The sequence below is a fragment of the Trachurus trachurus genome (genome assembly GCF_905171665.1).
Source record: "Trachurus trachurus genome assembly, chromosome: 5".
Taxonomy (NCBI): Eukaryota; Metazoa; Chordata; class Actinopteri; order Carangiformes; family Carangidae; genus Trachurus; species Trachurus trachurus.
The window spans coordinates 18,776,789-19,065,146 of record NC_139896.1 but is presented as its reverse complement, the minus strand read 5'-3'; the positions used below and the strand labels follow the sequence as shown (position 1 = coordinate 19,065,146).

Below are 288,358 nucleotides of genomic sequence, written 5' to 3'. Positions count from 1 at the left end.
AACATTTTCAAAAAACAAAGTCTCTCTCTCTCTCTCTCTCTAAAAGAGACAAAGTCCAAATCAGTGGGAGGCTGTGGTGGGTGGATGAACATGAGAGCCATGTTCGATTCCCATGTGAAAGTGAGTAAGTGAGAGAGAGCGAGAGAGAGAAAGAGAGAGAGAGCGCAGATGGATTTCCATCCATTTCCTTGTTTCTGCTGATTCAGGAGGAGGCTTCTAAATGTCAGAACTCCTCTCGACTCCAAAAATGTGAGCGTGAGCACACACAGGGAGAGAGAGCGAGAGAGGGAGAGTGAATGGAGCGCAGAGAGCATGCAGGCAATTTACATTAATGAGAGTTTAGCTGATTGGAAGAAGAACAGAGGGAGAGAGAGAGAGATGCTGACAGTGAGTGGAAGAGAGAGAGAGAGAAGTCAGATACGTCAGTCAGTGGACCCGAAGATCTGTTCTAGATCAAAGAGATAAAAGATATAGATCTGCTCTAGACCACATACAAAAAAGGTATAGAGCTGATCTAGATCGTATAGAACATATAGATCTGATCCATTTGTTTTGGAGCCAGTAATGTCAAAGATGTCTGCGTGTCACACCGTGAAGTAGCCTACCGTACATGTGTGTATGTTTTTGGTCCATGTGAGGGAGTCTCTCTGGACAAGCAAGTGTGTGTGTGTGTGTGTGTGCGTGTGCGTCATTGTGTGTGCGTGTGTGTGTGTGTGTCATTGTTAACCTCCATCTGTTCTAAGCTGATGTTCATCTGGCTTCACTCTCTGAGTGTCACTGGTTCATGCTTCATTTCCTCCGAGCTGAGAGGTTGTGGTTATTGCTCTGTGCTGTGCAGTCCTTACTGCAGTGTGTGTGTGTCTTCTTTGTGTTGTTTTTATGCCTCCGAAACATCAGTCATTTTAAATCACAAAGTCAGGAGCTTAAATGTGAAGGTTGTTAGTCTTCATCTGAATAAATCTGTACCCGTTTCCTCACTGGGCCGGTTGGTGGACAGAGATTTGAGGCTCAGACTCTGAGCTAAGGATCTTTATTATGAATCAAACTGTCATTTGAGTGATTTGCATGCTGCTTCAAATGTGAGCTCATTATAAGCTGCTTTGTTGGAAACACTGCCACTCTGGTTTCTGTATTGGTCCTCAGTGAAACCATGTTAGTAGGGCTCTGTTTCTCTGTCATTATTGTGCGCTTTCTTCTTGATATTCAGTTTGACACTGACGACGTGTTGATTCGTCTTTCCCCCCCAAACGAGGCCCGAAAATTAGTTTCTGTTGTTCTTTCATTTTTCAGGCTATAGAGCCAATTTTCCAGCTGTCAGAGTCCACAGCTTAATGAGTGGAGAGAAATAGACAGTGGATCAGTGTTGAGACGGCTGCTGTGATAAATGACATGTGGAATTACCTCAACATCATAAAGAGAAATATATTCCTAACAGCAGTTAGATGTTAATATGAGCTGTTTGTTTGTCTGGACACAGGAATGATCTGAAGTCCTGGCTCTTTGACCATTTATGGATGAGAAAAAACAGGACAAGAGACAGGTTTAAATACTAAAATTTAGTGGTGTAAGATGTAAAACCAGCCAAACCTTTACCACAGAGAGGAGTGTGTTGTTTATTAGCAGTAATTTCGACAGGAAGTAATCAATTCCGAAAATACTGCATCAGCAAAGGAAGGACAAATGGACACTATGGTTGTTCAAATCAATAACTGATATAGAAAAGAAAAACAAGATGAGAGAATCCAGATGCTGAGTGGTGAAGGCAGCTACGTACCAGCATGTCAGACCTTCGCTATCTCTACACTGTCAATTATCAACAAGGACAAAAAGCCGAATAAGTAAATGACTTAAGCAGAGAGTAATAGGGAGGTTCAGGTGAAATCCCTCGCACCTCCATTGGGAGGTGTCTAGAATCACCTCCTCATGGCTGTCTGCCTCCTCCACACACATTACTGTCAGGTTAAATCCCTGTTCATCCAAAGCCACATAAAATATTCACTACTTGTGTGAAATGTAGTTATCATGCTTTCACTTTGACCACTAAAATCATAAGCTCATATCGAGTCTGTGAATATTTGTGATGAATTTGAATGGACTGAGCACTGGATTTGTAAATAAACTAACTGACAAACCTCATTGTGAGTCCTGTTTCTGTAAACTATTGTTTGAATTTGTGAACTGGAACAATGCTCACAACTTATTTTCCTGACAAACACGTACAGTGAATTACTCAGAGGAGACCTCCTGCTGTGTTCTTCATAAGGCATGGTTTAGTGTAATTAAGCTCCACAACAAAGGAAATAAGTACATAGTTTTGGACCCACCGTGCATAAAAGACAAAAATCTGTTCAAAGCCCTTAAATCCTAAGAGCAGAAAACAATCCCTTCAGACTGTTCCCATAACAACACAATACAACTAATTATGGATCAGTCCAAATATCTGAACTCTGCTCTGTGTGTGTGCGTGCATGACAGAGAAAGAGACAGAGAGAGGAAGAGAGAGAGAGACAGAGTGTCAAGGTCACCTCCTCCTACAGAGACTGCGTCTGTCCACTCACAGAGTTTTACTGATTCTCTGCTGAGGACGGCTTGGAGGGAAAACTTTTGCAGACATGAGGGATGAAACTGTTCCCTGTTTCACACTACAGCACACTTGAAATACCAGATGTTTAGTATCACAGCTAAAATGTTTAGTATCACTGCTGTGGCTGTGGTTAACCTGACTCTTGTTCGGTTCATTACAGCCATAAACCAGCAATAGTCTTTCAGACGTTTGCACCACCACAACAACCTGGTGAAATGACTTCAGGTTTTTTTTTTAACATTTTCAGTGCATCTGAACAAAACAGCAATAAGTAGCATAAATAGCATTATATTTTAATGTTCCAGACATTGTAAATGTTAGAAAACAAGTGTTTTACAGGTCTAAAGTGCCCTTGAACAACTCAGTGCACCACCACACACACAGTCAGAAGTGTGTGTAGAGGCTGCACTGTTGTTAGTGAAGAGACTGACAGTAGGAGCCTGCTCCAACACAAACATGGGACGATGGATGAACCGCAGTGTTTGTTAGCATCATTAACGCTGCAGCACAAACAAAAAGACAAATATGCAGATGCAATCAATAGAAAAATCAATTATGTATGACTCAGAGTTCACAGGTTGAACAGCTGAGCAGATCTGCCTCTTGGCGCTCTCAGCTCAGATACACTAAATAACACAAGATGTTAAAGCACAAACACTAATGAGTCTCTACATACGAGTCAAAGAGCAGCAGCTGCTGTTCATTATCAGAGAGAGGTTGAATAATTAACACAAGCAAGTTTGAATGTGAGAGCAGGGAGGAAACAATTACTGGTTTCACACTATCATGCTAGAAACACCACACAGTTAGTATTAGTGTTTAAATGTTAATTATCATTATAGCCATGGCTGAATATCATGGTTAATTACTGTGGTTGATTTGACTTGCATTACGTTCAACCAGCAACAGAATTTATATTCTCTAATCTACACAATGCAGTTTGCTTATGCAACAGACAAACCAAAGGCCGCCAAGGTCCCAGATGTGCGTTAGGCATTATGCCATTTACATTTGTTATTGCAATCTCTCAGCCATTTCAACAACATGATCATAATACTATGATAATAAATCCCTGTACTTTTTCATGTCTATGTAAGACATTATTAATTTCAGAGAGCTGCTGAGGTTCAGGCCAGAACAATATCAAGCGTGCAGGTAAAATTTACTCCAATGGAGAAGTCAACGGTCACCTGCACTCAGAAGCCAATCAACACTCTTCTTTACAACCTATTTGATGTTGCTGCTGTTTTCTACAAACAACCATGGTGTTTCTCCTTGTGACAGAGACCCAATACGTGTTTAGCCATACTGATTAAAAAACAGTGTTCAGAACTTGGGATGGGTATACTACTTGGCCCACTAGAGCTCAGAAAGTTAAAATATTATTATTTATCTGTGTTCAGGCTGATTCTGGCTATACTGGGCTCTACTGCTGACACCTGTTTCACTTTGACAGGACCACTCACATCAACCTTTATTTAACATTCTGTCATTTTATTTGTTTTCTAATGTTCCGTTGATCTCATCCAACTTTTCATCATTTTACCTAACGCAGCAACACATTTCTCAAGTCAATCACTGTCTTCAAAAACCAGTTACTGTAGGCTACAGCCGCACACTTGATAGCCTATATCCAAATCACAGGATTTGCAGTTTTGACATGAAGGTTAAATGTGCCACAACATTATTGTTCATTGGCACCATGAGTATAGCCTTCTTGATGCCAGCAAAGTCACTCATTGCTATACAACCTGAACCATTGATTGTGTAGCAACAGTATACACATGTACTGTACCTGGCTTTCAGGAGTTGATGTCTACACTATGAACCAGCATTGCAGGAAACACACAAATATACAACAACCTTTATCACTTCTCCACTTGATCTCCCTCGTGTTCCTCTTAGATCTTCAGTCAATGAACCAACTCTCAAGGCTCAGCTATGTCCAAAGAAGGCCAAAAAAAACCAGTCAGAGAGTAACTGAAGCCACAACAACACAGTGTGTCATGAAAATACTCCCAGCATGCACTGAGACTCAGAAGCAGCAACAAGAAGTCTGCAGATATTACAGAGCAGGACAAGGCAGTTACAAATCGGACCTGTCAGCTGCTTCTCTGTGTAGGTGTGTGTGTGTGTGGGGGGGGGGGGGGGGGGGTTTACAACCGAGATTACCATTCAGGGAAAAAAAAAACACAGCCCTGACGGATAGCCTACACGAGCTCCGTCATGAGGATCAGCTGTTCATCACCGTCACTACCACCACCATCAGCAGCATCTTCCTCGCAGTTCTGGCATTTAAGTTCCAGAGAATTTAAATCCCGTTGGTTTTTCGTAGAAGAAGAAAAAGAAAAGATAAACAATACATCCAGAGATAGATAGGAGAGAAGAGAAGAGAAGAGAAAAGAAGAAGAAGAAGAAAATTAAAAATAAATTGGAGAAACTGGAGATTAAATGAATAGGATAGAAGAAGGTCTGAAGATTTCCACTGACACGGGCAACAGCAGCAGCAACGAGTAAAAGCTCCGGTTAAGGCTCAGACAAAAAAAAAAAAAAAGCTGCTGCTGAAATTCACAGCAAAGAAGAATCAAAAGGCGGAGAAACCAAAGGCGCAAAAAAAAGAAAGAAAGAAAGAGATGTGACCTACCAACAGCGGGGTAACACACTCACAGTCGCCGAGGAGGGCTTCAGTGTGCGCTCGGTTGCCGGACTGGAGCTCCGACTGGTGCGCTGGACAGTGGGGCGGTGCTGATCAGCCGCTGAGCGCGACAGGAGCGAACCACTGAGCGATGAGGTGGGGAGGACTGGTGGAGCTGGCGCTGCAGGCTGAGCGCGGAAATAGACACCCACGACGACCACCGGTCTACATAGAGACAAAGACATAGATCTACTCCACAATGCTAATGTCATAGAGCAGCCTGGTTCCTATAGCTGGTATGAGACTGGTTTTCATCAGGTCTCAGCTGCTGCATCACGTGACACACAAGCATGTTTCACTCCGAACAGATACCTGCTGTTGTGTCTGTTCTTTAATGCAGAAATTAACCAGCATTAACAGTCGTTAAACCTCAGCAAACAGTACAAAATAATAATAATAATAATAATAATAATAATAATAATAATAATAATAATAATAATAATAATAATAATAATAATAATAATAATAATAGTGGGCTAAATAATAATAGCCAGCAGTAAAAAAAAAAAAAAAAAAAAAAGAAAAAGAAATGGCAGTTAACTATACAGCAGTAATCCACATTAACTAGCAGTTAACCCCAACAGAAGGCTAAACAACAGTGTAGTATCCACTAGGCAACACTAAGCAGCAGTAAACCACAGTAAACAACAGTAGCCTAAACAACCATAATCAGCAGTAAATAAGAGTAAACAGCAGGAGCCAGCAGTGGGCGAAAAAGTGGTAGGCCTACTCACCTGTATCTCCGCGTCCCTCCATTCAAACAGGAATTTTCCAATCAGCAGTTAAATATCCATACGTCATGGTCACATGATTCTGACTGAGCTTCTCGGCCCCTCCACTGCAAGCACTCACATGGAGTCACACCTGTGGAGGGTCTTATCATTGGGGGCGGGTCTAAATACATCAAACTCCTGTTTCTCTGATGGAAAGAGGAGTTTGATTGATATTAAATGTACAGCATTGGCACAGTTTATAGGTGGACACTGACATGGTTCTCTTGAGAATAAAAAAAGTTCTCTGCAGGCTTCTATAGCCACATGTCTGTACTGTTTTTTTTAATTTACCATCTTAATCGTATTATAATCTGAATCTGAATCCAGTCATAACATCATATTAAGATCCCAGATGTAGGCTATTAGTTTTGAGTTTGTTACCTCTTATTTTTTGTCTGAACCTTCAGCCGGTTCATGACGGGGTGAATAAATTCAGTTTGAACAGAGCCCAGTGATCAATCTATTGAATCAATTAGTAGACATTTGTGTTTTGCAGGACAATTAAAAAATATATATAAATAAAAATCTAGACCATATTCTCCTTCAAAACTTCCATTGGGCTCCTGAAATTCACTGTTGCCCCTTGTTCATCTAATGCAGAGACACACACTTAAAAAACTGTTGATACTTGAGGCAGCAACAGGATCAATATTTCAACATCTCAAACAAACCCAGCCAGAATGTCCATGTGGGGCCCACAAGGGTTAAATACGTACAGGCTATGTGGGTACTGAGTGGGCATGGGCTTGAACTGGACACATTTTGCAGGTCCCATGTGGTTTCAGGTGTATAAGCCCCACATGTGAAGCCCATGATGGCTGGTTGTATGAGCCCCATAAGGGATGTAAGTGGGCTAAGTGGGCATGGGCATACACATATACAAATTTCAAGGGCCCCAAATGTCTTCAGAAACATGGGCCCCACATGGAGAGCCTGTTGGGCCCTATTTACAGTAAAATCCAGTCTGATCCCTTTCCGTGCCCATATGGGCAAACAAATGGGGCCTACATGAGTGCTCTGTAACTCAGCAAGTTGGGCGACCTGAAACCCAGTCAGAACCCAGTTGAAACCCATATGGGCAAACACAGGTTCCATGATGGAAACTGCAAACAAACCCATTTGAAACCCATAATGTAGCCCATCTGGGTCCCACTCAGTCAGATCCCTATTAAAGTCACATGCCTAAATGGGTCTTATATAAATTGCCCGTTTGGGCCCCATTTAAGGCCCAGTCTGTCTGATCCCTCTTCGTGCCCATGTGGGCAAAGCTATTGGACCTACATTGGTCCTGTGAAACCCACCAAGTTGGGCCCCACCTGAAACCCATATGGGCAAACACAGGTGAGGCCACCACAGAAACTGCAGACAAACCCACTTGGGACCCTTATCTGCATCCCAAATTTAGCCCACATGGACATGCTGGCTGGGGAGGCATCAGCCGAGTTGGAGAAATATGTATCACTACAACATGTACAAGAGGCCTGTAAACACTCGCTGAAGAGCAGCCAGGAGTAACAGAATAATTTCCCCATCGCATCATATAGTATGACAGGAAAGGGACACAATGGAAAGCTCAACAAACCTTCCACCACTGAAACTATAGTGCACATTTTTTGGACAACCTTATAACCCCAGAGCGGAAATTCAGTTTGTTAAATTGGATTGATAAAATAAAAGCGAAACCTGTTTTGAGTATTTGCAATTTTTACTTTATTTTAGGCCATCTCTTTGCCCAGCCCTGGTTTGCAAACTAACACTCATGCTCCAGTCATAAAATGCATACACTCAACTATATGGCTATGTCGTGTGTGTGTTTTTTCAGTAGTTTTTCAGGAGACAATTTGAACTAGTATCTCTGTGTATGATGTTTCTCTATCTTCTGTACTACACTCTGTCCATATTATCTCACCCTTCAGGTGAAACTACACATCAGATTTTCAGTCAAAACACATGCACTGAGGGTGGATATATAATTATTATCTCTCCTTAGTTAGCCCCAATTAGCACATTTGACACAAACTGAAGATCAGGCAGGAAATCTTCCGTCTTACTTTCCTCCCCTAAAAGCTTCCTAACAACTCTCTGTTCCTGAAAATACGACTGCGCTGGCAACTCCGGTGCTTAATGAGCCTAGGAAGTGTTGTGTAAGCGCGAATGCACGGATGGTTTTTGACTTTGTGGCTTAAATCCACAGTAATACTCAGTCTGGTCCCTTTGGGAGGGGGAACAGGTGTGGGAGGAGCATGATATTCTCAGCTGAGGGAAAACCGTAACATGAGGTAATACACCGGTGGGAAACACAAATAGGTCAGAGCAGTGGGAGCAGGAACAACTCAGTTATGCTGATTATACTGTATGATTCACAGTGGGAAGTGAAATAATACAGTTGTTGTGTGGCTCTGTCTCAGTGGTTTCATATAATTTGGTCAGATGCTGTTCATGCATTTCATAATATTGAGACTGTGGTCACTATATCCCAGCATATTCATTCATATTTTACTCATTTTAGCATATTGATATGTCCTTACTATTTATTATACACACAGAAATGACATGAGTTGTTTGAATCAATATCTAAACATATTATCCTATGTTGTGACAAGTGTGTGTTTTGGGACCTGAATTCATGTCCAGTCATCCTCAGTGATGGATCTGCACCTGTCTTTCTTCTACCTCTGGCTGATCACCACCAACAGTGACACCTTGGAGTATTATCACTGCACATGAGAGATATTGTATATTATCCGAACTTTTGCACAGCCTGCCCAGCACAGTCTTTTTGTCATTTCTTTGTTGTTTCTTTTTTATTGTTGTCTTTATATATGTGTACATGTTTATCCTTGTGTATTAGTATACCTTAGTATTTTGCCTTTAACTGTTATTTTTTGTACACTGCACTAAAAACCATGCCAAAGACCTTGCCTTGACCTCTAAATTCCTTTACTGTCGCACTGATCATGTTTTTTAATCTGAAAGCCATCTGTTTCCTTTGAGAAGTTGTGACCAATCATCTGACGTTCACACAATCTCAGAGTTAATCTGTCTGACAAACTTCATGATGTATGACACTAAGTGTTAGAATAGTGGTGATGCTTCATGGCATTAGAAAACATGTAAACACACCCACACGCTCTCTCTATCTCACACACACACACACACACAGTCTGTGTGTCACTGTATAACCTTGTGTCTGTACTTTAAACCTGTCTCTGGGTCCTTGTTTCTTCTCTCTGCTTAAAAAAAAAACTGTGGATGATGTAGAAAACCTCAGAGCAGCTACTACATTCTCTCACAAAGGGAATTAAAATCATTTCATCACATGAACCTTAGAGCAGAATAAATGAACTATGGCGATAAAGTAAGAGAGAAGGCACAGCAATAAGGACGGGCTCCATCACCAGCTTCACATTAACCTGGATTGTGTTTCTGAGTTCACATAGAGTTCAGTCCACACAGATTAAAATAAACTAATTCACATTCGTTTCTACTGCTATTTCAGTCTTTTGCTGCAGAACCTCTGTCTACCATCCATATAACGACTAATCTTCCATTGTCTTTTGACATATTCAATAAAACGACAAGCTAACACTGGAAACAAAAAGGTAGGTACGTGGCTACATTTGGAAACAATGCAACATTTGTTCATCCTAAAACACTTTACACAATCTAATTTAGAAATAGAGAGTGAAAGTGTTTTAAATAATCGTTACTGCAGATAGTTACCTGCCAAGGGACTATAACTTGGCTCAAGACATCTTTTTCTTGTCCTACAAAACACCCCAAACCTATCAACTTTGTGCTGATGCTAGTAGTTCTGGAAATCTCAACCTCCAACCACAATCATTTTTTATTGAAAAAATGTGATCAGTGTGATGCCCTGATAATTGCAGCACATGTGCCAGTCCCTTTTCTTTCTATCCACATTCCTTGACACTCACATGACACTGAAGAGAAGCGTCAGCTAAAACAAAGTCCAGAACCTTCAGCATCTCATCCACAGTCGGTGCCTTATGGCTGAGGAGCTTCATGACTTAGTAATCCCTGCCAAGGCTATTGATGAAAAGTCTCCTGAGTCTTTCAACTCTGCCTCCCATAAAGGATGTATTGGTAAGCAGTGGACAGTTCTCTTTCCATCTTCAGATCTTTAGTCCAGGTTGGCAACTCTCCCCAGGACATACGAGAACTTCCTTGAGGCCAAATGTAAGTCCTCTCATGATCTACACAGTATTACACTTACTATACACAGAACTACATATGAGTTGCCTTATGCTTATGCAGTTCATTACGGCCAATATGAAAAATTCTGATGTATTCTACTGGAGCTGAGATAATGTTCATGGACCTTGGAAGTCTCTAAAATTAAATTCAAAAGGTGAGGGCTCGTCTCACACACATACTTACAGTACATACATACATAAACACAGAGAGAGAGACACACAGTAGCTGTTTTAAAATCTTCAAATGTCAGTGCTCAGTATTTATGACACAGACCTTGAAAAAGACTTGGCCAGAACAAATGGGAGAGACCTTGCTTGTGTATAAAAATGTATGAGTAAGTCAGACCAACACACAGATATACACACGTACACACACCATGCTGCACTGGGAGTTTCTCTCTGAGCTCTTCTCAGCCTTCTAATGAACACATGTCCTCCAATGGACTCAGTTATTTGGTCTGAGCTCTGTTTGTTGAGTGAGTTGAATGTTTCATCTGGACTTTCACCAGGGATTTGACCCATGACCTCCAAACAGCAGAGCTCAGTTCTAACATCCACATGGTCTTTTTCTGAGGTGTGTTTCAGTGTTGTGGTGTCATGATCCTCCTGTCCTCAGAACACCCAGCCACTCCTCACATGCTCAAACCAAAATGATACACGCACACACAGTCATTATAGATGTTTTTATTCATTTTCATTTTCATAAAGACTAAATGCTTGAAGCATCCTATAATTTCATTCTCTCACTGAATTCCTGAACATATGCGTTTGCATACAGCTCCAAAACCACTAATCCAGACCTCTTTTATTCAGAGTGAATAATCGTTTCTTTGTGTAAATACCCATCAAAATTAATCCTGTCATGGATAGGAAATGTTACAGTATAGGATAAAGCAGAAATTTATTTTAACCCTCATTTTCCCAGGGAAATGTGCTGAATTATTTCACTGCTTTTTGTAAATGTATTTGTGCTGTGTAGTTCTTTTGTTTATTGTTTCACCATAGTCCCGCTGAGATGAGAGGCCTCATTTTTAAAGATGGTTTGGCCCGCATCATCAAGACAAAGCTGTGCAGACAAATCGAAATAATCACAGCAGCAGTGAACATGGGCAGCCGACAGCAGCATTTCATGAATATAGAAATAGGCTACATGAGAATAGAAATATAGAAATACATACAAAATGATTAAGTTTATAAATATATACATTTAGATGCATACAAATATATCTATAAATGTATCATGTACAAATGCAGATCAGATAAGATAAGACTTTTTTTTTTAATGTTTATATTTATTATATACATGTGTCATTTTGTCCCTCATAGAAGGAGGTGCTGACAGCAGCTGATTTGTATAAATCACCAAAGGAAGTTTTCTTTGCATCAGTGAGGGAAACATATAAGAGGGTGAATGGATGATCAGAAAGATTTATAAAAGGTGAAGGAAACATGAGGAAATACTGTAAGAAAGATTGTCTCAGAGATGTACTTTTCTAACAGGTGGTTTAGTGGATGATTTCCCCCTGAGCCTGCCTGAGGCAAAGCACTTCTGAGCACAACTGTGGAGCAGCTGTAGAGGTTTTGACTACGTTGAAGAGCAGCTCAACAACAAACAGGTGAAGCTGTGATTGTGAAGATTGTATGAACCACTGTTTTATTGTCAAAGGAACTAACCTTTATTGTCTTGTCTGTGTAGTGTTGACTCTGCTGAGAACACAGGCGAGGTCACCATTACTACTGAGAGCAAGAGCAAATATGCGCCTACCAGTGGAGAGGGTTGATTGTCATCATATTAGGGCAAACCACAATTGGACAGTTTTTATGAGACTCAAAACCCATACACACATGGAGATAACAATCTGTGTTATTTATGTTGTATGTGCTAATCACACATATTGATGCTATACAATATGCTAATGTCAGCATCAGGATTAACAAAATCATTGCACCATTTGAAAAATAAACTTTCTGTACTTATTTCAAAACATATCTCTACAACAATAACAACTAACTGACTGACTGAGAAACCATGTTTGCTAAAGTTAAAGTTAGAAACTAGCTAATATAAATTAGATAAACTGTAACTAAAGTTTAAAACTATCCAACAGCACTTTAACATTAACCAATAAACCTGTTTGATGCTTTTACATTCTTCATCTCACCGCAAGTAATACACATAAAGACTTAAACTTGCAACTACAGGATTATGCCTGAAGTAAGACTCCTACACAACTGATCTGTGGTTTTCAACCTGGAAGTGTCGTAGAGTTGTTCGTTTTATTTTTTCCTGTAACATGGTGTAAACATGGAGCCTTGTATAGTCACCCAACATGTAGTTAATGAGCTCTGGTGAACATCCAAATCCAGTCAACCCAGGAGGACAAACTCTGTGATGTTCAGCCAATCTGATGAGCTTTAATTAGGTTAATCACACCATAACAAACAAAGCCTGATGGTACAATATGAATCCAAATTATCCTCACACTCTTGACTGAATATCAATTGGAGTTTAAAGTAATGGAGTTAAGAGGTAAGAGGTCTGACCCTCCCTGGTCGTTTGCAATTCACTGAATGCTGCACTGAATAAACCATGGGTCATTTAAACTGAGACAGCCAGCTGGTGAAGACATATCTTCTATTCTTGTGGAGTCCTGGTAATTAATTTAATCACCTCTTAAATCACCTCTTTGTCGTCTTCTATGTTCCACAAGGTCCATTCTTACTTGGAAGAGCCATTCTTTGGTTTAATTTAACACCACCCAACAGTAGAGTTCTTTTCCTTTCTTTCTTTCTTTTTCAAAATCTCAAATTTGCCTCTTCTGGCAGAATATGTAGAACTTCATCAAATTTGGCACAAACATTTACTTAGACTCGAATATGAACTAGTTAGAATTTGGTGGCTGAAGGTTCAAAGTTTGAAGTGTGTGACCTGTGACCTTGACCTTTGAGGCCAAGCTCACAATGACCTCACTAAAACATTTTTTGAGATTGTGTATGCAATATCTCAAGAGCTATTCAGAGAAAAGCCATCTGCACTGATTCAAAGACAGTCTGATTTGCCTCCTCATCTGCCTTGGATTGTCTTGAACACACTGCATCTTAACCAACACATAATGTTAGAGAAGATACGTGGTATCAGGTTGTATAATATGTTTCACCCAGCAGGAATCAGTTGTTCCTTTGTTGTTTTTGTGTAAGGAAAATGAAACTTTGCTGAAGACTCCCAAACATCTGTGGTCCCAGGAGGAGAGCTCGGAGAGATACCGCTAACCAGAAACCTGCTTGTCAGAGCATCTTTGATGCAAATGCTCTGTTTCTTGTTGAAATTATGTCTGAATTCCCTAATTGACTGATTGTTGTCAGAAATTCTGGGTCAGATCTGTCAGATAAATCACTTCAGGCATTTCCCTGCTGCACATTACCTTCCAGAGACTGTAAAGAGTTTACATTTACCTCCACCATCATCTCCTCTAGCTTCTCCACCAGGTGTTTTGCTCCTTATTACCTCAAGGTCGGGGGGGGTACACCTACCCAAGACATGACTGTAAGTAACCATGGCAACAAAGGTATAGGTAGACCTCTTGGTAGAACCCACATGTTTATTATTTTATTATTGTAACCATGACAACCAACATCTGGTACAGGGAAGGGATGCTATTTCATGAAATACAGCTATTGGTTGTATCAGAGGGTGACGGTTGTTCATTGTTGTTGCTGTTGTCCATCTGATCAACTAATAGTGACCAGCTTCACTGATGTTGTTGTAGAAAGTCTCACAGGAGACTTTTTGAACAGTTAAACATCCTGTCAATAAACAACAAAACAAATGATCATGACTATCCCATATTACAGTAGCTGTATATTAGGCTACTACTTCAATGTATCCCTGATTAGTACCAATTTATAACCCATGTCACATATAACTGTTGAACAACATCGGTAGCCTATGCTTTTTCAGCACCAGACTGTTGCTAAACTAATCTAAGCTATGTCACAGATGGGCTCATCTGTCTTGAGCACTCATATCTGACTGCCTCAACCCCATTCCTGTGGTCACCACCAGCAGGTATAAGGCACAGAACAATCTCTTGATCCAAATCAGTCCAGCTGTAAGATCAGCCACACCGCTGTTTCTTTCACAACAGGTCTGTGACAACAGATTTAAACACAGAACATTGCAAACATCTATTTGGATTTTGCTGGAGGTGACTATCACTATCTGTTCATACATTTTGCTCATTCTTTGGAGCAGGATTTATGGGTGTTTTTGTCTGCTCCTTGAAAAATAAGCCCTTGATAAGCCTCTACTGCAACTGGACTTGTCTGTCTCTCTGTTTTCACCCAATGGAGCCTATAGCAATGTTAAATGACTCCACACATCACTCAAGAAAAAGGATGAGAATGAGAATTGATTAGTATGCAGAGAGAATGCATATATTAGTCAGTGACTCACACATGACGGTTTTAGGAAGTGATGATTTTCTGATTAAAGGTGAAAAACAGCACATCTCTAGCTCAAACTGTTGCAGAGACTTCAAAGGAAGCCTGTACACTCCCACAGGACCTGCTACTGACCTCCTCATCTAGTTTTATCATAACCTGTGCTCAAGGCCTTCTGTCTTTAGTTCAGGAAATCCCATGTCTGCTTAAGGTCCTGCAGGGCTAGTGGTTTTACAACCTCACCAGAATCTGAACCTGTTAAGAACTTCAACAGAATCCCTCCCTCCACTTAAAATCTTGTAGGACCACTCCACCAAGCCACATTCCCACCACCTGTCTAAACTGTGCCCTCTAACCACACACACACACGCACACACAGCTTTTCCCAGGCAGTGATTAGTAGCTGAGCCTCCTGGAGTTCGTTAACATCTACTTTTCTCCTCGTTAGGCTGAGATCAAAGACTGGGGTAATTAACCAGGTTCAGACCACTGCAGGCTATTGTACAGCCCTCGTCCCCACTGTACTGCAGAACATCTCAGGCAAGTGCACACACACACACACACACACACACACACACACACACACACACACACACACACACACACACACACACACACACACACACACACTGCAGCAAATTTAGCATGTGCAGATTCTGTATCGTCCTTATTTCGAGGAGATGTTCTGGGGTCACATCCTTCTAAAAATTTAGTTCACAAAGGTCTTGTACATCAGAGACTCAAATTTGTCTCTTAGGAATCAGCATAGACCACTTCAGCAAAACATTATCCTCCGTTCTTCAATAAAACCAACATTTCCTGCAATGACATTTTGTTAACGTACTTCTCCAAATCATGCTCAGAATCACTGTAACTACTGACTTCCTGGTGTGAAACAAGCCACATCTTATTTATATCTTCATGGTAACCCTAAAAATTCAACACAAAACAAAGAAATATATTTAATCATAATCACATCAAGGAAGAGCAGATAATGGATCATTTAGTTTATTTGATTTTGTTATCAAAACTATTTTTGGTAACACTTTATAATAAGTACACACTTTTAAAGCAGAAGTAAGTGATATATTTGTGTTAATATAAGTCTTAAATAGTTATATCTTCCGACAGCAATCACTTACATAGAGTGTTTGGTCTGAAACACGGGTCTGTCAGTCACTCTGCTCTGCTCTGAGCCGAAGAGAAAACATTTATCGTATCCTACAGTTTTTATCCAATGAGGAGAGAGAACGGCATGCAGGGCTGTGTGTGCAGCCAAGGGACGCCGTGAATGTGGTGACGTAGGGATGAGGACTGTTATAGTGCGTTCAAGGAAACTCGTAACTCGTGTTTTTCCGACCTGTGAAGTCATACCAGTTCAATCTGGTACGAGTTCACGGGTCGGAAGTTACAAGTGGCCGTTATAGTGCACTTTCACAGGTAAAACAGGTCGGAAAAACACGAGTGGGTTGCCTGGAACGCTACAAAGTCGTAAGTTGTGACTTGAAGCTGTAATTTACGGTTTCAAAAGCCTGCCTGGAACGCAGCATTAGCCAAAACGACCGGATCGCTTTCTTCTGCTTTAAGCATTAGCTAAACTGAATTCATCATTTATAACACATGAATACTCATTAGTATGTAGTTTATAAAAACAGTTACAAATGTTTTACTCATCACTGATAATCACTAACTGTATTTATAAACTACATACTAATGAGTATTAATGCGTTATAAATGAAGAATTCAGTATTTGTTAATGCTTAACTAATGCTTAATAGTGTGTGGTGTTACCCCAAATTGTGTCCAAGTCTAAATTCATGGACCCATTGAATGACTATTTCCTGTCCAATGTTCTCCTAGTCTCTCATTTACCTCCTTTATGCTTTATACCTACACACACACACACACACACAACCCAAATGCCTCTGGCTCATTACATATACGCTGTCATGCAGATGTTAATTTCTTGTCACACACTAATTCATTTCAGCATGACCGAACAGCATAGCAGCACGCAATATCTGTGTGTGTGTGTGTAAGAGAGCGAGAGAGAGCAGTGGGGTTAATCGAAAGAGAAGGTGTCAATAAAAAAAATTTAAAAAACTGATTTGAATGGGCTGGAGTCAAAACAACAAGAAGAGATGACTACAGGATATCTGGGTTAATTGAACCCATTAACTGGTATGACACCTGTGTTATGATACTGGTCATCAACTGCCTCAGTTAACTCTGGATTTATTCAGCTATATAGAATCTTTATTTAATCAGGTTATTTCACCGTGATCAAGAAGATAGACCTAAGTACAGATAGAACTATAGGCATATGAGAGAAAAAAAACAACAACAAAAAACACGCCCTTTTTTAGGATTTGTGCCTAGCCTGAACTCCCAGCTCTTCTGCTGAAATTGCAACCCCTCAGCACAGGACTCACCACAGGATCAGTGGCGTTGATCCAACTTGGCTGTCAGAGACGAAATGCTTCTACTGGCTCTACAGGACAGAACTTGGTAAATAAATAAACACGGGGCTACGAGAGGAAGCCACACTATAGGGCCTTCATAGAGTCACCTGCCAGTTCTACTGAAAGAACAAACTTGAAAAATGTTTTTATCGCAAAATGGCCTGATGGTTCCAGATAAGTTTTACAGCAGGTAAAAATTATATATTTTTCTATCAATAATATGATGTCTTCTTTGATTCTGTGGATGCATTTCATTTCAGGCAACACTGTCCCTGCATTATTTGAGCCAACGATTGTCCTGGAGCTTGAGGCTGTGGTAAGGGGATTCAATAGGCTCACTGAGCATGGAATAGCATTGAATACTTTAGTGAAGTTTTTTGTGGTTGACAGGTTAGTTGGATAACTGATATTTTTATTTATTTATTTATTTTAAATAACCTTGCACTGCACAGTAAAACAATGGATATCTTAATATGGAGAACAATTTCGGGAAGGGGGTGCTATAAGGATACAACATGAAAAATATCATGACACTGCAGCAGGTGTGGGAAGTTTGATTCTGCAGCAGCTTAATGCAATGCTTAATTGCTTCTCAGCTTTATTACGTGAAATAAGATGATCTGATTGGTTCATATTCAAACCATTCCTTACCATTTCAAAGTGAGGCTGACTTAAATAACATCAATGCTCAGTAAAAAATAATCCAATAAACAGGCCCATGACATCAGTGTGTAAACTCTATAAAAGGAGCATGATGATGATATTTTAACCTCAGTCACAATGGAAAGACTCTTATTGAGTGGTTAAATACCCAGGCATTTCCTCCTCCTGTTCTGTGGAGATTACACACACTGAACTGTGATGCAAATACCACATGCATATTTAATGGGACATTCTGAACACTTCCCTGAATGCACACCCAGCATTCCCAGCACGACACCAACCTGCCATACACCCTGCGGTGGTGTGTGCATGTTGAAAACACGGGAGTGTGTGAGCAGCTAATTCTCTGCTGTAAGTGATTGACCTGAAACTATATGGAGCTCAGTGAGATTGCAGCTGTGCACACATCAGCATGTTGGAGCTTAATGTAGCTGCTGGTGTTCATAATCATGGACTCACTCATGGTAACATCAAGCAAACTGAGGCCGCGGGGGTCTCAGTAGTCATCAAAGAGGGTCCAGTGTACCTACAGGGTCCTTCAGAGACTGTGGTTATGGTTACTAAAATGGTTCTCAGGGTGTTGGAGCACCCGTGTGTTCCCTGGACATCTTGGGGATTCAGGTCTCCTTTATGCGTGTGTTAAACATTAATTTACTACCTGAACTTCTTCTCCACTCAAGTCTTTTTTTTGGTTTTGTTTTGTGTTGCCAGAAATCAAGTTTAAATCTTTGAGTTTTGGTGGTGGCAGGTGGTGAAAGTGAATTAATGCAATGACATTCCAGGCACTAAGCAAACCTAGAACTTTGTGCCATTGGCTTCTTGAGGAGTTTACATTTAAAGGAGAATTCTGGTCATTTTCTAAGTAACACTCTACAGCTCTATGTCCCGAGTGCGACCATAGGAAGAAATCCGAGAAAAATATGTGCAGACTGGACCTATAGCCCTCCTCCTGTTAGCTGCGCTACACTGCAGTTAAAAAGCGAAGTAATGGGGGCAATTCTTCTTCTTCTTCTTCTAACCGTGACTTTGGCCTCTATATAATGCTCAAAATATCACAAAAAAAAGCATCAATGTGAATGTAACTGCTTTTTTCACATCCAAAATCATTTTATTCCCTCCTAAATCCTTGTCTCCTTTAAAAGTGGTGGCTTTTAAGCTGGTGGCTGCTCAGAGTGTCCAGAGGTTTCAAATTGGGGAGGTCCATTGAGGACTGGAAGGTCAGAAATACAAGGTGTTCAGAGGCTGGAAGGTCAAAACCTGTTAGAACTACAGAACGGACCCTTTAAACAGAGAGCTGGTCCAGAAAGAAGTCTTAGTAAGGGGCTAGCTAGGGATCTAACAGTGCATAAAAGGTCCCGTTAGTTGTTGTCTATCACAGGAATGACGGAAACAACAATCACACACTCATTAATTTCAGTGTCCCCAGTCAACCTAAGGTGCAGGTCTTTGGACACCAGGAAGCTGGAGAACCTATAGAATCCACACAGGCACAGGGAGAACGTGTACAAACCAAGAATCAGCATCACCATGCTAAATGATTATGAATATTATGCTAATCATTAAAAAGATCTGTACTGGTCAAATGCTTTCCATGTATTTTCTTTATTTTTTATTACAGTAAGAATTATACAGCATTTGACAATATATCCCAATATTAGACATGCATATCTTTGACGTGAAGTATTCCAGGAGTGGTCTGCTAGTCCTGTGGTTCTGGGCTATATTTATAACCTATGTCTATATTTCACTCAGGTTTTTGCAGCTTTTCTTGCTCATAGAAACACACTGATGAAAAATGTGCTGCTGTTGGAGCTGATATACATTATGAATGGAGCTCACCGCTTCCTACTCCTCCTGGGAGGAAGAACGAGATGGAAGAGAGGAGAGGAGAGGAGAGGAGAGGAGAGGAGAGGAGAGGAGAGGAGAGGAGTTATGGATGTGGTCATAAGGATAATAAACTACAGTATTAGACCTGTTCATATTCAGCTTCTTTCTCTGATTGGTTCAACCATTCTTGTAAAGAAGGAGAGCACACAGACTGAGGAGGAAGGTTTAGTTGTTCAGATTGGACAGGAGATGGTGATGGTACATTGATATCAATGTAGTGTGGCTGAGGGAGGAAAGTCTAAGGGTGGACTGGGTGATGTTAATGGGGTCACAGGCTGAGGCTTGAGGGCCAACACGTTCTCACCCCCAGTGCGTCAACAGCCTGACGAACGGTCACTGTCCCTCCTCGTCACATGTCTGACTCATTAGGTGCCCGTTTTTCGTCAGGTTTTGACGCGCTCGGCTTTCAGTTGATTCCAATGCAATCCCCTTCGCGGCGATATGTGACGCTCAGAGCAAGTGATCCAGTCGACCCGGCTGCGGCACTGACAGACGCTGTGAGCAGAGGAAAACTTTTTTTTATTTTTATTTTTTACTTTTCCTTAAAGCTTTATTGAACCTAATGCTGCTGTGTCTGACATAGTTTACAGCAAGGACGTCCTTTCGGTTATCTATTTATTTATTTATTTAGTGATCATGGTGTTTGGTGCAGAATAATCAATCAATAAATAAATAAATTAGGTCGGAAGCTACGTCAGACCGGGGGGGGGGGGGGTTGTGGATTCTACAGGTGAAGACCACTTTCGCGTTCAAAAAGCTGCTCTGTTTAATCAATATTCTGAAGAAAGATCTGATCATTAGCCATAACGCTGTAACCATCCAAGGAAGACTGTGTAACAATATTATGTGCTTCTGCTGAGTCCAAAAGCCCTGTGTAATATCAACTTTATTTTGAGAAAACACGTTTTGTTTCCAATGTCATATCAAGGAGAAGCACTACATTACCCATAATCCTCATATTTATCAGCGACGTGTCTGATTGGTTGAGCTTGCTGTTACCAGCAAATGAAAAAATAAAACAAATTGAGCTTATATTATTTTCTTAGTAACTAAAAGGTCTTAACATCTTTTTTGTTTTCAACATTGAATAAAAAAACGGTGCTATATTGTTAAAATTCAACAATAAAGTGCATAAAAGTTGGCTTGACTTCTTTCTTTTTTTCTTTTTTTTCATAATTTTCACCAGCATCTTTCTGGTCCACATCACATCACATTTAATGTAATTTTTAATTCAATGAGTGAAATTTTATTTTTTATCTGAAAAACATTATTATGAATTCAAGGGTCAGAGGTCACTGATTAGTGTTAAATTCAACCTTTTTGACCCTGTTTCCTTGAATAAATCACTAAGACTTTGATGCGGGAAGCTGAGATTTTGATAGGTTGTTCAGAGCACTAGGGACAAAGTTTCTGTAGAATTTCAGACCTGTCGGACGTCCAGAAGGGTCACAGCTGACCGTCCAGGCTCGTTTCTCGGCCTTCAAAGCCTAGATTTAGAAGCCTTTTGTCTAATAACGTCCACATTCTTGGGGTTATAAGGCTGAAAGTTTAATGCATTTGTCCGGGGCCTAAGGCCATCCACCATGTGCAATTTCAAACCCGTGCGACCTTCACAAGTGTCAAAGCTCACTAATTTGTGACCTTTTTGACCCCGTTTCCTTGAATAAAACACCAAGACTTTGATGAGGGAAGCTGAGATTTTAAAATGTGGTCCAGAATGTCTAGTAGATTGTGTGTGCAAAGATTCAGAGCTCTGTGGCATTCAGAAGGGTCACAAATAGCCAAAAAGCAATGCTCCTTTCTCTGACCTTATATTAAAGGAGAAATGTTTAAACAGCAATTCTTTAATAGCTTCCAGATGCTTTGGCCTATCAGGCTGAATTTTTATCTAAAGGAGCTGGTGTACGATCAGGAAGTAGGGGAGCTGTGCATAAAGCCAATTGGTAAGTGTCAAAGGTCACAGGGGTCAAACATCAAAGTGAATCCAGCCATTCCTGCTTTTTCTCAACAAAACATACACGCTTTAAGTTATCATCATGAAATATATGTTGTATATGTATCAGAGAGTCCTCTATCAGAATATTTTGGTCCCGTTGCTCTAGGGGCCCCGGGGGGCCCTGTGGGGCCACTTTGCTTTCCCATGCTCCCACAGAGTTGGGTCTCGGGGTGATGGATAAGGGCCTCACCATGAGCCCACAGGCCAAGTTTCAAGTGATTTGGTCGGTTTCTATGGAAACAGCGGCCTCAAGGATACAGAGGAATGCGGCTGTTTGAAGCCCCGCCTCTCGAAAAGTAATGGCTCAATCAGGACCGAAGACACATCAACGCGTTCGTCTTGGGCCCCCGAACCATGTATTAAAAAAATCAGAACTGTACGACTTTTGGAAATATGTTTTGTCTATTTCGGCTTTTCTGACTCAGAGTCTGTCAGACTTAAAGCGTGAGAGACCCTCTTAGTCAGAAAAGCCGAAATAGACAAAACATATTTCCAAAAGTCGTACAGAGAGCAGCTTTTTGAACGCGGAAGTGGTCTTCACCTGTAGAATCCACAACCCCCCCCCCCCCCCCGGTCTGACGTAGCTTCCGACCTAATTTATTTATTTATTGATTGATTATTCTGCACCAAACACCATGATCACTAAATAAATAAATAAATAGATAACCGAAAGGACGTCCTTGCTGTAAACTACGTCAGACACAGCAGCATCAGGTTCAATAAAGCTTTAAGGAAAAGTAAAAAATAAAAATAAAAAAAAGTTTTCCTCTGCTCACAGCGTCTGTCAGTGCCGCAGCCGGGTCGGCTGGATCACTTGCTCTGAGCGTCACATATCGCCGCGAAGGGGACTGCATTGGAATCAACTGAAAGCCGAGCGCGTCAAAACCTGACGAAAAACGGGCACCTAATGAGTCAGACATGTGACGAGGAGGGACAGTGACCGTTCGTCAGGCTGTTGACGCACTGGGGGTGAGAACGTGTTGTGAGGGCAGGAGACTGCAGTGCTGGTGGGAATGGCGAGTTGAGTGATCCTCCCGAAGCCATACAGGAAAGATGGATGAAAGACAATAACAGAGAGAAAAAATAAAATGAAAGATTAAACATCTCCACAGCAGTCATTCAACCAGCCTATATGATTTAAGCTCACTTGCTGGTGAAGGCTCTGAGGACAATGGCACCCAAACAATAGGTGTGATTTACAAATGTGGAAGAGAAAACAGAGGTTTTGGTCTTCACTGTGTTGTTTGGACCACAAGGTCTTCTGTTTCCTCGAAGTGGACAGGAGAAGTTTTCATAGTGTGGATGGACAGAGACTGAAGCTGCGTTCAAGACAACTCGGAAGTCGGAAAAAAACGAGCTCCGAATTGAACGGCGTCGAACTCGGAAATTACAGTTCGGAAACTTGAGTATCATTTCAGAGCTCCAACTTTCTGACTTGACGTCACGACAACATCAAAACATGGCAGCCCTTGTCTTAAACGGTTAGAATTTAGAAATTTTAAGTTTTTAGTTGAGGTTTTAATGCATATTTCCTGTGTGTTATTGCAGTAGCCTATATGAAATACGTTTATATTAAGCTGTGATTGTTGTATTGTGTGAAATTGTGGTCCTCATATGTGACAGAAATTCAGCTATGCCACAATATGCCAAACCTCCTTCGGGTATCCATGTTTTTTCTCTTCCAAGTTCCTGCAGCGTGAACGCAATGATGTCGGAAGTCGGAAATTTCCGAGTTGGGAATTCCGACCTCCGAGTTGTTATGAACGCAGCATGAGACCTTTGGAAATGCTACTGTATGTGAATCACAAGTATTCCTGACCTTGTTGTCTTTGCTGCAGCATGTTGTTTAGTTATGTTCTGTATGTTTACACGGCAGCTCTTTGTTGTTCCTGGTTCATGGGATGTACTGTAACTAACCAACCTATCTGCTTTTTTCTAATCTGCTTGTTAACACCAGCTCACACATGCACGTGATTGATCAGGTATGTGTCTCTTTTCAGGTGTGATACTCTGGGCTGGGGTTGCTTTTGTAACTTCAAGTTAAAAAGTGTTAGGCAAGGTCAAGTAATAGGTCCCATAACATGAGTTATAGCTACCACACACACACACACACACACACACACACACACACACACACACACACACACACACACAGAGCTTTGAAGTGATTTCCCTGCTGAGCTGATTCCTTATTATTCAATTACTGCAGGAAATAAATTTGAGCGTCTGTGCAGGAGAAAACCTGCTGAAACTTGTGTGTGTGTGTGTGTCTGTTGTTGTTGTTGTTGTTGTTACAAAGGCACCCATCTTCCCTCTGCTCCCCCTGTGTCGTTTAGCAGGTTGACTGATTGCAGTGAGTCTCATTTGACATCCCATGATTCATTTCAGCAGGCAGAGAAGGAAAAGACAGAGTGTGTATGAGCGAAATCACCATATAACAGTGTGTGTATGTGTGTGTCAGTATGTGTGTATGTGGGTTTGTGTTTGGGGCCTTTGGGGACAGAGGGATGTAGGAAAGGGGTGATTATTTTTTTCTCTTTAACAGCACATTACATGATGGATAACTACATGCACTGAAACACAAGATGGATAGACACACACACACACACACACACACACACACACACACACACACACACACACACACACACACACACACACACACACACAGAGAGAGAGAGAGAGAACAGCCTCTGTGGTTGTGGCGACCTGAGGACTTCAGTACACAACATAACTTACAATGCCCTTACTTGCTCACTCCTTTCACCCATTGACATCTATTCATTTTAGTGTAACATTTTGCTTTTGCAATTTTTTGCAACATGTGCACAGCACATCTGCCAATCATCCATGCACGGCTACGCTGCTGACTTGTACACCTTACTGTTTATCTGTCTTAGATGTTACTTAATAAATCGGTAACACTTTATAATAAGTTCACACTATTTATTTAATTTATTTATAGCATTAAATACTGAATTCATCATTTATAACACATGAATACTCATTAGTATGTAGTTCATAAACTTATTTTTTAAATTAAAAATGTTTTACTCATCATTGATAAATGCTAACTGTATTTTATACTAACGAGTATTCATGCGTTATGAATTAAAAAGTATTTATTAATGCTTATGCTTTACTTATTATAGTGTTACCAATACATCTGTGTTTAACCTCTGGATGAACTGCCCTCATCTCACATGCATTGAGCTCAGCCTGTGAGACAACAAAGTGGTGAAAGGCAAGCGTCAAGTTTACATGTGAAACTTCCTGTAAGAAGTTACTCAGGAAGCAGCTTAAGCCGCCCACTTCACCATTGATTATTCTCAGTCTCTGCAAAGCAAGGGAGAGAAGAAAGATCTACACCTCTCTCTGCTTTTGTCATCTTCCACATAAGCGGAACCAACTTAATCAGAATCAGTGACCCTGAACACCTTGCAATGTACATCACATTCAATTTCTCACATTAAAAAAAAAAAAATCTAACAGAATATGATGATGTTTGTGTCACTATTGGAAAGAGCTGTCAAGAGCACTGACATTAACACTAACACCTGAATGTATGGGTGTTTCCTGAAGAATGCATTACTTCCATTTCAGACCCCAGGAGTAAAGTGTTTAGGAAAGTGAGGTGAAACAATTTATTATCTATTATCTATTATCTCTTTTTTTCTTATATCGAAGTCTAAAGGAGAAACAGGTAACATTTTTTGTCTTTGTTCATCTTAAAGGTTGTGTTTTTTTAAAAGATGACAACTCAGTTGCATATTTATGACCAGACTGAGGATATGTGATTCATTGAACCATTTAACTCGATCAATTGGTTACCTCGATACATGTCTCATTATCAATGGATGTGGCTTGGATTAATGGTTCACACAGCTCTGTTCAGGTCAAGATCTCACTGTTTTTCTATTTTCTTCTATTGACGTGACTAGAAATGTAAAGTGAGTGGTTGTCAAGCCTAGACAGTCTAGATCATACAATGTGTGAGATGATGAGTATATATTTTCTTGTGTCCGTGTGTCCTCAACATCAGGACAAAGACAGCAAACTTTTCGGGTTTGTGCATGACATCTGCACATACACATACACATACACATACACATACACGTACACAAGCCATTTCAGTAGCTGACCACAGCTCCAGTCAGCCTTGAACAGGAAGAATCATCAGAGTACAATACAAGTCTGTTTATTGTCAATCCACTCACCTCCAGCAGTGTGAGTGTGTGTGTTTGTTGCATCATCTGTTTGTCTGACTGTGTCTTTTTGGAAATGGTAGCAAAAAGGTAATCGTGTTGTTGAATCTTTGTCTTGTTTTGAATTTTAGAAACGGCATAATTCCAAAAGAAACCATCCATCACCCATCATCCATCCATCATCTGTCTATACATGGGTTTCCAGGTGTTACAATGTAGATGGAGATTGTTTCTGATACGGAACCGACTCATTGTCTGACTGACTGAGTGTCTTATTTTCTGACTGGTCTGGTTTACTCCACCATTGCTGTGGAGCATCTTGATTGCCCAACACACACGCATACACGCACCAGCCGAAGCTCCATTTCAGCAGTAAAGGAACCATCTGTTGGTTGGAATTAAATCCTGTTCAATTAGCATCTAATTTGCATATAATTAGCATGTCATTTATGGAGCATTATGCAGAGTAATGTGATTGCTAAACGAGTTCCCCCACTGAGTAAAAACCTCTGTTTGATAATCGCTGCTGGCTCATCCATCCTCCTTTTGTTGAGTGTGTGTGTGCATTTGAGGCAACTGTTATCATATCACACCAGCAGTAGGCTGCTACTAGGCTGTAGTTTGTACTAGGTTGCATGGGTTGTTTGTGGCTATGAATTTGCAAGGCCGCTGAGTTCTCCTTTTTTGGAGTCAACCCCTTTTAAATGGTTTAGTTCAACACATTAACTCTTGACCAGCTGTTTAAACCATTACGGTATTCAACATAAGATAACATAACAAATACAGTAAAAAAAATCGGATTTTCCATGTATAATATGGTGGATGGAAAAACAAAACAAAACATAAAAACAGGAGAACACTGATGATGTGAATGTAAGATCTCATCATTTCTGTGTTAAAATATCCCTTATGCTAGCACCTTCTATTATTTTCTCTCTCAAGCTGTTTATACTCTTTACTTGAGCTTCACCTCAGCTTCATCCCCCACTGCGCTCTATTTCTGCTCAATCAGATGTTCCTGCAGGCCCAGCCTCTCCAAGAAGCAGACGACTCCTCTGTCTCTGTACCTCCTCCCTCTGGACTCATGCGAACAGGCATCCGTCCCTGTGCTGGATGCCCCTCTCCCCTATTCCAGATGCTCCATGCATTCAGCTCTAATGCAATTAAAGTTAGAGGAAGGCTGGTTTTGACATGTGATACATAATAAATAAACTAGCTGTGCTAATGTCATCTGCTCATGTTCCTCTCACCCAGCACTTACAGATAAGGTTAAAAAAAACTAGGTGGCCTATAATGGACTATGAGTATGTGTGTACGCGAGAGAGAGATATATATGGTGAGTGTAAATTATACAATGATAGTTGAGGGAGGGGGGTCATGGTCCGACATGGTTTATGAAAATAAAAGACAACAAAGGCACAAAGAAAAAGTTACTCAGGTGGCACAGAAGCAACAAAAAGCACAGTCTGCAGAGTGATTTTTCAGTTTTCTCCAGTAACTACTGCACATTTTCAGGTTAGGAGGTTACCCACTGGCAGAAGCTTGTCAATCTGTCTTCAACTCAGCTTCTGCTGCTCTGAGATCCATAATGAATGCAGATTTAACTTGACTGTTAAACAGACAAATTGCAGCTTCATGATGGATGAGCTGTATGACACACACACACACACACCCTAATCCAAAGGAGTTCACATCAAACACAAACCCAACTGCCAATGAGCAGCTTTGATCACATGCTTCCTATTTTCCCAGATGGCGCCAGCTGCTACCTAAATATGTGTGTGTGTGTGTTTGGGCGACATTCTATGAGCCTGGAAAACAATCTCCAACTTATTTTAAATCATCCACAATAAATACATTTAATTAAAACATCAATATTGATGAACATTGATTTGCTGATTAGTTGTTTGTATATTGAACCTAGAACAGGTTTACATTAAACAACAATAAACATCATCATCTATATTGTTACTTTTTAGAGATAAAACAAATATTGATAATATAAGGAGAAGATGAGCAGACAAAACAATGAAAGGAAATAGTTTTTATTGAATAATAACAGATACTCCAAAATGTGTCCTGGAAATGATGTTTCTATAAAACTGAATGTTCTTTCAGCAGTGGAAGGGGCGGGAGGAAAGGGGGAATAAGCAGGAGGAGAAAAGCAAGGGGGGTGATGGAGCGATGAAAGACACAGAGTGAAGTGGCAGACTCAGACTGAGGTGATGTGTTGAGCAGTGAAAGTGAAAACGACTCAGAATTAATCAATGTTAAAGTTCAGCTCTGCCCCTGAGCAAGGCACTGACAGCTTCAAATTTATCTCCACTTTCTGCAGGTGCATGTCCCCAACACACACACACACACACACACACACACACACACACACACACACACACACACACACACACACACACACAGAAACTGGTTCAGCTGAAGGTTTTTGGTGTCAGACTGACGTGAACTGTCTGACTCAGGTCTAAACCAAAAAAAAAAAAAAAAGCCCACGGAAAATTCTCTATAACCTTAATTTTATGCCTTATGCCTTTACACATATAGGAACTGCTTTGCATATAAACGCACATGATTTGGAATAACAGTAGAAAAATAATTTTGAAATATATCCTACACAGCAGCAACATTTTAAAGATGTTGGATAATGCTGATTTGGATTCAGTCAGAAGAAGGATTTACACAAAACCCGCCATGCTAAAAGTTCTCCTATCTCTCGTGTCTCCATTTGGGCCATTCCAGCGTCCATATAGCTGTTTCTGCTGTTGTCTCCCAACGTAGTTTTACTGGTGTAATGTCCCAAGACCTTAATGCTGTGTTTTGCAGGACGGAAAGGTACAAAAGGTTTCCACGCACTGAATGAACACTTTTTATTTCAGTTGCTGGTTTCCCAAGAGTAATAGGATTCATGTGCATCTTGTTTCAACCTCATACACTGAGCATGTTAACGTAATTTGACACGGACATGTTAGAAGAGGAAGGGTCAACTTAAACAACAGTCTTTGTCTCTCCTGAAGCGTTGTTTCTGACTATATTGCATGTGTGTGTGTGCGATTGTGTGCAACATCAGTCACTAGCCTGTCATTAACACTTGTGCTAATTGGTAGCAGACAGTGTAATGGAGTGGCCCTTCCAGACCCTTCACCACACACATACACACACACACACACACGCGCGCGCACACACACCTGTCAGAAGCCCATGAGGCTGAGAGAAAAGGAGGCAGTAGCCTACAACACAACTAATTCTCTGTGCAGCTGTGATAGCTTACCCAGATGTTGTTAACACAGCATATGAAATCAAAGACTTGTCAAAGTAAGTAAAATTCCTGTCATCCCCACTTTGAATAATTTTGTCATTGTGATAATTAAAATATTGTTTTTGAATAAGGCCTCTCTGTGTCACATGCACACAGAGAATGAAGGGTATCAATTCTGCAATTAATTGAAAAGTACCCCGTGAGGTACACAAATGGTCTGTCGGGTCATAACTTTGGACCAAGTACATGTTGGCCCTTCATGATGTCACCATCCAGTGTGAGGGTGTAATATGTAAACAGATGTATCATCACACAGTCGACAGGATGAGGCCTTGAAGACATGTGTGGCTCAGATCCCATCCCACCAAGGCAATAGAGACATGTTTACACTCTTTACATTTTACACAAAAAGAAAGTGTGTGTGTGTGTGTGTGTGTGTGTGTGTGTGTGTGTGTGTGTGTGTGTGTGTGTGTGTGTGTGTGTGTGTGTGTGTGTGTGTGTGTGTGTGTGTGTGTGGTGGATCTGTGTGATCTCTCTGAGCCTCAGCTTCTCATTTAGACGTTAGAGGTTGAAGTAGTTTGTCTGATTAGTCAAGTGTTAAACAACCACAGCAACCATACATATCCATTTTAATTAACCATCATAATTAGCTTTGTGATCAGCGCCATAGTCGGCTGGAGCAAACACACACACACACACACACACACACACACACGCCTGTCAGTGGCTGAAGAGCCTCAAGAGGCTTAATCAGAATTTACAGAGCATATGAAATCATAATGACCTCCAGCGTCATGGTGACAGAGTTGACAGTCTGTTGAGTCTAAACTGAGTCAACAAGCTGATTAACCATCAACCCTCTGATCTGACCACTATGCTGCAATGGCTCCCCTGATGTGTCAGACCTCAGTTGTCATGGATACAATAGTATGGCTTGGTAAGGTGCATGGCCTACTGCACTGTAACTTAAAAAAACTTCAAATACACAAACGTGCAACAAATTCATACACCACAGTGCAAGTGTTTCCAGGTGATCAGTTGCACTGACTCAGTGAGCCTGTGGTGACACAACTCAGGTGTGTTCACCAATTTTCACTTCCTGTCTTTGTGCTGTGTTCCCCTCAAATGCTTGTCTGCCCCTCCTTGATATGTTTTACCTGTGTTCAATCACATTTGCCCCCCGTGTTTTTGGTTTCTGAGCTTCCTGTATCTTCTTCACTCTGTCTGCTGTTCTGCTGTTGGAATTCACTTTGTTCTCCAATTTTGCTCCAGTTTCCCTTTTGTATAGTTTCCACTCTGCTCTGGTGCTATGTTCCTTTTGTTTTGGGGATTTTTCTGCTTTATGTTCGTACCTGTGGGGGTCTGTAGCTACAAAAATCTTCTCTTACTTGCAAAGCTTTGTTGGTATTGAATTCTGCTTTCACTTCAGGCTCAAGCTGTTCCATTTACACAAAAGAAGCAGCCTAAAACAATGGATTAATGAAAGAGACATTGTGTCACAGATATAAGAAAAAACAAGAGTCATCCTCAACAGTGGAGCGAACCCGGGGAATTGTCCTGTATATGTGAATAATGTATGTCAAGGAAAACCCAACCAGTTACAGCCTACAAATTGACCAGTTTATCAGTGAGCAGCAGACTTAAAGCACAATTGACCCTTCGCCAACTCCTCCCACAAACGGCTATTGTCCAATCCTACGTTAGCAACCGTAACTATAGGCCTGGCAAGCTTTCCGCAGTGAGTCATTACGTTTGCTTTTGTGGACACATTTTGAGACTAGGACGAAAAACATTTGTTTGTAGAGAAGGATGTTGTTGTTGCTGCTGCTACTACGGCGGTGGCGGCGGCGGCAGCAGCAATATAGAGATGTTCAGATACGAGCGGACTTTTTTTTCGACTTGAGCAAGTGTAAATATGGGGATAACCATATGTTCACCTCCGAAATGACAGCTGTACTTTTAGGGCTTTTACCTGGGCTTTCAGGCGAGGGATCCTCCAGGCAGGGACTGCTTTCACTGACTGATACAGCGGTGGGAGAAAACAAAACAGCAGCGAAAGCTGTATGTGGTTCACAATCGCCCAAAAACTTGCAGTTTGACAACGTTTCATGACCAGTGAGATGACGTAAGTCTTCGTGGGTTGATAGACGGTAAAATTACCGGTCCTTACTGCTGCTCTGTACATTGTCCAGTCGTGTCGTTGAACAGATGTTTTATCCTCCTGCGCGAGTCACACGTCACTGAAAACTATGAATGATCTTTGTGACTTCTTCTCTCTATTATCTCAGAACAGTTTATCCAGAAATTTGCTGATATTTCCTTTGAAATCGATACCAAATACTGCCAGGAGCATGGCTGGGAGTGAAAGCTTGCCCGCCGTAGCAACAGTAACCAAGGGGGCGGGGCTTACGCGAAGGGTCAATTCCAGACAAATTAAAATTCAGTTGATGGCTAACTAAGGTCGTCTGAAGCTGTCCCGTTTGTTTTATCAACAAAGAAATATCAACTCAGAGGCATGACGTTTTCGTAACAGTAACAGTAAGTCTGGCTGTTGTTTAATCTACCTGTAATCATACAGAGCGTGTCAACTTGAATTTGCCTGGAACTGTCCTTTAACAGTAGCCTATATTACACAAGATCCAATGTAGGCAACAGTTTAGCAGAATGATAGACTGCTCATAATCCATCCATTCATCTAGATTTGGGACTCAGTGGTAGATATTTGTGTTAAAAACCAAGCCTATTTTCTAGGCCTTTTCTCGAAAATTGCATATCCGTAATAAAATGAGTATATCTCTGCAACCACAAGGTCTATTTGAATACTTTTGGTGCCATAGTAAAGGGAAGAAAAATTGGAAATTGCTGAGATGTGTAAATTTCAGTATATGTGTTGAAGAGTAAATGAAGATGACACACACCAAAAAAAAAAGTCCTTCAGAATGATGCTGCTAAAGCTCAAAGCCTCTATCAAATGATTGTACAGTGTATGAACATTATCTCTGCAGTGGTTGATTCTGCTAAAGTGAAGCAGTAGCCTACAATTATTGAGATTTTACTACAAAATATTCAGGCGAACATTCCAAAATGTCCATTTTTGGCACAGCTTGGAACCACCTGCCACTATAAACCATTTTAATCTTTAGCCTACTTTCACACAATTTGCATAAACTAAGTGAAAAAGAATCAATCGGGACTAAATAACAACAACTACTTTCTAGGCCTGGGGCTGACTCTGGAGCAGCCTTGAGCTGCCCTGACCTGCTTATTTGGGTGCAGTTACGCCTCTGGCTCTATCTCTTCAGCGGATTGGTTGATTCGAGTGATTGACAGCTCATTCGAACCGTTAGAGCCAATAGAATGAGGCTATACCCATGTTGATGTGATTGACAGTACTGGCAGCCAATCAGAATCAGAATTATTTTCATGAGCCAATCAGAATAAGCAGAATCCTGAAATGTGTGACGTGCAGGCTGTTGAGTGCGCGCTAGGTTCTGCGCTCCTAAAGCCCGTCCGGACCAATTTAGATGTAACACCGGTCAAAGTTCAAACTGGAAATATTGTGGATTTACCCATAAAACGAAAGTTACAGTTGTAACTACGGTTCTATGAGTCCCTCCTGACCGCCAGAGGCGGTGCTTTAAGCACTGGATAACTCCGCCCGCGCTAGCGCATGTCGAGTACGAATAACAACAATGTCACCTGTGACCCCTGCATGACCCCCGGGAGGCTATATCTTCCGGTGTCAGCAGGCAATCGGCTCCCAAAATCTCCCAAAAAAGATATAGCCTCCCGGTGGTCATGCAGGGGTCACAGGTGACATTTTTGTTATTCGTACTCGACATGCGCTAGCGCGGGCGGAGTTATCCAGTGCTTAAAGCACCGCCTCTGGCGGTCAGGAGGGACGAAATAGAACAAACTTTTCACGGCAAAACAGCAAAGGTAAGAGGAAATTTACAACCATGTTTTGGTCAAGCAGTGTCTGTGTTTGCTCGACTTTGCTCGTTTTTGGCTTCTCTCTCTGCTGCGCTTCTGTGTAGCCACGGGTGCTATCATTCCAATCTTTGTAGCCGGCTCTTTCATATGAGCGGTATGATGTGTTTTGCATAATGTACAGTGGGCTAGTAGACCTATACGAGCCAGAAATGTGGCGTCTGGGTCCACACATAGAGGTGCTTCATGAAGTTTGATGTTTAGTTGTTTATTTGAGTAGTGTTTGGGCTGTGTTTGGGTCATATAAACATGTTTTTTACACGTTGTGGGCCAGCTTCTGCTGTTTAATTTGATGTAAAATATGACTATATCCTTTAATAATTAGTGCAGTGTTGGTTCTGTATGTCTGCCCACCCCGCCAGTCCCCCAATTGGGGGACATGTGGGGTTTAGTTCATGAGTTTTGGTGTTTTTAGTAGGTTTTTAGTTTTGTATTATTGAGACAGTGATGGGCAGCTGAGTCTGAAATAAATTTCCATGTGGCAACAATTCTGATTCTGAAATGCACTAGATTATGCGATTTCTATGACAAAAATATTTTAATATAACAATAAGTGCATGTTAGACTGAGACAAGACTTCATCCTCTATCCAATCTATCTATGGAAACACAGAAGGAACAAACAACAAACCAACAAGAAGGATTTATCACCTCACACACGCATGCGTGCGCGCGCGCACACACACACACACACACACACACACACACACACACACACACACACACGCACTCAGATATTGATGAAAGTTGGAGTGGTGGCACTACATCTTACACATACAAGAACTCTATTACACTGTCTGCCTGCAATTACAGTCAACATGATGGAGTGTGTGCACACACACACACACACACACTGATTAGTCAGCCTTGGAATTGCTGAGAACAACTCTCCATGGTTTCTTCTCAATCAACAAGTATTGATCTGCTGGTGTGTGTTTCTGTCCATCTGTCAGTCAGTGTGTATGTGACATTTCTATAGTCACGTGTGTATTATATGCTATGCATTTGAAAGACTGTGTGTGTAGTACAGTACATGTATTTGTGTGTCTTGTGGTCATTGTAGCAGTTGGAGGAGTGGCTAAAGTTTGTCTATGGAGGACTGCAGTGTATAGAATGAGTTAATGCTCCATCAATACACAACTATAATCAATATGTGACAGGGGTTATGCACAGTAATGAAGCCCACACTAAAAAACCTCAGCCACTCTGCAACCTATAGACTTATTTCACAGTAACATTCAGCAGTGGGCTCGGTCTCCAGGTGTCAAACAGTCTGCACAGAGGAGGTCAAACATCAAAGGGAAAAAGACAATTTTGAATGACTTCAAATTTTGTTAAAGATAAAAAATCACTGACTGTGTCATTCACAATTTAAAACAAGACCAGTGAAAATTACATCATTTCTTACCCCATTGATGTTCTTTATGCTAACCTGGGCGAACAACTGCCTGACTCCACCTCTGTATTTAAAGGACAATTCCAGGCAAATTCAACTCGGGGCTGTATTTTCCTATCATTTTAGTCTAAAAGAAGGAATCTGATGAGTTTCAGTTTGATTGCAGTTTGCTCCTGTTTTACGGTAGTTGTGTCTGTCCCCACATCGCAGAATTGTCCTTTAACATACAGACATTCAGTCAGAGCTTCATTGATCCAGCTTTAAAATTGTGTGTGTTTGTGTGTGTGTGTGCTGATTGTCATCAGTACCAATGGTAATTGCGAGCAGAGAGCATAATGAAGTAGTTTGCTTGTGTGTGAGTGTGTGCACCCTCCATCATTTTGCTGTCGTGAGCATTGATACTAATTGCTACCACACAGAATACTGAAGTGCTTCCTGTGTATTGGCACCGTGTGTAAGTGTTTGTGTGGGTGGGCGCGCACACCATCAGTCACTGTCTCGTTGTTAGCCCTGGTGCTAATTGGTGAAGAGTGTAATGGAGTGGTCCCTTCAGACCATGAATTCATTATAAGGCCAGAGTGCCAAAAAAATGGTTCCCATTCATTTCTATAGGAATTGCTGGCCTGGCACATAAAAAAAAAAGTTTAGAGTTTCTTCCACATGGGCAAAGTCGGCTTGTGCCCAGGGCCCCAGAGCCAAATTTCAAATTATAAGATTAAATCAGTAATGTGTGATGACACAATGACGTACGTACGCTGGGGGTCAAACGTACAGTGCGTTTTCAAAATGGAGAAGCGGGCGGTCAGTGGATCAGCTAAACGAAAACAAAGGAAAGAAAAAGAAGCCAAAGATGCCGCTTTGGTACAGCAAATTCCATCCATCTCAACATTTTTCACCAGAAAAGTGAGGCAAGACGATGATACTCAGTGCCACTGAGGCTTTCTATCATAAACTGAGAGGGAGAACGGTCATTTTCTCAAATGGCCAGGATAAAAAAATGAACCCAATGAAAAAATGACCCAGAGACGCTTTAAAGCCCGACTATGTAGCCTAGTTTTTGATAATGTTTCTACACTCGTTGAAGTGGTAGAAAAAGGGTTAGGATGAATGGTGCCACCATTGCAGCCTGAGCGGGGTCGCATCGGCTGAAACTGCACTCTGTAACTTCCCTTTGCGGGTAGGAACACCGTAGTCCTGGTACTGCAGCTCTGAAGCCCAGTCTCCCTGCTCCTCTCACCCACACACCAGCGCTGATGTTGGCCTCAAAGCAGTCTGAGGGCACATGGCTGCTTGACAGATACCGTGATGTGTTGTGCTGTATCTCAGCTGGGTCGGCTTTAGGTCAACACACTGCAGTAGAGGCTGCTGCCATGTTGCCATCTGTTTGGGTGGATGGCTAATAGGTTGCTTGAGAAGCGTTAATGCACCCAAAAGCTGTTTGCCAACAGCAATTAAACAACATCAGAAGAATAAGAGGAAGTTGTTGTAACACAGGAAAGGGAAAGACTCCATAGTGGTTTTAAAATACGAAAATAGATGTTTTGTTAATTCAGTGATAAAACCTTGCTAGTAAGGTACAACTGTCCAACCTTAGCACAGGTGAGAGGCCCAGATGTCCAGCTCATTTCCAGGTGTCAGAGCAGAAAATAAATGTTTACTGGTTCCTAAAGGGAAAACAAGTTAATTCTGGGAAACATCAGCTGTGATCAATCAGAAGACCCAAAGTGTGAGAAGAAAGGGCTTGTTTCCCTAGGAGACATCACAATAAATGGTAAGTAAATGTGTTTAGCTCCTCAGGTCTCCTCAGGTCTGACTGCACTCTCTCTCTCTCTCTCTCTCTCTCTCTCTCTCTCTCTCTCTCTCTCTCTCTCTCTCTCTCTCTCTCTCTCTCTCTCTCCCACACACAAACACACTTTGTGGTTAAAAAATAGATACAAATCCAAATTACAGTATTGTAAGAAAGAAGAAGAAATATGAAAAAGTATGTATTTTGATAATCCTTCATGTAAAGTGACAAGCTTTGTCACCCCATTTCAGTTGCATTCTGGTGTCCCAATGGAGTTTCTTACTTAAGAGTGTCAGAGAGTGAAAATTGCCATGAATTCATATACCATAAGCCTTACTGCCTTATATCCTCCTTGGCTACATGCATTCCTGAAAATAAAATCTTTCAATATTTTACTGCCTGTACTGTAGGATGGAGTACAAAGAGACTAGAATCACTTGCAATGTATAACAGTGATTTGTTTTGATAGTTAATTGTTAATGGTTTGTGAGTCCATGGGAATGTACTGTATCTCATAACTCCGTAGCTTTAATAGATGAAAAGATCACAAGTCTGTTTTTATATTTTAAGATAAGATAAGACATGATTAGATAAACTTTATTTGTCCTTAACAGGAAACTTGTCTTGAACTTGTCTTGTCTTTTCTTTGGATTGACTGACATAATGAAAGATTGTAAATCCATAGTCTGGTTGTTAAAAATAAAATGCACCAGAATAATAAATTAAAGATACTTTCCAGGCATTGTGTTTGCGATGTGAAGACAGGCATGTGCAGTTGCATACCATTGATGTGAGTAGGCTACTCCCTGATCATCACCTCATACACAGCTTGTGTGGGCTTCTCTGTATTATAGGAATGAAACAGAGCATCATCAAACATCACAACTTATTCTGCTGCACATTTAAAGCAGAAGTAAGCGGAATATTTGTGTTAATATAAGTCTTAAATAGTTATATCTTCCGACGGCAATCACTTACATAGAGTGTTTGGTCCGAAACACAGGTCTGTCAGTCACTCTGCTCTGCTGTAAGCCGAGGAGAAAACGTCTTGTATACTTCCTTGTATCCTACAAGCTTTATCCAATGAGGAGAGAGAACGGCATGAAGGGCTGTGTGTGCAGCCAAGGGGTGTGCGTGAATGTGGTGACGTAGGGACGAGGACCAATAGATCTATGACGAGGGCGGGGGCTGCTAACTCCATCGGCTGACAAGAAGTCAGCCAAAACGACCGGATCGCTTACTTCTGCTTTAACTCTAGATTTAGCAAAAAAAAAGTCTGCCTGGTAAATCCCACAACAGCACCGGATATATAGGCACTGGAGTAAGAACAGCACTATGGTAGACCTTTATCCACCTCCCATAACGTTGTGGGGCTCACTTCGGGTGTGTGATGATTTTAACAAAGGGAACTTCCTATGGCACAGTCTCTTTAAACGTGTCTCAGTGGCTTAGACAAGAAACTGTATTTCTAGTTGGTGATTAACTCTCCATACTGTACATTCAGTGTGTCTAAACCTGTGCAAAATTTAGGTAATTTAAGGCTTTTATAAGATGATGAGGGTCTGGAGTCCAATCCTTGGTCACAAACTACCATTCTGTTATGACTAGAATAACTGCCACAATAGTGTTTCAGCAGTGCACCATGAGGTCACAGTTAAGTTGACCTTTGACCTGTTAGATATGAAATGTCATAATTTATAATAATAATAGCTCAAGTTTTCTTAGCACCTTTCAAAAAACCCAGGGTCACTTTACAAGAGATTGTATCTTTTTCTTTTTAATCCAGAATACTTAAATTATTGATTTATATATTTAAAAAAAAACCTAGACCCCCTCTTTGTCCTCTGCCGCTCCTCATGGGCCAAAATCACAAACAACAACGTAAACATCATTTTATCGTGATCTATAGGTTGAATAGGCTACCTTATTAGTTATTATGTTCTTTCAAGGATAATTAAAAGTTAGATCAGTCTCAAGGGGTTGACAAATGTAGTTTTGGATTGTTATGTTTGTATAAGGCTGGCACAGTGTAGCAGTGGTTAGCATGGCCACCTCTATTTGGTTTTACAGATGTTACTGGTTCAAATTTGCGGACTTCACGCGTGGTTCACGCGAGACGGCACAAGAGTCAGGCATTTTTTTTCTTTGGCGAGACAAGAGGTTTTAATGAAAAGCCTCAATGTGCCAAAACAACCACCAGGTGGCATCTGTGAGAACGGAGGACGAAAGGCGGATGACTCAGTGATCTGTGCAGTAATCCACAGCTTAAACTCTAGGCTATTAAACTAGAACTAACTACTGTATACCCTGCCTAAATCACAGAAACTATTGTAATATGATAAAGCCTGTCTTGCTTTATGACTTGATGATTATGTATCACAAATTATGAAGGATCATCTGCGCAAGGCAAAGATGATAGCATCAACAAACCACGGCGTAACACACGCGGCTGTATGGGACAGGCTTTTATTTAATTCAGAACAAACCGCTTAGCAAAAATGGAAAATATAGTCTATAATAATTAATTGATCTGTTGTTTGGCCACTGTTTGAAAATAACCCGAATTATGAGCAAATAATCTGATCCAGAGCAGCAGTCATAATCAGACTTCTTCTAAATAAACCTAAACATTCAATAACTGGGTCAGGTCGGACCATGGGATTCTTTTTTCTCTTCTTCTTCACAGGAGAAAATGAGGTGCGCTGCGCTCACGGACGCGTTGATGTTTTGTGATTTATCTGCTGCCTTGACTCTGCCCTTTATACACGTGCGTTCAGATTAACAATAAGACAAGCCATGGTTGAGTTTATTGAGTTAATAATCAGCATCTTAGTACCTCTGATCCAGAGCGATAGTGTTATGAAAATCGCTACAGTTGAACTGGTCTGGTTTTTAGCTGCTCAATCTCATTGTTTTAAAGAAAAGGGATTGATTTTTATAACGAAATGAAACGAAAACAATATTATATTGATACATTGTTGTAAAAAAAATCCAAAAGAAACGAAAATGAACTAAAGAAAATAACTTTCACACACACATTAAAACAGTGCGATTGGTTGAAAGCTGATAATTAGCCATGTGCTTGCTGATTGGCCGAAACCAAGAACAAAGCCGCGTGAATGGCCAATCGCCATGTGTTAACGGCCGACATGTAAATCAGCTGTTTCGATGGGCGTTATATGAATAGAGATGTTAATGTGTCTCATAAGGTACTTTGCACATAGGCTACTTTCTGTAACTGGAAGAAAAACAGCCAGCTGGAAGAATGTGTTGCCTAAATCTTTTACTGTGTGGGAGATCTCCACCAACGTAGCCGGGTAGAAAGCAAGTGGGACCGTTCTGCCCAGTCTCTGAGCAGCGCACGTTTCACAGATAAGCTTCATAACGGGAGTAGCCTAATGTCAGTAGTTTCTGTTTAAAACATGCTGTTTCAACCGCCCCTCCTCTGTGTCTCAAACGACCCGCATAGGTGGGACGTTTGAGACAAATAACAACATACGTTTAAAGTTATAAAACACACACACACACACACACACACACACACACACACACACACACACACACACACACACAGGAATGAGTTTTGAAGCGGGCCGACATATAGGCTAGTGAGTGTAGATTCATTGATAAAACTGTAAGGCACACACAATGCCATAGCCTACAGTACACTATTTTCAACATATGTAATGTTGTGTGTCGTTTTTTTAATGATTATTATTATAACTCTCAGTTAATGTTGGCTTAATTTCCACTAATTTATCCATAAACGGACGATGGACGATGTATTTCACCGGCGAGGAGCTGTCATTACGCGCACGCAACTATTACGCACAGCGGAGGTGATTCGTAGTGGGAGGAGTAGGGGCCGGGGTGGGGGAGGGGGTCTTTCCCATATACATTTGCAGAAGTGACAGAACAACTTATAAAAGAAGCCGCACCAAATGCACAATAATTCAGAGTCCAGCACTCGTGAAAATAGGAATGGGGGCCCGCTTCAAAACTCATTCCTGTGTGTGTGTGTGTGTGTGTGTGTGTGTGTGTGTGTGTGTGTGCGTGTGTGTGTGTGTGTGTGTGTGTGTGTGTGCACGTGAGAGAGAGCGACAGAGAGAGAAAGAGAGTGAGAGACAGTGCGCCGTGTTTGCCTGACACCAATATAATAGGAAAACAAAGGACTTGCATGTAAAAATCCGATGTTCAGCAGCAGGGAACAATATAGCCAACAGCATTTTGCCAATATTTTAGACCCCCCCCGCCCCCCGGCCTCCCCGTAGTTCGCACTCTGCATACACACACACAGACCCACTCTTCCTCACACTCGCGCCAGCTCAGTTTCTCATCGAGTGCTGGATTCTGATTTATTTTGCATTTGATGCGGCCTCTTTTAAGTTGCATGTTCTGTCACTGCTGCAAATTTCTATTAAGCTGTGCGTAATAGTCGCGCGTAATCCTCGCCGGTGAAACACTTCGTCCATTTATGGATAAATTAGTGGAAATTAGTTAGTAGCCAACATTAACTGAGAGTTATAATAATAATCATTAAAAAAACGACACACAACATTACATATGTTGAAAATAGTGTACTGTAGGCTATGGCATTGTGTGTGCCTTACAGTTTTATCAATGAATCTACACTCATTCCTGTGTGTGTGTGTGTGTGTGTGTGTGTGTGTGTGTGTGTGTGTGTGTTGGAAGCGAACTTCAGCGTCGTTGCTGGCGAATCAGCTGTTGTCCTGATACACACTGTGACATATTTTTTCATGATGATTCTGAGAGCTTATAGATGACGGCGTAACGTGTGAGGCCGTTCAGTCTAACTCTGAAGGCTGATGAAGACCTGATGAAGTTTGGTGCGAGTATGACAGAGGTTTTCCTCAGACCATATACCTTTTCATCTGAGGTCTGACAGTGAAGTCTGATCCTGAGGATGTCCTAAAATGTACACCGTACCTATGTTTTATCGCCCAGCCCCAAAGTGACACAGACCCGTTCATTCACAAGAAATCATCCAGCTGCACTCTCAAACAAGGTGCGGAGTGAGAAATCTGCGGCACTACTGCACAGTCTGTAGTTGGCTCATTTTAAAAACACATTTTGGAGATGACGAGACAGATGACCGAAAAAAGAGAGTGAGACGTGGGCTATAGTCTACTGTAGCTGCCGTCACATTTTGTCATTGAAAAACTAGGCTACTATATTATTTACTGTCTGCAGCTAGTTCTCCTTTCATCCTCTTGTATTCTGTATCATGAACAGCGCCACTCCTAATCGCGGCTACATTGTGTGACGTGTCAGCATTGGCCCCAAAACGTCTGAGCAGTATTTAGTACGTGCTGCCACCTAGAGGAAAACAGTTGTGGTGAAAAGTCACGCGATCACGCGATCCTGCAGTGCAGGAAAAACCCCGCAATTTTGAACCAGTAACATCTGTAGATCCCAGGCTCAGGGCACAGTAGATTCACTGGCAACTCCAAATTGCCCTTACGTGTGAATTGGATAAGTTGGCTCTATGATAGACTGGTGACTTGTCCAGACCCCTGTGACCCTGCACAGATAAGTGATATGGATAATGGATTGGTGTTAGGACCTTTGTATGATTTGAACTAATACTTTCTCTCCATTTCCTTTCACTCTCCATGTATGTCTCTGTACCAGTTAGCCTACAATATCTGGTTGTAACCATGGTGACCAGCCTCTCACCCTACTTTCAAAGGTAGCTGCACCGGGAGAGCAGTTTCAGACATTGGTGTGTGTGTGTGTGTGTGTGTGTGTGTGCGTGCGGGGTCAAGCACTTGTGTTGGATGTGAAAGTCAGTGGCAGCTTGTCTGCTCTCCTCTCTTCACCTTGTCACCACTGCTCCTCTGTCACCTCCTCTCTCTTTATCTGTCTGTCAAATCCTTTTCTCGTTCTACATCTTTTTTGTGGTTGTTCAGAGTGGTGGTTTATCGCTCCTTCACATCACATCTCACACACACACCTACACACACACACACACACACACCCTTGTTTCTCATATCTGGTTCTACATGAGCTTCTCTTGTTTCCTCTCAGTGTTTTAATGAACCATATTCTCTCCTCAGAAACAGATCAATGATGAATTGTCTGGATGTGTGTTGTTTGCTCTGGAAGCGGCTGCTGCTCCTTTCTTCATCCTGAATGTGATTTATTCAGTAACAGGCTCAACATAAAAGACCGACAGAGGAAAATTAGTCACTGCATGTAGGCTATGTATCTACCCACATGTAAGTTCTTACTTACAGTAACACAAACACACACATATAACAGTGATCATAATGATGATGAGAAAAGAAAATGCATTGATCACCAAAATTACATTGCATTGAAGGATTTGAACCTAGACTGGAACAGAGTTTTTGACTACAAAGAGTGCTGCTCTACTACAGTAGGTGAGCTACATGTTAGTCCTCATCCCATCAAAATTATGTGTTCAGTCTTTCAAAATTGGCCGGCCGTAAACCAGCTGACCCCGACTGACTCTTTTTTTTTGTATGGTCACATCAGCACGGCTGCATTGTCACACGACCACCTCGGTCACATCTTCACACATGTCACCATGTATTTGAGTGTTCTGAGTATAAAAACAATATACTAACATTTTACAACACATAGTTAAAAAGCCTAAGTCATTATGATGAATGGAGAAGAAGTGTCCATTCATCATAGTATTTTACATTGAGCACATCAGTGTTCAACTGGTTCTTATAAATGTCTATTCATATGATGGTTTGTGTGTGTCATTTTAAACTAAAATAGCATTTTGAGAATAAATAACATTGTTTTGAATGTAAAGTTTCATTTTGCAGGAGAAGTTAGGGGTTTTGCCCATTGTGTTTTTGGATTTGTGTGTAGAGTTCTCAGAGTATGAATGTGTGAATTTCTCTTATTTTCACGTTATTTTGTCTCTTACTATTTTATATTGTTGTGAGTTTATAGCGCCCTCTAGCGGCAGTAATCCACCTTGTATTTTTTCTTCGGTGATTATTCTTACTTGCTGTGCCTTGGTTTGACTGGTGAAGCTGAGCTGGTGAGTTGATATGTATACAAAGTGATTGTAACTTGTGTTAAATATCATAAATATGTCCGTGCCATTAACGTAGTGATGTTGTTTATACTTTGTGTTTTCCAGTTGATTACCCGCTGACGGCATGATCACTGTAAGTGCTAAAAGAAAAGCATGTGTGGAGTTGCTGATGAAAAGAAATAAACCTGTGAAAAAGACAGAGATTGAGTGTCGGAGGTAAGTGTGACACTTTTTCGCCGGTCAAACACACTCCGTGCGGTGGGATTTATTAGTTTAACAGTTAGTAAAACCGTACAATGAGGCATGCTTTCACACACACACACACACACACACACACACACACACACACACACACACACACACACACACACACACACACACACACACACACACACACACACACACACACACACACACACACACACACACACACACACACACACACACACACACACAACACACACACACACACACACACACTGTGATTACCCTCCCCCCTCTGTTCCCCTCACCTTGTTGAACTTGCAGACTTATCAATATCCTCATATCACATTTATCAATACTCCCCACAGCTTGATAACATTATCAGATTTACTGATCAATAGCTGCCAGTGTTTTTGTCAAATTATATCTCTGTGTGATCAATGGTGTGTGTAGCTATTCAGTTAGAAAGAGGGGCGATCAATTGCTGGCAGCTAATGCAGCCGATGCTGAGGCCTCATCCTGACAAATGACAACACAGCCAGATCGATTGGTTGATGGTGCTGTGACCCTGATCACATCTTCACCAGTTTAGTCTTATTCACATGTTGGCCATTGGACATTTGAATATCAATGAAATTTAATTTGCTCTGACCATTCGCGACGTGGACAGTCTGTAGCTACAGTACACACACACACACACACACACACATACTCATGCAGAATTAACAACAATGAGGAAAATATGTGATAAATATGATATATCAAAAATAAAAAAAATAATTTAAAAGAGAAAGACATAGTTACATACTGTTAATACTCAAGCATACAATAATAAAGAATAAATACATATAATTAAATTGATAGATATGAGGGAGTAAAATGGTATAAATTAAAAAGTCAGTGAATATCTATTAAACAATAATAAGCAATTCAAAGCTAGAGAGGGTAATTAAAAAAAACAATAAATAGTGCCAATAATCTGAAAATGAATTAATTAAAAAAATAATTTCAAAGTCAGACTTTGCCTTTAAAAATGTCCAGATTCCTTGCTGTCCTCAGATCCTCAGCCGGGCTACACTTATAGACACTTAACGTGAATATTGCATTGATGTGTAATGGCAGGTCACTCTCTGTGCAAGCGAACTCAGGTGTTGTAGTAGACAGGTGTTTCAAGTGTTCTCTCCGCAGTGGTCATTCACTGTTCTCAGCAACATGAAGTTATGTATTATTAAACACTCACCATCTCCAGGTGACTCACTGCTTACATGTTATGAGAATTTCCTTAAGGAGGAAATGAAGAGTCAGGAGATAAACAGCAAACCTAGATCACAGCTGTCACACAGTCTGTGTCTATAATGTTTGTCACTTGTCACTCGAAAATATGATCTGAGCAGAGACCTGTCACTCAGTTCATGATGGGATGGACATCTGTATAGATAATGGTGATGATGGTACTGAATCTGATGGGTGAAAGGAATGGAGTGAGTTGTGACATTGTGTTGTGTGGTGTCCTTTTGTGTTGTGCTGTAGTGTCCTGTTGACAACTGTGCTTGATTTTACCTGTTTATCAATCAATCAATTGATCAATCAACCAATCAAACTTTATTTGTATAGCCCTTCTCATACAATTAAAAATGCAACACAAAGTGCTTTACATAATAATAATAAAAAAAAACATCTGGAGGGCTGTTCCACAGGTGAGGGCCATAATGAGGACAGGACGCCATATGGTTTTGTTCTGACTTTTGGTACGATTAAAAGGCCACTACCAGAGGACCTGAGGGTGTGAGACAGTTCATAGCATAAAAGCAGATCTGACGGACACCGTCCAATAAAAGAATGTTAAAAATCAATTCTGAAGGAGACAGGAAGCCAATGCATAAACTTTAACATTGGGGTAATGTGTGCTCCTGGGTCTTCGTCAGCACCCGTGCAGCTGAGTTTTGAAGTAGTTGGAATTGTGATATAGTTTTCTTAGGGAAACCAGACAGCAGAGCATTACTGTTTCATATGTTTAATGTCAGTTATCTCCTTTCACTCCAGCTTGTGTTGCTGCCTTCAAGAGGCTGTGGAGATTTAGAGAGCTGGTTGAGGTCCAGACCTGAATAGATCAAGCCATTACAGCTTTGTTCGGAGAATAAAGAATGTCTTGACCAGACATAATTGCTTTTTTAATTGATTTATTTCCTCTGGCTTCTTAGCTTGAAAAGAAAGTATTACATCTGTACTAGTTTATTTATATAATACTGATCAATACAGTGAAATCAGTGTGTGGGTTGAGGTTGTGGTTCAGGCAGTAATGTGAAGGAAAGACAGTGACAACAGGCCATGCATCTGTGATCTGTCACCTTCAGCAGTCTGGTCTCACGCATATTATACTGTTCATTATCTTCCCAAATCAAAGACCACAAAGTAAAAACCACAAAAACTAACAACTTCCCCCAAACAATAGTGGCCCCTCTGCAAGACACCTCCACTCACAACCCTGTGACCCCTCCCACCAGCCTGGAAAAACATTTTTAATCATTCAGTGATGTGGTGGGGGTGGAGGAGACGTGGTGCATTCTCCACGAACCGTCAAGGTCACGAATACACAATGACCAGTTCATTAATGCTGAGCTGAGCAGCTCATTAATACATTTATTGATCTCACTTGTGCTTAATTATCAGGCAAGGTCACTGCTGTGTGTGTGTGTGTGTGTGTGTGTGTGTGTGTGTGTGTGTGTGTGTGTGTGTGTGTGTGTGTGTGTGTGTGTGTGTGTGTGTGTGTGTGTGTGTGTGTGTGTGTGTGTGTGTGTGTGCGTGTGTCTGTGTCTTTTGTCTGAAACTTTCTATACTTTCTGTTTGATTGATATCTCTCAGTTGTGAGACTGTGATATATGTGTATTTATTGACAGAATCAGCTGTCAACTGTAATACCAATTAAATGAAAATTGTTGGACCAACTTTTAAAAAGTGCTGAAATTGGTAACACACAAATATATATATATATATATATATATATATATATATATATATATATTTCAGATCAGTCAATCAATCAATCAATCAAAGTTTCACACAGTTAATGTAGTTTGATGTACACAATCAGCTTCTAAATAATCTGATTGCTTATCAGTAGTTTGAATTAATGTATTAAATATTGCTACTCAAGTACTTTTCCTAGTTAGTATCTACTGTAACTACTGTATAGTCGTCTGAAAAAAGAAAACGTGAACCTCAGTCTTTTTGTTGTTGTTGTTTTCTCTTTCTTCAGGGGCACACAAAAGATAGATAAACCCTACAGTACAATCAGAGAGAGAAAACATCACAGTGCTGTTGTGTTATCTGATGGTCTCCACTAGAGGAAGCTGTTGAGTCATTTTACAGTGTCATCCCTACTCTAACCAAATGAACCACAGCCAGTCCGACACAGCCAGTTAGTTTGAGCTGTTGTTATTTACAGTGACATGCTTCAGCTCAGTTTGTAGCAGCATACCAGAGGAACAACACAGAAGAAGGACGGTGGTCTGTAGGACATGGATTGCGTGTGTGACATGATTTTCTAAATGTTTTAGACTCCAGATACATATAATTATCATAAATATACATAAATATGATGTGATTTGACTCAGAGTCAGTAAAAATAGTTCAATGTTATGTTAAATATGTTTTTCATAATGCACATTAACATTCTCAGGCTTTTACTTTTTCATTTTCAACACTGCAGATCTCCTCAATTCCAAATATCAAAACACTGCTAAGAGACAGATCAGGTGTAAGACGCAGGACATCTGAGACAACACCAAACATCGGTCTCCACCACTGCTATTAGACCATTATACACTAAACTACATTATTATTAATTTTAATATTATTATCTGTCTATTTGTCTATTTATATATCTACCTAGAGGCTACCTGTTTCCCAGGAACCCTGTGGGTCACACCCAACCCCCCACATCTTTGTGATGTCACAGGACCTAGTCACACTTTCCAAGAGTTCAGTCTCAGTTTTCACACCTGGGTCTGAAATTAACGAGAGTCCCCTCCTCTTAAAGACGGCTGTTCTCGTAATCTAACCTCCCTGATAGCGCAGTGGGAACCAGGGAGAGGAAAAATAATACCCCTTCTCAAAATGCTAGCCATAATCTTAACCCGCTGCAACTGAAAACACACCAATGACAACAATAGTGTCACACCAGCAATTGTCTGGTGCTTTTCATAGCGGGCGGCCAATTCCAGCACTGGGAATTTGTTACATAATACAAACAACTATGAGGAAACTGAGGACAAAAAAGTGTGTGTGTGTTTTGAAAGGGGTTGTAGACTAGAAACCCAGAACCCACCATACTTGTGGTGTGCATTTTTGTATTTTTTGGCGGGGACCAAAAATGCTGAAGTTTGCCTGTTTGGATGTTATAACTGGTTTGACTAGGGATAGCAAGTTTGGGACAGTATTTTGGAGTTAGGAATTTTAGTTGTGATGAGCAGAACTTATGGTACACATTATGTCGATGTTAAATCCCTTCAAAGATAGAGATTTTTTTTTTTTAAATATGTAGATAAAGGTAAAAAAAAAACTGCTCATCCAGTGTTCACTGGTTTATTTTACTCATATTTAGTTATATTTTCAAACTAAGATTAATCTTCTCCTATTGTAATTCAGCATTTATAGTTTTGTTTTAATCAATTTTCATTAAGGGTAATTATTTAATTTCCTATATAGCCAACATTTCTGTGTCACTGCTATTGTCCAAGGGTTCAGATTCTAGATATGTGTAGGAAACTTTCAGGCTTTCTGAAGAAGTACCGGTATCTGATCTTCTGTGTAAGATCCCATGACAATATGTTTTAGAAACAACTACCTCCCCACAGTGAAGCTGCTGTGTTACTGTTTTAACAGCACCTGGACAAGTGGCAGCTCCATCTACGCTACGGCATCTGTGCTCTGAAAAAAGTGGGTTTACTAGAGTGTTGTTGTTGTTGTTGTTTTAAGTATTTGTTGGGCTTCTTGCCTTTAATTGACAGGACAGTTGAGATAAACAGGAAATGGAAAGAAAGAGAAAGAGGCGGAATGACATGCAGCAAGGGTCCGCAGGGGGAGTCGGACCAGAACTGCTCTGTACTGTATATGGGGCGCCTGGTCAACCCAGGGAGCTATAGCACGACACCTAGAGTGTTGGGTTAACCGAGCTGATCAGAACTGGAGCTGCTGAAACCACATCTACTAAATCACTGTTGGGAATGTCAATTTAACCCTTTCCCATTCAAAAATACAGTCATTAGGTCCTAGGTCCTTGGTCCTTGGCATTTTAACCACTGGAATAGAGACTTTAGTAAAACTTGTACCTGATGAGTCAGTGTTGAGTGGTGCATTACTGTAGACTTCTCCTGCTATTGTTCACATTCAGTAAACTGACACTACAATCACTTTTAAACAATACGTTCAGTTTATTTGGAAGAGTCGGGTGATTTCCTTACATAATGGTGTATTGTTCAGGTGTTCCATACAGAGGAATTTTTTTTTTGTCTACCACTGGTTTACTGTGACCTTATCTAGAAGATCAGCATCGGGACGTCACCAGTCACTGACAGCCAACATTGGTGTCACTATGCATCTGTCATCAGATAGATTGAACTTGTGTCAGCGATGCTATTCGTTCCAGGATTACTACATAGGTAGACTCTAAATTAAGATGAGCATGTTCTTTGTTATGTCATCCACACGTTTCTAAATGTTTGGAGCAGAAAGTGTGCTGCTCCACCTTCAGCATCTTGGCAGTGTCTGACTACACCAAACTCCAGACTTGTACAAAAATGGATTAGGCATGGGGGTGAAAGAAACACAAGAGATGCATATGTGGAGCTGTAACTTCAGTGCTTGTGGCAATGAGGTTACTCAAAACAGACATGCCCTAAATTATGCACAAGTCTTTAAAAATTATCTCTCAATTTAAAAATTGAAATCAGTGACTTGTAAAAAAAAAAAAAAAAAAAAAAAATCCTACACTTGTCGTAAAGGAGAAAAAGACCAAAACTGGTTTTGTACCAGGCTGTAAAGTTGGATATTTTAACACGGGAGTATAGTAGGGATTGATTCTGATAGAGTCATCCTCTAGTGGTCAGTAGAGGAAGGCAATGTTTAGCAGTTGAGTGTGTGAGTATTCTTCATTAAGTTACACTGTGTTTTAAGTCGATCAATTAATGTACTTGACAAATAAATAAAAACAACCCGCAACTTGCACAGTAACATTTCAGTTTCAGACCAACAACATTAAATTTACCATCTTCCATTAACCTCAAAATGTGCAGTTTGTGTGGTGGCCCAGCTAGCTCAACACCCTGCAACTCAAGAAAACACATGCAAATACACAAACTACTCCAAAGCCAGATAATATCTTTATCAATGTAACACTGCACAAGCTGCAAATTCACACAACAGCAGAAGTGTTTCCAGGGGGGAAAAAAATTGTCAGTAATCATTGAACAACAAAAACATTCCAGCAGGTTAATCTCTTTCTTTTCAATTTCTGGAGAGAGCGAGATACAGATACAGATTGAGATAAATAGATGGAGAGAGAGAGAGATTGCCCTTTGTGCTATATTGCACAAAGGGCAATGGGTTGGCAAATGGTTTGGATCCCAGGACACTGTCATTAGAAATAGACCTTTATGGTGGCCCCTTCTTACACACTGGAAATCCTTCTGTTGTGTTGAATGACTAGATTTACAGCTTTGGAGGTTTTTTTTATGTGTCTCTTAATTTGCAGTGCATTGAACTCTCAGGGCCACCGTCATCCATCCTTCTCCAGAGCTTTCCGATATTTCCAGTCTGGGTGATTGCTGCCATGATAACACCTGACATTGGAGGAGCTGTGTCTTTGATAATGCCTCTCCTTGTCATAGATGCGGTCTATCTCCCAGCCCCTGCCAGGAAGTGTTTATTACTTGTTTTTTATCACCTTTACTAGCAACAGTAAATGTTGCTGCTGACTTTATGAGTTTCTGATACATGTGATCTGCAAACTGTTGGAATGACCTTGACTAGGCTGGATTATCAATCAGACAAAGGCGGCCTCTGACGTTGAGTGGCACCATGTTTACTATATACTGTGTGACTATTGTTTTTTCAGTCTTGGGCAATTTGTTGGGGAACATGGCAACATAGTAATACACTACAATGGGAACATGAATTCCCTTGTAGTATGTAATTGTAGTTGTATTGATTGATTCCGTTGTAGTAAAAACAAAATTGGAAAGGCATTGAACATGATAATGTGGTTCATGTAGGGGTCATTTCAGTTATTGGGGTCAATGAGTTTGTTAACTTGGCCTTAGCTATCCCTGATGTTACTACACTTTCACATTTAAGCTATAAATCTATTGTAAAACCACGCAAACCTTGTTGTTGTTAAATCTCATATCCTTTAACTCTACCTTGCAGGGTTTATGGTCATTTTACAATGGCCGTTGCTGTTAATGCATCAAGAAACATAAACTGACTAACACTCGGAATTCAAGCACCAAATGGTTTATGGTATTTTCTTTTCTTTCTTTTTTTTTAAAGCAGAAGTAAGCGGAATGTTTGTGTTAATATAAGTCTTAAATAGTTATATCTTCCGACAGCAATCACTTATATAGAGTGTTTGGTCGGAAACACGGGTCTGTCAGTCACTCTGCTCTGCTGTAAGCCGAGGAGAAAACTTTCCTTGTATCCTACAACCTTTATCCAATGAGGAGAGAGAACGGCATAAAGGGGCGGTCCTCTCTGTGTGTAGGGATGCGCGTGAATGTGGTGACATAGGGACAACGGCGGAGACTGCTAACTCCATCCACTGACAGGAAGTTAGCCAGAACGATCGGATCGCTTACTTCTGCTTTAAGTATATTTTTTGGGCTTTTTTGAATTTAATGGATGATATAGTTGAGACAGACAGGAAATGGGAAATGACATGCAGCAAAGGGCCACCTGAGTTGGGATTCGATACGGGGCCAGCTGCAGCGAGGACTAGGATATCCTCTGTACTGTATGGGCACCTGCTCTACCAAAACGACACCATTTTATGGTATTTTCATTCATTATTTGCCCTGAGAGATTGAATACTTGGTTTGGACTTGTATAAAGACCTGAATATTACACCCCTCACTCTCAGAGATGAGACTGGCATCATGTGATCAACATCTCTAGTGTCTCATACCGGGGAGTGAGAGTTGAACAAGGGTGCAGGCATCTCTTTAAAAACACTTCTGGACTCTGATACTTGACATAGAAGAATCAATGCCTCGATTAAACTTTTTTCTTGTTTTTCACTAGATCTCCAATGATTTAGTGTTTAATTAATAATGGATGACTGACACTTATAAGTGTCACCTTTAATGTTGACCTCCATTATTCCCTCCACTTTCCTCCTCAAGCCCTATTCATGTAAATGTTTGTCCTTCTGCTGAGTGCCAGAACAGACACAAAAACCACCATGACTCAACATCAATAAGACATCTGCACTGGATTGATATCCAAGCAAATAACACACGGTTAGACAAAAAAAAAAAAAACTATTGACAGAATATCATGCAGTTTGCTCTGAACAGGGGTGACTGTCCAGTGAAATACTGACTTGCACTGACCACTGAGTGTATAGGGCCCTGTATTTTAAGTGGACATATGTGGGTGATGTGGGGAAATAAATTACTAAGAATTTAATTATTTTTATGTTGGTTTTAATACTTGTTTATGAAATGTACACTTTGAGTCAAAATGTCTATTGATTGTATTTATGTCCTTTTATGTCAGAGTGTCACTGATTGTTTTATGTAAGAGCAACGTCCCAAAAACAAAAATGCTGTCGTGACAGACAATAAAGTTTTCTCAATCTGAATGTAGATTGTGCTCAATTCATTGTTTTGTTTGTTTTTGTTCTAAAAACCAATGCATTTTGGCCCATGCATAACTGAGTTACTGATTTATTTACAATGTTTGATTTTTAAACATGGAGGGGGAAGGGATAACAAAAGCCACGTGGATTTTTTTGACTGGCCAATGATGTAGTGATGGAATAGACTGTGGCATGAACAACAATAAAATTAGAGATGGATTTTTTCTGGCAGTGCATGTGCTCCTTTAACAATATTAATGTCATTTAGATTGAATGTTGTGCTGCTGGCATGCCTCAGCAGAGAGGCTCTATCCATGGTACCTAAAAGGGGGTGATCACATTCCCCACACTCCTTGTCCAGGAGAGGAAAAAGGACCTGGACTATCAGGGAAAAATATTCTGCCCTGGGCCATTTAACCTGGGACTCAAGTTCTGGATAAAAGACCTTGGTGGAAAATATTTTCCACGTATCCCTGGTCATGACAAACATATGTTCAAGAGTAGAACTGCTTGAAAAGTGAAGTTGAGTTGCATGTTGGGAAAATTGAGCCTGGCTCACCTTTTTTGACCCAGTGTTCATAAGAGCCTTGGTATCTGCCAAAAGCAATATGATGATAATAAAAGTGATTATGAGTCTTTTCCTGATTTCCTGACATTTGGCAAGGTTACCAGTCAATCACTACATCCACATTCACAGCTACTGTATAGAGACTTCAGCGTCAACTTAATGTTGATGTCAGTGGAATGTGGGAGGAAGCTGGAGAGCCGTGAGAGACAAAGAAAAGCCTCATTAAGTTTCTTTGTGTGAGGCAGTTGTGCTGCCCTATAGTAAACTAGATTATCAAAATGATACAACTACTGATCCTGTTTTCGACTCATTGTGGAACTACCGAGTTTCAATTGACAGTGTTATATTGTGTGTTTTTATTGTGATATCACGTCATGATTATATCTCTGTCAGGAGGTTAATGGCCACAGCTGTAATGATCAGTGAGTGTCAGACTCACTGAATTAGTTTTTTTGAGTCGTATGTGGGAACCTCTGTACTGTGCCTGTATACAAAACGAAAGTGCATGAGGTGAGTTTAATTGGTAACTGTGAAGGGCGTAATGCCTCTCTCACTGTTTACCCAGTGACAAAGCTCTGAGATCACAGCAGTAAAAACTCCCCCCCTCCTTCTCCTCTGTTTTTTCTGGCACAGATAATGAGGTTTCCAGTAAGCTACGTGCTAGACACACATTCTGGCCAGGGGCCAATTCTACCTGCCAAACAGGTATGTTGACCTAGTAGGAGGAGAGCAGAGTCATTCTCACCACATTAAGGAGTGTACAGGTGTGTGTGTGTGTGTGTGTGTGTGTGCGTGCGTTTGTGTGTGTGTGCGTTAGGAGTGCACTGCTTAGCTTGTTCATTAACAGGTCTCATGGTGGCGGCAAGTGTGGATTAAATCAGATTTGTTGCAGATCACAGATCTCTCAGTCAACAGTGCATGGATGATCAAGAACTTATTGGATCATCAACTTGTTGCAATGAAGACATAAAAAGTTCCAGTCTATACATAAAGAATTGCTAGCAAACAAAGAGATGTACACATACGACATGTCAGGTTTGGCTGCCATCTTGCATCATCATGACGCATAGATGAAAATCAAACAACACTTTACTTTTTCCTCTTATCTCGTGACAGAAAGATCTAAATATGGAAACAATTGCATGAGTAAGATTAGTCCTGACTGCAAGTGGGTGCTCTGACTTCATGAGGACCATCTCTTCTTAATTCAGACAACAAACAAACAGCAGACACAGGTGGACAGACCTGCATTTACACAAATACTACTTACTGGATTTATTCATCTTCCCTGCAACTACAACTACAGTAAAATGAATGAGATGCCCCGAAACAAACAGGAGGCTTGGCCTAAAATTAAATGGATTTGTGTGGTCATACTCATGTTCCACATCTCGTCACCCTAACGCTCATCTGTTTGCACCACAAACAAACCACATCAAATTGATTTTATTTATATAGCAGTGAATCATAACAACAGCTCATCTCAGAGCAAGAACGATATTATAGTACAAGAAACACTAAAGAGCAATACTTAAATACAGCTTTAAATGTCAACACAGTGGTGTATTGTCCCACATTTAAGCTGGTCACTCTGAACCAACCTCCTACTGACTGTAGAAACTAGAGAATAAACCACTTCACGATTAGCCTGCCTTTACAAAGGATTTATAATTCTTTATAAATAGATTATTAACCAGTTTGAAGATCATAAATTAACAGTTATAAAGAAGTTATGACACAGTTTCCATGTATTGATACAAGCTGTCAAGTTCAAGTTACTATAAATTTATTTGATCTGAAACTTTTTAACTATTAAGATTATATGCTGGTGGAGATTAATTGCTGATAACCTGACAAATATCTGACGAAGGCTGCACAAATACTGATGATGGAGAAAACAGGCAAATTGAAATGTAACCAACGAGACATGAGACATGTGGGCTCATCATTTTGCTAGCAACTGGTCATTGTTTTCCATTTTATGGAAATTTTATTTCATTGGAAGACCTTTAAGATGACTTACGAAGTTTAACAAACCAATTAGTTATATTATTAAGTAAAATCCTCCATATGGGTGTTCCTTTTCTATTTTTAGGCAGTGATTAAAGTTAGATATTTTCTACTGATGAACTGGGTTGATAACTGCATAAACGAACATAACAATTACACCTTTCTAAGTCGATCGACACAATCGCCTAAATCAACCTTGCTTTCATATTTTCCCGCACACATTGTTGACATGTCTGAGTGGCACTCATAGGTTGGCACAGGTATATGAAGAATGCCTCACGGAAACAGAAGGGCATCAAACTGTCTATCTATCTGCCTTGGGGAGAAGAGAGAGGCCAGATTGTCTGCTGGAATGTTGCATTTCTTCCTGGAGTCAACATGATACAGGGTTTGGATGAAATGGAGAAGATGCGTGTGACCGGTTGCCATTTCATTGCATGAGCTTGTGCTTAGGTGTTGACTGAGATAAGGTGTATATGTGTGCTGTTGAGCATGTGCATTAGTGATTACTGCTTGAATTCTATTTATAAATGTCGCCAAGGAAGTTGGTCTGTAACAAAAATCGACACTCATCTGTCAAAGTCAATGGTGCAATATTTCACAGTTATTTTAAATGCACACGCGCGCACACACACACACACACACATACACACAGAAATGTTTGTGTCATCTTGACTTGACTTCATTGATGAAAATCCCCCTTTACTTTTCCCCCCTGTCAATCTGAACGTATACATAACTGATTGAGGCAGTTGCTCCAAAATATTTTAACTTATTATTTGCGTTGTCAACAACAGATCAACAGCAATCAAGTTCTCATTTGTCAATCGCTGCCAAGATCAAAATTTAGTGGCAAACATTTCAGCTAAAGCAGTGGAAGAGTGTTATTGTGGGGTTGACTGAGGCAGTACACAAATATTCACAACAATACAAGTGCCAATGCATTTCATCAAGTATGTTTGTTATGAAATGTTCACCATCACCATCACTTTCACAAGGGCATTTCACATTTCTGCTGGGCATAATTATGCAAGCCAACACCCTTATTCTCTAAATGTAAAAAATGTTTTTCTTATGTGCACCACTTCTTCAGAACCATCAGATGTATGTAGAAAATGTAGAGATGACAGTGAATGATGCCAGTCATTGGCACAGAAGGAAGTTTTTATACCACAGTCGCCATCTAGATGTTATCGTCTGTCATCTCCAACAGGCCAGACCTGTTGTTCGGTGAGCTGAAACCAGAAACCACCATCTGCTGGTGTCAGTTGGAAGAATCCTAACCACAAAGTTGTGTCGCTAGAAATCTAACAATGGTGGATTGATACTGTGAATACAGTCAGAGGTATCACAAAACTAAAAAACCATTTAGAAATGATTCTGTCAGAATGCCATTGCATGCACCCACACACTCAGGCATGCACACGAACACACACACACACACACACACACACACACACACACACACACACACACACACACACACACACACACACACACACACACACACACACCTACACACACACACACACACACACACACACACACACACACACACACACACACACACACACACACACACACACACTGCACAGTCTATCAGCACTTACTGTCTGCTTTTGCTCATGCATGTTGGCTCCCGGGACATAGTATGGCTCATTTGAAAGTGTTAATGCAAGAGTCGGTTGCATAATGCCATCAGGTGTACAGGTGCATGAAAAAATTGCAACATTTATAAGGTGTCTTGTTTGACATTGTATAACTCTAGCTTTTGTGAAACCACTCCAGTAACAGGTCTTACGGGTTTCTTTTATCAGTAAACAAACACGAGTGAGTCCTCAGTATGGATCAGTGGGAGACCCTGTTTTAGGCTTGTAAATGGGTCGTTCGGGAGGTATTAAATCCAGCTTAATGTAATCTGACCAGGTTTACAATAAAGTTAATTATGACAATTAACTGTTGTCCATGGTGTCACACCAGAACCTATGAAGGAGAAGCTGGACCTGTACATCATGATGTTTTACAGCAGAGGAATGATACACCCCTTTGGCCACCATGGATACCAGCTTACCAGAGGCAGATGGGAAAGCTCACCTAGAACCAGCTGACAGAGGGTCCAGCAGATTGATAAAAACTACCTGCCGGGGAAATTCAAACTGTGGTGCTACCAACACACACTGAAGTCACATCAGGATGCAGTCTCTCCAAAAGCTACATCCAAAAATGGTTTGGCTGCCATGCTCTTTCACGGACGTAGGCCAGACCATATCCCATCATCAAGCCACAATACAAAGAGGTAGTGGGGTCAGTCCAATAAACCACAGGAATGATTATGTTTGAGGGGGGTGAAATGTGCAGGAGCAGAGTGAAACATCAGTGAACGGCAGTGGCAGTGATAGCCGACAGCCCTAAAGGGCAGACTGGTGGCAGAACCACCATTGAAGGTTACACCACCACAACGTAACAAATGAAGAAGAAATAGTGATGAAAACGTGGCCCAGTGTTAAAACCAAGCTGCTGCCAAACTCCTGCTAAAACATCATTATCTGACAACACCACCAAATGCATCAGATAAAGACAGAGAGACATCAGATTGTGATTTCAGCTGTAGTTACAGTAACATGATCTATCTTTTGATTTCTCTCAGACAAGCACAATCTCTGTCTGGTATCCACAACAGTTTTCAATTACTGCATTTCCCCATAAAGTGAGTGGTGCATCGTGTCACTTGCAGAGGGTAACAGACTTCTATCAGTGGGCAGTTTGTATGTGTAACTCCCTCTATTTAATATGTACATTTGGTCAGAGCTGTATTTTAGGACAAAACCTTAATTTTTGTTGCTCTTGCCTGTCATGTTTAAATTACTATAAACATGTTAATACAGACTCAATACTTGTAATTGTAAGCGCTTCAGATTCAAAGCCCTCGAGCATTTCAGGTGACAGAACAGTGTCATTTCTCAGCAGAGTTTTTATTGCTGTGCTGCGGCAGGAGAATTGCCACATAGAAGTCCATAGAAACTGGACTGAGAATGGCCAGAGTCATGTTTCTGCTCTTCAAAGAGGAACCTTTGTTCCAACATAAACACCACAACAAAAGCTTAGGGAGCAGACAAACCCGCAGAGGGAGAGTGAGCAGCTGATTGATGAGAGACATGGGGAAGAGGTTTGATTTGAAAGATTTGTCATACCTAAGACAATGACATGTGTTTATGGTTAGTAGTTTATGGTGGCTTATGGCTTTCCAGTTCAATAAGGCAACAGACATTTCTGTATTTTCACATATTCCACCCTTTATGATGGAGAGACATGAGGAAGAGATTTGATTTGAAAAAAAAATCAAACAGAAAGTTAATAAGTGTCAAGTTTTATTTATTTTACAAAACAATATCTGCAACTATTAAGGTGTATGTTAGTTACAGTCCAAACTGGATGAACAACATTAAAACATCACACAAACATCATACAGCCGATTCGTGACTGATTCAAAAAGATGATGATCATACTGTATATAAGAATTACTTTTCACTCAAACATTGTGTAAACACATTTTATACACTTTATAAGTGATACCAATAGACATGTAGTGCACGTTGTTACTGTATTAATGTGAAGTAACATCACCTACATTTTTTCTGTTCCATATTTGTCCTTCACATTTAGTTTATCAGCAAAGATGAAAACTTTCACCCTTTTTCAAATAACAAAAGAGTAACATAAAATTTAGAAAAAAAAGACTAAAATATATCCAGTGCTACAATACAATCATTTATGCCCACGTACCAAAACAAATTACATAGTGACAGATGTGGATTAGATCTGCCTCTTTAAAGGAAGTTGAAAACAAACAACAGAAACCTGTACATATGTAAAAAGTTTGCTTTTCAGCCTTTTAGGTGCTACCACAATCTCATAAGCATCCAGAACGATGTCTATTACAGTTACTGTGAACAAAGTAATGTTTGGCATTCAAAAACACAAAACAGGTACAACATTAATATTGGTTCATAAAACCTACAATAGCCAAAAACAATGGCTTACATTTTCTGCAACACCTTCCTTTGAAAAGGAAGTTAGTGTCTTAAAACATCAAGGGCAGCGTGGTTTTCTTTCCCAACGGGCCACATTGCTCATGTGTAATTCCTCAACTCCTACTCTGACTTTACATGCCCATGCCCATCTCCTCAACCTTCCAGCCGCTGGAGTTCTTTCCAAACTTGTACACGAGCCTCCGCCCATCAACTCGCTCAAGGATCTCCCTCTTGTAGTAATACCTGAAGGTGGAGGAAGTTTGGTTAGTTCCAAGTTGAAGACACAAAGATGGTTATTAAAAGAACCATATTAAAAAAGTGGTTCATAATCTCTTTTTGTTTTGTTTGCTTTAATGTTCCTTTTTTGTCCCCAGACCAGGGTTAAGGTGGTTGAAAATAATTCTACCTGAAGCAAACACTGAAACAGATATAAGATTTTGTTTTCTGAATGGACTGCTGGTAACTATACCTCACACTACTGTACCAAATAACCACAACTATCCCTTTTCAGTATGCTTCAACCTGTCTTTGTAATGTCTTCTGTGACTCTAGAGGAAATTCGTCATCCAATATAACTTGAAGTGCAAGACCAGATTGGCCGTCTCAGGTCATACTATATAGAGCTATATCGTCTGAGTTGGTTGTCTATGTTGGAACATCATCCTGCAGAACCTGGTTTCCTGGTTTGTGCACCTGTCACTAACTCTCCTAAACCACGTATGTATGAATGCCACATGAGATGAAATTCTTAGCTGCTATAGGTAAACTCACCTCATTGCACGACTGAGTTTCTCATATGTCATGCTGCTGTTCTTCTTCTTCTGACCCCACATCTGTGCCACAGCCTCGGACTTGAGGAACTTGAACACACCCTCGCGGCGGTCCTCCCACTTCATCAGGCCCTGGTTCCTCTCAGGGTGGATTAGGATATCCCTGATAAACTCCCAAAGGTGAGTGCCACGAGGTGCTGCAGACAAAAGTGAGCCACAGTGAGCTACATGTGTGTTTGTGTGCACCAATGTTTAAGCATAAGCATGCATGTCTATCAGATATGCATCTTCCGCCTGATAAAGATGCAAAATAGATGCAAAGTAGAATCAGTAGAACAGATCAACAGTGTTGGAGTACAGATGCCTTTTGAACTGAGTTTTACATGTTCTCTAGATGTAGATGTGGCCTTACCATGTTTGTTTTTCTTTGGGTTGTCATAAATGTCACTGCCATTTTCTCTGCAGACCTTAGGAGGTCGCCCCCGTGGCCGCTTCAGCCTAGACTCTCCTTTTTCGGTTTTGATTTGGGCCTCTGTCGACACAATAGTTAATTATTAGATGTTTACTTAAACTCAATGACACTGCTAGGGCTCTAGAATAACTCAGACCCTTATAAACTTAATAACTCTTCTACTCACTTGAAATCAGAGGGTAGGAAAACTCCGGGTCTGATTCGCCACTGCCAGACTCTGGTGAGCTGAGGCTTGAGAAGCCAAACATGCCACCTGAAAGAAAAATGAGAGATATGTGTTAGATATGCAACTTGGGAAAGTGTGTGGTAGAACAAATATGAGGAAACATTGAGAAGTATGTTGAATACTCACTGTTTGAGGAGGAGCTGTACTCGCTGTCGGACTGATTATCAGATAGGTACCCAGTCTCTCCCAGAGGTGTCATGGGCTCCATGCTCAGACTGATCAGGTCACTGTTTTCATATTCCCTCTTGGTGACGGCTCCTTCAGCTGGAGGTAGAAAGTAGCAGTATTACTCCCATGTTTTTCACACTGTATCCGGTTTATGATTGTATGTAGCATCTTTATACTGTATGTACCTTGGCCAAATCTAATGGTGCTGAGCAAAGGGTAGTTTAGGGTGCCCAGGAACTTGTCCAGGAGTTGGCAGGTCTCATTCAGCTCTGGGCCTGACAAGCTCTGTAGCTCTGGGAAGAAAAAAACAATCACACAAAATTTAATCCACAGACCTCTAAGAGAAGCAAAGCTGCATGAAAGTACAGTGCCAGTCAAATATCCGTCTTGTTGGTTTGTTTGTTTTACCATATTTGGTTCTTTGTTCCTCCAGACTCTGGAAGAGGTGTGGGCCGAGCTGTGGGCCAAAGATTCCTATCATCTGGTCCCGGTTCATCTGGCAGAGAGTGTGTCCATCCATGGCACAGTCGACCAGACTCAGGGTACTCGCATCAAACTTTGCGTTCTCCACGTGGTCACTGATCCACTCCAGAACGTCGTCTAATGTCCAGTCATGGGGGCTGGTATGCCTGTACCACTGAGCTGCAGAGAGAGAGGTACAGGAATCACATGGCTGCTGTGGAAGTAGCTACCACCACTATGCAGAGCTTTAAATTGTGGTTGGACACAGATTTGGAAATCATGTAAAAAACGTTTGCGTCTCCCACTCACGCACGCACACACAACATGTCAACTCTTGTTGGTGAAATTTCAACATATCTACATGTTTGTGTAATGGTGACTGATACCAGTCTGGGTTTGTGCCTCTCAGGTCAGGACAAAACAAAGCCTGGACTGTTTTAACTACGAGGTGGCAGCATTCTTGTTTGACGGTTATGAGGAGTTAAACATTAGCCACCCGGTTAATGGTTAAACCGACACCATCTAAATTAGGCCAAAGCAAAGTTCAGTGAGGTAATGGTCTGATTGGCTTAAGTTGAAAATGAAGGATGATGTTTACTGGGAGATTAGTCTGGGCTGAAACTGCCCACGAAACTCAGACTGGACTGTAATGGTTAACTAGCCTTCACAGTCCAGGAATTAAATCATTTGAACCTCCCCTGGTGGTGCAGAGCATACATTCAACTACAGAAGAGGTTAGGGTCACATGTGAAAATCTTGTTTTTACATAATTCTTACATCAATCTGGGAGCATTAAAGTCAGACTTATATTATTTTTTTTAAAAAGTGGTCCTAATCCTCTAGAAATGAGTCCTGGTGCTCTTACTGTTGATGTTGGGGCTGTACACTGGACTGCTGGTCTGTACGGTGTTGATGCTGGGCTGCTGCTGCAGGACATCAGGCATGCCGGTCTGATACATGGTGAGGTTGGCATGAGTCAATATGCTGCTGAGGCACGGTGAGGCCATTGTGACACTAACAAACAGAAAAAATATATACTTGTTCACACACCCAAACAAACAAACAAGTAAACAAGCAAACATACAAACAAAATAAACAACCAGCTTAAACAACCAGCTTCATTCAATTTAAAGGGAGAGTATATCTAATAAACAAAAATGTCAACCAGCACCCCATCCACTCTGACATTCAGTTAAATTCAGTGGTTACTTAATGAGCTTTACCTGAGCACAAGCCACAGTCAGATGCAGAGGAGTGATGCTAAGACAGTCCAAGGTTATAAGTTGGCGTGGTGCAAAAATCCCAGTGTTCAGTGATCTCCTTCTCCCCACCTGCACAACCTTATATTCATTGGAAGGAGTGCGTGAGGGGGAGGGAGGGGCGGACTCAGGTGAGTTCAGGGGAATTCCATGGCCACACCTCCAACCCGCTTCCTCCTACTTAGCTTTCCCGAGAACTTGATCAACAAAACAAACCTGCCCTGCTCTTTCTCTCTAAAGCGGTTTCTCTTTATCTTCCAAACCATCAACCAGGGCTGGATTGTATTTATATCAACACGCTCAGGTTTTATAGGTGTTCATTCTTACTTAGTGAAATAATTATAAATGCTGTGATATGTTGGATGATCTAATTTAGTAATAGTTAGGGTCCTGTTTCATTCAGTAAATGCCCCCCCCCCCCCGGCAAAATGAAAGGTAATTGTTTCCTGTCTCTCATCATCCCAAACATTGTTTCAGATTCTATCAGCTATCACAACAGTAAAAATGTCCTTGCTAACCCTTTTCATACAATCCAAAGTCATTATCGTTATATGGTGTTACTTGTTATAGTAAGGGGTGAACAGTAACAGTAGAACTATGCCAAATCAGGTACAAAAAAAAGGCAAAAAATGTGACTGAACATTTTTCACTTGCATTAGAATCTTGAGCTGTGATAATACTAATACCTGTAGGTAATGATAATACTGACTGATAATAACAATAATAAGGGGGCTGTAGTGGCAGATCCAGACCTGCAAACACAGGAGGCAAGAGTTTGTCTCGGCCAAACTTGATTATTTTATGACATGCCCTATTTATTTTAACAGGGAAGCCGCTGAGGTCACTTTTCTTAAAAACAGACTTCCACAAAGTGCGTCACTATGGTCAACAGTCACGTGTGTGGAAGATCATTCATCAGCCGAGCCCAACACACTCTGATAAAACAACTTTATCAAGACTCTTTTTGTTCCACTGCACTCGAATTGTTTCTGCTCTATTTATTACTTTGTTTATTACTTTGATACAATATAACGTGACGCACACACACACACACACACACACACACACACACACACACACACACACACACACACACACATCATCTTCATCGTCTTCATCAGACTATCAGTGACATGAAGAGGAACCATCTATCATCACTATTTTTAAACCCTCTAAAGGGACAAAAGGGTCCAACTAAGAGGGAGTCTGAAAGCAAAATAACAAACAAACTATTAGGGAGAAATAAAAAGTTTTAATGCTAATTTAATTTAAAAAACGTTAATAAATTATTACATAATGTACAGGTTTTTTCTGTAATTACAAATTTTCACTAATATTGCATCCTAGGATCCAAACTATGGTAGTTTGAAAACCCTGGTCCGACAGCCAAGTCCTGTTTGCTTCTCATCAGACTCTCTCTCTTTCTCTCTCTCTATTTTTATGTATAAAAATATAAATTCCCCACAAATTCCCCACACCCCCTCTGGCCGCAGTCTTCTGTTTGCATACATGTTGAGAAAGGTGTCTGTGTTTACCAAATGAGGTCACTCTATCTGTAGCCCTGCAGTGGTGACCCTGGGAATCCGACTATCAAGGTCTCTAATTAACGTTATCTCTGATTTCATCCTGCATGTCGAGTTTGGTGGGACAACTGAACACGAACCCATAGCAGCTTAGCATCGACCCGTGCAGCGCGGTGGCAAGATAACAGCCACACACTTTCTTCGGCTCATTTCAGGTCACACACAACGCTGCCAAAAGTTCACATGAAGCCAGCCCTCTGCATGGTTTACTTTAGAGGTGTGTTTTTTAATATTCAACCTGGGAGCTGACACACTGCATATCAAGGAAGTTATTTTGTGTAAAGTAAACTCTTGACCCTGCTGTCAGCGGGTGATTGTTGTTGTAGATTTTTTTTCTCTCCTTCCACAGAAAGTAGAAAATGGGCATTGGCTGAATAAATATGCATTGTTAACAAATTATGTGTTGTGTGCAAAAGTGCAAGTTCTGTTGAAATGATTGCATAATAAACTGCCTCGTTTGACACAAAATAAGTGAGGCATTGTGGAAAGAATTTGAACGATTCTCTCCTGTGTTCACACTCTTTCCCCCATGGGCTACGATAAGCCTGAAGGGGGAAGATAAACTGAGAAACACAGAAACAAAGCTCAGGGCAAAGGTGAGTGAGTGGAATCCTGACTAATTGTGATTTAACTGTGAGGCAGACATCACACTACAGGGATCTGCTCTGGTGTCGTATGTCGTGAAACTCACCTGCTTAATGATCAACTGCCAACACATCTGATATACCTGGTAATTATGCATATTGCAACAATATTCATAAAGGCGCTGCTCTGATAGAATTGAAATCCAATGAATAATACGGTCATGGTTTGTCATTTTTTGTTTTATTTTGTGGTCAGTGTCTGGTTTGTGTTTCCCCCACCGCTGCCTTGTTTCTCCTTGTGTATTTAACCTTTGTCCACTGTTGGATCGTCAGTGTTTTTGGCCTGTGTGTGCTCAGTCTTCTCGTACCTTCTCGTGTTCCTGCCCTCAGTATTTACCAGTAGGTTTGCTTGTTTCTACTGCAATAAATCCCACCATACCTGCAGTAGGTGAAGTCTCAGTCTGCATTTTGGGTCTGTCTACTTCACCCTGACTTCCACTAATATTTTTAATAATAATATTAATAATAATAGTAATAGTAATAATTGTTGATCTCTATCCATCTCCATAGTCAGACATTCAGTCAATTTATTATACGTATATATATATATATATATATATATATATATATAAAATTTTAAAATTTTAAATGTATTTTTGGGGCATTTTTGCCTTTATTTGATAGTATAGAGGGGGAATGAGATGCAGTAAAAGCCCGCCCGATGCGGGAGTCGAACCGGGGCCAACTGCAGCACGGACATAGCTACTGGATATGGGGGGCCTGTTCAACCCACTGCTCCACACGGCGCCCCAAATTCAATGAATATTGAGAGTTTCAGGACTCTTATTGTGAAGCCTCTGTCACTCTTACCTCTCTGCCTCTGGAGCAACATGATTAAATATCTGCAATTGGGCACCTCACCTTTATTCTTTTATTTACTTTACTACCCAACAGCTGTTGTTTGTCAGTTCAGGTCAGGGAAAAAAAGTACTTACAGAATATTAAACATCAGCTCATGTTTGTGTTACAGTTAAAGCAGAAGTAAGTGATATATTTGTGTTGATATAAGTCTTAAATAGTTATATCTTCCGACAGCAATCACTTACATAGAGTGTTTGGTCTGAAACACGGGTCTCTCAGTCCCTCTGCTCTGCTCTGAGCCGAGGAGAAAACATTTATCGTATCCTACAGTTTTTATCCAATGAGGAGAGAGAACGGCATGCAGGGCTGTGTGTGCAGCCAAGGAACGCCGTGAATGTGGTGACGTAGGGACGAGGACTGTTATGGTGCGTTCAAGGAAACTCGTATTTTTCCGACCGTGAACTCGTACCAGTTCGATCTGGTACGAGTCCACCGGTCGGAAGTTACGAGTGGCCGTTATAGTGACTTTCACAGGTAAAACAGGTCGGAAAAACACGAGTGGGTTGCCTGGAACGCTACAAAGTCGTAAGTTGTGACTTGAAACTGTAATTTACGATTTCAAAAGCCTGCCTGGAACGCAGCATTAGCGAAAACGACCGGACCACTTACTTCTGCTTTAAGTAATTGTTGCAAAATGTAACTACTGAGTTTATATATCAATATGGGTGTTATAGGTTCTGCAGGCTTTGCTGTCTCTGCTGGTAAGTCAACAAATGTACCTCTGTCTGTGAGTGGGGTCCAATTCCCAAGTTGTTCTTACAATCTTTACTTTAATTCCTTTATTTTGTATTGAAATAATTTTGGTTGAAAGTAATAACACTGCATGTGCTGCTTTGTTTGTTTTCTTTATGGTTTGTCTCTTGTGCTCTGTTTATGTCCTGTTTTATTTTGAAATTCCCTGTGTCTTCCTGTGCACACTTGTGATTACCTCGTGTGTCACCTGTGTGTGTTATTGCCCCACCTGTGTCTCATTTCTCCCTCGTGTATTTTACCTCAGTGTTTTCACTGCGTCCTTCGTTGGTTCATCTACAGTATGTTCATGCTCAATGTTGCCGTTGTGTTCCTGCTACATATGCGCTCCCTTATGTTAGAATGGTACCAGTTTATAGTGGACTGCATTGTGGTCAGAAGTACCCAAAAATGTTATAGAGCAGACTATTACTGTTATAGTGCTGACTAGGACCAGGAATACACATCACAGCAGTTTTAAAGACCCTCTTGTTTTTCCTATCAGCATCTGTATTGATTTAAATTATTTTGTGTATTGTATACCCCTCATGGTCTTGCAACAGCAGGTGCGTCTCACACCATGAACCAGTGCAGCTCCTCAGCTGCTGTGGGACACGTCTGTTAGTTGTTCTGAAGTTCAGGACTAAAATTATAATAATAAGCTTTAGCTTTTCTGCTCTGAACAATATAATGGTTTGACCTGAAAGCAGCTGGAAGTGCTGAAACCTCTAAATATACATTGAAAATTTTAATGAAACCAAATTTAATTTAGTTATTGTAATTATACATTTTTTCATGTTCTTTTTTGTTTGTTTGTTTTCTAATGTAATTGATTAAAAAAAAACAATTTAATCTCACTCTCAGATTTCTTGATTTGTCCATTATTTTAGCTGATCAGTTGTCTTATAGTCAAGCTTTTTGAACTGCACTAAAGGGCTAAAAATGTTGGCGATTAACAAGTGACTAAACTCATTTACGTTCAACATGTATTGTGCACATGCCATGTTAAAATAGCACTTTGGGCTACGTTTCAGCCAGTAACAACAAAACACCACGTTTTCTCCAGAATTTCGCAACGTCACTCACACCCTGTTTCAACAGTGAGTGAGAGGAAAAGAGCTTTAGTGTGGAATGCAGCCCCGCAGGTTTTCGCTCTGTGACGAGGCACCAGCTTTCATGGCCAGCGGACCAACTGGAAAATGATTTCATCACGTGTAATTCATGCTGTCTTTTTTTCTCCACCCTTCATTACTCTTCTACACCTGGGCTGTTGCTAAAGGTCGGGGCTTTCCACAATACGCATTAGTCTCTTTAAAGAGACGTGAGGAGTGAGGCTCTATAGGTGCAGCGGAGGTGCTTGAATGAACATGTGTATGCCAAAAGATGTTTCACAAGTGTAATCAGATCACTCACTGTGGCTCCAAACTGTGGTGGTCTGCTTCCTGTCTGTATACGTATCAGTTAAAAGAGTCCAGAGTTCTGAGATCCACCTGTTGCATAATGAATTGATTGGACACAGCAAGCCCCTAGGACCCACATTTGAAATTGTTAATTGCAACTATTTCTGACTGAATGAGGACAAAAACAACAAACCTGCAGACAATACACCGTGACACTGAAACATTTTTCGCAGGAGAAGTATTGACACATAAGACACACCTCATTCCTTTCATTTGGAAAAAAAATCATCAACTTTCCAAGTAAGTATTTGAGATGTTTGTTTTTCTTATTGAAATGAATTCACACTAATAAGAAGAAAAAAAAACATCTGAATGCTGAAAGCATTCACACTGTAGCTTCTTCAGGACATTATGGCTATTATTCAAATTTTTAATACTCTTTATACTTTTTCAAATATTAAACTTTTTCTGTGAACATGAGAAACAAATACGCTGCAAAACAGGAGTCATACTTGTTGTAGGTCACATCATATCGTATAAAATATGAACTATTTGTGTGAACTTTGTCATCATTCCTGTGACGTCTTGATACGAGCTAAAAGAGTTTCCTGTGGTCACTGCCCTTGACTTTGGACTTTTAGCTATACTCAACCCTAAACACTTTGTCCCAATGTGAATGTTTTACCAATTTTAAAGACATTTCCTTGAGGTGTTATTTATATATAGCTATATATGATGTCACCACGCCATTGACCTTTGACCGCCCAAAACTCAATCAGTTCCTTGAGTCTCTTGCGCTCAGCAGTGTCACCTGCAGCAGAGGGAGGATGATAGTGATGTGTCTGTGTTTGTCATTTAGCTTCACAGCAAAACTGTACATACACACTTTAAAGGGATAGTTCACCCAAAATTCAAATTTCACTCATTATCTACTCACCCTCATGTCGACTAAGGGCTGGGAGAATTTTCAGTGCAAATCACGCAAGATTTGCACTGACACAGGAAGAGCAGTGAACTGAGATACTGGGAGCTTCCGCTACAAACAAGCTTAAAATATAGACTTTTAATTTTTAATTTAATTTTTTCGGAACAATTTCTCATGTCGGGGCTTCAATACAAAAGGGACATTACAGGCGAGCAGTGTGGAGGTATTTGGTTGTTTTTTGGTGTGTCTTTTTGGGCGAAGAAAAGTGAGCACCATTTACAGTCATTTTATGGACAAATACTGCTGCACGCCCCCCAAACAAAGAATCTTATCTCTTTAAAATGAAATCCACAACTCGCCCTGGATTAAGCATTAGACTATCTGAAAAGATGACCACATTATGGCTGGTTATAGCAGCGTCTCCTGGACAGCGGTGAGCAGCTCTGGGGCTCCACAGGGGCCTGTTCTGGTTTGATACTGTTCATTTATTATAGGTCAGGATTGAGAGGCAGAATTTCTTTAATTCTATACCTTCATTGTCACGCTGCTCTGACAGTATTTGGGACAGCTTTTGGAAAAAAAACAGCAGCTGTCCACTACGCCATACTGGCTGCCAGAAAAGCAGTATCTGAACTGCAGCCTCCATGCAACATGCACTGTTCTTTATTTGCTCTCACCACTAACATGCTTCACAATGGCAGAGCTAGATGAAGCACAGCCATTCTCTTAAGCACCTGGAGGTTTGGAAAACTCATGTAGATCTGGATGTAGCTTTGCCTAATTTAAAATTTAACTTCAACTAAAAAAATAAAAATAAAAATAAATCTCAGAAAAGTAGCCCAGCATGAAGCCCAGATGCCTGACTGAACACTGGCACTGACTTTGAGTGTGTTAGGGCTGGGACCTGTGTTCAGACTCCAGCCTCTACCTGAACAAAATTGGTCAAACAATTGGCTTTATGCACAGCTCCACTACTTCCGGATCTTAAGCCATCTCCTTTATTTCCTGTCTTACATTATTGGACAAACTGATTAATCCAGGTGTATGTGACCATTGTTGTGAGGTCAGACATACCTGGATTAATCAGTAGGAAGTAGTGGGGCTGTGCATAAAGCCTATTGTGCCGGGCTACGTGTGGTAGTCTCAACATTGCATGTCCAGCCAATGAACCTGGACAAGACGAGCCCTCTGAGCGCCAGTTCAACAGTTGTGCTACTGTGGTAAAACAGCACAGTTCATTGTGAAGCTCAGCAGCGATAAGGATCTTCTTTACACTATTTGCATGCTGTTCTCTTTCATATTTACTAACATACACATCCACACATTCACATGCATTCAAAAACACTCCAGGTAAACAGATAAGGTGATAGCATCACTTATTTTGTATGTTGGATCACATCGACTTTTTGTCTCACACTCCTCTCAGTTTGTCAGTGCTCCCTTCACTGCCCTTTAGCTGACCTCGAACATGACATTAAAACTGATGACTGCATTGTACTGTAGTTTGGATATGGCTCCTTAGAGTTCAATACATTCAAATACACAAATGTGCTGCAAATTAATATTCTTTGAATCCACCTTCTTCAACGAGACAACAAACACACACGCTGCAAAAATCACCTCTGAATCACCACTGAAGAATTAATGTTTATTCATTTACACACTTTTCTATCTGTAGAGAGAATGTTGAGTGTATGCTGTACAGTTTGAGCCAATTTGAGGCAATTGTAAACAAATCAGACTAGTGGATAAATCAATAACAAAGATAAAAGCAACAACCATGTGAAAAATACATCAGAATCTGAACCATGCATCATGAATTTTGTTTTAAATCACCCAACCATGAACTGTGATGGAGGCTAAGAAAGTAGGACAGGAAAGTTTTATCAGCAGATCAGTTAATAGCTGTAGTTAGACAGGTTTGTCTGACCAGAGAGACTGATGAGTGTTGTCACAAGTTATTTAATACCAACAAATGCACGTGTAAAGCAAACACATAAGTCACCCAGTTACTTTACACAGACCCTATACAGATACAATCCCTATTGTCATTAAACTTTCCTTTCCTGTAAACGGCATCCTTATAAAATACCAAACTCATTCATGTTTGTGGAAACCTTTTGTGACTCCTGGCACCACCAGTAAAAGTCAAGTTTCAAACCGGCATAACATGTAAAACAAAACACAAATAACTCTTAATATAACTGCAGTATCCCATATGTGTGCAGAGGACAGCTGATGGATGTAAGAAGTGAACTCTCTTCTGTTATTTTCACTTGTATATTTCCATGTCTGATATTAGAACTGTTTGTAGTTGTATCAGTAGTTAATGAAAAAGTTTAGTATTTGTTGTGGGCTGATGAACCGGCTGGGATGCACTTATAAGAAATAACAAAATAAGCGTACCGTTCCGTACCGACCCATACCGTACCGCATAGTGGAAACAGGGCTTTATTTTAACTTCAAAAGTCACAGATGGACATAGAACAACATGGAGGATCATCACTTTTTACTGTACTCTGGGAACACTTTCACCTTGTTGAGTAAATATGCAGATTTCTACAAATTTGCCACACATTTGTGTGTTTGCAAGGGGTTTTGTATTTCTTCTAAATGACACCCGTAACACATACACACACTGAGACTTTGCAAGATTTTTTTGAGTCAGAGCCCAGATTAGACGAGTCTGATCTGCATTAGTGGGGAAACTTGAAGCTTAATTTGGGTTGGTTGGACCCACGGAGACTCTCGAACCACTAACTTTTCCTCACACATGTAAAACAATTATTCATCATCACAAATTGAGTCTATCCTTTATTTTTCTGTGGAGAGAATGAAGGGTGTTCGCTGTACAGTTAAAGCCAAATTGAGGCAAATTTGTTAGTTGTGATACTAAAATATATACACAAATCTTGGAGCTAGTTGACCTGGGTAAAAGTGATTACAAAGATAATAACAACAACCATGTGAAAATCTGAACCCTGCATCGTGAAGCTTATTTTTATCACCCAACCATGAGCCATGAGAAGGAGGCTGAGCCCAGTCACCTGAGTGACACTTGTGGGAACCTTGTAAGATAAAGTGGGACAGGAAAATGTGTAGTACTGCTGGACAGGTTTGTCTTACCGGAGGTCCTGATGAGAGTCATTCATGTGTAGTTATTTAATACATTACAACTGTGTCAAGCAAACACATCATTGACCCAGATCATGATACACATCATCATTGTCATTTAGCTATTAAAAGCACCTTTCCAGTAAGCGACATAAGAAATACCAAACTCATTTAGTAAGTTTCTGAAAATATGTGAGTGGTTCCTGGCACCAGTCAAGACCAGCTGGACCAGAAGAGTTGGCTAAACTGGAAAACAAACTGAAACCCACTGAGGCTCAACACACCACACATAACTCATTGTATTTATGCCAACATCTTGCACAGATCAAAGAGCTGAATACAGTCGGTTTCACACCTGCCGCCTTTTTCTCGTATTCACAAAGCATCTAATCTCACCACTTGTCTAATAAATGTTCAACGTTTCAGTAACCCTTTACTTGATGGGTGCACAGGACATTCATTAGACCTTTCATAAGGTGTTTGTAATGCATTTATGGTGGCTTCATAAAGCATGATTCAGAATTCATACATGGGGTTACATTGCTATGGAATAATGAGATTTTTTCTCAAAATAAATGTCCCCTAATTGCACTTGGAAATACATGAACAAAATACCTGGCATTCTATTGCAATGGTTCAAAAAACTGTCACAAAACATAGTGTGCAATTAGGGGACTTTTATTTTGAAAATATTTCCCACTTGTTATTCCATAACAATATAACCCAATGTACAGTATGAATGCCCAGCCTTATGAAGCTGTCGATAATGCAATACAAACATTTTATGAAAAGTCTTATGAATGTGCTATGCACCCACCCATCAAGTAAAGTGTTACTGTTAATGAGACTATATGACTGAGGACCTGATGAGAGTTGCATGTTGACCCAGATATACAATCCCTATTGTCATTACAGTTTCGTTTTCTGCAATGGAATGGCTGTGGAAATATTTGAGTGATTCCTGGCACTGGTTATGACCAATTGGACAAGTAGTGTTAGACTCATACCTACTGTAGGCTAAAACTAATTAGGCTAAAACTCACAAAGACTCAACACACCACACACAATTGATTGTATTTTGCCAACATCATGCACATGTCTACAGTCCGTTTCACATCTGCCACCTTTTGCCCGTATTCACAAAGCATCTTATCTCAACGCTTGTCTAATAAAAGTCCACAGTAAAACTTTCTCAATAAAAGGACGAGTGGGCTTGCAGTAAATACAGTGCGACACCCATTATTCAACAACGTGGCAAAGTATCAGCCAGGACAAATTCTCCTGGCTGCCTGACTTCTACATTGAAAGCTTGAAAAAACTGAGAACAGTGCATGAGTCTCTAGTTGTAGTTCTGCATTTGATTAATGAACACTAGTTGTGGATTGTGGTCAGTATTTGGTAGGCTTAACTGCTGAACAGAGATAAACTTTGAAGTGCAGGGTGTTGCTTCATCATCAGCGAATTGTCAGACACACCAAGATCAGGAGGTAAAACCCCTTTTTTCACTAGCACGGCCCAAAATGTAGTTGTATTCGCTTGTTTTTGCTTCCTCAGTAATTTCAATATGATCAGCAATTTAACAAGATCAGCTGTGCTTGTGCCACAATCTCATCAATATTTAACACCATCTTAACGGCAAGAAATGAATGCGAAGCACAACACAGGGACAGAGAGAAAAAAAAAGATCTCATACTTCCATATCAATCAAGATAATCACTAACCAATAACCACATACAGTACAGGTACACTGCCAAAAACGCCAGCTGCATCACATAGTGGTGTCTAACAAACAGTGCAGAGACAACATGCAAACAACAAGCTACACACCAATTAACCAAATACAGAAGAGTTACTGACACAGTTTGTTGCATTGAAACAACATACAGTACCATAAGGTGTAGACCCTACCCTGCCCACACTCTGTGCTCCAACAAGACTATGAAACAGTCAAGGCAGGAAATGCATGGATGAGCCCCCAATATGTTACACTCTCTCAAAACAAGCACAGGCTCAGCTGGAGGTTGCAACAAAAAAGCATGCCCGAAATTTTAAAGGGAGGGGAGTATCTTTTTCTGGAGCATCTCTGAATTGCTTGAAATCCTTTTCACACCCCGATTGCAACAAATTAATTAAATGCTTTTTCACAAAAATGACAAATGCGTTTGACATCTATCAAACTGCCATCTGCCCCACCCTCCCCCCTCAGTGCGTATGCCTTTTACATAAATTGTGCACATGCTCAGGGTCTCCAACTATTGGCCAGAGCCAGAGGTTATGCTTGCTAAATTCAATGCTTTGGAGGCGTGGCTTGAATTGTGTGTATTCAAAGTGTAGACTGCTTGACCCCCACAAAACTAAAAACCTCCTCTTGAAAACTGAAAACCACCAGAAACCTTCAATTCAAACTATCAAACTAAAGCCAGAGAAGTCTAGAAGTCTCCTCTCATTGAACCATGTGGCACCTACTCCTCCTTCCAATCCTTCTAAGGACTTCCCGAATTGCTCCACCTCCACCTGCAAAAGAGGCAAAAAAGGCAGGTGGTGGTGGTGGTGCACAGTGTGACGCATTTAACACTTCTCATGTGATTAAATCATGATAGCAAGAACCATGTGAAAACTTTGAACCCTGCATCATGAAGCTTATTTGAATCACCCAACCATGAGCCGTGAAACTGAACTTATTTGGGAGCCTTGCAGTAGAAAGTCGGTCAGGAAAATGTTATCAGTACATGTGGGTGTAGCTGGTTTGTCTGACCAGAGGACGTGATGAGAGTCACTCAGATGTAGTTATTTAATACTAACAAATGCATGTGTAAAGCATAAAACATAATTGATCCAGATGCTGTATACTATCTACTGTATATTGTCATTAAACTATTCAAAGCATCTTTCCATTGAGTGGCATAATTATAAAACACCAAACCCGCTTTGTTAGTTCCTGAAAATATTTGAGTGATTACTGGCACTAGTTAAGACCAGCTGGACTTGTAGAGTTAATTAATGGGCGAAAACTGCAAAACAAATTAAAACTCACAAAGACTCAACACACCACACACAACTCATCATTGTATAATGCCAACATCATGCACAGGTCAAAGAGCTGAATACAGCAATACAGTTTCATACCTCCCGCCTTTTGCCCTTATTTACAAAGCCTCTTATCTCACCACTTGTTTAATAAAGAAAAAACATTTCAAACTAGTGGATGGACTAAAGTGGGCTTGCAGTAAACGCAGTGATTGCAGTCTCCAAAATGCATCTATAAGATAGAGTTTCAGTTTAAGAAAATTAAAGAAATTTAAGAAATTAAATTCTCACTTGAAGAGCTACTCACCTGTGAGACTACCTCACTAAAGAATAATTTACAAAATGGTATTTGAGTACCTTAATGGAGGTAAAGTGGTTATGGATCATTCTAAGCAAGGATGAATCTGTTGGGATGCACTGGTCATTCAGTGATTTTTAACTCCAAAAGTCACAGTCGGAGATCACTTTTTACTGTCCACTTTACTTCCACTTTATTGAGTAAATTTGTAGCACATGTGTGTTTTTTCAGTTGCCACTGTATGATGGTGAGAAGGTGACATTCATTAATAGACTACGGGAAGTTGCTGCAGTGTCATGTGCACTGTCCAACACATACATGTACACTCATGCACCTACCTGCTGTTCTTGTTAATGAAAATCATGACATAACATGATCACGTGTAACAGTCCTGTATACATATATACCTTGAGTGAACTGTAGGGCAGAGGCTGCGTCAGACACAGGTGTAATAAAGATAAGTGAAGATCAGCCTATACTGGAAGTGACGAGACTATGACTGAACTTTACAGTGAGTGCAATAAAATATACATTTTATAATGTAAATTTCCCCAGTGTGGAAATAGTAAACAGGGCCAGATTAATACTTTTCTGGCAACAAGACTCAAGAGCCCACCCCAAAGCAATGATCACGAAGTCGCTGTCATCATCAAGAGCATATATTTCTATACTAACAAATCAGGCCTCTGCATGGACCAGGACAGAGGGAAGTTTACAGTACAATGGCCTCATTATTGACAAATGCACAAATGTTTCACATAGTTTTGTGCAATAGATTCAATATGTGAAATGAAGAATAGTGCAAGTCTATTGAGCATGCAAACATCATCATAGGGGACACTTAACTTCAAACCAGTGTGTGTGTGTGTGTGTGTGTGTGTGTGTGTGTGTGTGTGTGTGTGTGTAATTGTGCTACAACTGATATTCTTGGATATCACCACCATTGCCATAAGCAGGCAAGTATTGTGTATGGAAGCAAAGTAAACCATGGGCTATAGGATTTATTGATCAAAGTAAGTGTAACAACAGACATGAAGGGGAAATTCTCTCACATCATCTGTTTTATCTAGGGTGCATCTCTATGAGACTTTTGTGGACTTATTTTCAATATCCTAGAACACCAGGCTAAAAGTTTTACCCTGTGACTATTTTAAATCACTTCATTAAGATTTGATTTTCTTTTTTTCTTTTTTCTTTTTTTTTTTTACCATTAAAGCTTGAATTATTTCCACAAATAAGAGATCATAAAGCCTTCTTATTGAAACGGCTGCACAATTCATGGGATTCTGGTGGAGTCTGGACTGGTCAGGTGGGGGGTTCATTCAAGGCTTAACGAGAGACTGACAGTCAGTGAAGTCACCATTGTATTTGGATAAACACAGAAACTGCCAGACAGGACGACTACGTGCGTTTGGGAAGGACAGGGATATCTGGTTTGGCTGGTTTGAACAAAGAGAGTCAAAATTATCTTGGCTATATGAGGAGAGGATTGTGAGGCTGTTGCAGAAGACAATGGTCCCTCATCACTGATGCTGCGGATGGCTCACTTATACAAACACTTGTAAAAGAGGACCAATGACAGTGACATGCCTAATGCTGTAAGAACCAAACGGACACTGAGCCCCCTCCTGAGTATGATATACTCTGCAACAGGGCCATTGGAAATCAACAGGAACAGTTTAATTTCATTTTAACATAATCATAATGGCATGTTTTCACTTGGTTGGGATCCAAGATACTTAATTGCACTCCTATGAAGTCCTCACTCATTATCTGACAAACCAGTACAACCTCAACTTAAAGGGCAGAAAGAGATGAGGGAATTGAATGGACAGCGCCACCTTGTGCTGGTCAACAGTTACAGCAGAGATGAGGCACAAGTGTTAAACAGGGCAGGAACTGGTTCAAACCAGAGGTCAGCCCTGCAGACCTTCCCCCTTAGCTGTTCTGTTTGTCTGCAAAGGGTCTGGCGCTATTTGCTTTGTTGCTTTTGTTTGTAATTATATAGCAGCGGTAATAACGTGTCCATTCCCAGGTTGTGGAGCATATGTGTATGGTAAAGATCAGCGGTTTCCATACTTGAGCAAATCATATTATAAAGCCACTGAAACCTACCATAGCTGAATCAGTGGGAGCTCTTTGCTTGTTTCCCAGCAACAACGGTCCCATCTGGCATCTGGGGGTGTGACACCCAACATGTGTTTCTTGTGTCTGCTCTTGGTTTTCTTACCATTATTGAAGAAGGGGAGTAATGTTGTGTGGCAATTTCAGAATATTCCACCTTGACTTTAACCTAGAAGGTCGGCAGAGATGATGTTTCAAATCATCTCTAGGTGGTACCAGCTCGACTCGACTTGACTCGACTCAATTCAGCTTTTGTACCATGGAGCTAATTCTGGAGGTTATTTCCATTACAGAATAGCACCACCTTTAGACTAGAGAGTATAGACTGATACATAGTTTATATGTATAATTACATATACACTCATCTGTTCATTTGAAAAGTGGTGATAAGGCAGCGCTGCTGTTCTGTCCAGTACAAACATGAAGCTTCACTTTACATTCAGACAAACTAATGTGGCGGCCACAATTGTTAGATTTCACCTAATATTTATCTTCAAAAAGGAAATATCAATCAGCAGTTAATCTCCAAGGAGCTGCAGATAAATTCATCGGCTCGCTTTCTCCCCAGGATGACGATGGATTAACAGTTACTACAAAGATAACAGGTGTATGAGGCTGGAGCAGACACCAGTGACACATGAGGAGGTATACCGCAGAGCTTTCCAGTTTTATCTGCCAACTTAATGACAGTAGGTCTTTTTTTTTTTTTGAATTACCAGACAGTTGTCCAGTCATGGCAGCAGCCCCAGTGGATTTATTGGTCACAATCAATCAAAACCAGAAAAATCCTAATTTTATTAATTATATAAGCAATGTACCAACAAATGCCACTTAAAAATACTGAATCTGTTTATTAATAAAAGGAGGGAAGGCAAATACAGATACATGATGTGGACCTGAACAGACAATGTACTCGCCTCACCCTGTATCATGTCTGCACAGTTACTCAACACTTGCTCACCAGAAGCTCTTGGAGCCCAATACACGGTCACGGTTACATATGTAAAACACAGTTAGAGCTCATTAGGATGTGCTTTGAGTCATGTTTACATGCATATAGACATTAAACATGAAGATATCTGTTGAACTAAAAAAATATTGTATCTGTGGTTTATGAAGCAACTTGAATCAGATCAGTGTACCGGTTGACTTCTGGTTTAGGTTGACCTCTGGTTCTTGCATGGGCTGAGGGCTCAGATTGTGTGTTGTGTTTGGGAACATTCACTCCAGACTAGATGATGTGATGCTTTCCCCTTGTTGTGAGGCAATCTAGGAATTGTTGTTAATCTGGCAGTGTAAACATGCATCAGTGTGCACACACACATAACCAAGCCCAAATTAAGTGATAGATCCAACAATGTCCAGTCCAGTGTAGATTCCTGTTTCATCTAAATGTATAATGTATACATGAGCATCATCATCTGTAATTTAACCTCCTCAGATTAGAAATACTCCAGCACCCCATATTAATCACTGTGCAAAAAAAAGTGCAAAAACAAACACTAAGTATATCAAACAATTCATGTCTGAGAGTGTAGAACAGGTGTGGAGATCCCTGCCAGATGTGGGTAGAGAAAGAGCGTTTACAGCATTCATAAACACACACAAGAAAAGGAAACACACTGACTCACACGCACGCAGCAGCTTCTGTTACAGATTCATAGGAACTAAGATTTTATCACTTTCAGTCAACAACATCGACACTAATCATGTGCTCTGAAGTGATGATGACTGAGGGTCACGTACTCCACACTGGATCCTGTGTCAACAGAGAAAGAGAGAGGTCAGAGAAACTCTTTACAGTAATAAAATTGATTTATTCATCTTTATCAGTGCAAACACATGATAAGATTATGAAATTTAAAAAGAATTGGAAATAAAAAGCTTAAAAAACATTTGTTTTCCGTTAGAGTTTGAAGGAGAGCAGGGGGAAAGTTGAACTTGCCCAGGGACTTTACTGATTGAAACATGATTTAAGACAGCTCTCTTCCAATTGTCTCTGTTAACTCTGGTGTACTTGCAACAGTAAGAATTGGAGGCATTTTGTTTTTAGGGTAATCTACCTGTCACATTCTCATAGAGATGGCATCTCTGTAGCTTGACAAAAAAAATCTCATCAGATTTTAGTGTCAAATGTCAAAGGTGAGAGTTAGTTAATATTTGTGCCTAATATGGCTCCAGCTCTGACTGTTGTTGCCAGTGCTCAGACATAGAAAGAACCATTTAAGCGTCCCTATCGATCAGAGTTTGGCACTTCGATCAGTCAGAGCTGAGGTCCAGTATACATGTGGCACACTCACTGTGATCACTGTAGAATGTCACTCAGCTTCTCGTGATAGTATTCATAGTTGTCTTTGCAGTCTTCCCACAGGTTAAAGGCTTGCTCATCATTCTCCACAAATGTGTCCCAGGTGTAGGAGAAGTCCAGAGGCTTCATGATCCTCAGTTTACAGCCAGCACTGTGTAAGGCCTTCAACCCTGCCTGGATCTCTGGTTCCTCCCACTCAAACAGCCGTGCAGAAAAAATGGTCAGCTTGACGTTTTTTCTGGCCTTCAGCACCTCAGCTACCTTCTCTGCACAAGCAGAGCAGGGACTAGAAGACACGTACCTGAGAGGAAAGAGACACAGTGAAGACAAAACCATTATAAAAAAAACAAATGCATTTCACTGACTGTCACATAGGGGAGAGTGGGGTAAAGTGAGACATTTTTTACATTTGCTCCCCTCTAAGCGAGCTAAAATGATTTATCAGTAAAATGTACACATTTCCCATTAATTCAGGATGTTTCCTAGCAATGGAAAGTATCAGAATGTATTTAGAACGAAGGGCAGTGAAAATATGACTGTTTTAAAAAAAAAGTGGTCTTGTGTCTCATTTTACCCATGGGTACAGAGAAACAAACCACAGAAATCAAAGGGGTAAACTGATCCACTTACTTTTTCCACTACCATAACAACACATGTTGTAACAGTTAGAATCCTGACAGCTAGCTTGACAACCACACATTCCAGAACTAATGTCAGACTAGTAACAGAATCATGGGGATTGGTCAATTAAGCACTTTTTTTTCTCAACACAAAGTGACTCAAGAACAAAATCAAATACAGCACAAAATGTTTTAATTAACATTCAAATGACAGATAGAACCAGTTAGATAGTCTGGGGCAGGGGTTCTCAACTAGTCTCACTCTGGGACCCACATTTTCCCATGGTCATTAAGTCGTGACCCACTTTTATAGAATTCAAACCTCTTTTTTTAAGCCTTTAAAAACTCATTTAGCTCTTTATTGAGCAAAGTGCATTTCAGAGCACATGAATGAAACTGAGGAGGACCATGACAACTGCATGTACGGAAATGAATGAAAAAATATCAAACTGCACAAAATGGAGACCAACAAAATGATATATTTGACTTCTAATGCATCTCTGCATTCAGAGCATATTCACAAAAGTGAATAAATATCAAATTGCACAAAATAAAGACCCACAAAACAAAACAAGATTCACTGCATTCAGGCCACATTAATAAGAAACTGATATCTTTGCATTCAGAGCAAATAATAAGAAACTGAGGAGGACCATTACAACTGCATGTGTTCACGTGACGCGTGCCTTTCAATATAAGTTATTTTTCAAAATAAAAGACATGTCCAACATCAGATGTGCATTAAATATTATTTACTTTTTTGACCAGCTGTTCGCGACCCATCCAGAACGGGTCCGCAGCCCACTTTTGGGTCCCGACCCACCAGTTGAGAACCACTGGTCTGGGGGTCAGATTGTAGGCCCTGACAATCGTGACCATTTTGATCAAAAGTCCTCTTGTGTGTGGGGGGAGCCAACAAAGTGAAATGTGACTACAATTTAGTTAATAACCAATAAAGAAGTGAGCTGACTGAAGAGCACATAGCATAACAAAGTAGTGTGGCTACAGATCATGTTTGATCATGCGAGATTTCTGGCTTGGGGGACGAAATTCTAGTGTATATCTTTGTGTGTGGTGTGCTCACAGTGTCTCACTCACGATTTATTATAATAATACATCCATAGTCTCACTTTACCCCGCAGCATTTGTCTCACTTTACCCCAACACCCCCATTTTAGAAAAAACGACCTGTCTTAGAAATTCAGGCTAATTTTCAGCCAGCATCATCATGTATCATATAAGTTTTTCTGCCTGAATCAATTTGCTTTGGCACAACAGTTGATTAAGTTGACACCAAGAAAATTTACTTTTACATGCAAAAATTACATTTTTGTGAAAAAAACATGCTTTCCACAGCATCATGAGGTCCTCTTCTTCATGGCCATGGGGAAATGGAAGGGGCTTGAAAACATAATGGTCAGATGACTAAAAATGTGTTCCGTTTTCTAGATACAGGGGGTGTCTCACATTACCCGGTGTCTCACATTGCCCCACTCTCCCCTAGTGTTGACATTTTTGCTAAAGGTCCACTCCAACCAATATACATGTCAGTTAAGAGAAGAGTCAATTAGTTTTCAGAGAGACAGGAGGTGGGGGCAGTTCTGTCTATTCAAACTCATCATCCCTTTTATCCTGGACTTTGTTTTTTCCTCGACAATTCAAATTTCAGAAGTTCATGAGTTGATCCAGCTCACCAGATGAACTTCCCTCCAGTCACCAGCAGAGGGGGCAGCAGCAATGTTGACTAAGACAACTGGTTTATCAGAAGAATGAAATGAAACTATCATCAGCCACAGCTTTGTTTGGACTTGAAGTTTGGACAATGTGGTTAGGATTACACCTTGATTACACACTTGACAGTGAGAGGAAGGTACTGTACCAGGTGACTGTGTATTTGAGTGCAGGGTCGTAGTCTGGCAGGCACTGTGTGAAGAAGGCCTCCTCAGCGTGACAGCCGGTGTGCTCATCCTCCAGGTAGCCCCTCAGCAGCCCGTCATCTGTCTTCCCTTTATCCACAAGATAACACAGGAAGGTCTTGTTGCGGCCAGAGGAATATTCCACATTTTTGAACTGGAACTTAAAGACAAAGGGATCGATCCGGTCCCTGCAGACAACAGAAGACATGAAATGAAGCACTATAGGGCCCTTAGTGATGTTGTTGTCCAGACGACTAACATTCGTGAAAACTATAATGCTGCAAGCAGAGATGGACAGTAACAAGGTATATTTCGACCATAACTTTACTTGAGCATTATTTAGTTTAGAAACATGTGGCTCCACTCCAATCTGTGTTTGAAACATACAAAAGTTTAAAATGTTTAGTGTGTCACCATAACCAAACAGACCCTGTTAATTTATTTATTAATTAAGTTCTACAGTCAGTCACTAAATGTTTCAGTCATCAGATTTTGTACAGTAGATGTGGAACAAGAGGTGTACTTGTGACTACACACCTTTCACTTGTTTTGGAGTCATCTGTACTTTGACTCAAGTAATGAAGTTGTGGACTTTGTCATTATGATGTTATCTAGCCCAAGTCAACAGCTGTCTTCAACAGCCTACATTCATAACCCTTTCTCAGGATAACACAATGACAACGATAAAACCATTTTTTCAGGAGTTTCTTTGATTATATCTGTAGGCTACTGTGTGGTTTTGCTAGCAGCCCCCACTAAAAACCCTGTCCCTCTACCACAGAATATCTGAAGTGTTTAAGTCAATGGAAAACCAAACATCTGTACATGATGGATGTTCACCAGATGTTTCCACAGGTATCTGCTCTTTTGAAAAACACTGAATGACACCTCTGAGTGTTACCTTCTCCCCACCAGATTGATTTAAGCCAGCCTTCTGTCATGAACACTAAAATGAATGTCTTCATCACAAACACAGGGGATTGTATGAGAGAACTTTTACGTATACTGCCCCAGTGCCCAGAGCAGAACCAATAATGTCAGAGCTCATCCAACACTCAGAATACTTATCCAAAAGATTCAGGGTCTGTTTGATACTGGGATTCAACTATGTTATTTCTCTTTCTACAGCTGTTTCCAGTTTTATATGTATTTCAGAGAGTATGGAAATAACAGCAATGTCCCTTAAAAAGTCTAAGGTAGACATGAAGCAGTATAGAAATGAAGTATCACGATTAAAGTGACCAAAATGATAATGGTTATCAGTGTTTTGTTCAAATGCACCCAAAGTCTTCAAATGTCATAATAAAATACATCCTGTAATCTGACCAGTAGCTGTATTAGGTTTTTTAGCCAACCGCTAAATAAGAGAATAGTAAATTTGGGATATACCATACAATGACCGTCAATAATATATGCTAACCTGTTGGCGATACAACACTACTGATGTGGCCCTATATATACGTAACATGATGCGACATAACTGCAGCAGCTGTTGGCATGAGTCAGGCTAACATTAAGAAAGTTGAGGTGAGTGTCAAATTGAATCTTGGACTGTCGGGGTTGGGGCAGTATGGTCGCAGCAGGCAGGCAGACCAGTGCTAATTTTACACTGTTCTCCATTGCTGAGACTGGAATTCCACTATGTTATTATTAGACTGGTTTTGGTGAGACACAGTACAGTACTGAATGGCACAACCTATCCCAACTGGTCAGGTCACCAGAGCCAGGTGTAACATTTGCTGCCTCACAACACCTTACATCTTAACATGCAAAGCACAATTATTGACTTTTATAGACTGTTTAAATCAAAAACACTTGCATGTTTCTGTGCATGTTGGGCCTAAGATGAGCTTTGGTCAAGTGCATGACCGGTGTGTTGCTACAGTGACGTAGCTGTGAGTGATTGTACAATTGGCAAAAAAACAAAAAAAGTACTACTGTACACCAGTTACAGTAAGTTCCACCTGTATTTACCACAATTCATGGTGTACTGTAATTCAAGGTAGGGTTGGTATCATGTCATTTTTACAACACTTCAGTACTTTGAAAATGTGAGTGAACAACTTTCACATGTATTTGAGCTGTATTTGACCTAAAAATCTGTACTGCGTCTCAAGTTATGAGACACAGTGGACACTGTACTCTTTGGTAACAATATACATAGGCATACTCTGTTACACATAATAGAATGGCGTGCATGCAGTGGTTGTAATAAATCAGTAGGATGATTACAACACATCTCTTTGTGATATGTTGTGTGTTGTATAACAACATGTGTCATTGTGCCTCTTGCAGGTCTGCAGAGAAAAACTGGTTCACAGATTAAAGATGGCTTATAATTATGATGTATTCACACCTCTTATTATACAACATCTTCCCAATATGATTTGTGTTGTTCTTTCCTTCAGCCTTATTCTCTGTGTGTTAATGGGCACAGAACGGCCGTTTGTGTGAGTCAAGACTGAAAACAACAAGCCTGCAGTACACCTGACCTTCGGAGACTGGGAGGTGGCTCTATGATTGGTTTATTGGATGTTACACCCAAAACACTTCCATGACTAATTAGGAGAATTAAGAACAACCATGCATCTGGTGCAGTGATTGTTTTTGCCTGTGGTAAAATAGCCAATATGACATGAACACACCCTATGCTTCAGATTAATAAAAAAGAGTCCTCATTGTCTTGACTTCAGTGTCATAACAAATGAGACTTACATCACATCACTAATGGTTCATAATAAGGCTTTGGATATAATAATCTCTACAAAAGGCTATGACTAAGGTCATGACACAGCTGACTTCTGTTGTAAGCAAACATCACCTAAACAGGATGAACTTGTACATTTGTTGGGTGGAGGTCACTGTGAGGGATTATAATTTTCATTCCATTTGATTTGTTAAAAAACCAAACCATGTTATAAGCAGGGTTCAAGTCAGAGCTGACCGTTGCGTCTCAGACCACATAAAATACTCCTCATGCCAACTTGTACACCTTAAGACACCTGTTGATATATTTTAGAGGCTGTATTCGTTATATAGGTCAGTTACTAAATGAAACTGCTGAGACATGTCTGTCCACTCAGGCAAAGATGTTTCATGGGAGAGGAAACCCCAACCTGCAACGTTTTGAGTTTCATTGGCAAGGATTATAATGTTCACAAAGAGTCTGTCGTTACAGCCTGGAGACTTGTTCATGTTCCAGATTCATTAACAACCTGTTAGCTTCTGGCTATACTAATCAGATGGACCTTTTAGTAGACCAGAGACCGCCACCTTACCGTGGTGGAGGGGTTTGAGCACCCGAATGATCCTGGGAGCTATGTTGTCCGGGGCTTAATGCCCCTGGTAGGGTCTCCCAAGGCAAACAGGTCCTAGGTGACGGGTCAGACTAAGAGCGGTTCCAAAACCCCTCATGAGTGGAACAATATCGAGGACGTTCACGTCGCCCGGATCGGCGTCACCGGGGCCCCACCCTGGAGCCAGCCTGGGGTTGGGGCTCGAAGGTGAGCGCCTGGTGGCCGGGTCTCCGCCCACGGGACCCGGCCGGGCCCAGCCCGAAGGAGCGACGTGGGCCCGCCTTCCAGTAGGCCCACCACCCGCAGGAAGGACCATGAGGGGCCGGTGCCGTGTGTTTTGGGTGGCAGCCGTGGGCGGGGGCCCCGGCGACCCAATCCCCGGACAACGACTCTGGCTTTAGGGACATGGAATGTCACCTCGCTGGGGGGGAAAGAGCCTGAGCTCGTGCGGGAGGCTGAGAGGTATCGACTAGAGATAGTCGGGCTCACCTCCACGCACAGCCTGGGCTCTGGAACCCAACTCCTTGAGAGAGGCTGGACTCTCTTCCACTCTGGAGTTGCCCATGGTGAGAGGCGGCGAGCTGGTGTGGGCTTGCTCATAGCCCCCCAGCTCAGCCGCCATGTGTTGGAGTTCTCCCCACTGAACGAGAGGGTCGTTTCCCTGCGCCTTCGGGTCGGGGATAGGTCTCTCACTGTTGTCTCGGCCTACGGGCCGAACGGCAGTGCAGAGTACCCGGCCTTCCTGGAGGCCCTGGGAGGGGTGCTGGAAAGCGCTCCAACTGGGGACTCCATCGTTCTGCTGGGGGACTTCAATGCCCACGTGGGCAGCGACAGTGTTACCTGGAGAGGTGTGATTGGGAGGAACGGCCTCCCCGATCTGAACCCGAGCGGTGTTTTGTTATTGGACTTCTGTGCTAGCCACAGTTTGTCCATAACGAACACCATGTTCAGGCATAAGGGTGTCCATCAGTGCACGTGGCACCAGGACACCCTAGGCCGGAGGTCAATGATCGACTTTGTAGTCGTGTCATCTGATCTCCGGCCGTATGTCTTGGACACTCGGGTGAAGAGAGGGGCTGAGCTGTCAACTGATCACCACCTGGTGGTGAGTTGGATCCGCTGGCAGGGGAGGAAGCTGGTCAGACTTGGCAGACCCAAGCGTATCGTGAGGGTCTGCTGGGAACGTCTGGCAGAATCCCCTGTCAGGGAGGTCTTCAACTCCCACCTCCGGGAGAGCTTTGACCGGATTCCGAGGGAAGCCGGAGACATTGAGTCTGAATGGACCATGTTCTCCACTTCCATTGTTGACGCGGCCATCCGGAGCTGTGGCCGTAAGGTCTCAGGTGCTTGTCGCGGCGGTAATCCCCGAACCCGGTGGTGGACACCAGAAGTAAGGGATGCCGTCAAGCTGAAGAAGGAGTCCTACCGAGCCTGGCTAGCTCGGGGGACTCCCGAGGCAGCTGACGGGTACCGGCAGGCCAAGCGGTCGGCAGCCCGGGCGGTCACGGAAGCAAAAACTCGGGTCTGGGAAAAGTTCGGGGAGGCCATGGAGGAGGACTACCGGTCAGCCTCGAGGAAATTCTGGCAAACCATCCGACGCCTCAGGAGGGGGAAGCAGTGCTCCGCCAACACTGTTTACAGTGGAGGAGGGGAGCTGTTGACCTCGACTGGGGATATCGTCGGACGGTGGAAGGAATACTTCGAGGATCTCCTCAATCCCACTGACATGCCTTCCGTCGAGGAAGCAGAGGCTGAGGATTCAGAGGTTGATTCATTCATCACCCAAGCTGAAGTCACTGAGGTAGTCCGGAAGCTCCTCAGTGGCAAGGCACCGGGGGTGGATGAGATCCGCCCTGAGTACCTCAAGTCTCTGGATGTTGCGGGCTGTCGTGGCTGACACGCCTCTGCAGCATCGCGTGGCAGTCGGGGACAGTGCCTCTGGACTGGCAGACCGGGGTGGTGGTCCCTCTCTTCAAAAAGGGGGACCGGAGGGTGTGTCCCAACTACCGGGGATCACACTCCTCAGCCTCCCGGGGAAAGTCTATTCCAGGGTGCTGGAGAGGAGAATTCGGCCGATAGTCGAACCTCGGATTCAGGAGGAACAATGCGGTTTTCGTCCTGGCCGTGGAACGCTGGACCAGCTCTACACCCTCCGCAGGGTGCTCGAGGGTGCATGGGAGTTTGCCCAACCAGTCCACATGTGTTTTGTGGACTTGGAGAAGGCTTTCGACCGTGTCCCACGTGGCATCCTGTGGGAGGTGCTCCGAGAGTATGGGGTCGGAGGCCCTCTGCTGAGAGCTGTACGGTCCCTGTATGACCGGAGCAGGAGCTTGGTTCGCATTGCCGGCAGTAAGTCAGACCTGTTCCCGGTGCGTGTTGGACTCCGGCAGGGCTGCCCTTTGTCACCGGTTCTGTTCATTATTTATATGGACAGAATTTCTAGGCGCAGCCAAGTGCCGGAGGGGGTACGGTTCGGGAGCCACTTGATTTCATCTCTGCTTTTTGCAGATGATGTGGTCTTGTTGGCTCCCTCGAGCCAGGACCTTCAGCATGCACTGGGGCGGTTTGCAGCCGAGTGTGAAGCAGCTGGGATGAGAATCAGCACCTCTAAGTCCGAGGCCATGGTTCTCGACCGGAAAAAGGTGGCTTGCACCCTCCAGGTCGGGGGAGAGTTCCTGCCTCAGGTGGAGGAGTTTAAGTATCTTGGGGTCCTGTTCACGAGTGAGGGGAGAACGGAGCGCGAGATCGACAGGCGGATCGGTTCAGCGGCCGCAGTAATGCGGTCATTGTATCGGTCCGTCGTGGTGAAGAAGGAGCTGAGCCGAAAGGCAAAGCTCTCGATTTACCGGTCGATCTACGTTCCCACCCTCACCTATGGTCATGAACTCTGGGTCATGACCGAAAGAACGGGATCCCGGATACAAGCGGCCGAAATGAGTTTCCTCCGCAGGGTGGCGGGGCGCTCCCTTAGAGATAGGGTGAGGAGCTCTGTCACCCGGGAGGAGCTCGGAGTAGAGCCGCTGCTCCTCCACATCGAGAGGAGCCAGCTGAGGTGGCTCGGGCACCTGTATAGGATGCCCCCTGGACGCCTCCCTCGTGAGGTGTTCCGGGCATGTCCCACCGGGAGGAGGCCCCGAGGAAGACCCAGGACACGCTGGAGTGACTACGTCACTCGGCTGGCCTGGGAACGCCTTGGGGTCCCCCCGGAAGAGCTGGAGGAAGTGTCCGGGGAGAGGGAAGTCTGGGGATCCCTGCTCCGACTGCTGCCCCCGCGACCCGACTCCGGATCAAGCGGATGAAAATGGATGGATGGATGGATGGAGACACAATGAAAAATTCAACAACTTTTTTCATAACGTCTCAAAAGCTTGGGTTGGTTTTGTGTTTTATTTTCCCCCTTAATTTTATTATTATTCTATTTCCTATCAGGTGAGTCTATCACAGGTTGATTCCACTCAAGGAGAAACATCTCAGAGATGATCTATAAAAATTAAGTAACCTTAGTTCAACTTCAGTCATAGTGAAATATCTGAATGGCTTACTAATGTGATGTGATTTCAGTTTTTAATTTTTATACATTAAAACCTTATTTTCAGTTTGTCACTGCGAGTGTAGACTGGTGAGAGAGAAAACATGTCTTATTTTAGCGGACTGCAACATAACGAAGATAAACATGTCACCATGGGCCATTTGCTGAGATGACTGATCTCACATGATGCCAGATGTCAACAATAAAACACAACTGTGGGTTGTTATAAGCTGTTTACACAAGCAACACATGACTTTTCATGGTCTTTTACAGTCTCTGCTTACAACACATCTTCACAGTTGTTTTCTAACACCGGCCATAGGGGGATGGGACCCACTTGTTATTTAGCTACAACTGGGAAGTCCCAGGAGGTTAAATTTTTACTGCCCCTCATGTTTATTTGCATGAAGTGTGATTTTTTTTTCTTGTCAAAACAATTTTTTTTTTCTAAATTTCAATTTGTACATGTGCCGTTGCATATGGTCGTTGTTTTGTTTTTTAAGTGAGACTGACTAGGCATTACCATTTTGATCAAATGTTCATTCAATTGACACACCAAGAGCAAGCCTGAAATAGTGACTGGAAAGTGACCCATTACAATATGTGAACTAGCAGTCACAATGTCTGACATCTGACAACATCGCCATTAGTTAAATACTGAGCAGATTTCAAATGACTTCAACTGGAAATTTTGTAAAATAAAATAACACAACTGAGAGAGACAGAGAGAGTGAGCGACAAAGAGAGAGAGCAGAACTGGAGACTCTGCTCTCTATCCAAGGGAGAGTTCATTTTAAAAGAACAACAGCCAATGGGGATCAGTCAGTCTGGCCTCACTGTTGTCCTCCAGCCACTTATTCATTGATTCAATCACAAAATTAGTCTGAGCTGCAAAGCCTTTTAATTGGTTCACACAATGGTCAGTGTGTCTGTCAATGTTGCATCTGTTCTTCTTGTGCCTATCAATATCTCATTATTTCATCAGCATTAGATCATGTTGTAGTAATTTGCATATTGGTTGAAAAATGGTGAAGAAATCATCCAACAGAACTACTGCAGAATTAGGCTGCCAGGCATGATGACACATCTTCTCTCAGCATGCTTTTATTTTAAGTACATTTAACCAGTGCTGAGTGATGGTCAGCAGTTGTTTTGATCTCATCCACAGATCACAGATTGTAGGTGAGGTATAGGTTATTATATCATAAGTTTACACATTGTGTGCAGATAATGACAATCACATGTAGTAGTGTCTGAGACTCACATCATCACTTTACAGCTGTGATCAGAAAGCCTCACTCGGACACTGAAGGCATCACCAAACTGTGATACTAAAGCATATAAAATGATAATGATGTCAATGTGCTTGATGACCTACCCTGTGATGATCTCAAATGGAGGTAGTTCCATCGGCTCCACCTGAAACTCTCCATTCTGACCATTGGCTACTGCTCCACCAGTTGCTTCTGCCTCTCCATTGTTTTCTGTGCTCTCTCCTTCCTTCTTCACTTCCTTCTTCACTTCCTTTACATCCTTGGTCACTTCAGTTGCTTCTTTGTCTTTTTTCTCCTTTCTTCTCATTTGCACGTGACTCTTTTCTGCCATGGCGAAAGTGAGTGATCTGAAGAAATTACTATTAAAAAACAATTTAAAAAAAGACGTAAGATGTAGATTAAGACTGGAGGTAAGACCCGAAACAAAAAAAGACTCAACAGAAGAAAGATGAAGGGAGAGCAAGTGAGGGGGAGGAGTGGAATGGTAGAGAGGAAAGGGGAACACAGAGGAAAAAAGTAGTGCAAGGAACCCCAGCCCAACCCACAGAGAGAGAGAGAGAGAGAGAGAGAGAGAGAGAGAGAGAGAGAGAGAGAGAGAGAGAGGGAGAGAGGCTAGACAGTTCTGTACAAAAACCAGGATTTTGTGAAGTATAGTTCAATATCTCATGAGTTGTCTGATCTGGACACTCATTCCACTGTGCTGAGTGAAAATGTAACTCATCAATATGATAAAAGCAAACCTATTTAGCTCTGAGGTTTAGTGCACACACCACATCCATTGGAGTTTTAATTTCAGGTCCAAGTCAAAAGAAAAGTAATTTCACAGGGTGAAGTTACAGTATTAAAACTTGTAAAACATGCACACTCAGCATAAAACACCATCTATCAGCAGCTTCAATCTAAAAATATCAGTTTTGGCACAAGCCTTTAAAGGCTCACACAGCTCAGGCTACAGCAGACACACACAGGCAGCTGCAGCTACATCGAACGGGTCTATTTAAAGACCTGGGGGTGGGGGAGGCCCCTCTCACAGAGTGTGTGCGTGTGTGTGTCTGTTGTGTGCACACTTACTTTGCACTTTCTCTGTTCTCTTTTACCTGATCTCCCTCAGATAATGTGAATGGAAGTGGGTAGAAAACATGTCTAACGTGTTAACTCCTCGTTTCCTCATCAGCTGTATTCTTCTAATTCTTCTGATCCATCATTATCTTCCTGCCTGCCACCTCCCCTGCCTCCCTGTCATGGTGATGATTCAGAGGATGTAGGGACATCACATAAGTTATTTTATTACTGTTATGCTGTAATGTTGTCCATCCTTATGGTGTGAAGTAACTATGTGAAGAATTGCTGATCATCCAGGTCTTGCTGAAGTTTAACCAACTGGTTAGTCTCGCCTGGCTTCATTGATAAGTACAACAGGCAATTCAACTGCGCAACAGTTCTTGCACAAAGGAAGTACAAGGTATTGATATAGGCTATAAACATGACCCAGAAATTACCCAGTATGCCAGGAATCCTCGTCAGCTTCTACTTCATCATCCTCTGTGTCTGTGGAAACTGTATCCTCATAAAGAAATGTTTACCACACTGACCTTTGGAATCAGTCTTCTGATCAATCATTAACAGGTCATAAATTAACTTGGCATATAAATGACTGACCAGGAAGCATCAGCTCAGAGCAGCAGAGGGAAATTTTGGAAAAAATGTCATCGTCTGTATCAACTACGGTGGGAGGTGTGGTGGTGGTCACCCATGTCCACCCAGTGCCTCAGAATGGTGGAAATAATGGACAACAACATTATGTCGGGATAAACAAGTTCAGCAGGAACAGCCCACTGGTGCTTGGGGTAAGAGTAAGCTCTTCAGCATTTGTAGCAAGAGCAGCAGACTGTGTTATGGTGTTCTAGATCTGAGGTGTTCTAGACCTGAGGTGTTCTAGATCTGAGTTATTGAGGTCTCATGGCCCTAGCTGGCTCAAGTGGCCACAGCAAAAGGGAAAGACTTCTCAGTAAGGATAAAAAAGACTAACACATTAAACCAATTTAGAAGGCTAAATTAAACATTGTTAGTGTGAAAATTACTAGAATCAGTGGCGTGAGGTGCCATAAACCAAAACTTGGCACTCAAATTAAGGCATTATGAAACCAAAAAGTCTAAACAGAGAGAGTGTGACAAACAATCAAATCTCAAACAATGCAGCCTCCAGGAGATCCTAGGGATAATCACAGGTGTTTCCCCTAAGATGTTTTCAACCTGATGTGATCTATGTAGAAGGTTTTACCAAACTTGAGCTGAACTTCAGGGCTGAAAAAATTCTTGAAAAATCTATCCATTTGAGAATACATGCCTCATGCACTGGATATTTCATGTAATCCATCTGTTTGTTTAATCATCAACACTGTGTTACCTCTGACGGTGTTTGTCCCTTCAGACAATCCAGATCATAGCCGGCCTGCTGTTTCTGTTGCTTGGGATTGTGATGGCGATTGATGCAGATTCATTGGGGGTATACAGTGGCATTTTCGTCTGGGGTGCTTTGACGGTGAGTCAACTGTAGTATAAGAAAAACGGGGGAATTCCCATGATGTAAATGGCTGGCTGCATGGATATTGTATTGTATTCTCATTGTATTCTATTGTATTCTCAGTTAACCATTCACACAAACAGCTATAATATCCTGGAAACTACTTATCTGAAACTACTGCCTGACAGAGTTCCAGATAAAGCAGAGTTATCACTCACAGTGAAGCCACGGGGGAGGCAGCTCTTAGGCAGGAGGGAGGAGTAGTAACGGTAACTAACACACAAGTGGGCAATGAGTGAGCTCTGACCTTTAAAGCTGCAGAGTAAAGAACAGAGCGCCCCCTGGCTTCCTACTGTTCACATACAACGGTCTATTCATCTCTCCCACACACACACACACTCAAAATAATATCAAAATAATAATTGTGTCCTTCTATGTTGCAGTATGTCGCAGCTGGAAGTCTGACAGTGGCTGCTGGGAAACGTCTGACCCGCTGTCTGGTTAGTGTCTTTGAATACTTATTGGTTACTAGGTTCATGATGGTGTTGTGACGAAATAGCGGTGTCACAATTCAGGGGTCTCATTGTTCAGAGGCTGCAATTTAAAAAATAATTCACCATTTATGACACAATATAATTTAAATATACAGGTAAAAAAAAGTGATGAAATTTTATATCCAAATGGTAAAATATCAACTTTAACTGTGACACCATAATGTTCTAAAAAAAAATGCTATTATTCAGTAATGCTCAAAATACCCCTCATTAAAAACAAGGGAGAATGTTTTCCTGCATTACTTTGAATTGGATCACATTGTGATTTTGTGATATCCAATTCTTAGTACAGTAAGACATAAAATTGATGTGGATGACAGTTGACAGCATGTTCTGCATGCAGATGGACATACAGTAGGTGTCCAGGTGTCCTCATGTGTTGTTTCCCGTCTCTCTGCTAGGTGAACGCCGCTTTGAGTGTCTCTGTCGTTGCAGCTGTATTTTCATTGACTGGCACCATCCTCTATTCCATGGATGCTGCAGGAGTATTAATCAACTGCTACAATTATTATCCTCCTTATGGACCTTCTTGGATCTGCTCAATTTACCGGGTATTCACTTTATTATTTTTACCCAGAGCTACAGCATGCAGACAGATAATGACTCAGAAGGAAGAATCAGCTGCTGTGGATTGTTTGTCCACTTGTAGCTCATAGGATCTGTAAGATCAGCGAAAAACCGGTTTCTGTGTGAAAATAGTCTGTGCTGAGAAAACACCTGTGTCTGCACTCACTACAACTTCCTTGTTTGTTTTTGCAAGGTACGGGTGCAAGGATTTTCGGGGATCTTGGCTATTTTGAGTTTGTTGGAATTCATTACTTCAATCACCGTTACAGTATATGCCAGCAAAGCTACTTGCGATTGCTGCGAGGTGAGTCGGCCACAGTATGATATCAAATTCAATATTCTCCACTATAATCATTGTTGTGTTGTGAGCTGTAGTACAAGTAAGCATAATTATCTTATTGTTATTATCATTTCTTATTTATTTGACTACAGTAAATCAGCCTAAACATGTCTTTACATCTAAACTCTCTCATTGGACCATCTCCCTAATTAGTGTTTGATATCTGGCTACTGAGAACTAATTACACAGGGAATGTCCAGATGCTTGTCAAACAGTTTTTTTTGTTTGTTTGTTTGTTGCTTGTTTTCTGTAAATTAATCTGTGTGTTTGACTTGCAGGCACCTACACTGGTTGTTGAAAACGCAGGAGCTTCAGTGATTATGCCCTCTCCCCAAGCACCAGGTGTCCAAGTGGCTCAGCACCCTGCACAGGTCGGTCAAATCTTTGAAGTTGTGAATACCTATATATCAGTGTGCTTTACATAAAGACAAAACATTTTAAAAGAATAGCATAACATCCCCTCTTGTCCTGTGTTGTTATATATGTTTGTTTTTCACCCCTGTCTTACACACTTTTCCACTTGTATTGTTTCCTGCTTCATGTTGTTTTATCACCTGTATTGCATTATGGATATGAATAAAAAAAAAAAAAAAAAAGAATAGCATAAAAAGATATTTAACATAGAGTTAAAAGAAAGAACAAAGACGAATAAAAAGTAGAGAGAGAAAAGAAAATAGATAAAGTTCAAAATTCTTAAAACGTGCTCAGCTATAAGCACTTGAAAAGAGAAATAATTTTAACCTGCAGCTTTAGAAGTTTATTCCAACCCATTTTGTTTTGCAGGTGCAGATGAATTACCCTAAAAGCCCAGAACAACCAGGGGTCGAGCCACCGTCCTATACCACTGTCATGACTTGAGAAGTCAGACAACATCCATCTTCACGAACCTCTATACACACATGCCTGTTTTAACATGCTCTCTTGGGTGGAACTTACTATAAAATGAAAATCTAAATGTGTCTTTTCTCAGCTTTTGTCAAACTTGACATCAGATTTCTTTTTTATGTAGGCATTCAGAGATGATTACACTGTGATGATGAAAAATGTTTTTATGCAGGGAAGAGAGCAACACAGTGGATATGATTAAGCTTTGGCAGTCACAACAAACATCATATGATAACATCATTCAGAATTATTTTCCCCTCATCAGTCTAGACTGGATATCCCAAAAATAATTTTAGACAGATCATCCCTGAGATGCTGAAATTATAGGGGCAAGTGAAAAAGAAGATAGCCTACTCAAGTAGTAAAGTCATTTTATTAAAGGGAGGGATCAGGAACAGGTTTTTTAATCCACATCATCACACCCCCTCCCGGGACCTCCGCTCATCCAAAGGAAACATCCTCTCACCGCCTGCACGGACCAAGCACCGAACCTGGGGGACAGAGCCTTTTCCATCGCTGCCCGCTCCCTGTGGAACTCACTCCCCAAACCCATCCACATCTACACACCTCTCCCAACATTAAAGACCATGCCCAAAACTCAACTTTTTAAATTAGATTTTAATACATAATTTTTGTGTGTTTTACTGTATAATGATTTTTGTGTGTTTTATACTGTTTTATTGCTGTTTTTAATCTGAATTCCACTCTGACTTTGCTCTATTTTTTTGTTTTTAAAGTGTAATGTGTTTTTGAGCATCTGTAAAAGCGCTTACAAATAAATTGTATAATTATCATTATTATTATCCAATTTATTAAAACTAAAGTCCTTAACCTCCACCAGAAACTACAAATTGGGAAAAGAGTGAGCTGGGGGTCTGATGTGTTCAAGATAGCACCAATTAACTGTCGTCTGATTGGTCTCTTGAAAGGCGCATACAAAAATATTTATATTAATTAGAATAGAATAGAATAGAATAGAATAGAATACTACTACTTACATGTGACAAGTGCATTAAAACATATCAAATCTTACCAAGTCATACTGTACATTGATTTTATTCAACTTGTAGTTGCAAATTATTTTCAAATAAACAGTCTAGACAAATTAACAAGGCTATGTACTATTATGGGCTAAATAAGCAGTTAAACCTGCAAGTGAAGCCTGAGTTGTTTATTATGTTGAAAAAAGGTGAGTACAATGCAACTCCCACTTAGACCCAATGTTGTAATACAACTTACAACATTAGAACATTTCCAACAAACAAACATACACTTACACAAAAGACACTTTCTTCTGCATCAGAGGCCTCCTAGAAACATCTGAGAGGTCACAAATGTCTGGGTTTTACAAACATACTCATAGATTGTAGCTAAGTATGTTGATTGACTACAAGTTCCAGAGTGAGAGTCTATGATCTTTGCTTAAGTACTGGAGCTGCAGACTTATGTCCATTTCTGGAGGTCATACAAACCAGGACATTAATAATGAATTGTAACTGTGATTCACTTCTAAAATATATCATATACCAAGACTATCTGTGTGAATGTCCTCTTTTGTCGCCCCTGGCTGTGACAGCCCTGCTCATTGTCTATATTTATTCTCTTGTCCAAACAGCTGCTCAGTAAACCAATCCCTTACAAGTAGAGGGGACAGCTGCCGTTCCACAAACTGGGAGGGGGCAAGAGAGGGAACTCAGTCAAACTATCAGTGAGAAAGATGATTGAGACAAGTTGAGAAGGGTTATAAATGAGTGGAATGAGACCTATAGGACAGGACTACCACATATTGAGAAAATCTTGGACGGACGCTCTGGAATAATTAATTTGGCACTAATATTCTGTTGACAATGGCGGACAGTAGCAGCCCCCCGCTGACATCCTACATCATGGATGAGGAAACTCTGAAGAGAAAGCAGAAGGAGAAGCTAAAGAAGCTGATGGCCACAGGAGGAAACCCAAGGCCAGCCCGCTCTCTCCTCTTTTTGACACTGAGGAATCCCTTCCGTAAGGCCTGCATTACCATCGTGGAGTGGAAGTATCCTGCAGCAGTGAGGGGTCTCTGGGCAGAGGGGCCTGTGTTTGTGATTGTTGCTGTTGCATACTTTCAGTAGGAGTCATTCAGGATCATTAGCTTTTATGTGTTTTGTAGTGGTTCACAACTCCATTACTTGAGTCAGAGTAAAGATCCTCTACTAGTTCAGTTCAAGTCTAAGTTGTTCAGTTACATCTTTACTTGAGTTAAAGTAGAACCTGAAGAACTAACAGGCTGTAGAAAGTAGCATCTTTGACAATGACAGGTTCAACTATGATTGACAGTTGAGGAGTATGAACTGTCGCATTTTCATAAAAAATAAAAATAATAATAATAATTCCACTGACTTGACTAGAGTAAGAGTTACTCATAGAAATGTAGTCAAGATAAAAGTAAAAATACTCGGTGTAGTGAATTAACAAAGGAACTTCATTATACTGTCACTGCATGTATATGTGTGAATGAATGTCTCTTCCACATGAACTTCCTATAAATCCCCCCATCAGACCTTTTGAAATCATAATCCTTCTGGCCATCTTTGCCAACTGTGTGGCTCTGGCTGTGTACCTGCCCATGCCTGAGGAGGACAGCAACAACACCAACAGCAATTTGGTGCGTCAGCATGCTTGTGCAGTGTGCATAAATGGACACCATAACGTAATGTGGATACTGCCTGTACCCCTCTCTAACAAACCCCTACATTGCCCCAGAGCATGTGTACAAACCATCTGTACTGTTTCATTGTATAACCTGATACTTGGTAACAAAAGACTTGTATTGGGGTTAATAAAGTACTCAATGTTCCTAATTGTCTGTCTGTTTCATCCACCTATTTTTGTCATTATATAAATAGATTACTAAGATTATTGCTGGATTAACTGGATCATTTCAACATGATAAGGTCAACATGGATTGAATTAATAATTCAGTGTGAACTAAACCAACCAGAATGCATTTTCTTCATTAATGTCTCAATGTAATATTTGTGTACTTTGTTTTTATTTATTTATTTATTTTTGTTCGTTGGGATTATTAATATCATCATTATGGGTGGCAGTGGCATGATGGTAAACTCTGTTGACTCACAGCAATAAGGTTCTGGGTTAGGGCTACCTGTCTGTCTGAAGTTCATCATGAGCCGTTGTTGATCTCTTTGATCCCAAAACTTGTTCCCTTCTACCGTTTATGGAGTCCTTTGGCAGTGCCAGTTTGTCCATCATGTAGCAGAGGTGTCATTGTGGTATTTAGCATATTAGCCAGTGTTTACAGTGACCCGGCTAAAAACTTCACACCTGGCCAACCTAATATGTGAACACAAATTACTTACTTAATTATCACTGCTGTAATGAAAACACAAAACAATATGAAAACTGAACTTGCACATGCTGATATGTCTATGTGTTAATTAATTACTACCTCACCCTCTGCCTCACTAATAACATCCAGTAGAGAGTACGTGGAGAGTTGCTCACATTCTCCCAAAGAGTTTGATTTCATACACCTTACCCTCAGTGTGCACATCTTCCTGGTATGTTTTGTGCATAAAGGAGTCCATTGGTCTTAAACAGAAAAGATGTAGCTGTTTGCATACAGGGCGAGAAACTCAGATCTATTACAGGTGTTCACTAGATATGATGTTTAATGCAGGTGTGAATTTAACATAAACTAGTGACTGGATCAGCTGATACCTATATGTTAGTGCAGGTGTGATATAAGGACAGCAGACAGACAGTGGATGTCTCTGCTAAACTCAGCCAAGCGAAGAAGAGAACAAACAAACGTCTCTTTCTCAATCAACTGCAGAGAAACACTGCAGCTCTGAATCTGGAGTAAGAACTGCTGCACTGTCCCAGGAACAGGCACCTGGGTGGGTAGCTCACTGTAGGTTTAGTCCTTGATCCAGGGACCCAGATTCAAGACCCTTCCAGTGCTTGACCCTGAGTACCATCATTTTTCCAACAATGACTGACACAACTAAATCCGAAGAAAGAAATACATTATATATCTTTTAACCCTTCCTCTTAGTTTTCAGCCAATGCAGCTGAAATCACAACTCCAGTCTTTATCTTTCATTTAGTACAGCAATTTTGTCAGATTGTGGTAATAAAATCTGATTTTGACCAGCAGTCCAGACATTTTCTATGTTTTGACCATGTCTTGTCAAACATAGCAGTCGATCCGCAGGTACCATCCTCAGCTGCCACGTGACTCTGAAGAGTTGTCAGCCATGCTAAAGAAAGACAGCTTGTTGCTAGAGGTTAAGGAAAATAGATAAGCAATATCTGGATGAATAAAGTCTATAGCAAGTTAGATTTAGAGGTCTGCGGCGTTCCGAGTTCCAGAAACGCTCAGAAGGCTTGGAAACACATTTTGTTATTTTGCTGTCTGATGCTGAAATAGTATATTCAGAGAAAGTAAACTAACCCTAATGTGCTCATTAGGTTCTGTGAATTCATTGAGTTTGTCAAATGAGTTTTTATCCAGGACAAGGGCTGAAGGACAATATCTGGCTCACATATCAGCTGAAGGGCACTGTCAGTGACGTGTTGTTAAAATAGACATTCACTGCATGCCTCGGCTGAAATGAGAGCAGCCATCAGACACTGCAGTGGTGTGTGAGTGTGTGAGTGTGTGAGTGTGTAAGTGACGTGAACAGACAGAAGGAGATTAGTGTGATGTGCAACAAAAAACCCCATGAAGTTGTGAGAAACATGAGGCATGATATTATTACAACACTGGGCCACAGGAGAAAAAGACTTTCAAATAGTGTCTTCCAATGAAATTGGAATAGTATTTCTTCATTGAATGTTGTCAATGGGTTAGGCTAGTAAAAACCTAAATGTATGCACAAGGCAAAATGACCAAGTTCAACAAAAACCAAAGCTATTGTTGTTGTTGTTTAACAGGAAAGTTTGGAGTACATCTTCCTCATCATCTTCTCTATCGAGTGCTTCCTGAAGATAGTTGCCTATGGATTTCTGTTTCATGCAGATGCATATTTAAGAAACTGCTGGAACATCTTGGACTTTGTTTGTGTGTCTGTCGGGTAAGTTGATACAGTAAGTTTGAGTTTGGCCCATTTAGAACTGCTGTCTTTACAGCAGACGAGAGAGCAAGACCATGGTCCTGATCCATCCTTAGTTTTAAAGACAGTTTTCACTCATAAAAACAACTTGTTTACTGTCACTGCAGTCCAAAATGGAAACACTTATGTGAAACCACTTATGTCAAACTATCTGATCCTATGTTGTCTGTATCTTTGCAGGCTGTTCACTGTGGTTGTAGATGCCATTAACCACATCAGTGGAGTGGAGGCTCCGGTTGGAGAGAAGGGTGGTGGCTTTGATATGAAAGCTCTAAGAGCATTCAGAGTCCTCAGACCACTCAGACTGGTCTCGGGAGTCCCCAGTAAGTAACTAGTCTGCTGTTGTCTGACTCTTTGGAGCTGCAGCATCATTATGGCATGATGAATAATGTTTGTTTTACTACTGTCATAGATTATTTATCATTAGACATAAAGATGATATTACTGTAAAATCAATCTGGTCTGAACTTGTTTTTTCTGTGGCCCAGCCTCGTTCCAAGATGTGAATCTGGCCAATATAAAACAGAATCGTGAGACGCAATCTCCACAACTAGGTTCATATTCATAACGCATCGTAAGGCTAAAACTAAAACTTGATGATTTAGCAGAAACTCTTAAGTTATGGCTACGTCAGATAGATAGATAGATAGATAGATAGATAGATAGATAGATAGATAGATAGATAGATAGATAGATAGATAGATAGATAGATAGATAGATAGATAGATAGATAGATAGATAGATAGATAGATAGATAGATAGATAGATAGATAGGAAATTAGAGTTATAACTCAAACCAATTATATGGGCTAAATTGTCAAAGAACCCAGGTGTACAGTTGGGTCAGAGGTTAGGTTACATTCTGCGACATGACAGTTAATGTGATTCCCTTTTCTGCTCAGGCCTACAGGTGGTGATGAACTCTATTCTGAAGTCCTTGCTGCCTCTGTTTCACATAACCTTACTGGTCTTCTTCATGGTCACCATTTACTCCATCATGGCACTGGAGCTCTTCAAATGCAAAATGCACAAGACATGCTACTACACAGGCACAGGTACTGTATGTTTCACAAAAGCTATATATGCTTTAGGCAGGAATCCTTACCATACACCAGGCTAGTTCACTCCCCAACGTACTTACAGATGTTTCTGATGCTAACACCTCACATCCCATAATGGTTATAACAGTAGACTACTGCTTTCAAAAAAAGGAATGGATGGCAAATATAAAAGACACTTAAAAGAGCTACGGGTGAAAGGGAAAATAATTAAATGGGTTAGGCGTTATAATAATTCATAGCAAAGATTGATGAAAAAGGTGATACTGAATTGTTTTTCATGTTTTAGTTAAAAATGCCTGTTAAATGATTGGCAGGGTCTGTAATCTATTGATCTTGCCTTCCAGGTGGAAGAGGTTGAGAAAGATATGGTTAAAACGTTTTTCTTTGCTTTTTTTAACCTTATGTAACATGAGAGAAAATGCGTTTTAAAGTAACATTGCGTTAAGTTTTTCGGCCTTAAAATAATGTTTCCAGACTCATTGCAATGGGAGAAAAATGGTTAATAGGATCAGGATGAATGGTGCTGCCGCTGCAGCCTGAGCCAGGTCGCGTCGGCTGAAACTGCACTATGTAACTTCCCTGCACGGGTACGAATCACGTACGAATTTTTTGGGCAAGCGAGTTTGGCTTAAGTGTAGATCCGTTGTTGATTAGCCTACTTATGTCTTGCTCAGTCCAGGTCGAGGAAGGTGTTGCAACTGTGGATCTTTGTTGCTGATGTGAAAGTAACAGTGACGAAAGCTACAGCGTGTCAGTAGGAACTTTCTTCCTACATGTTAACCGAATTTTTTTCTGAGGCCATATCTTTACTTTGTGTTTACAGACGTTTCGGCTACTTGTTTACAGACGTTCCTGAAGCTTACTCATCACTTCCCATATGTTCCACATTAGCTACATTTTCAAGGAAATTACAGTTGAAATGTCACTAAATTAAGTTTTTAATATATTAATGTGCAAGAACCAACAGACAGACATCAGACTAACCTCTACTTCTCCGCTCTCCAGATATCATTGCGACAGTGGAGAATGAGAAGCCAGCTCCATGTGCCCAGGCTGGGAACGGCCGACGTTGTACCATCAATGGCACAGAGTGTCGTGCTGGCTGGCCAGGCCCTAACAATGGAATCACCCACTTCGACAACCTGGGTTTCTCCATGCTGACCGTGTACCAGTGTATCACCACTCAGGGGTGGACCGACGTCCTGTACTGGGTAAGGTGTTGGTCTTGGGGGAGCAGCAGCTTCAGGTTTGATTGTAGATTTTAACTAATAGGCTATGCTGTTACACACACATCTATCTATCTATCTATCTATCTATCTATCTATCTATCTATCTATCTATCTATCTATCTATCTATCTATCTATCTATCTATCTATCTATCTATCTATCTATCTATCTATCTATATATCTATCTATCTATCTATCTATCTATCTATCTATCTATCTATCTATCTATCTATCTATCTATCTATCTATCTATCTATCTGACAGGTAAATGATGCCATAGGAATGGAGTGGCCATGGATCTTTTTTACCACGCTCATCCTGGTTGGGTCCTTCTTCGTGCTCAACCTGGTTCTGGGTGTGCTGAGTGGGTAGGACACTCTGAACCTAACCCTCTCCCAGACATTTTTGGAGCCTGCTCTGCATATTATCTCACTTGGTCTTTCACATTGTTTATCTTCTTTCCCGCCAGTGAGTTCACCAAAGAGCGAGAGAAGGCCAAGTCCCGAGGAGAGTTTCAGAAGCTGAGAGAAACCCAGCAGCTAGACGAAGACCTGAAGGGCTATATGGAGTGGATCACTCAGGCTGAGGTCATGGACAATGACCAGGAGAGACAGGGTAGGACACAAGGCACACAGGACAGAATAGAATAGAATAGAATACCCTAAAATTTTCATTGAAATCAGCATTTATGTTTTTCTGGTAAGCAAATATGCACTGATGTTGACAAAATAGGGTTTTGGGGTCTCTCTCAGTTTGTGTGTGTTTCTTCATCAGGCCTGCTGCCCTTGGAAAATGGAGGATCAGAGACAGGAAGTGTCGGCAAAATGGACACGATGCAGCTGATCATCTATTACTAGTCAGTACTGCAACTTATGTTCCTATTCAAACAAAAACTGTGTACGCCAGATTTGTAGCACAGTGGTTTCTAAAATCAACTGTTTTCATTGGTGGTGTTTATTGGTGTATATGTTGTCAGGTTGAATATATATTCTTCCACTCCACTTTTTTGGCCCTCTACAGGTCCAGCACCTTTTATCATAATTTTCATTCAAACATTAATTAAACTTTTTGTCAAAGTGGGTATCATACAGCTGTTTCAAACCAGCTGATAGACACCTGTGGACGTTTCTGTCAAAGTTGAGCTAAATAATGCTCCAATACAGATTCCAAAACAATAGTTTACATTATTTTCTGGTATAATTCAGACCCCCAAAGAAACACTTGCACATAGGATTAGAGTGACAGGAGTTTAATGGCACATTATTTTATCGTTCATCCGGTCTCTGTTCACTTTCTACAGTAAACTGGCTCGTAAGTGGAATCGTTGGCTACGGCGTAAATGTCTGGTGTATGTGAAGTCCAATCTCTTCTACTGGTGGGTCATCATGCTTGTCTTCTTCAACACACTGGCCATCTCCACAGAGCATCACAAGCAGTCTGAGGGACTCACCAACTGGCAAGGTCAGAACATCACACACCTCATATGTTTGTTTATATGTGATTGTCTTCATACATCTGCTTCCTCTGAGTGAGCCAAGGAAACACGCACTCACAGTCAGTGGATATTTGGTTCTCTGACTGATGCCATAAGCAATTCACTGAACATAGATGCCATTAAGAACAACTTGTGTTGGTGCCTTGTTAATTTCTGTAACATCCTATCATGGTATAAAATCTATATTCCCCATGATGTTGCTCCATTGTCTTCCTCCTGATGCTGTCGGGCCAAACCACCACTGACAGACAACGCCAACAAGCTGCTGCTGTCCATGTTTGCTCTGGAGATGGTGATGAAGATGTACGCTCTGGGTTTGCCCTCGTACTTCATGTCACTCTTCAACCGCTTTGACTGCTTCGTGGTGTCCACCGGCATCATGGAGCTCATCCTCGTCCACATGGGCGTCATGTCAGTCATGGGTATCTCTGTACTGCGCTGCATACGCCTACTGCGCCTGCTCAAAGTAACCAGGTCAGCTATGATTACCCAGGAGCCTCTGAGTGGAGCATGTTTGAAGTCTTCATCTTAAACATTGGATTTAAGTCTGTTTAACTAATAACTAACACATCTTAGTTATTCCCTTATTTTTTTTAGGTTTTAGTTTGTGAGTAACAAAAGCTATAAAATCAGTAAATCAAACACAGAATCAAGCTACTGTACATCAGATAATAAATAATCCATGAATGTGGATTGATTAGAGGATTTACAGTGTGGTTGATTTTTATTTATGTTTTGCAATACAGACAGGAGAATCATTAACTTATTATTTAAAGTATATAAACACATAATTCATCACATGCACTCAGACAGAGACACTTATTTGCAATGATAATTTAGCTTTCATGTAGCCATAAAATGTATTTATCATCCCACTGTATTTCTTCTTAAGCTTAATATGTAGTCACTCATTTTTCTCTTTTGCTCACAGTTTAATATTATCAGCTATCTGCAATTTCACAGGGTGACAATCGGGCGATTGGACGATTTCATTACATCAAAAAAAAAAAAAAACAGTTGGAACTCAAGCTAGATTCAGAAACAATACCCTGCTTCCACCATAAGAGGGCAGTGACTTACATGAGCCAAACAGGCGTTGGATCCGTAATGGGACAGACAGAGCACTGCTCTGAGATCAGATGCAAATAGACATATAACTGTAGTTCAACTTACCACTGCTCATACATACATGTGTGTAGATGTAAGATTACAATTTCTTCTGGTGCAAATGTGTTGTCATCTGTCATTGTTGTTGATGCAGGTACTGGACGTCTCTCAGTAACCTGGTGGCCTCCCTCCTGAACTCGGTCCGCTCCATCGCCTGCTTGCTGCTGCTCCTCTTCCTTTTCATCGTCATCTTCTCCCTTCTGGGTATGCAGGTGTTTGGAGGGAAGTTCAACTTTCCCGACCAACCCAAGCCCCGCAGCACCTTCGACAGCTTCCCTCAGGCCCTCATCACCGTGTTCCAGGTCGGCATACTGCTCTGCAGGCTAACAGACAAGTACAACAAGTAAAAGTTGTACTGGAGTACTTAATTTAAAAAAAATACTGAAATATTAATACTGAAAACAATGTTATCACTAACTCTGTTGCAAAACTTGTGAGGTTTTGAAGGAACACAATCAATCACTTAAATCACTTAAAAATAAAATAATCTTTCTTATTTTCCAAATCCTTTACCAACTGGCTCATTGTTTCTTTCGCTTGAATTTAATGTCAGAGTCATGGTACTTTTGTGTGTAATACTGTAATACTCGTCTTTAGATGTAGCAGAGTAATAGACGAAAGTTTCCAAAACCAAAAAAACCCTAACGTCTAACCCTTGAAGAAAATATACTTAGTATACTTATCAGTTTACGCCCCTGGAGATACGGTAAGGTTAAAATCATAAGCAGTAACATACGTGCAGCCACATAGGAAGGATGAAATTGTCATAGAAGCGTTCACAAAGACGGTGAATGATGTCACTGCAGTGATTAATCTGTTCTACTGACAGTGATGTTGTTACTGATGTGTTTTCAGATCCTGACAGGTGAGGACTGGAATGCCGTCATGTACGATGGGATCAATGCTCACGGAGGACCCAGTATGCCAGGAATCCTCGTCAGCCTCTATTTCATCATCCTCTTTGTCAGTGGAAACTGTATCCTTATATCGTGTGTGTGTGTGTGTGTGTGTGTGTGTGTGTGTGTAGACCACAATCTTTAACTCTCCTGTCAGTCATCCTTCTGAACGTCTTCCTGGCCATCGCTGTTGACAATCTGGCTGAGGCAGAGTCTCTCACTTTAGCTCAGAAGGAGAAGGCAGAGGAGAAAAAACGCAAGAAAGCTCTGAGGTGAGATTTCCTGTTTTTAGATCGACCCACTTCTGTGAAGCTCCTCCTGACCTAATGACCTAGTGTGCTGCAGCATAAGTGACTTTCACTGTCACCACAGCCGACCCATGTAAATAGAGGAACAACAGAGCAGCTGTTTTATGTTTTATGAACTTGCAGAGTTGACAATATAATCATCAAAACAAAATAGTTTACACATTATTGTGTTTCACTGAATCGCCTTCCACTGGATAAAGTACAAATGCAGGAGACTATGTACTTGTTCTCAGCACCCCCGCCTGCAGCCTTGTATCTACAATAATGATATTCAGCGCAGCATCATGACCTTGAGTGAGATGTTGCTTGATTAAAAACAACCTGTTAAATCATCCTGCTGTTTGTTTACAGGGCTAACATGCCAGACAAGGCATCAGAAGAGAAGGCAAATCTGGCAAAGAAGCTGGCTGAGCAGAGAGCAAAGGGCATCGAGGGCATCCCCACTACAGCCAAGGTGAGGCCTCCAAAACCGTTCACTCAGCTTGTCCATACATATCATACAAGTCTAAATACAATCTTTTTTTCTCTGTCTGACTCATTCTGCAGCTGAAAATTGACGAGTTTGAGTCTAATGTGAATGAAATCAAAGACCCGTTCCCTCCAGCAGACTTTCCTGGTAAGTTCAGTTTAGTTTATTCGTTTATTATGTCGAGGACAATCCAATTATTTAACTGTATCAGTAACAGTAAAAAGGGCAGCTTTAGCCAACATGGCTAAGATCCTGCTGTAGTCCCCAGCCAGATGACAATAGGCACCCTAAAAAAACAAACAAACAATAGATTACAGCACATTGATTAAAAAGAGAGAGTTAGGACAGCTAAGAGGGTTAGGGTTGAATTTTTTAATCAAATGCATATACAGTAGTTTAACTCGAGTAGAAATGTGACTGAACAACTCTGACTTGTATTGGAGTCACAGAGGATCTGTTCTCCAACTCTGCTTCCTGTTGGTTAGGTGATGATGAGGAGGAGGACCCTGATATCCCAGAGAGCCCCAGACCTCGTCCAATGGCAGACCTTCAGCTGAAGGAGGAGGCAGTGCCGATGCCAGAGGCCAGCTCATTTTTTATCTTTGGACCCCAGAACAAGTACGATACAAGACTGTCTAATGTCCATAGTCCTGTCAGTCACAAAGAGTCTCTGTTGGGAATCCTATTACTGTAAAGTCAGATGGCAACTATCATTGCAGGTCTTAGGATAGTTTAATGTTACCAGATCAGGTTCAATGACCTCATTTATAAGAGATATGTGGGGTTGTTTTTGTTTGTTTTTTAACTCTTTCAGGTTTCGGAAGCTCTGCCATCGAATCATAAATGCAACTACTTTCACCAACATCATCCTCCTCTTCATCCTGCTCTCATCCGTTTCTTTGGCTGCTGAGGATCCCATTGACCCCATGTCCTTCAGGAACCAGGTGACCAAGTGCATTTTTCTTCTACAACAATGTCATATTAACATAAAAGTACACTATTATTTTGTATCATATGATTATTTATATTAAATATGATGCAATATTTTCAGGTGTTGGCCTATGCTGATATCGTCTTCACTTCAGTGTTCACAGCTGAAATTGTGCTCAAGGTAACAACAGAGACAAATCTTGATCATCTTGATGTTGTCTGACCACACACATGAAAGACTAAAAGAGAGTTGTGATTTCAGCTTGATTAACTGTAAAATGACCACTCTGGTTTATTGCCAAGTAGATTTTTCATATATGAGGAGTTTGTTTAGGTGATTGGTGCAAAACAGTTACGTAACATAAAGTGCAGTCAAAACTACTTCAAATGCAGCAGAGTAAAAGTTCTATATTACTGAAATATACTCAAGTAAATGTACTTCACTGCTTTTCCAGATGACAACATATGGAGCCATTCTTCACAAAGGCTCTTTCTGCAGGAACTCCTTCAACATCTTGGACCTGCTGGTGGTCAGTGTGTCTCTGCTTTCGATGGGCATGGAGTAAGTGAAGTCTCTTATCACTGATGTTCCTCCTCTCTCAGCTCTGCTCTTTATCAGGACATTTGTGTGTGTGTGTGTGTGTGTGTGTGTGTGTGTGTGTGTGGTATCAGATCCAGTGCCATCTCAGTGGTGAAGATTCTCAGGGTGTTAAGGGTGCTCCGACCCCTGAGGGCCATCAACAGAGCCAAGGGGCTGAAGGTATGAGATGTCTGTGTTTGTGTGTGTGGACAGATCTCCAGTTGTACTGATGGCTTCACACTGAGCTGGCTTACCATCTTTCTGTTACGGCTGTGATTGCAGCATGTGGTCCAGTGTGTGTTTGTTGCTGTGAAGACCATTGGAAACATCGTCCTGGTCACCATGCTGCTGGACTTCATGTTTGCCTGTATCGGAGTCCAACTTTTCAAAGTGAGTGGAGAAGCAAAGAAAATACAGTAACACAGTGACCTTTGACCTTTTCGTGACCACCATCACTTCTGTTCCCAGGGGAAATTCTATTCCTGCACAGATCCTGATATGATGACTGAGGAAAGCTGCAGGTAAGGACTCTGTTGGTCAGTGATGCTGTGTCTTCAGATTAAACCTCTGTCTGGTTTTATGTTATGAAGACGCAAGACCGCAAGAATTTGTATTCCTCCACACACACTCACATTGAACATACAGTAAAAGTCTGCCTGTGTTTGCTGCAGTGGCTGGTACATAAAGTACCAGGAGGGGGCGCTTCATGAGATGGAGGTCCGTGAGAGGAAGTGGACCAACTCTCAACTGAACTTTGACAACATCCTGAATGGCATGCTGACTCTGTTCACCATCTCAACCTTCGAAGGCTGGCCCAAGTGAGTTAACTAATTTCTGATTAAGTCAGACCAGATCCATATTATTGATCAGTGTGGTTTCAGAGGACAAAGAGAGCTGAGGGGGGGAGGGGGGATCATGAACATGAACTGTTCATTGTAACAGTGAAATTACAGTTGTACCCCCGAACTAACTAATGGTGTCATACTCTTAATGTGATTCTTATAACCCCAAAACAAATTAGATAAATGGGTAAATGGTAGTAATTATAATAATTGTAAGAATAAAAATAATAATTATGATAAAAATAATGGCTTTAGTGGCAGATCTGGATCTTCCTGCTCTAAAACAGAGACACCCACAGAACAATAAAACATACAGTATAGGGGAAGCACAAACACACAGTGAATAAAGAAAATAAATAAGCAGTTAGATTTTCTGGTTTCTTTTTTTTCACCCTCACCCTTTCTTTGTTTGCATTTTGATACTTCAAAGCCTGACACACTGTACATGTCCATGTTTCCTATAGGATTCTCTATAAGGCCATAGATTCAAATCTAGAGGACAAAGGCCCAGTGTACAACAACCGGGTGGCCATCTCCATCTACTTCATCGTCTACCTCATCCTCATCGCCTTCTTCATGATGAACATATTTGTGGGCTTTGTCATTGTCACCTTCCAGGAGCAAGGAGAGCAGGAGTACAAGAACTGTGAGCTGGACAAGAACCAGGTACACACACACACACACACAAAATAGACATATTTACATCTCTATGTTGTCTGAGCACTGTAAACACCCCTCTGCTTTTTTACAACCTGTACAGCGTCAGTGTGTGCAGTACGCTCTGAAGGCCCGACCGCTCAGATGTTACATTCCTAAAAACCCTTACCAGTATCAGGTGTGGTACATCGTCACCTCCTGTTACTTTGAGTACCTGATGTTCCTGCTCATTATGCTCAACACCATGTGTCTGGGGATGCAGGTATGAACACAACACAACACAACACAAACATACATTCAACACAGTCAGGTTTAGAAAAAGAGAGAGTTACAGTAAGAGGAAGGTTTAATCTGTGCATTTTCTCTTTAATCGTTGATGATTATCTTACTTTAACTATATTGGCTGTCCACCTGTAACTGTCCTCATTACAAGCTACCATCACTTTCTCTTCATTTAGCGCCCTGTGCCTCTTTTTCCCGCAGCACTGTAACCAGTCAGACCACGTCACTCACCTGTCTGACATGCTGAACGTCATCTTCACTGTGCTCTTCACCGTGGAGATGATCCTTAAACTAATGGCCTTTAAAGCCAAGGTTAGTCATCAACCAACACGTTACTGTTTGTGATAAGTGGACCTCTCTGGTTGGTACAGAATACACACACACAGACACACACAGACACACACACACTTGTGCTGTTTCCTCAGGGTTATTTTGGAGATCCCTGGAATGTGTTTGACTTTGTCATCGTCATTGGAAGTGTTGTGGACGTAATGCTGAGCGAGATTGATGTAAGTACACACACGCACAAACACACACATGCACAAACACAATGAATTAATTGAGGTTATCGGACTTCACATGTTCATATAATATGAATGGATACATAATGTAACTTGAAACTAGTGACAGAGTCAGCCAGGAGACATGAAGTGTTGATTCTAGTTGTGTTTGTATGACCTAAATCTCCTTGAGGACTGTTTTACCTTCATTTCCCCCCACTGCATTTATCACCTGCCTTGTGAATAAAACAGCAGCATATGAAGTGGGTCTGTACCTCCTTCAGGCTGCATTTACTGTGGTTGGAAAACCTGATAATGACAGTCAAAACATAACAATCAGTAGTGACCAGTGAAAATGATGACAGTGTTTTGTTTTTTGGCTGCACGTGGTAACCTACAGATACACTTGGTGGTTTAGTATTGTAAAACAATCTGTGAAAATCCCAATTCATCTTTTTGGTCATGTGGTGTGTCCATCTTTAGTTTTATCAATAATGACATTACACATGTTTCTCCTGTGCTGCCACACGCACACCTTCACAGCGCGCACTCTCTCTCTCTCTCTCTCTCTCTCTCTCTCTCTCTCTGACATCACTTCCTCTTGTGTTTCTTCCCACAGGCAGCACTGGCCTCCTCTGGAGGACTTTACTGTCTCCATGGCTGCGCTGTAACTATCCACTGCTTCACTCTGCATGACATTCGCATGTTGCATGAAATTTGTCTAAACAAGCCTTGGACTCTCAAAGGCGTTTAAAAGCCAGATGATGGTTGATGATCAGAGGTGAACAGGTTCACAGCTCAGGCTACAGATCCTCTGGTCAATAATGACTCCAGTAATAGTGAATGTTGTTCACTAACATGTGTTCAATCTTAAACCCACCTCCGCCCTTAGGAAGTTAACTTAAATTATATCTAATTATATACATATATCCCTGATGTGTCCAGTTTATATTTGGCCGCAGACCAACTAATCATGATAATTTTAATGTTAATTCAAATCGACTAAGACAAAATAAATTACTTTTACTTTTTAAATTGAGGAATGAAGTAGCATGATTTGTTGGAGCGGTCAGAGCCAGGCCTGACCTGCACACAGTCCAGCTCTAGTGTAATATATTCAGCACTCTGTATTAACCTTTTACTGTACCTGTACCTGTTACTCTGCATGTCGAATGTTGTTCTTCTTCCTTCTTGAAATATCAGATGTGGTTGTGTTGACGCTAAATCTACCACACGAGTGTGTACAAACTATAAATGTTGTTTGTGTCTGCAGGCAGTGGATCCCATGCAGGCGATTGCGGTGAGCTGCTTAATTTCTCCCTCTCTCAGTCTGGTGTGTGAGTGAGTGTGTCAGCTGTGAGTGTGTAACGTCTCTCTGTCTCTCCCTGTGAAGTCCTCTGAGAACATGAGTGTGTCCATCACCTTCTTCAGACTGTTCCGTGTCATGCGCCTGGTCAAACTGTTGAACCGCTCCGAGGGCATACGCAATCTGCTGTGGACCTTCATCAAGTCTTTGCAGGTCAGAGTCGTCGTCGTCGTCATCATCATCATCATCATCATCATCATCATCATCATCATCATCATCATCATCATCATCATCATCATCATCATCATCATCATCATCATCATCATCATCATCATCACATTCATGAGCCTATGTATGTTACTGTGTTACTGCGTGACTGACAGTTGTTGTGTTACAGGCTCTGCCTTATGTGGCCCTGCTCATCCTCATGCTGTTCTTTATCTATGCTGTGGTTGGTATGCAGGTACGCACACGCACACACACACACACACACACACACTCAAATATTGCTATTTCTCTAACTGAGTCTTCATCAAAATATTTTCATAATGTAAACAAAAAAGAAAAATATGGTGGGTGTGATGATATACTACAGTATAACATGCCAATAACCCCTCCCTGCTACAGTGTTACAGATTTAATGATTTCAAAGTGAAAAGTGAGTGACAGTGTTTGTACATGTAAATTGAGTTTTGATTTCATACTGTATGGCAATATATAGGTAATGGGGGATGTTGAGGAATCAGAAGAGGTACGTGACACGAGAACCATGACAGACATCTTCTCTTCTCTCTCTGTAGATATTTGGTAAGATTGCTCTGGTCGATGGGACATACATCAACAGGAACAACAACTTCCAGACTTTCCCACAGGCTGTGCTGCTGTTATTCAGGTGAGTCACCTGCCGCTTGGATCTACTACACATACACACACACACACACTGACGCCAGTTAAGGTTATTTTCAGTTCCTGCTGAGCTGACCTTATAAAAATTCATGGCCCCATTCCTACGTCTGCTATGGTATGTAAACAGGAAGCTGGTTTGATATATGGACAGGCTGGTTTCATAAAATGAGGTGACTCAGTTGTACGCATTAAAATGACCAAACAGATGCTTTTGTTTCTTTAGTTTTTAATTAACATAGTTAAATTAAAGATTACAGATCCAGTTGCTTATTCTTGAGAAGGAGCCAGAGTGTCCACAAACTGTGTTCATGTGTGTCAGGCCAGATGTGAAGTTGTGTGATCAATCTGTTGTGCAGATGTTGTACAGGTGAGGCCTGGCATGAAGTGATGTTAGGCTCTATGTACGGAAAGAGGTGTGACCCTAAATCAGACTACCTGCCCGGGGAGGAATACACCTGTGGATCCAACTTCGCCATCATCTACTTCATGAGCTTCTACATGTTATGCGCCTTTCTGGTAAAACAACACACACACACACACACACACACGCTTGACTCATATTTCACTTGTCTGAGCTTGAACACTTCACATGTCCAGTATTTGGGTCAAGTAAGGAGCTTACACAAGACTGATATTTGCAGTTCAGGGAGTTGCAACCTTAACAACAGAACAGTCTCCAGGTCTCAAACATCAAACGCAAAGGTCAGGTGAAATAGTTCTGTGTGAATTTCTAATAGAGCTGGTTTTATCTTCTCCAGTTCCTCTGCCCTGTCACTCAGTTATCCTCCAGTCTGGTCCTTGGTCTTCATCTGGTCTTTGGTCTTTGTCAGGTTTTGTTTGATCTAGGAATCGATGCGCAGTCTCACAGTTTATGTGCCAAATGACGATTTGAGTCTAATGTCCAGTCGTGTGTTGGATAGACAAAAGGGCACTTTGGGCATCAAGACAAATAATCGATCTATTTATGATTTGTGGAAAAGGGGTGGGACTCAATAAGCACAGCTTCACTCCTTTTCGAATAATGTGTGATCATTATGCTTTGTTGTTTTTGGTACTTGAACTTGTTTCTGTTATTTACATAGGAAGGAACAAACTCCAGTCGTGCCTTATTTTGTTTTACATGTTTGAAATAATATTTAAAAATAAATAAATAAATAAAATGTGGTTATCACAAGCAGAAGTTGAAGAATCACTTAAAGTTGCACATGGCCTCTGTCTCTCATAGATCATCAACCTGTTTGTTGCTGTCATCATGGACAACTTCGACTATCTGACACGTGATTGGTCGATCCTTGGCCCCCAGCACTTGGATGAATTCAAGAAAATCTGGGCTGAGTATGACCCTGAGGCCACGTAAGTGTGTGTGTGTGTGTGTGTGTGTGTGTGTGTGTGTGTGTGTCTAACAGGGTTCAGAATCTGGATTGAAACCTGTGTATGCTTGTATAGTTGTGTTACCTTGCTTTGCTCTTATTCATTTACATAGCTCTGGTTGTGTATCATGTGGGGTGATTTAATTAGATTGTACTTTTAGCTTTTGTGAAACTTTTAAAATGACTTGAAACTTCATAAGGAAAAATGTAAATGAATGAAAAATGTGGGGGAAAAAGTCTTGTTTTGGGTCTTATAGAGCTAAAACATGCTAATTATTCACAAGTCCTAGTGGGATTTTGACACTATTTTAGTGTGAATATAAAATCTCTAATTCATTTTTACAGAGGGCGGATTAAGCACCTTGATGTGGTGACACTTCTTCGCAGAATACCTCCTCCTCTGGGGTTTGGAAAGTTTTGTCCTCATCGTATCGCCTGTAAGGTGAGGGACATGTTCATCCTGACTCTGATCTAAAGTCTTGACTGGTCTCTGTTGCTCTTCTAATCCATTTTTATTAGGAATTATCAGTTCAGTAATTAAAGGGTTAACCCACCGCGAGTGGAGCTCTTCATGTTTCAGAGCATGTATTTTAAAGCAGTGTCACTCTAGATATTTAGATAGTTGCTCCTGGTCTGCTGCTATTCACTCGACCAATGTTAATGACAAACACAAGGAAAGCTAATGCCGCTTACAATAACACTGAGCAGTCTGCACCATGTTCTCCTCATTCAAGCTTTGTGCTTACAGACTTGAGGTAAAGTCACTGATCAAACAAGCTGCAGGTTGTTGGTATGGTGATAGTTTGTACTCCCATATTTCAGAAACATTAGACAATGGAAGCCTCCTTGACAATGCTGCTGCAAACTAATTAGATATTATTAGATCTCTCAAAGCACTAATTAGGTTTCTTCAGTGAGTAATTAGCAGCACATTTCAACAGAACTGTACCACAAAATATGAAAACCACACAACTACTATATGTTGTAGTTGTGTGACAGATCCAGTGGTTACTGAGGAGTTCCTTCATTAGTTTTGTCATTATTATATCACAAACACAGCAAGACATACCAATCATCAAATCCATGCTATTTTTTGATTACGACTACAATGACGTCAAAATTGGTATAATACAGTATATGGGGATGGAAAAGCAGTTACACAAAATGCAAACATATTGTGCATATTATTGTCTGACACAAATAAAGGTTGCTTTAAAAATGAAGGCCACTGGCCAAACAAGAGTATTCATACTCTTACTACAGTATGTACATACTATACATACATACATACATACATACTGTAAGGTATATTTTCTTGTTTGTATTAATTTAAAAAGATTTGCTCTTATTAATATTTCTGCATTGTTTTGTGTGTGTGTTGTGTTCACAGAGGCTGGTCTCCATGAACATGCCTCTGAACAGTGATGGGACAGTTACCTTCAACGCCACTTTGTTTGCTCTTGTTAGAACTGCACTGAAAATAAAGACAGAAGGTCTGTGTCCTTAAATGTTTTTATTAAATGTATGTCATTTATATTGAATGTGGGCTGGAAATTAAAAATACATTTTCAGCCAAAGACCCAAATTTACCAGTAATATAATTTATACAAATATACTCATGGGTAGTATATTCAGATTTTGCCAATAAACCTTGCCAACTATTACACACTGGGCCTTCAACTGAATGACGGTGAAATGTTCTAATGTCAATCATCCTGAAAATCCTGAAAACTGTGTGTAACAACAAAAACTCACAATATCAACGTGCTGCAAAGTCAACACAGCTGAAGTGTTTCTAGGAGTGAAGTCCCGACAAGTTTAACACTTTTCAGTGTCCCCTGGCAATACTTCTGTTGTGTCAATTGCTTGCGTTGAAGATGATTTCTGTGATTACATGTGACCACATGTGTTTTTGCACCTGTGAAGTTTATGTGTTTTTTTTAGGAGAAGTGAAATGAACTTCTCTTCTTCCTTTGCTCAGGGAACTTTGAGCAAGCCAATGAGGAGCTGAGGGCTATCATCAAGAAGATCTGGAAGCGCACCAGCATGAAGCTACTGGATCAGGTCATCCCACCTATTGGAGGTCAGTGTTCAACAACATTTATGTACATTATAGGTACTTGCATTTGCAATGATATTAACACGATCTTCAAACATGTATTAGCATTCACACTAAAATTTAGGGTTAGGACAGGTTAATCTCCCCTCCTTCCCAAACACCAAGCTTCATTCAAGCACAAAACATTGCAGGTTACTTTAGTTTCAAAATAGAAAATCATAGATGACTGGGAGTTAGCATCATGTAACCTTGCAGACTCTGCTGAGCTTGGGGTATTCTAAATACTTTACAGTAAGTGTCTCACTTTTCTATGTCTGTCTCTCATAGTGCAGTGGAGTTGCCTCACTCTCCTTTTTTTCCCTATATTTTGGCTACTCAACGCTTTTATTGATTTCTGTGTTTTGTACAGATGATGAAGTGACGGTGGGAAAGTTTTATGCCACATTCCTGATCCAGGATTATTTCAGGAAACTGAAGAAGAGACAGGAGGAATACTATGGCTACAGGCCCACCAAGAACAGTGCCACTCATGAGATCCAGGTCAGTGTTTGATGGTGCCCAGTGAAGTATTCCAGTGATTATTTAATCTCAGTCGCTTCCACCCATTATTCATTTCAATTTCATTTGAACTCTGTAAGTCCTCAACTCAACTCAACTTTATTTATATAGCACTTTAAAACAACAGTAGTTGAAAACAAAGTGTTGTACATAAAAGCAATAAAACAGACAGTAGAACAGTTGTTTCATTGTTTTTAAAAGCAATTAGAAACAATAAAACAGTAAATAAAAGCAAACCATAAAACACTAAAACAAGAGCAGAGTCTCATACGGAGTTTCTTCTTTGTCCTTCAGGCAGGACTGAGGAACATCGAGGAGGAGGCAGCTCCAGAGCTCCACAGGACCATCTCAGGAGACCTGATGGCGGACGAGGAGCTGGACCGAGGAGATGAAGCTGCAGAAGTCATCTTCAGGGTAACAGGGAGAGACAGCAAAGCTACCCACTAGAGAGATGATCACTAGACTCTGTAATGTTTTAAGTCTGAAGACAGTAACGGTCGCACCACTAATGTGTAGTGTGTGTGTGTGTGTGTGTGTGTGTGTGTGTGTGTGTGTGTGTGTGTGTGTGTGTGTGTGTGTGTGTGTGTGTGTGTGTGTGTGTGTGTGTGTGTGTGTGTGTGCAAGGTTGTATAGACATGTGTCTTCACCAGAGATGAAACAGTCACTGTTTTCATACTAAATCACATGGGAAATTCCTGATGGTTTGTGTGAGCATTTAGATTTTATAAGTACTATTATAGTACTTAGGGTTAGGGTAAATGTATAATCATTATTACTATGTGCCATGGACTGGTTTGGAAGATTTTTTGACACATTTAACAACACCATGATAATACTGATAACTGTAATTATTCTGGACATTACAATCATGATATTACATTTTTACACAGTTTCATGTGTGTGACCTGTGCTCGCTTGTCTTCACAGCGGCAGGGGAGTCTCTTTGGAAATCTCTCAGACCCTTTCTCTGCGGAGGGTGAAATAGCCGGTCAGGCCACTAACCAGCGCCCCCTGCAGATGGCGGAAGGAGGCAACAGCAACGCCAATCACAGGTCAGTGCACTCTTGTTATGGTCCTTTATCAAAAGTTGTATTTACCACAGTTACAGGTGAGCCACCATCATTGGACTGATAGACCTGGAGTTAAACCTGTTGCCACAATAATCTCAGATTGTGCTTCGTAGTATTGACCTGTACCACTATGGGGTGACTTGACCTGGATCATTGAGTCCTCTTGGTTTGGATGTGGAGGTGGATGTCGTGTGTGATAATTAATTGAGTTTGCTGCTCACAGCAGATGAGCTCATTGTTTCTTCTTCTCCCTTTGTTTCCTCAGCCTGTTTTAACAGAGTTGGCCTCTGACCTTTGACTTCAGCTGCACAGAGACCGCAACAGGTTGGACTGTGATGACTGGGCTCAAGACTAAAAAAATACTTTTTTTTTTCTTTTTCATTAAATTATTAAACATTATTCTGCTTTAAACTTTTTACATGAAACGTCTAAATATTTTTTTTATATTTGTTTTGACCCTACTTTGTCAGTGTTCATTGGCCAGCATGTGTTTTACACCAAATGTCACTAATTTTCCTTTTAAACCTTCTGTTGTTTGTATCTGTTGATTGGATCATTGGAGACAACAGAACAACACACTGACGCGTTATAATCTTCAGCATTGGTAAGAGCTGTGTCTCTAACTGAGGGAGAAATGAGTCAGTGTGATATTAAAGAGGCGAAAGGAAGTCTGGTCTGTTCATTCATCAGTTTGAGGTTTATTTTTCTTCTGAGAACGATGGTGTTGTAGGATTTATGACAACAGAGCTTAATAATCACCGCATGAAGATAAAGATCAGACAGAGGTAAAAAGGTCACTGTTAAGTCTAGAGTAAACCTCAGAAAGAAGGTACATTTACCTGCAGTACCAGGTATCTCATGTATGCAATTTCACATCAACCTTGTACACTTAAACAGGTGTTTCTTATTGTGTGTTTCAAACATGAAGACAAACAGAAAAAGAATTTGGATCTGAAATAAACACATTCTAGAAACTTGATCTGTTGAAAGAGATATGATCAAACCAAGACAGCTCATGGTTCAAATTGTTGTTCTCTCCATTATACCAGTACAGCTGAGTGAGTGAGTTTATTCTGGCACAGCATCAAATAACATCTGAAAGGTTTTTGTGAAGTTGAACCCATCGCCAACGCTTCAGGTCGATGGAGCCTTCAGGTCCTTCAGTTGTTCTGGTTTCAGGACATAGACCCTGTCAATGTGACTCCACATGGACGATGGGGTTGCTAAATCAGCTGCTTGCTAACACTTTAAAAAGTTAGATAATGAATAAATGCAGCTTTAAAAACCCGTCACACAAAGCATGTCTCATGATGCTTCTTTACATTTCTTTACATTATAAATGTTTGAATGGATGTTTAGACAAAATCTTCTACCCACAATCCTAACACAAAACAACATTGCAGTCAAACAGCTTCTACTCTTGGATCATCATGTCTCTACTGCGGCCTGGTCAGTGCCACAGCTCAGGCAGCCGTCAGTGGCTCCCCACCGGCAGACGGGGCAGGCAGATGTAGGCCTGGGCAAACAGGTTGATGTTCAGGGGGTTGCCATCCAGGCGGATGTCCTCCAAGTTGCGGCGGATGAAGTTGCGATCGTGGCTGTCACAGAAAGTGTCTTCGTGCAGAGACTGGATGTTGTTGTTCTGATTGTGAGGGAGACGGTAGAAACAAGAGGCAAAAGGGTTAAGATCAGCTCTGTAGTTTTGTGTTGCCCTGTGCTACACTGTGTTTTTACTGTTTGTGTGTTTCACTGTGTTGTCCTGTGTGACACTGTGTTTTTACTGTGTGTGTTTTTTTTGTTATGATGTGCTGTTTTATTCTGTGCTATTTATGTTACTGTGTTGCCCTGTGTACTGTGTTTTGATGTGTTGTACTGTGTAATATTTTGCACAATGATGTATCGTGGTAAACTTTGTTGCACTGTGTTTTACTGTGTTATAATGTCTTGTTACGCTGGGCTGCAATGTATTACATTGTATTGTACAGTGTAATATTGTGTTGTACCGTGTTTTTCGGTGTAGAAAATAAACAGAAAGTGAGAGATGGTTGCTCTTACCTGCAGATGTAACACTCTCAGGCTCAGTGGCAGTGGAGTAGGAACATAATCCAGGTTGTTGTTAGACAAGTAGAGGAATTCAAGTTTGGTCATATCCTGCACAGAGGGAGGACACAGCAACACTTGATGGTATCCACAAGAGGGAGCCCACACTCACACCATTATTCATCAGGCTAGAAAACTGCTTCCCCAAGGGACAATCGGTCTATGATCTGTGAGGTGTGTGTTTTATGTACCGTAACTCTCCACCATACCTGGGTGTGTACACAATAACACTTCCACTCTGGGGTTGCAGAGGAAAATATGTTGTTCACGTACAGATATCATCCATCTTGTTCCTCTCACCTACACACATGCCTCACAAACTGATGTAACTATTAAATGTGTGATTATAACTTATAATTTATAAGCCCGAGGTCCACAGCTGACATGTGCAGGAGATTCACCTTAAAGCTCTCAGTGTGTAGCCCACGGCTGGTCATCTTGTTGTTGCGTAGATCTATGCGTCTCATGCTGACTGGCAGCTCAGGCAGGATCTGAATGTTATTATCAGGCAACAACAAATCCTGGAGCTGGGTCAGGGACTGAAACACATCCTCATCCATCCCTGAGATCTGATTCCCTGTTAGATCAATGGACTGGAGCTTCTCTGATTAAGAAAAGAACATGTTTTAAGATACATTCCATAATCAGGTATCAATTAAGACACATCATTTTGTCATTTAACAAAGTTATCATTGTCTAGAGTGGGTCTGCCAGAGTGTAAACTGGGTATGAGACTACGAAGAGTGTATCTGAGTGTGTGTAGAGGGGGTCCTCCTCACTGAGGTTCAGGAAGTCTGTGTTCTTCACATGGCGGATCTTGTTGAAGCGACCATAAAAGTGGGTGGTGTCTTTTGGCAGGGGTGGGATCTGGTCCAGGCCTGTGTCCTCACAGTACACACTCCCACCAATACACACACACAGCAGGCAGGTGGGCATACCTGCACACAAATGGAGGGTGGAGACTTCAACAAAGAGACTCACAATGACCCACACGTATCTAAATGGGGGGATATCTGTCTGTCTGTCTGCTGACTGTAGACAGCAGAAGGTTCTCTGACCTACCCAATCCAGTCTCTGGACCAAAGAGTCCTGGTCCGTCGAAGTCCAGGGAGCTTGGAGCCGGAGGCAGGGTGGGCAGTGGCTCCTCCTCATCCTCATAGTGCTGGTCTGTGGGCTGGTAGGCTGGGGAGGGGGTGTCCGGTGCTATGGTTCCCACCTCTATCTGTCCCAGGGTGGGCAGTAGCAGAAAGACGAAAACAGTTCAAATCACATTATTCCATTTTTAATTTGAATGACTGTAGGTCATGTGCTATAACAACCAGTAAGAGATGAAGGAAACCTGGTGGTTGTTTAGTAGTTGTTTAGATGTTTCACTCAAAACCTCCATTTTTAGTCAGTTGAGGAAAAGTAAGATCACAGAGTCATGATGACTGAACCAAGCTAGTCAGTAGATATTAAGAGGTTTCACTGAATATGAGAAAACATTGACCTGTTGGTGACTCTAGAGGAAAGGTCAGGGGTCACCACGCACTTCAGAGTTCATTCTCTTGGACCCACAAACAAGAACATGGTATCCATCCAACATCCAACTATATGCACAAAGTGATGGATTGATTGACCCACATATAAACTTTGCTGGTGTTAAACGATTGTCATGAGGTACAATGAGCCAAAGACACTTGGAGTATCTCTCTTTTTTTTTTTTTTTTTTAACTTTTACAAAACTCTCTTTAATAATTAACAACCAGTCACAGTAACTGATCTTATATTGTTGCTACAACATTACTTGATATGTAACAATAGTTTTTATTGGTCTGAGATTTCTATAGTAGACAGAGCAGAGAATTACAACAAGTGTAAGCGTTGCATAGTAAATCTTGTACATCATTAATAAGGCAGTAATGAAGAAATTACAAGTAAACATACCAACACAGCAAAATATCTATTTGTTTGACAGGCTCTTTTATTTGATCGCAAAGTGAAAAAGGTTTGTTTTTTGTGAAAAAAAAGTCAATGTCAGTACTCTGTCCATGTTACTATAGGTCAAATACACACACATCTGTACAATCAGGTTCACATTTCTAGATATATTTCAAGATGGTTTCAATTAAAAGTTTAAACAATCTTTTTTAAATTGTTGTTCATTTTTCTTCCAAAAGAACAAAAAGTTCTGATCAGAGAATTGATATGTGGCTGATCAAGAAGCAGTATCAATCCCTACATGTATATTAACACTAATGTACTAATTGTTCTTCTTCCTCACCTCTTGGTCCAAGTCATCGTAATCATAACTGTCTCCATAAATGTTGACATCCAGGTTCTCCCAGTCCTCACTGTTCAGGTCGTAGTCAAAGGAGTCATCTTCTGGCTCCCCTGGAGGGGCTGCCGTGCCAGGGCCGGGACTGAGGAGGAGCAGGACCATGACCACTGCCGCCATGAGAGACGGCAGAGACATCCTCAGCTCAGACATGAAGACGACCTGCCAACATCAAGGAAGGATATGTGTCCATGATATGTCACCAGACAGTGTTTAAATTTATTCACATGGATTTGGAAAATCAAAATAATTCAAGTTCAGTTATCAAAAATGAGAATTTATTTCCCTCTGGTGTCTGGTTTTGGTTTTTAAGAAGATGGGGTAATGTTTGTTTTCAGTTGTTAGGTTAGAGGGCAGCTGTGGCTCAGAAGGTAGTGTAGGTTGTCCACTAGTCTGAAGATTGATGTGTCACATTCTAGCTCCTACAGCTCACATGTGAAAGTGTCCCTGAGCAGATACTAAACCACAAACTCCCCCTGGGCCCTGATGTTGTACCATGTCTCTTTACCAAGAGCAGTTCTACACAAGTGCAGTACCTTGTCTCTCCATGTTTACTCCTTGCTCCCAGAATGCAGAGCTTCTCTCTATCCTCAGAGCTAAAATAAATCACCAGGCAGCAGTGGGTGATTTACTCCTTGATTACTTCAGGCCTGGTGCTTATTACCATTATCAGAGTCTTTGTGGTCATGTCAGTGAAATTAATAATATTTTTTTTAAAACAAAGAAAAAAAAACAGCTCATCTCTTTCTGTTTGTTTGTTTCACTTGAAGCACATGTATAACAGATCTAGTCTGTCCTCTGTCCTCTCTTTTCACTTTGCATGTCTGGGGTCTCTCTCCTTTCATGGCTGGCAGTCCAGATGTTTTGAATCTGTTGGAGTCCAGCTCCCCTCCTGACATGTGAATGTATTTTTTTGTAGTTTGTCAATGCAAGGTCTTCATTGGTGAAAATGCAGATTATAGCTCAGTTGCTCCATCTCCTGGATCAAACGTTGTCATCTTTATGTTCTATATGTTTTCTTGTTTTTTTTATGGACCAGAAATGTCCTTGGTAGCTACATAGCAAAGGCCTCACCATAAATTGAGACAGGAAATACTGTATACCCCACTGTATAATCTGGTTCATTCTGGGATGTCTTACAAAGCTACATCAAAGCATTCCTTAAGTGAAAAAGAGGCAAAGAACAGCGCTACCAGAAAGCAAAGGCTGAAAATGAATTGTACTTGACTACTTCATTTTGTCAAGAGTAGCAAACTTCAGCTGTATTGGAGCATAATAGATTGTTTTAGTATTGATAGAAATGCATGATGAAGCAATTACAAGTACAAGTGACTCTGACAGTATTTCTACTGTGCAGCAGTCTCACCAGTCCCCACATATCTGAACAGTGCAGATGAAACTGCATTTAACTACACACCCAGAACAGTTGGCTGGTCAACGTCTACTTTTCATTACTATTAACCTCTTAACTCTCCAGGTTGCAGCCAACAAAATACATTTGACGCTATGACAGATTGACGGCGACTCGGCGAGCTAAACAGTTGATAATATATACTGTATGCCTTCATCAGTAACAGAGGTGGTGAGATGAAATGTGTAGGACTACTGACCACTGGATACTGTAAGAAATTATCAATACTACAGTCTCTGGCCTATTTAAAACAGGGACCAGCTGTGGCACTATCAGATCAACTCTGTGGTTTACAGTATTTACTGGCGTAAAAATTTAGGGTCAGAGGACAGAGTGTCTATAAAAAGAGGGTTTAAGGAAAGAAGGTTGAAGGACAAAGGATCTAATGAAAGAAGGTCATAGGACAAAGGGTGTATATGAACAGAGGGTTTAAGTAGAGAAGGACTATTGACAAATGGCCTTTTCAAACCAAAACCATCTCCATCCACTCTAGCACATTTGAAAACACACATACCTGAGCAATCATACACCTCTAGCAAACTAGTGAGTTGAATAGTTGCTACAAGTTAGCAAGTCAGAGCTTTTGCAGCTCACTACTTAACTAGTTAAGACTTAACGCATCACTAGTTCAGTCCAGTGGGCCACTAGTTTGTCAAAAAGCCAACTAGTTTGGATATTGGTGCCACTAGTGCGGCTCCTGGCTTCACTGGCTTATGTTGTTACTAGTTTGACAAAAGGGTCACTAGTTGCTGAAAAAGAGTGACTAGTGAGAGTCTTCGTTCAACTAGTTGGACAAAATGTCTAACTAGTGTGACCAGATGTCCAATTAGTGTTGACAAAGACCAAACTGGTGAAGGACACTGAAACCTGATATCGAAATAACGGCTTACCATAGACATCACTGTTCCTGACCCTTTTGCCGCACAGTTTACTCTCTTAGCTCCACCAGTTAACAGTCAATGTCATGATTTACATCGAAAATGATCAGCGTGATCATCACGCTGATCATTTTTGGAAAGGACATATTGTTGATGCTCAGTGGCTAATCTGCCCTGGGCTTGTGCTGAATGTCATCAGTTACTAACGATTCCTGTAAGCGCATGGACAAGATCATGGGGATAGAAATCAGATCAATGAAAATAAAATAAAATAAAATCTCTGGTAGAATGGACATTGGACACCAAAGGGAACTGGTAAATTAGCCTGATCAATTACATTTTTTTGTCTGGCTCTCTTCACTGTCCTATCCAATAAAGTTGTGCTCAGCACTTTCTCCACTGAAAGCTCCCATACTTAACTCCTCCTCACACTGAGATAGATCACTTCTGAGTTCATACTACTATTGCATATGGAAGTAATTGATTACATTTTCTTTGTATCAGTGATCTGGGCCATTAGTCAGGCCTGAGACTGTTAAAGTCTGAGCAGCGCTCCCTCCCCGATTAGTGAGCCAAAGAAGCATTGTTCACGGTTTGGTCAGACTGCCAGAGGAATGTTTGCTTTGGAATATGACAAGGCTGTGTGAGCGCTGGTCTTCATGGTTGGTGTTCACTGAGACCGCTGCTTATACTCTCACTTTTATCTACCGTAATCAGACGGCAAACAGCTGCAGTGCATCTGAAGGAGGTCCATCAGGACCACTGATCCTATGGACCTGGGCTGCAGGAAATGTGTCTACAGTTTTACATACACTAATAATAATCACAGAGCATGTAATGAACTTCATGTCAAAGACAAATTTCCCTGAACAGGATAATAAAGTATATCTTGTCTTATCTTATCTTAATGTTTATACTCCTGAACCAGAGCAGGCAATGCACAGTTCCCCACTAAACCAAAACCTCTGTGAAACTAGAACAAGTCTTAGCCTGGCTGTAATCTGTTGGCATAACGGATGAATTCCATCAGAGATTAAACCAGCCTCTGAAAATCAGGAACATTTAAAATAAAACCGAATGCATTTCTTTTTAACATCCAATAACAGTGTATAAAGAGGATCAGTGTATACAAAGGAACAGTGTATGATCAGGAACATTGTACTACCCATCACCTGCTAAATAGAGTTAACAACTTACTGTTTGTGTCTGCTGTTCTCGCCTGATGACTCGACAAACCTTCAGTCCTCCCGATCCTGTAGCTGTTAGTAGGTGCTTCGTCCCCTGAGGGCTCTCAGACTGGTCCCGGAGTCCCCACGGGCCCCTGTTGTTCACTTGGCCTCAGGGTGGCTTGTGGACAAAGCCTCCTTATGTGGAAAGAAAAGGGCAATGACGCGGCAGAAAGAGAGGGGGGTTGGTCAGGTCATTTCAGTCAACGTGTACTCAGCTGTCACCAGTGTCCCCTGCAACACACACACACACAGATGAAAGTTTTAACTGCCGATTTTCCTTCAAACCCCAGAATGCCCTCACCCCATGAACAATCTTCAGTTTGCCTGTAACACTAGAGTTGTGGTTGTCTACCTCTGTCACTAGCTTCAGGTCACATCCCTATCAATCCAGAATCATGTGAAATATTCACTACTGGTGTGAAACTTTGCCATAATGACTAAAATGTGTTTTGTGAGGTGATACTGACCTTGAACTTTGACTACCAAAATCTGATCAGTCCATCCTTGAGTCCAAATTTCAAGAGTCTCCATCAAGTTGTTACAGAGACATCGCGTCCATTGGAATGGGATGTCCATCCTCAACCCTAAAACAGGAATAAAACAGAGGTATTTGTTGTACTATGTCCAGTGGATGTGATCGACCAAGGTCCTCCAGGACAGTCCAGGGGTTCTGATCTGGGACTGAAGACGATAGATGGATGGATGATCCCTCAGTTGCGATCATCAATTCATAGATGTTTGGATGATGGATGAATTAGGGGTGAATGATGGCTAGATCGTTCTATTCCTGTTAGGCATCTGTTGAATGTTGCCCTGGCCTCTGTTTGAACTGTTGCTCTCAAAGCTTCAGTAAAATTTGAGGTAATGAAAACCCCGAAGGCCCCAAACTCCGAGCCTTATGTGCTGTCAAACAACATCACTTGGTGGTTTGAAGCTAGAGAGGGAGTCCTGACCACAACCCAAACCAACATCCTGTTCAATATCATCTCACACCGTCTCCAGGGGACAAAAATGTACATTATCTTTATGCATGTATAAATATACTATACATGAAGTGAATGATTAAATTATTCTTCGTCTAGACGCTCTGAAATGAGCAACTCAACATTCCTAGTCCTGCGTGTGTGTGTGTGCTAGCTGAGCACAGAGAGAAGTAGAGTGTAAAATGTCAGTGAGCAGTGATGTTGCAGTAAATGTAATAAAGTGGAAGCAGCTTTCTAGATGAAGTCAATGCAGTAACAGGGTCAGAGCACATACTGTATGGTCAATAAGAAGGTTTTTGCTTGTAATTGCTTTATCTTGATGTAGCGGAGACTTGATAGTTTGGGGAATTCACATAGGGCCTACAGTACATTCACAGTTCATGATCTCCATTGCAATCCACAGATTTTTTTTTGGTATTATATTTTCTGTAGAAAATGTCCCAGTGTAGAAGAATGTGACAAAGACATGACAAATTTTAATCTAGATTATTGAATAAATAATCACCATTTAGTGTCCAATATGAACTCTAAATTCATAATCTTTCTGCTGTCCTTGCGTGGCACAAACCACAGAGTGATGATGCTCTGGTTCTGCAGTAAATTATATGACTGACATGTGATGCAGTGAGACTACTAACACTAGAAACTGTTTTCAGGGTCTGCTTGGCACATGTGAAAACAACTAACACATCCCCAAACTGATTTACCCAGCACAGACATATTAGGCCAAGAGTTAAGTATATTATATGAATAATGACCAATATGAATTTTCATGACATGAGAAAAAGCAAAGTAAGGAACTGTTTGTTTTTCTAATTACCATTTAGAAATCTGAAGCAAAAGAAAATTGAAAAAATACATGTTTTTAGTTTTGAATTAAAAAGTTGCTACAAATTGCATTCATTTCTCAGAGTGACCTGGAACCTGTGAATATGATGCTGATTGTTTCATACCAATAATTGGTAGGCAACCAGGAGAGGAGATGAAGAACCTGATGGTCACTTTGAGCTCCAGATATCCTGTGTGAACATGGAGGATTTTCCTCTTTAGATATAACTCTAATGATTGAGTCCCGGCACAAGTGACGCTTTAGAGGCAGAGTTAAGAGGTCAGGACAGCAGCACTACCACTGAGAGGGACAAGGTCAAAAAAAGAGCTGTCAAACAAGGTATCCATCATTTTCTCAGGTGCTGATCAGTTTGTGTACGTAGATGGCATTATGATTGACGTGACCACACCGCCTGATGCAAGTATGCCTCACATGTCTATACTTTGTGGTCATATATTTTGATAGTGGTATGGAGTTTTTAAAAAAATGCTCCGGGGATGAGGGTCTTCACCTTCCTATTGATAAAAGCAAATGATTCACTTGCTGCAGACTGCCAGCTAGACGATAAAGCACGGTGTTCAGTTCACATTGTCTTATTTATTATTGCAGTTCATTACAGTGGCAGCATCTCCAACGTCTCTGCATCAACAGTACAGAAACATCTGTTGTTTCTGTAATGATCAGTAAATGATTTGATTATGTTTTATTAACATTGACTCATTGATAACCTTCAAATATAGAAGCTGACACTTCTACCAGAGCATGGTAAGACCCCCTCTCTATTAAAGGGGAACTATAAAGGTCCAGTCGCTTTTTCACAGTTTTGGACGCTTTTTAGAGCTCCCCGTACACTTTCAAAATGTATATTTTCACTGTTGTAAAAACTCACAGCTAAGGGTTAGGGTTATGTGACCACTAGCCTGACTGAGATTGTTAGGATCAGTGAAGCAAAAACAATGAAAATATATGTTGAACTGCTTCGTAATTTGGGCTTCTGGTTTCTATGTAAAGCTGTCTTGTTGAAAAAGCAAAACTCATGAGCAGATGAATGCAATTTTCTATGCTGAAATTTTCACAATTAGGATTGGTGGTTATGGTCTATTTACATCATCATACTGTACAGAGGTTTTATACTGATTGACAGAAATAATGAGGTTTGTTGATTCTAATATTGTGTAGTGCTTTGTGAAACTTTTATGTGACAAATGTATTTGGAAAAACCCAAAGTTATCAAAGCTTGAGCTGTTTATTGCTGATCGTTGCTAATTAGGCTACTAATGAAGTTCATTGTCTCTGTCACTGTACAGTATGGCTTTAGTAGTTGCTAGTGAATACAGACTGTCTATTTCAGACAGTGTTAATGTTAGTAGAATCAGAGCTAGGGGTCTCTAGGCCGGCAGCAAGGGTCACTCAGGCAAATTAACAATGACATTCAGTCACTGTTAACATGTGCACATCCGACACAGTACATTAACAAAACAAGAAAAACACATTTTGCGTACCTGTGGATCCAAAGGACAACTATGAGGCCGTGTGTAAGCAGAACAGGGTAGAGACTCCTTCCAGTGGACCCACAGTGGTGCAAAAGCGCCATCTTCTGTTTTCTATAAAACTGTGGTGTTGTTTTCTCCTCCTTTTGTGTTGGAGTTATCGCAGCACCAATATGACAGGTCAGTTTCAGTCTCCATTGATTATAGTAGTGAGTGTTGTTCAGTCACATTTTTTAGAGTAAAAGCATTGGAGGACTTAATTTTAAAAATACTGAAGAATTCAAATGTGCAACTTTGTATCAACAAACTTGTATTGTTACACATTTACAGGAACTCTGAAACAACCACACTGACTGACTGAGATGTAACTTCATTAACAAGAGTTTTGTTTTTCATATTCTTTTTAGTCAGTGATTAAGCTTGTTTAAACCCAGCAAACATATTTAACTAACTGGATCTTTGTGTCTACATAGACTCCAGATCGGATCAGGTAGAATGGATCATTCTAACTCATTATTAGGACACTGACAGGTTCAAACACTGCTGACAGGACTGACTGATTGGTTTTCCATTTCAAATCCATTTTCACCTTTTATTCTTACCAAAGATTAGAACACACAAAAATATTAATGAATGCAGACAAAGCAACTATGTTTAGTGCTGCGTCTGCTGCTAATGAACTAAATCAGGGCATTGGACAATAAATTAAATTCAGGATAGAGGAAAAACAAGGTACATTTAAATTAAGTGAATTGGCTCAAGAGCTACTGTAGAAACCCCAACAAAATTGATCGGGAGGATACCAAAACAGCAATTAATGCCCCAATGCAATAACTGTAAAAATAAAGAAGCATGTTATGATGTGTATACTCCCTCTAAATAAAATCATCAGGTCACACAGTGCTGCTCCTTTGCTGTTGGGCGCAGAAAAAAAAAGACATTGAAAAACTCTAAAACTGATACTGCAGTCTGTCATGGCTGACAGTTGAGGCAAAATTAGCATCCAGCCTTTTCACATTAATCGCTCAGGTCCGCCATGGTCATGTACCTGTAGAACTTCCAATGCCAAAATCAAATCAACTCAAAAACTAATTTACAGGGCCTCTAGCGACTGAGACAAACACTTCCTGTCTGTGAAGAGTTTAGTTTGTTCTGTGGGGGAAGAGAGTATTCACAAGACACATGTTATTACTGAAGCTTTTTAGGGGAAAATCACACACCAGGCATGTATGGAAGGCTCGGAGGCAACTTTAAAATCATATTGAATCATAAACACCAGAAGCAATTCAACAGTATCAAGACAAATGCTGCCAGTGACACTGTGAGAAACGCAGTTTGTGTCTGTTCCTGTGGTAATAAACAGAATGGTCTATTAGTGTAGCTCAGTGTTACAGCGTGACAGGCTCAGTGCTCATAAGAAATCTTTTGAAAAAAAAACCTCCCCTCACTGGAGATTAGAGGTGTGAAGAAAGGCGTAGACCTCTGTCACCTCTGAGTCACTCGATATCAGCTCTATCAGAGGGGGCAGGGCACCTTTATGACCCACCTGCCAGCAGGATATCTGGGGCGTTCAAGCCGGGGACCTATGGGGGCTCTTTCATGTGAGGAGACAAAGTGAAACATAAAAGAAGTGCTGATGCTCACACACATCAGATCAGTCTGATGCAGTGACAGTAACTGACTGCAATGACGGAAAATGTAACTAATACTAATAATACTTATCACAGTATTCTGACCATGATGCTGAAGGAGATTTGTGTTTTAAGATATAAACACACATTGCAGTTTATATATAGTCCCTAACAAATGCTTCATCTAGAAGACTAATGCACCAACTCATAGACATTTTGGTGCCTTTTATATAACTATGAAAAAACACCGGAGCCGGCTTTCACCTTTGGAATAAAACCTCAACTTTATTGAATTGCATTTGGTGGAGACAGAAAATATATTCTGCTATGAAGCCAATTTTAAAGGAACGACCATGGGCCAACTCTGCATCACTTTATGCGAGTGAGTCACTATGAGTGTTGGATTTCTCCCACTGGCTGTTGCTCTTTCAAAACGATTTGAAAGATGGCAAAAAAAAAAGGTTTTACCTGCCTGGGTTAGTGTTTCCCTCACCTGACCTCTACATGGATTGAGGTTTATAGTACCTAGATTTGTTAAGTGATGGAATCCAACTCCTCAGGCTTCTTGTAACAGGCGCTGTGGTCGCTGCCTCCCTGGCTCCTCGGTGAGACAACTGGGCTCAGAGCCAGCAGGAGGAGGTGGTCAAGAGGAAGGATCAGCAGGCATGGGCGGTCATGCGTTCTCCTCCTCCCTCCCTCTCATGCTGTCTCTCTCTCTGCATGGATGGATGGAGGTGGCTATAAGCAGCAGAGCTGAGCGTCAGCCCCTCAGGTCTCAGTTGGACACACTGTCTCCTGGTGTCTTTGGGTTTGCTGTCAAACATCTGGATTTGGATTCTACAGCCCTCACTGCATTAACAACCCCACCTTATACACACAACCAATGACGCTGGAACTAGACTTTGTTCTTCTCTGCTCTCCCTGCTCAGCCAGATGAACACACACACACAGACAGAACTTCTAGCCAAGGTAAGAACTGGCCCACACACGGCTGCTGTTTCTACAGTTCACACTGTCACTCTGAGATGGTTTGGACTCTCCATGCAACACAATAAACATATTTAAGAATAAGTCTATAAAACATCTGTTATGAGTCTCTGACTCCTTCAATTGGACTCTGAGCTTCATCTGATGTTTATTTCTCTGTGGGTTTGGAGGCGAGATGCTGCCAGAGTGTGTGAACCACCATCACTCATTTTAATCCAGAGAGGAGATGCAGGGAAAATAGTGGAATTACTCTGGTAGTATATTATATTGTTTGAGTTGCAGAGGAGAGAAAAAAAAAATCTTCAAATTCAGGTTTAAATTTCAGACCACAGTTTTTTTTTTATTATTATTTACCTTTATTTTTACCAGTAAATATAGGCTGTTAAACAAATTCAAACATTATTGTTGTTGTTTTATTGTTTGTTGTTGTTACTGGGTTAGGGTTAGGGGTTAGTTTAACAAATGCTAATTGAAGATTTACTATAATCTACCATATGTGATATGATACACATATGATATATGATGACTGTTTGATACAAATGTATTTGCTCAATATTGGGGAAAAATTGCACTTTGGAAACAAAAACAAATATAAAATAGATATAAAGTATAATGTAAGAAAAGGCTCAAATTGGTAAAGATACAATTATTTGAAAAAAATGATGATGACAGAAAAAACTGTGATTTGTTTGTTATCGAGAAAACTTTAGAACATGAGAACATTGTGAAGAGGTCGCGGTGATCTTATATGATCTTGCTGCTTCTACATTTAACTTAGAATCAGTTTTATTGGACCATGGTTAGAAAACACTGGGATCTTGAGGAAATGATACTCAGATGATCATCATCCAGATTACAATAAAATGACCTGGACTCGCACATGAAATCTGGTCTCACCACTTCATTTGTAAATGACTTAATGATTAAATCCTGACACAAAGACATTTGTCCTGCTAGAAACCCCCAAAGAGCAGTCTTTCTAGTTCGTCAGTCTTAGAGAAATGACTGAGTGGTCAACTCAACATGTGGTGTCACAATAGTGACGTCCTGCTGAGTACTTATTTTAAGTATGTGACAGATAATTAGTCACACACACTCACACTGTTCTACTCCCCACTACACTAAGAAATAAATCATGCAATGAACCAGTGTCTTTAAGGTTTGCTGTCAGCAGAGCCTTTGAAGTGAATCTTCTCAGATTCCCAGACCTCCACTCCAATTTTATGGTGTTAACTGTTGGCGAGACCCCTGATTTGTTGCCCTCGGAGGTTCATCAATTTGGATATTGTGGGTTTGTTTTTGTTGTTGTTGTCATGAAGTCAGAGATTTAGGGGAGTTGGTTGCACAATCCTCTGTGCTGCTCATAGCCACCAGGCACATTCATGAGATGAGATTGGAGAAAGGGTGACTGTCAAACCTATTACCTCTCCCCTACCTGTTGGTTAGGCTGTGTCTATGTCCTTCAGTTACAGATCAGTGAATATTCAAAGTAGTCTCTTTGTCGCCTGAGGAGTCAGTCCTGTGTTTCTCCTCTTTTTAGCTCCTCTGTGTTTGGTCTCCACCAGCTCCTCTTTAGCAGCTTAGCTATGTCCACTATCTGCTCTCTGACTGAGTCTGGCTGCTGTTTGCTGTCAAGCAGGTCAACGACAGAGGCTGGGGTCAAAACAGCAAAACTGACAGAAATAAAGCCAAAACATGAAGCTGAGGCAGGTGGTGTGTTTTACACTGAAAACAAACCTCTTCATCCATGTGAAGATGTTTTGTTTTTTTCTCTTTTTTTGAAGTGTTGGTCCATAAGAAGACATATTTATGTTTTTTTGGAAACAAAAACCATCTCAGTGGAGTATCACATCTACCCTCTGAGGCTTCTCTCTGGAGATCTACGTATGTCAAGTCAGTCAGCCAATCAGAGGAGAGGAGGCTCTGAGACCCTCTTCTGATTGGCTGTTTGTTTTCTGAGTGATCCCAAAACAATTCATTTATTTGTTATGATTACATAGCCTATTTCATATAAACCAAATCCAGGTGGGGGGAGTTTGGGGCATGGCTGACAGTGACTGCTTTATTGTAACATCACAAAGTCACAGAAGTCCTGATGACTGGTTTTAAGGCTCAGTTTCTAAATACAGGCTGTGTGAATTTTTCTGTGAACTTGGGGCTTCAATACTTAGAACCAGACCTGCTTTATAAATAATTTCCTGACCGGTGCTAGTGTACTGTAACTTGTGTTCTCATCATGACCTGATTTTGATGAGGAAAACTATCACTTTAAGAACTTAACTTCTTTGGACCCAAAGTCTGATCCAGTCCAGTTAGATGGTGTGTGTTAAACTGGTCCTTGAGCCACTTTGAGGCCATGTAATGTATAGCAGAGGGAAATGCAGGAATGATGGAGCCAACTGAGGCCTTGCAAGTCAGTTTTAGCATGTTGATCTGATGGGGTTCATGTGGCATGTCCTGATGACAAATGACACAGTGATCTGCTCCACCCAAGCAGCATATAATAGTAGCAGACAGGCATACAAACCAGCTCCTGCTGTGTTTTTGAAAACTCATAGTCAATGCAGTGGTGAGCGTAAAACCAGTTTGATCTTTTCCCGCTCTGCACTCTGTTTATTTTCCTGTCATGTCTCATGTTTCCAGTGGGGCCAGAGATGTCTTTAAAGGAAAATCAGCTGATGTCTGGAACAGTAGTAAACATGTTTCTGTTCATCTTCACAAGCAAGCACTGACAGGATTAAAGCATATGGATTTTTGGTATCAGTGATATGTGACATGTTGAGTGACAACTGTTTAACTGGGGGCAGAATAGATCCTAGCTACTTTCCCATGTGCCTCAAGTGAACACTAATGAAACCTGTTAACTAGGTTCACACCAACAGTCCTGCTGTTTTTAATTATCACCATTAGACCCTGTTGTTTGACATAAAGTTCCTCTGAGACTACATCCCCACCCTCTGTCCAGAATACTTAAGTTCCATCAGCATCATAAGCGTCCAGATGAACCTAAGAAATCGAATACAATGGGTGATGAATATAAGAGACATTAAGAACACTTAATTATTATACACTTAAAGGGACAACGAGGAGTTTGTATTCGGTTATAAAAAAAAGTCTCACCTTAATGTGGATGAATCTACGTTACCCCCACTTGTTAATGGGTCCATTTTCGATAAATATATCATTTTGTCTCTATCATTATTTTGTTATTATTATTAGTGGTGGAAATGCTGGGCGAGCCGACCAGCGTTTCCTACTTTCGGTTTCGCGGATGCTGCCTGGCTGGTCATGGGAATAACACCGCCGAATCGCCGCTTATGGTCGGAACTACGACGATATCTGATCGTCTTCGAACCTCTGACTTTCATTCTTGATGAATGAAAACATCCTTGGCAAGATGGCGGTCTTGCACCGGTCCAAGAATTTCACAGTGCATGCGGAGGTTCATGGGAAATGTAGTGTGAAAACACTTCGCTTTCCAAAACTCCTCGTTGTCCTTTTAACATAATTCATTATCATGCAGTCGATATACAAGAACAACAACAAGTGTAGTTTAGAGAGGATCGCAAGATATAAGTTGAACCAAAGAAAAGTTGTCTGATAATAACACCTCAGCAAATGGAGGAAGAAATGTCGCCAGCAGCAGCAGCAGGTGCAGCTCACATTAAGCAATGAGCTGGTTAGTGGGATATGGCACCATTGATGAGGAGTTGCTGCAGAAACAAAAGAATCTCTCCGCACTACTTGAGGTCAGATGGTCATTCATAGCACGGGAGGTATAACGTGCTCAGCTGCTGTTCAGCACTAGCTGGTCAATGACCCTCAGTACTTTGTTGAGAGGGATGGGGTGAAGGCAGTCATTAGATCTGTCAATCTCAGTGAGCAGTTGGAGACTGGAGAGGGAGGTGCTCAAAAAAACAACAACTGGGCTTTCATTTGAGTGCACGAAAGCCATTTGTTGCGCCCATCCTGCGTGGCATAGCTTCAAGGATTTGCTCCTTGTGACTGTCTCCAAATCAGCCCTTAGTTCATCCAGTAGCTTCAAAATGACATGGGTAGATACGTGATATGTTTTAATATTTTTTTCTTCTTTCTGAGTGAGACATGTTTTCTTTCATTGCTTAGTTGCTACCTCACCTAAATAACAGCATACACTGTCCCAATGCTGGGCTGATATAAATACAGATGCAGTCATAATCACCACAATGACTTCCAGGCTTGGTAAATAGCATTGTGTGTGCTAAACCAAGCTATTCTTTTTGGCATACCAGGGCAGAATCACCCCATATTGCATATTTATTAAGGTGAGGGTACTAAATGGACAGCATGTGTTGTTTCTGCATGTTTCAGAGACCCAATCCTCTGTGTGCATTGATCAGCTTGTATATTTTTGTTTGCTGATGGGATTATTTCAAATTTGTGCACATTTCTAAACAGGCAAATCTCTCACAAATCAGGCCCTTTGTCCTCACATCAAAGTCTCCTGCTGCACTGAGGAGTTACTCCCTCATTCTCACTCAGTAAGTAAACGTAAATGGGAACATTCCTCCAGGAAGACTTTAATTGATTATGCACATGGTTGATTTTAGTCGACCCTCAGGATATATTAATTTTATTTAACTTTTACAGAAGTCATTTTCAGTTATGGTATAAATACTTTTATTTACTTTATACACCTTCGTTTAAGTGTTCCAGCACTCAACAGGCCACAGGAGATATGAAAGTAAATTTAAAGCTATGGTGAAATACAAGTCACATGGACACAATAAATCATTGTGAAATAATGCATGGTCACTGTGTCTGTCAGTGAGAGGTCACATCCAGGTGAAGTTTGAATCCATCATGAGGCCATGTTCCAATTAAAGATACAGTCTCGCATGCACCCGGTCCTGTGAGATTGTGGAAAAACCTCTGAAACAACAGGGGCCCCTCCTCAGAGACGTGATGTAACCTGACGGTGAAATGCTGCATCTGTATTGACCTAGGCCTTAAACAACCACACAGCTGTCTTTAGTTAGTGTGTGTCGTGGTGATATGTGTGGAGCTGCCACCGTCACAGTCAGTCCCACTCCTCATCATCCATTCACTTACAAAAATAAATTCTGAAGAGTGGCGAGTGTTACACAAACAAGTGTTTGTGTAATGTGTGGCCTCTGTCAAAAATACCAGGGCCTCTTTTTGGTGCCAGTCCATCACTGCTAATCACTAGACTAATCAGCAACAATTATCATTGCGTATTATATTTGGCAGATCCATACTGTTACTTATCTCATCAAAGATTTTTTTTGGTGGGGGAGCATAATCTTAAACCGAACAAAACAAATATGATTTTACAGTTTCATTGTAAAGGTGTGTTTATTATCATTGCTGTAATGGTCAAGGTCCAATACACTGCTGTTACTATGCTCCTGCGGGTCATATCTGATGTTGTGGACTGCTATGCTGTTGTTTAGGTTGGAGAACTCTTTGTAATAGAACCATTTCACAAGCTGTGCATAAACATTCCTCCATCACTACGTATCAGTCCCATGCTCAAATCAGCTGCAAGTGGTTCACAAGTGGTTCTGTAAGGGATCGTTGCAAAGAAAACCAGATTTAAAGATATGTGGTGCTGGTGCATTTAGTTGTGATGGTCAGTGTTGATATTGAGAAAATGTGGAGTTCATTTTTCTATGACTGTGGAAAAGTCTGAAAAGATGTGTAAAAGAGTTGCTGCAGTCCTCAAACATGGAACTAAGAAAGAAACCCTAAACCATCAGTTCTCTGCCAACAAATGAAAAGAAGCAAGAGGAAAAAATGAAGCCAACTATAGCTGACTAGACTTAATGATGGTCAATCTAAGCTTAGGTGAGCATGTGAAGAAGCCAAATATGGGCCTTCTCCTAGCGTAAAAAACGGTGAAATCCTCATCAGTGATGACACCCAATGATACAAAAGAAGAAGAGGCACCTAGCTGAATAATTACCCAGTATCACATCCAGTATTTCTGCTGTAGCCTAATATATCAGTATGACAGGGACAGCGGATGAATGACACGTGGTTGAGTCTTGGGAAAGGTGTTAAGTTTTAAAATATCTGTCACGTCCTAAATGCAGGGTTTGTAATTTGATGCTCTCAGTGTGTTTGACTGCTCAACTGAGGCACTCTTGTCAAAGGCTTGTTTTTATCTAAATCAGATTACCAGTTAAATTTAATGAAAGAAAAAACATAGCTAGTGATTAAAATAGTGTGATAACTCCAAGAAAGATATAGGACTGACATGTTTGCAATCAAGTGCTCTCTCTCTCTCTCTCTCTCTCTCTCTCTCTCTCTCTCTCTTTCTGTGTTTGTGTTTGTGTGTGCGTTTGTGTTGCCTCCTTGCCTCTTTTTTATTGGATTAGAAAACCAGAACCAGAGTGTATTCACATAGTTCCTGTCCAGTGTATAATATTAACATTAAGTAAATCCCTTTGACTGTTTGACCTGGTGAAAATCTCCGTGGTGCAATACAAACTCAGGGGGAAAAAAATAATAATTGTGTAGGAAATGAGTTTTGAAAGATTTGCTTCTTGGAAAACACATTAAAAAAACTAAACAGTGAATCACACCACTTTTGTATTTAACCCCCCGTAACAACTTGTGTGTTCTGAGAAAGTCGGCAGTAAATCTACGTTAATGTCTGAAACCCAGCTGGCAGAGAAACAGTTCGTGGTTACGTGCTCTTTCCAGTTGAAATACCAGTGGTGTAAACACCAAATTCCTCCAGCCCCGGGTTGTCCACATTTCACCAACCACACTTCTCATCCCCATCAGCGCAGCACTGTTACGCCACAGCCCCTGTTTTCGTCTGGTATCATCAGCATGCGAGCTGTACCTTTGAACACATCACCTGGATTATCACATACATCTTCATCTTTTACACTGGTGGGGGGAAAAATAATATTATTAGGTTACTGCAGAACAAGCTGAGCTGCCATTTCCCTTGTTATGTTACTTGGCATGTGGTGCTAGCTGTGGTTGACATTATATGGTGCTGGGCATGATGCATGCTGGGCCCTAATGAATTTCAGACTGGTTAGAAATGGTGCTTGATAGTTACAGTATTGTGCAAGGTCATGCCATATGACATTAAAAGCTAAAGAAAAAATAAGGCTCTTATAGTAAAAGCTTTGTCCAGATTGACTGAAGGCTTAGTCTACGTTTTAATTAAAGGAACTTTAGATTTTTATCTTTTTTTCCTTTTGACACTTATTTACTTTTCCACCATATATTTCAACACCTTAATTCCCCCATATAACGCCCTAAACCTTCCATAAAATATTCCTGAGATGTAACTTGTTTTTGTTTATTTTACTTGAGTTCAGCACTGTATATCAAAGCAGAGACTGAGGGAAGAGGTTCGTGAGGTGTTTGTTCATGTTAACTGGGCCACTGGCCATTTTACTCAAGCCATGTGACACAGAATTAACACATTCCAGTGGTACCTGCACAGGTCAGGAGATTCCCACACTACACCAGCTCTGTGGAGCCAGTAATCCACCTCCACCCCTACTGAGTACAGGACAGTAGCCTGGTGGCCAACACCACTGAATTTAAACAGGTTCACCATGGGGCAGTGTCATCCATCTTTCATCTATCTGAGTTGGCGAGGCTTCACAGAACACCAGGTCTCACACCAGGTCTTCATGTTCCCTTCAGATTAATGTTGGTCTCTTAACCTTCAATCTAGTGCCAGCATTTGGTCAATTTGTCTGACACTGTGGCTTAAACAGTGACCCTAAGAGCTCCACTCACTGCAACCTGGCTAAGACACACTGTGGATTCAGTGTCGCCAGTGAACTTCACTGGCCACTGGTCTGTAGTCATTTATCTCAGCTGACCACCCAACTTCAAGTGCCAGAACAAAACACAAATGTTTCCCCTAATGGGTGCAATCTGGAGAAGATCAGCCATCTGGACTACACAGTTGCTATTTCTACCTGTTTTCTTTAGAGGCAGCTATTGTCAGGATTATGGGTTCATCCTGTTCAGATGAAGGTAGTCTGATGTTTATCAGTTGGGATCTGAGCAGACAGAAAGTCTGCTCCTACAGTAAATGGTCTCCTTGCAGCACGCTGGTTTGATCAGGCTGAATAGTTCAGGATGTGAGTGACACCAGGGTGGGTGCTTTTACTTCTCTCAGCAACTTGGTTGTCATTAGAAATGGTATTCTGTTTTATTGGAGTGCTTTACTCTTTCAGGTCTATTTTAGCTCATTCAATTCTCCTGTGGTCATTTATACAGATCATAATCTATTTGTGTTTCAGAACGAAACTAGATGATTGATGGGCTGGAGTCTGTGGTTGCTGGACTTCAACACAGAGAAGTTAGACCTTTCCACAGAGGAGTCCTGAAACTGCAACTGTGATACTGGACATCTGAAAATTGTATTTTGTTATTGTCATTATTTACTTGTCTTTGTTTTATTTTCAGGATACAGTGTTTAGTAACCAGTAAAAGTGTTATGATTTGCTTGTTACCTTTTTACTCAGGTGAAATCTGTAAAGCTGGCAGAGTCCTTCCAGCCACTGTTTCTGTGTTGTGACTGATGGATCTGGTGGTCCTATCTTTATGGTTTAATTTCTGTTAGTTTAGAGTTGGGTTCTGTTTTTAGATTAGTGGGATGACACCATGTTTTAGAGCCCATTGCTGGTTGGTCTGTTGCCAGGTCATCACTCTTTTGGTCTTTTTTTAGCGTTGTGCTGTTGACATTTCCACTTCTTTGGTAAAATGATTTATTTATTTTTCTTTGCAATGGTCTAGTACAGTCTTTGAGAGAAAGCGAGAGCGCTGACGCTGGAACAGAGAGCAAAGATCTTCTATATCAAAGATGACGCATTGCTATGAAATGTTAAACACGTCCTGTCCCCTGAGTGGGCGTGATTGTGAGTGATTGTTCATGTTAAAACATGACAACAACACAATACATCATTAGATACACTCGAGATTTGTGCCTGATGTTCTGCCTGTTTTTATCTGCCAGTTAGTACATGATCCTCCCAGAGCAAGATCACATGAAAAATAACAGTGCAGAGTTGTTAAGCAAAGAAACACAAGTTTTATTTCAGTTTAAACTTTTGATTGGTGGTTTCACTCTGAACTGCTGCAGCTGGATCTGAGTCCAGAGAAGATCCACGTTGTGAGATATGATGAAAGTTATTACTGGAGGAGCTGGGTCAAATCACAGATTAGCAGGTGACACTCAATCTCCTCAGCCTCAGCCAATTCGCCACCCTCTTTGCCTGTAGCTCAGAGCACCAACCGGTTTTGACTACAGATTGTTGATCCTGCTTTCTTCTTCCTCCAGGCTCAGCATCTGTGCTTGTTGCTCCTCCTGTGCTTGTGCCTGCCGTTGGGTGGCGTCCCCGGTCCATGCCGCTATTCAGTGACACGGGATCATGTTCTTAGCCTGAATCGTCTGGTGAGAGTCAAGACAAACCACACCTACAGTTTAGACTTTGTTTGGTCAAGGTGTGTACAGTATGTGTGTCAATTAACTTTTCAATGTTATGTAAACTCCACAGATTGATAACCAGCTGGATCACGGCTGTTTCATCATCTATCCATTCACTGATCATCACAATCTGGTAAGTACTGCAGCCACATGTTCTCTCTGCTGTCGATGTGCTCTTCATCACGTTGGTCAGGTCAGGATGGGTGACAGGCTACAAGTGGGCTTCTATGAGGTCGCCCAAGGTGCCACCTGCTGAGGGGATACAAAGAAGAAGAGATATTTCATAATTGCTCCTGGTCCAGATTAAAAAGTTTATCATAACCATGTCACACACAGATCAGCCACATATACAACTGTATGGACAGGACCTTCCTTGGATGTTTGTAACATTTTAGACATTTGTCCAAAAATTTAAATAAAATTGTCACGTGTGTCTTATCTTTAAAAAATGTCTGGTTTAGTTTCAGAATCATTTGGTCAGAGACTGAAAGGTGATTGGCTAACTGTCTATTAGAGAGCCTCCATGTGGGATTGATTTTTTTCTTGTTTAGCTTTGGTGACTGAGCAGGAAGAGCCTCTCAGTGTTTGGATGGCACAGATTATCATCAAACAACCAAAACAAAATCCAAACTCATATTGAGTAAACAGTAGAGGCCATATTTTAGACACACATATACAGTACTCACTGAATCCCCTCAGATGTCTCTCCAACAGGTTTACTGACTTACATCTTCTTTAGAGACATCATGTTCTAATGCTTCCTGTGAACTTCACACAGAGCCAGGTCTGTTACATCAAAGCAGCCTTCCCCCACATCCTGGAGCTGCTGAGGACACATTTCCACTATGTCAGGAACTCAGACAACAGGAGATATGTCAGCAGCTGGGAGAAGGTGATCTACCAACTCTACTCTCAGGGATGTGTGCCTGCCATCGATGAGGAGTTTGAGGTAGGGTCACATAGTAACATCAGTCTGTGTAGGTTCTCAGTCGTCCAGGTCACACATCATTACATAAAGAAACATTATTCTGAAGGAGCATATGAGACATTATGAGAAGTTGCAATAGTTGAGACCCGGTGTTTCTGAGAAAGTTCTCCTACTCTGCCAATACCAGCATGTACATGCAACAGATAGATGATAAATTAAAGCAGAAGTAAGCGGAATGTTCGTGTTAATATAAGTCTTAAATAGTTATATCTTCCGACAGCAATCACTTATATAGAGTGTTTGGTCCGAAACACGGGTCTGTCAGTCACTCTGCTCTGCTGTAAGCCGAGGAGAAAACTTTCCTTGTATCCTACAACCTTTATCCAATGAGGAGAGAGAACGGCATAAAGGGGCAGTCCTCTCTGTGTGTGCAGCCAAGGGATACGCATGAATGCGGTGACGTAGGGACGAGGGCAGGGACTGCTAACTCCATCGGCTGACAAGAAGTTAGCCTAAATGACTGGATCGTTTACTTCTGCTTTAAGTGGTGTTGGCCACCAGGCTACTGTCCTGTACTCAGTAGGGGTGGAGGTGGATTACTGGCTCCACAGAGCTGGTGTAGTGTGGGAATCTCCTGACCTGTGCAGGTACCACTGGAATGTGTTAATTCTGTGTCACATGGTTTCAGTAAAATGGCCAGTGGCCCAGTTAACATGAACAAACACCTCACGAGCCTGCTGAACACAGCTCTTCCCTCAGTCATACAGTACTGAACTGTGTGTGAATGCTGCTCTTGAACACTCTCCTATTTGTCCAGTCTCAGAGCCAGATGACAGAAATCCATCATTGAGCTTCCTGAGATCTAAGCAGAACATGCTGTCCTGTATCAGCGCCATGCACAACAGCACAAAAAATAATAGTTCAGGGTGTTGTTACCCTTTGAGACTTGAGAAATGTTTTTGCTAAGAAAGACTTATTAATCATCATTTTCATATACATAAGTGTCTAATGGGACAACTTTTGACTTTAAAGTCAATAGCATTGAAAAACAAATGCCTCCCAGAAGGTCACTTCTTTCTTTTTCTGTTTTTTTTTTTGGAGAGAAAAGAGGGGTGTGGGGGTGCAAAGAGCCACAGGTCGGAATCCAGTGCAATCAATCACTCTGATTATGTTTAGGAAACTGGACATTGCTGCAGATTGCCTCTTAATGTCAGCCTGTTCTGTGAGGAGGGAACCTGATGCAACAACGACTCATTTGCACAAGCCCTTCAAAAACTGCAGGCAGCACTGCACTCAGGGAGGCTGCGATAACCAAGACTCCCCTCCACCCACCGTCTTCATTGTTTCTTCGATGTTTCAGGACAGCCCAGCGAGGTTCATCAAAATGGTCGAGAGTTCTCCTAAGGAGGCTCTGAAAAAGGCCAGAGGTGTGATCCAGATGTATCTGAGCCTGATGACAAAGAGCGCTGGTCCTGTGGACTGGGACTGTCAGGCAGAGTATGCTGCTGAGGAAGACCCAGAGTCCTCTGCTGTGGCTGACACCAGCATCACAGGTACAAACACACACACTTATCTTACCTGAAGGTTTGAGAAACATTTCAGACTCTGAATAAATGTGTAATCATTACCCAGCTCTGTTTGTTATGATTAAACCATGTTTTGTCCTTTGCAGGTGAAGCAGGACACTGTTAGCCCAGGTCTCACTCCTGCATTACTAGGTAAGGATGTCATGCTGCAAAATCACGTCCCTGAAAAGCGCTATAAAAATCCAATGACGTTTGACGTTTTTCACGAAACACATGTAAACTGACAACAAATTACTTCTCTTGAACCCCAGTATTAAACATAAGTTGCAAATACATTTGTGCCTGTACCACTCTTGGTATTTTAACAGTGGAAAAAAACAGTCACTGTTCCAAGCATATGGTTGCAAAAAGGTTTAACTTAAAGGGATAGTTCACCCAAAATTCAAATTTCACTCATTATCTACTCATCCTCATGTCAACTAAGAGCTGTGAGAATTTTCATTTTTCTCTGTGCCCTCTGAGTTATGGGGGGGTCCGCGCAGCAGTATTTGTCCATATAATGGTTGTCAATGGATACCAACTTTCTTCGTCCAAAAAGACACACCAAAAACCATCCAAATACCTCCATACTGCTCGTGTGTACTGTCCCTCTTGTATTGAAGCCCCAACATGAGAAATTGTTCCGCCGGTCAGTGCAAATCACGCGAGATTTGCACTGACACAGGAAGAACAGTGAACTGAGACACTGGGAGCTACAAACAAGCTTATAATATAGACTTATTTAATTTTTTTCGGAACAATTTCTCATGTCGGGGCTTCAATACAAGAGGGACATTACAGAAGAGCACTATGGAGGTATTTGGATGTTTTTTGGTGTGTCTTTTTGAACAAAGAAAGTTGGTATCCATTAACAACCACTATATGGACAAATACTGCTACACGGACCCCCCCCCCCCCCCCCCCCCAACTCAGAGAAGGGAGATAGATAATGAGTGAAATTTTAATTTTGGGTGAACTATCCCTTTAATCTTTTAATTAAGCAGTTTGGGTGCAAATTAAATGCATGTTTAATGTTTACATGAGTCAGAGTAGCTAATTTTCTTTTTTAAAGGTGGGGCATCCATTTACAGTATGTAAAGGTGAACATGCTAAATTGTGTTAGGTCAATTGTGGTAGTTCAAATGTACATTAGTGTGTGAGGTTATGTTCCTGGTGTCATGCATCATGGGGCCCAGTAAATGTTTGAAAGCACACCTGAGCTCGGTGATTAGGAATGACTGACACATCATTGTAGATTAATGCTGGTGCTTCCACTGTTACATTTAACTGTATTACAGTAATACATAGCCTATCTCAGTGTGAACACACTGTAGGTTATTTTGACTCAAGCACTGAACATTTCAAGGGGCTCAGGCCTGAAACCACAAACAGAACTCACATTTCCTTGGTTTTGTTTCATGGTTATTTCTGACAGTGAGAGATAATACAGCATAATATTAACATTATTTTAGTGTCCTGTAGCTATAATGAGGCGAGCTTTGAGCTATGGCTGTTGCTTGAATTTCAACATTACGCTGTAGTTCAAAGCACATCAAAGCTCAGACCATGATACTGGTTAACCACATCCTGGGATGCATTTACCACAAACGGCCACCGAGAACTGAAGAAACTTCCCTCCTGACATGTTTTCAGTTTAGTTCGGTTTCATAAAAAAGAGATCATGTAAAGCAGCTGCTGTTGATTTCATTTAAATGCTCTGCTACCATCTGGCTTTTTTCACAGTAGACATTTGACTTACTACTGCAGAAAAAAACAGAGGTGGATGTCAAAGCATTTACGCCAGTTATATTCTCTTTATTACTTATGGTGAGTGCTGGACTACAGCCATGTTTTGGAAACCTGAGTACACAAATGAGTGAGAAGACAGCCATGTATGTTGTAATTACACCTGAGGTTTAACCTGCTCTGACATGAGAGGAAAACACAATTAAAGCAGCTGCATTTCAAACTCATGTTGGCTTTATGTCATCACGCAAAGAGTAAATGCATCCATCTCTTCAGGACAGACCTGTGGGAGATGGCTTCTTGCTCAATACAGTTCCTGATGCTACTGTCTAAAGCCCCTGTCTACATTGTGTCTTTGCAGACACCTCTGTCCTGTGTGGAGCTGAGCTCTGACCGCTGCTGGTGATGAGGTGCCGCTGCAGACCAAAGATAATCTGTCCTCATGGTACGTCTAATGAAAGGCTGCTGTCTCTGAGCCGGGCAGCAGTTTAACGTAAAAGATGTGGGGGTTTGTTTGTTTCTTCTGTAAATATATTGTATATTGTGTTTTGTTTGTTTGTTTTCTATCATAAACTGGTCTGGTCATAAGCTACAATAATCTGGTTCGTATTTTTTCTAATTTGTATTTAATATAAATTGTTTACAGTAATGATCTAGTAAAAGTTTGTTTCTGATCATGTGAGCTGTTTCTCTAAGAATGTACTCGTGTTGTGTATTGTATGACGCAACAGGTTGACACAGACAAAGACCAGACAAGATGGGTTGTTTCAGTGGACACAGTTAAAACTTACAGGTTAGCAGATCTCAGAACAGGTAACTGAGGATGGAGTCCACAACATGAAAAACATGAATGATGAATCAGTGTGGCAAAGGACTGGGGGGAAACACCTCAAATATAAATGCATACTGTAATATGTGTGATAACGATGATGGTGGTGGTGATGATGACGATGATGCAGTGGCTCTTTCCTTTAACATGAAGAAGTGAGACAAAATGTTATTTAATGAACTTATGAAAATAAATAACTTTGTACATGTTTGTTAGGACTTTGTTTCCTCTTTGTTGTTTGTGCTACAAATAAACCTAAACCTAAAATAAAATCAGTAATAGCTTCTTCAGATTGGTTTTCTTTACAATACAGACAGCTTCTGACATGATAAATTATTTTACACCCCTCATTATCATTTTTGTTGAATATGGACCCCATTATTATTTGAACTCAAAACAGGAAACAGTGGAAATTCCTTGTGAAAAGAAGCAAAGAAATTGCCCCACAGGTCCTTGCAGCAGTAACATTGAAACATGACACACCATTGTAGTTTAACCACAGCTGAACCAAGACCAACTATGTGTGACAGTTGAGGTTCCTGTCACTATGCCTCCAATTGATCATGTGCCCTGGCTACTTGGCCAAGGGGATGTCCCTTTGGGTGACTGGCAAGCGCGCATGACTCTTACCCGGGAGGTGTGGGTTCAATCCCCGCCCGGGCCCTCTTCACCTTGCCACATATGTTTGTGACATGACTGAAAAAAAAAATATTTTCTCTCTTTAAATCCAGACGGGAGTTGTCTCAAAGAACAGATTGATTTTAAACACTATCATCAGCATAAAAAAAACTATAGCCTATACTGTATATATAAGGGCTGTTTCATAAACCCCTTCCATTGTGTAAAACACATAAAATAAATGCTTTCTCTATTTTACAAACGTCTAAAAATGTCTACTAAACTCTATGTACTTATGTCTGAATATAATATATTTCAACTTCTTGCTAAGCTTTTTTTTTTTTTTAATATTCAATGACTATTTTAGTAATGGCTTAACTTTCCGCGTTTGTAAATTTGTCTCATGTGATCATTTCAGTCCTGTTTGTCTTGTGTGTGTGGTGAGGAGAGGAGGGTCTGGTATTGAAGTGCTTGAAATAAAGTTATGTAAAAAAAGAAAAAAAAAAGAAAAAGTTTAGTGTCAATGCAGTAACGTTCTTTCAGCAGTTGTTTTCTTAAGCGCCTATAAATCCTCCTTTCCACTGAGGTTGAGGAGGAGTGGATTATTTTGACTTTTTGACCGCAGGCACAGACTGTTTGTTTTGGTACTGAGTTAACTCCCCTTGTAAAACAGCTGTATCCTATTCCAGCTGTCAAAGTTGAGAAAATACTTTCCACATTAACTGATTCATTAAAAAATTGAATTGATTAAGTTTTCCTAATTTTGATAACATACAGAATGCTTCCTATGAAATAATTTTATTTGGTGTTAAAGGCGCTCAGTTATAATCAGTCATCCTGTTCTGTCGAAAATCCAGTCTGAAATACATCAGCCTGTTTGACTCTTGTTACTGTGTGTGTGTGTGTGTGTGTGTGTGTGTGTGTGTGTGTGTGTGTGTGTGTGTGTGTGTGTGTGTGTGTGTGTGTGTGTGTGTGTGTGTGTGTGTGTGTGTGTGTGTGTGTGTGTGTGTGTGTGTGTGTGTGTGTGTGCGTGTGCGCGCATGCATGTGTGTTTATTTTTAGTTTATATTGTTCAGTCTTCTTCATTGGCATTGTGTTCTTATTGTCATGACCTTAAGGCTTTTGTGTTGACCAGAAACCCGATTTCAAGTCTATTATAAAAAAACAAAGTAAAGCATCATGGGAGTTGACTGATCAGCTGGATGTGCACACACATACACACACACAAACACATAAACCAGATACTAGTGGTTGGTCAGTGTTGATGACGCAGGAGGTGTGGCTCTATAAGAGACCCCTGGTCCAGAAGGAGGGCCAGGGGTCTCAGTCAACGCTCGTCTGCAGCAGACAGGTAAGATCATCACACTTCATACATGCTGTGTGTCTATATTGTATGTGTGTGTGTGGCTGAGAATGGGCACATATAGCTGAATCTGGATCTTAATGATGCTCTGCATGTTTGTAACCACCAGAGGTTGACAAACACCACAACTCTGTAACTTGAGCCAGAGGACAGGTCCTCTGATAAAATATTGCTCCACATTTACAGAACCTAGTGACTCTGAAACAACCCACTGGCTGTCTGCAGTAAGGACTAGCTTCAGAGTTTATAGATATTGCCAATACAACTCGACCCAATGATATTTTAAATCTGCCTTCACCAACTCTTACACTCGGGGTGCAGTGCTTATACAACTGGGTGTGGGTCAGATTGAGCTTTAGAACATCACGTAAAAGGAGAGAGAGAGAGAGCTGCTATACGCATTGTACACACACACACAGTTAACAAGCTGATATGAGTAAGAGATGATTGCAAATCAGATTTAAAGTAGTAACATATTCCATCAGATCCACCTAAGCCTGTCAGAGTCAGAGTCCTCAGAATAAAAACAAAATGCCCTGTGACCCTTGGAGGTCAGGGAGATATAGATCAAGGTCAACATCCAGATGCAGATTTAGATCCAGATCCATATTCACGTTTATCTCATTTGGTTTCCATTGGTTTTAATTCAAACAGTTAAGAAACACACACACACACACACAATGAATTATTGATCAGTTCAGCTTTTCATCTCTGGGGGAGATGGCTGATGTCAGTGGAGTCTGACTGATGCTCCCACTCTGGTCCGTGATAAAAGAGACCAGGCAGGAAGGTGTTTCAGGACACACACAGACTGTCACACTGGTCCATTTGGTTCTTATGCATTTGATAGTGACATAGTGTGAGGAAGTGTCATCCCCCAGGACAGCTATACTTGACAAGTACTTGTAGGAAACCATACCTTACCATAGGAGCCTGATCCCTGATACCCTGCCTGAACACCTTGTGACTCTCTACAGAGACCAGAAAAACACCCCCTAATTCACACAGGTCAAGTGACTCGTAGCCTGAAATAATAAGTGATCAAATAGAGCGTCTGTAGTATATAATAAATAAATATATTTAAATAGAATAAATTCACATAACACTGATTGTGCTGCACACCTCCGCCAGCATTGGTAACATCTGAATAATTTCGGTCTGTTCACAGATTTATTTCAGCTGCTCTGAACGCCCTCTGACTGTGATGATGCCTCGACTCATCGTTGCTCTGTTGGTGGCCGCTCTGTCATCGGTCACTCAACACTGTGGCAGGAAGGTCTACGCCACCAGAACCATCACATCCACCCACTACAGTGAAGGTACAGTCATAGGGCTGGAGGCTGGAGTGTGTTGATATGCCTGCAGCAGCTGGAGGTGTCTGACAGTCCTGCTGCTGGATGCTCAGTCCAACACAATCCGATACTGGCACATGTAAGGACAAAAACATGAAGCTTAACAGCAATCACAGACATGGTGAGATCTATTTTGCTACATAGCCGGTGATCCTGAGAAGGGGAGGCTGCATCACGGATCACAGTCAGGTCATGCTCATAGATCTAATATAATATAGCCTATTATAGTTCATATCGGTCATGCTCCATCAGAGCTCGTCCTGAGGCGTGTTGGTGGAGTGAATAACTGTCTGTCACGGTGTGTGTGTTTGTGGGGGTAGGGGTGGCATATGTAATGCAAATAACACACAAGTTAACCACGCACAATACAACACAAGTGTTTCCAGAGGACAGTTTTGGCTGGGACATATTGTTTAACACCCAGCTGTGAAACTGTGAAACTTAAACAACTCAACATTTTGGGAAATTGGCCCATTGTCATAATCCCTATAGTCTTAGCAGTAGGTTCATTACCTTTAATTGTCGGTGCAAGCTATTTTTAGAACGGTGGAGCAGAGCCACGAGCTGCTCAGAGCTATGCTACAGAGGCATATGGGATTTCTTGGTTTCCTTCATCAAACTCATCAAATACACAGTCCAACAACTCCAAAATGCTCTGATGAACAAGTTGTGACCTGCACATTCACCACGCTATGAGATAATAATGGAACGTTACGAGACAGAGTGGTTTTCGAGGCAAATGACTGCTTGCTGAAAAACTGCCTAGACGGGAACGCGCATCAGCAGTTTTGCATGAATTTACCTTGAAAACAACTCTGTCTCGTAACGTTCCGTTATTATCTCATAGCTTGGTGAATCTGCAGCCATTCTAAAATAGCTTGACCGACAAATAAAGGTAAAAAACCTACTGCTATGCCTATAGGGATCATGGCAATGCCAATTTGGCAAAATGTTGAACTATTCCTTTAAGTGTTGCTTCTCAACTCACTTTGGATAAAAGCAAATGATTGAATATAACCTTTTTCATTGCTACACCGCCAATGTTAGCATGACGTTGTGAGTTCAGCATCAGCCGCTCTCTCCACTGGTGGAAACAAATGCCAAACTAGCATGTAACCAGCTAACCACACTTTGTACTTCGAGATATCTGCTCACAGTTCAACATGAGAGGATGAAGAAGTCGAGCTTTTGCTAAACTAAGATAACGTTAGCTTAGCAAAAGCAAAAAGTTTCAAATAGCTTAATTAACCAACTATGTTTGTTAATGGTCATCATTAGTAGCCTACTCGATTGAGAAAATTAACTTTGTCTTTATAATTAAAAAAAAAACATATGACTTATTATTTCTGTTTGGGTTTGATTTAAGAATGAATGTAGCCTATAATATAACAACATATTTGTTTGTCTTTGTCTCTAGATCAGGCCTTACTCAACGTCCTCAGAAATCTAAGACATGCACCAGTGCAGCCATCAGCAAAAAAATATGGGAGCTTAGCTGCTGACGAGACCCATCCATCTGATGGAAAGTTTTCCAGGACAGGATGGTGGAAGGTGGTCCTCCCTCAGACTGTGAGGAAACGTCACGACGTGTCGTCGTACAACCTGAATTCCTTCGGTCTACGTTACGGGAAATGACACAACACTGGATGAAGGCTGTGTCTTTTTGGAGCTTATATTTTCATTTAATTTCTAATTCAAGCAATGTCACTGTTAAAGATTCAATAAAAATTACATTAAAGACTCAGTTTTCTTAAACATGACTCTGCACAGAAGAAACAGAAACAGAAACAGTCCAGTCCCGAGCCTTAAAACGAATCATACACTTCACAGGCGTACCAAATGTGCTTAACAGTTTTGGATGAAACGGATATGTTGTTCTGAGATGTTTCAGATAAAATCTTCTTTACTTCCTGTCTGATCTAAACCACAACTTTCCACTGTGGCGAGGGGAGGAGGGGGGGGGCTTCCTCAACTTATGCTTAAGAGACTTAAGGTAAAGCATCAGAAACAAGTGACTGAATGAATTCCTCACCTCCCTGGAGTCTGGATCTCACAGGAGGAGACCATGAACATCTGTGCCATGACCTGTGTGTTATTGTTCCTCTCAGTAGAGGGTGAGTGATTTTGCTATGCATTTAGATAAGGTCATTGCAAATCTTTTTTTTTTTTTTCTTTTTTTTTAAGTATATTTTTTGCCTTTATTTGATAGCACAGTGAGATAGACAGGAAAGGGGGAGGCAGAGAGAGGGGGAATGACATGCAGGAAAGGTCTGCCCGACGCGGCACTCGAACCGGGGATGCCTGTGTTGAGGACTGTAGCCTCGACATGGAGCGGCCGCTTTAACCACTGCGCCACGCACCGCCCCAGGTCATTGCAAATCTAAAGTAAAAACGTATGACTTTATGCAGCTTCTTGCAAACATATATATTGAATCTCTAAGAGCATCAATAAGAAGACCGGAGATAAATCAGACATGGTCCACCTGTGTGGTTTTACGGAAGCCATTTAGATTTTCCAACACTGCAGTTTATAATCTATTCTATAATGTACAACAACAGTTTATTTTACAAAGATGCTGTTCTGATGAATTAATGTATAATAAGTGAATTCAAAGACATTAAGAAAATAATACGATTTAATCAGAGGGCAAAATTCAGATCCAAACCCTGCCAACTTATAGAGGGACCCTGAGCCAAAGTAAAGTTTTACAACCTTCATTGCATTATAATCTGATCACGTGGCGCACATCGTTTACCATGAGGTGCATGTTTCTAAATAGTAAAATCAGAGCACAGAATCCAGAAGGTCTTAGTCACATGGGGTTTGGACCCTTACACTTGAGCTAGACCTAATTAGCGGTGGACTAACGGAAAACATTACCCATTAACAGGTTTATTTTGGACCAGTAGACATGATACAGACAGATGTAACAGTGTTGCTTGTTTGTGATGAGGCTTATTGCATGTACCTACCTGTATTATGTCAGACAGGTTAATGAATTGAGGGGTTTGAAAAGTCTATGTGACTTTTTAACTTGGTCCCTGTAAAAGAATGAAGTCAAGAATTTCTTTATCTTACTGTATGTGTATAGCCCAGGCATCATAACGTATAATGTGAAATATCAAGTAAAACCAAAGAAGTTGTAGCTGCTGGGAAGTGGAAAAGTTTATGAATGACACATACACATCATAATACAACTTAAGAGAACAAATACAAATTCACAAAGGTGCTGCAAATTCACAACAACACAAAAGACAGCCTCGGGCTATCAAGTCCAACTTGTGGGCCTGGTGCCCTAACAACCTCATCACTTTTTACTGTGCACTGGAAACTTTTCTACTTGAGTGAATTTTCAGCACTTTGTGTGCCGTCACATTAAAGATGTTTTCTGAATTTGCACTGTTTGTCTATTTGTATGTTTTCTGAAGTTGCCGTTCATTGAGTTCTCAGCAAGACATTTTGTGTTGATAATATAATGTGAGAGTCACATTTTAAAATTTGAATCTTCAAAAAAACCATTGCATTACCCAGATCAGAGGTTTATTTCGCCATATAGGAGACAGCAGCCACAGCAGTTCTCACAAGGGAGTTTTTAAATAGAGAATATAGACCATCATCTTTATAACTGTATCAGTTAGTTTATTTATTTACAGTATGTTCAGAGACCTAACAATTCCCACCATGGGCAAAGAATAGATAAAATATGTGCTTCTGCTTCATATTAAAGTTTGAATAATTTTGTTCAGCTTTGGTCTGTAAAGAGAGTTCACTATCTTGTTACCTTCCTGCCTCAGATAAACAGTGGAAACTTTCTGTTGCTGTTAGAGACGTCATATGCTAATCAGCCTCAGCAGTGCTGCTTGCAGGGAGGAAGATGATAACAGTGAGTCATCAGCCTGTGATAAAGAGGCTAGAGAAGGCAGGGAGCAGCAAACAGTAACACCTTCGTGACTTGTCATTCCAGGTGTATGGGGCTCAGAGATGACCATCAACGTGAAGAAAAATGATTCTGTCATACTCATGTGCTCCAGCCGTGAAAATCTCAGGTTGTGCTGCCCTCCCTACTCTGGAAGGTGCAACGTGTGTACAAGTAACATATCAACCAGTGTTAAAATCGCAGGAAACATGCGTTATTACACATTACAAGGACTGGAGCAGAGACACTCAGGACATTATGAGTGCTACTATTGGAGATCGGGAAACGTATACAAGTTAAATGTGTTAGAAGGTGAGTCACCTGTGTTTCTGCTGCAAGAGAGAGACTCACTCCGTCAGCTGATGTGTCAGCACCGATGGTTCCTGTGACGAGTGTTGTCAGACTTGTTCAATACACTGGGACCTGAGTCAACATACTTCTTATATTAACAACCTGACACTTAAAACATCTGATTCATCTTCACCATCAAGCTACTTGAACTCACAGCTCATTCATTGTTCTTTTCTCAGGTCAAAATTCAACCGTGATTGGGATCAAGGGACAATCCATTGTCATGTCATGCGCTGCTGAACAGGACATCATGGCTTCCTCAGAGAAACACTGGTGCCATTTGAATAATGCCAGTTTCTGTGAGTCACACGCAGTCCTGGGCCCAGAGAACGAAGAAAAGAGAGATTTCAAGATCCTGGACAGACACAGCTCATTCTCCTTAGAGAAACAATACCTCACACACAGCGATGCAGGATCCTACAGGCTTACTATGAATTTTCACAATCACACAAAGGTTTGTGAAGTAAAGGTCCAGGTTAGAGATGAACCACGTTATTTGGAGATCATTCCTGTTCAAGTGGATCCAAAGCCAGGCCAGCAATTTGAGATCAATTGTAGATATTCTCAGGACCTGAAAGATTATTATAAATCCTGGATATGTGACGATTCAGAGTGTCCACAGACAGTTAAAATTGTAGATGACAGATTCCGGTCAGTCCTCATACTGACTATTGATAATGTAGGTTGCTCAAAAATTAAATCATTCCAGTGTGTGGTCTACATGCAAGAGACCACCGTGAAGTCCAGGGTTCACTATCAACGTGAGGCTCATGTTACTGTTGTGAAAGTGTCTCCACCTTACGCCTGGAAAAGGATACCGATACACGCCTACAGTCTGCTTAATCTAATGTGTATTAAAATTAACACATATGACAGACACAATAGAAGAGGTCCCGGATATGACTATGAGCCACTGAGAAGAGACGCAGACAGATCAACAAGGCTGTCATACTATAATGATTATGATTATGGTTATAAGCTATCCTGGTGCAGAGTGAGTTACCCTTACTGTCCTCCTGTAAATGTAGAAGTTGAAAAAACAAAATACTCACTCACTGTACAAATCTGTGTCACACCAAATGATGATGGAGCCACGTATCGCTGTGAGAGCGGCTGGCAGCAGAATGCAGAAGTGGAACTTGTTGTCTTAGGTATGAAGGTAACACTTATATGCCTTTGTTTTGATAGACTATTTTACTGTTTCTGTCATTTTGTCTTGAAGGGTGTCGAATCTGATCCATTCTCTCTGAAAACAAACAAATATGACTTGATGCTTGATGCTACTTATGTGTTATTGTCATTTGAGAGCATGTAAAATCTGCTGGCTACGATGGCAGTGAAGGATAATATGGAGGAAAAAAAAGATGAGTTTTGTGTACAGGGACATCATATTTTAATCTCTATTTTACAGGATCTCCTCCTCCGCCTCCTCCTCCTCCTCGTCTTCCTCGTCCTCCTCCAAATCCTCCAGTGGACAAAATACCAAGGTTACATTGCAAGTTACTTAATAATTTAGTATTAATCCTGATTACACTTGTGTTGTTGTTGTTTTATCTGTCTTGTATTTTCTGATCCATCAGTGGCTCTCCGCTCAATGTAGGCATCATTGTGATATTGAGCAGTGTATTTCTTCTCATCATCACTTTGTCCATTGCAGTCACCAAATGTAAAGGTAAGTACCAGAACAACAGTTGATTCAAACTATTGCCCTTAGGATAATTCACTTTGGAGCAAGAAAAAGTCTGGTGTGGAGAAGAGCCAGAGTGATGCTGAAACAGATTGGGACACTCAGATTCTTTAAATCGTTACAAACAATTGATTTTTGAATCTGTGGGTGATTTCTGCAGCTGCCAGATGGGTAAAAGTAAAAGGATATCTTATCTGCAGACATTCTCCTACTTTTCAATATGCTTCTATTGTTTGGCCACCGTTCCTGATTGGCCTGTTTTCAATAAAAACATGTTATCAGTTTTGGCAAATGATGCTTCTAGTCACCGATCAACCTTAAAATGATCACCTGCGGTTAATGCCTCGATGTGTGTGGCTGCCTTTACCCTCAGGTCATTAAGGTGATGGTGTGTTTTAAATACTATGTTTAAAAAACGTCTGTTGCTCTTCACTGTGTCCAATGTTTAATATAGTGGAGGTAGATACAGACCTCACAGTCTGTAAAGAATTGTGAGGGAAAAAATGGTTGGAGCTCTGCAGAGATCAACATCTCAACTGGTCTCTCAGTCTGCTCTGGTCAGATCTGTTATTATTACTAAAAGCTCAATTGTATTGTTGTTGCATATGAATGAAAAGTAATTAGGGTTTTATGTTTCAGGTCTGAGCAAATTAAGACAGAGGTGTGATCTGTTGTTTAGAAGGAGAACACCTCTGTCAGCTGTTGACATCGATGCAAGCATGTACGCCAACTCAGTTGCTAACTATTACCGTCAAAATCATGGCCAGGTGATCCCAGCTGATGAACAGGGTCAAGGTGCGTATAAATGAGATTTTCTTCAATGAGGTAGATTGTAGCTGTGTCCTAATTCACGGTAGGACTCGATCTATGATGTTGTGGCTCACTTTGCAACCTTGGCATCACAAAGCCTTGTTACTCATAAATATGAGGTAGAGGCTGGGTTGAGTTGGTGGAGACCAAACACGGAGCTGAAAGACAGAGAACACTGGACACCAAGTCACCATGTTTGCTCTCATTTAGCCAGAACAACGTTATAAGTCAATGATAATATATCAGTGTTGTGTCTCTTTTTTACAGGCGCTGACGGAGAGACCTCAAGTAGCTCAGATGATGAGGTGAGTCATGTCAGGAAATTGAAGGACAGAACACATTATTAGGCAGTGTACTAGTTAATTTAAATTGTATTTTAATGCAGTAAGCATTAGAAATAGTTATGTAGTCACTTGACCAAACACAGTAAACAGACACAAGCTGCACAAGCTGCTCTGGGTTTATCTGAAATTAAACATAAACATAAACAGTTAAATCTAAAGGAATATAAATTCATTCTTTATTTATAAATGTTTAAATCACAAGGGAATTCCTCCCCCTGACTAAAAATGATTCTTCAAAGTAAGGGTCTTTCATAAACCTGTAGCCTATTGTAGTCAGAAGTACAATATATGTCTTCAGGTGTTAAAGTTAAAGTAGAAGTACAGTAAGCAGAATATTTGTGTTAATATAAGTCTTAAATAGTTATATCTTCCGACGGCAATCACTAATATAGAGTGTTTGGTCTGAAACACGGGTCTGTCAGTCACTCTGCTCTGCTGTAAGCCGAGGAGAAAACTTTCCTTGTATCCTACAACCTTTATCCAATGAGGAGAGAGAACGGCATAAAGGGGCGGTCCTCTCTGTGTGTGCAGCCAAGGGATGCGCGTGAATGTGGTGACGTAGGGACGAGGGCGGGGACTGCTAACTCCATCGGCTGACAAGAAGTTAGCCAAAACGACCGGATCGCTTACTTCTGCTTTAAATAAACGGTATCTGGGGCAGCTGTGGTTCAACAGGTAGCATGGGGGTGTCCACTAATTAGAAAGATGGTGGTTTGATCCTTAGTCTCTCCAGCTGGTGAATCAAAAAGGACAAAATGAAAACGCCAGTAGGCTACAGATATTTGGAAATGTGCTTTAGTTCATAAAATATGAGAGATCTTGCACTGATGAGCACTGATCACCTCTGAGGTCACTGTTATGAATCATAGGATCTACAGGATGTGAAGGCTCTTTATAGATCCTGTATCGAGCTCTTGTTTAATGATATACCACAGTAGACAGTGTTGAAGCTCAGTTCACCACAGTGGGAGTGTCATCTTAGTGGCTATTGTAGTGACTCGGTTGGTGCTGTGGTGTGATAGCACAGTTTTAGCTTTTAGTTACTAACTACTGAAGAAAACGTGTATGTTAATTGTATGTATTATTCCTGCTCAGTGTGTCTTTGCTCTGTTTCACCTTGCCCCCAGTTTGAGGAGTTGCCTGTTTGCCGTAAGAAGTCCTCCAAGGTCAGCCGGGAGGAATCTGACTACGTCACAGTGAAACCTGGAGTAGTCGCTCATTCTCAGGATACAGGAGGAGGAGGAGGAGGAGGAGAGGGAAAGACGAAGAAGACAAGTACAGAGAAAGTGGCAAAGAAACAGCAAAAGAATGCAGCTCAGAGAAACTCCGAGCAGACTCATGAAAGTGAGGATGAGGAGGACGAAGTCACGTACACTCATGTGACCTTCAATCCCAAACACAGAAAATGAACTGCGGGACGCTATCAGTGCAGATGGTGATGATTATGATGTTGATTGAACGGCTCCACACTCATAACCTGAGTCGGAATAGTAATAGGCTACTATTACCAGCTAATAGTTAGCAGCAGTATGCTAATTGTCAATGATGCATTAGAACGCTTTAACGCTTTGAAAAGAACAAAGATTGTGTGTATCTTCCTGATGTTTGAAGAAGGCCCTCACTGGGATCTTCCTCACACTCTGTTTATTTTTGTACATAAATATTTTTTGTACTTCATCATCTTATTTTTTTAATGCAGATCTGTCATTTTTCTGAGTTAATTCACTCAATAAATATCAAGTGATAAATGAAAATTTGATTAAATTGAAATTGAATCAAATAGCATTATGCTGAACACTGGTTGTTATTATTATATTATATTATGTTATATTACATTTTATGTTGTTGTTATTTGAGGTATTGGACACTAAATATATTATATTATATTAGGCTACATTATATTTTTGGTATCATCAAAGTTTAATTAAAACACACACAAATCATACACACTGAATCCATTATTATTTACTTGAATTCAACAAAACAATAATATACAGTAAGACAATAAAAACAGGAAGTGATTACAAAATGGGATCCTATACAATTTACAACTTGTTTTTAGTTTTTTTCACTTGGTAAGATTGACTTAGAGAAACTTGATAAATAAATTATTGTGACAGGTCTTGCACAGTGCCCCCCTCTCTCCTTCACCGGTGTAAACATGTTGTTCTGCTCAGACCATGGAGGAACTGCTGGGGAAAAACTGACAGAAAAACGAGACATGTTATTTCCCTGAACTATTTCTAATAGTGTAATGAAGATGTTGATGAATGCAACGTACTGCAGCGAGGAAGGGGAGGTTCAGAGCTGACGCCACAAATCCTATGGCCATGGGGAAGAAGGACCTATAGCAAGAGACATAACAGAGTGATGATCACATAAGTTGTCACATAACATGTAGACTTATCATTCAGGTCATTGTGTCCCCACATCAACCTGGAAAAATAATGAGCATCATTATCATATTAGGCATATTAAGACAAATTTGTAACCTTGTTTTTCTGTTCCTCTATAACCCTATATGCTTACCTGAACAAAAGCACAAAGCCATAACTCTCAACCAGCATCCCTATGATTGGCCAGCGGCACAGCACCAGAGACACACCTCCCAGGAAGAAAAAGGAGCCTCGAAATTTGTGTCTCTGGAAGAAGAAGTGAGCTGTTCTTCTGAAGCCAATGATGAACATCAAGCCAGTCAGGAACAGGACCTCAAGGCAGGGAAATCACACCGAAGAAAAATAAGTACAAAAGATAATTTTATATTTGTATTCATTTATCCAAAACAAAGTTATAATGTAGATTACTTACCAAAAACTGATTGCAATTTACGTTTTGTTTGCCTGTCTTTTGCTAGGGTCTTTATTTCTAGTAGCTTCAATTTTGCCTACTGACTTTGTGATAAGCCCACTGACCTAATAATGTTCTTGTTAACTAATGATTAGGCTGCTTGGTTAAATTATTGGTCCCATATCCGGTAGCGTGTTAACTTCATGATTAGGTAATTAGGAAATTACATTCATGATAAATCTATTGGCGTCATGATGAGCTTGTTAAAATAATGTCTTAAAACCTTCAGAACTGATTGAAGTACTGTCAGCGATCACTGTTTTGTGCCTGAAGGTGGTTTATCAGTGTTTTTGATCAGGGCTCGCCTCGTTTCCGTTCACACACTCATGCACCACCACCACACATGGCATTTTTCACACTGAGAAATTATAAAACTCCCCATACATCTATGGATGATGTGAAGGCAGATTGTTAGCTGTCTTGAATTAGCAACCTATCGGCCAATCGAAAAATAGTATTAGTTGTTGCTGGGTCCCACGACTGCGCACAAATGCTCTTAAAGTGTGCAGAGGTTGCAAACAATGACAGATGACAAATGCCACAAAGGCCACGTAATGATGTGGCCGCAAAAATAAAAATAAAATAAATAAAGATCTTGGGTCAGCCCCCCCCCCAAAAAAAAAAAAAAAAAATCTCACTCCAAGCTAAGCTCAAAACTTGAGAGCCCTGTTTATGATTTAGGCTACATGAATTTGTGAGGTTTCAATGGTGACGCTGAGCACATGTGTGCCCTGAGGATTACTCACATTCCCAAATGCCAACAAGACTGAGTCAAAGTACAGCAGCACGCCGAAAAGCAGGAAGAACAGTCCGAAGCCCATCACCCCCACACCGATCTCTAGAAGACAAACACACACATTGTGTCAGTGATGTTCTCAGTTTTTTCTCTCTGTGTAGATATACATCTTTGAAAACAACTTTTAAAAGACGTCACACAGCTGGTGATTAGCCTACACACTATAAGCAGCAACAACCTGCTGACAGGAGCAGAAACTAATCAGTTTTATAGTCCAGAGTGTGGCCATTGTGGAGGATAATAATAATTATGATAGTGACCACGGTGGAAAATGCAAATATTTAAGAAAGAAATCAGTGTCTGAACGAAAACAGTAAGAGAGACTTTACTTGTTCCACTCAATGAATGAAGGGTAATATAAATCATGCCAAGTCTACAGGAAGCTGTGACATGAGGTCTGCTATTGGCTGACTCACTGGAGCGCAGGAGAGCATTGTGGGTTGATATGTAGTCCTTACGAACATTGAGGTTTCACCGAAGAATCTGGACCTCTCACCTGCTCTGTGTCAAACACCAGTTCTGCTCTACATCAGCTCAGGTACTGTAGGTCTGTGTCCTGACTGGTGAGGGTCTGACCTGTGTGTTGTGTCTTTCACCAGGAGACACCGTGTCTCCGCTGACACGTCTGACTGTCTGTTGGGAGGTCAGACCTCTGCTCTCTGCTTTACCCATAGCTCACAGCTTCTCTAACCCTTTAGAAAGGAGGGAGTGTGTAAACACTTACTCTGGAGCTCCGTGATGGACAGCATGCTGATCCCCGACGTCTTCCTCTTTTTCACCTGGTCCCTGTGTGTTTCTGTCAGGAATTAACGAGTCCTCTGTCGTTCGCAGCTGTGTGACCTTTGTGCATTGATGTTGTCAGTGTGTGAACATTAACCAGAGCAGGCGCGCACACAGCACACTGACCCCCTGTAGTGACTGGGGATTCTCAGGTGAGGGCTCATCTACCTGAGTTATCAGCCAATCAGTGACATAACGTATTTATCCCTTGTGTGTCTTGTTTCCGCCCCCTTTGAGTCTTGTTCTCTTTGGTTTTATCTTCCCCTCCCTTTGTTTCTGTATTTAGTATTTGCATCCCCAATGAAACAGTGAAGACTTCACTGTAGGCTTTCATTACATCTGTCTTTTTCTTTCAGAATATAGTTTACCACTTAAACAATGTGTCATATTCTGTTGAAAGTGAAAAAATAGGTGAAGTTAATGTATACTATATAGAAATGCCATTTGCATAAAAATGCTATAAAAATTTGAAAAAAGAAATCCATCTGTCTTCACTTTGTTCTTAAATGCCCAAACAAACTGACTTAAGCAGCAATAAATGTTCCTGTACCATCTGTACTGCTAGCAACGTAGTCTACTATTAATGCTGGGCTGTGATGTTAAGCATGCGTGCCATAAAACTGTTGTAAAACAAAGCTTTCACTCACAAGTGTATAGCTGTCTATTCTGGCTTCAACCCACAGTCCAAAGACAATCCCACTAATGATTCTAAGGTGTGAATATCAGGTTGTTTCCCCCATGATATAGGCCAGATAGAGCCGATTGATGGGTGGATGTGTGTGTTAGTAGTGTGAATGAATGCCCCATCTCCAGCTACAGTAGCTCTAGAGTCCAAATTCTGCAACTGTGGACCAACTTTTGCTGCCGGATCCTGATCCTGTCTCATCTTTTTTCTTAGTCTTACTAGTCAAATGCCTCCCAAAAGGAAGTTTTTCTTCACCACTGTTGCCATTTGTGCTTGCTTTCTTTTGGGCCTCTGTAAATACTATTGTGAGGAGAAGGTCTACACATTCTCTATGTAAAGTGCCTTGAAGTTATTTTATGTTGTCGACTTGACTGTTAACAAAACACTGGCTTGTAATGTGTCCATTGATCATAACATACCACATTCTGGTGATTCCAGGACATAACATGACTTAACAACATATCTCATGTTATGTGTGTGTAGGATTCTCTGGACTATGTGACACAGACACAATGTCTTCCTCCTCCTCCTCTTCCTCCTCCTGTCAGCTTTGAGCTGAAAGAATCCAGTCTGTGTGTGTTTCTGCTCTTTATTCATCACATACACTTTGATATAACAAAGACTATAGAGCATCATCGGGGGCCTGCAGGTGAAGGGCGGTCTGCACATGTGACCTCAGGAGACTTTTGGCAGTGAACTTCATCATCATCATCATCATCATCATCATTATGATCATCATCAGGTGGATTAAAACAACAGCAGTGAATATGTCATCATCATTGCAGACACTGTGATGATTCAGAAGCATATATAGAAACATAGTATTTGTATACATTCACTTTATTGCAGATTTATTTCTGAAAGCAAGCGTATTATTTGTCTTTTATCGTTTGCATAGTTCAAGCAGTTTGTCTATGTCCCCAAAGTAGCAGTGGTTACATGTAAGAGTCAGGTTCACTGATCCAAAACAGTATGTACACTGGCCAATGTATAGAATGTATATATTCTGTATTGTCATCATCACAAATGCTACATCTAGTATCAAATATCAGACACCACCAGTTGGTTTCTAACAGGTCAGATCCCAGAGAATCCAAAAATATGTATTCTGTCTTCGAGAGCCGCAACGTGAACACAAAGTGTCGTCTGTGAAAAACCTCTGTGTGTAAAAATTCCACCTGTCGACTGGACGTCTAAAAAAATAAGTACTGCCTCTGTGAACGTATTCCCTTTCTTAAAAAACGTAACACAAGAAAAAATAGACGTTTCTCTGAAGTCCTCGGCTGTTTTTGCTTAGTGAGTCGTTTTCCTTTCAGAGTAAAAGTCTGTCTTCCTGTAACACACTGTCTCTGAGTACGACAGCTCTCTGTACACACACTGAGGGGACGGGCACAAAAACATGATGAACACACAGATGAGACAGGGGAGGGAGGGGTATGTGTGCATTTGTGTGTGTAAGGTCGTGCACAGACTTTAATCAGGAGGTCACAATGAAGAGGTAAAGGTTGAAGATTCATTATTTCTGGCGATTTGTGATAAAGTTGATGTTCATTAAATGCTGAATGTGAAAGACCAGCAGGGGGCAGTAACATCCCATTACTTCCTGTGTGTGTGTGTGTGTGTAGCTTTGACCTTTGACCCACTGATCATTGCGTCTCCTCCAGATTCAAACTGTGCATGTTGTGACATGAATCACATGATCACTGACTGACGATGTGTCAGACTATGGCACTGATGATGATGTCACGGGGGTATGCTCCAGTAATTAATCCTGTCACATGACTGCATCATTAACTCTTCGTCCTCACAGACTCTAAGGTCACTTTTAATTCCACATACAGAAACCACTGATACACACGTGTCCAACATACTTTTCCAACAACGTGACATTCACTGGGCTGATTCTGAGACCACCTCCACCACAGGCCTGAACCAGTAACACGAGCTGCACAGCGGCCGGAGGTGGTGGAGGTTTCGGAATCATATGAATTACTCTCATTATGCAACTGAAACACGAGGGTCCCTCAGAGCGGGGGACAGGGACGGGGTGGAGGTCTGGGATGGCGAGTAGGTCACGATCTTCAGTCTGAGCCTCCCATCCTTGCTCGTATTTGAGGGGTTGGGGGGCGAACACCTCCTCTCTTAGAGTCCAGGAGCAAGTTTCAGTGAGACTTCAGTCGAGCTTCCTCTGGTTTCATCCCAGTCTCTTTCTCTCTCTCTCTCTCTCTCTCTCTCCCTCCTTCATCATTGTCCTCTGTAGATGCACTGATCTCTGCATGCCTCACATCAGTTTATTGACACCTCATTGTAATCTCTCCTCTGTAAAACATGTCCTGAGCTAAATGATATAGAGATATTACACAACTCGAAGCTGGTAGGAGACCTGCAGCCAACCTCTGTGCCAGAGGACACAGAGGACAGGCTGAGGGGGTGGGGGGGGGGGGGGGGGGGGGCTGGATTGACTGGGGCGGGGTGGTGGGATAGCTTCACTTTGGGTTTTGGAATCTGCTCCTCTGACAGGTGCCGGTGCTTTTGTGGTGTCAGTTCAGGTGGTAACAGAAATTAAAGTGTTCATCTGGGGTCGTCTCCATCGTTCAGTCTGTCCGGTGGATCCTCAGAAAGACGCTCCATCAAACTTGACGGCGGCCAGGGCCTGAGCTGCAGAGGGGACAGAGACAGAGCAGGTGAGAGACGCACAGGCGGGTGAGTCACCTCGAGTGTTAACGGCCACTCTACAGCAGGAGATGTGTTTGCAGGACGGATATGGTTTCTCAGCCACATGGTCATCCTCTGCTGCCCAGTTGTGTTGTGATGGACTAAGACTCAAGTTTTTAAACAGCAAAAGCAGGATTAACTCAGAAACAAACAGGAAGTTCAATTCAGTTACAAGAAAGAAAAAAAACACACATTTGAATCTTTTGCCTGTGAAATTTGAGTCAGTTTAATGACACCACATAGGTGGTCATCATCAGGACTGACTCAGTCTCACATATTATAGTATCATTAAAGGGATAGTTGGGCTGCCAGTTACAAAAGGCAGCAGAGCGATGTGCTGCTGTGCACATACACACTCACCTGCTGCACTACTGCGACTGCTGTGTAATATATAACAAATCCTGTACATAATGTCAGGTGTGTTATATTATATTTTTGACAAATACTGATTTTATTGCTTTGTGTTTGTTATTTGTTGTCTGCTAATCTTTTTCTCGTTGTTTTTTCCTGCTGCAATGCCTAATATATTATCTTCACTTAACTTAACTTAACTTATCCAGTAGTACAGCATGTGAGTAAATGTGGCACCAAAAGTAAAAGAATATCAACTGCCTTTACCAACTGGCAGCGCACTGATCTGAATCTATTGCAGGTGAATCTACTGCACCGACTATCTTACACAATCCTACATCAAAGAACCACAACAATCACGTTGACATCAGCTGTGAGGTGAGGGGGAGTCTGGACAGGACGGGGTGGGGGTGGGGCTGCTGGGCGTGCTGTGGTGAACGGACACTCACCTTGTCAGACTCACACCTTCATGATGTGGGCAGAGTTGGGGAAGTCGGCAGAGGAAGGGGTAGGGGCCAGGCTGGTCGGGGAGGTGGGGGGACTGGGGGCGCACTGGGCTGGAATGAGATGGAGGGAGGTGGGAGGAGTGAACAGAGGGAGACATGGAGAGCAAAACAAAACAAGGAGTGAGCCAACCAATGAGAAGAGAACGGTGAGGTCAGAGGTGAAGCTCCAGAGCTTTCCACCTGGGAAGAGGGTCTGCTTCCATCCACTCACCCTGGAGGCCGTTCACTTGTTCAGGGTCAGGGGAAAAACCCCTAACCCCCTACAGGAAAGTTAAGACCACCAGAGGAAACCAGAGCTGCTCCACTTCTCAACATAATGAGGAAAGGAGCTTTAATACTTCCTACCTTATCCCCTTCAGCAGAGGAAACATCTGGACCTTACTTTATAAAAGGAATAAAGACTAACTCTCCCACAATTCCTTGCTGCATCAACATTTAAAGTGGCTTATTGTTTCACTGCCATCGAACTGTAGAAATAACAGATGTTTTATGTTTGAGAAACAACTGAAACCCAAAACCATAAAAACAGACTTCTGCAATTATCATCATAACAATATACTATAGTTTATGTCCCTTAAATCCCCTCCCATTGTGTTAAGCACTAAGAAACATATTTAAATAATGTGTGTATTTGTGTCTAAATATACACTACTCTGATCTCTTTCCCAGTTCCTCATTGACTAATTGAATTTAAATGATTACTTTTTTAGTATCCTGCCTTTTCCATTTTATCTCTCACAATTTCAGTCCTGTTTGTTTTGTGCTTGTGGTTGAGAGAGGGGGTTTTGCCCATGTGTTATAAATAATGTTAGCTTACAAAAAAAAAAAAGGTTTAGTGTAATCCAATCCGATACCCTCAGCACCATGATTGTCTTTTTTGAAAGCCTCTCAAATTCTCCCTCAAATCTTTTCTCCCCTTTCCCTGACTTCACTCATGAGCAGTTTGCTCAATATTTGTCATTATGTGTTTTGCTTAGACTGTGAAAGGTTTAGCGGTTACTTTGGTCAACATGGTTACACAAGTGTTTACCTTGTCTTGTGACAGTGACCCTCTGACCTCCAGAACAGAGCAGTGACACAAATCTACTAAACATAAACAGCACACCTTCAATTGCATCATCATATATCAGTGTTTACCCTGGTTGATTGTTGGTGAAGGGGGGTGGGTTTGGTTTTAAAAGCTTTTGTTGGCCTTAATGGGTTACTACTGTACTGTGTGTGTGTGTATTTTCCCATTAGGAGGGTTTGTTGCCCCTCTCCACCAAGGCAACGACAGGGGTATCACTGTATATGCTGTAGTGGTGAGTGAGGTGATTGTTGCTGAGGATGAAGGAACAAAATGACGGTCACATCATGACTTCATAGCTTCACATTAACAAAGCTCCACTTCACACTCCTCATCCTCTAACATGACGAAGATGAGCGGGATGTCACACGTGCTCTGGTGTACATTCACTGTCCGAGGACACGCACACAGCTTCATGAGAGAGGGTTAGTGGGGATGGTGGTCTGTTGTTGTGTTGACGATGTGTTGTGTTGCAAATGGTGTCGATGCTGTTTGTGTTGATGTGTTGTCGCCGGTGCTGTGTTGTTATGTTGATGTTGAGTCGATGGTGTTGTGTTGTTGATGGTTTTGTATCGTTGATATTGTTTTCTTGAGTTGATGCTGTTGATGGAGTTGTGTCGATGTTGCTGTTGTGTTTATGGTGTTGTGTTGATGCTATTGATGGTGTTGTGTAATTGCTGGGCAGTCTTGTGGACCGTCTCCTCACCGGAGAGGATGCGGCTGCGTCGCGACGCCTCAGCAGCCAGAGCGCAGGAGATCTCGATCCGCTTCTCCTGTTCCTGCAGCTGCTGCTGGGAGGAGCCAGGAGCTCCGCCCTCCACCGGGCCGTCCAGGACGGGAACCATGTTCTGTAAGCTGACGGACGGAAAAAAGGATGCATTCAGATAAGTCACAATGAACACACAGTGTGGTTCAGACATAAACATGGAGATCCAGTGGCGCAGCACAAAAACAAAATCAGACCCACTTGGACTTGGCGATGAGCGTCTTGATGCGCTCAAGTTTCTTCTGCTTCTCCTTCTGCTCCTCGGGGCTCAGAGGAGTGCTGTTGTCCTCCACAGCCACGTACCGCTCCGGGATCAGGACTTTCTCAGGAGCCATCAGCTACAACACACGGCACACATAATGCTCACAGGTAAATAAATATGGCCTGTCACCACTTTCTACCCCACTTGTCTCTGGGGCGAGCCGTCATCACATCGTTAGTTAATCTACCCTCAGTGCTGTAGAGCTGGAGCTCATGATTACTCATCTGTCTACAAGAGCAGACATGTGGAGGATGTGAGAGCACAGTGAGGAGGCGGCGTGTCAGATGACTCACCTCTGCGCCAATGTCCAGGTCATAACGATCTGGTTCAGCCCGTAACCGTCGGAGACGAGCAATTTCCTCCCGAGGTGATTCCTGAACTGGACCTCGAACCGCCGCCTCCAGGTCCTTGATGTCAATCTCATGAGCTGTGAGCCGCCTGCGAACCTGCCCACACACACACACACACAAACACACAGATGCACAAACAGATAGTGTTAAAATCTGCTGGATTCATAGACACCGAACACTCTCGTTGAAGGATAGAGTAAGTCATTCACTTGGCAGTTGTGTTTGTTGTACATGATGGAGGGTGAGTGTGTGTCTCTAAGGTGTGTGTGACTTTAAGCTGTTTGATTGATGCTACCTGTTTTATGATACAATGATGAGCAAGTATCATTATTTGAAGAGTAACCAGGTCAGGTGAACATCTGGACTATCAGCACGTTTGCATTCTACAACACAATCATAACATGGTCGATCCTACCACTCTGTAGTTGGCTGGAGACTGGCCACCTGACAGGTTTAGACTCCGCCTCTTGTCCCTCACAGAGCTGCTCTGGTTGCGGCGGATTCGCTCGTTCTGCTCCTCTACACTCATCTTGGACTTCACCTCTGCAGGAAACACAGCGCTCTTCGGACGCTCCTGAGACAGAGGCAGCACATAGACAATTTATAAACAAACTAATAAGACATAGGATACATTATTGGAAACAATCAAACATTATAAGTGTGTTCTTGATTTCCCTCAAACCCATCCCTCTTTTCATATGCAACAAAGGTGCAAATGATTCTTGGACCAGAAAAAACCACAAAGAACCCACTATGCTGGAAACAAATTGTTGAATGGAGGTATTTCATCTCAGTTCAACAGCTGCCCTTATGGGGGCGGGACTAGATAAGCTTTTGCTTCTCCCGCTTTCCCTTTCGGCCATGTGTATTGTATTACTCGAATTAAGATGAAGTGTGATGATGATGATTTTGACATGCCCGAAATAAACAAATTGATTGATTGATTGATTGATTGATTGCCAGTGAAACTGTTGAAGAGAGGGCCTTAAAGAGTCTCTGTCAAGGTCTGCTAGGAGACAGGAGCCAGACTTTACAACTGTTGAGTGAAAATTATCTATAGACAAGACATCTCATTTGGTTCAGCCATCATTTTCTGCAACGACTTAAAATGGCTACACCTTTTAGATCGTGACCTCTATGGATGTGGCCCCTGAATGTGACACAGCTAATGTCTACTGTAACAGTGTATGAGCCACTGTGTATGAAATGTTGTTCAGTCTTGATTAGTGACACTGATACTTGTGTATTTACACAACTTTTTTCCGATGATCATTATGTGATCGGATCACCCAAGATAGATGTTAATACCAGGTCAGAGCTGTGGTAAATGCCTTTATTGTCTTATGACAATAAGACAAAGTGATCTGTGCTGTCAAACCAGGACTGGATCTCCTACAGTCTGAGTACAGATGGTTTTGTTTGAGGGCTGAGGTTACAGATCATTGTAGTGCTGTGGTTAAGACATTTGGGTAGGACTGACATGAGGTTTAGGTCAACTTACCCTGGAGAGTCCATTAGGCACTCTTCCATTGTGTCGGGACATTCGAGTAGAGCTGCTGTGTGTTTCATCTGTGGGGGACTTGGTTCTTGGAGGAACAATGCCAACTGTAAAAGAGTGTACAGGACATATGATGAGAAGCTTGGGAAGACGAGGGGGCTCGATTCTCAGAGCTGTGTCCACATCCTGCCAATCTCTGTGGATGTAATCACTGTCACGGCACAGAAATCCTCCATCAGGGTCAGAAGTTCACCAGCTGAGAAAAATGTGATCTGAAGTTGTTGTACCTTTATTCATAACAGACTGCCTCTCCTGGAGCTGGTCCTGCATCTCATTCATGTTTTGTTCTCCATACTTGGCCTGTAACACAGAAGACTGACATTAATCTCATGTCATCAACATTACAGATTGAGGGAATGTGTCAGGTTAACGGATGAGACCGATGCATCATCTGATGCATCATGTGTTCAGAGATGTTGCGTTAAAAACACCTGGTCTACTTGTCACAGCAGGAGTTAAACATGACCAGCATCAATGGCAGTGATGCTTCACACCAGTATCACCTGGTCTCAATGACCAGAGGGACCACAGAGTCCAGAAAAGACCCTGAGATCTTCTGGAGAACTTCTCCACACAGACCTTGAGGTCACATGACGCATCCGTCACTCACTGATATGTTACTGTACCACCATGTCACTGTGTTTCACTGAGTCAGTGCAGTACTGGCTCACAAGCGCTGGCAGTGCATTCTGGGTTTAGGTACAAAACAACACTTTAGATATACACATATAGATTTAGAGCTAGAGGCTTTAAAAAGAGCAAAGATTGAGCAGCCATGTCTGGAACAAGGTCTGTGGGAGGTCAGAGACAGCTGATGGAGACAGTATGATACACAGTATGAAGAGGTTTGAAGCGATGACGGAGCGGAGGACGGTCTCTGGTGAGCTACAAGGTTTGGTATGATGTTCTGACATGACGACACTGGACAACAGTCAGGACCACGTGGAGGGGGGAGACACCCAAATACCTTTCTGACACGAGGATCTTCACCATCGAGGTAACCGTCGTCAAGGCCCAAGCTGCGTAGCCAGGCGGTGCTGTCAAAGGGCAGGGGGGGTACGGAGGGAGGAGAGGTAGGGGAGGCGGGGGAGGGCTCCAAAGGGTAATAGGCCCTGGGGAGGGGAGGCCTTGGGGGAACACTTTCCTAGATTACCATAAGGCCAGGATAGGGAGGGAGGGAGGAAGGAAGGAAGGAAGGGAAGAAGGAGAAAGGGACAGGAGGAAGAGAGAGTGCTGCACATCAGGAGGACTGATAAAAGCCAGGCAAAGTGCAGAGCAGAGAGGATCATGGGAATGATTACGTGGAATGGGGTCTTGATCCCATGTTAAGGAGTTAGATGTGAAAATGCCGGAGGGGTCCAGTTAGACAGACTCTGACCGCCCACTATACCTGAGCCTTCTGTTTCTATTAAGAACTGACGTCGTTTACAGGTTCAGCTCAGACGTGTGGAGTTTTCTGATCTGCCTCTCAGGGACCACGACGAGGCCTCAGCTGGACTCTACCTCACATTAACTGTATTAACTGTTTACTATGTAAATTTCTCAGAGTCAGACTGAAACAACAGAGCCACAGATGTTTAGTCCTTCTGTGTGATAGGAGCTCAGACTCCTCAGAGGCTAGACCAGCATCCAAAAGGACCATTTAGATACAGGGACAGGTTCAGACCACTAATTATGTGTGTTGATTATAATCTGGGGGGAAATATTGTTCCTGTTTTTTTTTTTCAGTGTTAAATTTGATGATGATGATAATAATGAGGATGATGGGGATGATGATGCTGGTAACTGTGGATGTCACAGTCTTTAAAGATGGCTCTGCATGAACACTCTACCTGAGTGGTTCTTGGGTGAGTCAGACTGTGTCAGAGTACTGATCACTAAATCTGAAATATCGGGGGTCCCCTGACTGTTGGGGTAAGTCAGCGGTCTCATACCTGGACCACCATGACTCGGTGGCTGCTGCGGCGTGTGCGGGCTAACACCTTTACAACAAGGGGTTGAGCGTACATGAAGATCTGGAGCGTAATTTATTGATACATCAGTCTGACAGTCTGAGTTTTGGAGAAGCAGGATCTGGGATTCGGGCACAGACCAGTGTCTGTTGGAGGACTGGTTTCTGACGCCACCATGGTCTCTTGCTGAGGGCTGAGACTGATGAGAGTCTGGATAAACATCTTTTCTAAGACCAATTCTGACCTCCTGGATGCAGCTGTTTGAGGACCAGCTGACAGGGCGGACCTGGACTGGGCCTTGATGATGACTGCTGTATCTGGAGTCCCGGTATTGTACCTGGAGAAGACAAATCTGTTCTTCTGCTCTGGCTTTTTCTGGATTTACAAGCTGGTCAGAGTCTGAGCTGGTTCTGTGGTTCATGTTTTGGTCTACCTCCTCTATCACAGGGTCTAGTCTACCCAGGGACTCCCGGTGATTTTGAAAAGCATGATAGGACTGGGGACCGGTGTGCTCATAGTTGTCGATGCTATAGTAATTTACATGTTCTGTGTGCAGGCCTGTGTCAGACTCAGTGTAACTCTTGGGTCTACACCTGGGCTTGGGGTCAGCTTTGAAATGAGGCACTACACAAGACCTGGGACGGGGTTTAGGGCTCGATCTTCTACGCACTTCAGGGTTAGTTCTAGAGTCTGAATACACGCCTGAAACAGGTTTTGGGTTGGGGTCAGGCCCCAGCTGGGTGTGTCCGGTGCTTACCTCCGGGCCCAGCTGTTTGGTGGGGGAGGCCTGGGAGCCGGGCACTGGGGAGAAGGGGCTGAGCGGGCTGGTGAGGCTTACTGAGCTCAGGGGACTGGCTGGACTATTGGTGCTAAAGGAGCCTGATGCACCGCTGGCCACTGCAGGAGAGACAGAGGGGGAGGGTGTTAGAATATACAGAACAGAGACATTAGTGATTAACGTAGACCATTTCTTTGTGTTCACCTCTGTGCTTGGCTGTGTCAGTGCCTCTGGAAGAGTTGTTCTTGTGTAGTCCCTCTAAAACGTCCTGGACTCTCCAGAACTCCTTCTGGATGTGTCTTCGGACTAGTTCACTCTGCAAAACCCCCGGGCAGAAAAAGAGGTAAGAGAGAGGAAGACGATAAGTCTCTGTCAGGGGTCACACACAGACTTACAGGGCCATGCCGTTTTTTAATTCTCATCATGTTGAGCTCAGAGGGCCACCGTACTAATGAGGCAGATGTCTTTTACCTGTCCTCCTGCATTAAGCTGCTCCCACAGATCTCCGTGGATGGCATTGGCCTCGTCCTCCAATGCTTCAAACTCCATACGAGTAGTGGTCAAAGCCTGAAAGACAAAAACAGCTCATCTTTTTTCATCCGCTGTTACAACATGCTCTCACATCACTATGGACACATTGTTACAACATGAACGTTACATCACAGTGGGATGAAGGGAGTGATTACACATTACATTCTGTTAATTAGAACTATGGCACTTTGCACTTGGGTTCTTGTTTTTATTCTTTAATCAGATTTAAATTAGTAAGTACTAATTAGTAAGGCCTATTATTATTATGATTCCGAAGTAAACTATTGATATATTGTATGTACTGTATTATTGATATATTGTATGTACTGTATTGTATAGAATTTTTCTGTGTAATTTATTAACCTTGTTTCACTTTTAGCACTCCCCTCCCCTTTCCCCCTCAGGCTGCACTTGAAAATAAGAACTTTGTTCTTAATTTGCTTGCCTGGTTAAATAAAGGTTAAATAAAAAAAATTAAAAAAAAAAGTAAAGCAACTTGCACCAACTTAACAATGATCATGTCTCAGATGCCAATGGTCTATTCTGTCCCCCTTTTAACACTGTCCACTGTCCACTTTGTCTAATATTGTTTGCATACATGTTTTTCCATATGTTTTTTTTCTATGCCTGCAGCACTATGTGCCTGAGACAAATTTCCCTGTAGGGACAATAAAGTTTATTTGATTTGATTTAATAAACAACAGACATATGTTCTTACACTGGAGGCCTGGGACAGCTCTCCCCTGATGTTGATCAGCTGGTTCTGCAGAGACTCTTTCTTGAACTGCAGCTTCTCCATGGCCAGAGGCTGGTTATGGTACAGCTCCATCTCCTGGTGAGTGGCCACTAATGCCTCCTCTAGGCTGTCCTGGGAACGGTAAGCATCATCACAGACAGGATTCATTACATAGCATTAGACGTTTCTAGTTTCATGGTGATTGTGAAGCAGCATCAATAACACCTGATGTAACAGCATAAGGAGGGTGACGTACTTTGTCCATCCTCAGTCTGTGGACCACTGCCTCATGGTCTTTCAGAACCCGGCTTTGCTCACACAGCCGACCCAGGAGTTTCTATTTCAGACAGGACAGAGAGAATTTGGATGTAGATGTACACATTTAGATGTTAAATGCATGACTGTGTGTCCGCATACGTCTTCCATGTATTAAAACGCGGGTGGAAGGATCAGAGTCATTGTTATTGTTTGTCTGTTTCTAATGTGCAGTATTGAGCCTCTTACACTGGTTTCAATCTCATTGAGTTTCAGCGTGGGGTGCAGCTCTCCTCTGTAGACATCATGGAACGGAGGTACCTGTGAAAACAAACAACATCATCATCATCCTCATCCTCATCCTCATTGTCATCACGATCACCATCATAAGTCAGACAGCTCAGACACCAGGTGCTCCTGTTCTTCATTCTGAGGAGTGTCAGGACAATTTCTGTGTAAACACAGTAACTGTCCGCAAACAGATGTTGATTCTGATAATGAATACCTGATCATTACCACATCTGTAAATGTGACAGAAACATCTTGGGAGTGTGGCTATAAGTAACTGAAGGTTGTCACCTCCGAAGGACACACACACACACACACACACACACACACACACACACACACACACACACACTGAACACAACTGTAACATCCACATGGAATATGATGGAGATAAACAGCGATGTCTGAGACCAGTCATCACCAGACACCTGGGACATGATGATGAACACGAGTTTATGGCTGTGACTTCTAAATAAATAATTTGTCATTGATTTACTGGTAACACAAATCGGAGCTGTTGTCACACTGGTCAGGACAGGTGAGGGGCTGGTGTTATTGGTGAGGGATCTTCAGGCCTCAGTGCTGATGTGCTGTCCTAGAGTGTGTCTCATTTTCCCTGATTCATCAAGTCCAGACAGCAAACACGTGACAGTGGGATGGAGCTGGGGCGAGGCTGACCCCACTTCAGACCGCACCATGGTGTGTCTGAAGTCTGCACGATATGAAATACAATTTCCAAAAACACAAACAGTTCATGAGTGAACTGTTTTGCAATAAAGGGGAAGCACGTTTTGCCCTAATTGGCGTTTGACTGCAAGGGTCTCTGTGTGGGGGAGACCTCAGCAAACAACTGCTGACAGACGTTACGATGTGTCAGTGCTGGGAGTGGTCAGGGAAAATCGATATCCCAGCGAGAGACCCTCACATACATGAGCAGACACCCCTCTGACCCTGACCCATAGCTGGATTGATGACATGATGGACAACAACAGTGTGGACCACATGCAAAACGAGACAAGAAGAGAGAGGCAGGCTTGGACAGGTGTGGAACATCTGGTCTGTTAGAGGTCTATATCCAGGCAAACTGGACTGAACTGGACAAGCCCCAAAGTCTAAGAGAGTCCAGCTGTTTGACTAGTTAAGTGTCACAGCAGCAGTGCTGGTGCTGTGGCTGAAGCCTGCCTCCCTGTGCTGCTCTCTCCTCTCTTACTTGAATACAGAGCTTTGCTGATGAGGACGAGCGCTCCACCATTCTGGTAACTGAGCCAATTAGACGGTTTCCCTCCAGCACCTGAGGATTCAGCTCACAATTACAGACACCTCACAGCAAACTTGAGGAAATACACCGAAGCCAAGTTAACAATTTGTCTTCACAGCTAACTCACAGATGAGCATCATATAGGTGACACATGGGGGGGGGGGGGTAGGTCACAGGGGTGGGGGGGTGGGAGGGGTAGGGGGTTCACGTTGCGTTATGTGTCTGTGTCCCTACCTGCTGGTCTAGGTAGTCCAGGTTGCGCTGGAGCTGAAGGTCTAATATGTCCTCCTGAGCCAAGCAGCAGTAGCATACATGAAAGCACACAAACATACACATAGTACAGACGGATGGCTCAGAGACACTGCAGCAAAGCACCACACACCCAATCACACTGGATGCCCATGGCGGACGGACACATGCTACGAGGCCTATCTTGGATCTATCTCCGAGCACCTGCTAACACATACCTTATCTGCTGCTTATATCTGGCAATACTGGCTTCTGCCAACATCTACTCACACCTGCTAAGATCTCATATAGACCTATACTAACTGGAAACATTGGCTAACATCAGCTAAACAATGCACCCAGCTGTCTGCTATCCACTTATATCTGGCAATATCTACTGGCTTATGTCAACATCTGGCAGCTAACATCACGCTACATTACTATCTGCATATCTGCCAATATTTACTAGCTTCTAATATCTGCAGCTATACTATATCCGGCATTATCTGCCAACACCTTCCAACACCTGATAACAAGATCTAACAAAACTTTCAGGTTTGGCTTGTTTTAAGTCTTCCTCTTATTGGGTCTATGGGTTCTATTTACTGGTTTAAAAAAAAGAAAAGAAAGACCGCTCCACCTCTAGGCTACATTATATTTTTGGCATGTATCTCCCATGACACTGAACTTAGATGCTTGGGGGACTCCATAAAGGTCTCGATTGTGAACATTGTACACACACAAAGACACACAAACAGACAGACACACGCAAGAATGGCTCCAGTGGTGAACAGATCATCAGATGTAAAAAGGGTTAGGGCAGGTCAACAGAGGATAGGTGTGAAGGAGAAACCACACAGCTGTATGCAGCTGCAGAGCAAAGCTACACATGCCACTACACTGACTGCGTGAGACCGTGTGTGACTGTGTGACTGTGTATTGCACATCAGTGGCACATACCATTTTACTGTGGATGGAGGGGGAAACAGGATAGTTATGATGGTACAATCCTTGGCTTAAGGACCTCCTGTCACCAGGGTAGTCGTACTGAAGGAAGGAAGGAAGGAAGGAAGGAGGGTTGGTAGGTAGGAAAGGAATCAAAGACAGGAGGAAGAATGGAGATCAGAATGAGTGAAAGTGTTAGGATGGAGTAAAGTTGAACACGGAGACAAACATCAGCTTTCACTACTTTCACACACAATGACTGACAATCTGTTGCATGAGGTAATTTACAAACCTTTACTTCAGGCTCTTAAACATGATGCGAGATGTTAATAATACGTTTAAACTGTAACAGACTTAAGACGCTCCACAAACACACAAACACACACATGCATCCACTGACCTTGGGTGAGCTGAGAGACCGCCTCAGGCTGTAGACCGATGGATCAGCGTAGATCATGTCGTCCCTCATCCTCCCAGAGAACCGGTCAAAGCGGGCAGACAGGGACCGAGCTGGGGAGGCAAAGTTGGGGGGCACGGGGGAGTAGGGTCCCCCCGATGATGAGGACGGCGACCGGGGCACAGACCTGGAGCGCGGCTGTATGGACAGCCGCCTCATGGATGTCTCCATCCCACTGTAGTATTGCGGCCCCCATGAGTCCCTGGACATCGGGGGTCCATACAGCTGATGGGGTCCGTCCCTCAGCGAGTGGCGCTTCTCCTCCACGGTCCATCGTCGGTCATACCCCCCAACGGCAGAGACGGAGCAGATGCTGTCAGGCCGGACCCCTGGTGGGTACAGAGGGTACTCCTCCACATACTGGGGGCCACCGGGGTAGCCGTAGTAGTCAGATGGTACCCCCCGGTTCACTGTGTAGTAACGAGAGGGGCTGGAGGGACAGAAGGAGAAATGTGATGAAACAAATTTGAAAAAACAGGCTGAAGTTAGTGTCTCAACCAGCAGCTATACATTTATGGAGTTAGTTTGTAATGACATGTTTTAAGTTGACCTTTGTAATAAAAATAAAAGAATAAATAAAGTAAATTAAAAATAAAGTCAAATCTGTAAACATTTTTAATTGCACTGATCACGAAAGCAGACATGATGGGGCTTTTCCAGCTTTAACATCACAACTCCACACTCCCAATAACAGATTAACCCAACAGAGAAGAAAACCCTCAGAGAGAAACAGGTGTTCTCCAAGCCTGGGAGGCGCTATAGAGTCCCACTGGCCAAGGGTTTGTTTAAAAAGTATTTCATCCCAATACCACCTGCCCCCTCAAATCAACCAGGTAGTGAACACACATAACAGGAGCTGCTCCACTGTACTTAGAAAACGTGTACCTTAATTGTGTTTTATTCCCATTTGGATTTTATATTTTTAAAGGGGATGTATTACGGAAATATTACTTTTTGAAGGCTCTTTAACATATATTTGGGTGTTTGATTTGCCTCCCGGCCCCCAAAATGTGAGAATTGACAAAAACAAATCTGTAATTTTCAGGATCCCGAGGCTGAAATCCATGTGGTTTTACGAGCTGTTCCCTCGGTTGTCATCCAATCATGTCATTAGTTTTTGAATTTGCATAATACCACCCCTACCTGTGAGTACCAAGGGGGGTGGGGCGGGGTGAGCAGTGGCTCATCTACATTTAAAGGGACAGGCACTGAAACCAGCCGTTCTGAACAGGGCTGTTTTGAGAGGATGACAAGAACTGTGATGTTTGATATACCCCAAATACATACGTATACAAATACCCCAAGTATTTGACCGAAGCATGTCACAGACATGTCTTTGAGACACCTGGGAACTATTTTAATTTGTGGAAAAGGGGCAGAATATGTCTCCTTTAATATACACATCTGTCTATATGTACGGTGAGACGAAGACAATTTTCCACCATGGTGGATAATAAAGATTTATTGCATTGTACTGTATTGTAGCTACCTGTTGAGGTCCTCCTGGGAGGCCATGCCCCGCCGCTGGTTGACCCACTGCTGCAGCTGGGCCATGGAGCTCTTTCTCTGCGCTACTCTCTCAGGTACGGTCCTGGGCACAAAGCCCCTCCTCAGTACCACGTTCTCCTGCTGCTCCCTGGGGTCCTGCTGCACCGGACCACCGCCCCCCTCGGGGTGTCCCTGAGTGGCACGGTGTCCACTGTGACTCCTGGACGGAGGCTGTTTGCTATTGCTGTTGTTGGACATGACGTTGTTGGGGCCGTGGTTGGCCCAACCATTAGGATGATGATTTAGATGGGGGGCTGGGTCGGGACCTGGTCCTCCCCCCTCATCTTCACCCCCTGCCCGTCTTCTGACGTTCTTTTTTCCCTCCAGGTCGGAGCGGGGAGTAGACGAGGGAGGAGTCTCCAGGCCTACCCCGTTAACCTTAGGGTGTGTGGGCGGGTCACTGTCAGTTTCATTGTGGGTTTGTGTGTGTGGATGCTGCTGGGGGTCCGGGGCGTTGGTCACCATGGTGTGGTTGAGATCAGCTGGGGTTTCTGAGCTCGTTCTGTTGAGGGAAACACAGACAGTAAAACATTAAAGAGACAGGAGGAATGACCAGCACAGGAGGTAGATGTGATAAAAGAGTTTCTCCTTCTAATGAGACCAGGGGCCGTATTCACAAAGCCTTTTATCTTACCGCTAGGAGTGCTCCTAACTCGCACTAAAAGTTTTTACGTAGGAGTTTTTTCTTAAAAGCTATTCACAAAGCCGCTGAGACCTACTCTTACTAAGGATAAATCACTAAGAGCAGAGTAAGAGTCACGCCCCTGGTGACGCCCCGTTGCTATGGATTACGTCAATTCTCGTGCACGAATTCGAGGCGCTCAACACGGTGATTGGTTGTTGAGTGCCGGCGGCGCCCCCCCCCCCCCTCCGCTTCCCTCCCCTCCCTCCTCCTTCTCCTCCTCGCCGCCGCCGGCCGCTCCGCTCCACTTTTTTTTTTTTTTTGTTGCCGTCAGGTCCGACGGGGCTTTTTAGATTGCTTCGAGTCCAAACCACTGTCTCTGCTGCCGAGTTGGGCTCTGAACTTTCTGTCTTTCTCTCTGCCATCTGCATCTTTCTGCTACAGTTTTTGTCGCGTCTCACTTTGCAAATGCAATGAGGGTCAGTGCGTCCACTCGCAAAGCAGCCGCTGGTTTTTTTTCTTCCCACATTTTAATATTAATTTTCACATTCGTTGACAGCCCTAATATTATATATGGTGATCATAATAATGATGAGAAAAGAAAATGCATTACCCACATTTGTGGCCTATAGCAGGATTTGAACCCAGACTAACAATACGTTTAGTTTACTGGGGGAGCAGCCTTATCACATGAGCTATTACTACTAGATGTGTGTGTCTAGCGCATCAGCATGACTGCATCGCAGCAGTCGCAGTTACCTCGGTCCGACCGTTGTGACGCCTATATTGGACAGTCCGTCACCGTCACTACTCCCGTTTTATAGCGAAAATGTTGTAGATGATCCAAAAAAAAAAAAAAAAAAAACACAGACAAAAAGGCACGTTGGGCATCAAAGGGCAAAGGGGCAGGTGCTCCAGCTCCCCCCTCTGCAGCAATTCGCAGTCCTCCATACATTTGCCTGGTGCAGCCATTTGCGATTCTTTGTGAATAGGTCTTACTGAGTTAGGAGTCCTCACGAGGACTTTTAAGCTCTCCCAGACTTAGGAGCTACTTTTAGGCATAAAATACTTTGTGAATTACTCTTATTTTAAAAAACTAGGAGTCCTAAATTTAAGACTGACACGCCCACTTTTTTTAGGAGTTGCTCCTAAATTCGGCCCATAGGAGCTACTTTTAACCTTAAGATTCTTTGTGAATACGGCCCCTGATGAACCAAATGATCCATTGCTGCCCTTCAGCTCCATTTCATTTTTACATTGTCTCAGGGAACGACAAGAAACACTGGACAGGTGTGTGACTCTGGTATCCCTATTGACAAATCTAAAATGGACATTCATTTTCAGAAAATGTAAACCATGGTCTGTCCGTCCATGTGTCTGTCTTCTTACAGTCATCCGGTGTAAATGTTTAACAAATGGAAGATGGATATAAATTGCATTTCTAACGGTGCTGTGTCCTGCTGCCATTTGCAGTGTCATTCCTAATACAACCAACAGATGGCAGTAGAGTTTAACTTTCAAATCCCCTATGTTGTAAATGGGTTGCACTGTACTGTATGTACTGTGTGTCTGTGTGTACCATAAGTACTGTGTAATTGTGTGCCCTGTACGGTGTGTCTCATCATGTATGCGGTCGTTACCTCTGTGTTTGCTGGACGTTGACCTGTGCAGCCTCGTTCATGGCTGTGATCCACTCCTCCTGCTCCTCATGGCTGTCTGCGCTGAAGTAGTACGTCCTGGTCCCAGCGTGCTCGGCCTGCATGCAAAACACAACGGCACCCTTCAGCTCTCCCTCCTCACCCTCCTCTTCCTCCTCCTCCTCCAACCAAACCTGCAGAGGGACACAGAAGCAAGACAGACAGCACATCAGTACATCAGCCAACAACTTCATCATCTTCATTAGCACAACTTCATCCTCTCATGCAATGAAAAAGCATGACAGTGAAGACATCAGGCTCAGTCTTCTCAGAGTTAGAAGCATTGAAGAAAACATGTCCACAAATCCTCAGTCTAACAACACAACTTAAGTCTCTCCATTAGAAAGATTGTAGGTGGAGTGGGGAAGCCTTATCCTAACTGATCACATGTGTAACTTCAAAAAGGGAATAAGTGAAGAACATGGTGGGATTATTTAAAACCTGTTCCCTGGAAACACTTATGTTGTGTTGTATTGTGTTTGTTAGTCTTTTTGTTGTCTTATTTATAACAATGTTTTATAAAGTTGCAGCATGTTTGTCTATTTGCATGTGTTCTTCTGAAGTTACAGTGTGTTGAGCTCTCAGGGCCACGGTAGTCCTTTATGAGGAAGTGCAGAGACTCCCTGCACTTGTCTCTTAAGGGTCAAGAAACAGGCGCAGTCAGAGTAAGACTTGAGATAATAATACTTCATAAATAACCTGCACTTGACTTGAGTTTGTAAAATGTTCTTTTTATCATTCTGTCTGGTTCAAACCCACCTGCTTGAGTCATTTGATTTATTAACTAGGAGAGAACACTGCTGTTGGTGACATAATCAGCAGACATAAAATGTTTTTAATGATCTACTCAGTTTCCTCCCAGTCACTAGCTCTCAGTCCTTAAATATCCTCTCAGATCTCTTCTTATGTCCTAAAACTCACATTTTAAATCATGACAGTCCCACAAAAAACCCAAACTGTCTCCGTGCAGACATGCAGACATGCAGTGCACACATTATAATCATGCAACAGTGAGTAGAATAAAAACAAATCCTCAGTGCACCTACTGTTCTCTCTGCCACATCAGGGGGCAGCGAGGACCAGAAGACCTCAGGAGGAGGGAGAGACGACAGTGAGGGAGGGACAAGTTAAGGCTTGTGGTGTCAAAGGTCACTGCTGGTGAGTCTGATGCTGGCATCCTCTCATTACAAAAACCCTACTGTTACTGTAATGTTTTCATTGTGAGATGGTTTGTGATATGTTAATCCACTGTGAGGAAACACGTCTGGCTTTAAGGGTGCCATATCAGAACCTGCACATCATACACAGCTCACTGACCAAAGTCTGTCCTCGTTTACTGGTGTAAAAAACCCAATCATCTCAGCTGAGCGGTCACATTATGTAACATGTAAGCAAGCTTCAGAGATGGACCACAGGAGGGCAGCAGCACACACTAAAGTACCACTCAGTCACCTTCAGGAGGCATCAGCTATGACCAGGAGCTTCAGATTCAAAGATCTGTGTCAGTGACTGAACACCAGCTTCAGGATGTTGTCACACACACACACACACACACACGTTGAGCACATCAACCCTCAGCTGCAGGTCTTATATCAGTGTGGAGGAGGATATGTCTCCCTGCATGAAAACAAATGATGATCTCCTTTACCGTTCATCATCCATCATCATGGTAGTGACGATACAAGGCTCGAGTTATTTACACATGTTAATTCCTTGTATGTCCAAGTTGAGATCAGCATCAACCACAGCCACTCACTGCAGTCAGTTCAATTATAAGGTCAGATGTTATCCTGTTAGATCAGCTGCTCCACATCAAACTGATCTCATTTCAGACTCATGTGAGATATTCCGGTGCGTCCATGTGTATTTGTGTGTGTGTGTGTGTGTGTGTGTGTGTGTGTGTGTGTGTGTGTGTGTGTGTGTGTGTGTGTGTGTGTGTGTGTGTGTGTGTGTGTGTGTGTGTGTGTGTGTGTGTTTAGAGGGAGGTTTGCTGCCGTACGTCAACAGAAGGAAATGATGTCACTGTTCGAGAGGAGTCACTTCCTTCCACGGTGGAGCTCTACGAGGCTCCACCTTCGGCTGTGACATGAGGAGATGCAATTGGCTGAAATGGCTGTATCATATGTGGGAGCAGTAACCTAGCAACAGAGGTGGAGCTATGGGAAGGATGCATGTGTGTGTATGTGTGTGTGTGTGTGTGTGTACATGCATTTGGTTCCCGTCCCTCATTGTCCTTCCTTTGTTCACACAGGAAAAGAACGACGGAGGTGACGGTTCATCATCATCACCATCACCACCACACCATCATCATCATCATCATCATCATCATCATCATCATCATCATCATTGCATATAATGAATCAGAAAGGTAAAATTATTGTCATGATTGATCATATTTTCAGGATAGGAAGGAAAGAACAAGACTATGAATGAAGAGAAGGGGTGAAGGGTGGACAGATGGAGGTAAAAAGTCAAAACTTAATGTAAGAAAAAGGTGAAAAGATAAGATAAGATAAGATAAACTACTCTAATACACCACAACACCTGTTCCAGATCTCAGGATCAGGAAGTGGGACGAGTCCAGAATCACCCAGCAAGAACAACAATGTGACTCTGTGCTGCTCTGGGTTGTGGACATCACTTTATTCAGAGACTGTCCTCCTGTCTGTGCAGCAGCTTCACACATATTCAGGTTTGACCCTGTGGTCCTGGTGATTATGATGGGAGCACACAGGGAATCATCATGTGTTGACGAAACACAAGAGAGCAGTGTTTGTTTCCTGTTTAAACTCATCACCACCATCTCTTTAACCCAGCCAGGACAGTCTGAAAAAACTAAACTGTGTCTGTATTACAAAAATCCTCAGCATTAATAAAGAACTCACTTCAACCTAAACCAAACAAAGTCCTGTAGATTTGCATCCATGTCAGAACAGAACAGACCACAACTGTTCTGTATGTTTAACTGTCTTGGTTATTATTGATGATGGTGATGGTGACAGAGGCATACGGTGTGTGTGCACGTTTACACTTGGAGAACACGGTGTATCTAGTCAGGCATGCACCCAGCTGATCAGGAAATGCAAACACACACACACAGGATTATGTTTCACTCACTGATACGTCCGAGCCACAACAATAATTCAGTACAGTCATCTAAAATACTTGCTGCTGATTGGCTGCGAGATGTCATTAAGAATTTACAATGTGATACAGTCCATCAACTGAAGTAACAATATTCTTTGTTCTACCTCTAATTTCCACAGAAGACCAACACAGCAGCTTCTCTGTTCGTCTTCACACTGTATGCAAACCAACAGCAGGTGTCTGGTTGAGTTAGTGAAAGGTTGTGTTTTTGTTAGATGTTCATTAACACATTACTGCTGACTTGACTACAATATCTCTCTGGCAGGAGCCAGGCGCTGGTGGTTATACACCAGTGTAAAATGGCTGTGTCACACTGTTCTGAACTGTAAGACTGTCTTATCCAAATACAACATATGAACAAAAAAACACTGATTTACTGTGAACATTAAAAGGATTCATGCTCAGTTTTATTTTGTTAGGGTCTGAGCTTTTACTCTGAAGGTGTTATGGCTGAGATATGCGTGTCTCTTCACTCCTCCCTGTCACATTTAGCCTCGGTTAGAGGTGGACTGTTTAACCTCTGTGTGGAATGTGCTCCTTATCTATACAGGTCAGTCATGTCACTGACACTTTAAAGCTACAGTCATGTTGCCTTCAGTCTGTATGTGATCTTTTACATCTTAGTGTCTTAGTGTGTCGTGTTGTGTGGGTTAGCTGAACATGCGCGTGTTTTTGGAGTGAACTAAACGTATCAATGTGGTTATGCTTAATCACCAGCAGTTGGCGTTACTGCACCGAAAGGCCGTTTCCCGACCGCCAAAGTAATATTGCAGCGGGCGATTTATGCTTCTTTGCATAGCTCTGGAAATTCAAACAAACAGACAAACAGCCCCTGGTGCTGCTGAGGCCAGTACATGTTCACCAGTTAAACACTGTTTCATACAACTGTCATTCGGCTCATGTTATGTTAGTCTATTAAGTGGTAGGCCACAGGACAACTAAAGTATAAAATATAAAATATAGATAGAATATATAAAAGATAGCATATAATGTTGGGCTAAGCAATTGATCTAAGTATGAAGTGTGGCCACCACATCTCAGAGGTGCACACTTATAACAGTTTCTGACGTCAGTCTGTAAGACTAACTTTGAACAACACAGATATCTACATGACTTTACCTTCCCACTGTAAAGAACACGATGTATTTACCCTATAGACAGTTTCAGAGAAACCAGCGTACACCCTGATCTTTGTCTTCATGTCCTGCTAGAGATAACAGATACAGACGGACTGTGGGTGAAAAGGCAAAGACTGCTGCACACATCATTTGGACTGCACTGTAAATTATGTAGGTAATGTGTTGGCATGGCAACCATGCATCCACGTGGATTAGTTGTTGTGGTGGTTTGCATCTATCAGAGAAGTCACTGTCAGAGGAAATTGTTTACTTACTGCACACACACACACTTCAGCATCAAGTTCTTTCTCTAAACATACAGTTTGTTTGTGTGTGTCTGTGTCTGTGTGTGTCTGTGTCTGTGTGTGGCTGTGTCTGTCTGTGTGGGTGGGTGCGTGCGTGTGTGTTTATCTAGCTTGCCAAATCCAAGTCAGGAAATGCTGTCAATGCAACCATTCAGAAAGAAGCAGCACTGAGAGCCATTGAAAAGCTTCCTGGGTCTCTCACTCTCTGTCTCACACGCACACACAGAGCAAGAGAGAACGAGAAAGAACAAGTACACACACACCTCCTACGTGTGTGTTGTATGCACACTGTCAACTTGGCTTTGTTCAGTCTGCGTTGTTAATCACTTCTTTATTATGTCATTTATTCATCAGGTAACACTCACTGAGCTGTTGACTTTCACAGGTGGAGCATTAAAACTGTTCTTCCTCTTACACATGGACAATGTAGCCGTCTTTGAGAAGCAGTGCTCTTATATTACATAGTTTTTTAACACAAAGTTATTTCTTGGTCATTTTGTCCTTAATTAGGATAGATCTGTGAGAGATGGGCAGGAAAGTCAGGGAGAGAGAGCGTGGATGACATGCAACAAAGGACTGACATCAGTTATCTAAATAATTAATTAGGTCTAATAACGCAGTGAAATTAATTGTTGTGTTATGCAGGTCAGCATAGGAAAGGAAAGTCATATCCATCACCTATATATCTCAGATCAAACACTTGCAATGCTATGAGACCAACATTTGAAATATGGGTTTGGCTAAAGGCCAAAATACGGAGGGTGGATCCACCAGCTGTAGAGAAGTAGGTGATAACGTGACGTAGAGCAGATATGTGAGAAGATATGATTTACACCTCGGTGATAACCTTCACCTGCAGATTAGATCTCAGCCTCAAACACAATCTCAGACTCATTCAGAAAGATTAACAAAGTTTCTTCATCAATTTGGAGGGTTGGAGGGTGGAGGGTTGAAGAGGCAGTGTTTCTGCCTCTTCAACCCTCCACACTCAGCCGTTCTTGCATAGAAGCCTTAATTCAGGCTTTTACACATGCTTTAATTCAGGCTTTAATTCAAACTATAATTCAGGTTTTAACTGTGGTTTAACTTGGGAATTAACTCAGGCTTTAAATGACCTCTTTAAATGAGCCTGACCTCTCACCTCCATCTTTAGATTGAAGTAATTACAGGGTCACATTGTCAAACAGCCAGCAGAGCCAAAGCCTCCTGGGAGTTTTTGTGAGGTTCAATTAAGCACTCAACCCTCTTTACACCACGAGTTTTCCCCACGTCTGTGTTTGACGGAAGATTTGGGGAGTGAACACCCTGGTCAGTGACGTGGAGACCAGGAAGCAGCAACAAAAGCTCAGATGAGTGAACTCAGCCTCCCGATAACTGTGTTGAACTGTTTGCTGACATGAAGGGTGAAGCTAAGCTCCAATACACACCCACACACACACCCAGAGGTGTAACCCAATGACTCTAACTGTTGACACACCTATACACACACATACACCTGAAGCCCTGGTTTAATAATTGACCTAATGAGATGAAGGTATTTTGGTCTTTTTAGCAGTGATACTCAGACCTGGGGTAAAAATGGGCTGATGTGAGACATGAGACAGATTCCTCTGCTCTTTGGATGTCTCCTGGCTATTCAACACACTACAGTCATAAAGTGAAGCTACGGGTAGAACAGGTTCCAACAGCTCTGTGTTTGCCGCTGAATGAAAACAACACTCCTGCAGAGCAGAGCTCCCTCCAATAGGTGAACCACTCAGTTCGCTGGAATAGATTATCAGAGGTTGTTTGGATCATTGTCAGAGCCTCTGATCCTGCAGTTACAGATGAAGGGGCATGATCAGGAGCTGAATTCAGACCTGGCTGCTGCCCTCTCTGATGTGTGTTCCTCTTTCAGGCTACAGATCCACATTGGACACGTGGTCAAACAAAACTCTGCCTCTGTCAGAGACTCTGCAGGCTGCAGTATAGTCTGACTCCACTGATACACCTGAGAATTACACTCAATTACATCCAATTATCTACAAGATAAAAGCCAAATAGCAAAATATAATTTCTGGGCCAACCTATGTCTGGGTCTTTCCCACGTACTCACACATCTGGACAGATTCCAGGTGGCTGACAGCCAGAAAGCCTCTGGTGTGTGTGCCAGAATTGTTGTTTTGTGGAAGTAGTGTTTGATAAACATGTATAGGCGAATAGTCCAGATTAAATGCCATTTATTACATCCATATACCTGGCCACATGTTTGATTTATTCTTCTAAGCTTCATTTTTACGCCCCTCTGTCTCACCATCTGCACACTTTTCCAAGGTTGGAGAGTCTCAGTGCAGTGGTCCAACCTGGTCCACAGGAGGGTCAGCTGACACATCAGGGGTCAATGTCCATATTAAAGCCTGCACGGGTGCCAGGCTGGGGCTCAGTGGGGTCAGCCCAGTACAGCTCCAGAGAGGTTGGCATGGTCAAACTCAGTCCTGCATTCAGTTTATGGTACAACAGAGACACTGGAACCTGAAGGCCCTTTTACAGACATCCGAGTCTCATCTGTTATTCTTTGCTTTCCAAGCCAGTCACCAAGCACCAGAAGCTATGAATGAAAAAGAGGTTTATCTGATGGAGGAGGTGAGAGAGCCATAACATCTATGTCTCCAGCCATCTGTATAGCTAGTATGTTCGAGATGAGGACTTTGTGTAATAACTACAGCGGTTCACCTTTGTTTTCTCAACATGTTTGACTAACCTGAGGGTTTGTTTACCGTCTGACTTTCAGCGCAGTTCAGATCAACACATGAGAGAGGAAACCTACCATAACGAACTGGATTCATCCATTTCACCAGAGACACACTCAGACATTTCAAAGGTGTGTTGTTGAATAGAGGAAAAGCTCTGTCTTTAGAACTTGTGTTAAAGTCAAAGTTGTTGTTACAGTCTCGGTTCACTGTACGTAAAGGCGTCAGTCAAATGTTGAACTAAATACCGACTCTACCTCTGTGGGTCACTTTTAAGGGATTGGACGGCAATCACCAGACAAATAGGTGAGGCAAGCTGGGGCAGGCCCAGCCTCTATTGTGCCCCAAGGCACTCCATCCAATGAGAGAGAAGATGAGGAGCCCACCTCAGAAAAACACACAGTGGCCAATGTTCACTGACATTTATCTGCCATTATGTAAGTGATAGGTGCAGTGTGTCACCTGCCTGTACACGCTGAAGCATAACCACATACCACAGTCAGACGACAAGACTCTACACAACAAGCTGCTGCACAGAGGGTGGAGGACGTCTCTGGATCCTGGTCTGAGCTCTTAGGGACCCTCTGATCAGACTCTTTTAAGACACTAGGTTTTCATTTTAAAACAGTGTTTTTGATTAATGATCTTCCTAGACTGTTTTAGCTCTGCATCAGAAATTATTTCTACACAGAATTTAACACCCCACTTCAGAAATGTAAGACCTGACATACTGTCTGATGACTGATGTTGACGTATAATCTTTAAGGTGACATATAATTATCCCATATACAAAATGTTGGATGGATATACGAAGACATACAAGAAATACTCCCAAAAAACGTACATTATACATATACATTATACATTTTTAGTATGTTGTGAAACCGTATCTGTTAACAATATATTTTTAATCACATGTGCAAGTTTAATAAAACTGATTTTAAAGGGAACAACCACAGTCTGTGGTGGTTTCCTCCCATGTTATTTTTATCTTAATGTCCCTTGGTTCCTGTTAAAGCAGTCTGAGGTCCTGGTCTGGTCCCAGGTTGAAGTGGGTTAACCAATGTGGGTTCTGAGATATTTGTGGACTGAGGCTGCCTTGGGACAGTAATTTATCTGAGGCTCTCTACATTTTCTCTGGTTTGTGACTCTGATTCATAGTTCTCATGACCCCAGAGCAAAGTTTAATCTGAACAAGTCTGATTCATAATGATGGTAATACAACCTCCACATTCCTCAGTATGTATTCTAATCTTACAGAGACCTGATCCTGAAGAGACCTGAGGATAGTAAGACCTGATCTGAGAAGACCTGTAGATCATCAGGCCTGATATTTAAGGAGCCTGAGGGCCGTCAGACCTGATTTTAAAGGGGCCTGTAGACCATCCGACCAGATCTCAATTGACCCAAAGACAGTTGGACCTGATTCTAAAGGGGCCTGAGGGCACTTACAGAGAAATGTATGGAGCTTGTAGTTTGATTGTGCTCTGTGCTCTTCAACATAGGCTGACAGAGTTAGTAACAGTATGGATGAGCCAATGCAAACAAAACAAGGCTGTAAAAGTGGACTGGTGAGTAAGTCTGATTTTTAACTGTGATGACGTTTAACATCTACTGTACGTCAACCGCTGTAGTCTCATTTAGACACTGGTGAGCAACTGGCCTGTTGCCATGTTTGACCTTTAACGAGTCAGCACTGGACTATATACTGATGTGTTTTAGAGGAAAACATGAAAATGTCCTGAACCTGAGGTATTAACCAGAGACATGATTTCTGCCATCCAACCATAAAACACGCTCAACAAACTCAGGGAACAGGAGGATCTAACACGTGTGTTTATGTCCGGGTTAAGGAGTCGTTCCTGAGGCATAATAATTAAAGTATTACCAAACAAACGTGCCCAAACAGACTAAACAAGTCACCACATCACAGACCACCGTGACCTGAGGGGGTCAGGTTCAAGCACAAAGTGTCACAGAGGTGGAACAGTTTGAGGCTGCACTCAGGCGATCACCTGCTGCAGGTCTGATCAAATCCTAACAACAGTGATTCAACAGTGAGACTGGAAAAACAAGGTGGAACGGTTTGTCATACACAAACCAACAAAAGACAACAACAACAAACGTGTTCAAATGGAAAAAACGTTTGATCCTCACTTTGAGACGTGGGTCTCATAGGTTTACCAACCTACAATGGTGGTTTAGAAATTATATTATTGTAGTTGTGTGATACATTGAGTCATTTTTTAATTTCACCTAACACTGTAGTACAACAAGCGGCTGTTACCTGCAGGAATTAGTTACTTCTCACATCACATTAAGAACTTGCTTATAATTAACATGTACTTGCTTCATTGTACAAGCCTCTGATGGAGTCAGGCTGTCACTGTCAGCTTGATCACTGCTGACTCTTACATCAGACCAACTCTAATTCAAAGACGTAATGTTTTATATTTACCTCCTTTTATCTATTTTTAATTTCCTCTATTGTATTTATAACTTCTCTCTTTTTTGACTTTTTTTTAAATTTTGATTATTTGCCTTGTTCTCTGGTGTTTGAACCTGTGTATATATTATATTATATATGTTTATATTATATACATTATTATATACAGTATGTATATAAAATATATACACAGGTTCAAACATCCTATATAACATCTGGAGCACACACACCACCACCACCACGCATTGTTAGCATGAATGTTACTTTGATGGTCACTGACATGAACCTGACTGTTCATATTAACACTACAGTCTGGAACAGAACTGAGTGTCACACACTGGCTATATTTACTCTGTGTGTGTGTGTGTGTGTGTGTGTGTGTGTGTGTGTGTGTGTGTGTGTGTGTGTGTGTGTGTGTGTGTGTGTGTGTGTGTGTGTGTGTGTGTGTGTGTGTGTGTGTGTGTGTGTGTGTGTGTGTGTGTGTGTGTGTGTGTGTGTGTGTGTGTGTGTGTGTGTCTGTATACCGGGTACATGTAATGGACTTTGCTCTGGACATGTAAAGAGAGAGAAGAACTAAATGTTCTGAAAAGAAGAGAAGTGATAAACAGTGACTGTAGAGAGCATAGCTGTCACTGTGTGTGTGTCTGCGTGTGTGTGTGTCTGCGTGTGTGTGTGTGTGTGTGTGTGTGTGTGTGTGTGTGTGTGTGTGTGTGTGTGTGTGTGTGTGTGTGTGTGTGTGTGTGTGTGTGTGTGTGTGTGTGTGTGTCACTCTGACACAAGGGGACACAAGGCTGACTCCATCTTACATAAAGCTTTACTCAGCAGACCCACACTCAGCTAACCTACTACATCCTCATCCTCACAGCTCTGTCAGGAGGAGGCTGCTGATGTGATTCATGGGAAGGAAACACAACCTTCATCTGTTTGTCATTGGCTGTCTATCTCTGCTCGCTCTCATCCAAACATGTTTTATCACCAGCACATACACACACACACACACACACACACACTGGGTCCTCACTCCACAAGGAGGAGGAGGATGCTCTCTGATGATGAACCTGTAAATGGACTGAAAATGTTCTCACCTTTAAAGTTACAAAGCACTTTACAACTTCACCTCTCATTTGGCCAACACACACATGCCTCAGAGATGCTCACAAGTCTTTTTTTTTTTTTGTAATTCCTGTCTCAACCACACAGCATAACAGCCCTGCTGCTTGAAACACTCAACGTCAAAAACACTCACAAGTTGTTGTTTTTTTAAAGTCTCAGGACTTTGATCTGAAGTCCAAGTCAGTGCTCTACACTAACAGTCAAAGGATCCTCACGATCTACATCGATGTGGACTCTGTTGATGCAGCTTCACATCAACATTTTTAAAAGAATGAGACGTGGTTTGAAAACACAGCGTGTACACAACATCATCATCTGAAAACAGAGTTATGGAGTCTCAGTTCAAGGTCGCCTCTCTAACTGGAAAAAAACAAACAAAAAAACATCAGCCCACCCCTCTGATGAGACCAAGAGCCTGCGTCCCCATGGGGCTCTTCACCAGTCATAAATAACATCATGTGACTGAGTCAGCCTCCATCAATCAGCCAGATCCTAACCAACACCCTGCTCTGAGCCACAGCCATGCAGCCAGGAACTCAGGCATCACTAAATCCTGCTTTTGCAATAAGAAGTCCCACTGCACAGGGAGGGTTCCTCAGGGTTAGACCAGTGGCTCTGTGAGGAACCACAGTCTCACTGAAACATTTCTCTATCTCTTGCTCCTTCACTTTTTAATATCTAAGACACTGTGCTGCAAAAGACTTTTCCACAAATGCTCATCATGAGGATATAAAACCACAAAGAACCAACACATGTACATGGAGCCAATACCTAATTTTACGCACATGACCTCATTAATGTTCTTACAGACATCCCAGCAGATTTTGCCCCATCAAAAAGATTTCACTGACCTTAAAGGCAAACTTGCGGGTGATGTTATCCGAAGGCTGCACTCCTCCGATCCGAAAACTGAGCAGCGGCAGACTCCCTAACACCGACTCCTCCTTCTCATCTGTGGAGAGGGAGAACGTGCAAGGTGTGAGAACACATCCCAAGGACCAGTCGGAGACAGAGGAGGACAACAACAGTCACATCCCGATCCAGTTTGACCTGCAGGAGAACGTTTTCCCAGCATTCCCTCTGCTCCCACGGTGACAGCTGCCTAGAATAGATATCCATTATGGTCCGAGGGGTCCCTGTGATAAGCAGTGGTAATGGCTCTCTCTCCTCTCTCTCCCCTCTCTCTCTCTCTCTCTCTCTCTCACACACACACACACAGAGCAGGATCCAGCGGTGATAAACAGGAGCACGGTGCCGACTAAATAATGGAAGCAGACATGAAAATTTCAGCAGTTAGAAAAGGATCCAGTGTGTGTGTATCTGAGAGCTCCTACCTCTGATTTCTCCAACGCTGCTGCTCTGCACCAATGCTCTCCCTCTCTCTCTCTGCTGCCGCTCACTGAGTGTGTGTGTTCATGTGTGGGTGTGTGTGAGAGGGAGACAGCAAACGAGGGCAAGGGGGAGAGAGAGAGAGAGAGAGAGAGAGAGATCTGAGGGAGGGGGAAGGGCTTGTGCAATCATACAATACACTGGAAGAGAGAGAGAGAAAGAAAGAGAGAGAGAGAAAGAGGGAGTGTGTGTGTGTGTGTGTGTTTGCGTGAGATAATGATCTGCCCATGTGACTCAGTGTTGCAGGAATCTCGGCCCCCAGCCAACTGTACCTGCTGCTTGTGTGCACCAATGAGATTTCATGCACACACAGACATGCACACGCCAACGGGGACAGCAGGTAAATAGACCTGCCTCTCCCTGGCTCGTGTCTCCCACACCCATCTGAATGATTTATTGTTGTCTGTATTTATAGAGTGAAGCCATGAAAACAGAAACACACAGGAAAAAACAGTGTTGACGAGAGGAAACGAAGATCAGCTTAACGATGTAAACACTTGACACATCAGATCAGATGATCTGTAGGATGTTTATTGTTTTTTTTTTATCTATCATCAAGGTAAGGATGCGTCCAGGGGTTTCTGTTTTATTTGTCAGGGTTTGAGACAATGGATGCAGTGGTGCTGACAGCGTTAATATTTAAACAGCTGAACCAAGCCTCTGCAGAGATGGTGAGTAAGACAAATGTGTAACTTCCTCCTGAGCAGATCATAAAAGACAATAGTAATATTACAACTTAACACAACTCATTCATCCCAACATTAAAAGAATACGAATAAAAATAAAAATGAGAATAAGAATGACTTTACTAATCCCCAAAGGGAAATTAGGTGGCTGAGGTGTTTTGGTTGAAGTCTGGTCACATTTTTCTTATTTTCAGTAAAATTCAGATCAAACAGATCTGACTGTCTCCTGATTAGAGCTGTGATTGATCTGAGTCCCCTGAGCTGAGGAGAGATCACACACACACACACATGAGAGATGCTCACAAGTTGTTTTTCAGTCTAAATCATGTTTTGTGTCTTTGATCTTTAGTCAAAGTCAAGACTCAGGACTCTAGACTAAGACTGACCCACCAAACTCCATCTGGAAACAACATAGCAGACAACCTGCCCCAATGGTTAATCTATCAATTTCCAATACTTTAATCTTGCTGATAAATAAACACTGATGAATACAGAACCACTTCACAAAGGCGTCAAAGAAAAAAAACAAATCCAAGTTCCAAACTCAACAAAACTGTGCAGGGGAATAAAAAACCTGATAAAGCTTTGATGTCGTGATACAACAATTCATTTATTTACCTTCATGTGTGTGAAGTCGCCCAAAGGTTCAAGGTCTTTATTTGCACAACACTTGCACAAATAAAGAACAGTGGATGCTCTGCCGATGAGCAAACACTTCTATTACACATCCTATCTCAAAATAGAAAAGACAAATTTTCTCACTTGAAATGTCAAAGTTGTTGTGCATCTGCATCCGACCCTTCAATCACTATAACAACCACCTTAAGCACCTTAACACTCTGCCCACTGTAACACTGGGCATCCTATAACACCCTCAACACTTTGAACACCTTGAAAACATATCAACCACCCTTAACACCCCATAAGACTCTGAACACCCTAAAACCAAGCATCCTGAACACATTAATACACTGAACACTTTGAATATCCGAACACTACCATAAACAATATACAGTAGTACCTGCCCTGAACACTCTTTACACCCTGTAACACTCTTAATATCCTAAAAATGAACATCTTGAACACCCGAAGACTCTGAACACCTTGAACGTCCTGACTCCTGACACAACAAACAATGAAGCAACTACCTTGAACACCCTAACACCGAGCACCCTGAACACCATAACACCATAACAAACACCTTGAACACCCTCATACTCTCCAACCCAGAGCGATTTGTCTTGTCAGTCATCGGTGTATATTTGTCTGTAGAGACACACTGATGGAAACGCAGACTGAGCACCAGCCAGTCAGAGACAGGCCTGTAAAACACAGCCCACACAACAAAAGTACTGCGCCTTCTCTCCTCCCTCCTGCCCATTTTTTGGCCCTCGGTCCTCGCTGGCATAGCAATCACAGTGGTAAATTGCACTGTCACACATTCCTGCCTCCATCGCTCCCTCTCTCTAAGCCTCCTTTTCCAAAACACAGCTGGGCCAGGCAGAGAGGGAGGAGAGGCTGGAACAAATCAGACGTGTTCAGAATGAAGAGAGCAGCCCCCGGCACAAAGGAATAATGTCTAATAAGACAGAAAGGAAGAGCACTCAGAGGCCATGTGTGTAAAATGAGTACATCCTGAACATGGGTTACTGTTGTGTCGTACATAGAGAGACAAGGGACAAAGATTTGTGTCTCAGTCGGCGCCACAGAAGAAGAAATAGCAGCAGCTTTTAATCCTGAAGGGGTTTGGGTGGCCACTCTTATCTCAGCTTGTTTTGTGACTTTGTCTTGTGTTCTGGCTTTTCTGCTGGAATTTGCTCAAGGTTATTTAAGGCTGAGAAGTGGGGGACAAACAGGACTGACGGAAGGTCGGGAGTGCCAGCACTGGACAGCAAGGAGGAGATAAAGACCAGAAAAACACAACACCTGCACCTGGATGATGAGGGGAGTGAACTGAAACTTGGTCCCTATAACTGTCCCAGGAGTTTTAAGTTGCTACCAGACAAACTTTTATCAGTTAAGAAAAATGAAAACTATTCTGGTGATACACAAATAATGTAAATAATATTTAGAGCGGGGTAGTGGTATTTCTCCCTGTGCCTGTGTGTGGGCTCTCCAGCTTCCTCCCACCGACCAGGTTGATTAGTGACTCTACTGTAAATTGCCTGTATGGGGGAATGTGTAAGTCGTTTCTTGGTACAGCCAATGCATCAATGTCAATCCAGACTTTTCACAAAAACAGATGCTGCTAATGTTGGGGGTAAATTATTGGGAAATATTTAATGTGATTCACCTTTGGTTTTCAATGGTGTAGTCAGAGCTACCTTTTCTCATTGAGCAGTTTAAAGCAGAAGTAAGTGGAATGTTTGTGTTAATATAAGTCTTAAATAGGTATATCTTCCGACAGCAATCACTTATATAGAGTGTTTGGTCCGAAACACGGGTCTGTCAGTCACTCTGCTCTGCTGTAAGCCGAGGAGAAAACTTTCCTTGTATCCTACAACCTTTATCCAATGAGGAGAGAGAACGGCATAAAGGGGCGGTCCTCTCTGTGTGTGCAGCCAAGGGATGCGTGTGAATGTGGTGACGTAGGGACGAGGGCGGGGACTGCTAACTCCATCTGCTGACAGGAAGTTAGCCAAAACGACCGGATCGCTTACTTCTGCTTTATCAATAGGAGGTAGATAGACTATTGACTTAGTTTTTATGCTATTCATAATTATGACTGAATAAAAATATATCTGCATCTTTAACAATCATGACAAGATATGGAGCTGCAGCAGGCCAATGGATAATAAAAAGCACATAGTGTTTTTCTAGAGAGACATTGATGACCAACATTACTGTCACAGTAAAGGATAAACAGATAATAAGTACATGTTTCTGGTCAAGTCCTTAACCAGATATTTACCTTATTCTCTGCAAATGAAATTATAAAAAAAAAACAAGCTGGTGAAAATATAACTGAACATTTGAACTTTTAGGGGGAAAACTACAGATGTGTATTAGTGTGTATTAACCCAAAGACATATGTTTAATGTTTGCCATCTGAAGTGGAGATCTAGACGGTGTCAGCTGGTGTCAGAGAAAATCAGAGTAAAACCAGTGAAGTGAACTGACAGAGGTTAACGTTTTAAGACTTTATCACCTCCATCTTGGGCCATGATTGGCTGTGTAACATCTGCTGCAGAAAACCACTGACAGCTGGAAAGGAGAGGAAATCCACAGCAGCGCTATACGAATTGGAGATGTTGTGTCTAATTATCATCCAAGCAAGAAGTAACAAGGCAAGGGGCAGAAATAGAAAGCTGATATTCAGATACAAGGGCCTCCGTGACCTACTCCGTGTACCTGGAGGACAGTTAGATATCACATGACACATCTGGACGAGTCATGTGACAGCTCAAGTATCATCTGCCAGTCTCCATCCCCATGGCAACAGCTCCAGCCCGCCCTTTCTGCTGACATATCTCATCTTTGCCTCACAGGAGTGAAGTTATTAAAGTCTTAAAGATTCTCCTACAGCGTTTTTATTGTCAGGGTTCACTGGTAGGACCGCAGCCACCGTTACCATGGTGACGTACACTGCTGAAAAGAGAGCCACTGTTGTGAGGCTGCAGCCCAGAGTCAGTTCAGTGACCCATTAATGTGTGTGTGTGAGAAATGCCTCACATCTCGGCGCGTGTGCATGCACGCACACACACACACACACACAGAAACACAGCTCTTTACATAAACAGTCATCAGCTCCTGTATGTTAACGCTCAAGTTAGGTTAATATCTCATATAAGCCATCATTCAAAAACATTCTCATAGCGGCAGAACTGAGTGTTTTCCTGTCTTCGACACAACATAACATTAACTGACAGGTCGATCTATGGCGACTCTGAGAGCTCATCTTAACGCAGCTCAGGGAAAAAGACACAGATACACACTGCAAATTCAAGTTGGCAGTACTGTGAAGGTGGAGTCCTTACCACAGCAGCCCGACTCATGTCCAACCCGTGGCCTACCATATCATCTCTCTAAATAAAGATAGGTTAAATAACTTAAAAGAATAACCAGAAGAATCAAAAGTAATAAAAGAGAAAAAACCTGCTGGGACACACATTTACTGTCAAATTGGGCATAAAACCTAATTAAAGTCCAAGGAGTTGGCCACTTTTTAGTGTTCCCTGGATACACATGTGTTGTCACATTGATGAATATACCAGATTTGTGTGTTTTCGTGTGTTTTCTTATGCTCTCTTTTTGAGCTCTCAGGGCCACTGTAGAAAAAAAACACTCAGGAAACACTACTGTCTGTAAGAAGAGCCCTCCAAACGGACAGGTAGAGGACGATACTGTTCATAACATGCAGTCCAGCACCAAGTGCATTGCAGTTCTGGTTAAGGTTAGTTAGTGCAGTTAAAGCAGGTGCATTGGATGAAACAGAACTGATCCAGATGAAAGCATCATCAGAAACTAAAAAGATAATTATGCAACTGACCTAACTGACTTGTATGTGTTGTTGCCCTGGTGAAGACTCCACTGATGAGCAGCTCTTGAGATACTGACTCTAAACTCTTTGTATACAGAGCTTGTGACTCCTGCCACTGTATAATAACAGCGTGAACAGATACTGCTCTGGGGTGAGGAAGTGAGGACAACTGCAGAGGAGTGACTGGAGGGAGGTGAAGCACTAACCTTTGTAATAGAAGAGACATCTGTCAGTGAGGACAAACCACCTCTTGTTCCACTGCTTCACTCCACTGCTGGCCTGTAGGAGCACACATCACACTCTCACCATCATCATCACCAACAACATCATCATCATCATCATCATCCCCGGAGAGACAAGAAGCGATGACCTGATGTGTCAGGTGCTTCTCCACTGTTATCTAATACAAGTGTCCTACAGCTCCATTGAGAGACCTGTTTTGTAAAAACAGGGTCTTGACCTGGCTTCAAATGGGAAATTATTATTCAACCTTTGAATAACTTAAGAGAAGACACTAACCTGGTGCATCTCCCTCTGTTTGTTTTACGCAGTGTGACACAAGCTCTGATGCCAAGAGGTAGAAATTTAAACTCCTACATTTCAGTTTCTTTAGTTTTTAAATAAATCTTTATCCATTGATACAGCTGTTTCACCGTCTCAGTGGGTCATTTAAATTCAGCACTGTGCTGATTTACATAAACAGCTCTTATTGTTATTCTCTCAGCTCTTCCTGTTTTATGATACTCTGTGAAAAGCTGATGTTGTTTATCGACACTGGATCCTACAGTTCCCATCACTCCCATAAACTCAGGTGAGCTCTCCCATAAAAACAGCGAGCAGAGAGAAGAGCTAGTACCTGCTTGCACAGCCAGCCCTGTTTGGCAACTGCTGCTTTGGGGTTCCTGCGCATTGAGTTGGAGCGCTTCCCAAAGGTAGCCGCCTTCCTGGGAGTACGAGACACCTGCGGGTAAGTGGACAAACAGAGGAACAAATCATTTTATTTCTATGTTATTTTCATTAAATGTCCAAAAAAAGCTAGGGGTTGATTAATTATTATTATTATTATTATTATTATTATTATTATTATTATTATTATTATTATTATTATTATTATTATTATTATTATTATTATTATTGTACAGTATATTACTATCTCCATTTCTTGTTTTGATACACTCAATAATACAGTATAACATGCAACTGTATACTCTACAGTTTTTATTCTGTTTAAAAAATGACTGGTTTACAGCTTTGCAGTTTTGTGTGTGTGTGTGTGTGTACGAGTTTGTCTCACCCTGGTGTAAGGCTGGGCCTCTGGAGAAATGTCTGACACCATGTTGTTGCTCTTGCACTTATTAATCCTCTCAGCTGCAGTGTTCACCTTCACATTCATATCCAGATCACAGTTCCTGCAAAGAAAACACAAACACCCTGCAGTCAATTTACTGTCACCTCACAACAAAACTGTCAGACAATCACTGTGCAACAAGTCTGGTCTGGGCCGGACGAGGTCAGCTCAGCCTCCAGCCTCTGACACTGTTAGACCACAGGTACGTGACGGGGACATCTAGTGGGCATGTGGGTAGTGACCTGTCAGGAGCAGGATGGCAGAGTGTGAGTCATAAAGCCATCAACTCATAAAACCTCAGATACGGACAGTTAGATAAATAATCTGTCCCACTGTGGAAACACCCGTGATTACATCTTTTGCACTGTGGCCCAACAGTGACTCCTCCTTCAGAGTCACTGACGTCTTTTCCTCATGAATCAAAATCAGAATCAGCTGGACCAGATCAGTCAGTTCTTTGGGGGTTTAATGCATGAGTCACATAACATTTCAATTCACCCATTTCTATAACTAATTCATCTTCATTTTGTATTAGCACCATGTAATGGGCTTGTTTCTATGTATTTTCAGGATGAGTCGCTGAATCCTGCACCATATGATTCACTCTCTTCTCTCCTCTGATTCAGTTTTATTATAGACGTATAAGCTGCCAGGAATTATTAAGAAGCTGCTGTTGACACAGTAGCGAATAATAGGTTTAGGACTTCCCACCAGATGTTTGGTGAGGACTGTGAAGGTCCCTCTAAAAACTTCATTTGGTGTTTGTGTTTGCCTTGCTGTAGACCCGAAGACATCCACTTCACAACTTCATCACATAAAAAACATCAGAAAATTATTGTTTTAATGTCTCATCAACACTATGATTCATACATCATCCACTCTATCCACAGCTCTATCTAGCATAATTTACACCACCGACAGCATCATCTACATCAGGGATGTCAAACTCAATCACATACATCAATATGAAATTTTCTTGTGGGCCACATAAAATTGTATCGTGGGGTCGGATCTGGCCCCGGGCCCTGAGTTTCATATCATCAACAACAGTGTCATCCACAACATCAACATCAACACCATCAACAGCATCCTCAGCAGAACCATCCACAGTATCAAGCATAGTATTACCCACGGTCTGTTACATTATACTGTGGTTGTAGATTACTCACTGCAGATAAGAGTGTATTGGTGTGGGCTCTTCCAGCTGGATCACGCTCACTGCTGGTCCAGCTGGTCCACTGGGGTCATGTTGACTGAAAGGAGACAAAGAGGACGCAGGTCAGCACAGGGTTTTAAAAAGACATCATGGGATGTCAACTAGAGAAAAATGTATTACACCATGGTTAAGATGTTGTTGTTTAGAGTTTACCCATCATTTCTGTCAGTGTTGAAATGAATGATGGACATTTGATGAATACAGTGTTTCTGTTATAATGACAATACTACATGTTTATAATAAGACTGAATTATCTCTTGATAGGAAATTTAAAAAAAAAAATACTGGGCTTGACTGGAGACAGCAGCACTGCAGCTGTCTGCTTGGATCAACCCACAGTGCTCTGAATCTGCAGCTGGTTCAGGGCTTCACACTCACATGCTGCTGCCCTGGAAGCTAAGGCTCCCTCAGTGTGTGTGTGTGTGTGTACATACATGTGTGTGAGGATGTGTGCGTGTTTCATTGGCATGTGCCCTAGTTACCAGGCCTCTGCTAGAAGAGGAGAGAAACTGCAAAACGCAGAAGACGCATACTGAGCTGAAGTGAAACCAGAGCACATACAAGAGGTAAATAACATAAATAAGTGAAATGTGTAGTTTATTTACTCGCTTAATTACTTAATTCCTCCTCTTTTCTCTGGTTTCTTGAGCGTCCCACTGGTAGATGAAACACTGCTGGGTTACCTGTGTGGCTCGTCACTCGTGTGTGACGAGCCATTTCAGCCCTGACCCAAAAAACAGGTCCTGGTTTGTGGTGGATGTCTGAATATGCAACGTACTTGAACATCTCTGAACTGATCTGAACTGAATCTGTCTAAAAACAAAATGTACTCACTATTTCTATATGGCACTCATATTTTTATCAAGATGCTATGTGAACTAACAGCTCCCACTTTCTGATATACTATGTCAGCCAGACACACACCTATTTGTGTAAGTGGGAGAGAAAGGAAGAGAGAGACTTTGAGACAGAGTGATAACCTACAAACCCACATAGAGGAAGTTGCTGGGTAGAGAATAAAAACCTGACAGCAGGAACTGGACCAGGTGGACCTGCTGGAGGACTAACACTTACACACTGTGCTCATAAGAGTGACCGAGTCACAGCAGTCAAAAACACAACCAAGCTTTGTCAAATGTAACTCTGATATACGCATATACTACAATTAATAGCCTACTACAGGTAGAGTTTGACATGAGCAGCAGCAGCACAACATCACTAGAGATAAGTATCAACTACATCTCAGTTCCTGCGCAGCACCTATATGTTCACAGTAAACCACTGAGCTGATGAAAGTATTAATAGATCAGTAAAGTGTTTAAATAGACTGAAGTAGAGTTAGTACCACTGAAGATCATGGATATATATATATATATATATAACATGGATATATAGCGCCCCCCAGAGGGCAGCAGAGTGAACAGGTGATGATGACTGGGTGTGATGTGCAATGATGAACACTTTGTTGAATACCGTACTCACTGTACTTCACGTAAATACTTTATTTTCCAGAAACGAACAACTTTTGCCATAATGCTATGAAGCACAGAAGCACTCTTTTCGTCAACATGATGTATTTTCTTTTATTTTGAAAATGTGATAGAAGTATTAGAAAAAAAACAATCAGACCCAACTCCCCCACTGTCAGCTCATCTGAACCTGTCCTACATAGACCCCATCTGTTCTGAAGTCTGTTTGCAATATGCACAAAGAAAAATCTATTTAGACTTTGTTGTTGTTGTTGTTGTTGTTGACTGTGCCAAAAACAAACTTTACTTCTGACCAAAAAAAATACCTCCCATCCTGAGAAAGCCTGTGAAATAATTCCAAAGAAACCTAAGACAGACAGCTTATAGTTGTGACATGTATCAATACTCCAGTCTGTCTGTTCTCCAGGCTTCAGTTCAGTCAGGAGGTTGTTTCATAGTCACTGGGCTCTGAACAACACATGCGTTAACAATAAAATGTACGTTTGAATACTCAATATAATACAAATATAAAATCAAACACTCCTCGTATTTGTCCAGGGGATCAGTTCTCTGATTCAAGTCATGGAGCTGTGGACTGACATGTATTCGACATTAGAGTGATTTCTGCTGCAGTTTTGTTTATTGTCCAGGGTCCAGCGTGAATGGAGAGGAGCAGGGTAGCGTTAAGTGTGCTGCTGATTAAGAGTACATCTGGGATTAAGAGAATTAGAGTTAAAAATGTATCCAGCCCTCTATTATGTGCAATCATCACTCAGGCAAAAACTGCAACGAAAAAATATTTTTATTATTTGTTCCTTAAAAATGTTTGAAAATGATGTAAAGTGACATTACACATATAACACCACAGATAACTAGGCACAGTTTGGTGAAATGAGTCTTTGAGATGAGAAATCTGGACATCATCTCAATTCATCAGGCATAATAAGTGATATATTCTGAATAAAGTAATAAGTAAAACAATCAAAATGTTGTGGAAATGCTGTCTCCATCTCTCCAAAACAGTGATATGATATCAGACTGGAAAACTGGTTCGGCCTGTTTGGTTCTTGGATGGAGAGAATTTAAGAAAAGAAGATGAGAATACATTATGTGTATTCAGGGACTGGTCCAGTTCATCGACCTGAGCACACAAAGTGGGTATAAATGGGGCGGCTGGTTCAAGATGCACGGACGTCTCTCCTGGTTCTTCTCAGTTCCAGCGTGACTGTGGGGGAAAATAGAGTTACATCATTATATATCTTTCTAGTTTCAACACCATGTGACCTACTGGGCCAACTCTCTCCAAGTTTCTGGGGCCACAGGACCACATTGTCACCTGCCGTATAACCCGCCACTAATGACAGCCAAAGACTTACACCCTATGTTATGCTATAAAGATACTGTTGCTTGTTTTGTCACTTGCAGTTAATAATGTCTCCATTAGGTACAGTGTTAATACTTTACATACTAATCCTAAAACAGGATGTAAGATCATGAATCCAACACTGTTGATCTGATATGAGCACTGACGTTAATGCAATGTATAATTATCTTTTAACTTTAACCATATAGCCACAAATGAACCTGTGATCATCTAGAAATAGGATCAATAACATACAGTAACAGGAGTGAGCTTGACCACTGTTGACTATAGTGTTGTCAGTGGTGGTAACTGATCACACGGCAACTAGGAGAAACACACGTAGCAAATTCAGAAAATATATTCATCAGATGACACAACACGTGCTGCAAATTCACACAACACCACAGAAGTTTTTACAGTAAAAAGTGATGAACCTGCTGGAACAATTTCAAACTGTGTAACTTATAAAGTTAAACACTGAATAACAAGTGAATCCCAGTGGGTTTATCACTTTAAGTCTGATAGAGGGAGTGTTGTATGACTTTGGCAGCATGTCTGTGTATGTGCATGAGTTTTCAAAGTTGCAGTGAGTTGGTCGTGTGACGTTGACAACATAAACACATTTCAATACACAACAACAGAAGCAGCATGAGTATTTATATGATGTGATACTCACAAATGTGTCTCCTTTGTTCATGCTGGAAGCCACAGGGAGAAAATAGAGGCCACCAAACGCCTCAACCCGCGTCCAAACCCGCGGCTGGATGTTAAAGTGTCAAAGGTGTCGATCACTGTGATGGTCGCACCCGCAGTGTGTCACGTGCTTCTTCTGTCCTCCACCCACGCCGTAAACCACGCAGCCTAACAACACCACAGTCTGGTGGTGAATTTGCTGTGTGTGGCACTGCATTGCAGTCATCTCTGACCTCCAAGCTCATGGACACCCACTCCTCCGTCAGCCCCTCCCCTCCTCCTCCTCCTCCTCCTTCTCCTCCTCCTCCCTCTCTCATCCTACCCTCGACCCTGCGTGTCACCTCCTCCATCATGTGCCTCCACCTACCTGACTCTCCTGTCCACACGGAACTTCAGCATCCTCCCCAGGATCAGTCATGTGCCGGCGGCGCAGGAGACGGGCCGTACGAACGGAGGGATGGAGGAGAGATGGAGAGATGAACAGAGAGGGGGAAAGCAGCAGCTGGAGGGATGGAGGAGAGGAGGGAGATACCCACCGTCGTCCTCGTCTCTCTCCTTCAAACTGCATGACTCTCTCTCCCTCTGCTCATTTCCCCACCTGTCTCACCCTCCCTCTCTAGTTTTATCCCCCTCCTCCCCTCTCTCTTTCTCTCTCTCTCTCTCTCTTTTTCTCTCTCTCTCTCTCAGCTTATTGCCTGAGAACTGCAACACTCAGCTTATTCAGTCTGGCTGATGTACACTCTATCTCTATTATGGTCTCTCTCTCTATCTTTATCTCATTTGCTGGCCAACACTCTCTCTCCCTCCCTCTCCCTCCCTCTCTCTCTCTCTCTGCCCCTTGTCTGTGTCAGTCTCTCTCTCTCTCTCTTTCTCTCGGTTGTCTCTCAGTGCTTACACCAAAAACCCAGGTGGCCACAGCTACTGTAAGACCTCACAATGACAGCCTTCCTCCATCTGTGTCTGTGTGCGTATGTGTGACCGCTTGGTCGGGACAGGAGTGGATGCAGAGGTGGGGGTTGGGTGGAGTGGAGGTGCTGTTAGTGTTGTACTGTAGTTGTAGTTGTCGGGAAAGCAGGAGGAGTATCATATGACTGCTGGCAGATACTGAATGAATGCCGCTCTGTCACACAACCGCTGCTCTCCGTGACAAACATGGACGTTCACGTGGGTCGGCTGCGTCGACAACCGCCGGCTCCGAACCAGTCGACTCTCAGGAGGTTTCCCACAGACACAAAGCCACAGTATCACAGAGGCTGAATCAGCTGACTGAGATTCCACATGAGAATGGGATTCAGTTTCAAACTTTGTCAAAGATTCAGAGTTTGCAGGTCATAAAAAAATAAAATGATATGAAAATTGAAATGAATCAGCCTCGGACTGACTCGTTCTTCATCATGACTCAGTATCTGCCATAAATATTGCAATATAATTCAGAGCCTCTGTTCACACACAATAATTCAACATCCAGTCATCTCCCTGTTCTCACTCTTCATCTGAGACATATCGGTTCACCTGTGGTATTGTATACTCTTGCCTTCTCTCCTTCTGGTTCAACTATCCACACAAACAGTAAACAGCTCATGTGATCCCTGCTGGGCCACAGTCACATGTATCTGCTGAGGTTAGCATTAAAGCAGCCCCAGCAGGAGCCCCTGGGCCCAGAGCTCAGCAGGACTCACATATTAACATGTCATCTTGTCAGCACTGACCCCCCTGGGAGCCCACTGAAGCGTGTGCAGCTGGACAGTGTCTCTGCTCTGTACGGCTCCTCGCAGATATCCGCCATTACACTGGACTGCAGCAATATGAAGCTACTGAATATCAGCTTCAACCTATTCATTCTGAGCAGTTACGACCTCCTGTGACAAGTGACAGCTAGTGATAGAATTGCAAACACAATAGCTCTGTTACACCTTGAGGGAATTTCTTTAGATTTGGTGAAATCATTCACCTGGACTCAATGAAAATTTGGCTAAAGGTCAAAGTTCGATGGTCAAGGTGACTACTCAAGCAAAAGGATGATAAATATTTTTTTTACTGTGTGTTTCCATATTTCCTCCCTTTCTCCTCCTTAGAAGCAGATTCTCAGGTAATGAGGTGGACATCATTCAATTACAGCACTGATCTCAGTATTCTGTGATGTGTATTTTTCAGTAATAATAAATAACTCCACTATTGGTGCTGAAGGTGTGAGGATGAATGTCATTATAGTCCTCAGATTGATATAAATGTAAAACCCAGCACACATAATAAAAAGCCTTTTACATGTAGTCATTTATGACACAGTATAATCATGTAGTCAGGTGATCTCCCTGGGATAAGATGTTTTAGAGACAGAGCGTCACTATGGAGATGCCACGTTCAAAGTTTAAAGTCATGAGTTATTCAGTCCAGTCATCACAGAGATCTCCATTAATTTGACTCAGACTCACAGCCATGAGCCTCCCCATCTGAGTTAGAGCCTTTATTCCTTAGTGCCCATCAGTCTGCAGAGATGGCCAGGGGAGGGCCTCCTGCAGGAGGGTGGAGCTCCAGCTGAACAAATCCACAGTATTTATACGATGGCGATGAACCTCAGCCAAAAAGTAAGCAGCCTACAAGAGCAGATGGTGATGACTTGTAGGTGTTACAGTCATGTTATCTATTGTTATTATAAAATATTGATTCGAGTGGCTCATGCTGCTGTCACATGTCTAGGCATCATCACATGAAGTTGGTGTTACAGTCTGAGGTTGGAGGAGGATGCTGCAGCATGGGGACCATGAGTTAGTGCCATCATTGTGTACAGAGCATGCTCAGTGTGGCGGACTGCCAGCAGAGAGCTGGCCACAGTCCAGAGCTCAGAGATAGCATCCTGCAGTGGCGGGGTCGGTGAGAGGGTGGGTGGTGGTGGGGGCAGTGGAGGGGTTGCAGCGGACTGGTCGTATGTAACTGTGAGGCTTAGATTATCAAGCTCCTCAGTTTTTATTCAAGCATAATTCATCCAGCAGAGCAGAGGCATAATGATGTGCTGCTATAACGTCATATGTTTTACGACTACGACGTCCTTCAACTGAATGCCTCATTTTTCTTTTACTTTGTGCTGCCATTGACAGCACCACTCACTGGCAGCTAAACTGAGCTGATACCAGTGAGGGTCTGTACACTGAAGGGTCTCGTCCCTGACTTTATCTGCTTCCACTCTGGTTAGGGCTCTTATGTCTGCTGTCCCATAAGTGCAGAGGACATATTATCTAATCCATCAAACTTCTTCTACTTCTAATTATTGCCCCTCTATGAAAATTGCAACATAATTTTTCTTTGGAGTATTTAAACAGTGATGAATCTCAACCATCGACAGGACATTCATCAGCCACTTTATTGTGTTTAGGCATGTAAACATGATCAAGATGATCAGCTTAGGTTCAAACAGAGCATCAGATTGGGGAAGAGATGTGATTTAAATTACTTTAAATGTGGCATGGATGTTGCCACAGGCTGGGCTGAATATTTCAGACACTGCTGACGTACTGTGATTTTCACACACAGTGGTCCAAAAAGATGAAAATACCCAGTGAAACAAATTAGCACTTGTTACAACTGAGTTATGCAGAAGAGCTGAACACACAATATGTCATACCTTGAAACAGATGGGCTACAGCAGCAGAAGACCATGCAAGGGCCCAAGGCTGAGCATCTATGTTGTACTGAATGGACCCTACACGTTTACTGACTAAACAATGGTACCTCGGTCTGTATTAACGATAATTAACATTATTCTGAAGATACTTGCTCTGGGGCTCTTTAAAACATTTATTCAACCTCCCACAGGTAAATGAAAGCATCACACAGGCTGCCTTTTACAATTCTACTATAATTACTTATTTTATTACAGTCACCATGAAATGACTATTTCATAAACACCACACGGCCTTCAAAAAACCAAAGGCAGGGAAATGAAAGTAGAGGCCAGTAATGTAAAACTGAAACCAGGCACCCTAACCATTCAAATATAGTGAGGATAAAAGCAGATCTGGTTTGATCTCTGGACTGAACTAGCTGTCTGCAGTCAGACCTGGTTTGACCCTCCCTTTGTGTTTCGGCCTGCCCCTCCTCACAGCGCTTAGACCTGGTCCGACCCTACCCTCTGTGTTTAAACCTGGTCTGACTCCCCTCCCAGCATTCAGACCTGGTCTGACCCTCCTCACAGTGTTTAGACCTAATGTTTATGCACATCGATCCAGCCATGAGAACTGATTTCACAGCTATGCTCTGTCTGACACCAGTCTGATCAATAGACGTGGGCTGGACGCTGCTGACCACAACCACCACCTGCTGACAGTGTAATGCAGTGAGGGAGGTGGAGCAAGGTTGGGTGAACCCCGGACATCCCAGGCCCGGGCGACAGGGGCTACCACATAGTTAAATGGAGATGTTTCTGAACTGTTAAAAAGCAGATGCTTTGTTAATCTGTATCTGTTTCTATTTCTTACACACTAACTGTTTAATGCTGAAAAAAATGTCTATCTGTGCTCTAATGAGGTGGATGGGGGAGCTCTGATGCTTCATTAGCTGGTATGTACTGATAACATGCAGGACAGCGAACTGTATTTAAGCAAACAAGTGAGACTGAGTTCATATGGAGAGGCTGACGATCCATCACTGACCCTCTCTATCAGTCTGAAATACCACTGAGGAACATTTCCAGGAACTGCATTATTAATGCTCATCTGCACAATCCTGTTCAAAACGTGGGAAATGTTCTGGTTGTGGATAAATATTTAAAGAATCAGGTTCAAACATGAGACAAATTCATATTTAACCCTCTGTCCTGAACCTTGACCTCAGTGTTTGGTGCCTGACCATGATGACAATGTGACACATAGGTTTTTTGTTTGTTTGTTTGTTTGTTTGTTTTTAGGACTGATCTGAGAGACACCCAGGATCCTCTGCCATGACGGCTTCCCCACAGACTCAGACACAGCTACAGTCCAGTCAGCAGGAGGCCAGACTTGTACAGGAAGCACCAACAGCCTCCACACCACCACCACCAACAACAACAACAGGCTGCATGGTCAGGTGGTTGTCTGATGCTGTTCTCCATGTACAACAGATGCTGCTCATGAATCACCTGCTGGCCTGGATTCATCACTTCTCAGCGGCTCTGCTCCAAACACAGGCTGCAGACGTCTGCCCCAGTTGGCAACAACCGTTGCAGCTCTCACAAGGTGAAAGAGTCTGAGCCATGCCGCCCCCTAGTGGACAGAGCAGAAAGAACTGCACAGTGATAAATACTGTATGTCCCATGGATCCATTATAAGATAGTATAATAATACATCCATGATATGTCCCCTTTGGGTTTCCTCTGAGTGATTTTAAATCAAAGTCAACCTAAAACACATTCATTTTGGCTGCTGTTGACTGACACACCAACGGGCTGAGGTCTGTGATACTTCACTCTGCTACTACTCAGAGCAGAGGTGAGCTCATTGGATGTGCAGAGGAACAGTGAGACCTGTAGGAGACAACAGCCTGAGGATGATATACAGGAGCTAAAGGGAGATGTTGGGCTTTTGCTTTGTCACGTTTAGTTCAGTGTTGGCAAATCGACTTGCATTTATAATCACATTCACCCATTCACATAGACATTCATAAAGCACTTCTGTACCAACACATTTCTAACTCACCACTAGCACATTTGTGCACCAATGCAATTTGGGTATGAACGTCATGCAATGGGCTCTTTGCACAGCTCCACTACTTCCTGAACTTAATGCTGCTCCTTTGTTTCCTGTCTTACATTATTGGACAAACGGATTATTCCAGGTGTGTCTGAGTAGTCACAATGGTCAGACACACTTGGATTAATCAGGTTGTCCAATAATGTAAGACAGTAAGTAAAGGATTAAGTTCAGGAAGTAGCAGAGCTGTGCAAAGAGCCCATTGTGCCAGTAACCACTGGCCTCATCAATGGGCTGTGATGACTGGTCCCCCCAAAACATTAGTACAGTGTATGGTTACATGTGTGAATGTATTGTTGTTTGTTTGTTTGTGCTGTATTTATTCTATGCTAGCCGTACAACAAATTGCCCCGCATAAGAATAATAAAGTTTACTATTTTACTTGCACATGGCATGTAGGCATGAAGCTGGGGATCGAACCACTGACCTTCTGGTTAGTGGGTAAACCTCCTGAGCCACAGCCACCCAAACGTGACTTCAGAGTTTAGCGTAGAAGTAAGCATGTCTGTTTTCTGATGTCTCTGTCAAACAATGTCTGATAATCTGCTAGTTTTGTTTATTTAAAACTTGAGTTGAGTGAACTCAGCAGTTCATGCATTCAGCTCTTTCAGGTCAAAAGACTTGAAACTAAAACAGAACTGACATAATAGATTGAGTTAATGAGAACAGCCAATTCCTTAAATTCCTGTCTCATGTATCAGCGCCGTAGAGCTCACATGGCATCTATTGCAGAGGCAGCGATTATTGATTATTGGCTGCTAATTACATTGGTCCTGGTGCATGCCAGCGTTGTTTTTTATATAAAGTCTATGGGGCAATCCTGAAACAGTAGGGGTTCAGGACATGGAAACCAGATGGAGCATGTTTTCAGGGATAATGCTCCTATTGGTTTTAAACCTGTTACTTTCACTGTGGCTTTTGTGTTGTGATTTTTTGTTTTAGAATCAAATAAATAAACACATTTATTTTGTTTTTTGGTCAAATCAGTGCTTCAGTGCTTCAAGTTGTTTTAGAGTGCAAATGTGGAGCAATACAAGTATGTGTTGACTTAAAACATCTGCCTTTGAATACTTCTGTAGTATTTTAACTCAAGTAAAAATGTGACTGAGCAACATTTTGTTATATTTGACTGGGAGGACCTGATGATGCTCCCAGACTTTAAAGTGACATTTTAACTCAAAGAATCTCTACAGCCCATTGGTTGATCCGCTTAAACTCTTATGTAATGACCTGTACTCACCTGTGGTAGTGTTTGTGTTAGCACATGTAATTAAAAAAAGAGAGACTTTACATCCCAGCCACCAGACCACTGTCATCTGCTTCAACACAAACACAATGCACATGGTTTTATACAACAGTAAATACAGGCTTGGTCCAGGATCCATCTCAGTCTCAGATCCTATAACATCTTACATTATGCGGACTTCACATGTTACGTAACAACCAGTAGCCCTACTGATCACTGACACATGGACTCTGTTTAGACTGTGCATGTATGGGAGTGTGTTCATGTGTTTGTGTCTGAGTCTCATGTGTCATGGGTGGGTGGGGTAGAAGTAGGGATGTATATCGTTAGGATTTTATCGATACCGATACCCATACCGATACTCCTTATCGGTACTGATACTTATCGATACTCTTATCGATACTACAACATGTAATTTAGTGTAAAAAATAATGATGTTAAAAGATTCAACCTTTTTTTTTTTTTTTTTTTTTATTAGGGGGCAGCAACCAGCATAAAAAATTGACAGCAGAGAGGAACACCTCCTTTAAACCCTGAGCAAGTCAACAGTTAACCTGTCATCATGATAAAATAGGATCTCCTTCTATGGATCTTGATGAATATTTAGCTTTTTTACTCTTAAAGTTGTATTGCTCTGACTCACAGCTCACGTCAGCTCAGGTGATCTGCAGGTTGTTTTCACTTCATTGCTACGACGCTGCGCCCCGTGTTTGCGTGTGTGTCTGTGTACAGCGCTGACACACACACACACACACACACACACACACACACACACACACACGCTGCATCCACAGCAGCCGGTCCATGTTCTTTACGCCGTAGACCAGTCAATTTATGAGACGTGTTACCGCAGAATAAACGACACAAGCAGCTCAGTGTTTCCACAGTCGGAGTTTTCTCCTCCTTTCTTACCGGAGTGACATCAGGTCGCTCTGACACTCTGCTCCTCACCAGCAGACATGAAGCTGCTGGAGCCTCCTCTGTCTCCTCACTGACCTGCTGCTGTAGCTACTGGACACTCCCTCCGCCTCCGACATGAATTACTTTGCTGGGTCTCGGTGCGAGGCTTCAAACACATGACGACCCGACACAGGCGAACGGACCGGGCCGGACTCGTTCGCTCCACACGCACCGCCGTGTGTCGGCGCTGCGGCGCGGAGAGACGCCGCTGAGACTCGCCGCGGCTCGCCCGGTCCAAGTGCTGATTAGAGCGGCAGGGATCAGCTGCGGTGACCGCCGTGTAGCAGTTCTGTTGCGCTGACGGACCGGTGGAAATTGGGGGGTGACAAGCTGCTGTGGCGGCAGTGTCATTATTACGTGACGCTTAGGGAGACGTTCAAAAAGTACCGATAAGAGTACCGTTAGTCCAGAATCTTAACGGTATTCTGGTACCGACGCAATTATGGACCGGTACCAAAAAGTACCGGTCCACGGTATACATCCCTAGGTAGAAGGCCTGACCACTGTGACAGAAGGAAACAGAGTGTGTAGAAAGTGAAAGAGAGAGATGGAGTGAGTGTGTGTATGTATGTGCGTGACAGAGAGCAAAAGAGAGAGAGAGAGAGTCACACACGCACGCACACTCTGTGGGGGATGTGATCCATATGTGTGGTATGATCGGCCTCAGGGGAACAGGAGCCAACTGGACTGTTTCTACCTCTCTCTTCTGTTTAAACCCTGGCTGCTGGTCAACTGTCAGCAGGAGAGGGAGGGAGGGGCAGGAGGAGAGCAGGGGGGGGGTGAGAGTGAAATCTGAAAGTGATGGAGGCCAGGGGAGGAAAGGAGGAGGAGGAGTGAGTAGGGGGAGGAGGCCGGCAGTGAGTGCAGGGAGGGAAGAAATTTGGAGGGAAAAGGAGAGAGGAACGTAAACAGAGGTAAGGCTCATATACGCATATACTAAACACACACACACACACACGTTTGTCTTGGTGTGCAATCCTTCAGACAATATGTCCAGTCAAAATCGGATCCTCTCATCACAGGTTTCTAAAGCCAATCGATACCACTTGTAACGGTCCTAAATGATTCATTCTCTGGTACTTCCCAGGGTTAACTTTCATTAAGAGCCTAATTTAAAGATGTGGTCAGTCATGTTTCAAGGACAACCAGAGATAAAGACTGTCAGCCCACCTGTCCACCTCCCTATGTGGCACCTTCACCTTCCTCCATCCCACCTCAGCAGTGAATATTCATTTGGCCGGAGGAAGCTAACGCAGTTTCATCAGTTTCATCTGTGAAAGTGCACTTACATAAATGCTCAGGATGCACATTTAATTCATAATGCATTTCAAAATGTCATGTCATAAATAAATAAGCTAAATGATGCCTAATGTATTTCGATCTGAGTTAAGTTGATGTATAGTAAATTGAAATGTAACAATTGGTGAATTGGTTCATATCGCAAGAATGTGATGTCACTTGTGGTACAGGAACAGCTGTGAGGAATTTCTTCCAACAAACCACAACAAAGATATCTCCTATATGAGGCTCCTGAAGCTGAAGCAGACAGCCATAGTTACTTTATAAAGACTCTGAATGACTGTGATGAGTCTGTTTTCATGACGACAATGTAACCTGTTTCACTCGTGGCGTTGTTTCAAATTAACACCAAGCACAGTTTGTGTTTCCATGCTATGTAATGTAATAATAATGATAATGATAACAATAACTTTATTTTCTATAGCACCTTTCAAACGTTTCAAAGGTTATAAAGTGCTGTGCAGAACAAAGGGAAATAACAAGCAATAAAACCGATAAAAGAATAATAACTACACAGAGGACAGATCAATAATGGAACCATAGGAACTATATCCCCTCCCCACCCCTCCTCTCCTCTCATCTCCTCTCCTCTCCTCTCCTCTCCTCTCCTCTCCTCAGTATATTTTTGAACTGTCATTTTCTGTTGTACTTTGTAGTTTGGCCTTGGTGTCTCGCACTCTCTCTGTGTTTCCGCAGATCCACCGGAGCTCCATCTCTCTGCACCAGCCGCCACCTGCATCGCCCCCCCTCCCACCCTTTCCCCTGCTGTTAGACCGGCCTCCCCTCCCTTCCCATGGACCAGTCTACCACCCAGTCCTCCCATCGAGCTGCCCCCCCCCCCCCCCCCCCCCCCTTCACTAGAGACTGCCTTCATCAACTCCTGCTAACATTTCCATATTTTGCACATTCTGTGACATAAACTGTAAACTGTTTTCTTGTCTGTAACGACATCTATTGCACGTCTGTCCGTCCTGGGTGAGGGATCCCTCCTCTGTTACTCACCCTGAGGTTTCTCCGATTTTTCCCTGTTAAAAGGGTTTTCCATGGAGTTTTTCCTCAGTCGATGTGAGGGTCTAAGGACAGAGGATGTTGTTACGATGCCATGTAAAGCCCTTTGACAGGTGAGTTTTTAACAACTCAACAGACTCTAATCACTAAATGAAGACAGGTCAGGAGGAGGGGAACCTCAAGAAAACAGTCCATTATCTTTGTTTTTCAGTCTACATTCAGGGATTGACAGAAGGCCTTGGTCAGTGAACTGTAAAGATCTCACTTATTCTGAAACGTAATTGATGACTGACAAATGTGATTTTGTACGATGTTTTTCTATCATGCTGAATATTTCTCACAGCATCGCTGAGGCATAATAAAGGTGTGGAAACATCAGAGAAACAAGATGTGCCATAGCAATAAACAATGTTGTCATGAAGAACAACAGCAACACTGATCTGTTACTAAAAGGCTAAAATCTGAGGTTACAGCTGATTTCAGAATTTCTGCAAATGAATCCACTTCTAGGCAGCAACCTGTATGTTGATAATGTCTCCACCACTCAGATAATAAACCCGTGTTTATCTCAAGGTGAAAACTCAATATAAAAGCAGCTTTATTCTCAGTTCAGTGGTGAAGATCACAAGCTGAAACATTCTCGTAGCTGCGCTCACACACCGCTCTGCTCTTATGAACCACAGGTCACATTCACCCATTCACAGTCACTCATTCACACAGCGCCTTTCCTGCCACAGCCACCCTCCAGCATTTACTGGCCCAGCAGAGGACTGAGGACGTGGATTACGCTGCTGGTCCGAGACCTGACTGAGACGACAATCTGAGCTGACTGTGGCTGCCATCATCCTCTGTGATCTGTAAACTGATCAGCTCTGAGCCTAACAGAGGAGATCCAAAATAAAGATACTGTTCATTTTCAGTGGCACATTCCTTAACAACAAGACAGACAGACACACCTTTTCTTTTTAAAACACCTAAAGTTGAGTTACCTTTTGTATTTTAACACTGCAGCTTTTTGCAGTTCCTGGTTCAGAGCACATCCAAACTACTTTTGCATCTTATCAACTGCAGAGTAGACAATCTGCTTCCTATTTATACCGGCTCACACATGCCCAGTGTTCGTGACCGCTCAGGTATGCGTTTGCATTCAGGTGTGATAGCCCGTTGTGTTAGAAAATGCTGTTTAGAAATTAAAATGCATTGTGGGTGCAGCCTGAAGTGCATGGACGTGCAGTATCGTGCATCTGTGAGAGATGTGTGGCCTCTCTCTGTTGCAGTATCTCAAAACTTTTCATGAAAAAACAAAACAAAAAGGCTTCTGGACGAGGTCAGCTCCTGCTCACAACCATTAATCAGATCAACACAATAACATTAACACAATGTCACTGTGTATAATCACACACACAGACAACACACACAGTGTTTCCTCTCTGCATAACTCTATGAATGCAAACAAATGTGTGTTTACATGAAAAAGTTTGGAGAGCACACACGCACACACAAACACGCACACACAGTTTTCTATCCTGTGGTCACAACCCACAGATGTGACTTTATTTAGTCCGTCACATCAGCAGCGAGTCTGGTTTCAGCTGCAGGTCATACACACACACACACACACACACACTCAGCTATGCCTCCTCAACAGAAACTGAGTACAAAGAGCAGAAACTGGAGATCCCCTCCCTCTCTCCCTCCACCGTCTGAAATAAAGAACACGTGCAGCAGCAGCAGCAGCAGCAGCAGCAGCAGCAGCTCTTACCTTCCTTCACCATCCCCTCCTTTGCTTTCTTCTCTTCTGCTCTTTGTTGCTCTCTCTCACTCTGGTCTTCCTGGCGGTAGCAGACGCCTACAACATGCTGGGGCTTGGCTGGAATGGGCCAGTCTGCAGAAAGTCCCACTGGTCTGAGGAAAATAAGAGAGGGAAAGAGAGAGAGAGAGAGAGAGAGAGAGAGAGAGAGAGAGAGAGAGAGAGAGGGAGAAAGAGAGTGAGTGAGGAAAAGACAGGAAGGGATTCAATCTGCATGTGAGCAGAGAATCGAAAGAAAAGAGAAATCTGAAACCTCCAGAGCTCCAGAAACAATCACCCTGTCCCTCCCTCCCTCCTCCTGCTGTCTCCCTCCATCTCCCTCTCTGCTTCCCTCCCTTTTCTCCTCTGCCTCATCTCCCCCTCATTCATTTAGCATGCGAGTCAAAGCACTTAGCCCTTCATCCTGTCCATTTTTCACTCCTCTTCCTCCCTCCCTCCCTTTGCTTTCCCTCTCCTCCCTCACCTCTGTTATTTCTCCCTCAGTCCAGAGAAAGAGGGAAAAGCTCCATATTTTCACAACACTTGGAGTTTGAGAGTCACAGAGGGAGCAGAGGAGCTTGAACATCACTTTCACCAGTCTCAGGCAAAAACAAAGACAAATGAGAAACGGTCCATTATCTTCATGTTGTTCAGTGGAGCTGAAAGGTTTTCACACACCACTGAAGGAAACAGGAGCAGCTATGTGCAGAACGGGACCACATCTAAAGGACGAAGATGCTGAACAGTCACAAACCTATGTGGTGTTGGTTTGAGAATATCATCCACAGGTTATCATCAATTGATTTTCACAAAAAATATGAATTACTGTAATGACATGTCACAAACAACTCTGAGATCTTTGGAAACAACGACATAGACGTGACTAGGTGGTGGTGCCAACTGCCAGCAACATGATAATGGATCTCTGCAGCTTCGCCGTTCTTCATTGGGAGTGCTTTGCAACTAATCAACTGCAGAGTAGATAATCTGCTTCCTGTTTACACTGGCTCATTCATGCTGAGTGTATAGCTAATGTGCATGCAGTTCTGATACAGAGCTTAAGCACTTAGACACTTTTCTGGGTTTTTTTAATGCAAATGAGAGAAATATCGTTATGATCTCCCTTACAGATTATCAGTAGGTATCAGTGGCAAAAACAATCATGATGAAACTCTGTTGGATACTTTATTTTCTATTTTGCAAAACTCGTTTTTGTCACGTTAATCTTTTTTTTGTCATGTTATGGTAATTGAGAACAACTAATCCACAGAGTTTATTAGACACCCATCAATAGCTGTTAATATATTTCAGTCTGGACAAGCGGCAGATGATTCAGTTTAACCTCCAGAGACCAGATTGACATCCAAAGTCTGTGGTTTAGACAACAGGTTCAGGTTAGAACATAGTGTTTTATGTTAAATCTCTAAATAAATTGGTTTGAAACCAGCTCAGCATCTTTCTCTAACCTGTCTGAAGCCCCCTACTGGCTAAAGAGTGGAGCCACGTCCACATCCACAGTCTCCTCTGTGTCTAAGTGAGCGCACATGAGTCACTGTAATTATGGCTGTTGCTGTTAGTCAGCATTAGTCAGCATTAGAAAACGCAGGTGTTTAGGGAGAAGCCCCTGCGGCTGAAGAGATAGACAGTAGACGGAAGTGAGGGATGTTAAGGTGGTTGGATGAAGCACATGACTGGAGGGATGCAAGTGATCCTCCACCTCCATCCTACCCACGGCAACTCAAATAGGTCCACACATGCCTTCCAGTCTCTCCCTCACACACACACCATTTACGTCTAATCACCTCACCTGGCTGAAGACAGACTTGTGCGCCCACACACCTCTGCTTTGATTCCTCTTTTAAGAGTCAGAGGCTCCTGAAGAGACCTCAAAGAACAACATCATGTCTAAACATGTCTGATATCGAAACAACCAAGTCAGTGGGCAGATAAAGAGCAAATAGAGCAGCCAGAGAGTAGCCTACCTGACATTGCCAAACTTCTGGCTAATACAAAAAAAAAAGTTCAGAGAAGTGGGGCCACCTGTCACTCAAAGAAGACACATCTTTGTTATTGATCATTTAGGCTCTAATAAAATGTAAATGCAATCAGATATACCTGTCAGGTAGAGTACAGCTGTGGAAACAGCGGCAGGAGTGAGGCCAGTCACAGTGGCCAGACCGAACAACCAGTAGCCTAAGAGACCTGAGCAGATGCCACTTGATCCAGCCTTTACATATCTAATATGTGCACCCTCACTCATAGACAGGCATTACACAGTCATATGCAAACGCACACACACTCATAGGCATATACAAGCTAATACATTCATAGAAAGATAATAATAATGAGTTTATGAGTTTATTGCAGGAGATTCCGTTACCAACCCAAAGTAATGATAGTAATTATCTGTGTGTGTGTGTGTGTGTGTGTGTGTGTGTGTGTGTGTGTGTGTGTGTGTGTGTGTGTGTGTGTGTGTGTGTGTGTGTGTGTGTGTGTGTGTGTGTGTAGTCCCAGAATAGCTCCTGCATGTTCCTCCGCTCTATAATCAATGTGTTCCATCATAATTTGCTGTGAGAGCTGCAGGCTCCACCTCAGGCAGAGCAGAAATGTCTCACACACTGTGGGAACAGAGAGCGCTGAAACATTTCAGGGATAGCCTACTCTGCTTGTTTTGTTCTCAACTTTCCAAACCGTGCACACACAGTGCATCACCTCTCTTGCAACCTCAGGATGCCGATGTTTGTTCGGTCAACCACCTGCTCCATTCTTTAGTCCATAGGAAAATAACTGTTTCAGCCAGGTCAAATTTCCTTTCATTTTCGTGAATAGATAACAGGAGAACTTACACAATAAGGTGGCTACATTAAGTTCTCCTATCTATTCACGAAATTCGATTATTTCGTTCAAAAGTACGTTTTTCATTCATCAATAATTACCCCCATCAACAAACTGAAGTGTTCTGGTTAGCTCTGAATTTGCCGTTCATCTCATTCATATCGAGCGGGCAAGCTCGGTGGCTGACAGGGAGTGTCTCCGCGGGAACTCACCGGAGACACCGGCTGTCGGTTCAGGTCGAGGTGGCGTCTGTGAAGTCACCGCGGTGCAGTGAGGACTGCATTCAGGTGCAGTCGGAAAAACGGCCGTCGGTAACAAACCAGGTGTCATTTTAGTCACAGAAGTCAGATAAAGCCGGTAAAACGTGGGTCAGGTCAACAATATGACATCGCCATGACAACACCTTGTCACGTGTATTGTTTTGCCTCGTGCTGATTGGCCACTTGTTTACATAAAGGCTTGGTTACCTGCAGCGGCTGTTGTCCGTCTGCCATCTAACCGATTTCACGTGAATGCAAAAATACGGCTGAGTTGCTTGCGATCTACAACCGCACCACTAGATGGGAGTAATTCTTACACAATACCATTAAAAAGGTAAATTATTCCATTTGCATAATCACATATTCATTTTCTTTTTTTCTAGAAGTTTCAAATTATACTTTCTTCCATTGCCAAACATCTATACCAACGGTAGCATGATACTCTAGCTATACTATAATGAACTGAGACTATCCTGTAAAATATGAGTCCATACATCATCTTTGTAGCAGGTTATTATGACCAACTGTTGCATTTTGTTGTTAGGCGACACCTGGTGGCCATAGTAATTATGACAGGAGCGAAGGTAAAAGTGGGGTTATGTAGCATTAAGTGTTCACAGTGGGGAGTTGTGGTGGATGGATTAGTAGTCAACAAATGTGACACAAGAGTGATGAATGGAGGAACAGCCGTTTCAACAGTTTGCATTTTGGCTAGCTGCAGTTAATCACACACACACACAATCACACACACACACACACACACACGTAAGTTCATCTGCAGTTGCGTAAACAGCCGCCAACAGAATAAACATGGCCTGGTTAAGGTACTGAAATATAATTCTTTTCAAGTAGCCTATTTTGTATGCATTTTGGCCTTTGAGTACTTTATTAAATTCTGCAAATTATAGGTTTAAACAGGTGAGCTTTAATGATTATGACTATTATTACTGCTGTCACTAATTCAATGTCTGGTAAGTTAGTTCTGTCTACATCACCACCAATGTTTATATTAATTTCTATTTAGGCTACAGTGAAATACTGAAGTAGAACTGTCATCCATTAGAAAAGCTTTAGATTTCTTCAAAAGTATCCTTTCAGAAGATTCACTGAAATCATACACAAATTACTGTGTTGACATGTTTATATCTCACATAGTCTGAGTCCTAACGAATATCATCAAAACAATATTATTGTGGTTGTGGCTGTTTTTTCAATCGGATCAGTTGAGTGAAGACGTGAAAACATGAACTCAGCTCCGGCTGAATTCCCTTCACTATCACTAAACCTCCGGCAAAATAAATCCCGTGGCTTGGCTGCAGAGCACATGGATTTAAAATTAGATGACCTTTGACCTTGTCTGAGTTGAACAGAGGATTGCGAGATGTTCTGTCAGAATGAGTCTGCGGCTCCTCTGTGTGCCGTGACCTGACAGACGAGCAGATTCATGCCTAGTATTACTGTTTATCAGTATTTGTTTAAACAGTTCAGCTCTTTGCTGTTCATTGTTTTTTTTAGTACTATTGGCAAATAACATTAGACAGTCTACTTCCCGTTTATGCCCGAACAGCATGTGATTTTTGCATCGTTTCGGATACAAGGAGGCTAAAATGTTTTGTTAAACAAAGTAGTGAGTATGTAATGTAACCAGAGAGAACACAGTGAGAACATGGGAGACAAGACGTCTTATACTCTGAGAACTACTCAGCTGATGAGACGCAGGTGGCAAGGGGGGGGGGGGACGCAAGCATAGGAAGTAAAATGAATTTGTGAGGTAAGCGATTTCAAAATAAAACAGGAAACACTACAAAGAGTGCAGGCGGGGATGTCACAGCGGCTTTGGTTATATAACCAGGCTGGTGAGGGCGGGGGAGAGGGTTTAGACCTAATGACACTGCAGATTTGTTGAGCAGCTGCAAACAGGCACATAAGTCTGATTGTTGACTGTTTATCTGCCCTGACACCGCCTCACTGTGCTGTCACTGTGCTGCTGCTGCTGCTGACACACACACACACACACACAAACACACACACAGCCTAGCTTAAACCCCAGTTTGGCCATCTTGCAAGCAGCATCTTTAGTTGTTCACTGCAGTGTTATAAGCTGCAGAGTCCTGACATAATGGGTCCTCATACAGAAAGAGAAGAAGACTGAGATGTGTTCCAGAGCAGTTACAGCTGAGCCATAGATGGAGATGTTTCCATAAGACTGTCTTATTTAAAGATACATTGTTTTATCACCACATATTTCATTTATTTTCTATGATATATGTTTGTTGTAGCTGCTGCACTGTGGATCTTTGTTGTGGTTAAGTTTAAACCCCTCACAGATTCAGGATCAAGGTCTGGTTCTACACAGACACTGTTCATAGTGACTCCAGACAATTAATCACTAATTAACCTGAAAAATGAGCTGCTTATGTTAGAGAGTTTACTTACTAAATAATAATAATAAAATGCAGCAGGTGTAGCCTACAGGTGAATTCAATCAAGCATCAATACACAGCCAGAATCAGGAATGTGTGACATTATCTTGAAATGGACCAACCACCGCACACTGACATAGACTGTACTATTTGGAGCGAACTCATTGTCCGGGCTCAGGGTGGGCGGGGCAATCTACTTTGATTGACTGGATTAGGAGAGATAGAGATGTAGAGAGAGTGAAAGAGGAAAAGAACAGCATGTCTAACAGCAATATTAATACCCTAACCCATCACAACACATCCTGACAGAGACATTAAGTGATATTCATTTCTGAATAGCGAGTGAATAATTAATGAGAAGACATTGGCACTGCCCCACCACCACCTGCCCCCTCCCTCTCCTCAGGGACTTGGTAATGGCCTTTTGTCTCTTTGTGCGGTGCCTTCCAGTGTCAGTAATGACTGCATGCCTCAGCTGAAGACCTGCCGTTACCTCAGAACTCTCCTGTGGGAATGACTGGATATTAGATGCAATAATGCACATATTTTAATGCTGATTATTTTATTTGACTGATTGAAGATGGTTTGGGGTTTGAACGAGGGGGGCCCTGTGTGGAGTTTGCATTTTCTCCCTGTAGGCCCTACATGTGGGTTCTCCAGATTCCAGTCTAAAGACATGCAAACTGGTCTTTATAAGTATAAACATTAAAGTTATAATGGATGGATGATTCAGGTCTGCATGTATAAGATCACTGCTTTAACCCCCACTTTAATACACAGTGTACAGTCAGAGCACCAGCTACATTAAGAGGTGAAACAGGAGATTCTTTTTTCTTTTAGACTCCACCCTCTCAATCTTTCATTTCCTGACATCAGTCTCCATCCTGTAAGTCTCCTCCCATTCACCCTAATAACCCCCCCCCCCCTCTCTCTCTCTCTCTCTCTCTCTCTCTCTCTCTCTCTCTCTCTCTCTCTCTCTCTCTCTCTCTCTCTCTCTCTCTCTCTCTCTCTCTCTCTCTCTCTCTCTCCCCATGTCCTCCTCCACCCCGCCTCCACACAGCCTTTGTCCCTAGTCTCTCTCTGCCAAGGGGGACTGCCCGATTATTATGGCTGTTGCCATGGTTGCAGAGGGTGTGTGTCTGTGCGTGTGTGCGTGCGTGTGTGTGTGTGTGTGTGTGTGTGTGTGTGTGTGTGTGTGTGTGTGTGTGTGTGTGTGTGTGTGTCAGCAGGAGAGCAGGTACTTAACCTTTTCACTCTCACGGAGGCCATTAGCAAATTAAAAACAGAATATACCTGCCGACTAAAGATGCGAAGGTAAACAGATTCATTCTGTGATGGGAAATCATCACAAACACACACACACACACATCATATGGATTAAGTATGTACTTAATCCAAGGCAAACTCTCCCCCCAAGACACAGTGGAGAGTGGGTGTTGGGAGCCCCCACTCCAGGGACCCCACCCACACGGGCTGATGAGTGTAGCTGCTAATAGGTGAAAACAAGCTTAGAGTCAGATGAGGGGACAAGACGGCCGGCAGGTAGAGACACCAGGGGACAGGAGCAGATGAGCACAGTGAGTGGGGACAGATACTGATTAACTACTGATAATGATGGGAGTGGGCAGGTGGGTGGTGGTGGGTGTGGAGCCTGGGAGTCCATGGATACATCTGGTGGTGGTCGTGGTGTGTGTGTGTAATTCCTTTTCTCTGAATCAGACTGAAAGCTTAAAACTGAGGCAGTTACATCAATCTTGGCACTCCATGTATATAATAACACACCAGTAAGTGACCATAGTGACCTGTGTTTACTCTCTCATACCAAACATAGATAGATAGTTAGATAGATAGATAGATAGATAGATAGATAGATAGATAGATAGATAGATAGATAGATAGATAGATAGATAGATAGATAGATAGATAGATAGATAGATAGATAGATAGATAGATAGATAGATAGATAGATAGATAGATAAAGTGCTTAAAAACAGCGTAAAAGAAACATAACAAAAATATTCAGGCAATAAATATTACACAAAGATAGACACCCTCCCTCCCCAGAGATGTGTGTTTACTTTGTGTTGTACGTTAATATGTGTTCTTGTGCTGCCTGAGGAAAACCACGAAACATACGACACTGATAGGTCCCTGGAAATAGAAATGTGTGTGTGTCTGTGTGCGTGTGTGTCTTCTGTGGCTATAATTTGCCACCACAGAGACACAAACCCAGCAAACCACACGCACGTACACACAATCTCTCTGTCAGGCTGCATCTTCCTCATTTCTCTCCTCCACTTACTAACACACTCATAGAGTGTGTGTGTCTTCATGCACACATGAAGACACACACACACACACACACACACACGCCCATCAGAGTGAGGCTGAAGCCTGAATCAAAGCCCCCTCATCCCGCTTTGCCTCTGATCAGCTCTGCTTGGAGGATTGGAGGGAATTGGCCTGGATTATCTTAATGCTGCCATGTGGCATCCAGCACAGCACCCTGCCACATGACACACAGACACACCCACAGGAGGGCCACTCTCTTTATTTTCATGTCAATGAACCTACACACAGTCCTTAGACTGTGATCCTGTTGCTGCAAAATAAACAGAGAAAACTTGTTACGGCATCAGGGAAACAGCCTGGTGAGGGATAAATATGAGGAGAATATACAGTATGTGCCTGTTTAAAGCAGCTCAGCTCTCCCTATCTTCCCACTTTTGTTTGGTCAGAGCTGCTTCTATGTCCCTGAGGTGTTTTGGTTCAACTTCTGTCTGAAACCAATGCTGAACTCACAGGGGACACCGTTTCCCCACCTGCAGCGAGGATAGACAGTAAGTAACAAAGTAGTTTTATGTCAGTACTGTAGCCTATATTTTTTTTTACTATATATTTTACATGTTGCTTTTAGTCAGCGGTAATTTATTTTGTTTTATTTTGAAAATGTGATGTATTGTGAACATAATCAGAGCCCACACCTCCACTGTCAGTTGTGTCAGTGGCCTAATGATGCTAGTTGCTCAGAAGATCCTTGATCTGATCTGAAGCCAGAAACATTTACATAAGAAGAAAGATTCATTCAGTTATTTAGGTTTACTTTATGGTTTGTTATTTTACTTGCAATTAAGTATTAAAGAATAAAGATTCATAATGTTGGCTGAGTTTCCTGCAAACAAATGTCATCACTAACTAAAAGACAGAAAATGGAAAGGACAATGACTCCGATGACTATCCCATAGCCTAATCAGTTTATTCACATGGTTCAGTCAGTAGGTTGTAGAGTCATCATGTTCTATAAATGAGGAGCAATACAACAGTGAGTTAAAAAAAAAAAAAACATACTCTTGAATACTTGAGTATTTTGAAAAAAATCTCATTAATTTAACCTAATTAAAACTCTGACTGATCAACTTTCACTTGTAACCAGATAGTCTCTGTACTCTGACTCCAGTACTGCATCCCAGCAGCCACCTCCAGTGACTCAGATGAGACCCACATCCTGTCCTGCTCTTGGCACCCAGATACATGCTGTAAAATAACACAAGGCCTGTGTGGTGGTCCGTGTCTCTCTCTCTGAGCCAGACTAGGATCTGCAACATCAGTCTTTCTGCCCATAACTTTGGCCCCGCACCGTGTGGTTGCCATGGCGACTGAGAGATGAGCTGCCAGTGACCATCAGCTCAGGTGGCAGCCGTTAATGGCCTGTTGGCTGCTGTCCACCCCATCACCACCACCCTCCCCGCACGCACCCTACCACACACACACATAGAGCCCGTCTGCTGTTTCTGTGTTTGTGATGTAAACAGAGGAGGTGCCCTTTAACACGAATGGCGTCGCACACTGTGTTCTGGCCTTCACGCACACAAACACAGACACACACACACAGAAAACTAATGCCTGAATGAAACAGCAGGGTGCAAAGTCAATACAAGACAGGTGCACTGCATACAAATCAAAAATCAATAACTATTTAATCATCATTTGATTAAATATCAATGTCAAAGCAGAGCTGTTCAATTAGAGCACAGACTGAAGCACACACAAACACACACAACAAGCATGTCACTTACCAGTCACATGTAGAAAAGACTGCCACGTCCCTCTGCTGTGTGTGACCATGTATTCCGCCGTGTGTGTTGGGATGCCACCGCTCCAAAAGTCCATTCAGGCTGCAGTCACAACCACGCTGAACGTCACACCGTCTAACAATAGATCCTCCAAGAAGGAGAGCCCCAATGAGCGGCTGGATGCAGGACAATAATAGGCAATCTCTCCTCAGACTGGGATGGATAGAGGGAGGAAAGGAAGCTACGGAGCATGCCTGGCCAGAAAATCCCTGGGTATTATAAGATCACATGACCTGCCATCCACCGTCAGTCACAGAGCGAGCGCAGGGAGATGAAAGCAAGGAGAGAAGGAGGCAGGGAGAGAGGACAAGAGTGAATGGGTGCAGGGGGGTGACATCACATTGCTGCTCAATTCCCCCTTTTCATTACAGTGACGGAGAGACTGAGAGGAGGCGTGAGCCAATAAGATAAGAGGACTGTCTGCTGGTCTGAACCCCTCCCTGAGCCAACAGCAGCAGTGGCAGCAGCAGCAGCAGCAGCAGAAACAAACATGGAGAGAGGGAGAGACAAAAGAAAAGAGGAAGGAGCAAGACAAGACGTTCCCCGCGAGACGAACGACAGCCAACCTGTTCTGATTTACATAAACACACTGCTCTGCACACCGCCTCAGTGAGAAGGATGTACTCACACAAGCATTTTTATCATTTCATTGCTTTTATGATTCTTCACCAGGATTCAGATCACATTCATCATTTTGTGTAAAGGTGACAGTCAATCAATTTCCCACATGTTAAAAAAAGCCTCATCCAAAGTCAAGGTTAAATCACAGTGAATTCAGGAGGACACACACACAAACACACACATCAGTTCTGTGTTGTGTTGTGACATTGGCCAATTGAAAACCCAGTAGATATGAATTTTTTTCTTAAAATCCTTTTTTTTTCCCCCATACCCTTATGCTTGTAAAGCTGTTAGAGTTGACTGATTTTCATAATAGCACATCATTTCCCTTTTTTTTTTCATTATATAGACAGCTGTTTTGGCAAAATTATTTTCTACTCTTGAATTCCATTAATGATTGTAAGTGATTCCCACAATAACACAAGGTCTAAAGACACCATCCCTACACCCCCTCCCCCCAAAACAATTGGAAATTGAGAGGATCAGAGGAGCGGTACTTTCCTCCCCAACAGAGGGTGCCAGCACTCCACTTCAACCCAAGCCTTTGATTTGTCAACCATTTCCTCCCAGTACCATGGCATGGAGGAAATACTTGGCAGGGAGCTGGCTCTCTCTCTGTCTCCTCATCTGAATGAACCACTGCAAAAAATGTCTCATCCCAGGAGGCCACTACTAAGTATCAACTACATGCCTTCAGGCTCTAAACGAAAGGCCTTTAAAAAATACTTCAGAGGCAGCTGCAGGTATCATCCATTAATAAGCGTACAACATATTCTATGTTGCTTTCCATGTCTCCTGCTTACAACTCTTTGAGGTTTTCGGCCCACAACCTTTTTAATATACAGCGGGGAAAATAAGTATTGAACACGTCAACATTTTTCTCAGAAGATATATTTCTAATTGAGCTATTGACATGAAATTTTCACCAGATGTCGGCATCAACCCAAGTAATGCACACATACAAAGAAATCAGAACATTAATGTCCATAAATTAAGTTATGTGTAATAAAGTGAAATGACACAGGGAATAAGTATTGAACACATGAAGAAAAGGAGGGGCAAAAAGGTATGGAAAGCCAAGAAAGCAGCTGGAGTTTGTCAGTATTTAGAATGTAATCCTGTCTCCTATCAGTGCAAAGTAATATCTGCTGGTTTAGTCCTGATTGATGCCTTTTAAAAAGGTTTCTCACCACCAAGGTGTCAGACAATAAGTATTGCATGATGGGCAATGGCAAAGAGCTGTCTAAGAGCTGTCTAAAGACCTACGCAACCAAAGATTTCAGACAGAAGAGTCAAAACAATATTCAGAAGGGTTCCCTAACAGTCCAGGACACTGGTGGAGAGCTTCAGAAAGACCTGGGATCAGCAGGTACAGTTGTTTCATAGAAAACAATAAGTAATGCACTCAACTGCCATGGCCTCCATGCACACACACCATGCAAGCCATGGCAGTTGAGTGCATTACTTATTGTTTTCTCTGAAACAACTGTACCTGCTGATCCCAGGTCTTTCTGAAGCTCTCCACCAGTGTCCTGGACTGTTAGGGAACCCTTCTGATTATTGTTTTGACTCCTATTTTGCAATAGTAAGGTTGTGTAGGTCTTTAGACAGCCCTTTGCCATTGCCCACCATGCAATACTTATTGTCTGACACCTTGGTGGTGAGAAACCTTTTTAAAAGGCATCAATCAGGACTAAACCAGCAGATATTACTTTGCACTGATAGGAGACAGGATTACATTCTAAATACTGACAAACTCCAGCTACTTTCTTGGCTTTCCATACCTTTTTGTCCCTCCTTTTCTTCATGTGTTCAATACTTATTCCCTGTGTCATTTCACTTTATTACAAATAACTTAATTTATGGACATTAATGTTCGGATTTCTTTGTATGTGTGCATTACTTGGGTTGATGCCGACATCTGGTGAAAATTTCATGTCAATAGCTCTATTAGAAATATATTTTCTGAGAAAAATGTTGACGTGTTCAATACTTATTTTCCCCGCTGTACGTGCAAAACAGACATGTGGGATTGTTTGATCTTGGCAGAAGTCCTGAATGTGGTTATTACATTAAATATTTTGGAGCTAACACCCATACCTGTAACTGCAGGTGTTTTACTGTAGGGCAAATAATCAAAGCTGTTTTGAGGAGACTCTGCTTCGCTCCTCTTCTGGCCCCATCAGATCAACTGAACAATCACTATACAGTCAGAGTCTGGGCTTCTTTGAATCAGCACAGGTTAAGATACTTTCCAGCTAGGTCATGTGCTGAAATAGAGGAGGTCCTAACTCTTGCATCATGGTTTTTCAATAATTACACATATGAAACAATTTTTGCCTGTTGTTAACACATAAAAGTTTATTTTATGACTCACAAACTGAGAAAATCACAAAATGTTGCAATAAAGTAAAAAAAATCTTACATGTTTAGTATTTAAAAAAAGCACAAATATTAAGGGAGCAATTTGACAGACCATCTGTAAAGTAAATGACTGAAGCTACCGCTGCTTCGCCCACCATGTCTTCGGAGGAGGCATGATACAAGTCCTCTATCTCTGTCTACGGATGCAAATTAGCAAGTTGCTAACTCTGACGCATTTACATTTGTGCACACGTACGAATGTTCATTAATGTGTATTGTCCCTTTTAAATAAATAAAAAATAAATACAAAAGACAAATCGTTACGTCCTATTGTTTGAACTGAAATTGAATGTTTAACCAACAACTCCAACAGTTCAACTCTGACCTCCACTCCACAGAACCCAAACACACACTGTTGGATTTATTCTCCAGGTTCTACAGACAGTCAGGTTGTTTCAGAGTCACGTTCTGTAAGTAGCCTACAACAATGTGCTGACATAAAAAAAAAATGTAGATTTGAACATTGAAGTATTTTTAAAATCAAGTGCTCCAGTGCTTAAAGAGACCCAGAGGAGTTTGTTTTTGGTTATAAAAGAGTCTCATATTAATGTGGATGAATCTATGTTACTTGTTAATGGGTCCATTTTCGATAAATATATCGTTTTGTCTGCATAGTTATTGTGTTATTATAGTGGTCGACTCGCCCAGAATTTCCTAGTTTTGGTTTCCCGGACGCTGCCCGGCGGGTCATGGGAATAACGCTGCCAGATCGCTAGTTGGCATTGTTCATGGTTGGAACTACGACGGTATCTGATTGTCTTCTAACAACCGACTTTCATTCTTGATCAATGAAACCATTCTTTGCAAATGCTTTTGCTTTTGTCCGTCTTGGACCGGTCCAAGAATGTTACCGTACCCATGGAGGCTCATGGGAAATGTAGTGTAAAAACACTTTGCTTTCTGAAACTCCTCGTAGTCCCTTTAAACTCAGTTTAAAAATACAACAGCTTACAATTGTATCATAGAGAGTCATATTTGCCCAGAGGATTTGTATACTGTATTTGTACAGGTAATTATCCACCTTTGGTGTCTGGCTCTCTGGGTTCTTGAATAATGCACTAATTTGGTTCCAGTTTCAGGACAAAAACAGCTTTCCTCTCTCTATTGATTAATCTGTATTTGAGTAATCATTTGGCCGATTTAACAACTAAAGGTAATGAGACAGACTTGTGAAACCTATCTGGTTACCCGCGCTGTGACGTCCAGACATTTGTGCTGAGCTTCCAGCTTTGCAGCGTCACTGCTTTTCTTTCCAGGACACTTGTGGTTCTTGAGGTGCGACAGCAAACTAAATTTTTTCTCACACTCACTGCAGCTGAACGGTTTCTCTCCCGTGTGGACTCTCTTGTGTTTGTTCAGATTTCCCTTCTCGCTGAACCTTTTGCCACACAGTGAACAGGTGAAGGGTTTCTCTCCGGTGTGGACCCTCATGTGTCTGACCAGCGTCCCTCTTTCATTGTACCTTTTCTTACACACTGAGCAGCTGAACGGCTTTTCTCCGGTGTGGATCCTCATGTGCGCAGCTAGGGTTCCACTTTGGGTGAAGTTTTTACCACAAACTACACAGCTAAAAGGTTTCTCTCCTGTGTGTTTCCTCATGTGAATATGGAGACTTCCCTTCTGTCTGAAGGTCTTACCGCACTCAGCGCAGTCGAACGGCCTCTCCCCTGTGTGACAGGTGATGTGTCTCTGCAGAGCCGTGTTGTGCTTAAAGGTTTTGCTGCATGCTGGACATTTATAGAGTATTTTCTGGGATCTCCTATGAGAGGCGGCTTCAGTATCTGACGGTTGAGATCTGATCGACTGGTTCCAGGTGTCATCCAGGACTTCAGGCTCAGCTTTAAAACAATGAGAAAGGAAAAACTGACCGTTACTGGTTGCTTTTAAGAAGCCAGCTACGTCCAAGTCAAAGGTTGGTTCTGCCTCTCCAGGTTCTGTCTGCTGAGCCGGACCAGAGCCCGGGCCACCTGCGTTATCCTCGCCTCGACTCTGATGAAGCTGAGGGGACTGAGGATCGTCTTCATCATCGTCTGACTTCACAGAAACGGCAGGGAACTCATCATCAGCCCCCTGCAGCCCTTCCCCATGACCAGCCCACTCCTCCTCTGGTTCCTCTTTAATGTGAGGGAGTTGCGTTTGCGAGGCCTCCTGATCCAGACGGGGGCTCAGCTCCTCAGAAGGGATTTTTGCATTGACGATGCGTCGCTCGACATCCTGACGCACACCTGTGGTACAGAGATACAGGTGAAAAAGTTCAAGAGAACTTTTTCAGGACCGCTGTATGTCTGCAGAATACAGTTCATGTTCATGTTATATTTATTGCCCTGGTTTATTCCACAGTGTCTGGTGAAACTTTTCCATACATTAATCTTCAAACATGAGAGACATGAGGTTGCTGATTTAAGAGATTTTAGACACTTAACCAAGAACGTGTTGCTATTGATTAGATTTCAGTGCATCCACTTGTGTTCATGTTTTCATTCATTCAATTTTCATTCATTTGTGTTTTCATACTTGAAAATTGTGATAAAACAGATTAATTTGCCCCAAACATAAATTTGACAGGGTAAGAAATGTTTTTGTTTGTTTTTTAAAACCTAGATATGACTCACTATAACTGAACTGTTTGACCCTGAGTAACATGTAAAAAAAAACAAAAAAAAACGTGTTGCCCTGAGCTGGATGTAACCTGCTGCTCTTGTTGCCTAGCTACCACCAGCCACTGTGGTTGCCCAGCTACCACACAAAGGGCCCTAACCTCTTGCCATAAACCTGCCTTTGTTTTGTAAACACCATGGATCTATAATACATCCATGGTAAACACTCAGTGGTTGGGGACACTGCAGTACAGTAAAGAACATGAAGGAATAAAATGGTGTGAAATTTGGACCCACTTCAAATAGCCTATACAAAATATAATATTGTGTTTTTGTTTTGTATTAGTCAGTGGTGTTACATCATCACATGTCATTCATTACCCAGCTAACCTTTGGCTAACACGTTTGTTTTAGTGTGTTCAACATAAGGAGACAGAATACCTACGAGAAACTTACATGTAGGCTACTTAACTGTATCAAAATAAGGTCTGTCAATAAAATTGCTTATTATTAAGATAAGAAGTTGACTACCGGACCGGTAACTTAGAGTTGAGCTCAGGGCACGGACTGCAAACAGCTGATAGCTACATCACTTCTGGACACGTGTTTCTGTCAGTCTGACTCTGAACTAAAGCTAAACCAACAGCCTGGTGAAGACAGTGACACGGACCTGCTGCTTGGTGCTCTGCCTCTGAGACCACCCTGACGCCGGGCAGCACCCGCCGCCCCTCGGCTCCCAGCAGCCTGCGCTGGCGGTCGATCTCCTCCTCATACTCGGCGATGGTTCTCTCGAAGAGGCCGATGATCTCCTCCACGGCCACGGTCAGTCTCTGGTTCACGAAGGCTCTCAGCAGCTCGATGGTGGACATGTCGATGGGGGACAACAGGTCTTCACCAGGGAAGAGAGGACTAAAAGACCTGCACACCGCAGCCTGGAGCCTGCACCGTGTCAAAGATCGCCTACACAGAAGATGATGTTACATCCAGGCAGCGCCAGTGAAATGAAATGGAAATACTTCCTGTCTTTTAAGGGGGCGTGGCCCGTCACAACAACAAATCGTCAGATAGGCCTAGATAGAGTTTGGATTTACTGCTCGATTTATATAAATCTGCTAGTTTAAAAAGGGATCAACACAGAGCAAGATCACTTAAATGACAAACAAATTTCACAACAACAGTAACATTATATTTTAGCAAATACATTTAATTCCAGTTTGCCCTATGAATGGTTTCAAAGTGACTGCCACAGTGAAACAAGAACCTACAGAGCAGAGATCTGTGGTTTGAGACCTTGTAAGAATTTGTTTTAAAGTTGAACTGCTGTCACATGGAGCATTAGCACCACCTACTGTTGTGTTACAGTCTTTAAAATCATCAGCCCAGAATACAGTAGTCGATCTTTTCAACAGCACAGTATTTTGCAGATCAGTGAAGATGATTTTGTTATCTAGATCCATGACTTTAGTCTCTTCTTGCTATTGCAAACTCATTAATTGGAACCTCCCTTAAAATCGTAAGGGCCAATATGAACACATGGTCCACAGTGTAGGCCTGCTGATGGGAAAGTGAAAGTTGTTCAGTCACATTTCTAAAGTGGAGTATAAGATAAAAAAGAAAAAATAAGTCCTGAAACATTGAAAAGTACATTTTGTGTCAGCATATTGTTGTGCTGCTCCACATTTTCAGATCCTAATGACTCTGAAACATCCTACGGGCTGTCTGGCATGAATGAAATAAATCGAAATGAAATGAAATGAAAACTTAATGAATTACACTGTAGAATATGATACAAAGACTGTAAACAGTAACGTAACCAACCACAACAAGAAAACAGCAACTACCACAAGCTGTTCAAAATTTTATTTGGAATTGAGTAAACATTACATATCTCAAGTTTAAAGCAGAACTAAGCGATCCGGTCGTTTTGGCTAACTTCTTGTCAGCCGATGGAGTTAGCAGTCCCCGCCCTCGTCCCTACGTCACCACATGCACGCGCATCCCTTGGCTGCACACACAGAGAGGACCGCCCCTTTATGCCGTTCTCTCTCCTCATTGGATAAAGGTTGTGGGATACAAGGAAAGTTTTCTCCTCAGCTTACAGCAGAGCAACTGACAGACCCGTGTTTCGGACCAAACACTCTATATAAGTGATTGCCATAACTATTTAAGACTTATATTAACACAAATATTCCACTTACTTCTGCTTTAATTGCATGTTTTTTTCCTGCAGTGAAGTCATTACATCAAAACAAAACATCTCTGGTGAAGAATCACGTAGCATCATCAGGACAGCGGAAGACTCAAACGTGACCGAGAGTGGAGAAGTTGCTACTAACCGATTTTTCTCCAGTGATGAACACAGTGTTTGGACTACACTGTCGTCAAAATAAAATAAAAATATTCAGCCGAATGAAAGTTCTCCTTTTAAGTAAGGAGTCCTTCATAGAAACTAAATTTACTTGGTACAAAAACAAAACTCTTTTAATGTAATAATTCTAATTCACTCCCGTGAGATGAAGCAACTCAGATGTTGCTTTGTCAACAAAATACAGTTCAGTAAATTTCTGTCTGAGTTGTAGAGGCTGTAACAAAACATTTGGAAACCAACAATGGTTTCATATATGTGACCACAACCTTTCAAGAACTATCACGTCACCAACATCAGTGTCATTTGCTGCTGCTGAGACCTGCATCCTGTGACGCCTCAGTGAGTCCTCCGTCATCCACACTCCCACCAGTTGGTTTCTCCGCTCCGTGGCTCATCATGTGCTGCTGTAAAAGAGCAGGGTGATCGAAACATTTCCAACAGAGTGAACACCTGAGGGGTTTCTCTTCAGTGTCAGAGCTCACATCACTGCTCTGCTGCAGTGGCCTGCTGTAAGGTTTCTGCCTTGCGTGGCCCCTCTCATATGTCACAGGTCCTCCACCAGCTTTACATATGTTCCTGCTATTCAATCCGTTCAAATCCTCTGTGCCCTCCCTCTGCGGCTGAGAGATGTCCAAACTACTGTTATCTCTGGGTGCTGGTACGGCATTGGCTGCTTCTGTCCTTGTACTGTCTTTTACATCAGCGGATGTTTCCATTGGACCATCGCCTGTGTACTCTTCAATCTTTAAAGAGATGTGGGGGAGATTAAGGACGACAGGCCCCTGCAAACTTGGGGGCTGCTCTCCCCACGGACTGGTCCAGACTTCCTCCTGTTCCTCTTTAATGCGTGGTGGCTGTGGTTCCTCCTGCTTCACAACGGGTCCAATCTCATGCTGCTGCTGCTGCTGCTGCTGCTGCTGCTGCTGCTGCTGCTGCTGCTGCTCCTCCTCCTCCTCTGGGCAACTCTTCACCTTTATAATCAGAGAAGAGACATCTGCAGGAGAAACAGATGAAGACACAAACATCAGGGACCTTTTGTCAACACGTTGCCTTGGGCAGACTGAAAACATTCTTCACTTCAGAGAGAGGAGAATGGTGCTGAAATGCAACTTGATCATTAACACTTCAATTGCCTAGTTATAGCTATGTTACTGGCTTGAAGAGAGATCACCTCTCTTCACACCCACAATACTTCTCAGCTTTGTGTCTGCAGCTTCAAAGTAGGCTGACCCAAGTGAATTCACAACTTGCCTCCCCTGAAAACACTTGGGTGTCAGACTGATGACATATTTTGGTGCTTGTTTGTTTGTATGCATTTCATCAGTGCATTGAGCCCTCACGCCTGCTGTAGCCTACGTTGCCCTGCCTTTGCTGAGTCCTGGTATTACACAGCGTTACTCCAGTCACAAGTAGTCAGCTGTGTTGTAGGCTTTTGACCAATTTCATCTTTTCTTTTTTGTTTTAGCTTCAGCTTTCATGTGATTTCTACTCAGGGAGAGAAAACCGACACAAATACCACTGTTTTGTTGGGGCCGCCTACTGTCTGGGAAGTGGGAACGACCAGCTGTTTTGTAACATGACAGAGCTAAGCGGAGCAGCAGCGTGAACACGGACCTTCCCTCCGCAGTCTGATCTCGGGCAGGAACAGGCAGTCCAGCAGCGTCTGGTACCGGTCCAGCTCCGCTTCATAGTCGGTTACGGTCCTCAGGAAAAAGTCAAATATCTCCTCCACCGCCAGAGTCAGCCGCTGCTCCGCGTACCGCTTCAGTAGGTCGAGAGCGGACATCGTGTTTGGTAGTCGGTTTGGTGTTAGTTAGTTAGTTAGTTAGTTAGTAGCCGGTTTGTTGTTAGCCTCGCTCGCTCATATGAGCCTCGGTCACGGAGAACCCTGCAAACACCGCCACAAACCTCCTTCTTCCGTTGTGTTTTATGGCAGTTTCCTACCCATTTCAGGGAGCATTACCGCCACCTACTGAGCGGGCTTAGGACGAGAGTATTTGATGAAACACTCAGCAAACTGAACTCTCACCACAAGAAGTAGTGGAAGGTGAAATGCGAGGATGCATGTCACAGTCTAAAAACTACACTACAACCTCAATTTAAGAAACTGGAATTTGTGACATGGAAACAGTCCAGGCCATTTAATGAGTGGCTTGAGGACCATGGCATAACAGGGACTCAGCTCCGCAAAATATTTGATATGGTGGTTTTGATGCATTTTAATGTCCACCTTAATTTCATCAAGACATCCAGTAGCCACCCAAAGATGACAGAGGTCTGTCCTGTGCAAAAAATCAATTGTCCGATGTTACACACAACAGGGGTGTAGAAAAAGTCCTGCCGCAGGTTGACGTTGTCCTCCTGGAGTTGACTGTCACTCAGATTCAGACCATCATACTCTCTCTATTATAAGGCGCTGCAACCAAGGCAGCAAGAGTTCTCATAGTAGCTTCATGACACTTTACAATAAGGGTCCCTTAATTAACGTTAGTTAGCAAATTATTAAGCATTAATATATTAACTAATGTATAATTAATGCTGAGTAATGCATACATAATGATAACTAATTACATTATTATGCTTAATAATTTATGAACTAACTTTGAGTAGTAAACATTAATTAACTGCTTACTAATAGGCAACATTAATTAATGTGTTTTCTAATGCTAAGTAATACATAGTAATGATTGTTAATATATCTGTAAACAGTTAATTAATGCTTAATAATGTACTAACTAACCTTAATTAAGGGACCCTTATCAAGTGTTACCGAACTTTCATAACTTTTTCCCACTTTACCCCAAATCCATCACTTTATTTAAAGGGACAACGAGGAGTTTTGGAAAAGCGAAGCATTTTCACACTACATTTATGAGCCTCTGCGCACCATGAAATTCTTTGACCGGCGCAAGACGGACTCATGTTTTCATTCATCAATAATTAAAGTCAGAGGTTCAAAGACGATCACATACGTCGTAGTTCCGACCATAAACGGCGGTTTGGCGGCGTTATTCTCATGACTCGCCACGAAACCGAAAGTAAAGAAACACTGGTCGGCTCGACCAGCGTTTCCGCCACCACTAATAATAACAAAATAACGATAGAGACAAAACAACATATGCATCGCAAATGGGCCCATTAACAAGTGTGGGTAGCGTAGATTCATCCACATTAACGTGAGACTTTTAAATAACCAAATAGAAACTCCTCGTTGTCCCTTTAAGGAGCTTTAAAAAAGTACACCTATAGCCTATTATCAGGAGAGTAGGAGAAGAAGAGGAAAAGAGAGGGGGTATGAGGGCAAGAATTAGAGAGGAGAGGAGAGGAGAGGAAAACAGAGGGAGAAACAATAGCCTAAAACAGTGTACCATACATTAAAAACCTTTCATTCCAAAACCACCCCATGGCCTGGAAAACTGTTAATTTCCTAACATTTCCTTGAATTTCATGACGGTTGGAACAATCAATCAGTTGCAAGCCAAAATATATTCATACCAGGACGATGATCCATGCTGTACTGTTGTTCTGGAGTTTGAGAAAGAGCATCTTGCCTTGCTGGAGGTCTGCGGTATCCATCGTCTCTCCTCTTTTTCCTATGGTACCTGGAGAAAAAACAACAGAAATTTACAGTTGGACTGATCCATATCTTGGCATTAAAGATTGTTGGATATTATGGCAATGCAAGAGATGAAAACAAACCCAAGGGGGCAGCTCTGATAATTCTTACCTTTCCATCTTTCTTTTGAGGGTCTGTCTTTTTTTTGTGAACGGAAACACAGAAGGCACAAAATCAGGACTGCTCGAGTCCAACGACGCCTCACCTGTAAATAAAAGACACACCTTTGTATACTAGTAGCCAAATCAAACACCAGAACAAAACAATGAAAAAATAAATTATGCAATTGAAAAATATATAAATAATCTGAGGGCACACCAGGCGACTGTCAAAGCCCTTCTTCCTCCCTGTATTTAATGAACATCATGTTTGTTTGTTTCTTACAGCTTTCTGAATTGGCTCATGCTTAGAAATTGCTTTAGTTCCACACTTAATCCGTTCCACAACTTCACTCCTCATATACAAAAGCTTTTTAATGTTGTATGGACACATACATTTAGCTCCCCCCTCAAATTATAGCCCACGTCTCAATTAAAAAACATGAATATGTCCAGGGAGTAGTTTGTTTATTGCTTTACACGCTATTTGTGCCGTTTGAAATGGAACTAGATGAGTGGATTTAAATATTTTTGATTTTAAGAACGGTGGATTTGTGTGATTTTTATACCCGGGACCGGCATTATGAATTATCGTTCCGGCTCTTTTCTGCAGTGTAGATAGTGAATGTAATGTATGGAGTGATTTGTCGTCCAGAATGGGTTTTTGCATTTCTCATAACTGTGATGCTTTTTTTTTTAAGTAGCCTATATTTATTGGCTTTTCATGCCTTTAGTTGATAGTACAGTTGAGAGAGACAGGAAATGGGGAGAGAGTGAGGGGGATGATATGCAGGAAAGGGCTGCCGAATGTGGGATTCGAACCTGGACCGCCTGCAGCAAGGACTTTAGCCTTAACACATGGGGCACGTTTAACCTTGTGCACCACTTGGCACCCCATTACTGTGATGCTTTTTGACAGTTTATTTTGTACATGTTTTATGTGAGATTTGAGCTTATTTATTATCAAACCAAGAAACTTATTTTCATAAACTCTGCCATGTCGACACAAACCGTCTACCTGTAGCTGTCACATCCTTCGTGTGATCCCTACTCATGTCTTCTTGAGTGGTCCCTTTGTCTTGTCTCGGTGTGTTCCTTGGTTGAGTTGTTTCCTGTTTTATTTTGACGTTCAGTAGTGTCCCGTCTTCCTGTGCCCCCTGCTTGTGATCTACTTGTGATTACCCAACGTGTTTCACCTGGGTTGATTTCTCCACTGTGCCTCTTTCTCCTTGTGTAGTTATTTAACCCCTGTGTTTTCCATTGCTCTCTCTGTCGTATTGTCGGTGTTGCTACACTACACCTCGGGTCTCTGAGCGTTATTTTCCCCTGTAAGTAAAATATCTTTCCACACTGAATCCGTCTAAGTTAAAGCAGAAGTGAGTGGTCCGGTCGTTTTCGCTAATGCTGCGTTCCAGGCAGGCTTTTGAAATCGTAAATTACAGCTTCAAGTCACAACTTACGATTTTGTAGCGTTTCAGGCAACCCACTCGTGTTTTTCCGACCTGTTTTACCGGTGAAAGTCACTATAACGGCCACTCGTAACTTCCGACCGGTGAACTCGTACCAGATCGAACTGGTACCACTTCACGGTCGGCAAAATACGAGTTTCCTTGAACGCACCATAACAGTCCTCGTCCCTACGTCACCACATTCACGGCGTTCCTTGGCTGCACACACAGCCCTGCATGCCGTTCTCTCTCCTCATTGGATAAAAACTGTAGGATACGATAAATGTTTTCTCCTCGGCTCAGAGCAGAGCAGAGGGACTGAGAGACCCATGTTTCAGTCCAAACACTCTATGTAAGTGATTGCTGTCGGAAGATATAACTATTTAAGACTTATATTAACACAAATATATCACTCACTTCTGCTTTAAGAGTCTGCAACTTTGGTCCTGTCAATAACTCAAACCTGACAGTAGCTGCGTATTACGGTAACAACGACCAAGTGACATAATTTTAGTTCTACTTATATTAGGTTTAATGATAATTTGTAGATAGATAACCAACCATACCTGATATGAAGTGGGCGCTGCAGACGCGAGCATGTTTGAGGTTGTCTTCAGTCAGGTCAACACGTCTGATCGCTCTCAGCCACAGACGTCGTCGGTTGCTCTGAAACGGTTGTGATCCCGCCGGTATCCTGTAAAACTTTAATCCGCCGGTCGTGTATCGATTCTTACAACCGTACACGCAACAACAACACATTTTGATGCTGGAAACTGTTGTTATCCACTTTTAAACGCCTGCTGCCTCGTCTGTGTCGTGCAGAGTAGATGGAGAAACAACACCACTTCCGTGACCAAAATGCGCGCGCATACACACGAGGACTACGTCATCGTTGTGTACAAAGTTCACTGGTTTTTGTTCTGCTGAAGTGTGAGTGACCCAGAGTCAACTACCCCTAATAACAAATCAAGTCCCTTAAAAAAAAAAAAAAAAAGGAGGAAAAAAAACCTTCATATTTGACATTGACATGGGTGTTTTTAGGGCTATTTACATGTGTAAAGTAGGCTGTGTAAAGTAGGCTAGGCTGTGCAGAGTTGGTGTCTTATGGGTGATGTTCCCATTTATTGTAACAAAAAAGTTATATAGCTACAAAACAGAAAGTTACCATAAGTTGTGGTGGACTGGCGCAAAACAAAGAGTGGCTTTCTCTGGCTGTCGGAACCATAGACTGTAAAAAGAAGAACTGTGTGCTTCCCCCACCACCATCCAACTGATTTTCACCTCATTTCATGCAGCTGCTGGGTGGTTACAAAGATACATTTAGGCTACCCGTCTTTGGTGGTTTACTAATCAAACAGAAATGGATTACTACACCCTTGTGGTCAAAATAAGGTATAAAAAATAAAAAATAAAGAATGGCATTCTTCCAGTGTTGGATGCACCCCAGCTTTGATGCTATTCTTTAGTGATGTGTCCTTTGCTTCAGTGGCGCAAAAAGTGGGTATGCACTATATGCGGCGCATAGGGGCGCCGCGCTAGAGGGGGCGCCAAAGCGATGGGGGAAAAATGATTTTGAGTCGGCATTTTCTGTATTTAACAGCTGTTTGTGCATGTGTAAATGATATGATCAATAACAGAGAGGCATGTCACTAGTTAGGCGCCCCCCCCCCCCCCCCTCCTCTCAGGGCCGGTTTTAGCTATGGGCAATATGGGCCCAGGGCGCAATGTTCGTGAGGGCGCACGAGCGCTCTCCAAAAAAAAAAAAAAGAAGATAAAAAAAAAACTCGCCAGTTTTCTTAACTACCGCTCATTTCCACGTCAAGTTAGTGGAGTGGGCGCCCTATGTCACCTTGCTGCTGAGAGTCATGTTGTGTGTGTGTGTCAGAAGAGGCAAGGGGTTGGGGGGGGGCGGGGGATCAACTTGCGACTGCTGAGGTTGTATCAGAGTCTCACGTCGGATGCTCCGCCGGCCCAGAGCGCGGAAAGAAAGGAGGGTTAAGCGCTAAACTCCTCGCCCGTCTCCGCTGAAGTTGGCTTCATTTTGGTAATGTAGCTATGGGATGCCCCACATATTCCTCTTCTTCCTCTTCAGTGTCTGGTCTCTGGTAAAAAACATGAATAAACTGCAACAGGATCACGTTGTTAAACGGATCCTGGACTGTCATGATGTTTATAATGAGCTGGTTTAACAGCAACGTCACGCTGTTTCCAAAACCACACCGACTTCAGCAGAGAAGTGAGTTTAGGTAGGTTTTTAGAGTTAGCCTACAGGTTTAACAGTGGCTCCTGTCATTGCTTTATTTTCAAAAATATCATGTTGCTGGCCCTACACTCACAAACAAAACCTATTTTAAATTGTGTATTTTTTTGAGGGTATTCTTGTAGGTTCAGAGGCTGTAGTCTGGACTGTGAGCAGAGAAAGCTGCCCAGCTTTAATATAACCCAAGCCTGATTGGCTATTTAAAAAATAATTTAAATATTATTTAATTTAAAGGAGCCACTGTAGCCTATAAGATCATGTGTAAGATTAAATTCAGTGTTAAAGGCGCCCAGCAGGGCCGGCTTTACGCAGGGGCAAGAGGGGGCAGCGCCCCCTCAAATAAATGTTTTGCCCACTCAAATCAAAATTTTAGAAGTTGAGAAAGCACATTTTTATATAGGCCTACTCAAAAAATGTGTACATTACAAGTTGACGAAATTATCTGCAGTAGCACAAAATTCCGCCGAAAAAGGGACACTGTCCTGTTCTAAAATGTTCTGTTCTTTTTTCTTTTTTTTTAGTATTCGTAGCTTTCCGTTTTGTAAATCTTGACCATAGTAGAACCCCCCCCCCATCTCAGAGTACACCAGAATGCTTCACTCACATGTTAAAATCACAAAAAATTTCTGGGGGGGAAGCCCCCAGACCCCCCTACAGGGGTTTAGCTACTGACCTTTTTCACCCCTCTGGGTTTGCAATGCATCTTCAGGTATGCACCCCTAACCCCCCATATAATGTGACTCTTTACATTACGACAGTAAGGACCCCCCTGCCCCTAGTTGGACAGGTCTGAAGGCAGAGGCTTGACAAAGTGCAATCCACTTCTCCAGGTTGGGGTTGGACACATAGCCAACAATCCAATTCAATGAAGAAAACACTGTTACTATCAGCACGGAGGCAGGCGGTTTTGAAGTAAGAAGTAATCCAATAAGTAGCCTATTCAGAATACATTACTTTGAGTAATCCAAATATTACCGATAACAGATTTTGTAATCAGTAATCTGTAGGGGAATACATTTTACAAGTAATCCTCCCAACACTGATTGTAGGCTATATAATAAAATAACACACGGGGGGGGGGGGGGGGGGCGCCTGTGATATGTCTGCATACCCCCCAGAAAGTAGGTAGTTGCGCCCCTGCTTTGCTTAACCCTTTCACCTCTGCCCTGCTAAAATAAATTTTCATTAAAATTTCCGTGACAACCTCATGAGTCAGTGCCTGTTTTACTAGCTTATCTAGACTACAATTTCATTCCCCTACCCTTCTCTGAGCTGGCACACATAGAAACTTGCCCTTGATGTTTACACCTGTAGCCTACAAAGTTTCATATACACTCGATGTCCACAAACCATGGATGTATTAGAAAAACACACATGACTAGGTTGATGTTGGCATTAACAACTTTATTTCATATTAAACTTTAGACTGCTCAGTCAGTAAGCTTTATTTACAGACATGTGCTACAAAACTGCTTCACATGGCATAAATGGGTCAAATCAATCAAACTGAAATCATGTGGGAATACAGTGTCCAGTAAAACACACACCAGGGGCCAGCTGCATAAAACTGCGCAGATTCATAACAATCTATGTGCATGAAACCAGAAATACTATAAATACACACTTTTTTTTTAAACAGAATTAAAGCTGTCCGTTCACATGGTTCCACTTTATAAATCTAACTCACATGTGCCCATTTCCTCTCCCACTACGACCATAAATGGATCAAGACTCGGCCACAGGTTTTCAGATACAAAGAAGAAACACAAGGAAGAACAATTTCACAGATTGTGAACCTGAGACAGAAATGGGCATCAGTTTACTTTAGTACAATCACTGCTAAGTAAAGTCCTGTTTTACCCTGAGCTTCAGTTATTGACTAGACATATTAAAAATGTGATAGGGCATATTTGAATACTAGTGAAAAGATTTGCAGTTAATTAAAGGGAACCATGGTAAAGGAAATATTGACCACAAAACAATTTTTTTTCTATTCATGTAATGTAATTTTTGCTAGACAGAAAAACATATGATTATGAAAGTAGCTCTGTGACATGATTTTATTGTATACTAAATTAATTATCTTGGTTTACTTGTGCTTTCACTGTATCTTAATCCACAGATTGTCTTCACGTGGTCAAAGGAGTGTGTGACACTCTCTCTCTCTCTATATATATATATATATACTCTGTGTATAAATACAGGAAATGGCACATGCACTGTGTACTTCTCATTTAAATACATCTGGCCACAGGTGTGCAGAGATCACATGAGAACCTGTTTTTTTTAACAGATTTGTCTGTAGATACTTTTTAAGTAACTCAGCAGAAGCAACAGTCTTTAAACAGGTGAGTGGGACAGACATGAATGGGGATCTCTGCTTTTGAAACTACAGGTCTCATTTTACTGATGACCCACCCACCCCTCAAAGGGCTGCAAATACCTGAATAAAAACACAGTAAAACTTCACTGATTTAAGCTTTAACAGTCTGAAAAAACAAATCAACATTATTCACATCTGCAGTTATGTTGCTGAGATTTTGATCTTTGACAGTTTGACAGACACAAAGAGTGACAAGAAATCACAGCATGAGCTTGTCACATGGTACATACTGTATTTAAACAATCTCCAATGGTCTGTGCAGCATCTGATGTAGGCTACTATAGGCTATATTGTGTTGCTAGGTGACATCTAGTGGTCACGGTCATTATGACAGGAGCAACAAGAAAAGTGCAGCAATGCAGTGCAGGGATGACGTATTAGGAGGAGGTTGTGGATGGATCAAGTATTCAAAAGTACATTTTTATATCAATGCGTAGTTGTTTTGTGTTCTTAGCCTGCAGAATTTCAAAATCAGATACAGTGCCAATAGAAATGGGCATAAGATTAATGATTGAATCAAGAGAGGAGCCAAAATAATTCTACTCAGAGTACAGAGAACTTTATATGTAAGTTTCCGAAAAAGGTTGGTAAAACGTATTACTCAAATGAATGTATTTTGTAACAAGTCACACCTGCCAATCCTGCCTAATAAACAGATATCAGACATATCAGTGCAAAGTGGGGGAACAACATCATATTGTAAAAAAAAAAAAAAAAAAAAAAAGAAAGAAATTGAATCTCTATAACATTGTCAGATTGATCTGATCAACTCACACACTGAAACACACGCCTTATCAACAGGTTTCATGAAGACACACATTTTAGAGTTTCAGTCATAGCTGTGGGAGTAATAATAATAATAATAAACTTTATTTATATAGCACCTTTCAAAAAGAGTAGGATGGACCTCTGCCGTCGTGTCTCTCATCACCCTGAGCTGCTCACCTGACAGTGCACCCTCTGGTACTGCGGGGAGGTCTGTCTGCGGCCGATGAAGCCACAACACTGTTGACTATGGTGAAACCTACAGGACAAGACACAGCGCTGTCTCAGCATGGCACCACAGACTCCAACTCAATATGACACAATTTTACTTGAGTTAAACTGGAGTATTTCATTTGAAAAATACTTAAGTATATTTTGCTGACTGAAAGCCTCTCTTTCAAAGTAAGAGTCCTTCGTAGTAGTTGAGTCAAAAGTAGACAGAGAAATATCACAGAAAAATATTTGTCTTTTAAGTATTGTGGAGTCAGGGCCAAAAGTATCGAACATGCTAACAAATAAACGCAAGTTTAGTATGTAAATATAACTTATTACCTTCCTGGACAGTTGTAATGTGGAGCTCACCTGTTCAAACGTAGCTCTTGATCTATTTCCTCCAGACTCTTCCCTTTGGTCTCTGGCAGAAGGACGTAGAAGAAGACTCCTGCTACCACAGCAGTTACCCCGTACAGGAAAAACATCTTTGACAGACCAATCCAATCTGTGGACCAAAAGCACAGTACACTTCCTGATCACCTGAAATTCACCTGTAACTCACCTAAGCTTGATACGAAGATTCAGTCACCGAACCAAGTCATGTAGGGACAGCTACCTAAAGATAGTCCTGATAGTCCGTTTTCGTCTGTCTGTCTTGTAGCATCTTTACCAGCTAACCTTTACCCCAGTGGATCAGTCCAAAAGTGACAGTTTTTCCAGACAGACAGGATAGGACTTCTACATTCTGAGTGGTCAGTCAATCAATATAATCACTATAATCAATATTTTTGTTAGGTACAGCTGCACCTGTCTTCGAGGTGAACGGTGTGTGGGAACTCACCAATAACATTAAGGAACGTGCATGTGACCAACAGGTTGGCAGCCCAGTTGAAGCAGCTTGTGAAGGCAAAGGCTCTTCCTCTGACAGCAGCTGGAAATATTTCACTCAGGAGAATCCAGGTCACTGAAAGACAAAGATTTCCCAATTTGTAACAACCCAGAGGAAGAGGTTAGACTACACTGTCTTCAGGAGAAGAATCTTTATCCTAAGAGAATAGTAAGTGTTCAAGTATGTCTGTGTAGCTTCAATGAATATGATATAATATACGGTATACAAACTTGGTCCAAATCCAACGGAGTATGCAATGACCACAGCCATCATACAGAGCATAACAATCCAGTTCACGATGGTGCTCGAGGGTTCTGGGGGATCCAGAGGTTTTAGTCCAGAATTATCAATTACGTTTTCATCTTGTGTGTTGTTACTAAGAAGCCTCAGGCTGTCACCAAGAGGCGTGTCAACAATTGACCTGTGACCAGCAGGTAAGTGAGGTAGGTCTGTCGTGTTCACGCTGAACTCGGAATCGCACGACCTCTGAGCGTTCATCGCTGACTGTCCACTGAGAAGTCCGATGGTCATCAGACACAACGCCATCACGCAGCACCCACTGATGAGCAGAGGTCTCCTGCCCAGTCTGTCTGAGAACACCATGGAGGTCAGAGTGGCGATCACTTTGACCAGCCCGAGGCCCACGGAGGCCAGCACCGCCGAGGCATTGCTTTGAAATCCCACTGAATGGAAGATGGTGGAGGCGTAAAAGAGGATGTTTGGCTGACCAGTGAACTGCTGGAACAGCACCAAACCCAGTCCTATAACAGTCCGAGTCCTCATGTTGTCTTTCCGCTGGAACAGGGAGCAGCTATCATACTGAAACTTCTTGGTGTCCCTGCTGGAGTCAGCGGGGCTCATGAGGTCTCTCTCAGCCTGACAGCAGTCATGGCTTCCAGAGTCCTTAGTGTTAGAGGGCAGAAACCAGATAGAGACCAGCTGAACCAAAGTTGGGACCACAGCAAATCCAAACATCCACCTCCACCCTCCTGTGGAATCAGAGAGGAAGTAGTTGATGGCATAAGCTACAAGGATGCCCACGGTGATCCCGGCTTCGTACAGTGTTACCAGGAAGCCCCTGCGATCTGGGGGAACCATCTCAGACACAAAGATGCAGCAGGACATGGAGGAAATGCACATGGCGAAGCCCACTGTTATCCTGCCAACCACCAGAGCAAGATAGGAACTGATGAGCAGGACCAGGCTGCCGGTCAGGATCAAGATGTTGCTGAAGAGGATGGCTTTCCTGCGTCCATGGCGGTCAATCAGGCAACCTCCCACGGTGGAAGCCAGCAGAGCTCCAATCAATAAAGAGCTGACCAGAGCCTCCTGCTGGACACATGACAGCCTGAACTCTACCTTCAGCTGCAATAAGGCACCAGAGATTATGCCCAGCTCATAACCAAAGACCAGGCCACCCAGAGTGGACACCATGCAGGTCAACAGGAGGATGGAGAAACCTAGGGGTCAGAAGACAGGATTGAAAATACCTCGCCAACCATGTTTTAAAACCTTTGGGTGATTACGTAACATTATAACATTAAACTAGAGTTGAGGTTAAGCTGGAGGGCACATGCACACAGAGTATCTGGGAGCCACACGTACCATAAATATTTGACATCAATACGCTCATATTATATTTGTGCTGTGTTTTTACTATATGTTTTTATATCCTACAGCTGTAAACCAGGACAGATACAGGGACTGATTCATTCAAATTATCCAGGTGTAAACTTAATTGTTGATGTTTTGACATGGTCAGAACAATGAGAGATGAAACGAGCAACACTTTAATTTGTGCAACACAACAGTGATTTATTCTTTATTATGTTGATGAAGATGTAAACTAACCTGACACAGAGTATAACACATCCCATGACATTCTGCATACTCCTTTGCAATACATAAAGTAAAGTCACGGTTTGTGGATTCACTGTGTCCCAGCAGTTTCCAGTCCAGGTTTAGTAAATACGTACATCCAATCTCACAGTGGTGAGTATAAATAGTATTTGTCATGTTTGTTTAGTCTCCTCTTGAATAATGAGCCTTGAGTCACCTGGACTGCTCTGCAGCTGTTCAACACATTATCCTGTGAGTATCTGATATGCAGGTTCTATTCATACAAATGTAAATGAAGGAAACCAACATGCAAATGAGAGCTGCTGAGGCTCAGTTCACTGTTTTCACACTCACATACAATTCAAACAAAAACCTGCCAAATAATTCAGTTAACTGTAATGTAATTAAATGTAGTTTTAGAGACATCAGCCATGTCAGTTATTATCAGCTTCCACACAAGAACATAATGGGTCCCTGCACTGTCTTTCACAGGTTAAGGGCACATCTTTACTTAACACCCAAGTAGAAATAAACATGGTTGAGATTAAAGTTGCTTATCTTACCCATTGCTTCTGATCCGTCATGAACACATCTCAGTCGGACTGCAGGACTGGACTGATTAGGGCGAGCGCGTCATCTGCAACAGGGACGGAAACATGAAATAACAACAGATCCATCCTCACAGGGAGTCTTGTGTCCTGTAGTGAAAAGACAGAGGAGCCCACAAGAGCCTGTTGCAGTCCCATCACCATGGTAACCTTCCAAATGATTGCATGATTTCATTAGGGAGTCCACTTGAGGTGGACCAAAACAAAACACACTTGTGTCGAAATCAGTTGTGTTGTGTTGTATCATAGGTCGACAGTGACTGTCTCCACATGAGGCAGTCACTGCTCCACTGACATGTTCCTTCATGATGAGGAACACTAGGACCATGGTTGATGTGACTGACAACAGATCACATCCTGCAAAGACTGGCAATGATCTTCTATTGAGTCCATCACATGTGGACTCCCTAATGACACCTTGCAAACAGCTGTTGTCCTTCAGATAGTCACTGAGCATGCTCAGGAAGCGGTTCTCACCACTTGTCCAGCTCCATGTTTTTCCATCACAGCCTCTTCACTCTGGACTCAAGTGTTTGAGTCTGGTCCAGACAGTGAGTATGAATAATCCTCCTGATGCACAAAACTCAGGGACAACTTTGATGTGTCACATTAGCACCGTGACTTCTGAGCTTCAGACCTTGTTCAGGCTGGATACAATTACAGAGCACCCCACTTTTTAAATTCCTCCTGCCTTTTTAATCCATGGTCTAACACTAAAGAAGAACTACTAACGAACAGCAATGTCTGTGCACAGAGTGAAACAGGTCTGTATTTTCACATTTGTCCTGTGTCATATGCACAGGTACACAAACCTGGACAAAGTTTAAATATATATTGAAAAGGAATGCAGAGTTTACAAAAAACTATGACTTTTCAACAATGTAGCATTAAAGGTAGGCTATAAGTATATTTTCTCTCAGTTAGTTAGTCAAGTTATTTCATCAGTGATAAAGTTAATAAATGCCTTAATATGCCACAAACACAAAAAAATTGTACAGGTCCTACGAGAAGCAGCCAAGTGTCAAAGCTGGTTTATCCAGTGGTGGATGAAAAAATAATAATCCAGTAGCCTATGTGAAATCCTCAAAACCACAATGTAAACATCCTGTATTCAAACCTTAGGTCAACAGTAAAATGTTATTGCCTGCAGTATGAGGGATAAGTGACGATTATGCAGCACAGTGTCAGTGTTACAACATTGGCACATTATAGGGGAGACAGGGAATCATCTATAAAACTATACAGTTTTGCAATAGAGCTGTCTCATTCAAAGTTAAATTCTTGAAGTGCATTTCATTGTGTCATAGCTACAGTTTATTGTTAGACTAGATATTTTTCCATTAAGATTAGGAGAGACTAAACCACACGTTTTGTTTGTGTTGCAGATATAACACCTAAATAGCAAACACACATTGAACGTGCCTTTTTGTGTAAAAGATGTAGTCAGAAATGTCAGGAATGTTACAACCATCACTGTTCATGCATAGACATTTGAGCAGCATCTTCGCGTCGTCTGGTGGAGTTTGAACTAGGCTACTAGTGTTGTTTGATCTGCACTATAATTGACAGAATAAATATACTCCAGTCACACTCCTCCGCAGGGACACTCACCCGTCTTTCTCTGGTCTTTGTCTGAGCAGAGACCCGATCTGCAGAGTCCTCTCTGTGGTGCTTCTGTTGTTGTGGACTTGTACAGACCCGTTACTTATCGGGACCATAGAGCGAAGGCAGAGGCCGCTGTGACGCGGGGCGGACAGATGCAGAGGGCTCCTCTGTGTGCGGTCAACCTGCACTTTGTCGACTCTGAGACCTCCAGGGAACGAAAGAGGACTCTCCGCAAACAGTGGCCGGGTTAACAGGCTGAAGATGCTGTTGGAAAAACCGATGGTCCTCCAGGAAGTCGGGGCTACGTGGCAGCCGCGTCAAGTTACCAGGAGGAAAAACTTCTTGGCGAAGTTTTGACGCCAGAGGTCGACATCTGTCCGAGATCCCAGGAATGACTCCAGAGGGTCCCGAGGAGGACCAGCACACCGGCCACAATAGAGCCAATCTCAGGAGACATGGAGTAAGGGTGGGGTGAGGAGAGGTCACAGGGCTGAAATCAAGAATTGACATAAGCTATTGAATAAAATCACAAGTAGAATTTATTTAGAACAAAAAGCAGATCTAGCCTACTGAAACGAGGAACTGAGAGAGGCAAGAATACGATTCAGACACAGGCTAATACATTCCTGACTTTAATTTTGAAAATTAAAAAAACATTTTAAAAAAATTTAAAAAATAAAGTTTTTTCCAGCCTTCCAGCTTCCAATGAAATGGAATCTTATTATTTTGGACTTTGTCCATAATGACACAGCTCACAGCTGGTAGGGCTCGTGACATTAATGAAACAATCTTACGTTTCCCAATAAGACAATATGATTTGCCTCTGGATATCACATTCATGCCATCACTGTCTGTTTAGCACAGGAATTCAGTCATATCCACCAGAATACAACACAGGCAATAATTAATGAACAATATCCAGCTGGCATGTAGGCTACACCAAGCAGGTTACTGTAACATACAAAGTCAATGTATGTGAGTAGGCTAGTAGCCTACTGCACTAGGCCTATTTCATGCTTTAGGCCTACTTTACCTAGTTGCCTAGTTTGGAAACTTCCGACTTTTATTTAGAAGAAAAAAACATAACCTCCTAGGTAGGATCTGCAGACTTTTTGGACTTCCAACTCTAAAAGGGAAACAATCCTACTTTTAGATAAATATGCGTTTACCTAGGTTTGGATATGTATAAAATGTGTCTCATATGGCCTACTTGGAGTTTCAATCTGTAGACGAAGAGTTTCACAACTAGAATAACTTTTTTTTCCTAGTGGCGTTTCCAGCTGCGGTGAAGTATGGGTGAAGGTGTGGTTGCAGCGGCGGCCTGCAGGCGGCAGCACGTCGACGCAGAGCGGAGGAAGTGGCACCGCGCGACTCAGCAGAGGAAGGCGAAGCAGTAAACAACATGGCTCAGGAGAGGAGCATGGCGGTCGCAGAGTTACTCAGGAAGGCAGAACTAATAAAACAAGGTGCAGAAGCTCGGGTGTACCGGACAGCGTTTCTGGGAAAGCCGACGATAGTGAAGGAGCGGTTCCCCAAACGGTACCGGCACCCGGTGCTGGACGAGAAGCTGACTCACCGGAGGACGGTGCAGGAGGTCCGCTCCATACTGCGCTGCCGCAGGGCAGGTACGAGTCCCACCAGAGCCCGGAGCTGCAGACAGGTCCGAGTGACCGTGTCCGTGTTAGCCTATGAGTCCGGTATGAATGAACATGGTCACTGGTCCATGTGAGACAGTCTCAGCCCGGGGCCGTTAAAAAGCCGCCGTATCACCGCTGTCAGAGTGAGGCAGGACGCGCCTGTTTGTTGAACTACACATTAAAGTTTAGTGTTTGTTCACAGCTGCCCTGTCGTGAAACACCACTACTCTTTATTAGGCTATTATCGAGTATTGTACGGTTTGTTTTGTTTCCACTGGGCTTATCATTATAAGTAGCCTAATATTCACTTAGTGAATGTGTGAGGTCTCAAGCCCACTGATTGATTGACAGCTTTGTTCATTCTGAAAACCATACTGTGTTCATGTTAGGGCTGTTCACACACTGACCACCACTGTTTGAGTTTGAGATCATACTAAAAACCTGTACACTGTCAATATTTTGGTAACATCTGATGACACCATATAACAACAGTAGGCCTAAATGTCTTGGAGAGGACACATTTCAAATGTGGTTGAAATTTAGGAGTGTAATTGAAAAGTATCATTAATATGTGATATTAGAGCGATTTACTGGACCATGATTCAATGTGTGCAGATATCATGTCCGCTTCCTGTTTGGTGATGGTCTGTATTTTGCTTATCAGTCAGCAAACCACATGTCTCAAACTAACACAAGTGTGTTTATCTGATTCCTCTGAGACACTGAGCTCAACTTCTTCCACAAACTAGGGCTGAATGATATGCACTAAAACATTAAAAACATTCAAAAGCAATTATTTTTGTTAAATATCGTGAGAGGAGTTGTCATTTTTATTTTTCATTTCATTTTCACAAAAAAATTTAAAATGTTAGTGTGATTTTTGTGTAGGCCATGTTCCCTTCCTTACATCCAGAGAATATGATCTGTGGCCTGGAGTGTCACATCCGTACCGTCTGCTAAATGAAAACCTCCTTCATCTTCTCTTCCTTACAGGTATATCTGCCCCTGTGGTCTACTTTGTGGACTACACCTCCCACAGTATTTTCCTGGAGGAAGTTGTTGATTCCTCAACTGTGCGTGACCACATCGCCACCGCACAGGAGTCTAAATCCTGTCAGGACCAGAAGCTGGAGCGGCTGGCTCAGAGGATGGGCCAGATCCTGGCCAAAATGCACGATGAGGACGTGGTCCACGGAGACCTTACCACCTCCAACATACTGCTGAGATGTGGCTCGGAGGATCCAGAGTCGGAACTGGTCCTCATTGACTTCGGCCTGAGCTACATCTCTGCTCTGCCGGAGGATAAGGGGGTGGACTTGTACGTGTTGGAGAAGGCATTCCTCAGTACTCACCCTAACACAGAGGCTCTGTTTGAGAAGCTGCTGAAGAGCTACACGGCAGCGTCCAAGAAGTCATCAGCAGTCATTAAAAAGCTGGATGAGGTCCGGTTGAGAGGGAGGAAGAGGTCAATGGTGGGCTGAAGAACTGAGCTTCATACAGGAACGAAGCTCTTTAGAGGTTTTGTCTGAACATGCTAAGATTATAAAAAAAAAAAAGACTGTTGAAATGAAATGAAAATAAAAATGTGACTTGTTGTAAAATGGACAGAAGTTTTCATCTAATTGGGATGATATTGGAACAAAAGGAGACTTATCTGTAGTCCACCATTAGCAGGACAGAGTCTTTAAGTCAAATACAACACCTAAGCGAAAGTTCAATCAAATTTTTAAGTTGAAGTTCCAAGGTGCTGGAAGTATTTAAAGTAAATTAGGACTTAACTATTGATCCAGGTGGATCAATAGCTGTGAACTGTGTTAAAGACAAGAGAACAAATTTAATGTATCACTGACTGCGCCCCGTTATCTCACCTAGTAGCAATATATGACCCAAATAAAACATCATACAAACAGTTTCTGATCACATTACTGGGAATTAAGTCTTATTCAGCATATTAAGCAATAATCATATTAAAATGATGAGTATTTGGATTTTAGTTTCACTACACAAAATATCCTTACTGGAGTTTTTGCAGCATTTCCCTGTAGTTTTTAGCTTCTAGGTGAATAATGCCCTGGTGTTCTGGTTGTTTAACTAGTGTGTGTAAACTAATTAGAGACATAGGCTACAGGTGTCACTTGGAGAAAGGTAGAAACATTATGGTATTGAGATAAATTAATAGTGTAAAGTGTTTGGATGAGTGGAAACACCTCAGGGACAAAACACAAACAAAATGCACAAACGTCATGACGTCAGACGTCATGATGCTCCTACCACTTATGCATAATGTCCTGATCAACTTGTAAACACAAATATCCCTGCAGCTGCTGTGCACCTGCTACACCTGCGGCTACATCTTATCTATAGTGTGTAAGACACTTTTGTTCAGCAGGTGACTCATCTTAAAGCACATGTGGTTCTGCAGGGCCAAAAGTCAAAGTCCTGCATGCCTGACAAGTTAACACACACCTAAGTGTTTGCTAAGCCACCACGTGATCCAGTCATTTTGAATCTGCTACAGTTCACTTTCATTATTGCCTCAGTGTGTGCCAACAACACCAACGGAGCTCCAGCTGAACATGAGGACTGTGATCCTGGTTACTGTTCTGCTCTGTGGTGGTGAGCTGCTGCAGGTGGCCACCCCTGTGTTTGCAGGCTCCTCGGCTGACTCCAGCAGGAGGCTCAGTGTGTTGGTGGGAACGGACGCAACTATCAGCTGCCTGTTCCGCAAACTGGCCCAGCAGGTGGAGTGGAGTGCGCTCACCGTCGAGTGGAACATGGTGGACAGACATGCAGAGAAGAAGACCGTGTACACGTTTGAGGACGGGAGAGCACGTGTGGGCAGGGACGGCTCTGTGGTGGACAGAACGGGGCTGCTCCAGAGCAACGCGTCTCTGCAGTTGCACAATGTGACCGTGGGAGACGAAGGGCTGTACACCTGCAGGGTAATCACACCTGTGGTCTACACAGAGACCACGTCCCTGGAAGTGCTGGGTAATCCTCTTCTTCATCCTCATATTCCACATAACTAGCTGTGCCTCGGTTCAGGGCCTGCATCCTTCTTGTCCTGCATTTGCTGTGTCACAGACAGCAGTGTGACTACATGTGCACTTCAAAGACTCTAACATGTAGATCCCTCATAGATCAACCTATCCCAAGATTCATTGCATGCTGCTTATATAATGTAATCAAACCGCCTCTTTTCAATGAAAGTATTGTGTTTCTGCCCAGTTTAACAGCTAAAAAGGTGGAGTTTTGTCAAGGCTCTTAGGCAACACAGCTGAACTTTGTGAAGCAGGTAAAAAAATAACTTAAAATGAAAGAAGTGACACTTCTTTTTATTCAAAAGTCACAATTCAGCAATCCACAAAATGTCCCACCACTTTTTACTGTTCCTTGGAAACGCTTCCATTGTGTTGTCTGAATTTGCATGTGCATGTGTGTTTTTCACCGTATTGCAGAGTTCATCATCACAGACGAACTGCCTTAACAATCATCTGTGACTCTCTCCCTGATCCCCAGCCCGGCCCTCAGTGTTGCTCCCAGAACAGGCGGCAGTGACACAGGGGGAGGAGAAGACCATACAGTGTGACATCACAGGCTTCTACCCAGAGAAGCTGGACGTCTCGTGGTACATCCAAAATGGCTCCCGCACTCACCACGCGGGGGTCAGCAAGCTGTCCCGAGTCTGCACGGAGATGGCAGTTCGCAACCCGGACGGCACCTACAGTATACGCAGCAGCATCACCCTGCAGTCCTCTGTTGTGGTGTTTGGAGAGGTTCGCATCATGTGCCAGGTGGAGCACCACACCTACGCCCGGCCCTACAACAGATCTGTGACCCTCACTGTTCAAGGTGGGTTCGCTTCTGTGAATGTGAAATGTCCTCATTGCGTACCATACATGGCGATGGCACCTGACCTCTCTCTGTCCCTGCAGCTCCATCACAGCCACCCTACAGTGCTGTCACTCTGATCGCTGTCACCAGTGTCACCAGTCTGCTGCTGGTCACCTCCGTCATCGGAGCCGCTTTGCTTCTCCACACGTACTTCTGCAAAGGTGAACAGACTGAGGCTGCACCAGGTCACAGTGGATCTCATGATCATAGTGACAGTATGAAAGAAAGACTGCATAGAAATGCAGAGTGGGAGTAGTGCTGCCGTATTGCCATGCTTCTCATACCTACAAATCCAAATTAGGCAAAGGGAAGGGGCATGCATGAAGCCGAGACTGGCTTGTGGCAGGAATACTCTCAGCTGCCTGTCACTAAAAGAGGCCACACTCTAAATTATACAGAATTTTAAGCCTTAATAAAATGTAAACATCAGTGTAATAGAAAAAACTCAACCCTGTGCAGTCACCACAAAGGAGAGAATCAACTCTAGAGGCCAAAACCGTAAACATGTTTTTTTTGCTGCTGTAAAGTTGGATGTTTTAACATTGGAGTCTATGGGGACTGACTCACTGTTAGAGACACACTCTCGTGACCAGTAGAGGAACGGTTTCATTTTTCTGCCTTGCAGTTTGATGCTTTTGTAAAACTGTTTGCACTGGTTTAGTTGTATTAATGCATGTTTGTTTATTTTAAGATGATTTTTCTCTGATGCAGTTTTATGTAGTTTCTTGTTACCTTTCACCTACAGGGTGCCATGTCACAACAAATGGTCATTTATGCCACACAACCAATTGGCTGCACTTCTATTCTATTCTATTCTATTCTATTCTATTCTATTCTATTCTATTCTATTCTAGTTGAGTCTATTCTATTCTATTCTATTCTATTCTATTCTATTCTATTCTATTCTAGTTGAGTCAAGTCTATTCTATTGTTGGTTCCCCACCAGCCTGAAGCAAAAGTTCACCTACAGCCACCTTTCCATACAACTGTGTACATTGTTTCAGAAACTTCTACTTTGCTATGATGGAGCGATTTATAGAGATGTATTTAATGACAACAGAACAAATCTGGTTATGACCTACTGACTGTGAACTATTAATTAAGCAAAAAAAAATGAATCTGTTTCTACAGCTCCACCCACTGTGTCTGAAATCAAACAGCCTGCCATCATATACGTTCAGGAGTCGACCCAGCTTCGGTGCATCATCCGAGGCGTGAGGCAGCGGGAGATCAAGGTGAAGTGGTTCAGACTGAGGAGCGGTCCAGACTCGGTGGTCTCATCAGAGTCGGCCTCCCTGCTGCTCAGTGAGGATCTCAGCGAACAGGCCTGTCTCCGCTCAGAGGGGAAACACCACACCTCTGTCCTCACTGTGTGTCTGAGTGTGACTGACGACCAGAGCAAGTACCAGTGTGTGGTGCTGTGCAGGGGGAGGAGCTTTAACAGAGAGACGACAGTCAGGGTCAAAGGTCAGTCACTATAGCTCCAAGAGCTTGTTATTCATATGTCACAGTCTGGAAATGTTTGACCCCCTAACCCTAAAAAAATTGTCATAGCAGTAGGTTCATTACCTTTGATTGTCGGTGCATGTTGTTTTGAGATCTGCGGGAAAGAGACGTGCGCTGCTCAGCGAACACAATGAACGATACAAGTCCCCCGTCCCTCATCAAACTCATCAAATATACAGTCCGACAACTCCAAAACGCTCTCATGGAGAAGTTGTGACCTGCACATTCACCACGCTATGAAATAATCATGTTACATTACGAGACAGAGTTGTTTTCGAGGCAAATGCGTAGCCGGAACTACATTCCAGACATGGCTGCTGGGCGGAGTGATTTCAAAAGCCAAGTAGCTCATGTCATAATGTTACATTATTATACATGATTATTTCATAGCGTGGTGAATGTGCAGGTCACAACTCGTCTACAAGAACGTTTTGAAGTTGTTGGATTGTGGGGACCAGTAGCGTTACCTCAGTTGTGTTCGCTGAGAAGCTCCTGTCTCAAAATAACATGCACCGATAATTAAAGGTAATGAACCTACCCCTATGACTATCTGGATTATGGCAATGGACGAATTTGCCAAAACGTTGAAGTATCCCTTAAATGCCCTGTCCTCTCTGTCCTGGCCTCTCCTCTCATCAAACACTCGCACACCTCCAGTGGAGCCATCTTTCTCCCAGATCTCCAGCATCCCTCAGGTCCCCAAGGTGGAGAGGCTGCTGGTTCTCTGCTGTCGGGTGGAGAAGTTCTACCCCCAGGAAATCAGCCTGGAGTGGTCCAGGAACGACGGGGAGGAGGTCCGCACCGTCACACACTTTGGTCCGTTCTCTGACCACAGCCGTCTCTACAGTGTGTGGAGTAAGATCCAGCTGGTCATGGCCCGAGAAGATGAGAGAGCCGTCTACACCTGCCGCGTTTACCACTCCAGCTTCCCATCTCCAGGGTTCAAAGATGTCTTGTACCACATCAACACTCAAGGTACTGGCAGCAGGGAGTAAGAAAGTAAATCTGTGTTTTAAACTCATGTAGTGCCTCCGAAACATTATAAGACCTCTACTAAAAACCTGGGTTCGTATCCACAAAGAATCCTAAGACTAAGTAGCTCTTAGTGACGTACTTCTAAGAAAAAACTTAGAATTCCTCGAATTCTAAGAAAATTCTTAGAATTTCTCCTTAAAATTAAGACTGTGACATTGTAAAGATAAAAGTTGTTCAAAAAGCATCTTAGCCCTTAAGAGAGCTCCTTAGGTAACAAACAGTTGAGAGGAGGGAGGAGGACTGTTAAGTGGCCAAGAGTTTCAGAGAAAGAAATAGCAGAAAGACAGAGAGATCTGAGAAATGTTCTCCAAACACTGAATGACAACACTTTAATGAAACGCTACATATTAGGCTATGCAGTGATAATGTTTGTGGTCGACCTCCCACAGTGAAAAACCACAATAACAGCATAAATGAAGGTGATCACACCATTATAATGTTTAACTTGAAAAATGCACCAATGCAGCACTAAAAAGCTGTGGAGCTGAGCAGAGTACAGGCCTGGATTAACAACCAGCAGTTCTGCTGCCCCATCTCAGCTGAAGGGGCCTGGACAGTATGACAACTGAGTATTTCTAAATCTGACAGACGTTTCTCATCATTAAAGAGGAACTATGCAGGATTTTTATCTTAACTATGCTACATTACAGCTTTTGAGTAATTGGGATGGTTTAATAAATTGTAACTGGTTATGAGGGAGAATGGAGGCTCTCTGCGCTGCCACCCCGGTGTCCCAGCTCTCCTCTCTGCGCACCGCGACACAAACACGCAACATAAGACGTGATCTCTTGTTTATGACAGATTGAACTACACAAATATACACGTTGTAACATTGTATATGACATGTAATGTCATTTACTGCTCTATCAATTGCTTTCTCGCCGGCTCGCTTGGAAACAAATGCACATGGCCAGGAAGAGGGTTGGCAAAACAGAGGAAAAGCGACCTTACATAGTTCCTCTTTAACCAAACTAAAATATGGTCCAATTTAGGTCCTGTATAGTTTTATAATCCTGAGGGAGAGGGACAAATGTCAATTTAAAGAAAATGAATCACATATGGTAGATTCTTGTTGGCATATAATGTTGCATAATTACTTTTTCATAACCAAACTCATGGTTGCTGAAACAAATTTTAATCTACCGCCAGTCTGCAGGAACAAGGCCTATCAGTCACAGAGATGCTGAAGAGGAAACAGTGATAACCGTGACACAAGATATTTCGTGCTAATACTAAAATGTCAACAGTGATAATCACCATGGGTCTTTGGCCTGTGAGAGGAAGCTAGAGAGCCCACAGAGAGAACATACAAACTCCACACAGAAAAGACTGAGGCCCAATCAACTTTCTTCCCCATACTGATGCTCGGTTTGAACTTCAGTCTTCAGGAGCTCATCTTGATCATGTACGTATCTTAAATATCACTTTTTGAAGGTTCTTTGTACTATATTTGGGTGTTGGGTTTGCCTTCCAGCCTCCAAAATGTGAGAATTGACAAAAAAAAATCTGTAATTTGCAGGCTCCCTAGCTGTTCTGAACAGGGCTGTTTTTAGCGGATGAAACAAGTTTCTTACGTTTCTCCATTTAAATAACATGCTAATTTAATGTCTTAACAAGGTTATCAGTGTTTAATCTTCTGCTTCACACTGATGTAGTTTTTTTAAATTTTAAAGTGGAGAACTGAAGAATTTGTGTCCCAAACAGGAACTCCTCCAAATGTAATGTTCATCGACTGTGAGCCGCTGTGTCCTCTGCTGAATGAAGAGTGCATCCTGCACCTGTGCATCAAGGATTTTTGTCCCGAGGACGTCTCTGTGACTTGGACCAAAGACGGGGAGACACTTCTCTCCGGTGTCTTCAACACCCCCCCCAGCCTCAACATCAATGGCCTTTACTCCATGTTCAGTTTTCTCAGAATCACTCCCAACAAGGACGTCCAGGGCTCAGAGTTCAGGTGCCGGGTGGTCCACAGCGCCCAGACAGAACCTGAGGAGAGACACTTCACTCTGCCACACCTGCACTTAACTAAATAACTGAATAACTTTGCACATACATACTCATTTACGTTTTTTCTAGATTCAAAATGACTTTCTACTCTCCTCCTAATGTTTTGCGGGGGGGGGGGGGTTCCCTCTCCATGTATAATTACTCCGGATGTGTACTGACTTTTTTAATTTGCCTATGGAAACTTTATTCTTCATTCATTTTCAACTGACTCTTCAATCAGCTGTCAACGCTGGACTTTCCTATATGACTGACAACATGGTTCTGTAGTGACGGAGACGGCAGGCCTCTTGTGTTTGTACATCCAAAGAACATTGGATGAGTTAAAAGGTCACATCAAACACAATCATGTAAGCTCTACTGTTAAACGTGCGATTAATATCTGTGTGTTCACAGTTGAATGAGTTATGACTGGTGAGAAGGAGTGTGAGTTCTCAGCAAGATGCAACATTGTGCAGAGGTCGACGCAGTATCTTTCATCTCTATTATTTCAATTTACAGAGATGGTGAGAGTGGTCAACTTCACTGAGCATGTCACTTATTCAATTAATTAATTAATTACATGTTTAAACTGTCCATCTGTGCTACAAAAGTGATATTATGCATGTGAAAGATTAATAATTAACCAGTGAAGATCCATGCCGTATCCACAGTATGGATGAAATTTAGCAGTTATGCACATTTACACTGATGCGTTGATGAATGTGCATTGTCCCAATTTAAAAAATGATGAAATGAAATATAGTGACTGTCGTGCCCTCCTTTAGTCGCTCTGCATGGGTGTAGGAGACTGTTTGTGAAGCGCTCTGAGAAACAAACAACTGTCCATATGCCTGTCCACATTCGGCTGATGTAAAAACCGCATGATCTTCCACCCCATGCATCACCTGATTACCTACATCCCTGCTTAGAAAGAAACTGCCACCTGTGGAGACCTGACGTAGACAGACAAATAAACAGATGTGGCTCCTATACATAGGCTGCACAGTACAAATTTGTATATGGACTGTGAAAGCAGGACAAGCAAGCTGTGAGATAAATAACCCACACTTATCTGCTGCAACATAAAATGACTACATTTATAAGGGGCTTTCTAGTCATAATATATAATGTACTATGTATGGTTCATCAGGGGACATACAGGAGAATTAAGGGTTACATCTGAACTCTGTAAAAAACAGGAAACTCGGCCCTTAACTCTTTTTTAATCTTTGTTTTGCTTCTAAGAAATCGCCAATCAGCTTGATGAGGAAATAGACAGAAACACAAAATGTTGTTAAAAGAGGGAGGGAGAGAAGGGGGAGTCCAGTTATCAGGAGATAGACGGAGACTGACACATAGAGCTGTGCTGACATGGCTCTACGGGTGGTGGTGCTGCTGCTGCTGCTGCTGCTGCTGTGGAGTTCAGGTAGAACTTGTACTGTATATATATATTTTTTGTTTGCATTCTAAATGTATTCAAATGGTATAATAACAATGTAATGTAGTAATCACAGGACATAATAGAACCACAAGTCATGTTATTATAGTTGCCCAAACGTTGCTATATAAATAAATAACATGGAATTAATATAGTAATGGATGTAGAAGCTGCACTTATGGGGGCAAAGGCTTAGCAGACATGCCTGTAACATCTTGTATACACATAATAACACAATAAGATGTTTTTTTAACGTGTGTGATGTGATGTGATGTGATGTGATGTGATGTGATGTGATGTGATGTGATGTGATGTGATGTGATGTGATGTGATGTGATGTGATGTGATTGTAAATTGATTGCATCTCCTTGTGTGTTTTTTAGTTAGTTGTTCATTTTTTGTGTCTTTTTTTAATGAAACTACTTATGGAGTATAGAAATTTGAACCGAGTGATCAATGTAAATACATTTGGCGATCACTGTTACTACAGGAATGAGGTGTTTGTAGACATACTGATTTGAGTAGCTGGGTGAAACTGACTCACAATAGCTCTGACAACCTGGAAACAATATTAAAGCCTGAATAGGTGGTGTTTCATCTGTCACACCCCAGCTGTGTTGTCGAGGCATGGTGGCTTTATTGCAGTCAGTAGTGTAGTCTGAAGGGTTTTAGTGACTTGTAGTGAGGACTTTGTATAGTATAGTAATAGATCATCTGCAAAAAAGAAAAAGAAAACCTGTTGTCGTGTGTGTTGAATGTTGGGGTGACATTTGTGTGTGTCCTGATCAAAAGCTGCTGATAAATTTGAACTCTCTTTTTCTGCATCTAAGGCTATGAAGGTTCCTTCACACTGTAATGGTTAATTATCAAAGAGGTCAATGATCTATGCGTGTTTATCTTTGATTAAGCTGATCTGGGTGACTTAGAGATGGAATAGGTTTTTCTGCTCTTATTTCATTTGAGTTGAGTAGTGCAGTATAGTATTGATTTCAATATGCTGATATTTTACAACCCACCATATTAACACTTCTTCATGGGGTGCCGTGGGTAAAGCTGCTCATGCTGAAAATAACAGCAACATTTTGTCACATTTAGCCTCAAACCATGTTTAAAAAAGTGGTGTGAATTTTTGAAAGTAACTTTTTAGCACATTTAACACATGCTAACTTTATGAAATAGTTACATCTAAATATTAAATGTTACACCTAAATGTTAAATCTAAATATTAAATCTAAATCTAAATCAAAATTTAAATGTTAAATCTAAATCTAACATTTAACATTTTAATTTAGATTTTTTAGATTTAGATTTAGATTTAGATTTAATATTTATATTTATATTTATATTTATATTTAATATTTAGTTTTAACATTTAACATTTAGGTGTAACATTTAATATTTAGATTTAACTATTTAATACATTTCAAAGTTAACAAATATTTTGTTAAATGTGCTAAAAAGTGACTTTCAAAAATTCCATACCAAAAATAATAAAAATACCAAGTCAAGTCAAGAGATCTTTATTGTCCCCGGAGGCCAATTTGCGGTGCAGCCAGCAGCAAAAAACAACAGTAAAAAAAAATACACAATAGTGTAGGTCTAATGTTTGAGGCTAAATGTGACAAAATGTTGCTGTTGTTTTCAGCATGAGCAGCTTTACAAACAGCATCCCATATTATGGTCTGTAAGTAAAACTTGCATTTGTAAAGTAAGTGCAGTGGCCAAATAAATGTTTAGTACAAAGAACAATATTGATCTACAAACAAACACACACGAGAAGGAGCCGTTATTATGTTGGTTATTACTAGTTATCTTCCTGCTTTCCTGTTTCTCTTCACTCTGACAATGTTGGCAAATTAATCACATTATAGGCGACCTACTGTTATTCAAGTTTACTGTTTGTGATGTTATGTTCTGATGTGAAAATATGACCCTTCATTATTTGGCATTTTGACTGTTCTGCACATGAAAAACAACAAACTGTCCTACATTTAGCCTACATTTTCACACAAATTCTAAATGACTGTAACATTCACATGCTGAAACATGTGAAAGTCAGAATGTTTTGGAAGTTATTTTAAGGACTCTATAATGAACTGGATTAAAGAACTTGTGAGAATGCACGAGTCCAGGTGATGTTCCTTCTAGTTTCTTTGTTGATTAAGAATGTTGAGGGTGTGAGTGTGATAGATGATTATGTGTGTATATGAAATGTGTGTGGAAGATCTTTACTGGACTATGCTGTAGGCTACTGATCTGTACTGGTCTATATTGGTCTACTGTATAACAGACCGTTGCTAAGTAAAACAGACTGTTGCTAGGGGTGCCGCTCTGATCAGAGTAGCACAGAGCAGCCCCAGAGCGATCTATGGCTCTGAGCAGCCCTTGTTCGGTCTTTTCCCCGCACCTTGTTGCGCAACAGTAAGCTGTAGATAGAGCATTAGTACCATGAGCACATTATAGAGGTGTTGTCTCTGCAGCCCCATCTCTGCTCCAATTGAAATGCTGCTTCAAGTATCTGATTTTCTCCTTAGGACTCCAGGCTGCAGTAAACAACCAGGCAACAGGTAAACAGAGAACAAGAAGAGAGATAAAGGGTAAGGGTACTTTATTAGTCACATATACAGCTAGTACAGTGAAATTATTTCTCTGCATTTAACCCATCCCTGAGGAGCAGTGGGCAGCCACGGTGCAGCGCCCGGGGACCAACTCCAGATTATGAGCCAGTGCCTTTGGTCAGGGGCGCCGACTGGAGGATTAACCTAGCCGACATGTTTTTAGTGCCACTGATTGAGGCAACAGTGTGTCATCCAGGGTCTGGGCCTGTATTTACACAACATTTGATCTCATTACTGATATTCTCAGTATATGCTCTGGGCTGAGGTGTGAAAAGCTCCACCATCCAGCTGGATGCTGACAACCAAACTTAAACCATGCTCCACAATTATTTTCCCAAACAATGATCTAAACCACTGTCTCTCTCTCTATAGGGATAGTTCACCCAAAATTCAAATGTCACTCATTATCTACTCACCCTCATGTCATCTAAGGGCTGGGAGTTTTCAGAGTCCTCCGTGCCTTCTTGGAGTTACAGGGGGGCTCGGCGCAGCACTGCATGTCCATATGACGGTTGCGAATGGGCCTCACTTTTCTTCGTCCAAAAAGACACACCAAAACACATCCAAATACCTCCATACTGCTCGTCTGTAATGTCCCTCTTGTATTGAATTGAATTTAATTGAATTCCTTTATTGCCATTCATACCAAGGTATAAACGAAATTTAAATGCAAACCTCCATGTGGTTAAAAACATCAATGAAGATAAAAAGACATACACACAATCAACAACAATAAGACAATAAAATTCAATATTGCAGTTTCTAAAGTGCAGCAGTCAATTTTTAAAGTGCAGTCAGTGTTGTCAGTGTCAGTGTGGGAGCATGTGGCAGTCTATGTGCAAGAGTTCAGTTGCCTGATGGCGCTGGGGTAGAAGCTGTTGGTCAGTCTGGATGTGTTATGTGGGGCCGTGTTGATCTGTAACGCCTCCCGGAGGGCAGCAGTGAGAACAAGGAATGGCCTGGGTGGAAACTGTCCTGGATTATGTTTTGTGCTCGTTGTTGGCATCTGGTGTGGTGTATGTCAGAGAGTGACGGCAGTTGTGTGTGTGTAATTTTCTGGGCTGACTTCCTGACTCTGTCCAGGGCTTTTCTGTCAGCTGCAGTACAACTGTTGAACCACACTATGATGTTGTATGTAATTATGCTTTGTATGGCACAGGTGTAAAATGTCTGGAGCAGTTTCTGAGGCAGATTGGCTTTCCTCATTGTTCTTAAAAAGTACAGGCGCTGTTGAACTTTCTTCACCAGGGCAGAGGTGTTGGTGGACCAGGTGAGGTCACAGGAGATGTGTGTTCCGAGGAACTTAAAGTCACTGACCCTCCCCACTACATCTCCTCTGATGTGGACAGGGGCAGGGTCTGTTCTTTTCCCGCGGAAGTCAATCAGCATTTCCTTGGTTTTGGAGGAGTTGAGGGCCAGGTTGTTAGTGGAGCACCAGGTGATGAGTTTATGGATGTCGTCTCTGTAGGCAGACTCATCATTGTTGTGGATGAGCCCCACTACTGTAGTGTCGTCAGCAAATTTGACAAAGATGTTGTTGTGTGACGGTGTAGCCTATTGTACAGTGTGTACAGTAGCGGACTCTGTGAGAACTGATGAGTGGTGAGGGCCCATCCGCACTGACTGAGGGCGGTCTGTCAGAGAGTCTCTGATCCAGCTGCAGATGTTCTGGTTGATGCCCAGGCTGAGTAACTTGGACACCAGCTGGCTGGGGATGATGCAGTTGAATGCAGAGCTGAAGTCCAGAAACAGCAGTCTTGCGTAGGTGCCAGGGTGTTCAAGGTGTGTCAGTATGCTGTGGAGGGCTGTGTTGATGGCATCTGCGGTGGATCAGTCTCATTCCTGCTCACCTGTGTGAAGTAGCGGTTGAGCTCCTCAGCCAGGTTGCTGCTGGTGCTGATGTCATGATCCATTGTTCCCCTGTAGTTTGTTATTTGTTGAATGCCCTGCCAGACACGCCGGGGGTCCCCCTCGTTGAAGTGTCCCTCAATCTTCCTCCTGTATACGGCTTTGCCTCTTTAATTCCCTTCTTTAAGTTGGATCTGGCAACATTGTATAGCTCCCTGTTGCCAGAGCGGAACAACAACAACAACAATTTTATTTATATAGCACATTTCATGCGACAAGCGCACATGTGCTTTCACAAAAATAGAACAACATTACAGCTCGTAAAATACATATAGAAAAATGAGAAAACAATAAGAAGAAAGTGTTGCAGATTAAAAACAAAAACTAAAAAACTTGTTAGGATAGAGGGAAATATTGCAAATTAAAGAAAAACAACAATTAAAAACTAAAAGCTTGTAAAAGAAGATACTGTTGTAGCAGACCTGAGTTCGTGAGGTAGGGAGTTCCAAAGAGTAGGACCATAATGACTGAAGGCACCATGAGCTGAGTTTGAGTGTATTCTTGGAATAGTGAGTAGACCTTTACTTGATGATCTCAGGGATCTGTCTGGTGTGTACTCAGTGAGCATTCAGCTCTGAACCATTTTATAGCTATGCTGCTATAGGCTTAGACTGCTGGGGGACACATCTGGTTACACAGAGCCCTCTCTCCTCCTCTCCCCACCCCTCCTCTCCCCTCCCCTCCTCTATTCTCCTCAGTTTTTTGAACTGTCATTTTCTGTTGTACTTTGTAGTTTGGCCTTGGTGTCTCGCACTCTCTCTGTGTTTCCGCAGATCCACCGGAGCTCCATCTCTCTGCACCAACAGCCGCCTGCACACCCCCTAGGTAGCCTTCAAGATCCTGCTGTGAGAACAGTGTCCAGTCAGTGAGCTCAAAGCAGTCCTGCAGTTGTAGGATGGCATCAGTAGGCCAGGACTTTATGGTTCTCACTGTAGGCACAGATGTTTTGATGACAGGTCTGTAAGCCGGGGTAAGCAGGAGAGAGAGGTGGTCAGACTGGCCGAGGTGGGGCAGGGCAGAGACTTTATATGCTCCTTTAACATTGCTGTACACATGGTCCAGTGTTTTGCCCTCCCTAGTTGGACATGTAACGTGCTGATGGAAATTCGTCCAACTTGTTGCCGAGCGATCTGGCGTTGGTCAGGAAGAGGCTTGGGAGCCCTGGTCTGTGTGGGGCTCTCCGAAGCCGGACCTTGATGCCCCCCCTGCTGCCTCGCTTCTGGCGCCGTTCCCTGCGCCGCCTCCTGCGTCTCCACCCCGGTGAGGTAATCCACGGGTTCCCCGCTGGTAGAGTGATCTCGTGCGGGAGGTCAAAACGAGGAGATTTAGCAGCGTCTAGCTCACCGTAGAGTGTCCCAATCCGTATAAGGTCAAACCGGTCGTAAATCAAAGTGTTCGCTGTCACAAAAGACACGGAAGGGAAGACGAACAAGACGAACACGAACCACCACGGGGAGAGCAAAGCCGCTGCATGCGTCTGCGCCGCCATCTTGCCAAAAATTATTGAAGCCCCAACATGAGAAATTGTTCCGAAAAAAATTAAATAAGTCTATATTTCAAGCTTGATTGTAGCAGAAGCTCCCAGTGTCTCAGTTCACTGCTTTGCCTATGTCTGTACAAATCTTGCGCGATTTGCATTGACACCCAGTTCACAAGATTCTGGCAGAGCAACACTGGGAGCTTCCGCTACAAACAAGCTTGAAATATAGACTTATAAAACTTTTTCGGAACAATTTCTCATGTTGGGGCTTCAATACAAGAGGGACATTACAGACGAGCACTATGGAGGTATTTGGATGTTTTTTGGTGTGTCTTTTAGGACGAAGAAAAGTGAGGCCCATTCGCAACCGTCATATGGACATGCAGTGCTGCACGGAGCCCTGCTGTAACTCAGAGAAGGCACGGAGGACTCTGAAACTTCTCCCAGCCCTTACTGTGCGTTCACACCAAAAGCTTCCAAAGCGTCAAAAACGCTCGAGGGTGGGCGTCAGACAAGACAGCTTCCAAAACGGCAAATATTTTCAGCCGCTTTGGCCGCTCGTCACGTGACTGACGTCAAAGTTTGATCGCGCTGGTCATTGGGGAGCCGAAATACAAAAAAAAGAAAAAAAAGGCAACCGACGGACATCTCTATTCTGACTGGTTGCCGCCGGTTGCCGCTTAACCACGTCATAGCTAATTACCCTAAAGTTAACCAGGGCTCAACTTCTCGTCTGGTGACGCTTTGGAAGCGCGGCGAAGCCTGTTGACGCTTTGGACGCTCAGAGTCGCTGGGCTCTCATTGAAAATGAATTGACTTCCGGCGTTTTGACGCTTTGGAAGCTTTTGGTGTGAACGCACAGTTAGTCGACATGAGGGTGAGTAGATAATGAAATTTGAATTTCGGGTGAAGTATCCCTTTAAAGTGATATTTCTGGCTTTTAGAAGTAGGATTGTGTGAGGTTATTATCTACAGTGGGTGTCTTACCTGTGGACACAGAAGCTGTGTGATGAGATGCCAAGTGGCTAATGCATGTTCGCTGCCATCCCCATCACAGCAGCTCATTTCTCAGCTGCTGCCTTTCCAAACCAGGAAAACACTAATCAGAACCTCACACAACTCCACATCTAATGAATGCAGGCTTCATGAATGCAGATATGTTAAATGTGGATGGCCTCTTTCCTTATTTCCTCTCTCCTCACAACTACTCCTGCATCTCTCCTCCTGTCTGTTCTGGCACAAATAATCATATGAGGAAATCTGGTTAAAATGGGGTGCTGAGATCTATATTTGATTGTTTGTATATTGTATCCCATAATCATCCCTGTCCTGCTCCCCTCAGACATTCAGTGTAAATCTGCAGTCAAGACTGACATTGTGCTGTTGGTGGATGAATCTGGAAGCATCTCCCCAGATCTTTTTCGTGACATCCTTGACTTTCTTTTGGCCATCACTGGAAGCTTTGACATCGGCCCGGACAAATTCCAGTTTGGTAATATTTGTACTGTCTCGTACTACTACTGCCTCTTTATACTTATCTTTACAACACATTGTGAAAGTGCATAGGGCCCACACATGCACTGGCCTTCACACTGCAGCTATTGAAATTACTATTAGTGAAAGTACAAAACCATGGATGTAATCAGAGAAGAAAAAAAAGGCCTCCCTGATTTTATTAACACTGTTATAAAGAAATCAAATGTACACAACTATATGTTTCTCCTCTGATGCATTTAGTATCTGTGCTTCCTGCTGTTTGTGTCAGTTTGTCTGTGTTGTTACTCTTTCCTCCAGTTCACTCCCCTCTCTCCAGATGTTTGTTTGGATTATGTCTTGTTGTTGTGTTTCTACTTTTGTTCCTTTTTTTCTTCAATGTTATTTTACTGTTATTAATTTTGTCTGTCATAATATGTGTCTACTACTTGTAAGTCTCAAGCAAGCACTTTGTGTTGTCTTGTAGTTGAAATGACAGACAAAAACACATGCTCTGCCTTACCTGTAGGTCTGACGATGTACAGTGATTACCCAAATACCATTTGGGAGCTGAATAACCACGGAACCCAGCAATCCCTGCAGAAAGCCATAGCCAATCTGATACAGAGAGGAGGAGGCACCGAAACAGGTGATAAACCATCATGTTGTCACGTTGTCCAAACCAGATTCACACCAGAGAGGGGCTGTGGCAGTACTTTGGTTGAGTACAATAATTGCTGAACAAAGTGTGAATGTGACACAACAAGAAACTTTATTTAAATTTTCTATGTTTTTGAATGTCTGTCACCATAAAAACTATGAAAAGCAGCAGCAGCAGCAGCAGCAGCAGCAGCAGCAGCAGCAGCAGCACAGCACTTAAAATGATATGTTGATAAATGACAGTGTTGATTTTGTGACAGTAACAATCAGTGTAATAGCATAATAACAATGAACACAGCTGATTGTGACAGGTTGTGTAGATTGGCGTACAGATCTGGGTAGGTACAAGGAAATAATTAGTGAATGAGGAGAAATTAAAAATACTTTATAGGCCTTAATATGATTAGCACATTCATTATTTTGGTTATTATACCTAAACAGTTATTATCATGAGGAACATCCAGGAGGCTGAAGCTAATATGTACTTTCACAACAACTGGGGCAACAAGAACTCCATCACATGCCAAAACTGAGCAACTCAGCAGCATTTTAAAAAGTGACAAGACATAGTTTAAAGCTACAAAGGTGTATTTACTCTTACATTTTTTATAATAACTAAAATAAAATGATCATTTTGATTATTCTTTTTGTTTGTGCCCATGCTTATTTTCAAGATTTTACCTTCTTATTTGCACTTCTTGGAAAAGTCTGTCTATTACTGTCATACAGGAAGGGCTCTGGACTACATCTACCAGAAGAGGTTTCAGCCTCATGTGGGAATGCGTACAGAGTCCCGTAAAATTGTTGTCCTGATCACAGACGGAGAGTCTCAGGACGATGTTACATCCCCCTCAAGGAATCTAAAAGACAATGGCATTGAGATCTACACTGTCGGTGAGTGAGTGGTAATGTGCAAATTTCCCTGCTTCACCTTGGTCAGGGGGTCAGTTCCAGAGAGGTTAATAGTGGATAAACGAACGTCTCCAAAGGACTGATGTTTCAATCATGATGTGGCCACAGGAAGCAGCATCTGACTGATTTGTTGATTTAGTCAGTTCTTGTGTGTAATGAAAATCAAGTGAGGAAGGACACAGGTCTTAGGATATTGGTATTAAAAAGTGGACTCAACTAGACTCAGTGTTCTGAAGGAATCTGAATCAGTAGGATCCTCTGAGGAAATTAGTTTGTTACAATGGCCCTCATTTATAGCTATCAACCATGCATACACTGAAATGGGTGTACGCCAAATCTCCCGCAAGGATTGGCATTTATCACTCTGAACGTGAGCATATTACAGTAGGGTATGCAAAAATCTCCCACCAGCAGGTGAACGCACATTTGAACCAGCGTATAACATCAGGACAGAGGATGTGTCGTTTAATTATTAAAAGATCATAATGATGTATGCTATGCAGACTTCATGTTGTTGCTGTTCTTCTTAGTGACATAAATAAATTACGGCCACATGCTCATCAAGTCCATGTTAAAAATGTGACTCCACGTTTACTTTTGAGAAACAAGGTGAATTAAAAGCCAGATGTAGACAGACAGAAATGCTATAGTGTGATAGGACGGATGCTCATTAAACAGAAACAGTCATGACCAACCAATTATTGTTAGAGCAGCAGGCTCCACATCACAGAAAGAAACCTCCTCCAGGTAGAAGATCTCTTGCAGGAGACTGGTCGACTGACCTGTTCAGGTGCAGGTGATCTCTACAGGGGAGTTTATGGCTACTGAGACCTGTCATCGGGAGATCAGGGATCGGGCAGGTGTTTCACAACCCTCCATCAGCCGAACCATGTGTAACCCGCTCGTTACCACGGAATGTTCTGGACTAGTGACTAGGTTCGTAGAGGAGGGTTTAAAAGAAGTGACAGACACAACGAATAAATGGAGCCACGAAGTATTCTGGATGTAAATTGTTTGTATTAAATTGTAGAAAATAAAAAATAAAATAAAATTCAATTCAACAGTTTCACAGTATCTTCAAACCCAAAACCAAAATAAAGTGTTCAATAGGAACCTCAGTTGTTCCTTTAATTGTCCTTTAGTTGTTCCTTAATGTTCGTGAATGTTCCTTTAATTGTCCTTTGAGAGGTCCTTTAATGTATGGTTCGTCAGCGCGCTTAAGTCAGTGTGTGTGTAAGTCAGGGGAAAAGGTCAAAAGAGTCAGGGGTGTGTGTGGTGGTCCTACCACTCCACACACTCAAGGTGAAGGTGAAGAAGGATGGATGTCCTCCTCGGGCTCAGGTGCTGGTTCTTTGTTCCACTAGCTCGCCATCTCCCTCAACAGGAGAATCCAAATCCACGTCAAAGGCTCTGAGGGTCTCAAAAAACCTAGCCTGTATAAAAACAGGGCTTTACTTAACACAAAATCATCAAACTTCTCTTATGGCCATATTCAATACATACTATAAATCTCAACACACTACTGGAACACAATAGTGATTAAATGAATTATCTTTTTAACTGTACAGTTCTCTTTTTTATCTCAAGGTGAGTATTTTCACACATTCTAATCATTTTAAATCAACATGAATTATCTTAGCTTTTTAACCATGAATTATGATCATTTTAGCTTCTTTACCATGAATTATGATAATTTTAACTCAGTTTTCCACATGAAATATTGTTCATTTTAATCCTTTTTAACCATTTCACACATGTTCATTGAATTATGAACTGAAAATTAGCTAAATGCACCTTTACCACACATCACAATATCAATTCAGGCTTCAGAGTTTCTGCCTCTGTGATAAATGGACATGTTTAGCAGCATTTAACAGACACACAACCTAAACAGTGCATCTCAGAATGAATACACACACACACAGGAAAATAAATAGCACACCTCATGTTTTCATCAGATTATCAGAGCAAAATATGCAGCTTTAACTCTTAAAACACACAGTAAACAGTAGCGGCAGGTCACGTTCATGAGTAAACAAGCTTTCTGCCCTCTCACAGACTGAATCACGATGTGGCTACTCTTTTAGCATGTGCTAGCGCTAGTTAGCTCGAGCAACTCACCAAGTCTCTTCCGAAAACAATAACCCACAGGTCCTCGACCACCTCTCTGCTGCAGGTAGGTACACTCTCACGGGTTATTCTGTGTTGATAAGTGAGTTAACAACCGCCGTTTTCGTGACTTCTTAATGACTTTCTCTTCCGTGTTTCTCATCTGCTCGTACCGCTGCTCTCACTCTGCTGCTGTGACTCCGCACCGCTCTACTCTGTACTCTCACTCACGCACTGTAACTCTCGCGAGAAGAGGGTGGGACTACTTTTTCTTTCAAATCATGCATATAATATAACAATTAAGGACTGAGTGTGTGCAAAAATAATATTACTGACAGAATAATAAATTAAAGAGGGTTAATTAATAAAAAATAATGTTTTAAGGGAAACAACAATATTATCTGTTTTCTACTGGGTTACACCCTCCCCCTTTAATTCCCATGCACGTCCCGCTGCATGTTACTACTCTACAATAGGAGTGGTCATTTCAAAAGCTTGACTCTGGGACCAACTATTGTCAGTATTCAGGGAATCAATAAAAGCTTCACTTAATCCTTGGAATAGTGATCGAACGACTGTGACTAATGGGTTGCCTAACTGAGGATAGTCAAGTCTTTTTGATGGCTGACGAAGTCTCTCAGATCTCCGTATGGACTGGGTCAGGTCTGAGTCGTTACTTTGAGTCACAGTCACTGGTTGCTCATTAACCTGGTCTCTCATCTCTGTTTCAGCCACGTTTTGACTTTCTGTCTGCATGGAGCTCGTTCCAGGTAGGTCTGACACATCTGCCAAGGTGTTTTCTGGCATGGATGGAGGCTGGTTAAAGAGGCTTTCTCCTGCCTCATGGTCAGTTTCCTCACTACCAGGCGGCTCATCTGCTGTGGTTCCATTTTCGACATTTGACTCATTTGTTTCACTTTCATTTTCTCTTTCAGGTGGTTCCGGGATGGGCTCTCCATCACTTGACGTCTCCATGGACGGATTTCCAGGTAAGTGTGGGGCTCCAGTGGATATTTCAGGTAAGTGTATTTCAGTTTCAGGTAAGTGTATTTCAGTTTCAGGTAAGTGGTTGTCAGATTTTCCTCCAGGTTTCCCAAGTTCCTCCTTTTGTTTTCCTGGGTTCAGTATTGGTGTGTCATATATTTTGATGAAATGTGTCTCTTTTATCTCTTGTGATGGTTCAAACTGATAACAGACTTCATCATCATCATCATCATCATCCTCTTGAATCAAGTCGTTAGCCTCAGCTTGAGTGACACTTTGTCGAGTTCGTGGTCTTTGAGGTTTACTGATACGCTCAGGCTCCTCCTCTTCCGCCTGCGGAAGGAAACCACAAGGGAGCAAAAGGTCTCTGTGGAGCGTTCTCAGGGGACCATCTTCTTTCTCTGGTTTCAATGAATACACAGGCAAGTCTCCCATCCTCTTGGTGACTACATACACTGTTGGCTCCCAACGGTCTGCCAGTTTGTGTTTACTCCTGAGACGAAGATTTCGGACTAAGACCCTGTCTCCAACATCCAATGTGGACTCACGGATAACCTTGTCAAATCTTTTCTTGTTTTTCTCAGCCACTTGACGAGAGTTCTTGGTAGCTAGCTCGTAGCTTTCCTTAAGATGACTTTTCAAGGTTTTGACATAGTGTGAATGCGAGAGGGTCTGTTTGTTGGTAAGTGGTAGTCCAAAAGCAATATCCACAGGCAGCCGTGGCTGTCTTCCAAACATTAGCTCGTACGGGGAAAAGCCTGTAACATCATTTTTTGTGCAGTTATAAGCGTGTGTGAGGGGCTTTACGAAGTCACGCCAGTGTGTTTTTTCTCTATCCTTCAATGTACCCAACATACTAAGTAGAGTTCGGTTGTAGCGCTCTACTGGGTTCCCTCTAGGGTGATACGGGCTGGTTCTCACCTTTCGTATGCCTAGAAGGGAGCACAGTTCTCGGATGGTATGCGACTCGAAATCTCTCCCTTGGTCACTGTGGAGCCTCTCGGGGAAACCATAGTGCACAAGGAAATGTTCCCACAGGCACCGCGCCACAGTGCTAGCCTTTTGATCTCGTGTAGGGATGGCCACCGCGTACTTAGTAAAGTGATCCGTTATCACTAAAATGTCTTTTGTGTTCTTGCTATCAGGCTCTAATGAAAGGAAGTCCATGCATACAAGCTCTAAAGGCCTGGTGGTCTGGATGTTTACAAGCGGGGCCGCCTTATCAGGTGGAGCTTTTCTGCGGACACATCTCTCACACATTTTTACTTTTCTTTCGACGTCTGAGGCCATTCTCGGCCAATAGAAACGAGATCTTACAAGTTCGACCGTCCGCTCAATCCCTAGATGGCCCATACTGTCATGAAGATTTTGCAACACAGTTGGCCTGAGGGCCTCAGGGAGAACGAACTGCATGATGGTTTCGGTTCCAGAAAAGCGCTTCCGGTAAAGGAGGTCATCTTTAAGCTCGAGACGCTTCCATTCCTTCAAGATCAAATGGAGGTCAGAGGAATCGGCTTTGAAGCCTGCAGGTAAGTTACTTCCTGATTCTAATAGGCTGATGACTTTGCCAATGATAGAATCGTCTCTTTGTGCCTGCATGAGATCAGAATGACTGTACTTTGGAATTGTTAGAAGTCCGTTGTTTAGATCTTCCTCATCAAAAACAGTAGGAATGGCTGCGGAAGACATAGCAAGAGACTGCACAAGACCAAAAGATGGTGCATCATCTAACAAAGCTGTATGCCTCTGACAGGCTGCAGTGACAGTGTCTGCCAAAAGAAGATGAGAAGGCTCAGCATCCCTTACAGACGACAGAAGATGAGACTTGAACTTCTCAATGCGTTGGCATTCCTCCTGAGAAGCCAAATCGTCCACAAGTGCCCCGTGAGGCCGTCTGGATAGGCCATCCGCATCTAGATTCTGTCTGCCAGCTCTGTATTTGATGTCGAAGGTGTAGGTTGACAACGCTGCAAGCCAGCGGTAGCTAGCGGCATCTAGCTTTGCTGTGGTTAGCAGGTACGTTAAGGGATTATTATCTGTAACGACAGTGAAAGTATTGCCGTACAGATAATCATGAAATTTGTCTGTGATGGCCCATTTAAGGGCCAAAAACTCCAATTTATGAGCCGGGTATCTGGACTCACTTCTAGATAAACCTCGGCTCGCGTATGCAACTGCACGTGTGGTTCCCCCCTGTTCCTGATACAGGGCTGCTCCTAACCCCGTGGTGCTAGCGTCTGTATGAAGGAAGTAGGGAAGCTTCGGATCAGCGTAGCCGAGCACGGGTGCAGAGGTGAGTTTCTCAATTATTCCTTCAAAGGCTTGCTGACATGCTTCACTCCAACGTTCTCCGAAAGGTTGCTTGGGGTCTAGGTATTTACCATCATTTGGACCGGCTTTGCAGCCCTTCCGCCGAGGTGGATAACCAGCGGTGAGAGAGGTAAGTGGCTTTACTATTTTCGAATAGTCCTTCACGAACCTCCGGTAATAACCGGTAAACCCAAGGAATGACTGGAGTTCTTTCAAGGTTTGTGGTCTTGGCCAGGTTTTTAGCGACTCAACCTTCTCGGGGTCGGTTTTCACTCCCTCCCTGGACACGATGTGTCCTAGATAACGAACGGAGGTCTGAAAGAACCTACACTTGCCAGGTGAGAGCTTGAGCCCGTATTCTCTCAGGCGTTCAAGGACATGAATGAGCCGGGTCTCATGCTCTTCAAGTGTACTGGAAAACACGATTAAATCGTCCAAGAAGACGAGGACTTCTTTCAAGTTGATGTCGGTCATACATTTCTCCATGAGCCTTTGAAAAGTGCTCGGAGCATTTGTAATTCCCTGCGGCATACGATTAAATTCATAGAACCCGAAGGGACACACAAATGCCGTCTTTGGTTTATCTTCCTCACACATCTCGATTTGGTAATAGCCCGACTTGAGGTCCATCACAGAAAACCATTGTGACCCAGCAAGGGCTGAAAAAGAATCCTCTAAATTCGGCAATGCATAGGCGTCACGGATGGTCTGCAGATTTAGTTTTCGATAATCTACACATAACCTCACATCACCATTCTTTTTCCGCACTACAACAATAGGTGAGGAAAACGGAGACTCAGACTCTTTAATGACACCAGCATCTAAAAGTGCTCTAAGATGTTTTTTGACTGCCTCGAAATCATGAGGGTGAATGGGTCGTGACCTCTGTTTAAAGGGAGTCTCGTCTTTGAGGTTAATGCGATGTTGAACCTTGGTCGCATGACCAAAATCAAGGTCACTGTGAGAGAAGACATCGGAGAATGTGTTCAATGTTTGTGTTATTCTGTGCTCCCATCCCTCAGGAAGTGAGGATGTACCAAAGTCGAAGTTCAAGGAAGACTTTGTGTCCGTGCCCTGCTGCTGGGCAGAACAGTTAACAGTGATCGGTTGGTCACTTTTCTCTCTGGGTGAAGGGTTTGGGATGATGCAATCAGGGGCGACTAGCTCAGCGATCACACAATTGGTGGGAAGTGTGATGTCATGATTTGTCTCGTTCCTCAGGAGCACTGGAACTTTGTAGGGACCATGCTTTGGAAGAGTAATCAGGCAGCAATCAACAAAGACACCACCTGGCAAAGATGAGCTAGTCGGCTGTTCAAGTAATGCCCATTGTTCTGGCTCTGCTTGGTTGGAGCACACAAAACCCTCAAACAATGCCTTCTGGTTTGCAGGTAGGACATCTTGAGTTTGACCTTTAAGTTTCACCAGACCAATCTTACCATTTCCTGCTTGTTTCTTTCTGATCTCAAGTGTTTTCAGGACCTGCTGATAACCATATGGAATGGACTGACAATGAGGTAAGGACTCACAATGTAGGTCATACAAGGGGTCAAGAGTGTTTGTGCCAATTAACAGGGGGATATCACTGTTTGAGCGGAGATCAGGGACAATTAGGGCCAAGGTAAGTATTTCAGGTTCGGTTTCTAGGAAGTTTTTTGGGAACTTTATGTTGGTCTCCACATATCCAAGATATGGGACGGTCTGGCCATTTGCCCCCTCGACCTCTAGAAGGTCTGAAATGGGTTTAATGGGGTGCTCAGACAGATGGTCTCGGTAGAAGGTCATGGATATGGTGGTGACTTGCGAGCCTGTATCCAGTAAGCAGCTGCAGTCCACCCCATTGACAGCTACTCTGGATGTGCACTTTCTCCCCACAAGTCGACTAGGCAGTTTCTTGTTGTTATGTGCATCAGTATTTAAACTCATTGCCTTCTTTGTTTTTTTAAAGGTGGGACGTTTCTCATCCCTAGCTTCTGTCTGTCCCTCAACAGAAGCTTCAACTAGTTTAAATCAGGTGTATCAGTGGGGTTATTGTAGCTTTCCCACACACGCTGTTTTTCTTTGAGTGCTTTTCTCTTGGCAGCTACTAGCACTGGGTTTGGATCTTTGCTGCATGCTGATGCAATGTGAGCATCCTCCCCACACCTGAAACAATACCACGGCTTCGGTCTTGGTACCCTTGCTGTGATTTGTTTGATTTCTTTCATGTCTGGTTCAACTTTTGTCTTTTGTTGCTGTTTTTTGTTCCCTTTTGCTGCAGTTTTTACAGGTTTGTCTGTGCATCTGGCCTGGAGCTGTGCTACTTGGGCGCTAAGATTTGCAAGCTGTTTCCTGAGATCATCATCTGCAGTGGGAGCATCATCAGGATCCATAATGGGGTAAGAACTGCTTGTGTCTGACATGCATGTGGTCTGTAATTGTGTGAGAGCTCTTGTTTTTGTTATCCCCAAATGTTGCTTCATTCTGGTTGCTTTACTTGCCTGCTTATCCTCTTCAGTGCGCAGTAGTAGAAGCAGTTCAGCAAAAGAAGGAGGGTCACTTTTCCGCTGTTCAAGCTGAAGGATGGTTAGCAATGGGCTATCCCAGCAACCACGACAAAACTGCCGGAGAAGCTGTTTATTCGCATCACCAGGAGCTATCCCACCTCTGCTGATTACTGAGCTCAAAGCAGTGTGTAATCTCTGCAAGTAATCAGCGGATTTCTCACCAACATTTTGGTTGGTGTTCAAAAAGCGAGCAAAGAGCTCATCACCGTCCTCTACTGCGGCGTAGGCCGAATCAAGCAGCGTGAGGTAAGTCTTGGATGTAGCTGTTGGGCCTAGTGATTTCACTACATTGGCTGCTGGCAGTGAGAGACTCTCCATAATCTTTCTGACAACCTGGGTATCAGAGATGGTGGGATCATTTATGCAAAACTCTACACTGCTACGCCAAGCATCATAATCGACTTCAAAAGCTGGGTGGGGAACTCTCCCTGAGAAAGGTTTCAGTTTGTAAGACAAGTTGGAATGAGAAGCTACATCACTGCTTTTAACAATGTGCTCCACAATGACACGTTGCACCTCTGGTGTGCTGATCAGATCTGCTGGCAATTGGGGGGATTGCATTTTTCTTTCTTGAAGCAGAACAGTCTCACTGGTGGTTTCAGCAAGCTGAGGTGTGACACTAACTGAGCTTGCATTTTCAATAGCAGGGGAGGCAGGTGGCGTAACTTGAGGTTCATCTGGAGGGGACAATGGCTCTGGTTCTGCAGGAGTTTCAGTGACATTGGCTACTGCCCCTTCCTCCATTGACTCTCCTATTCTAGCCAACTCTGCCTTCAGAATGTCTTCAAATGATCTACTGCTCCTCCTTGCCAAATCTCTCAACTCAGTCAGGTAAGCTACTGTTACAGAAGCGCTAACCTCAGTACTGTAGACACTGGCTAGGTTTTGAATGTGATGAACGACTCCTGGGTCTGTAGTGGTTCTGCGTAAAGGTAGATGTTTCTCTAGCTCTCTGACTGTAGCTTCATGTTGAAACTCAACAATAACCTCTAACTCTTTTCCTGCAGATGGAACTTTAACCACCCTGGCTACTGACCCATGCTGTTCCAAGAAGCTAAAGGCTTCATCATCGAGTTCAGTGTTAGTTAGCCCACTAACTAAAACTGCATTTTGGATTTTAATATTTTCTGACTTCACAACCTCCATTTTTTCAGGTAAATACACAATAAATATTTTTTGGAACCAACAGTGAAGACAATTTGGAGTAAAACTCAAGGTAAGTAAATGTAAAATTTACTGTTCGTTGCTCCAGTTACTTAATTGTGGTCTGTTCAAATGTAAAAAATGAAAAGTGTCTGATTACAAATAAAACCCTCCTGGCTAGCTCGCCAAGTTTTGTCTGTAACCCGCTCGTTACCACGGAATGTTCTGGACTAGTGACTAGGTTCGTAGAGGAGGGTTTAAAAGAAGTGACAGACACAACGAATAAATGGAGCCACGAAGTATTCTGGATGTAAATTGTTTGTATTAAATTGTAGAAAATAAAAAATAAAATAAAATTCAATTCAACAGTTTCACAGTATCTTCAAACCCAAAACCAAAATAAAGTGTTCAATAGGAACCTCAGTTGTTCCTTTAATTGTCCTTTAGTTGTTCCTTAATGTTCGTGAATGTTCCTTTAATTGTCCTTTGAGAGGTCCTTTAATGTATGGTTCGTCAGCGCGCTTAAGTCAGTGTGTGTGTAAGTCAGGGGAAAAGGTCAAAAGAGTCAGGGGTGTGTGTGGTGGTCCTACCACTCCACACACTCAAGGTGAAGGTGAAGAAGGATGGATGTCCTCCTCGGGCTCAGGTGCTGGTTCTTTGTTCCACTAGCTCGCCATCTCCCTCAACAGGAGAATCCAAATCCACGTCAAAGGCTCTGAGGGTCTCAAAAAACCTAGCCTGTATAAAAACAGGGCTTTACTTAACACAAAATCATCAAACTTCTCTTATGGCCATATTCAATACATACTATAAATCTCAACACACTACTGGAACACAATAGTGATTAAATGAATTATCTTTTTAACTGTACAGTTCTCTTTTTTATCTCAAGGTGAGTATTTTCACACATTCTAATCATTTTAAATCAACATGAATTATCTTAGCTTTTTAACCATGAATTATGATCATTTTAGCTTCTTTACCATGAATTATGATAATTTTAACTCAGTTTTCCACATGAAATATTGTTCATTTTAATCCTTTTTAACCATTTCACACATGTTCATTGAATTATGAACTGAAAATTAGCTAAATGCACCTTTACCACACATCACAATATCAATTCAGGCTTCAGAGTTTCTGCCTCTGTGATAAATGGACATGTTTAGCAGCATTTAACAGACACACAACCTAAACAGTGCATCTCAGAATGAATACACACACACACAGGAAAATAAATAGCACACCTCATGTTTTCATCAGATTATCAGAGCAAAATATGCAGCTTTAACTCTTAAAACACACAGTAAACAGTAGCGGCAGGTCACGTTCATGAGTAAACAAGCTTTCTGCCCTCTCACAGACTGAATCACGATGTGGCTACTCTTTTAGCATGTGCTAGCGCTAGTTAGCTCGAGCAACTCACCAAGTCTCTTCCGAAAACAATAACCCACAGGTCCTCGACCACCTCTCTGCTGCAGGTAGGTACACTCTCACGGGTTATTCTGTGTTGATAAGTGAGTTAACAACCGCCGTTTTCGTGACTTCTTAATGACTTTCTCTTCCGTGTTTCTCATCTGCTCGTACCGCTGCTCTCACTCTGCTGCTGTGACTCCGCACCGCTCTACTCTGTACTCTCACTCACGCACTGTAACTCTCGCGAGAAGAGGGTGGGACTACTTTTTCTTTCAAATCATGCATATAATATAACAATTAAGGACTGAGTGTGTGCAAAAATAATATTACTGACAGAATAATAAATTAAAGAGGGTTAATTAATAAAAAATAATGTTTTAAGGGAAACAACAATATTATCTGTTTTCTACTGGGTTACACATGTAATCAGTGCTGACGGTTAGAAAGTCACGTTCACAGCAGTAATTATAATTTCTCAAACACTGATGCTCAGCAAACTGTGATTAAAATAGCATTTCATGAGATCGCTGGGTTTCCTCATGTAATTGGTGCAACTGATGTACACATATACATGCGTCTGAACCATACAGTCTATGGTCTGAACCCTCCATCCACCAATGATTACACTTTTATCAGTCACAAAACCTCACTATTAATGTTCAGATAATTGATGGTGCTGCCCTCTCCCTGTTGAATGTAGTAATGTCAGTAAAGTCCCTTTTCTTGGCCGTCCCATGTTTCTCTGCCGTAAAATGGGCAGGACGAGGCCTCCAAAGTAGGAATATTTTGGGGCGTGCCATTTAAATTATAAGGTCATTTTCAGCCAGATTTATCAGCATCACACCAGTTTTACACCAAAATCGGCAACGTACACACCTTTTGTAAACCATACGTGACACCTTGGGCACGCTGATTTACACCAGATCCTATGCAAGTTTGATAAATGAGGGTCATTGTGAGGAAAACACATTTGAATGACTTTGCAAACCTTTTATTGTTTCAAGTCTCATAGCCTATTTGAGATCTCACAATTTATTTCTTTCAGGTGTGGGAGGTGATGTGCCCATTTCAGAGCTGTGGTTAATTGCATCTGAACCCAAAGAATCTCACATGTACTATGCGCCTGATTCCCTTTCAACGATCACAGATGACCTCACCATGGAGCTCTGTTCCAGCAGTAAAAGTAGGCAAACATACAGCCCTGCACAGCAGAAACATTCAGAACAGGGAGTGGAACAAACACTTTATAAAACAGTGTGCGCCTGGCATTCACTTAGCCTGCCACCTAATTTACCTAGATTTCCAGTGACTCCTGGTCAACCATGTACTTTCACAGATTGTAGAGCGTAGCTACCTCCTGTTCTTTCATAGATGCGTAATTGAGAGAGGTATGTTTGCTTTGTAATCCAATTTACCTGTTATGGGCCAATATCCATTTCTCAACATATTCTATTCAAAATCATACAATGAAGTAACATAATAAACCCCTGTGTGGGGAAAGTTAGCCTTTCAAGCAGGGTGCAACTTACTGGCGGGAATGGAGGGGATTCAGGCTCTTACACCTGCCAAAAATTGATTCCAGCTCCTTATGTTGCATGAAATGGGGGTTTCTGCCTCAAAATTACTTTATGTTCTTCACCAAACAAATAATTCAGATACACTTAGGTCGCATTGGTGACAGAGAAGGAAGTAATTTCTGGACATATACTGATGACTTCAACATTTGGCAGCCTGGACAAAAAGGGTCACTGTTAAATATAAATATGTCTGTCTCTGTCTGCAGAGTCTGTCCGGCTGGTGAATGGGACCAGTCTGTGCTCAGGCAGACTGGAGGTCAAGTTTAACCAGTCTGACCAGCGGCGGTCCTCAGTGTGTGAAGCTGATTTTGACCAGCAGGATGCAGAGGTGGTCTGTAGGGAGCTTGGCTGTGGGACTCCTTCAGTCCTCCAGGGGGGGCTCTATGCAGAAGCACAGGCTCCAATGTGGACCGGTGAGTTGCAGTGTGAGGGCAATGAGTCAGCTCTCCTGGACTGTAGAAGCTCAGACTCAGCTAGAAGCAGCTGCTCACCTGCCAACGCTGCTGGACTCACCTGCTCAGGTAGAAGTGGAACTGCAGCTTTGATTTGTGTCCTTTTACCCTGAGCAGAGTCATTATCACTTGATGTTTTTTGCTGATGAGTCTCCTCTTTGTGTTCAGAGCCTGTCAGGTTGGTGGGAGGAGCCAGTCGCTGTGAAGGTACACTGCAGGTGAAACGGAAAGTGTGGAGACCAGTGCAAAGTGATGACTGGACCCTGAAGGATGCAGCTATAGCCTGTAGAGAGCTGGACTGTGGCTCTGCTGTTCAAATAAGACGAGGAAAGTCCTCAAAGGGGCTTGTATGGGTGATCAGGTCTGACTGTGTTCAGTCTGAATCTAGCCTGAGGGAGTGTTCATCATTGGATTCTTCTAGCTCTCACTCCCTGAACATCATCTGCTTAGGTAAGCTTATTAGTGACAATAATTTCACAGTGTCTTTCTTCCTCTGTCACAGGGATTGTGGCAGAAATGTACAGTGACACGTTTTCACTTCATAACTTGATCTCCTTATTTGGTAGAAGATGTTGAGACAGCATCATAAGGTAGAGAGTGTGTGAAACCTAAAGTTCCTGGTGTAGCCGATGTTCATATCTGGCCCTCTGCGTAATGTTTCTCACGGCCTGCCCTAGGTGGGGTTTGATCCCACAACCTCCCGCTCGAAGCGACGATGCTAACCTCTTCGCCAAGAAGGTAACAACCACTTGACAAGTTGGTTAGCACGTCTTTTATGGGTGGAGTGAGTGCACATCCGTTACACTGGGAGTCACAAATGTCCACAGCACATTTGAAAACCTGCTCAAATAGAGAGTTTGGTAACTAGTCCAGGCAAAATAGCGTTTTACGACAGACTAATTGTCACAGAAGGTTTTTCACCATACATAATTTCTATGAGGTGTCTAGAACAACATACTAAAAGTCCTAAGAAATCCTAGTTGGGGAAATATGTTTAATTCGCATCATTATTTACTGTATAAAGTCTATGGTGCCGACAACAATACACCCCAATGGGACTATTTTTTCCCTTTACTCCTATCACAATGAAACTTTACACAATGAAAGTATCCATGAAATGTAACATTTTTTGTATTACAAGTTTCTTTTAAAATGAATTTGAATATGCAAATGAGCCTTACACTAATCAAATATGCCCAAAATACACCCGAATAGGCTTCTTTTTTCCTTTACTCCTACCACAATGAAACTTTACACAATGAAAGTAGACATTAAAAGTAACATTTCTGTATTTCAAGTTTCTTGGAAAATTAATTTTAAATATGTAAATGAGCTCAACACTAATTGACTTATGGTCAAGAAGCCATAAAGCCACAAGCAGCAACAGGGGCCAAATAACTAACACATTCATGTCCATTCAATAAGTTCACCTATGCACTGAGTGCTGTCACTTGCCACACTTGACTTATGCATACACACATGTCACTTGCCACACTTAAAAGACCTATATTGACCTTAAGAATTAATTGCACAGTCTTGTCTCCAGTTCTTTTTTTTTTATTAGCGAACAAGCCTTACCTAACGACTTTCCTCCCAGTTTGCAGAGAACACTTTAGAAGAAAGTCAGAATCATCAAAGTCGTTTAAACGACTGTGTGTGATGTTATATTAAATATGCTGTTATGTTCAACAACATATAAGTGGGACTAAGAACTAAGTTATTTGGCCCCTGTTTTTGCTGCTTGCGGTTTTATGGCTTCTTGACCATAAGCATTTTGGGCATATTCCATTAGTGTATTGCTCATTTGCATATTCAAATTCATTTTCCAAGAAACTTGTAATACAAAAAATGTTACTTTTAATGTCTACTTTCATTGTGTAAAGTTTCATTGTGGTAGGAGTAAAGGAAAAAAAGAAGCCTATTCGGGTGTATTTTGGGCATATTTGATTAGTGTAAGGCTCATTTGCATATTCAAATTCATTTTCAAAGAAACTTGTAATACAAAAAATGTTACATTTCATGGATACTTTCATCATGTAAAGTTTCATTGTGATAGCAGTAAAGGAAAAAAATAGCCCCATTGGGGTGTATTGTTGTCGGCACCATAGACTTTATACAGTAAATAATGATGCAAATTAAACATATTTCCCCAACTAGGATTTCTTAGGACTTTTAGTATGTTGTTCTAGACACCTCATAGAAATTATGTATGGTGAAAAACCTTCTGTGACAATTAGTTCTATTTTTGGGTCCAAAATGAGCTAAATTGCCTGGACTAAACTGGGGATTAGCTGATTTGCAGTCATGAATGATCAAACAATGTTCTTACGATCACATCAAATAACTTTTATGAGGTGTTCACCTACCAGTAGTAGTAGTAGTATTACACTGGTCGTACATTGTAGTATTATTAGAATTAGGCTCATGGGGCGGTGTTTAGCTCAGTTGGTAGAGCACCCGCCCCATGTGTTGAGGCTATAGTAATCACTGCAGGTGACCCCAGTTTGAATCTTGCGCCGAGGGGCCCTATTCTGCGTGCCATCTCCCCCCTCTCTGCCTCCAATTTCCTGTCTCTCTCTGAACTATGCTGTCATTAAAGCAACATTGCGGAGTTTCAGCTCAGTGCTTCCACCATCTGGTTGAGAAGCGCTATCGTCTGGGGGGGAAAACGAAAACTAAACTTATCAGCGAGCGCATCCAGCGTTTATTCCCATTAATAAACAACAGTATTTCCACATGTTTGCAAGGAGACTGTGTGGCGGGTGGTCGGGGGAGGGGTGTGTGGCCATACCATACCGGAGGGGAACCGTAAGTTTCGCTTTTACCCACCACGTCTCTCCCTCGACGCAGAGGGGAGGTGGGGGGGCGGTGATTCGTACCCTTACAGGGAAGTTACATAGTGCAGTTTCAGCCGACGCGACCCCGCTCAGGCTGCAGCGGCAGCACCATTCATCCTATTAACCATTTTTCTACCATTGCAGTGAGTCTGGAAACATTATTTTAAGGCCGAAAAACTCCGCAATGGCTCTCTCCTGAGAGGCAATGAGCACTACTCAATCAAAGTCACACCTGGACATATCAAGGCCTCACTGAATTGTCAAAATGTGATACAGCACACATGTAGAGAGTTTGTTTTTTTTAAGTATATTTTTTTGGCTTTTCATGCCTTTATTAGATAGGACAGTTCAGAGTGTGACAGGAAATGGGAGGCAGAGAGGGGGGGAATGACACGCAGGATAGGGCCGTCCAACGCGGGACTCGAACCGGGTCCGCACACATGGGGCGGGTGCTCTAACTGAGCTAAACACTGCCCCCACATGTAGAGAGTTATCGTATTTGTTGAGCTTATTGTCGTATCTCATGACCTGTTTTTACACAAATTGCTTGGTTGCAATTTATGTTATAGAACTATGATGTTATGGCCAGTTTTTAGCCTTTATACAGACGTTCAAGAGTTACCTGGATATACAGCATATACCTCAGTATCACGCAGACTATAGGCTACTCATAGTCGCATTGGTGACAGATAAGGAAGTAATTTCTGGACACTGACTTCAACATTTAGCAGCCTGGACAAAAAAGGTCACTGTTAAATATAAATATGTCTGTCTCTGTCTGCAGAGTCTGTCCGGCTGGTGAATGGGACCAGTCTGTGTTCAGGCAGACTGGAGGTCAAGTTGCAGTCTGACCAGCGGTGGTCCTCAGTGTGTGAAGCTGATTTTGACCAGCATGATGCAGAGGTGGTCTGTAGGGAGCTTGGCTGTGGGACTCCTTCAGCCCTCCAGGGGGGGCTCTATGCAGAAGCACAGGCTCCAATGTGGACCGGTGAGTTGCAGTGTGAGGGCAATGAGTCAGCTCTCCTGGACTGTAGAAGCTCAGACTCAGCTAGAAGCAGCTGCTCACCTGCCAAAGCTGCTGGACTCACCTGCTCAGGTAGAAGTGGAACTGCAGCTTTGATTTGTGTCCTTTTACCCTGAGCGGAGTCATTATCACTTGATGATTTTTGCTGATGAGTCTCCTCTTTGTGTTCAGAGCCTGTCAGGTTGGTGGGAGGAGCCAGTCGCTGTGAAGGTACACTGCAGGTGAAACGGAAATTATGGAGACCAGTGCAAAGTGATGACTGGACCCTGAAGGATGCAGCTATAGCCTGTAGAGAGCTGGACTGTGGCTCTGCTGTTGTAATAAGTCAAATGAATTCCTCAAAGGGGTCTGTGTGGAAGATCAGGTCTGACTGTGTTCAGTCTGGATTTCCCCTGAGGGAGTGTTCATCGCGGAAATCCTCTGATCACACCCTGGAAATCATCTGTTCAGGTAAGCCTGAACATCAGTGGCACCATGTGTGACAATAATCTTTACAGTGTCACAAGGACTGTGGTTGAAACCTTTCCAAAAGACTCTAACATGATCAATTTGCATCTACTATGGCCCTTTTCATTGTATTAGTTCTTCTTCTTTTTTCACTTGATAACTATTATTTATCATATTTATATTAAAATGTACATATTTATCCCCATCTGAATCAAAATTGTCCATAACTGAAGTACCAGAGACTGCCACACAAAGCCTGGCTATAATGCTAGTGGACCTGAGAGCAGGCCACAACCCACCTGACAGGTTCTGTCATGGGCACTCTTAGTTGGTTGGGACAGAGCCTTTGCCATTGTTTCCCCAACCCTCTGGAAGTCCTTCCTTCCAAAAATCCACGACTAGGACTCTCTGCACTCATTTAAAAATCAGCTCTAACCCCACCTTTTCAAGAAATCATACAAGTCCTGAAACCCACTGCATCGCAATTTGTGTTTGTGTTTGTTTTTTCATTTTTAATTTTAGGAAATGCTTAATGTAAAGCATATCTGTGTGCAAAAAAAGCGCAATAAAAATCTCATGTATTATTATTATTATTATTATTAATAATAATAATAATAATATTAAACTCTACTTGGAAACTGATTATTAATATTCAGCCAATCATCTTTCTGTTTACAGACTTGCTGGTTCAGCCAATCATCTCTGTGTCCTCGTCCGAGCATGGGGTTTCCGAGGCCCATCAGCTGAGGGATTCACGTGTGTTCATGGGCTCCAACTTCAGCATCAGTTGCTCCATCAAGCCACAGTATCCAGGAGGCTTCTTCCAGCTCAACTTCTCCTCCTCTGACACAACATACGACTACAACCAGCCAGCTGTCAATCACTCTGCCAACTTCTGGATTCCTGATGCAGATCACACCCACCAAGGAAACTACAGTTGTGTTTATCACATTGAGATGTTTTCCCACAACTTTTCCTCTGAGAGCTGTCAGCTTTTCGTCACTGTCTCAGGTAAGCTGAAACACAGAGTCAAGTTCAAGTTCATGGATGGGTTACCTGACGGTAAACTGTGTTTTATCAGATCCAACTGGTCCTATCATCCGACTGGTCGTCCTGCCTCTTAGTCTGCTGTTGATGACTGCTGTCATCTATTTCATCAATAAGGTACCGTGCACATCTTTGTTGACCAACATGAAGCTTGTTTACTGAACTGAAGACTGAGGCAATGCACCAACTCACATCTGTGTGTCACCCTGTGTTTCCAGGCCACCAGGGGGCAGAAGCCAGGCCCCACAGGAAACCATGGTAGCCATTAGCATAAATGCCATGTTTTCACAGCTGACAGAGGACCACGTGAAGAAGGAGACATGGGCAGCAGAGTAGCACCTCCAAGGAGTTTGCATCAGATCCAGATTGATCAGCTACCACTCATGTGTCTATCAGCTCAGTCAAGTTATCTGACATATTTACTCAAATGTTTCTCTGACAGTGGTGGTCCTG

At 42.2% G+C, this 288,358-nt stretch overlaps 12 protein-coding genes and 1 gene segment (V, D, J or C); 5 read left to right on the top strand and 8 right to left on the bottom strand.

The window, feature by feature from the left end:
- Positions 1-53,753: 53,753 nt before the first annotated feature.
- On the top strand, positions 53,754-252,999 carry tp53rk (TP53 regulating kinase; the record flags this gene model as incomplete). 2 transcript variants are annotated; one of them, XM_083972798.1, is made up of 3 exons in its annotated part: positions 53,754-53,760; positions 250,881-251,091; positions 252,097-252,999. In XM_083972798.1, 2 exons carry the CDS (start codon positions 250,887-250,889, stop codon positions 252,582-252,584), a joined length of 693 nt encoding a protein of 230 aa, XP_083828924.1. In that variant the 3' UTR covers positions 252,585-252,999. The 2 variants fall into 2 exon arrangements, with proteins under 2 accessions (XP_083828924.1, XP_083828923.1); XM_083972797.1 differs by lacking the exon at positions 53,754-53,760 and having other exon boundaries at positions 250,869-251,091.
- elf3 (E74-like factor 3 (ets domain transcription factor, epithelial-specific)) lies at positions 58,392-62,496 on the bottom strand. Its single transcript, XM_083971664.1, has 9 exons — positions 62,389-62,496; positions 62,031-62,179; positions 61,112-61,345; positions 60,889-60,996; positions 60,662-60,799; positions 60,476-60,562; positions 60,250-60,369; positions 59,839-60,034; positions 58,392-59,310 (listed from the first exon to the last, which is right to left on the bottom strand). Exons 2-9 carry the CDS (start codon positions 62,170-62,172, stop codon positions 59,199-59,201), a joined length of 1,137 nt encoding a protein of 378 aa, XP_083827790.1. The 5' UTR covers positions 62,173-62,179; positions 62,389-62,496; the 3' UTR covers positions 58,392-59,198.
- LOC310985913 (C->U-editing enzyme APOBEC-2-like) lies at positions 77,961-90,586 on the bottom strand. Its single transcript, XM_083971590.1, has 4 exons — positions 90,177-90,586; positions 81,937-82,161; positions 79,430-79,738; positions 77,961-78,888 (listed from the first exon to the last, which is right to left on the bottom strand). Exons 1-3 carry the CDS (start codon positions 90,401-90,403, stop codon positions 79,435-79,437), a joined length of 756 nt encoding a protein of 251 aa, XP_083827716.1. The 5' UTR covers positions 90,404-90,586; the 3' UTR covers positions 77,961-78,888; positions 79,430-79,434.
- On the top strand, positions 91,742-95,868 carry LOC310986676 (membrane-spanning 4-domains subfamily A member 4A-like). The gene is made up of 7 exons (XM_083972704.1): positions 91,742-91,919; positions 92,504-92,614; positions 93,040-93,096; positions 93,552-93,701; positions 93,911-94,021; positions 94,336-94,428; positions 94,841-95,868. Exons 1-7 carry the CDS (start codon positions 91,776-91,778, stop codon positions 94,913-94,915), a joined length of 741 nt encoding a protein of 246 aa, XP_083828830.1. The 5' UTR covers positions 91,742-91,775; the 3' UTR covers positions 94,916-95,868.
- On the top strand, positions 96,790-117,887 carry LOC310985671 (dihydropyridine-sensitive L-type skeletal muscle calcium channel subunit alpha-1-like; the record flags this gene model as incomplete). Its single annotated transcript, XM_083971289.1, has 42 exons — positions 96,790-96,977; positions 97,481-97,586; positions 99,881-100,020; positions 100,240-100,382; positions 100,962-101,114; positions 102,126-102,331; positions 102,613-102,716; positions 102,818-102,963; positions 103,123-103,204; positions 103,649-103,809; positions 104,092-104,317; positions 105,105-105,312; positions 105,866-105,986; positions 106,064-106,178; positions 106,566-106,668; positions 106,761-106,830; positions 107,169-107,301; positions 107,498-107,627; positions 107,735-107,794; positions 108,069-108,175; positions 108,286-108,373; positions 108,476-108,583; positions 108,662-108,714; positions 108,865-109,011; positions 109,500-109,701; positions 109,796-109,954; positions 110,176-110,286; positions 110,400-110,483; positions 111,094-111,141; positions 111,748-111,774; positions 111,868-111,993; positions 112,178-112,243; positions 112,581-112,672; positions 113,043-113,202; positions 113,912-114,039; positions 114,402-114,498; positions 115,447-115,549; positions 116,038-116,139; positions 116,525-116,655; positions 116,968-117,087; positions 117,601-117,725; positions 117,857-117,887. 42 exons carry the CDS (start codon positions 96,790-96,792, stop codon positions 117,885-117,887), a joined length of 5,010 nt encoding a protein of 1,669 aa, XP_083827415.1.
- On the bottom strand, positions 119,218-122,313 carry optc (opticin; the record flags this gene model as incomplete). Its single annotated transcript, XM_083971288.1, has 6 exons — positions 119,218-119,385; positions 119,799-119,894; positions 120,245-120,447; positions 120,623-120,781; positions 120,906-121,065; positions 122,107-122,313. 6 exons carry the CDS (start codon positions 122,311-122,313, stop codon positions 119,218-119,220), a joined length of 993 nt encoding a protein of 330 aa, XP_083827414.1.
- On the top strand, positions 141,825-143,690 carry csf1a (colony stimulating factor 1a (macrophage); the record flags this gene model as incomplete). Its single annotated transcript, XM_083971287.1, has 3 exons — positions 141,825-142,019; positions 143,359-143,551; positions 143,671-143,690. The coding sequence occupies 3 exons, from the start codon at positions 141,825-141,827 to the stop codon at positions 143,688-143,690; spliced, it is 408 nt and encodes a 135-aa protein (XP_083827413.1).
- golt1a (golgi transport 1A) lies at positions 158,535-161,051 on the bottom strand. Its single transcript, XM_083971670.1, has 5 exons — positions 160,948-161,051; positions 160,174-160,265; positions 159,110-159,288; positions 158,862-158,925; positions 158,535-158,783 (listed from the first exon to the last, which is right to left on the bottom strand). Exons 1-5 carry the CDS (start codon positions 160,970-160,972, stop codon positions 158,754-158,756), a joined length of 390 nt encoding a protein of 129 aa, XP_083827796.1. The 5' UTR covers positions 160,973-161,051; the 3' UTR covers positions 158,535-158,753.
- plekha6 (pleckstrin homology domain containing, family A member 6) lies at positions 162,264-200,549 on the bottom strand. 12 transcript variants are annotated; one of them, XM_083971937.1, is made up of 23 exons: positions 199,265-199,378; positions 198,827-198,931; positions 198,177-198,249; positions 192,267-192,367; positions 180,501-180,691; positions 178,180-178,740; positions 176,634-177,120; positions 176,249-176,335; positions 175,295-175,348; positions 173,764-173,835; positions 173,516-173,596; positions 173,242-173,391; positions 172,464-172,559; positions 172,197-172,308; positions 171,972-172,111; positions 169,490-169,562; positions 169,206-169,309; positions 168,120-168,278; positions 167,648-167,800; positions 167,294-167,430; positions 167,033-167,181; positions 165,204-165,311; positions 162,264-164,346 (listed from the first exon to the last, which is right to left on the bottom strand). In XM_083971937.1, the coding sequence occupies exons 1-22, from the start codon at positions 199,361-199,363 to the stop codon at positions 165,214-165,216; spliced, it is 3,282 nt and encodes a 1,093-aa protein (XP_083828063.1). In that variant the 5' UTR covers positions 199,364-199,378; the 3' UTR covers positions 162,264-164,346; positions 165,204-165,213. The 12 variants fall into 12 exon arrangements, with proteins under 12 accessions (XP_083828063.1, XP_083828067.1, XP_083828069.1 ...); XM_083971941.1 differs by having other exon boundaries at positions 168,123-168,278; XM_083971943.1 differs by having other exon boundaries at positions 180,501-180,616.
- LOC310985948 (uncharacterized protein) lies at positions 229,920-233,056 on the bottom strand. Its single transcript, XM_083971628.1, has 2 exons — positions 232,045-233,056; positions 229,920-231,002 (listed from the first exon to the last, which is right to left on the bottom strand). Exons 1-2 carry the CDS (start codon positions 232,241-232,243, stop codon positions 229,954-229,956), a joined length of 1,248 nt encoding a protein of 415 aa, XP_083827754.1. The 5' UTR covers positions 232,244-233,056; the 3' UTR covers positions 229,920-229,953.
- LOC310986736 (uncharacterized protein) lies at positions 233,302-239,728 on the bottom strand. 2 transcript variants are annotated; one of them, XM_083972794.1, is made up of 4 exons: positions 239,471-239,728; positions 237,470-237,563; positions 237,238-237,344; positions 233,302-234,736 (listed from the first exon to the last, which is right to left on the bottom strand). In XM_083972794.1, the coding sequence occupies exons 1-4, from the start codon at positions 239,661-239,663 to the stop codon at positions 234,042-234,044; spliced, it is 1,089 nt and encodes a 362-aa protein (XP_083828920.1). In that variant the 5' UTR covers positions 239,664-239,728; the 3' UTR covers positions 233,302-234,041. The 2 variants fall into 2 exon arrangements, with proteins under 2 accessions (XP_083828920.1, XP_083828921.1); XM_083972795.1 differs by lacking the exons at positions 237,238-237,344; positions 237,470-237,563; positions 239,471-239,728 and adding an exon at positions 235,357-235,644.
- On the bottom strand, positions 244,274-247,820 carry slc2a10 (solute carrier family 2 member 10; the record flags this gene model as incomplete). The annotated part of the gene is made up of 5 exons (XM_083971286.1): positions 244,274-244,571; positions 244,895-245,030; positions 245,367-245,489; positions 245,645-246,874; positions 247,817-247,820. The coding sequence occupies 5 exons, from the start codon at positions 247,818-247,820 to the stop codon at positions 244,475-244,477; spliced, it is 1,590 nt and encodes a 529-aa protein (XP_083827412.1). The 3' UTR covers positions 244,274-244,474.
- A 680-nt stretch (positions 253,000-253,679) lies between the features above and the next one.
- Positions 253,680-259,571, top strand: LOC310985667 (Ig mu chain C region-like). The segment is given in 6 exons: positions 253,680-254,094; positions 254,623-254,955; positions 255,039-255,158; positions 256,129-256,464; positions 257,161-257,478; positions 259,243-259,571.
- The last annotated feature ends 28,787 nt before the right edge of the window (positions 259,572-288,358 follow it).

Excerpts from the sequence above, each read along its gene's own strand:
- elf3 (XM_083971664.1), bottom strand. The coding sequence starts at position 62,172 with ATGGCCTCACCGTGCCTCAGCAGCATATTGACTCATGCCAACCTCACC. Across the intron at positions 60,800-60,888 it reads CACCATTAGATTTGGCCAAG|CTGAAGGAGCCGTCACCAAG; the intron begins GTACATACAGTA and ends TTCTACCTCCAG. Across the intron at positions 60,035-60,249 it reads CCCAAAGAAAAACAAACATG|CACCTCGTGGCACTCACCTT; the intron begins GTAAGGCCACAT and ends TTTTGTCTGCAG.
- LOC310985913 (XM_083971590.1), bottom strand. The coding sequence starts at position 90,403 with ATGGCAGAAAAGAGTCACGTGCAAATGAGAAGAAAGGAGAAAAAAGAC. Across the intron at positions 82,162-90,176 it reads CCATTTGAGATCATCACAGG|GGACCGGATCGATCCCTTTG; the intron begins GTAGGTCATCAA and ends TGTTGTCTGCAG. Across the intron at positions 79,739-81,936 it reads CTCAAATACACAGTCACCTG|GTACGTGTCTTCTAGTCCCT; the intron begins GTACAGTACCTT and ends CTTTCCTCTCAG.
- LOC310986676 (XM_083972704.1), top strand. The coding sequence starts at position 91,776 with ATGTCATCGTCTGTATCAACTACGGTGGGAGGTGTGGTGGTGGTCACC. Across the intron at positions 91,920-92,503 it reads ACAGCCCACTGGTGCTTGGG|ACAATCCAGATCATAGCCGG; the intron begins GTAAGAGTAAGC and ends TTGTCCCTTCAG. Across the intron at positions 94,429-94,840 it reads TGGCTCAGCACCCTGCACAG|GTGCAGATGAATTACCCTAA; the intron begins GTCGGTCAAATC and ends TTTGTTTTGCAG.
- golt1a (XM_083971670.1), bottom strand. The coding sequence starts at position 160,972 with ATGCTGTCCATCACGGAGCTCCAGA. Across the intron at positions 159,289-160,173 it reads TCTTGTTGGCATTTGGGAAT|GTCCTGTTCCTGACTGGCTT; the intron begins GTGAGTAATCCT and ends CCCTGCCTTGAG. Across the intron at positions 158,784-158,861 it reads ACCTCCCCTTCCTCGCTGCA|TTTTTCCCCAGCAGTTCCTC; the intron begins GTACGTTGCATT and ends TTTTTCTGTCAG.
- plekha6 (XM_083971937.1), bottom strand. The coding sequence starts at position 199,363 with ATGAATGTGAAGGTGAACACTGCAGCTGAGAGGATTAATAAGTGCAAG. Across the intron at positions 173,392-173,515 it reads ACAGACTGAGGATGGACAAA|GACAGCCTAGAGGAGGCATT; the intron begins GTACGTCACCCT and ends TACCGTTCCCAG. Across the intron at positions 167,182-167,293 it reads ACGCTCATCGCCAAGTCCAA|CTTACAGAACATGGTTCCCG; the intron begins GTGGGTCTGATT and ends TCCGTCCGTCAG.
- LOC310985948 (XM_083971628.1), bottom strand. The coding sequence starts at position 232,243 with ATGTCCACCATCGAGCTGCTGAGAGCCTTCGTGAACCAGAGACTGACC. Across the intron at positions 231,003-232,044 it reads GGCAGAGCACCAAGCAGCAG|GTGTGCGTCAGGATGTCGAG; the intron begins GTCCGTGTCACT and ends TCTGTACCACAG.
- LOC310986736 (XM_083972794.1), bottom strand. The coding sequence starts at position 239,663 with ATGTGTTGTTGTTGCGTGTACGGTTGTAAGAATCGATACACGACCGGC. Across the intron at positions 237,564-239,470 it reads CAGCGCCCACTTCATATCAG|GTGAGGCGTCGTTGGACTCG; the intron begins GTATGGTTGGTT and ends TTTTATTTACAG. Across the intron at positions 237,345-237,469 it reads CTCAAAAGAAAGATGGAAAG|GTACCATAGGAAAAAGAGGA; the intron begins GTAAGAATTATC and ends TTTTTTCTCCAG.